General features: G+C 42.7%; 4 protein-coding genes and 3 long non-coding RNA genes across 10 annotated transcripts; 3 read left to right on the forward strand and 4 right to left on the reverse strand.

The window, feature by feature from the left end:
• Nucleotides 1-2132: 2132 nt before the first annotated feature.
• On the reverse strand, nucleotides 2133-10557 carry LOC307039619. 3 transcript variants are annotated; one of them, XR_013808281.1, is made up of 5 exons: nucleotides 10249-10552; nucleotides 8844-9009; nucleotides 7266-7535; nucleotides 2595-2637; nucleotides 2133-2210 (listed from the first exon to the last, which is right to left on the reverse strand). It is a non-coding gene; the product is annotated as an uncharacterized lncRNA (long non-coding RNA). The 3 variants fall into 3 exon arrangements; XR_013808283.1 differs by having other exon boundaries at nucleotides 2169-2210; nucleotides 2595-2836; nucleotides 10249-10557; XR_013808282.1 differs by having other exon boundaries at nucleotides 2140-2836; nucleotides 10249-10551.
• Nucleotides 10558-45951: 35394 nt separating this feature from the next.
• Nucleotides 45952-82219, reverse strand: cetp (cholesteryl ester transfer protein, plasma). The gene is made up of 17 exons (XM_079680869.1): nucleotides 81810-82219; nucleotides 73677-73791; nucleotides 73463-73594; nucleotides 73172-73242; nucleotides 72487-72574; nucleotides 72328-72397; nucleotides 72141-72201; nucleotides 71924-72015; nucleotides 70659-70758; nucleotides 69451-69530; nucleotides 68653-68703; nucleotides 68411-68563; nucleotides 48144-48211; nucleotides 47618-47660; nucleotides 47340-47412; nucleotides 46685-46770; nucleotides 45952-46593 (listed from the first exon to the last, which is right to left on the reverse strand). The coding sequence occupies exons 1-17, from the start codon at nucleotides 81946-81948 to the stop codon at nucleotides 46516-46518; spliced, it is 1500 nt and encodes a 499-aa protein (XP_079536995.1). The 5' UTR covers nucleotides 81949-82219; the 3' UTR covers nucleotides 45952-46515.
• A 9175-nt stretch (nucleotides 82220-91394) lies between these two features.
• herpud1 (homocysteine-inducible, endoplasmic reticulum stress-inducible, ubiquitin-like domain member 1) lies at nucleotides 91395-101777 on the reverse strand. 2 transcript variants are annotated; one of them, XM_079683292.1, is made up of 8 exons: nucleotides 101065-101768; nucleotides 100391-100468; nucleotides 99965-100042; nucleotides 98940-99136; nucleotides 98026-98130; nucleotides 96978-97349; nucleotides 93447-93561; nucleotides 91395-93241 (listed from the first exon to the last, which is right to left on the reverse strand). In XM_079683292.1, the coding sequence occupies exons 1-8, from the start codon at nucleotides 101215-101217 to the stop codon at nucleotides 93053-93055; spliced, it is 1287 nt and encodes a 428-aa protein (XP_079539418.1). In that variant the 5' UTR covers nucleotides 101218-101768; the 3' UTR covers nucleotides 91395-93052. The 2 variants fall into 2 exon arrangements, with proteins under 2 accessions (XP_079539418.1, XP_079539419.1); XM_079683293.1 differs by having other exon boundaries at nucleotides 93106-93241; nucleotides 93359-93561; nucleotides 101065-101777.
• Nucleotides 101778-115104: 13327 nt separating this feature from the next.
• Nucleotides 115105-213412, reverse strand: slc12a3 (solute carrier family 12 member 3). The gene is made up of 26 exons (XM_079680484.1): nucleotides 213049-213412; nucleotides 212042-212176; nucleotides 174132-174207; nucleotides 173912-174007; nucleotides 173566-173705; nucleotides 173336-173446; nucleotides 161914-162025; nucleotides 161621-161751; nucleotides 161378-161462; nucleotides 160261-160421; nucleotides 140176-140283; nucleotides 139971-140094; nucleotides 139527-139628; nucleotides 138784-138939; nucleotides 138584-138683; nucleotides 136384-136495; nucleotides 135550-135687; nucleotides 122309-122415; nucleotides 121345-121427; nucleotides 120996-121156; nucleotides 118637-118733; nucleotides 118320-118431; nucleotides 117805-117891; nucleotides 117292-117427; nucleotides 116964-117031; nucleotides 115105-116747 (listed from the first exon to the last, which is right to left on the reverse strand). The coding sequence occupies exons 1-26, from the start codon at nucleotides 213310-213312 to the stop codon at nucleotides 116606-116608; spliced, it is 3144 nt and encodes a 1047-aa protein (XP_079536610.1). The 5' UTR covers nucleotides 213313-213412; the 3' UTR covers nucleotides 115105-116605.
• Nucleotides 213413-231035: 17623 nt separating this feature from the next.
• On the forward strand, nucleotides 231036-232338 carry LOC307042097. The gene is made up of 3 exons (XR_013808998.1): nucleotides 231036-231216; nucleotides 231294-231359; nucleotides 231445-232338. It is a non-coding gene; the product is annotated as an uncharacterized lncRNA (long non-coding RNA).
• A 7201-nt stretch (nucleotides 232339-239539) lies between these two features.
• LOC307041646 (uncharacterized protein) lies at nucleotides 239540-241927 on the forward strand. The gene is made up of 4 exons (XM_079685097.1): nucleotides 239540-240243; nucleotides 240511-240662; nucleotides 240862-241117; nucleotides 241289-241927. Exons 3-4 carry the CDS (start codon nucleotides 241030-241032, stop codon nucleotides 241633-241635), a joined length of 435 nt encoding a protein of 144 aa, XP_079541223.1. The 5' UTR covers nucleotides 239540-240243; nucleotides 240511-240662; nucleotides 240862-241029; the 3' UTR covers nucleotides 241636-241927.
• Nucleotides 241928-269890: 27963 nt separating this feature from the next.
• Nucleotides 269891-270614, forward strand: LOC307040105. The gene is made up of 2 exons (XR_013808430.1): nucleotides 269891-270010; nucleotides 270485-270614. It is a non-coding gene; the product is annotated as an uncharacterized lncRNA (long non-coding RNA).
• The last annotated feature ends 17744 nt before the right edge of the window (nucleotides 270615-288358 follow it).

A 288358-nucleotide genomic window follows, 5' to 3' on the forward strand; every position in this document is an offset into this window, starting at 1 on the left:
TAACAGTTGTAAATATGCAGTGGTGTTTATTTGTAAATCATTTAGTATAATCACACAAATTCTGTGTTTTATATTGAATAATTCTGTGTTCTTTATTTATTGAATGTTCAATACCTGACAAGGTCGGAGATGAACAACTTGGGTCGCAGGTTCCTCAACAGTACATTACAAGACATCTATCAATATGTGTGTATACCTCCACCATTAAACTGTCATATTCTGCACATTTCTTATACTATCTACATACATCTTATAAGAGTATAATACATATGTGTAATATCAGTTAAAATAAGTGCTTAAACATACAGTAGTTAACATTGCAGGAAAGCAATATATTAGTACTTTGTCAGGCTTAATATGTATACCCCCAAAGCTTTTTTCTTATTCAAAATAAGACCTTAACCTAAAGTATTCTTTAATGTTTAAATAAAGCCTTATTAGTTTGTCTGTCTGTGTCTCCTATTAATATCTAATAATAAAAATAATACATTTCAATAACGTGCTTTAACCACTAGGTGTCCCTTTCTATCAGCTGTGCACCGTTATGGTGTAAATATACCAATATACCGATTGGATCAAATATAAAAGTCAGCCGAATTAGTATTGATACTACAAGGAGTTGACCGTCCGTCAACATGCGACCGGTTGGGAGTTAGAACGTGTTATGTACAGAGTTATTGCAGTGGGCAGGAATGTTTTCCTGTATCGGTTCCTGTGACAGCGGAGCTGCAGCAATCTGTTGGAGAAGGAGCTCCTGTCTGTCCAGGTGGGGGGGGGGTTATCTGTCGGTCCAGCTGCAGGTGGAGAGGATGGGTGGGGTTACCCATGATGGAACCAGAATAAGGTTTTTTTGGCTTACACACCTTTCATCGTAGTGGAAAATGCTGTCATATGCAATATGTTTGGATAGTTTCACCATTGAAATGCGTTTGATAACACTAGGTGCTCTAGTGCCAAAGTTGTGGCCCTAAAAAAATATCAACTATTCATTTGTATGGCATCCAGAGCTTCCACATTTTATGGAATATGTTTTTTGATTTAAAATATCATCAATGTCATAAGCAATGGTTACATTAAAACCCTCCTATTGTATTTGTTTCCCCCCCTTACTTTGGTGTTCGCGGTCAAATTTGACCGGTCCCGTTTTAACTGCTATTACATTAACACAAAAACCTTGAATCATCACCACATTTCATTCATTTCATCAACATTGTATGTTGAGTTGGCACCTCAGCTCAAAACATACAAAAACACAGAAGAATAGAAAGTTAACCCATTGAAATGATATGAGAGCAGCTCTACAAACTACAATTCCCATTAGATACGCAACCAAAAATCGTTACGAAGTACACAGAGCTGACATATTTGTAGTTCTTCCGGCGTGTGTGCGTGGACTCGTTCGACTTGTCTTGCGTTGATGGCCATTCCCTTTCAGAAATCCGTCAATCGGGCGCGATCCGAAACCAAACCCTGTGTTTAAAAAAATATAAAATACAAATTTGCACTTTTGCCTCCTTAGCAACGGCAGTATCGTTTGGGTGGCAATCTGAGTTCGGGTACCGTATCTGTGACGTGACAAAGGGTCACCGTGACAACGTGGTGATAAGATGTGGATAACTTTCCAGATAAAGACCATCCTGATTCTCGAGTTGTGGTTTTTAATAAGTGAAAAAGAAAATTCAAAGTAATCACTACCATTTTAATATCTCAAGCATTTGTCCCCAAAAGCTTTCAAATGTAGTAGCAAAACCAGTGATCCAGATCAGGATCATTTTAATTAGGCCTATAATTAAATGATATAATAATAATACATTTTATTTTTAGAGCGCTTTTCTAAAATCCAAAGACGCCTTATATGCAAGTCTACCTCCAAAGCGTTATACTTCGGAAGTTAAAAAATTAGATAAGGCAGTGGATGGCAAAGTACCAGATTTCACACATGAATATGCTTAAAATAGGTTATGGTGTTCCTATCACTGACAATGAAATCATGTAGTATTTCCACTGTAATTTCCTAAAAAGTCAAATGCATTTTGGTGGAGGTTTTCATCTTATTTCTAATAGAGACATATTAAATATGACTCATATGGAGCATATAAACAAGAGAACAAACGTGCAAAAACAAAACTGGTGTTCAAATAACAGATTTTATTTGTATGCATTATCCCGGAGAATTCTTCGGCTGCCAGGAATGAGCCCACTCCTTGCCACTGAAAACAGAATGGAATAATGTTGGTTACAGTTACTGGTTTCGTCTTTCCAAAAAGCATAAACTATGTGTGAAGCAAACATCTTATAACTAAATTTATATAAGTAAATGTTTCATTTACCATTTAGAAAAAGTGAACATAGAAATGAAAACAAATGTTCTAACAAACAATAAAAACAAACAAAAACGCATACATTAACAACAATGAAGTTAAACAATCATTTGTTCCTACACTACTTCAGCTGCTTCAGAATAACAGCAGTGAAATATATAAGAGGACTGGTGGTAGATTTGGATGTTTTGCATTTGTTAAATATCATGTGTTTGTTCTCCAACATGGGACTACATCAGATGACATGAAGCCAAGTAACTGGAAGATATATACCATACTGGACAGGGCTCCCACTCCACCAACTTTCTGCTTTTCCCTATCAAGAGAAGAAAACAAATCTCTAATTTCGGAAAGACCAAACGCATATTAGCTATTTAGCAAACAATTGTGTTGGAAGTTTGTAAATCATAAAGCACACCCTATGCATTACTTTTATTCCCGTCTAACCTTTCTCATTCTTTCTTTTATTACACTCCTGATGGGGAAAGTTTCTAGGCGAGTGTGGTAGGAGCAATCTGTGAACATCAAAGCAGGTTCCACATCCACAGTCATATTAGAAATAAAATAAATACAACTATGAACACTTAAGTAGCAACCAGACTTGCACGATGAAAAGTGACCACACTGTTATCACTGGTCAAAAGTTACTGTATACATCATTGAAATGGAACCAAGCTGCTCTCAGTCCTAACATGGGATGCTTGTTTGAATGGCCATACCACTGCTGAGCCTGAGATGACCAAAGAAAATACTGCACTGCTGCTTCCTTTACTGCCTAGCATTCTCATCACCACCTTATCAACTATGACTGTATGTATTTTAGTCTTATTAGACAATTAAAGCCCTTTGGATTTTTGGATAATGTATCAGTTATAGTTATTAGTCACAATATAGCATTGTTAACTCACTGAAGAAGCATCAATCACTGCGCTTACATGCACTTTGCTAAAGTACATGTCGATAGATCTATTAGAATACCAATCAATTCGACTCATGCAAATGTTTATAATCAGTCAAAATACTTAATACTGTTAATATACCTGACTTTTTCTTTTTGCGTCTAGGAGGTTGAAGAAGAAATATTACTATATACATACAGTACACCAAGTTAAGCTTAAACTCAAGTTTCAAAATACATCATCACATGATGCAATAGGTGTTAGGTACAGATATTTTTTTGTTATTGCGATTAAATTGAGGTTGATCTATGAAGTCTAGGTGTTTTGTTGTCTTGTCTATATAATTGACTCCATACTTTATGTGTAAGGAATAGTTTGATAAATATTAACATGTTGTGCTGTAACGTTAAATGAATTTAACTTTGATTCAAAAACCTAAGTTTATTCCCCGTATGTTCATTATGGGACAGTGTCGTATCTAAATGCAGTTCTTGAGTATAAAGTTTAAATATGCTGCATAACGTTGTTGCATGAGTTGCTTCAAAGTTTACCCCTATGGTCAGGGATTGCTTTAGGTAGACCACAATATTAATGATATCAACCTCTCATACAATATATGGACATGAGCCAAATCATTTTTGATGTAATCGACCTACTGCCCAACGCTACAATGTAAGACCCTTTCTGTGTGTAAACCAAATGACAGGAGTTTTATTTTGTGATTGATCAAGTGTAAAGTAAGCCTGCTGTTGCTTTGCATTTTTGTGTGAAAAAGGTATAACCATATAGTAATCACATGTCTGTTCAGGAATGAAAGACTGTATTTTTCTAAACGTTTAAAGGCCATGTAATGCATCTAACACAGGTATTTTTTAACATGTAGTTTAGATATCACCAGAATAAAAATAAATTAAAATGTTTAAAGTTTCGTCATAATTAAATGACATATACGTTAAAAACCGATGTTGGTTCCGAAGTTTGCCGAGTACGCCCCCGATCACTCCCGAATGAGCGGTGACGTCACACGTGGCAAACATTGCCATTTGATCAAATCAGTCCAAATGGCAAGCAACGCGATAACTTCAGACAGCGACAGCGACAGCGATCATTCAAGCTCAGATTCGGTGGGTTATCTGGATTCAGTTACAGAAGTAGAGAGTGAACCAGCTAGCCTTTCACTTCAAGGCATCTTGCCTTATCAGTACGAGCGTCCTGCCCAGCAATCGAACAACGAGGCAGAAACTTGTGAAAGAGAAGAGGATTCCGCAGCCGGCGAGACTCGAGTCGGCAATACTGAATGGTAAATTCTGTTTTATTTAATTTGACCTGCACTAAATGTCGATCTTAATTTGTCATCTGTTCCTCACACGTCCGGCAGATATTGTTTTGTTTTTTAATGTTATGTACAATATTCAGGTGTACATGTCAATGCTGTGAAAGCATGCCCACTGCAGATGAATGTGTATGCTGCAGAGAGATCTGGCAGGTGATGGAACAAATAGACTGTTTGCAACCTACTGACCAGATAGCAGAGTCCTGCATCGGGTCAGGTATCCGCGGGTACCCGACGGGTGACCCGCAAAAAAGGTGATTTGCGGGTGGTATTTTTTCAAACGCTTTTTTCCGGGTTCGCTTCTGGGTAAAACAAAGATGATGCGGGTCCGGTTGCGGGTGTTGCATAATAAATATATTTAAACAATAATAATTTAGTTTAATGTTTAAATCCTCAGACCTCTCCTCCGCGGGACCGAGCATAATCATAACCTCTGCAGTGAATCTATCTGCTGCTGAGCGCACCACATTCTGAGGTGAAGCTCTCTAGCGGACAATACAGCATTTTCAATAACTCTTCCTCAAGAGCGAAATCCAACGTCTGGGAGGCTTTTGGTGTCATCCTAGATGGAGAAAATAAACAACATCCCAGGCTTTTTGAGCCAAATATGCAACTGCGTGTGTTAATAATTGCACGTTGTCACTGCTTATATATATGCGGGTTCGGGTCGGGTTGCGGATCATGTGCCGGCGGGTTGGGTCGGGTTGCGGAACTAATTGGCAATATGTGCGGGTAGCGGGGCGGGTTCGGTACTGCACGTCACGGGTGCGGGGCGGGAGCGGGTCTTGAAAATCAGACCCGTGCCGGACTCTGCCAGATAGAAGACACCGACGAGAAACCAAGGTGCATTATTAGCCACCCAGGCTTTAGAGAAGGCTGTCTCAGTGTTTGGACACTGAAAATAGCGTATCTTCAATACAAACAACAACACAGAGCAGTTCATGGCCCACTACACCAGTAAGTAAATATTGATTGACCCAACTGCCTATTGCAGCTTTGCTTTCATATAATACTTTTAGTCGCTACAGATATGGTACACTTTTAAAGATACCATTAAACTCTTTCAAGCAGTCAAAAACAGCTTGGCTTTTATTTTTTCTGTGTATGCAAGTTCAATGTATGCTTGGGAAAAGAAACAACTACACATGTGAGGAAATATATAAGAGGTCTATGATTCTGTCAAGCAGTCATGTATAACCTCATATTTATTTTGTACAAGTAAAATACAAATATCATGTTATAAGCCAATTTGTAACCATTGCTAAATAATAGTACTACATAACATTTTATTTTTCTCCAAATATATTTATAATCTGTATACTTTTTTTTCATTAGGAAGCATCGATATACAGCTTATCGACAGTTTGTACGTTGGTGCTGGGGTGTACTCGGCCCAAAAATCAGAGTCCCGCTGCCTGCATGTGCAGTAACCGAGATACGGAAGACTTACCCTGAACCGGGAGGCCGCTATCAGGGATTTCAATGGCCAAATCTGTAATTTGACATAAATCATGCAGCTGAACTGGTTAAAATGGTTTCGCATGATGTAAATAATTTACAAAGTACATCATTTACAATATTATTTTTCCAAAGAAACATGTAAATATAACAACATTTTCCAAATCACAAATTTGTAAGATTGTATTCATTTACTGATGGATAAATAAAAAGGGTTCTTTTGTTAATTTTTCACTTGTAACATTTTATCTTTATTGCAGTGTACATTAGTCTATTTTGGTATATGTGCGAGCCCACAAATAATTAAAAGTGGTAAAAATAATAAAGATATTCAGACGTAATTCATTTTTGGCCTTACTTATTTCACTTCAACTTTTATATATTTCAGTCACTAGGCAAGTTCACTGTACTCTGGTGACATTTAGCTCAAACTGGCATAACACCTGTAGTAACTTAATTCTGACCCGAGTTTTGTGCACAATCTTCCAGCACCCATGATCAATGTTTATAGCAATCAGGAAACATTCACAGCTCACAACTACACATCGCTTCCCCATCATGAATTGTTAGATAAAAAAAGTTTAGCGAGTTCCGGTTACACATATGTTGAGCGAAAATAGCGGAAGGATACAAAACAAACAATCCAGACGAGGCTGGTGTTTGCCACGTGTGACGTCACACAGCTGGGTTAATGGCTGGCAAGCTTTTCGCTACCGGAGCGGAATAACACGGGAAAGTGGCACACATTTCATGTTATTTGGGGGGTATTTATGGAAAGAATCATTGATGTTGATATGTCAAATGAAACAGTGGAAAGTGATGAAGCGATTTATTAACACAGAATAACATTTATTTTGGACATTACATGGACTTTAATATTTATGTATATCCGAGTACCTAAGGATATACACATACCCAAGTATCCCATTTTCCTTTCATATTTATGAAGTTGTAGGTGAAATTGTTATTTAGATTAAGCTATTGTTGTTATTATTATTTATCTATTGGAACAATCATTATTCCCAAAAATGCAAGAAGTGCAATTAGGTGTTTTGAGATATTGTAGAAGCATGACTTGTCAACAAGTTACCAACAATAATTTTTTAGGAAAATATCGGAAAACACTCTTGACTTTTATAAATATAAAAGCTGCAAATCTCAAAGAACAAATGTCACTGTGTGTGCTGTGTGCTCTGCATGTGTGACCATTAAAGAGGGTTTCATCCCTCCGATTCTATCTATCTATTTTATTACCTGGCCCCTCCGTGGTGGTAGCCTGTCTCACATCATCCCGCAGGGGCTGCTCCTCCTGCCCCACCTCTATGATGGTGCACTGCTTCACGGGGGGGGTCTTCATCACCTCCACCTACACGGTGCTTGTCTCTGGCATCTGGCTCTCTGTGGTCCCTGCCTCCTGCCAGTTGTTTGCTGGTTCAGATGGGTCACAGGGTGTGAGGTTCAGCATGACTGTCTCTTCCTCAGGATCTTCCGCAACCCCCTGGCCAGTGGAGTCCTGTGTCCAACCTGTGCAAGTTAAACAAATGTTGGTCTTGACTTGCTTAAGACAAAGAGGTTAACTCATAAATCTAGGAATAAGAAATACAGCGTGCTTAAGGTATGTTTCCAGACAGGGTCAAAAATATACTCGTCATGTCATAGGACTGTGTGCAGTCAAAGTTAATAGCAGAGAAATAGTGGTATTTATCCAGTCAACCATTTATGGTTTTGTTTTTGCGATATTATTCTTCCGATTTGTGTCTACACTCCATGTGATATGACATGTCAATTTGTCGGTAGACAATATATAGACGTGTGCATGTATGTTCCCTTACATTATTTACATCCACACATTTTGTTCAGAATTTATGAGACTGACGCAAACGTGTTTTGCATAAGTGCAATCAAATAAGTAGCAAGTCGCTTTGGATAAAAACATAAATGTAATGTAAAGGGACCTCTGGATGCACTGGATAACTGCTTTTGTTTACAACCCGAGAAACATGACCTTAATACAGAACTGCCAAACTGAATATGTGGTCAACTGGGATCGTCTTCATGTATTGTGCTCTTACCATTAACCTCAAAATATTTCTCCCTTTTGGGCGTTGATAAAGGAAACCGTTTAGGAACGGTTTGCTAAAAGGAAATTGCTTAAGGTTTGGCTCAAGCCTAAACATACACTTCAGTCATCAAACCTAACTAGCTTGACATTAACAACTTTACAACTTTCAATTTGTATACAATGAATGTGCAAGTGGTAGCACAATACCCCAAAATGGTTTTTCAAATTCACGTAAACTTGGCTAACTATTTCCTGATAAATAACAGTTAAATGTCCACAAGTCCTCTCTGCAGAGTAAGCCATGTCTCATTAGGCTACATACTCAGTGTTTAAAAATGTATTTATTGTATGTAGTTTGCTAAAATAATAAACAGTCAAACGTTGTCCATAACCCTAAATATTTTGCAATTACTTTCAACTTTTGTAATACTTTGCAGCTAAAAATAGTGACAGTTAACAGGTAGAAAGGATGTGTGTTAGTTGTCTCACAAAAATACAGTTTGCCAAACCCAAATAAATTGCTCAAATGACTGCTTTCTGGCTGTATCAAAGGATAAATACTGGATCAAGTTGTTGTCCCACAAGATTGGGATGGATTGAAAACAGTCGCTGTAAGTTGTTGTTAACTTAACTGACTTTATTAAATGAGTTGATCCAAACTCATTCCATATAACTGTGTTGGTTATAAGGAAATGTTAAGCTCTCCATTGATACAAACATTTTGTGTACACAATACTGTGAACTGTGAAGATATAGTGCAAGCATCTCACCTTCACGAAGGTACTCATAAAAAGTGCCTATCTTGTCAAGGTAATCCTGGGCATAGGCGGTCAGTGTGCAGCGAGGGGTTAGGATTTCACATTTGACGTCCTTCTTCCTGGTCTCCTTGCCAAGAAGCAGCACTGGTTTAAAGCCAATGGCATGGAGTTTCTCAAGCTGTAATGACAAAATAATATATTTACTGTTTAAAGAAATGGAAAGGAAACATCAACAACAACTATATAACTACAACTATAACATTACTGATGACAGCATCTAGTTGTATGCCATAAACCTAGATGCTGAGTTAAGCTTTTGCAGAATCATGTATTTACCAGGAAGGGTTAAACAGTAGAAGCAGAAAATATTTTATAGACAAACACAAAATACAAATAAATCAGTATCCTGAGTCCCAGTTCAAACCCTGATAATCTTAAAGTTAAAGTACAATAAGATACAAATGTGTGACCACTCAACAATTAACAGTTAACACTTACAATGACTATTGCATAATTAAAAATGTAACACAATCCAAGCATAGCTTGACACTGTTGAAATTGAAATTGCGTGCTACGATGTAAAACGTTCCCGTATGTTGTGGCTGCAGTCGTAAGAGTAATATAGAGTAGTAACATACAATTATGTAGTCTTATTAAAGGTGGGGTAGGTAAGTTTGAAAAACCGGCTCGAGATACACTTTTTGTTATATTCCATGGAATGCTCTTAACATCCCGATAGCAATGAATATCTTAAGTGCTTTGACAAAAAATCCATAAAAAAAATTCATCTGTGGAAGCCGTAATACTGTAAAAAGCACGACCAATCATCTGAGCCGGCCCGGCTAAAGTAACTGGATGGCCTACCTGCCTGTCAGCCTTCCATCTGTGCACAAACTTATCTTGTGCCCTCATTGGTCATGTGCACGTTTGTGTGTGTTGGAGGAGGGGCTCTATAAGGAAGTGGCAGATTTTCTCCGGTTGTGTATTTTCAAATTCTAGCGATCTCGAGCCGGTTTGTCAAACTTACATACCCTACCTTTAAGGTCTAAAAGTGTGTACATAAGCAAGAATGGAACACAACATGGAAGTGAAGGAAGTGCTCTGTTTATTTAAATGTGTAGTTAAATTAAAATAGTGTCCCTTGGCTGTGAAAGTTAAGATAAGAGTAGTTTTAAAATTGAAAGAAAAGAGAATATTAAATAATACCTTTGCAATAATATCTATATTTGAATTTGATATCAAAGTGTATATTGGTTAATAAGATACAAACATCATTAAGAAATAAATGTATATAAAATCAACATTCAACTTGATCCTGGCCCAATATATTGGCAAATAGTCATGGTCCGTCTGTGTTAGTTCTTTGGTTTCAGCTTGGTGTGTCCGGGCCTTAACATACAGTAAAAAGTGTACATACCAAGACAATGGCTTCATCCTTGATGGAAGCAATGTTGTGGTTCTTCTTCCGCCCTGACACCCAACCCCCTCGCTTCTCATCAAACCTCTTGAGCTTGTTCTCAAGGCGCGGCTTTTTTTGGCTGCTCCTTAAAGAGCCTGTGACACGAACCCAACAACTGTTGTGCAATGAAATAGTGGGCTACTAGTCATCTCGAACCGTCAGTTTAAAAAAGAAAAAGCGATACCGTTCCGATAAATATCAATAATTTCGAACATCGCGGGAAAATTCCTTCGACTCATTTTGAGGTTTTGGGGGAAGCCGGAAGTGACGTCAATGCGGAAACGCTTCACTGTGCGGCGAGAGAGCCAAACACGGACAAATTGTGTTGTCATGCGTAGAAATGGTGAATTACTGAGTTTAGGCACGTTAATAACGTTTTAATGAAGTTGACTACAGTATATTCATATTTGTCAGTAATTTCATGTCAATTCGGTGAACATAAACATAAATGATCGTGGTGAAGATGATGATTAAATTAGGATTAAAAATCGGTAGTGAGAGCTGCTGAATTTCCTCCCGTCGGATGTGATATAAAAACAAATCGATTATTTTTGTAAACTCAAGTGGATGAAACTACATTTATTAGTGCTTTCATGTCAATTCGGCGAACATATGATACATAAAATGATCGTGAGGATGATGATGTAAAAATCTTTTGTTTTAGCCGGTCTGCATTTCCTGATGAGAAAACAAACCTTAGCTTTTTGTAGTTGCAGTCAGTGGTGTAGTGGGCGTGGGATGCATGATTTCTTTTTTAAATAGTCTAATACATCTAAAATCATTGCCAGTGTTATCAGTTGCAAGTGTGTGTTTGTTGTAATAATAACGAAAACATAATAGGCAGATTTCACAGTAATTATAATAAAAACGTAGCTCAAGCATTTATGCAACTTGATTTAAAGCGTGTGTGTGTGAGGGGCAGAACTGTGTGTGTAGGGTGACCAGGTGTCCCGCACTGTGCGGGACTGCACACACAGCATTTTTATTATTTGTCCCGCGTCCCACACATTGAGACTATGTCCCGCATTTGAGTGATAGTCGCGCAGAAAGGCCGGATCGGTTCGCTGACAGCCGGCACCGCCCTTTATTATTATATTGTCTAAACGGCATCATGTAAGTTGCGCTGACAGGCGACACAGAGGTGCCCAAGCTCCCCCCCCCCGTTGACAGTTCACGAGCGCGTCCATAGTGTCTCCCGTCCACCCACCACCCCGTCCACCCAGTTAAACATCCCCACTACACCACTGGTTGTAGTAGTACACCAACATGGATTAAACGTGTGTTTTTTTTTACCATAATGTCGGGGAAATTAATGGATAAAATGCACGGATTATTATTATTATTATTATTATTATTATTATTCCCACTCCGATCGGGACACTAGGTCCACCGTTTCCCCGCAGCGAGGCTCCCCCCGTTGACAGTTTACGTGGGCTGGGCTGGGTGCAGTGGCGGATTGGCCATCGGAAGTGGGCCGGTCGGATAAGTCACTAGCACATCCCCCACTCCCCCCGTTGACAATTTACTAGTTGTACCGAAGTGGGCCGGTCGAGAGTCCCGGGCTGATTTTTAGTCCCAGTCCACCACTGGCTACATGACCGCATGATCGCCCATATTGACGCACCTAATTCCTAAACTTCTAACAGATACAAAATAAACCGATCCTTCAGCCTCATATGAGCTCTCAGACACGTTCAAAATTAAACTGTCATCGCTGTCTGAACTTGCTGCTGTGTGCGCCATCGTGCGTTTACATGCAGATGCTGGGATCCTGAACGCTGCAGGTGGAGCGCTGTGCCCGCATTGACGTCACCCATAATTTGGCGGGACTTGAAGAATCCCCGAGAAGATCCAGGAAATGGTCAACATTGAAGGGCAGATTAATGGTTATCAAAGTACAAATATCCAAAATCAGTTCAGTAACGGTTTTCAAGGGGACAATATTTACTCAAATTGATGGGTTTGGATGATGGGGGAAAATCGTGTCACAGGCTCTTTAAGGCAATGTCCACAGATCTTCTGTGCACAAAATAAAATGTTCTGACAGAAGGGACATGTCTTTTTTGTAGACCCACCTGGCATGATTAACACGGGATTACAAACAAACAGATAGACTGACAAACACAGGAAAGTAGAGAAGTACACAGCATAGATAGAAGGGTGAATAAATAAATAGATGATAGATATAAGAGAGCTAGATAGGGAGATAGGGAGATAGGTTGAGTTTGGCTCTTAAAAGTGCCGTTGGTTTTATGATGGTGTAGATCAGTTTATGGGTTTTTGGTGTGGGTACGGGAGCTGCAGGAGAGAACAGAAAAAGTGAATTATGTAATGAAACTAGCTTTTTTAAATGCACATTGTGACGGTTTAACTACTTTAGACAGACAGTTCATTTACGTGTTTCCTGTTTCATACGCGTAAAAAGCACATGGACGTGGACTATGCCCCTCCCCCCCAAACATATATTAAAATGTCGGCCAGAGTTAGTACTGTCATGTGTAAAACAAAAGCGATTAAGATAACGTATAACTCACACTTTAACATTGACGTATGTAGCCGTAATTAAGACAAATATTTTTCACACACCACTTATGAGCTGATATAAATGTAGCTAAACTAGTTTAAGCTTATGTTGAACGTGAGCTAGCTAGCTAGCCGCCCGCAAGAATAATTTCACATTAATGTTGCTTTGCTGATTATGGCGAAAGCATTTCTCAGAGTTAGAACAGTTCAGTATGTGTGATGAACCATGCGAGTAAAGGCTTAAAAAAAAGCCCCAATTATTAAATCTAAGCAAAACATGTATCAGACTTTAGTGACCCAACTTACTTTGTCAGAGGATGGATCGCAATGCCGGTGGCAGCGTCTTTGGCCAATAGGTGGCGCTCTGAATGATGTAATTTCCTGTACCGATTATACAATAACATATTAATACATTTCCTATATTTTGACACGATAACTCTTTAATAACCTAAGTAGCCTACGGACAAAAACAAAAAAGTATACAGTATATTGCCTTATAAAATGTAGAAAAGTTTAAACATCTAACATGATAATAATAAATAAAAAAGAATGATATCTTAAACCAAAATAAATCAAATGGAAAATTAACCGACAACAACAATTTAACATAAATAAAACAAGGATTAAAACAAGGATAAGTTTGACTCAATGTTGTGTAAAGTACCCGTTATGGTTAAAAAAATAAATAATTTATTTTTATTTTTTGAAAATAATACAGCTTCCAGCTTCCCGAGACACGAAGAGGAGACACGAACAATTCTTCCACTTGAAATGCGTTTAAACTGTGACAGAGAGATGTTTAATCGGTTCATTTTAATTGGTTAATAATTGGTGTTTAATACTGGCAACTTCTAATTGTTGGGGGGGGCGGCGTTCGATCCAGTTTCGATTCCGTAACCTTGGCGCACTGCCACTCCAACATCCAATCCTGACTTGAAGTTTAATCACGGGGACTGTAGTCCTAAAGGATAGCTGGGGATTATGGGTAGTGTAGTGTCTTCGGCCATCCTAAACTCGATGATGCTCGAAATGTCCCTTCTTGGCCTACGTCTGTTTCCGGTTATTTTTATTTTGAAATTCAGTTCCTGAAGGACGGCAAAAAAGCCAGAGATTATAGAATCAAACAAATAAATAAAAACAAGGATAATTGTGTGTTATTGTTGACTAAATAACAGTGTGTTATTTTGAAAAGAATAACAAATTAGAAGGAAAAATGAGCCCCATTTATTTTCCTCACAGACAGCAACAAAAGTCAGAAATGATACGATTTTAAATAAAAGCAATAATCGTGGCTTGATATTGAGTAAGAACATGTTTTTATGAACCACACAGTTTCCGGTCTTCCTATAACACGTAATGCCGTGAGACTACCAACAGAAATACATTGCTTTTAAAATCGTGCTGTGCAACACGAAAAAAAAGGGGAAAGACTACCAATAGAAATGCATTGCTTTTAAAATCGTGCTGTGCAACACGAACAAAAAGGGGAAAGACTACCAATAGAAATGCATTGCTTTTAAAATCGTGCTGTGCAACATGAAAAAAAGGGGAAAATCGTGTTGGTGAACACGAATCAATAGATTAAAAATCGTGTTGGTGAACACGAAATGCCGTGAGACTGGGTTGAACGGGACCCTCCTCTTGAAAGAAAGGGATATAAGATAAAAGAACTGTAGGAAACAGTTCTGAACTGTTTCCGCCTGTTCTTTAAGTTCGTCGTTCACAAACAGCCTCTCTTTAGCTTTTGGCGGAGGGCGGCGACTCAAACAAACACATCATTTTGCGGGAGGAATCAGTTCATCTCGTTCACTTCAAAGATTCGTTCAAAAAGAACGAATCGTTCGCGAACGACCCATCACTAGTGTGTTGCGCTCGCAGCTGGAGAGAGAAACCCTGGCTTGATTTACCGAGTTGATAACCAGCGTCGTAGGACCGCTTAGCGAGATCTCGTTTGTTAGGGTTAGTTAACATAACTCAAACATATCCAGGGTCTGTTGAACTAACTTCGTAGTACAGGGCACAGGTGGCTGCATAGCAGCGCTAATATCAAAGACACAAACATTATACATCATATTTTTATTTTACCAGGATGCAGTGACACAAATATTTGGGAAGGCTTAGCCTTCCCTTTCCTACAGTACCTGCTGCCCCTGTGTTTCAGGTTTGTGAATCTTATTTGAAATGTTACGTTGCTGGTTTTCTAACGTTGTTACGATTGCCGCCTTGCTAGTCGTTTTAACTGTGTTAACTTATGTTATATGCAAATGAGCTGTGCGGTTGCCCTGACGTCATTGGCTGCCATATCCTGGTCTGCCTCCTGAAGATTGTGATTGGAGCACGCCCAGTGCTTAATTTGTAAATCATAAGGTGCCGGAACGCAAAGTACATATGACAGCTCAGGGATGACGAGACGCGTACAGGTCCCGGAACGTATACAGAAAAGGTGCTGAAAACAACATGAAAATGTCCACTTGCAACGCTGTGGGACTTACAAGCCTCAATTTCAAATAGTATCCATGGTATAAATGTTATGACGATAATTTATAATTTTTTAGGCTAGTACGCACAACATAGGCAAATGCCCACATCACCACAGGCGGGACTTCAGTATACAGCCAGCAATTAATTTCTCAACAGGTTTAACGTGTAAAAAAAATATTTATTAGGCCTATTCAAAGATTGGCACGGCGGCCTATTAATAGACAGTATGTTTGCTCACCATATTTAGTTGTTTAAAACACCCCACATCACGAGCATGTCCGGATTGTCCTCTATCTCTTTTTTTCTGCTTTTACTGCGTGTGTCTGTGGCAGTTCTGTGTCCTTTGGCCACCCAGGACCTCACGTACGGGACTGGATTGGATTTAGTCAGGGGGGGTCCAACAAGATTTAGGAAGAGTAAAGATGACATGGTAGATGTGAGCAAAGAGCTACGGTTGGGAGTGCAAATCAAGTTCATTTGAGAAAATCCGCGCTCACATTCAGCACTTGCAATGGGAATGCTGTTGACAGCAACAAGTAACTCCATCAGCTCATCGGGGGTGTCTTTACCATCTGAGTCTCTGTACGTTCTGTAGGCCCGTATGACTGCGCGCGGGTTGGCAATGTTGAAGCGCTGACACAGTGACTCGACCTCAGTCTCTCCATACAGCGCACCTGCGTCCTCGGGCCAGTATTGTGCGTAAAGCACCTTCAACTCCTCAATGAACTTGTTATATCCAGTTTTATCTGGCATCCGGCCTCCTTGAGATAACATACGGTCCTCCAAGTTCTTGGCCACAGTTAGAAAAAACTGACCTGTCGCTGGACGTCCCACACTCTTCTACGCTCAATGCGCTCTCCTCTCCTACTGAATCTTCCTGCTGTAAGCCAGCTGATGTCGCGGTTCCGCTCGCCTCTTGCTCCGCTGTTGTACCGGGCTAGTTGATGCCAGGGTACCCACCCTTTGCTGTTGGTGGTCCACCTGGCTGACGGTAGCTGGCTCCTGTTCCGGCTGGCGGTGAACCTGACCCGCTGCCCGGGCTTGGCTAGCTGTCGGTTAGCTAGCTGGCTAGCTGTTGCGGCGCTAACCTCCTCCTGGTTTTGACCATCAACATGACCGCTGCAGCTGCCCTCGTCGCTGCTTGTGGAGGCTTTTCTGACTCGTTTTGAAGTGTCTATTACATCTTCCTTCTTTTTGAAGAAAGACAGTAAATTTAACTGTCTTTTTGACATGCTTGCATTGAATCACCGTTTCTTCCTCTCTGCGACGTGCTCCTCATGTGGCGAATTTCAAAAGTGAAAGACGTTTGTCCGTTGGTCCAGCTTTTCAGTGCGTCAACACAGATCTCCGACTCTTTCAAATCTTAATCTTAATAAACGACATGAAATTCTTGGGATTTTTTCTGTAAATTAATATCTGCATATTTTATTTCATTTTAACCATTTTTTATTTTTATTTTTTGTGAGAGGTACCGGATCTGCCCAAATAGGTGCCGGAACAAAGGGTGGCCAAAATGAAGAGGTGCCGGATCCTGTTCCGGCAGGATCCGGCTCAAATCAACCACTGAGCATGCCGGGCCCGACGCACTCCAATCGCAGCGCACAGCCGGCGCACACCTGCTGGAGATGACTACAAAGCCTGGGGACAATCATCACTCTGGAGGCTCTGACATGTGGACAGACGCCTCTCGCTACTTGCTCTTAGAGAATTTTGTTAACTGTGGTAAAACTTGTGTGTATTAGTAATGTCTAAAGTAGCTTAGTTAGAGTGTAGAGTAGCTAAGTTAGTGTTTGGAGTAGCTCAGGATTTTGTGACTGTTGCCTTTAGTTTAGCTGTGTTTTTGTTAGTTGTACCACTTTTAAAGTGAGGTTTTGTTTTGTTTCTTATTTAGTGTAATAGTGTTTATTCCGAGCGGCAAACCCTGAGGAAGAGCCGGGACGCCAATACAGAAGTGCAATACACTGCAGTTCATCTAGTGGTCAGTATGAGCAGTCTGCAGAAGGGAGCAATTTCATAGACCCCCATGTTAAAATTCCCAATTTTAAAGCAGAAATAAACATGTTTACATCGTGGTTCAAAAAACCATATTCTCTGTATAGTTAGATCCCCCTTTCGTGAATATGGATTAGGGGGGCATCTGTTTAATTAATATTAAGCCTTAAAGTTATGCATATATTAGGGCGTGGTCACATTGAGTGACAGCTCCGTTCAATCACTGCTGCTGTTAGCTTCTTGTCTCTCTGCTGGCTGCTCCGTGAAGCTAGCTACAGGGACTCTGCCTGCTCAGTTCATCCAGGGAACACAACTTGATCCGGCCGTGGTTGTTTGTTCTTCATGCTTATATATTGAACTATTGTGACTCGCTCTGCGGTTAAAACAGACGGTGCATTAATGCGGTTTTGCGGTAAGTGAAATTTGAGTACTTTATTTATGTGTTAATGATTTTAATCAGCTACGTAATGAATGTTAAGGCTTGGGTTAGCTTGTAAGCGAGTGGTAGCTACATCGGTACTAATGATGCTAATAGTAGCCTCCAAGTTAAAATCATAGACTATATATAAAGTGTTAAGCGTTAAGTGGGATAATACTGTACAACAAACGGCTTCTGTTTGAGGTTGATAAAATAAGGTCATCCTTGTAACTTAGAGAGATGATTATTATGTAGGTATAACTGTATGCATCGCTAAGGTTAATTTAAATTGGCCATGCTCAAGTATGTAAACAAGCTAATGTCGAAGTAGTGTAGGTGTAATCAACCTCAAAACAAGATGTGTGTATATTACAATTATTAATGTCATATTTCAAGATGATTACTTAGACATTACAATATGGTTGGTTGAGCTGGAGTTCATTATTGAGCTTGCATGTTAACATCACAGTCATCTGAAGAACGAACCCAAACCTTGTTGTTTTTATTAATTGCATTACCAAATGGGTATCAAATAAACAGTAAGCATTGGTAACACAACTTCCAAAGTTACAGTAAAATAAAAAGGACCCTGACTCGGACAATACACAATCCAACATGTTTAACAGAAGAGAATCAGTTATATTGTTTGTACACATGGTACTTTACATATATCTGTTTGTTTAAGGTGTCCAGGTGATGCAGACAGGCTGGACCAGAGAGTGAGAGACAGCACTGGACTACTCACAGCAGTGAACTTCAGCACAGGTAGAAAGACTCTATTTTTCATACAAAGAATCAAGAAAGATATTGGTTTAAATGAATGAAGTATTGACTTTAATACACTGATATACATTCCATTAAACAATACTAGATCACCTACACATCAGTTAAGTTGAGGGTTTTTTCCATGCAAAAAGTTACATTTAGATGTTAACAAGCAATATTATTTTGTCAGCTTTCTAATTGAATGTATTGAAGGCAAAGATATTTAACACATAGTGAGAACTGCTACTATTTATCTCTCAATATTGTCTGTAAAAAACGTGGTAAAAGTTATTCTTTCAGTGATACAACAGAGCAAGCTTCTACAGTTGCACTACATTTTGATTTCATACTGTTCATTCATAATCTGATTGTCTTTGTAGCTCGCTGTTGAAATAAAAAAAAAAACATTACAATTACAAAAGAATGATATTTACAGCCCCTAAACACACAAACACACCGCTTTCATAAATAACACACTTGTTTTTGCAATAATATGTTTTATGTTTCCTGTAATTTTTGTTAGGAAAGGAAATGCCTGAAAGACACGACATGTTCTCCTTCTCTGAGGGTCAAGAAAAACATCCAAGAGGAAAATTAAAAGCTGATGCTATGAGATTTTAAGACCAGTACACTAATGGCGCGTTTTCACTGCAGCGCGGAGCTCGCTTTAAGCGTGCCGAGCCGTGCGGGGCCCGTTTTTGGTCGCGTTTCCACTTGGCCTAGTACCGGCTAGCGGGTCCTAATTCACAGTTTTTCTGGCCCCATAAAATCGTGGTTCTAGGGCCAGGAACAACTAGGCTGAGTCGGGCTGAGTATGCTAAACTAGACAGAATCGCTGGCAAGGGGGCTACAACTACAACAAGATGAACATATTTGAGCGTGATTTAATTGTAATACACGTTTCAAAATGATGCGAAAGTAACAACATACTGATACCGGTTAGTAAAAACCATGAATTAATGCTTTGACAAGTCTGCAGACAGACGGCAGGCGAAAAACCTTTTAAAATGCTTGTTTTCTAAATGGAGATTGGCTAAGCTAACGTTGTAAATGCTCCGACAGTCCACACTCACAACAACGGCCTATACAGACATAAATAAACCAGCGACTGTATTCGCGATGACACAGACAGTCTGTGGTTTGTACTTGTTTAACTTTTGTCTAGTTCCTGAACAGATATGAGGAGCTGTGAGCTCTGAGTGCTAAGAGCTAACGGCTGTGTTGTTTTTCTGGGGCTCTCATTGAAGATGACGTCACGGCTCCGCCTACACTGCGTTACTATAGATACTAACCTAGTTGCTAAACTGTAATGGAAATGCGCCATAAAGTGAGCCAGTCCTAACGAGGCCGAGCCATACCCAGCGAGGCCGAGCGAGGCCGTGTAGTGGAAATGCGCAATAAGAAACTACTTTTATTGTAAAAACAGTCAGCTGATCGAATGCACCTATTTCCACATCTACACTCCATCAGCTGATTATTTGTATTTGCCTCACTTTATGAGCTTCACATCACTTGTGCCTTGTACCGCAGAGTTTGCAATGTCACAAATAAATGGGGCCAATCTTCAGTCAGATGTGAATGTGTAATCTAACATTTTCAGTAAGAATAATGGACAAAAGGAGTTCAAGTACAAATACAATTTATTGAAATGTGAGCCAAAAGTTAATCAAACATGTTTTAAATAAAAAGCACACATGGACAAAAGGTGTAAACCTATTAAATGTATAAGTAAACACATTTAGTCAAATAAAGTGACAGACTAGGACTGTGCAGTTGGTATCAGCTTTGCCCAGCATGGGCTCCTCCATCAGGCCTGGTCCCCCTCGCAGACCCTCAGTCCTCTCCGGGCCAAACAACAGACAGGACGTCCATCACACTGAGGTTTCTCCCTGAAGTCTCTGCAGCTTTTTGGACACCACGCTGTCTCAATCCATTGAAGTATTATTTGAAGGATTAAAGTAACGTGTTCATAGCAGAAAGTTCAAGAAGGTGTATTTCTGGTATATTCATTTTAATGTCACCTCATATATTCGTGTGTGTTAAATTTGAAGGGACAAAGTACATTTTTCCTCTTTAAATATAGAGAGGCTTCTCATATATTCCTGAAACAATGTCCCATTACTTAGTAATAATAAATATAGCGCAATAGTATTTTCTTCCACTTTTATGTGTAATTAAAAGGGTGGTTTTTTGGCTATCTGTGGTTGAGAATAATACAAATGACCTTTGACAGTTCCCAGACCTCTGAAGAGGCCCTGAGTCTCTGGCTTCCTCTGTTAAGTGCTAAAACTATTATTGATTAAGCCAAAGGACATTTTCCTCAAACATAATGCAGTTAAAGTCCTGTTAATTAGTGATTCATGTCCAGCATGCATTAGTTAAGAAGCTATAAGGATGTTGGGGTGTTGAAATGTACATGCGTTTCCTGCAAAACTCTTATCAGATCAGGAGATGATTGGGTCACACACAAGTTAGAGAGACAATGGTCCTTCTGATCAAGCTGACTTTGGGGTCAAGGGAAGTTCAGGGAAGGCCTTAGGCCATGGGAACAGTTAAGCTTTGTTATTTACCTAATCCTAAAGATGTCATGAGATGATGACTGGTAAATCTATACAAGCATAACTTTCAGAGGGGAAACATGTGACTGGTGTGTGATAAGATACATGATAGGATGTGTGTGTGTGTGTGTGTTGAAGATGTTTAGGGGGAATGAGTATGTGTCCTGTCAAAGAGTCCTCTGTCATGACTCCAAATCATTGATTTGGGGACTGCCTGAGGGCAGAGGGACAGAGAAACACACACACACACACACACACACACACACACACACACACACACACACACACACACACACACACACACACACACACACACACACACACACACACACACACACACACACACACACACACACACACACACACACACACACACACACACACACACGGACTCACTACCTGGGGTCCCGCCCAGAAGTGAAACCGACCAATGGAACACTGCCAACTCACTGGCTAGCTCGCTCAGAAGTGAACTCGCCAATAACAAATAGCTAGGGAAGAGCAAGCGACAAAACTCCTCCCCACCTGTGTATAAATGTTGTGATCATTTTGAAGATCGGCGCTCTTGTTTTTGACTTGCCGTTCCTGAGACGTGTCTCACGCGATAGTAGAACCTGAGCCCGGAGTACTCTGCAGATTGCTTCGTGATTAGGTGATTAGGTGATTAGGTGATTGGGTGATGTATGTTTTTACCATTAAAACAGATTATTGTTTAACCTGGTGCTTTGACTTTTCCTTCTTTTAAAACAAACTCATAGAGGAACGCGCGGAGCAGAGGTTCTGCCTCAACAATTTGGTGAATCCCGACGTGATGACGTCATGAGGTGGCGACGTGAGGACGTGCCGACATGGTGACGTCATGAGTAGGGTTTTTTAGAGGAAAATCAGCAGCCAGCGGACGAATTGTTCAGGGAGGCCCAGAATAATCTCTGACAACTACAACTAGGATCCTACAACTGAAGAGGTGAGCAGAGAGCCTGTTTCTATCGAAGGTCTGTAATTGGCTAAACTACATTTTAGAGTTGTCAGAGACATATTCCGGTGTCATAGTTGTTGCGGTGGAATATGCAATACATATTTTAGATAGGTAGGAAAGTTATATAAAATAAAAGTGAATCAACGAGGTGTGGTGTGTAAGAAGACGGTGAAAGGCCCCGTACTTTTTTCAAAAGTAGACGGCTAAGACTCGTAGGGGAAGTTCAGTTGCTGTTTTCAGACGCCATCGGGAACAAATCAGAATAACAATTCTTAGGTTCATAGGAATCAAAGTTAAGTTATATGTAAAAATCCAAGAGGAGAAAACGCAAACTTCGAAAAGCCATTTGAAACTAACGGATCTCGCTATCTCTTGTTCTGTTGGGTTTAAACTCCCATTCTGTTGAAAGAAATATTGCATCTTAAAAGCTGGACAGACAGTGAGGAGGATATATTTATGTACCAGGTGAATAAATAGAATATATTATTGAACATGAAACAGCCTTAGTCAGATAAATAGATACGAAGTCATAATGAAAGGAGAATTTGAACGAGAGGAGCGTGAGTTAAGAGCTTAGGAGAACAGTGGGTTCAAGCAGAAAAATTGAATAAAAGGATAGCAGAAGTGTTAATTGTTGAAAGAAGCCCCCCTTCTCCTAAAAAGGCTGAGAGCTACAGCGGGGGAGAGAGGGGGGGTGTCAGTATTTGTCTGTGAGAGTTCCCCCCCCCCTTTTTCCTCTCGAGAGCAGCAGCGGCCCGGAGGGTGTCTGCTTGCTCTTTTCTCTAATGCCTGAAGTTGGAAGGAAATACATTGAAAATTAACAGATCAATGTGTGATTTGAAGTGGTAGATATATTGAAATAAATAAGAAACAATGATTTGCTGCTATTTAAACATAGTCTTTGAGAACTGATTGATACCGTTGCATTGCATTCTGAATTTCATGGTATTTGTCGTTAACTAAGGATTGTACTTAATTATACTTCAAGGAAAAATTATATTACATACAGTAACATTAGGGGAAAGTGAAAAGAGGTTTACTGAGTATATGAAGTACATTAAAGTTAAGGCTTTATTCAAATTAAATATAATAGGTGGATTTTTCCACCTAGAATACGACATGGAAAGAGGAGAATTTGTTAGACATGAAATAACGAACTCACTGGAAGAAATATATATTGTAATGTTATGTAGGAGTTGTTCTCATATAAAGTTACTCTCATTTGATGGTTGTTTAAAGTAGATAGGAAACTGAAAATGTAAACGATTCACCACAATGGTGCTTTTAAGTTTATGATGAAAGAGTAGAAAGTACAACAGAGGGTTTTTGTAAGTTTGTCAATCAGAAGGAATCTGTTAATGTAAAAGCATGACAGGTGCTGCACGAGGTTTTGCTCCAGCCGTCTCACACGGTTACACAAAGGGGCTGCAGGGCGCAGAGAGGAAGAGAGAGAGAAAAGTCAGATGGTTTGAAGAAGTATTGTCACGGTTCGTCAAACAAGCAGGACCCAAATGCAGATATAAACTGAAAACTTCCTTTATTTCAAGGCTATGATATATATGTACAATGACAAACAGAACACTCACCGCAGAACTAGTCAGGGAACAAGACGAACCGACCAAGACTGACAGACAACCCAGAACTTAAATACACACAAGACTCAATCACACAACAAGACACAGGTGAGGAGGGAGGAGAAAACACAGGGGCCCAGGTGAACATAATCAGACAATTAGACACACCAGGGAAACTAATGACAAGAGGAAAAACACAGGGGAAAGGACCAGACAATAACCCAAAGGAAAACATGACATGGAAAACAGCAAAAACACCCAAACCTACAAAACTATAAACGTGACATAACATGAGAATCGTGTCATAACCCCCCACTCAAGGGACGGATTCCAGACGTCCCAAAAAAACAAAAATCCAGCAGGGTGGGTGGAGGGGGTCTGGAGGACGGGTCTCGGGCGGATGGCCCGGGGGCAAGGCAGAGTTCAGAAAAGGGGAATTCGGGCGGACAGCCCGGGGGTAAGGCAGAGTTCAAAAAGGGGAATTTGGGCGGACGGCCCGGGGGCAAGGCAGAGTCCGAGGAGGGGTGAAGACCAGACAGCTCCGGAGGCCGGTCAGGAGCCGGTGTCGGCAAGATCCCCCATGGAAGAGGACACAGGACCGGCAGGACCCCCGGCAGGAGAGCAGTCGGCGGGACCTCCAACGGCACAGGACATGGGGTTGGCAGGACCCCCGGCAGAAGAGCAGTCTGCGGGACCTCCAACGGCTCAGGACATGGGGTTGGCAGGACCCCCGGCAGAAGAGCAGTCTGCGGGACCTCCAACGGCTCAGGACATGGGGTTGGCAGGACCCCCGGCAGAAGAGTAGTCTGCGGGACCTCCAACGGGACCAGACATGAAGTTGGCAGGACCCCCGGCAGAAGAGTAGTCTGCGGGACCTCCAACGGCACAGGACATGGGGTTGGCAGGACCCCCGACAGAAGAGTAGTCTGCGGGACCTCCAACGGCACAGGACATGGGGTTGGCAGGACCCTCGGCAGAAGAGCAGTCTGCGGGACCTCCAACGTGACAAGACATGGAGTTGGCAGGACCCCCGGCAGAAGAGTAGTCTGTGGGACCTCCAACGGCACAGGACATGGGGTTGGCAGGACCCTCGGCAGAAGAGCAGTCTGCGGGACCTCCAACGGCTCAGGACATGGGGTTGGCAGGACCCCCGGCAGAAGGGCAGTCTGCGGGACCTCCAACGACACTTGAGTGGGTTGGTTCGCCAAAAGAACCCGGGGAGCTGGCGTCGGACGGACAGCCAACAGGAGACGAGGTGCTGGAGTCGGCCGGTATGGTGACAGGACATGGGGAGCTGGCGTCGGACGGACAGCCATCAGGACACGGGGAGCTGGCGTCGGACGGACAGCCAACCGGAGACGAGGTGCTGGAGTCGGCCGGTATGCTGACAGGACATGGGGAGCTGGCGTCGGCCGATGAGTCAGCAGGTGACGAGGAGCCGGAGTCGGGACCATGGTTACTGGAGCCAGCACCGAAGCCGGGACCATGGCTGTAAGGTCCGGTTCTGGAGCCGGAAACATGGCTGTAAGGTTGGGTTCTTGAGCCGGAAACATGGCTGTGTGGGCCGGCACTGGAGCCGGAAACATGGCTGTAAGGTCCGGTTCTGGAGCCGGAAACATGGCTGTAAGGTCCGGTTCTGGAGCCGGAAACATGGCTCTTGGGGCTTGAGCTGCTAGCTTGGCCTTGCGACTCCTCCTCTGAGCAACCGCCTGAATACTCCGTGGACCTCCATAAGCCAGACGAGTTCCAGAATATGACTCCTGGACAGGAGCAGGAACTGGGGCAGAAGCACGGGTTGACTTCAGATGGAACCCACCAAGGCGTATGGTGCCAGGTTGGGAATTGGGAGACATGGAGCTAGCATGCCTGGGGCTAGCAGGCCGGGAATCACACACTGAGAGGAAGTCCAAAATCCAGCCAGGTAAGAATTTAACTAAACCTGGTTTCTCCATTGCCCTCTGGTGTGCCTCAGCCCGAACAGCCTCTCGCTGCTGACCCCTGGACGCTCCCAACCATCGACTAGAGCAGACAGCCAAAACAACGGTTAACTCCAATATCTCCTGCTCGAAAGGATCTGCTGGGCCCATATTTCAGGTCGGTTCGTACTGTCACAGTTCGTGAAACAAGCAGGACCCAAATGCAGATATAAACTGAAAACTTCCTTTATTTCAAGGCTATGATATATATGTACAATGACAAACAGAACACTCACCGCAGAACTAGTCAGGGAACAAGACGAACCGACCAAGACAGACAGACAACCCAGAACTTAAATACACACCAGACTCAATCACACAACAAGACACAAGTGAGGAGGGAGGAGAAAACACAGGGGCCCAGGTGAACATAATCAGACAATTAGACACACCAGGGAAACTAATGACAAGAGGAAAAACACAGGGGAAAGGACCAGACAATAACCCAAAGGAAAACATGACATGGAAAACAGCAAAAACACCCAAACCTACAAAACTATAAACGTGACATAACATGAGAATAGTGACAAGTATAGAGAGAGTACAGGTTATATAGAGTTAACTACTATTCTGGAAAATGTCATATTGTTTCGGAGTGACATAAGATACGAATATATTTTCTAGATATAAGAACAACAGGCTTATCTAGGTTAACAGAAAATTGCTATTAACCAGTTTCAGATGCAACTATCTTATCTTTGTTCTGAAGAGAACATACGTTGCATTTATAATTAATATTAAGAAAGTTCACAATTGATACCATTAAAGACCGTTTTGGATTAATAGGACGAGTTTGTCATAAACATTCGTGCTTAGATGGAATAAAAGTGTGGAGATGTTCTCAAAGGAGGAGTTTTCACAATGTTTTTTAGTTTTTATTGAAACAATTAAGTAGTAAGGACAGAAAACTGTTCCGTGATGATTTATTTAGGTTTCAGCTTTAGTAATAATGAAGATTACATTTTGTAATAATTCCTTTAAGTGTTCCAAAAATATATTCATTAACTGTAGTCAGATTACTTGTTTTGGTAATGTAGCACTGAATACAGTTAGTTTTGTATTCTGTTACAAATCTAACCATGTTTGTAACACATAACTTAGATAAACAATTTGAAAACCAATAGAATAAGCAAGAAGATTAAAGGATGAATCTATAGTGGTTAAGAAAGGTGTCTTTGTTTTGCCTATTAACCTAGAACTGAAGTAATGAAGAATAGGAAGACTGTTACCATTAATGGGTTTAACATTCACATGTTTCAGCATTCCTGACCATATAGACACTCAGCTGTTTTATTTTGTCACCCGCTGGGGGAGAGATTTACATTGAGTTTTTCTCTAGTAGCTGATTTGCTGTGATTACAGCAGCATTGGATAGTTGTGCGCCACCTTTGGGTTGTACTCTGAATCAGTGTGTTGGTGAAAAGTTGCTCATTACGGAAACAGAAGAAGTGTGCAAAGAACGCATCTCTGAGGAGGTATGGACAGTTTGCTTGTGCCTCAATGTCAAGGCAACAGTGGTGTGAAGAGGTACTGCAGTTTTGGGGATTTCTACTGTGCAGAGGACAACGTGTGTCTGCTGATTGTATCACATTGATCCAGAGGTCCCTTCCCCCTCAGAACATCCCAATGCCAGAGAGTGTTTCCTTGAAGCCCACTGACCAGGGCCGGTTCTAGCTTTTTGGGGACCCTGCCACTGACTACAGCTGAAGAGGACAATGAATCATTGACTGTTCTCAATATAACAAGATCTTGAGACAGGCTGGTCTCAGTCTGTTCAGACTCTGAAGAAATCATGCAATGATTTTACAGCATAACTGTGCAAGAGTTTACCAGAAGGTGGGGTGGAACGATATGCTTAGTGTTTAAGAAAAGAGGCTGATTGTTTAATGATGGTCTGGAATACTGAAAATATTAAAGTTTAATATCCTTGTTTGGCAAACAAGACATCTGATTATTATGTCACACATGATAATATTGACATAGTGACTAGCTATGGGTAAACGTGTGGACGTTATACCATTATTATCATGAACTAAAAATAAATAGGGAAATAGTATCTGGTTAAAGATGAATGGATTTCATATCCTAGAGAGGATTAGTTATATTGTGAATACTTCACAAGGTATTTACTAATGTATTTTGAAGAACACATAACAAGAACACAAGTCCAGTTTTGTTTTGTTTTTAGATTAAATTGTCCATTACCAAAACTATTCAGCTTAGGTCTAGCTTTAGACTTTAATAGTAAAAGAGTATTTAGGTTTTTTTTTTGTATAGGCCTATCTGACATTTTTTAAATATGTTGGCTATTCACTAGATAGAGAGATGGCATTACTCTCCATTTGTTAAGAACATTTCTGAAGATTAAATATTTGTTTCATTTCTAATATTCCTATTTAAGACGTAATTTTAGAGTAACAAGGCTGATGCTGAAATTTGAAAATGTGGTAGTGGTTTGCATGATGTAAACAAAGAAAGGTTTTGTTTGTTCAACCTCCAGTTAGATCTGAAACAGTAATAATGATTGATTTAGCCAAACCTTAGTTTAACATCCTGATGTAACATTATGAGGTATGTTCACTTCTAAGGGTAAACAAATTGATAAAATGGATTATTGTTATTATTATTGATTCATTTGGAATATTAATTCAAAAGGCCGTTTTCTGCAGGTTCACTTAAGAATGCCTTGCATGAACATTTGTCAGGTATTGTGTTTCCTAGGGGTGGTATATTAATAAAGTGTATTGATAATTTGTTTGTTAAACATCTGAAGAAAATGGTGCTGCGAACACGAGAAAAACTTTGTTGCATTGGTTGACATCAACACAATGATGTCACTAGTACAACTCCAGCTATTAGAATATTAAAGTCTCTGCAGAGCACGACACATGGCCAAAAAGACAAAATGACCTTTGACCCTGACTGACAGTGTGAGTGTGAATGTATGTCTGCATGTGATCAGTGCAACTGCATGATTCTAAAACAATGACTAACCAAGCATGTTTTTAGACAAACACATTATTCTGGAGCTCCAAGGGAAACGAGAGGTTTCCTAAAAAATGTTGAAATGTTTCTAATATTGATTGAGTTATAACAGGTAACACAGATGCAGAATCAGTGGCCGAGGGGCTACTGTGGGAGGTGTAATTCCAGAATGAGAATACCAGAGAAGGTGAACTGTGATGATGAAACAATTTTGTAATATTTCAACAGGTATTAAAGTAACTGAGGTTTGAAATGTAGAAAGAACATATTACAGTTAAGTTAAAACATAGTAATGTAATGAGATAGAATTTAATTTAGACAACATCTTATAACTAGCCTGGTAAAGAAGTAAAAGCCATGGACTGTTTAGATCATTATGGGGATGTACATTTAATTTAAATTCATAATAGAAAGACATTTGATGACAGTATGTTGGATTTCTGTATTCATTTTTTCAGCTTGATAATATCTAAGCACTGACAGGTAGAAGCAGTATCACCAGGAAATTATTCACTTTGTCAGTATCATGAAATTAGTTGTTTTTTAATCCATAACATTAGTGTGTTTCTTTATCAGAAACATTAGCAGTTAATATTAGATTTAGATTTTAAATAGGATCTCAAGGATTTCATTTAAAAATAACACAGATGCTTGTCAGAAATTCAGAGCTATTGAAATATGTTATTTAGTTCACCTGAAGATGTTGGGGTTTATTTTGTTGACACAGGCCAAGTATTAAGATTCTGAAGCTGCACTGGCAGATAGGAGGTCTACAACTAATTTAGAAAACCTGTTCACAGACAGCTGTTATTTTAAGACACCCCACCAACAGGCTCCAAGCAGCCTACCAGTGGTGGGTCAAACACTTGAGGGCCCAGAAGCCCTGAGCGTAGACTTGAGGGGTGGGTATCAGATTTCTCCACACAGATTCCTGATGCCAAAGGGGGACCCGAGGAGCAGGAGGCCGACACAGCGGAGTTCGTCTGGCTGAAGGTCATCAGGTCTAGGTGCCTCAACCCCAGGTTCTCCGGCCTCTACAGAGTGACCCAGAGGACATCTCATGCCGTCCTTCTAGGAGAAAAGGGGGACATCTGGTACTACTGGAGCCAGTGTGCGGCGAGGAAATCACCTGGAAGGACCCAGACACATCAGGACGGACCTGGCTTTCGTAGATGAGGACATCCAGCAGACGACTCGGAAGCTGTCATCAGCGGACTGGAGGAGAAGGACCTCGCGGACATCCCTACAGCAGACGACTCGGAAGCGGCTGTCAGCAGGCTGGGGGACTTCTCGAGGCAGCTGAGGAGTCTACTTCTCTCTGATCAGAATAATCAGTTCCACCTTTGAAGGAAAGGCCGCATCTCCCCCTCCCTATCAGCTGCCCTCGTTGGCTTATTCCTTTGAGGGGGAAGGGGGGGGCCGGATGGTTCACACACAAGGACACTGCTGTCTGGCACTCAGGTTCGCACTCTGGTAGTTCCTTCACTGACATTGAAAGTTGTGTTCTGTTCCCAAAGGTTTAAGGTTGGGGGACAGACACAGTAGCAAAGAATGACAGTAGTTATGTTTCAAATGTCTTATGTGAGTTGGTCTCGTGGGGCGAGACCAAAAGGGGGAAATGAAGTATTATTTGAAGGATTAAAGTAACGTGTTTATAGCAGAAAGTTCAAGAAGGTGTATTTCTGGTATATTCATTTTAATGTCACCTCATATATATTCGTGTGTGTTAAATTTGAAGGGACAAAGTATATTTTCCTCTTTAAATATAGAGAGGCTTTTCATATATTCCTGAAACAATGTCCCATTACTTAGTAATAATAAATATAGCGCAATAGTCTTTTCTTCCACTTTTATATGTAATTAAAAGGGTGTTTTTTTGGCTATCTGTGGTTGAGAATAATACAAATGACCTTTGACAGTTCCCAGACCTCTGAAGAGGCCCTGAGTCTCTGGCTTCCTCTGTTAAGTGCTAAAACTATTATTGATTAAGCCCAAGGACATTTTCCTCAAATATAATGCAGTTAAAGTCCTGTTAATTAGTGATTCATGTCCAGCATGCATTAGTTAAGAAACGATAAGGATGTTGGTGTGTTGAAATGTATATGCGTTTCCTGCAAGACTCTTATCAGATCAGGAGATGATTGGGTCACACACAAGTTAGAGAGACAATGGTCCTTCTGATTCTAAAGTAAGCTGACTTTGGGGTGAAGGGAAGTTCAGGGAAGGCCTTAGGCCATGGGAACAGTCAAGCTTTGTTATTTACCTAATCCTAAAGATGTCATGAGATGATGACTGGTAAATCTATACAAGCATAGCTTTCAGAGGAGAAACATGTGACTGTTGTGTGATAAGATACATGATAGGATGTGTGTGTGTGTGTGTTGAAGATGTTCAGGGGGAATGAGTATGTGTCCTGTCAAAGAGTCCTCTGTCATGACTCCAAATCATTGATTTGGGGACTGCCTGAGGGCAGAGGGACAGAAACACACACACACACACACACACACACACACACACACACACACACACACACACACACACACACACACACACACACACACACACACACACACACACACACACACACACACACACCCCCACACACACACACACACACACACACACACACACACACACACACACACACACACACACACACACACACACACACACACACACACACACACACAAACACACACACTGTGAAGCAACAGATGGAATCAACAACTGCGGACTCACTACCTGGGGTCCCGCCCAGAAGGTAAACCGACCAATGGAACACTGCCAACTCACTGGCTAGCTCGCTCAGAAGTGAACTCGCCAATAACAAATAGCTAGGGAAGAGCAAGCGACAAAACTCCTCCCCACCTGTGTATAAATGTTGTGATCATTTTGAAGATCGGAGCTCTTGTTTTTGACTTGCCGTTACTGAGACGTGTCTCACACGGTGGTAGAACCTGAGCCCGGATTACTCTGCAGAGTGCTTCGTGATTAGGTGAATACGAGATTGGGTGAATTGTATGTTTTTATCATTAAAACAGATTATTGTTTAACCCTTATCCTGGTGCTTTGACTTTTCCTTCTTTTAAAACAAACACATAGAGGAACGCACGGAGCAGAGGTTCTGCCTCAACACCGTCCAAACTGAATATGAGAGGGGGAAAATGAAAATAATAAATGCTTTAGACCACTGGTTCTCAACGGGGGCGGTACCGCCCCCCAGGGGGCGTTAAGAGAACATCGGGGGGCGCTGGAAGCAATATTTTTGAAAGGGGGGCGTTGAAGTGTTCTTGGGGGGCGTTCACGCATAATTTCTTTTTGTCATGAAAAACGCTGGCCACAGCGTCTTTTCCTGTACAAAAAGCAGCTGTCAGCATATTTTGTTGCTATAGGAAACCACAACTCTGCTTGCGATTGGTCAGCTGTCAGCAGTGTTATTACGGGTACGTTCGTAAATGCACGAACGGTCAGTCCGCTCGGACAACCCGTCTGTTCCGCCAGAGCACCCAGCTGTGAGCGCTCAGAGCGCAGCGCTCTGGACTGTGGAACGGGGACGCTCGGAGCGCTCTGAGCACATTTACGAACGTACCCTACAAAAAGCACCCGGGAGTGGACCGGAAGTCGTTGTAATTTTGGGATCGCGACTGTTAATAATCTGTTTTACTTTGTTAAATTTCGATATGTTTTGATATGACAAATTCCACTAACAGATTCGAACTAAGTGGTCAGTTTATGAAAATAATACCCGTTTCTATGTCTGCTACGACATGGCAAAGCTGGCTAGCCAGGCTGCTCCACACAGAGCTCTGTTTGTTCAAAATTACAACGACTTCCGGTCCGCTCCCGGCACGATGTCTTGTCGTGTCACCAGCTAGCCCTCTAGCGTTTGCCGCCATATCATGACACTACCCCCCCCCCCCTAAATATTAGCATCATAAAACAACAAAAATCATATCACATCAGCAAAATGGCCATGAAAAAGATAAAATGCAGACAGTACTCTATTGAATATCTTAGCTATGGCTTCATACCGTCTCCTATGCACAACTCCCAATGTGTTTACTTTGCGAACATGTATTTTCCAATGAGGGAATGAAACCCTCACGTTTAAAGGAGCACCTTACCAAGATCCACCCGGATAAGGCAGATAAGGAGCGTCCGTTCTTCCAGGCCCTCAAAGAGAAACATGGTAGGAGCACCATCAGCAGTCTCTTCGCTAGGAAGACCACCCAGACTGACAGAGGGCTAATAGCGTCATATAACATCTCTTTGCTGATAGCCAAATGTGGGCAGCCGTTCACAATCGGAGAGAAGTTGGTACTCCCTGCCATCAAAGAGGTCATATCTACTGTGATGGAGCGTGATCCCACACAGGTGCTGAAATCGCTTGAACTTGACGGCCTCAGGTGCACTGCGACTGAAACTAAGTTCTCTGCAACCCGCAGTGAAGAAACTGGCGGAGAACCACCAAGCGCAGGGCTCACACTAACCTTCCCCCCCCCATTTTGGCGAAATGCAACACCTTTCCGACCTGTTAGTTCTGTAGGCCTAATGTACAGTTTTGTAGCCTACTGTTTGTTCTGCACTGGACATGTGTGAAATTGCTGCTGTTCCGTAGCAGTCTGTTTGTATTCTCTGCTCTTGTCTGAGTTTGTTTAACACTCATAAATATCATTTGTATTCACATTCACATGGCTTTTCTGCTCTCTGGTAAACTAATGATAATGATATTCCAACTGCCCAGTTAAATCAAATCTATTATTTGGCATTCAGTGACATGCTTTTTAAATGATATAACACAGAATATTAGTCAACATTAATATTCAGGGAAGAAAATAAGTCTACTTTTTTTGATGGGGGGCGGTAAGAGACCTGGATAATGGACAGGGGGGCGCTGGCCCAAAAAAGGTTGAGAATCCCTGCTTTAGACAATAAGAAACATAAAGTTGACTGTTGAGTTGCTCAGTTTTTTTAGATTGTCAATACTATTACTGTATAACTAATATATCAGGTTAAGAGGCACATTCAAATAAAGATTGGTCTTTAAATACATGTTGTCTTTTGAATTGTTTGTCTAAAGCAGGGATTCTCAACCTTTTTTGGGCCAGCGCCCCCCTGTCCATTATCCAGGTCTCTTACCGCCCCCCATCAAAAAAAGTAGACTTATTTTCTTCCCTGAATATTAATGTTGACTAATATTCTGTGTTATATCATTTAAAAAGCATGTCACTGAATGCCAAATAATAGATTTGATTTAACTGGGCAGTTGGAATATCATTATCATTAGTTTACCAGAGAGCAGAAAAGCCATGTGAATGTGAATACAAATGATATTTATGAGTGTTAAACAAACTCAGACAAGAGCAGAGAATACAAACAGACTGCTACGGAACAGCAGCAATTTCACACATGTCCAGTGCAGAACAAACAGTAGGCTACAAAACTGTACATTAGGCCTACAGAACTAACAGGTCGGAAAGGTGTTGCATTTCGCCAAAATGGGGGGGGGAAGGTTAGTGTGAGCCCTGCGCTTGGTGGTTCTCCGCCAGTTTCTTCACTGCGGGTTGCAGAGAACTTAGTTTCAGTCGCAGTGCACCTGAGGCCGTCAAGTTCAAGCGATTTCAGCACCTGTGTGGGATCACGCTCCATCACAGTAGATATGACCTCTTTGATGGCAGGGAGTACCAACTTCTCTCCGATTGTGAACGGCTGCCCACATTTGGCTATCAGCAAAGAGATGTTATATGACGCTATTAGCCCTCTGTCAGTCTGGGTGGTCTTCCTAGCGAAGAGACTGCTGATGGTGCTCCTACCATGTTTCTCTTTGAGGGCCTGGAAGAACGGACGCTCCTTATCTGCCTTATCCGGGTGGATCTTGGTAAGGTGCTCCTTTAAACGTGAGGGTTTCATTCCCTCATTGGAAAATACATGTTCGCAAAGTAAACACATTGGGAGTTGTGCATAGGAGACGGTATGAAGCCATAGCTAAGATATTCAATAGAGTACTGTCTGCATTTTATCTTTTTCATGGCCATTTTGCTGATGTGATATGATTTTTGTTGTTTTATGATGCTAATATTTAGGGGGGGGGGGGTAGTGTCATGATATGGCGGCAAACGCTAGAGGGCTAGCTGGTGACACGACAAGACATCGTGCCGGGAGCGGACCGGAAGTCGTTGTAATTTTGAACAAACAGAGCTCTGTGTGGAGCAGCCTGGCTAGCCAGCTTTGCCATGTCGTAGCAGACATAGAAACGGGTATTATTTTCATAAACTGACCACTTAGTTCGAATCTGTTAGTGGAATTTGTCATATCAAAACATATCGAAATTTAACAAAGTAAAACAGATTATTAACAGTCGCGATCCCAAAATTACAACGACTTCCGGTCCACTCCCGGGTGCTTTTTGTAGGGTACGTTCGTAAATGTGCTCAGAGCGCTCCGAGCGTCCCCGTTCCACAGTCCAGAGCGCTGCGCTCTGAGCGCTCACAGCTGGGTGCTCTGGCGGAACAGACGGGTTGTCCGAGCGGACTGACCGTTCGTGCATTTACGAACGTACCCGTAATAACACTGCTGACAGCTGACCAATCGCAAGCAGAGTTGTGGTTTCCTATAGCAACAAAATATGCTGACAGCTGCTTTTTGTACAGGAAAAGACGCTGTGGCCAGCGTTTTTCATGACAAAAAGAAATTATGCGTGAACGCCCCCCAAGAACACTTCAACGCCCCCCTTTCAAAAATATTGCTTCCAGCGCCCCCCGATGTTCTCTTAACGCCCCCTGGGGGGCGGTACCGCCCCCGTTGAGAACCAGTGGTCTAAAGTCAAGGATCTAGAACTGGTACTTAGTTTTAATGATACAGTCTGGTTATTATGCTGTTTGGAGGAGGCCTCACAGGTAAGAGCACTAACTAGCTACCATCACATGTACCTTAGCTTGACTTAAATGTATTAAACGTATAATTAAGTGATATCAAAATATAAATAACTAATGTCAGGCAAACATATTCATATTTGCTTGATTCCAATGTTGAATTTAGCACAATTGCATACAAACGTTAACGGATTTTAAGATTCTGAAGTATTATGCTAAAACCTCAATAACTTAGATTATTATTTATAGTTTTGCTGAATAGTTTCATGTCCGCTTACCTTAGAAACGTAAAATGCCACGGCAATGTGCAGATGGGGAGCATGTTAGCTTAGCTTGGTAGCTTCAGCTAGCTCTGGAACTTTCAGCTTGGTGGCAGGAGGTCCCGTCTCGGCTCCGCCTCTTTGCCCTTATTTGGAGCAGGGTGGAGTGGGCGGGAGTTGAACTCTGACGTCAGTGTCGAGCCGCTCGTGGCCGACTCCGCCTACTAAGGGCTTTTCGGCAACTCTGATTGCAGACCTTATATGTTAGTATGTATGCAGAACATGACTCAAAATTATCCAAAAATATAACGTTAACCCTTCATACCTAAGTCTACTTTTAAGACACTAAAAGAAGAAAACAGGATTAGGAGAAGGGAGTGAAGAACAGAGCTGTAAAAGACAGCAGAGGTGCCAGCCAGGATCACATAAGAGAATAAGATACATTTCATGTTTCTTTTTTACATCTGAAGTGTATGAGGTGCCAGTCAGGATCACATGTGCTATAAGAGAATATCATGCATTTAATTGTATTGTTTTACATATGAATTATATGGTTAATCTTAATTTTGTTTTATATTTTCTTCTTTCAGTGGATGTGAGGCATATTCCCTGGATCAGTGATCTGAAGTGACTCCAACCAGCTGCTGACTATATTTGAGTGTGTTAAGGCATTAGTTTGCTTCATTAAAGGGTGTTAATGAATAAGTGTTCTCCAGTGCCTTTTGTCCGCTTTAAGGTATTATTAAGGTAGGTTTAATTCCGCTCTCAAAGTGCACCAGATTGATGCTTTTAACTTCATTATTTAAAAAAAAAATCTTCCCGGGGGAGAATGCCCCCGGACCCCCCTAGAGGAGGCGACGACCCCCAAAGGATGTTCGGTCCGCCCCCCACTTATAAAAAATATCATTTGTAGATGATTACCCTGCACCAACTCCCCCGCTCAACAACTCCTGGGGGGTATACTACGAAGCAGGATTTTCGCTTAGCCGGCTAACTTCAGGGAAAACTCGGGCTTTCCGGTCCTGCGAAGCTGGTTCTCTTTTTAGCAGGCTAGATCTCCATGGTAACTTATGTTGTGCAGCTAACCTGGTCGGGACCAGGTTAGGTTGCAGGCTAAGAGCTTAACTCAGTGAAAGCACTTCCTGCTGACCAATCAGAGCTCAGTGTGCGGAGTTTAAAGCGATCAAGTCATATTACAGGAGAAAGGAAATACAGAAAAGCTGCCGTTGCAGGAAAGACGGCCGGCAAAAATCACCGACTGTGAGAACGTGAACATTAATAGAATATCACCTCCCATCTTCAGAGCAATCTGGCTATCATAACATTAGCGTTAAGAAAGTTTACTTAAATATCTGCCACAACATAAGTAACCGGATCAGAGTAACATTAAGTACAATCATAAATTTCCTTATCTGAGTCAGCTGAGCCGTATCTGGCCGTGCAACACTCACAGTGTCACATACTGTATGCAGAAGTATTATTTTAAGCAACACATTAAGTTGACGAAACACTCGAGATAAATGTAATTAAAGTCAGATCCACTCGTGTCTTAGACGGGGCAGTGATATCATAAACCTGTTAATGTACGCATTCAAATACTTTTTATTTTACCAGCTGTATTCTATGTGGCTTTTATCCTGGATAAAGTGTTTAAGTCATGGATGTTTAAAGTTTAACGTCTTCATATTTGTCTAATTATATAGTTGACTTTTCATTCAGGAAGTATGACGCGGCGCTGTCATTACGCTTGTCCATGTTTGTGATTGGTCGAATGCTCCAAATACCACCCCTTTCATGTGAACGCGCACCTAACTAGATAGGACACGGCTGGCTTGAGCGATCCACTTGATAACCCGCGTCGTAGTACCGTTTAGCGAGAGCGCATAGGTTTTGGATTAGGCCAACCGGCTAACTCAAACATATCCAGGTTAGGTTGAACCAGCTTTGTAGTACAGGCCTCTGGGCTAAGCCCCAGATCTCCTACAATCCTGAATCCGCCATTGATCAGTGCTTTGCCCAGAGACACTTTAACAGTATACCTGTAAGAGCAGGCAGTGCTACTGGGGATCCTGTTGGTCATTCTTTGACCAAAGTATCAGTCAGCCATTAAGGATCACAAAGTGGGCTTAGCTGGATTAACCGTGATATTGTGATGTTCGTGGAAGACAGCATTTTGGAATACTGTGTTACAAAAAAAGGAAAATGTCAGACATATGATGTTCTTTTGCCTCTCAGGTTCATGAATTGATGAAAGTCACTGCAGGACAAATTTTTTCAGAATATGCTGAACAGATAATTTACCAGAAGATGACATCGTTTTTAAGAGAGTTATTCATACCACCCATTTAAATAACAGCTATATAGACAGCATGCCTCCACTGAATGCCTGGATCATGGGCTTATTTTTGAGATAGTGACCTGGCTCTATCTCAAAGTTCCTTTTTTTAAATTCTTCATCATTCTGTTTGATGCATGCTATATATTTAAGCGATAGCTCACGACAGGCTGTGGTATATGCTCAGTATATCACAGCTAAAGGGCGTGGTTCGGCCCGACGCTTACCACACTTGGTAACCGTTTATAAAACGGTTACCAAGTGTGGTAAAATGAAAGAAAAATACACACTCTAATTTAAATAGTTTTTATGAGTAAATAATGATGTTCAAAATAAAATAGTCCCTCTGTTGCCTTCTGCACAAAACATAGTGCGAGGTGGTTGCCATGCAACAACACTAACAGCTAGCGAACATCGATTATTTGGCTATTTATTTACATTCATTTGTATGTTGCCGTTTATTGTGCAGCCACTGAAAACCTTTCCAGCATCAGTAAAATGGCTTACATGGTTACTTGTATAGGTTGAGGTTGTTCTAGGCTGTTGCTTGGCGTGGCGAGAATATTGCTCCACTTTCTCCGGTCCCCGAGATTCGGCTTCCAGTAGCTCTGGAGAAAGCTTTCGCACCTGTGGCCACTAACGCTCATCATTTCTCTGCTTTGTTTAAAGACCTGCATCAGAAAGCTTTTGAATGGGGGTACTTTTCCAGTTGGTCTACCTGCTCTTCACGTTGCTCTGCATGTCGTCATTTAGGCGCTTTTTCCTGGAGATAGGCACTGCTCAATCCACTCCTCCATAGTAACGGTCCGTCCACACAGCAGCGTTAAAAAATCTTCTAACGCTTCTGCCCATTCACTTTGAATGGGGTGACGTCACGTTGCCTCACTTTTCGCCGAACTGCATTGTGGGAAGCAAAGCGAAGATTTCCAGGATTTTCAGGAAGTTGAGCAATGTTCAACTTTTGAAGCTGAGGTGGAAGCGTCAGCCAATCAAATCCCGTTTATGCAAATCGGACAGTACAAGCGCTAGCCAATCAAACCGCGTGCAAGCTGGGAGTGACATATATTTTCTATATTCCTGAAAATGTAGGAGAAATGTGTTATTGCGGTAGCAAATCACCCGGTTCTTTATGACCAGTCCCTATTAACTTACCAGGATGCAAACCGGAGGAACCAGTTATGGAGGGAGGTGGCAGAGACAGTGGGTGAAACTGGTAGGTTTTCGCCTGTTTGGGGATTTTATATCCAGTTTACTTCGTTTTAACATTGCTATTGCTTTGTATGTCGGGGGCGGGAGATTCATGTGATTGGTTGTTGGTTGCAAAAAATCCCAGAGCTTCAGATACGCCCACCTCCAAGATTTTTTTAACGCGGCTGTGTGGACGTACAGTAAGACCCCCCCGGAGGTCGAAGTTAATCTTAAATGTTTCCATCTTGTTGTTTTTTGTTGACAAAATATAGCGACAGCAGGAAACAAACAAAGTGGCTGAGAGGCTGAGGCCGGGCCTGTTTGATATTGTGTGACACGCTACAAAAAAGTACTTGCTGGGATCAAAAACTCTGTTGCAAAATAATGTGGTTTAATGAAAACTGGGATGATCAACTTATTCTCCTTGGACATGAACATCGTTATATTAATCAAAGCAATAATTTCAACTTGCGGTCAATGTAGTGGCAATTTCTTATGTTACTTTATATGGTAAAGCCAAATGATTATATTATGCTTAGAAATTGTATTGGAGCAACTCGACCTGTTGAACCACAAGGGAGCATCCCGCCAAGGTCGTACCTGAAGAATGCGGTCCTCCCTATGGGAGGATTGTAAGATAACAGTTTTCTGTCAAAGTCTTTATCTTTATTACCTCCTGCACAGCATCAGTCCTCTATAAAACACACACACACATTATAACCTGTGTGCACTCCTGCAGACTAATATATATTCTGTGAGACATGTACCTTCGAGAACTCGAATAAAGAACTTAAAAGACAACGCTGCCTGCTTTCACCAGTTTATTATTGATTACTCTCATTGTACATCTTTACAGTATTGACGAGTTTAAAATATCCACGACAAATTGGTGTCAGGAGTGGGATCTCTGAAAGCTCCGTCGGGGACACCCAGGTACGCTGGTGGTTGGCCGCCGGGATCCTCGGATTCTCCTCTACCTCGACAGAAAGTGTTACGGGACGAGAGGACCAGCGCCTGAGTGAAACTGATTGACTTCACGAGATCCAACGAACTCAATTCCTCTAAAATATCTGGTGAGATGTACAATTTCTAATTGTTTAAAAGTAAAACATAATTAACCTCCATGACATTTATTAAGCGGGTTGCTCAAAAATAGGATATTTGGTATATCCGTAGGATATTTGGTATATCCGTCGTAAAAGGTTTTACGATCAGTTTTTGTGTGATTTGTACTGAGGAACAAATATCACATCACCGACGGGTGAAAAATAGTGTTTTGGTAACACGGGGTGTTTTGGTAACACTTAAAGACTTTCTCCATGGGGACAAAGCAAAGTAAGGGGGCAGAGCCTCCTGAGGGCCCAATTGTAGATGTCATGCGAGCAAAATATGGTGAAAGCAGTCTGTCTAAATTAAATATATGGACGGAAATGTTCGGATTTCCAAAGGGAGGATCTTTGAGGAAATAAAAAATCAAAGACCTAAAGGACAAATTACAAGAGTGTGAAGATGGAATGAGAAAGAAGAGTACAATTAAAGTAAAAGAGTTGGAAAAGATAGAAAGTCACAGAAAGTGGTTAAAATACTGGGAGGATGAAGCAGAATGCCGTGAAAGGAGGCAGTTGGCCTCGGCAATAAAGAAAATAAAGGTGGATGATGAAAGTGAAGGAAAAAGGGAAAATAAATGTTGTCCGAAATCACACAATCCATTCCACCAGACATCCACTTCTCTGTATCCATCTCTTACAGGTACGAGGGACCCTCTCCTCGACCACGGATTTCCGTTCCACCCTCAGGCCCATCCACCTCCCCCGTCGTATCGAGACCCAAACCATCTGGACGCCGGTGCCATGGGTGGGGATCCAGCAGAGGCAGTTCCACCTGTTTGGGCATCTCCATACACCACCCAAAACGGGGACACAACTCAGCCCGAACACCTTAAAAAAAATCATAGAGAAAGAAGAAAAACGCCAAGACGCCGCAAGAAGGAGAGTTGCTAGCGAAAAAGCTAACAACTCTGAAATATACAAACAGCACCTCCGGGACTACGACCAAACCAACAATGACGACAGCGAGGAAGACGTTTCGACAGCGGAGGAGAAAGAGAAGGGAATTATGCAGCATTCTTTCCCTATGGTCCAGGTAGCGGGACACGATGGACCGTCTGTCGTGTATCGCCCTTGGACCATCAGAGACATGAAGGACATGATGAATGACCACCTTCCTGACATTCAACAATACGGAGAAAGATTCTCCACAGCCCTTCTCCTTTTCTGCCAACAGTTCTCTCCCACCATGCCTGAGATAAAGACATTGCTGGCATTAAAAATAGGCCCAACTCATGCCAGCCATTTCACTGCTCTGATGAACGGTCACCAACACCAGATGAATACAGAATGGCTCCACCGCAATAATGAGGGATACCGCAACGCAATTGCCATCCTCTGCGCAGCAATTAAAGCAAAATTCCCCGCAAAAATTGATATGGAAAAAATCACCGCCTGCAAACAAAATCCTGATGAATCGGTAAGTGACTATTACCACCGCCTGCACCTTGTTTTTAATGCAAACAGCGGCATCCAAGAACCTGATGGCTACCCAGTTGGGGTTGTAGGAGTTTTGGAAACCCATCTCAGCAACGCTTTTCTCAACGGCCTGTCCTCTGCTATCTCTACATATGTGCGAGCCTCCTGCATTGGCGTTATGGACGGTGCCCGTCTGGAAGAAATCCGCCGACATGCCATACATGCCGAGAAGCGCCTCTCAGAAGAAAAAGCTAATGACGACAAGAAACGCCGCGACCGAAAAGACAAGGCCCAACTGACCATGGTCAAAGCCGTTACAACCGCCTGGTCACACCAACCCCAAGGAGACGGCCGTGGCAGGGGGGGCCAAAGAGGCAGGGGAGGTGTTCGAGGCCGTGGAGGTTTCAAAGGAAAAGGCAGAGGACGAGGAGGCAACTACACTGGCAATAATGGTGCTTGTTTCCACTGCGGTGAAATGGGTCACTTTATCGCTGAATGTCCGAAGAACACCCAAAAGAAAGACACTCAATCTGCTCAAAACAATGACAATTCTTCAAACTGACATCGTCTGCGGGAGGAGGTGGAGGAAGAGGAGGAAATTCGGTCGAGTGAGACGGGACCTCTGCCTGCAGCATCAAAACAGGGAAGTGCCACACACACACATCGTGCAAGCTATTGATACATTAGAAAAATTAGAAAACATGCCTGTGGTTAAAGAGGGTACATATTTGAAATATGACACTGAAACAGCATTTAAGAAATTTCCCACACTAACTCTGGCTATCATGGGTGTTGATGTTACATTTTTGGTTGATTCTGGGGCTACACATTCTGTGTTAAAACTGGCAGATTTGCCAAATTGTAAATTTAGTGGTAGATTTATCCACTCAATAGGAGCTGCTGGTGTGACTGTAAAGGATAAGTTTTCTGTACCAATTCAGTGTAGAGATAACGGTGATGCCAGCCATCCATTTCCCACATCAGTAAAACACAGTTTTCTTCTGTCATCTGTCTTACCATCCACAGAGTGGTGGTGCGGTGGAAAGAGAGAACGGTACAATCAAAAACAAGCTAGCAAAATGCTGCGCAGACACAGGTTTATCCTGGACACAAGCCCTGCCCATTGTGCTGATGAACATGAGGATGCGGAAACGAACACGGAGTCAACTCAGCCCGTTTGAGATCCTTTTTGCAGCTCCTCCACAGATTGGGATCAAGGCTCCAGGATGTCCTCTCCCCTCCACAACTTTGTGTGAGGATGCTATGTTGTCATATTGTGTTAACCTATATGGCGTCTGATATTAGTGTTAATATCAGACGCCAGGTAGCGGCAGCTCTACCTACCCCTGCTACTGGTCCACTCCACCGTATCCAACCAGGCGACTTCGTGCTGGTCAAGGACTTCCGGAGAAAGAGCTGGAGATCCAGCCGTTGGCAAGGTCCCTACCAGGTGCTTCTCGTCACCCAGACAGCGGTCAACGTCGCCGAGAGAGCCACGTGGGTCCACGCCAGCCACTGCAAAGCTGTCATCTCCACCCCAGTCTAGCCGGTCCAGTAGAAACAGACGACGACAAGTGACGTGCCAAGTCACCACCAGCACCACACACGCAGCACATACACCCTAGTACCACACACAAGACTCATGGGCGACGGCCAGCTGTGCTTTTTCATATGCTTCTGGTTCCTCGTCTGTGCCGTCATGGTGTGGGGTTTAATTGACATGGTCATGAAGACACAGGCTCAGTCAGACTAGACACATCCACGAAGCAGACGACGACACCAACATAAACTGTTTGCCTGATCGCTGGCGAGTGATTGAAGATGGAACCCCTCGGACAAGAATTGGCTAACGCCCACCTGGAAAGACGACAACGCAACCGTGAGCAATGCAGAAACTGTTGGAGGGTCTGGACACTAGTAGAGTGGATCCTTTGCATATTCCTTATGGGTTTTGTGTTTGCCATAATCCTATACTTCATGTATCCATGGTTAGTACACAACCCTCTAATCAAAGTCAAAGTAGCAAAAAGGTACATTGGGGAATCCGGGAGAACCGTATGGTCAAAGGGGCTTATCAAAGCAGGGATTGGTAACATTACTCTGGGAGAAGGGGAAGATAGCACAGTGCAGTTAGACCCGTGTAACTACTTCCCTAGCCCCGACCCTATGAAGCTGGGGCGGGCAGACGTTTACATCTGCTATGTAATAGATGGCACTTACACTAATACCCACTGTTCAGGAGGATGGGCTTTGTTTTATGGACCACCTCACGCAAGGACTGGGGTTATACCTTATGGGCCGACAAAACAAAAATCAAAAGGAGACTATCTATCTCTAAAGTCAACTCGTCATCAAGTCCCGCCGTCCTACTACAACTACAGAAGGCCAAAAATATCAGACAGGGGCTATTACGTTGTTTGCGCGTATGTATCTGGCAAAGACCCATGTGGCGCGTTTTATATAGACATCACCCCCAAAAACGACACCCCTAAAGCCAAACCTCTAACACAACTTCTAACATCAATAGGTACATCAACCGTTCTGAAACATGACCCTTCCTTAGGTAACAGCATTGACGACTTAAAAGACGACGTTTGGAAAACTAATAATAAACTAGACGGTAACGTACGGTGGCACGCGTTCACCCCAGCCGTCTAGAAAACCTTACCCATAGTCTCTGCATTAGTAGAAGGAAAAACCGCATAGGCTTACACCTTGGCACAACCACGGGTTGTACTCGTATCATAAAAAACACATGCGGCGCTGAAAAATTCATTCTCAAAGACTGTCTAGTAAAAGGATTTCCCGATAGAATCAATTCGTCCCAAGCATTCCCTAATGTCACGCATACCTCTCTTCTCCTAGCATGGCCTACCGATGCTGGGGCAGGGGCTCCGCAAGACTATGTGTGGCTGTGCGGAAACAAGTTGTATCAAGTCTTAGCACCCTTTTGGACGGGCACGTGCACCTTAGTGGATTTGACTCCAGCAATCACCGTTCTCGACTCATTGATGCATACCACACACCACTATCCGGAATTCAGACATCCCGACCACCATAGGGCTAAGAGGGCTTCAATGATATCTCAGGGCGAGAAGGGTTTCAGCGGGGCATTCCCCTGGTGGGGCTCCGTGAATAACGCTCATAATATAGACAAAATACACACACGATTGGAAAACCTCACTTTCGGAGTTACTCAAGGTTTTCAGGCGCTGAATCCGTTTATGGTAGCAACTAGAAATATGCTATTGCAACATCAATTTGCTCTAGATATCCTGTTTGCCTCAAGGGGGGGCCTATGTCACGTTATTGGAGACTCTTGTTGCACATACATTCCAGACATATCAGAGAACATGACTCGCACCATACAACACCTTAACGCACTTCTGGCAGACATGAAGGCTGACGATGTGGACTACGACCCTGTAGGCTGGGACTGGTGGTCCTGGCTCACATCGGGAGGGTGGGAAGGTTGGCTGGCCAGAATAGTCACGCCACTCCTCACCATCTTAGCCTTGCTCCTCTGTTGTACATGCTGTGTAGTTCCCCTCATGAAGAAATGTTTTTCTAGTATGATCTCCTCTGCATTCGTACAATACACCGCTCTACCTCAAACCATTGACAAAGTTACGACCAACCCAGATTCAGCCCCCACTGATTCCGACACTGAAGAGTCAGACACTGAACTGTAAAATTGTGTGTAAAATTGCCATTCCCTCTTTTCAGTATTCTTTTGCTTTCTACATACGGAGTCTGTCCTCCACAAAAACAGCCATTTTCCATGATATGTTTATGATGTGTTTACTTAAACCAGCGATGGAGTGTATTCATTGATGTGTTATATCAGTCTATCCTGTCATTTGTTTTATTTTCTTGATTGATCAAATATGATCAAAAGGGGGGAATGTAGTGGCAATTTCTTATGTTACTTTATATGGTAAAGCCAAATGATTATATTATGCTTAGAAATTGTATTGGAGCAACTCGACCTGTTGAACCACAAGGGAGCATCCCGCCAAGGTCGTACCTGAAGAATGCGGTCCTCCCTATGGGAGGATTGTAAGATAACAGTTTTCTGTCAAAGTCTTTATCTTTATTACCTCCTGCACAGCATCAGTCCTCTATAAAACACACACACACATTATACCCTGTGTGCACTCCTGCAGACTAATATATATTCTGTGAGACATGTACCTTCGAGGCCTCGAATAAAGAACTTAAAAGACAACGCTGCCTGCTTTCACCAGTTTATTATTGATTACTCTCATTGTACATCTTTACAGTATTGACGAGTTTAAAATATCCACGACATCAACAAAAAGTGCAACGGCCCTGTGTCACCCTCTCTTCCACACACCTCAAGCAGGTGAACAGGATTATAATGAGTGCCGCCCATATCCATGTGACCCAAGCCAACCAATCAATAGTGCTCAAACAAATATCTTATATTAAAAGAAAACGCAATACTAAACATGTTTCATTGCTCCACACTTACAAAAATGTAAATGGTCAGTTTCTGTATGTCTGTTTTTTGGTTTGTTATTAATAGAAAATTAGACTGAATCAATGTATTAAAATCAGTAGTACTTTCCTTTTTAGCAATGATTTACACTTTATGGTTATCAGGGAAATCTTGTTATAACCATTAATATCTACATTTTATCTAAACAATATGGTCAAAATAAAAATGCAACAACATTGTTTTTGCATAGCTTACACATTAAAGGGTACATTTTTATAGTAGCAGCACTTTGAGACAAACATGAATATGTCTCATTTTGCCAAAGGGTTGCTTAGTTACTGTAGTGTCCTTCTGAGGAACTCCACCAGCAGGTGATGAGGGAAACCAAAATCCATCTGAATCACAGTGAAGCCCTTCAGCACAGAAAGAGGAAGGGAAAGGGGAGAAGCGATGTGATTAAAACACAGAGGATGAAGAGATGAAAAAGGTCCAGAAAACACTCACCTCCTGAGGAAGCACCTCCGGGCTGAAGATGTCAAACAGGTAAATTCCCTGTTCGTCCAGAAGCCTGGTTACCTCTGTCTCAAACACTGCAAGACATGCCACAGAAATATCATAGAAAACACATCACTTTACACACCACTGTACCTCTTCTCTCAAATTGTAATTGAACAGAAATAATGCGATATGTAGCCATTACAGGTTCCACTTAGTTCCCTGAACTACATTTTGCTGTAAGTTGACTCAAGCTTGGCGGTGCTGTTAAAGATGATTAGTTTCAATGGTATCACAACTAATGCTGCTACTATAGCACAAAACATAATTTTACTACCGAATTAGCAACAGCCAACAGAAAATAAATACATTTAAGGATATTAAAGTCCAAATCAGCTGCAAGGAGACATTTGTTTGAAGGAATCCAGCAAAGTGCTCAGTTTAAAAATCTACACAGTAATGAATGTACAATAAAGGGCATTGGAAAATCATATGACTACTTGTGTTGCTTGTTAAATAAGTAATTTAAATATCCTTTTTTTTTTTTTAATGATACATTGCCAGTTATCTTTTCCTTTTAGAATAATGCTTTACAATGGTGGAGTGAATCGGACAAGGTTTAAGACAGGTTTCACTTTTTATATTTGTATTTCTCTGGACTTACCAGACAGGACTTTGGGAATTCCTATTTTCTCCACAGCTTCTCTGATAAAATCCAGTTGTGCCTGATCCAGATGCTGGAAAAAGAGGGAGAGCCAATTGAACCCCAATCTAATTCCATATTTTATCCAAACAGACTTACAGTGTATATGCTGATTATATGTGTCATGGTCAAAGGAAGGATCCAGCTATTTTATTTTGAAGGAGTTGGACAGGATGTCTTTTTGGTGGGACACATGAAAAACACTTTCTACACATAATTCACAAATGAAAAAATCTTACCGGTTGGTTTTGTGAGGAAAACTCAGCCTGTAGAACGTAGATCCTAGAGAGGAGGATAATCACACACTGAGCACACAGAGCTGATGTAGTGGAGTTGGTATTGTGGTATTTATACAGAACTGCTTCATCTGCATAAGAACATTTCTGTAGCTCACTGGCAACAAACGGCAATTCAACACTCAGGCAGATGGAAGAGAAAAAATAGCCAGATGTGTGAAAGAGCTTTGTTTCAAAGCCCTCGAGAAGAACCTGGTAGTGTGCCCAATGAATGCCTTTGGAGATGTGGCTCTCTCCATGTGACCAGTGAACACAGTCTTCCTCTAAAGACCACTCTTCCTCACCTCTCCTTCCGGAGTGTGCCATTCAGGACAATCAGTTTGATTTGAACATACTGACACCTTTAGTATGACTTCCTGCCTGTTCATGCTGAATTTAATTACAGATTAAAATATTATGCAAGTGTTTCAGTCTGTAAGTAGGTCGTTTGAAATTCAGTAGGTTTTTAAAAACCAACAAAACGTCTTACTCCGATCGGTTACTCTGCAGGAACACTTTCTTGTCAGCATAGGAAACAGTGATGTCCATATCCACTTCCTATCCATCAGAAACAGACAAAAAAACATCATGTAACAGAAATCAATGCAACAGACCCTGCCCTCACACGGCCTTCACAGTAGGACAGACTTTCAACAAACAGAGTCCTATTCCAATGTTTAACAGTCAGCCATCAGACACAACCTTGAGCATGAGGTACAGCTACAGTCTAGCAGCAAGTCCTCAAAAAAGGCTTTAGTTTTCGAGATACCCCTACCCGAGGTAGAACAAAACACAACAATGATGTTTCTTATCTTTAGGGTCTCCCATTAATGAAATTGATTGTTGTCAAATTTTATTTTGGGGTAAAAAAAATTGTTTGGTTGTTCTTGAGAACTACCCTAATCCCTGAAAAAGAGCCAAATTAGACCAGGCCGAATGTGGGAAAGGTGACAAAAAAGCCCATAACTTGAGAATGACCACTCTTATCCTCTTCAGATTTGCAGAGGTATGAACCAGGTGGTTGTCCTACATCACCAAATAGTCAGACAATTATTTAACTCAAAAAATACTGAATGATAGAACTGTAAACTTTAGTTTAGACGGAAATTGTACTTTTTGGTGATAGGGACACGGACTCAATCACTTTTCTCTCATTTATCAGAAAAACAGTAATCCCTAATCTGATGTTCAAAGAACCTTTTTAGGATGTTTATTTGTTCAAATAATGTTCCTATAAGGTTTAAGGTTAACTAAGACATAACGTTTGAACTGCAACATTCAGAGGATGTTTTGAGGATGTTATTAAGGCCTGAGATGACAGAAAGTTTTTTTATAAAACGTGCCTTTAATGTGATATGTTAACAAAGGTGGAACGTTTTGCCTGCAACATTCTAAGGATGTGTTTTGGACGTTGTTGGGTAACACATTAAAGATGTTCTTTATAAAACGTTCCCAAAATGTTACATGATAACAAATGAAGAACATTCTCCAAGAAACATTCTGAAAATGTTTTCAGGATGTTATTGAGGCCTGAGATGACAGAAAGTGTTTTATAAAATGTTCCTTTAATGTGATATGTTAACAAAGGTGGAACGCTTTGCCTGCAACATTCTAAGGACGTGTTTTGGACGTTGTTGGGTAACACATTAAAGATGTTCTTTATAAAATGTTCCCAAAATGTTACATGATGACAAATGAACATTTTCAAAGCAACATTCTGAAAATGTTTTCAGGATGTTATTGAGGACTGAGATGACAGAAAGTGTTTTATAAAATGTTACTTTAATGTGATATGTTAACAAAGGTGGAACGTTTTGCCTGCAACATTCTAAGGATGTGTTTTGGGCGTTGTTGGGTAACACATTAAAGATGTTCTTTATAAAATGTCTCCAAGAAACATTCTGAAAATGTTTTCAGGATGTTATTCTTTTTTTATAAAACGTTGCTGTTATGGCAAACATTAACACGGTCATGGTCAATGTCAGATTTATTTCTAGAGCGCTTTAAAAAAAAAAACTTGTTGCATTGTTTGAAAAGGTTGTTTTAAAAAAAATCTGATGTCACCATATTTTCCTTTTGAAAAAAACAAACAAGCACGTAGTTCATGATAAGCTGTAAGCAGATATTGCATGTTTGCGGTGGCATGTGTGAGTTTCCAGCTAGAAATGTTTGTTACCATTCGTTGTTCTAGGAATGTTTTCAGCGTGACGTTTTATTTTGGTTCCCAGAATTTTTTCCTGAAAGGTAGGATAACGTTCTTTAAAAACATTCTTGAAATGTTTGGTGATAACCTTCTTAAGATGTTTTTGATAACATTCTTAAGATGTTTTTGATAACATCATTAGAACATTATGCCCTACTGTTCTTAAAAAGTTTTCAGCGGGGCGTTTTATTTTGGTTCCCAGAATGTTCTTCTGAAAGGTAGGATAGCGTTCTCTAAAAACATTCTTAACATTTTTGGTGATAACTTTCTTAAGATGTATGAGCTCATACATCTTAATAATAAGTGCCGTTTGACTTCTCTACATGATAGGAAAGGAGGTTTCAAACTTCCTTTATAACCTCCTTTAGCTTAGGAACCACTGAACCTCCCTTACCGAAAGGAGAGGAGAAAATGCTGCCCCACAATGCCTTGCAGCCGCAGCATTTGCCATCACACAACAGTCAGAGAGAGAAATTATATCATGAAACTTAGGGTGCTTATTAAGCATTTTAAAACGTATGTGGTAAGTTGCCAAAGTGCTTTGTTTTGAAAGTTCATCAGTATTATAATCAAAAAGAGAAATATGAACGTTAGTTTTTACTGAAATGATTAAATAAAGTCAAAATTTCACAGAGCTGTGTGTGGTTTGTTCAACTTTTAAAATATGTTTGAATGGTGATATACACAGTGATAAATGTTAAGGACTAACGTTTATAATAAATACATCCCAGCTAGCGGGGAACGTTCTCACAACTTTGGCTAACGTTACCTATAGGTTCTAATAAGGTTTTAAAGAAACGTTTTAATCTGATGTTCACATAACCTTTGTACTATGTTTATTATTTCAAATAATTTTCCTATCATGTTTAAGGTTAACTAAGACATAACCTTTTAACTGCAACATTCAGAGGATGTTTTGAGGATGTTATTGAGGCCTGAGATGACAGAACGTTTTTTTTAATAAAATGTTCCTTTCATGTGATATGTTAACAAAGGTGGAACGTTTTAAGTGCGTGTTTTGGACGTTGTTGGGTAACACATTAAAGATGTTCTATATAAAATGTTCCCTCAATGTTACATGATAACAAATAAAGAACATTCTCCAAGCAACATTCTGAAAATGTTTTCAGGATGTTATTGAGGCCTGAGATGACAAAGTGTTTTATAAAATGTTCCTTTAATGTGATAAGTCAACAAAGGTGGAACGTTTTGCCTCCAACATTCTAAGCATATGTTTTGGACGTTGTTGGGGTAACACATTAAAGATGTTCTTTTATAGAACATTCCCTCAATGTTACATGAACAAAGAAGAACATTTTGAAAGCAAAATTTGGATAATGTTTTCAGGAGGTTATTATTTTTTTATAAAATGTTCCTGTGATGCGAAATATTAACAGGGTCATGGTCAACGTCAGATTGATTTGTAGTGCGCTTTAAAAAACAAAGTTGTTGCATTTGTTTGAAAAGGATGTTTAAAAGAAATCTGATGTCACCACATTTTCCTTTTTAGAAAAAAACAAACACGTAATTCATGATATTGCATGTTTGCGTAGGCATGTCTGAGTTCCCAGCTAGACATTGTTGGTTCTAAAAACATTTGACAATGTTACAATTCATTGTTCTAGGAATGGTTTCATCGAGAAGTTTTATTTTGGTTCCTAGAATGTACTTCTGAAAGGTAGGATAACGTTCTCTAAAAACATTCTTAAAATGTTTGGTGATAACATTGTTCGAACATTATACCCCAAGTGTTTTTGTTGTTTATGCACATATCTCTATTGTCATATGGATCGAATAACACTTAGAAAACCAAAGACAGACATAGAAGAACGGAGCGACTATCACTGCCCGTCCCTGAAAACCCTGTTAGTGTTTGTATGTGTTACTTTCTACTGTGTGTCTCTCTCTCTGCCTGCTGGTCTGCTCTACACGGCTGGGAGCAATCTCCAATCAACCACACCTGCAACCTGCTCGTCAGCCACACTATGAAAGCCTACAGCCTGCACTCATTCCCTGCCGGATTGTTGCAGTGAACGGTTTGTTGCGTGCCGCTCTAGCTTTTTAGCAGCATATTCTTTGACAACTTTGCCTGCTTTTGCCTCACACTGATTTTTGTGTCTCTCCCAGGAGGAATCCAAGGCCTTTCACACTCCCAAGACCAGCCAGGCCTCTCTACCCACCCTGGAACATCTGTTTCCCACTGCCGCCATAACCAACCTCCACTCCCAGCTCCCCTTTTCTAATAAACAAATGTCACTTTCACCAGCTGATTCCGTGTCATCCTTTTACATGTGTTAATAGTCAAATTCCAATAGTTAAGTAAACTATCATAATCATCCTAATGACCACAGTGGTCAGTCCACTTACCCAGGAAATTTGAGTTGAACAATTACAGGAATATTATGTCTTTATGTTCAAATAATGTAAACATATTTTAGTAAATTGTTACCATAGAACATTTGCATAATTTATTTAACATAAACCATGTTATCCTTCTCTAAAATAATAACATTCTGGCAACATAAAAAATCTAACTTGCAGCTGAAAATGTTTTAAGAAAAGTAGGGCATAATGTTCTAACAATGTTATCAAAAACATTTTAAGAATGTTTTTAGAGAACGTTATCCTACCTTTCAGAAGAACATTCTGGGAACCAAAATAAAAGCTTCTGCTGAAAACGTTTTAAGAATAGTAGGGCATAATGTTCTAACAATGTTTTCAAAAACATTTTAGGAGGTTATCACCAAACATTTTAAGAATGTTTTTAGAGAGCGTTATCCTACCTTTCAGAAGAACATTCTGGAAACCAAATAAAAACTTCCCCCTGAAAACGTTTTAAGAATAGGAGGGCATAATGTTCGAACAATGTTATCACCAAACATTTTAAGAATGTTTTTAGAGAACGTTATCCTACCTTTCAGAAGAACGTTCTGGGAACCAAACAAAAACTTCCCGCTGAAAACCTTCCTAGAACAATGACTAACATTCTCAGAATGTTTTTAGAACCAAACATTTCTAGCTGGGTCCTCCCCTTTGTCAAATCCACCTGCCAAGATGATGACGCCACCTGAGTGTAGTCTGGGCAGCAGTGACAATGTAGTTGCTCACAAACATGAGTAGTAGTATTCATACCCCTTTCCTCACATTAGTATGCATAACAAGTAACAGGTGGTATGACAAGTGACACTTACATTACTTATTTTATGACCCCTAATAAACCTTTGATGTGAGGTGTGAAGACAGGTGTCATACAGGTGTCATATGTTTATGATGTGTGATGACAGGTGTCATATGTTTATGAGGTGTGCATCCAGACCCGGTGAGGACACTATCTATACTGACTCAGCAATCACTGTAAGTTATATTCTTGTTTAAATAGACTTCTCTGTTTCATTTATTCTACTCTGTATAATTGTTCTGTTGTTATTGTAGCTAAAACGGTGATTTCTGAGAGATTTTAAATCTCAGATCTGCTCAACTCAACCTGTAAGACAGGTCTCAGTGGGTCACGCGCCTCAACCCTGCATTACAATAGGCAGGAACACTCTGCTGTCGCCCACCAGCTGAAGAGAGTTAACTAATTAGAGGGCCATGCCCCCACAGCTGTGAGAACTCAGCAATCAGCTGTGAGAACTCAGCAATCAGGTGTCCATCTTAGGTGGCTCTTTCCTGGAGCGTCAGCCAGATGAAGACTGACAAAGACATTGGAGTCCTGTTGGAGTCACGAGGGAGGCAAAGAGGAGGCAAATCCTACTTTGATTGAGCTAAGTATCGCTGGTGTTTTCTTTTGTTTTATTCAATTATCTTTGGTTCTCTAGCCCCTCATGCTATAATCATGTGTATTTTCTCCATTCCTGTTCATGTGTCCTCTCGCAATTATCACTGGCCCCGTGTATCTCCTAATCGATTTAACCGGCCTGCTCTTGTCTATCCCACATGCTCCACTGAGATCCAACATCTCGTTTCAGGGGGCCTGTGGAACTGCCAGTCAGCTGTTCCTAAGGCTGACTTCATCTCTGGCTACGCTTCTCTGCAGTCTCTGGATTTCCTTGCTCTCACAGAGACCTGGATTACTCCATCCAACACATCCACCCCAGCAGCTCTGTCCACAGCATATTCCTTCTCCCTTACACCCAGACCCTCTGGCAGAGGAGGTGGCACTGGTCTCCTGCTCTCTCCCAACTGGAGCTTTTCCCTCTTCAAGCTACCTAACTTCACTCCTTCCACCTTTGAATTCCATGCTGTCACAGTAACCCATCCTATACAATTAACCATTGTTGTTCTCTACCGTCCACCAGGCGCCTTGGGGGACTTCTTGGAGGAATTAGATCATCTCCTCTCACACATCCCTGAAACTGGCCCTCCCGCTGTACTTCTCGGAGACTTCAACCTCCAGACAGGGAAGATAGACAAACTAACATCTCTGTTAACCACCTTTGCTTTCTCACTGTCTCCATCCCCACCAACTCATAACGCTGGCAATGCCCTTGATCTCATATTCTCAAGGAACTGCACTACTTCTAACCTCTCTGTAAACCTGCTTCACACATCCGATCACTTCTTCATTTCATTCACTCTACCCCTTTCCAAACATAACAACCTAATCTCTTCTAATTCTGCACCTGTCCGCCGCAACCTTCGTTCCCTCTCCCCCTCAACCTTTGCCTCATCGGTGCTCTCAGCCCTCCCTTCCTCTGACTCGTTCCAACTCCTGCCTCCAAACTCTGCTGCAGAAACTCTCCTCTCTACTCTCTCATCCTCTCTGGACTCTCTCTGTCCTCTCACATCTCGGCCGGCTCGTCAGTCCCCTCCTGCTCCCTGGCTAAATGACGCTCTGCGTGCTAATAGAACCATCCTTCGGGCAGCAGAGCGGAAATGGTAGAAATCCAAACACCATGACGACCTCCTAACCTATCAGGCTCTCCTCTCCTCTTTCTCTGCTTCCATCTCTCAGGCAAAAAGCACTTTCTTTCAAGATAAGATCCAATCATCCTATTCCAATCCCAAAAAACTATTTTCTATCTTCTCCACCCTCTTGGACCCCCCCAAAGTCCCTCCCACCTCCTCCCTTCTGTCAAGCGACTTTGTTAAACACTTTGAAAAAAAGGTTGATGATATTCGCTCTTCCTTTTCTGACTCACCTTTACTCACCGCTGGGTCACCAGACCCACCTTTCACCCACACACTGACCTCCTTCTCCCCTCTCTCTCCAAGTGAGGTTATTACCCTCATTACCTCTGCCCGTCCTACCACCTGTCCTCTGGACCCTATCCCCTCAAACCTCCTTCAGACTATCGCTCCTGATATTCTACCGTTTCTCACCCATTTCATCAACACTTCTCTAACTTCTGGTCACTTTCCAAACAGTCTCAAGGAGGCAAGAGTAAGCCTTCTCCTAAAGAAACCCACTCTCAACCCGTCTAATGTTATAAACTACAGGCCTGTCTCTCTCCTCCCGTTCCTGTCTAAAACACTTGAACGCGCTGTCTTTAAACAACTCTCCTGTTATCTCCATCAGAACAACCTTCTGGATCCGCACCAGTCTGGTTTCAAGGCAGGTCACTCAACAGAAACTGCTCTCCCTGCTGTCTCTGAGGAACTGCACACTGCTAAAGCAGCCTCCCTCTTCTCTGTCATCATCCTTCTGGACCTGTCTGCTGCATTCGACACGGTGAACCATCAGATCCTCCTTCGGACTCTCCAAGAACTTGGAGTTTCAGGCACTGCACTTTCCCTCCTCACCTCATACCTCAAAGACCGCACCTACAGGGTTACTTGGAGAGGGTCCGAGTCCGACCCTTGTCAATTAACTACAGGGGTCCCTCAGGGCTCTGTTCTTGGTCCCCTCCTCTTCTCCTTGTACACAAACTCGCTCGGGTCTGTCATTAGCCCGCATGGTTTTTCATACCACTGCTACGCTGACGACACCCAACTAATTCTGTCCTTTCCCCGCTCAGAGACCCAGGTCGTCGCACGCATCTCTGCTTGCCTAGCAGACATCTCTCGGTGGATGTCTGCTCATCACCTCAAGCTCAACCTTGACAAGACTGAACTGCTTTTCCTTCCGGGAAAAGATTGTCCCACTCTTGACCTAACAATCAACATCGGCACCTCTGTTGTTTCCCCGACTCAGACTGCAAGGAATCTGGGTGTGATCCTAGATAACAAACTGTCCTTCACTGCAAACATTGCTGCAACAACCCGCTGCTGCAGATACACGCTTTACAACATCAGGAGGATACGTCCCCAGCTGACCCAGAAATCAGCGCAGGTTCTGGTCCAGGCTCTCGTTATCTCACGCCTAGACTACTGCAACTCCCTCCTGGCTGGTCTACCTGCATGTGCCATCCGACCTCTGCAGCTCATCCAGAATGCAGCGGCTCGTCTGGTCTTCAACCTTCCAAAATTCCCCCACACCACGCCGCTCCTCCGCTCCCTTCAGTGGCTTCCAGTAACTGCTAGAATCCACTTCAAGACACTGGTACTTGCGTACCATGCTGCGAATGGATCTGGCCCTTCCTACATCCAGGACATGGTTAAACCGTACACCCCAGCACGTGCACTCCGCTCTGCATCAGCCAAACAGCTCGCTGCACCCGCACTGTGAGGGGGACCCAAGTTCCCATCAGCAAAAACTTGTGGGTTTGCTATCCTGGCTCCAAAATGGTGGAATGAGCTCCCCATTGAAATCAGGACAGCAGAAAGCTTACACATCTTCCGGCGCAGACTGAAAACTCATCTCTTTAGACTCCACTTCGAGCGATTGAATTACTAACAAAGCACTTATATACTAATAAAGGGCTGGCTTATCTAAAGCCAGTTGAGTAGCACTTGAAATGTTTGGCTCTATGAAACCTGATGTACTTATATGATTCTGTTTTCTTCAAGGTTGTATCTTCCTGGTCGAATGCACTTATTGTAAGTCGCTTTGGATAAAAGTGTCAGCTAAATGCAATGTAATGTAATGTGTTGTTTATGAGGTGTTGTTTATCATGGTATAGTAAACCTTTGATGTCCTTCCTTTGATGAATGTCTGATGACAGATGTCATATGTTTTATGAGATGTTGTTTATGAGGTGTTGTTTATTATGGCATAATAAACCTTTCATGTCCGTCCTTTTATGAGTGTGTTTGGAAGGATAACATGGTCGACCTGTTGTTCAATTGTCCTCTCTAAAAGATTAGTTTAATATGATTTGTGTTAATTAGGGATGTTCTTTTAAGTTGTATGGCGTGTGAACTAATGTTTAATTACTTTATTAACTATGAGGAAGTCTCTTTGAAGTGGGTAATAATAATTTAAAGATCTTAATGTACCACTGATCTTTTATTGTTTAATTACTTTATTAACTATAAGGGAAGCCCCTATGAAGTTGTGTTTCCCTGGATGATGGAAATAGTCTAATGGTGCATTTCCACTACAGCGCGGAGCGCGGTTTAAGCGTACATTTACATTTAAATTTACATTAAGGTATTTCGGGAGGCCTTCTAAAATGTTTTTAAATATAAGTACGGTTCTAGTTGAAGAGTTTGTAAATTAACATGAACCGAAGCTTTTGCCTTGCAACGCAATCGCAGAACGTCACGTCCGTTAATTCCACAAACACACACATGGATTAACATCGATTTAATACATTAATGTAGCCTATGTTTCTGCTAAAAGAGGTGTCGACCAGCTGGGGCAACAAGAAAATTGGCGAAATCGAGTGTGACTATTTCAAAGTAAATCATTATTATATTAATATTGACAATAACAACCGACCGTCGGGGTAGCATTTGCTTGGCATTTCGGGTATTTCTCCACGGGTTGGGCCATGTTAACAATACCGTGTAAATGTCACGTTTGAAGGGCTGAAATCGTGACATCTTCACGTCTCCCAGCATGGTAAATCGTCACATGTTCACGTCTTGTCATGATACCGGGTTGGGATATTTGGCATGTCATGCATAAAACCTGTGTCATCTTTCTTGAAACTGACGTGCTGTCAAAACAAGTTATTTTTCTGCTTCTTCATACTCTGAATTGTCCTCGCCCGTCTCTCTTCTGCTGAGATCTCCATATCAAGTGAATACTTAAAACAAAAGTTAATTATAATCAAATATGATCAATCATATTCTTGTATAAACCCATAATGAAAATGCTTCTTGATGGTTTTTGAATATGTATGTATGTTTACAATTGTATCTGTTGCATTGTTGATAACTTTTCGTTTTAAAAAGAGGGTGTTGAGATCTTCATAGTATGTTGAATACTTAAAACAAAAGTTAATTATAATCAAGTATTAATTATATTCTTGTACAACTCACAATGAAAATGTTTCATATGTTATGTTTTTCTATATTTACAGTATAAACAAAGTGGTTTGTTAAGTTGAGTGTAAGGCCTATAATGGTTTATGGGTGTCACTGATAAGGGAGAAGGCAGTTTCTTCCCTCTCCTCTCACAGCAGTACAAAGGGAGGGGTGCTCCTGACTTAAGGATAAATACATTGAGGCCCCAAAAGGGTGGTTATGTCATAGCCGAGAATAATATTTTGCAAGTCCTGCAGGGGTCATGTCCTTTTTACACAAACATGGGAAGGTGTGTCTTATGCCATAAGCCATAGAATATGTCTGGTCATGTCCAGTCCTGTACATCAGAGGCCATGCCCAGTTTTCAACAAATATGGGTATGGAGGAGGTGTTTTGGGGGTTTTCTATCCGTTTTTTGAGCATAAAGACACTGGGTGAGAGAGGGAGAGCTTCAGAGCTGGGTTAAGCTCTCTGTAAGGTTCTCTCAGACTTGGTAAATATCTCTCAAATTTCTTGGTTGAATGCTGAGTGAATTTCTTGGTGAACTGAGTGGAATGATTTGATAGGTGATGTATTTGTGAATATTAGGCCCGCCACCTGTGAGGAATCTTCCTCCGAATTCATGCGGATAGAAATCGGTTTTCGAATGTTAGTACCCGCCATCTGTGTTGGAAAAAAGCTATGGAAATTATGTGAATTGATTGGGTGACAATGAAAGTTTGAATGTGCTTTTTATTATCACCGGTCTTTTATGAGGAAATGCCTCTAAATTCTATAGGGAGATTTTAAATGTCACAACTGAATTGGGCAGTTGAAATTACAATTATGGTAATAAATGTAAAACTGTGAATTAAAGTTTCATATTTGAACATGATCACAGCATGATGTTGTAAAGAGAGAAGGTAAAAACCCTGTATTAGTTTGGACCTATTTTTCTTCAAATAAACTGATCCCACCTTTTGGATTAGGACAATTTAAAAGACATCTGCGCTTTCCTCTCCTGCTTCAAAGGTAAGATTGCACCCTGCCACACTCACACTTAGGTAGGGCCACACCTCATTTACTGATATCAAAATCCTTCGGGATCGCTTAAACAGATTTAAGAGAGTTTTCTGAATTGAAACAGCAGTTAATTGAACCTGGTTCTTCGGGGAGTTAATAGAGGTGAGATCTTGCTGTCGTTGGTGGATCTGAGCCAAGCAGTAAACTTACATAGACTCAATAACTTTGGTTAGGTCAATTAGTAGGTCTGAGTAATTTCCCGGAATAAATTATCACTCCTACCGACTCTTACACTTCGTTCAGCCATCGCAACAACAATCAAGTCAGATCTGTCAAATGAAACACCTCTTCCCAAAGCGTGACTTCCCTAATGAGGGGGTGCATTTTAAATATATTATGCAGCCCTACTTTTTGACTAACTGTATTATGCTTTTTACGGAAAATCTTGACAAACTATGACTTATTCTAACATTTGAAGTTCTAGTTTTTTATTTAAAAAAAGATGTCACAATATAGTATTTTGAAGTCGTACTTTAGTATGTCAAATTTAAGAATAAGTCATAGTTTGTCACAATTCTCCGTAAAAAGTCAAGTATAGTTAGTCCAAAAAAAGTCATTTTGTAGAGTAGGATAGTTGAAAATCTCAACAAAAAAAAAGCATAATACAGTTAGTCAAAAAGTAGGAGCATGTACCCGCAGAATGAATGAAATTAAAGCATTACTGGTGCAAGGCGGAAATATGAAAAAGGTGGATGAAGCTGTTTCGGCTTTCAAGACCAAGACTCTTGTTGATTCAAGTCGAAATAAGAGCAAAGGAAGCAGTTTTGCTACCACAGTGTCAGACAGCCATGCAGAGAAACCCAAAGAAGACAATTATCCTGTTAAAAGCTAAATTTTCTCCACTAACAATGACACCTCATGTACTTTTTGTACAAGCAAGCATCCTTTAGCTGAATGTCATACAATACATTCAATATCTCATGAAGCTAAAATTGAGTTTTTGAAAGAGAAGGGACTATGCTTTGGCTGCCTGAAGGTGGGGCACTTGAGCAGGAACTGTAACAGGAGAATGACTTGTCAAATCTGTCATGCTTAACACCCAACTATTCTGCACATTAAAATATCTTCAAAGCCTGAAACTGAGAACCTTAAACATGATAAGGCAGAGCAGAAGAGTGGAGGAGCAAGGCCTGAAGAGACATCCATCAGTGCTCTTGTTTCAGTAGGAGAAGGTGAAGGAATCGGGGCTGGTAAAGACAGCATACTTGCCATAGTGCCAGTGAAGGTGAAACTCTGCCATGGAAATAAAAGTATACTGACCTATGCATTCCTGGACCCTGGTAGTACCGACACATTTTGCACAGAGGGGCTCATGAGGCAGCTTGCTGCTAGAGGACGGAGAACTGAAGTCCTTCTCCAAACGATGGGAACAGAGAAAACAGTCAGGAGTTTTGAGGTAACAGGTCTAGAAGTGGGACATATGGAAGATGGCACATATATAAACTTGCCCAAGGTTTACATTCAGAACAAAATCCCTGTCACCAAAAGAAACATTCTTACCCAGGCGGACCTCAAGAAATGGCCTTATCTGCAGGAGATCCAAATAAAAATAATTAGATGCTGACGTGGGACTTCTTATTGGAGTAAATACTGGAAAGTTATAAATAGCCAAGGAAATGGCCCATGTGCAGTGAAAATGCTGTTAGGATGGGTCGTTAATGGTCCACTTAATGCTTCCACAGATCTGGATAATGAAACCCCCGTGGCATTAGTGAACAGGATCTCAATTGTTCACCTTGAGAAGCTAATTGAAAGACAATATATTAACGACTTTCCAGAGAAAGAGTATGAAGAGGAAAGACAAATATCAGCTGATGACCGAAAGTTCATGCAGATTGTATCAAGCTCGGTTTCTCTTAAAGATGGCCACTACAACTTACCTCATCCTCGAGATCAGGGGTGTCCAACCTTTTTTGAACCAAGAGCTACTTTTAAAGTTGCCAGTCTGCTGAGATCTACCAGTCCAAATATAGAGGTGGGGGGGCTGGGGTGCTAGCGAACTGTCAACTGGGGGGGAGCCTCGCTGCGGGGAAACGGCGGACCTCTGTCGGTGTAACTTCGATGATGCCTTTTAAAAAAATAAAAAATGAAGGGCGGTGACGGCCGTCAGCGAATTGAGTCGGCCCTTGACAACCGGCTGTTCTTTGATTCTCCAGATTCTACAGATGGCCAGTCCGCGGAGGGTGGGAAATACATACCGGATGTAAAAAAAGACGTGCAACGGGACGGTGTTCCCACGGGAAACAAAACTTAAAATATGAAATGAAACAATCTCATCTCTTAAAATGTGCAACTTATTATGAATTAAACATTCACAAACTTATAATTATGTATTTACATGTTTAACTCTGTTGCATATGCACGCAACGAACAGAAGAGCGGAGGGCAGAATTAGGAGGCCTCGTAGCGTTTGTGCAGTGTTTTGAAATGCCGCTCCTAAATTACCCTTCTTCGATAAAGCCACGCTCGCATTGCAGATGAGAAAGATGGAATTTGAATTTACAAAAAAATAATCATCCTCCCATAATTATATATTTTGGGCTTTTTTGCTTCTGCCATAATTGCGGTCTTGTGTGTGTACGGACGGTCACTCCTGTTGCCACGGACAACGTCAGCTAGCTAGTGCTCACTGCCCACCAGCCATGCCCCGACACATGGGGTCACGCCAATCACAAAGCTTTGATGCGTTCAAGTGCATTATTCTGGCACAGGAAGATTAAGGACATTAACGATAAAACAGAATATTGTTGTTCTATTTTTAGACACATCTCGCGATCGAACGGGAATCTCCCCGCGATCGACTGCTCTAGATCAGTGCTTCTCAAACTTTTTTTCATTCCACTTAACCAATAAAAAAACACTTGCGGACCACCTAACTCCACAAATATCCAAAATCACAGCGTTTTTCTAGAACAGATTACAAATCGCCTGAAAATGGTACAAACAAGTGGCAACATGTGTGATGAAGTTGTTGCGCTGAAACTTAAGCTCGCTCCATTGCGGAGATATTCCCGCCAGAGTGCGGAAAACTCAAATGAATTTATTTATTTCAAATGTGAAATGTTACCAATATACTCAGGGACCACTAGGGGGCGCTCACGTACCACCAGTGGTCCGCGGACCACACTTTGAGAAGCACAGCTCTAGATAATCCAAACATTATCATGCCAAACGACTACCAAATGGCAGAGCAACGAGCAATGTCACTGAAAGGGAAATTCCAGAAGGATCAGACCTATGCAGCTGAGTATAAAGGCTTTATGAGTGACATTATCAAAAAAGGATATGCAGAGAAAGTACCATCGGATGATCTACATGTGGAAAACGGCAAAGTGTGGTATATACCCCATCATGGTGTCTATCATAAACGTAAAAAACGATCCGTGTGGTCTTTGATTGTGCATCATCCTATAAAGGCAAATCCCTCAACAGTGTACTCCTTCAGGGCCCTGATTTGGCAAACTCATTGATTGGTGTTCTACTCAGGTTCCGTCAGGAGCCCATCGCCATTATGGCAGATATTGAGGGGATGTTTCACCAAGTGCGTGTAAACGAGGAGAACATAAACTTGCAGAGATTCCTGTGGTGGCCTGAAGGAGAAACCAGCACAAATCTGGAGGAATACCGGATGAGAGTCCACCTCTTCGGAGCTGTTTCCTCTCCAAGCTGCGCAAACTTTGCATTGCGACGAACAGCTGAGGACAACTGTGGCAAAGTTGATGGAAAAGTGGCAGAAACAATCAAATCAAATTTATATGTGGATGATTGCCTCAAGTCGCTAGCAACAGAAAATCAAACTATAAGCCTTATTAGGTCTCTCAGAGAAATGTGTTCCCTTGGTGGATTCAAGCCGACAAAATGGATAAGTAATAGTCGAGCGGTGCTACAGTAGCATCCATCCCTGATGAGGACAAGGCTAAACAGGTGAAAAACTTGGATCTGGACAGGGATAAGCTGCCACATGAAAGAGCACTAGGGATGTACTGGGACATTGAAAATGATATATTCAGTTTCCGTGTGACTGTGAACAACAAAACCCTTACAAGAAGGAGTATACTTTCCACTTTCAGCTCTGTGTACGATCCTCTTGGTCTTCTCGCCCCTCATATTGAAGGCAAAGCAAATACTTTGATTACTCTGTAAAGCCCAATATGGATGGGATGAAGAAATTCCAGTGGAACTCTCAAAGCCATGGCAAAAGTGGCTCAAGGAATTAGACCAGCTGGCCAGATTCCAAATTGACAGGGGGGTAAAACCCAAGACCTTTGGAAGAGTGAAAACTGCACAGTTACACACCTTTTGTGATGCAAGTGAAGAAGGATACGGTACCGCAAGTTACCTGAGATTCACCAATGACATGGAGGAGGTACACGTAGCCTTTGTGATGGGAAAATCAAGAGTTACCCCACTAAAAGTCATGACTATTCCAAGGTTGGAACTCACTGCTGCTACATTGGCTGCACGAATAGACAAAATGCTCCGATCAGAGATACAAGAAGAGCTCCTGGAATCAGCATTGTGGACTGACAGCCAGTCAGTACTGAAATATATTTGAAACAGGAATAAGAGGTTCCACACTTTCCGGATTACTGTTATTCATAACCTCACAAAAGTGAACCAGTGGCGGTTTGTAGACTCCAAAAACAACCCCGCTGATGATGCTTCACGAGGACTGAGCATTGAATCCTTTTACAGTTCAAAAGGATGGCTTCAGGGTCCAGAAGTACTGAAGAAATCCAAATCACAGTGGCCAAGTGTTCCAAAAGAACTTGGTTCTCTCGTTCAAGACGACCCTGAAGTACACAAAGAAGCTATTGTCACCAGCATTGTCACATGTAAGATGGAAAAAACTCCAACAAGCAAGCTCTTGGACTATTACTCTTCATGGAATGACCTAAAAAGAGCTGTTGCATGGATAATCAAATTAAAGACAATCCTCCTGCAGAGGAGAGAAAAGAGGAAAGATTGCTCCAATGATCTTGGAGCAAGGTAGGACAAAGGAAAGAGACTGAAGGATCAGATGCTTCTGCTCAAAATGCCTACAGCTAATGCACTAAGACTTTCAGTAGAAGACACGGAAAATGCTGAAAAAGCCATTATTTGCCACGAGCAGAGACAGCATTTCAAAGAGGATTCTGCCTTGCTGGAAAAAGGAAAACAGTGCTGGACCCTATCATTGATGCTGGACTTCTGAGAGTTGGAGGAAGAACTAGAAAGATGGCTATGCCAACTGAGGTCAAACATCCAATGATTCTACCGAAACATTCTAATATTTCCAAGTTGATACTAAGCCACATCCATAATCAAGTTGGTCACTCAGGAAGAGGTCACATGCTCTCCAAACTCCATCAACGTTACTGGCTATCCGCTGCTAACTCTTCAGCAAGGAGGATCATAAAGAACTGTGTGTTTTGCAGACGCCTACAGGCCAGGGGCCTCATTTATAAAGCCTTGCGTAGAATTCATGTGGGAAGGTTGCTTACGTAGGACAAAGCAAATAAATACACACAGACATTTTCTGATTTATAAAACACTGCGTACCGGCACGCACGTCTTACGCCCGCTTCCCTTTATAAATCACAATCAACTCGAAATGCGGCGCAGCTTTTGCGGGCTTCACGTAACGCCCATATTTGCCTTTAAATAGTCAAAGAAACGCCCATTCATTCATTCATTTTGACTGACTGCATGAAGAAGATCGCAGGAAATGAGGACAAAACAGCTAAAAAAGACATCTCACACCGTGTCAGATTTTGGTTATTTTGGGGAGGTCGAGATAAATCATAATGTTTGGTGGATGCAGTTTGAACCAGAGTAGCATGGACTTCGGATCATCACCAAAATAAATAAATAAGTGGTCTGAAAAAAGTCAATAACAAAATACACATAACCTTCCTCAGGCAGTGTGTCAGTGTGTTTGTGCCGGGGACAGGAGGCCCCCCCCTTGATGAGAAACTGTAAGAAAGTATCGGGGGATCCCTGCGGAGTGGAGTCAATTCATGTTTATTTTTTTATTTGGTGGATTGTGTTCCAGCTGTCGACCAGCTGTGCGCAGCGTCTCCACTGCAGCCTGTGCATCTCAACCCCCCGCAGCAACTCTATATCCAACAGTTAAAGGAAATACAACTAATGTGTTGTGTTATATTAGCTGCCAAATCTACCAAATATATGGTGTTCTTAGTTTCCATACCTCCTGTGTTTTATGAGCGACTTATCAAGTCTTAGCAAACGGCATAAAACACGATTAAACACGATAGTAGGCTATATAAAACCATGCTCGTATCTATACAACCTATAGAAATACAAAACGGCGTCAGTTTAGACGTAATTCTGTCCTCCTGCTTACCGCATAATTTATGAGAATACATGTCATAACATTAACACAACATATTCGAGGTGGTTTTCAATAACATATCCCCATATTATTTATTTCAACAACTTATGTTTTTGTGTGCACTGAGGAGTCTCAAACAGGCGTTTGTTTAATCATTTTAAGATTGGCTTCAATACATTTTTGTGTGTATGGGTCAGAGTTTGCGTGGAGGACCGCACATTTTCCCTTCAAGTTTGTTTTTTATAAATCGCAAACATTGCTTAGAAACTGCCGTACGCCATCTTTTGAGCGTACGCACCGTTTTTAAATGAGGCCCCTGAACTGGAGAGCAGAAAATGGCTGATCTCCCACTTGATCGAATAAAAACTGATATTCCACCTTTCACTCATGTGGGCATAGACTATTTTGGACCCATCGAGGTGAAACGTGGCCGAGCTCATGTCAAAAGATGGGGAGTAATCTTTACCTGCCTGGTAAGCCGTGCTGTTCACCTGGAAGCTGCCAGTCATTTGGATAAAGCTGCATGCATAAACGCTCTTCGTCGATTCATCTGTCGTCGAGGAACAATAAAGAGCATCAGAACAGATTGAGGCACCAACTTCACCGGCACGCAAAAGGAACTGGAGGAGTCTGTAAAACAACTGGATAACAACAAAATCAAGCAAATACTACTCAAAGAAGGAATTGATTTGACGTTCAATCCCCCCTCTGGAGCTCACCATGGCGGAGTGTGGGAGAGGCTAATACGACTGGTTACAAATATCCTCCACTCTGTCTTGAAGGAACAAACATTGGATGCTCTGCACACAGCCTTGTGTGAGGTTGAGGCAATAATGAACGATAGGCCAATAGCAACAGTGACAAATGACCCAAACGACCTTGAGCCCCTCACACCTAATCACCTACTTCAGTTAAGAACAAATCCAATCTTGCCCCCAGGACTCTTTCAGAGAGAGGATCTGTACTCACGGAGAAGATGGAAACAGGTGCAATACCTTGCTGACCTGTTTTGGAAGCGCTGGACCAGGGAATACCTTGCTTTGATGCAAGAACGGCACAAATGGAATACTATCAAAAGAAACTTCACCCCCGGAGACCTGGTCGTCATGGTTGATGAGAACGCACGGAGGAACACTTGGCTCCTGGGACGTGTAGTTAAGACCCTTCCTGGTTCAAAAGGACTTGTTAGGAGTATCCTGGTTAAAACCAAGACTAGTACCATTGAAAGACCCATAACTAAGTTATGTCTGCTCCTGGAGGCAACAGACTGAGCCTACTAAGCCTTTCAGTCATGTGCACCTCTGACTGTTAGACAAAATGACTAGACTCTTGGTCTCCTACCCCCCCCACCCCATCAAAGGCTGCCTTTTGAACATCAGAACATTACAGACAATTAGTACTAGACCTACACACTCAGTGTTGGTCTTACATGGACTTGAAAGTATGCAATATACTACAGTAAGTTAAGGTAAGTTGATAGGACACAGCTGATGGAACTGAGAAATGGAAATGGAAATGAAGCGGAAAAGTATTTTGACCGTGTTCTAGTTGTTCTTTGAGACTGATAACTTTTGTTTTACTATGAAGCGAAGACATGTGTCCTCCTGTTTTCTATGCCGTCTCGACCAATGAATAAAGCTCATCTAATTCAACTACGATCTCAGCTTAATATTTTTGGAAACTAAGAGAGGCGCGTCAAAACCCACAACCCCGACAGAGGTGGCTATTAAATGTAGACCAGGATTAAAACGCCACCACAGTGCATGTCATTCAGAATTTAAATGCCAAAAGTGATAAACTGCACTGAAAAAACTGATACGTTGACTTAAATAAATGTATTATGTCAACAAATTACACATATGCGTATAAGGTTTGTTTAAAGCACTATCATTACATTTAAATAACAAATATCAGGTTCAACTTAATGCTAGGATTAAGGATTAAACCCTCTCCATTGTCACACATACATGCACGCAGCACACAGGGACATTTGGTCCTCTCAAAGTACCGGTCCAAGCCCCTACTGACTGAGCCTCTGCCGGGACAATACTTTAATAATATTTAATATTGCACTAACACTCTTATAGGGAATCTGTTGAAATAATACATTTATTAAAGTCAATGTTTCAATGTTTCAGAGATGTGGATATGTTGGCTAAAAGTTAAAAGGTCAAAATAGTATACTTGCATCCACTAATATACTGTATCCGTATCCGCTTTGTTATGGTCTTAAATGTTTCAGTCCATACAGATACAAAAAGGTCTGCCAGCAGAAGTCACCTGTTTGGCTATACCTGTTTCCTTTCAAATGCCTTAAAGTACAGCAAATTCACATATGAGCATAAGACATATAACATATTATTATTAAAGAGAAGGTTCTTTCACAGAGGGAGACTCATTAGAGGCATTGTACATCCTATGGAACCTTGTTGGCACATTGGATATCATCCTGAACTTGGAATCGCAAATGTTTTGTATACTACTGCACTCCTGTTTAGTTTTGTAGACGCTCAACTTTTCAACTATTTATCCATTCATTTTAGCCAACAATATAAGCTGTTTTTGTATTAGTTTGAGCCTTTATTTATGCTTCATTCTGTTTGAATGTTTGTAATCCTTTTTTGTTAACTATTTTGATGCAAAAAACTAACTGAGACTATTGAGCTGCTTTACAATCTTCCACATATTCCCCAACAACTGCAGAAGCTCCTCTTCGACTACCTTTTCCCCAGGCTGAAGATCACTGCAGAACAGAGGAAACTCCACCGTGGGTTAGAGGGAGAATGTCTTTTGGTATGTAGGATGCGTCACAAAGGTTTTTTTAACCACATGAACATGTAACGTCACATAATAAGTGGCATAATACCGCTTGGAAGAAGAGAGTTGGAGCCCCCGCCTCCCCACAGTGCAGCTGAGCGGAGGCCGTCCCCCGGACTTTCGTACCCAAGGTGGAGGTGTGGAGGTAGGGAACAGATGAACTCCACACTCTGAGCTGTGGAGAGCCTGATTTCAGCAGACACTGAACACAAACACAACATAATATCACCTGACAAAGGTGTGTATGTGTGTATTTGGATTGTGCAGGAATAAAGAGGTTTTACAAATTACCTTTCTGAAATATTCAGGCATGGTACTGGAGAGATTGGTCTTGAAAAGCTCCTGAAATTGCATTTAATGTAATGTAAGACTTAAAAAGATATGAAATATCACAAACTCAAGTTTCAACATCTGCAATCACATGGTTCTGGTGAGGAGAGATTAAAGACAGTAGTTGTACCCAGTGGTGGAATATAACACATTCACTCAAGTACTTAAGTATAGTTTTGGGGAACTTGTACTTTACTATTTTATGCTACTTCTACTTCATCTCAAAGGTAAATATCGTGCTTTGTACTGCACTACATTTATTTAGTTGATTTATTTAGTGAGTATAGGTACTTTTAACATAAATAACAACTTGTGTTTATATGATATATGTATATACTACTAATCTACTCAGTAGTACACAATGTATAACACTCGCTCCACAATGAAAACTTACAGCATTACAAAACTCTACTATGTATTTTCTAATAATAAAAACTGAATAAAATAATATTCTATTATAATACAAAACTCCCAGAAGAGCCATCCTGCACAATCAGTACGTTCACTTTTGATACTTGAGTACATTTAGCTGATACAACATCACGACAATTACTTGTAAAGGAGTATTTTTGAAGTGTGTTATTAGTACTTTTACTTAAGTAAAGGATCTCAGTACTTTTTCCAACTCTGGTTTTAACATATGCAGAACCAATGGGTGAGGTTCATATAATCTCTATGCAGTAGGTACTATCCAAGCTAACTTTTATTAACAGATACCAGATCCTTCCATGTGTATGTTCACAGCTCTGATGTACTCACACTGAGCTCTGCTCCAGAGATGTTGAGCTGGAATCGGGCATCATGGTGTGCAGCAGTAAACATGGGGTTCAGAATCTGGTCTGGGGTTAAACACAAGTTATCCATTTCACCCTTACAACCGTTACACAACGCACCCTGCTGCTAACGCTGCTGCTAATTGGCTAAAATACTCACGATTCATAATGTTAGATTTATTTTACTGAATTTATATTCGGCTTCTCTGAGATTAGCCTAGTTGCCAGCTCATAAAGTACTTTTGTGAACCCGTGAATGATGAGTACCACAAAGTTTTACATTAGAAATGTTTGTGTATAGTAGGGTCCCCAGCACATAGAAACTGCCGGATGCTAATTTGCATATGTTGGGCACTTTGCACAATTCACACAAATTGCGTTAAATAGTATTGAGTTCAAAAATGGCTTCACCGATTTGTACAATTTTGGAGTGGTTTTGGGGGTTATTGAGGATGCTGAGTCCATTTCTAACATTTTCAGTATCCAAAATGGCAGTCGGTTTTAACAAGAAATGCCAATATTTTTACTCGATTTGGAAGATTTAGGGGACTCTGGATTATTAGGATTGGAAAGATTGCTTATTTATTTGAAACTAATTGTCCTCAGTAGAGGTAATCTTTTCATCTTGTGCCCTTTATATCGATTGGTTGCAGTACAACTCATGGTGGTAAACATCCCTCAGAGAGTACAGATAGGGTATTTCTTTCTGGTTAAAACTGCAATTTTTGATCCTGAAAATGTCAGAATTAATCCAGCATCCTCAATGAACCAAAAACACTCCAAAACTGTCTGAATCGCACAAGCAATTTTTTTTACTATTGTTTACATAGCCTTTAATGCCATATTCAACCCAATCTATGCTAATGGCCCAACATGTGCAAATTAGCATCTGGCAGTTTCTATGTGCTGGAGACTGGTATTATATATTTCTAACATAAAATTGTGGGGTGCTCACACAGGAAACACATTTTGATACACTGGCACCAAAAGTTGGAAAGAGATTATTTTTGATGCATTTGAAGTCTAGAAGTTCACAATCAACATGTATCAGATTTGTATTGTGTATTACATCAACTAAAATCCTGAAGAGCAGAGGGATCATTACATTATTGGATTCTCCCTCTAAGATAACTTTTTATTTTATTGCACCTGCACTTCCACATTTCAAGAGGCAGAGTATTGCTCACTGCTGACCTGAGATCCAGAAGTAGAGCATCTTGTGTTCAGTCAACTGACTGGGGTGGAACACAGACTCATTGATAACAGCAGAAATGTTTTTGTAGATGGACAGCCCCTGGAAGGTTTATGAAAAAACAGTAAGTATTGGATGAACAGAAAGACAACAGAGTATTGATACTCAAAACAAGGAGATTATTATTATATCAACACGTTGCTTTAATGAACTGGAATTCTATTGAAGATGACTGCAGTCTATACACTGCTGTTTACTATTAATCTAATACAGCTGCTCTCTCCACCCTAGCCTTGCTGATGGTGATGGAGGTGTGTCTCTCTCTCCATTGCTTCCTGGTAATCCAGATGTCTCGTAACCGTCAAAGATTAGGACGGGAAGGGGCTCCGTAGTTGAGGATCAGGGTGGATGATGTGATGTTTCAGTTCATCCTTCAGTTCAGGATCCAGTCACAGAGGGCGCTGTTGAGCCCGAGGTCTCTGAGCTTGATGGTTAGCTTGGAGGGCACAATGGTATTGAAGGCTGAACTGTAATCAATGAACAGCATTCTCACATAAGTGTTCCTGTTCCTCTGGTCCAGGTGTGAGAGGGCAGTGTGGATGGTGAGGGCTATGGCATCGTCTGTGGACCTGTTTGCTCTGTAGGCAAACTGCAGGGGGTCCAGAGAGTCAGGGAGCGAGGAGGTGATGAAGGTTTTGACTAACCGTTCAAAGCACTTCATAATGATGGAGGTGAGTGCTACTTGGCGGTAGTCGTTGAGGCTGGTGATTTTTGTCTTTTTGGGGACAGGAACGATGGTGGAGTGTTTGAAGCATGTGGGGATTACAGACTGCAGCAGGGACCTGATGAAGATGTCTGTGAACACCCTGAGAACACGGCCAGGGATGCCATCAGGTCCTTGTGTGGGTTAACCCTTTTAAAGGATTTGCACACATCTGCCCTGTTTAAAACAAAAGGGCAGGGCTCTGGCTCCTGATCCTTCTGTGCACTCACAGCCTGGCTGCTCTCCAGAGCACCACCTGGAGTTCTTGTTCTCTTCCAAGTCAGCACTGCTGTGCACGATAACCCATGATTTAAGTTTAGCATGAACCTCACCATTTATCAAAGGTTTCTGATTGGGGATTATCCATACATTTGCATTTGCCGATCTAGCAAAGTACGCTGCTGTCAATGTTTAACAGTTTATCTTTTCATCTATTAATGGACTTTTTTCAAAACCAAGCAGCTTAGTCTTAGTCTTGGTTGTATGCAGTGGAGGGGCCTTTACCTTGTGGTAGGACTCTATGTAGTTTGCAGTGATGACAGGGGCAGCAGCTACATCAATGTCCACACTGATGTCTCCATCACTGAGGAACTGCTCTGTAAGCACAGACATATACAGGTAAACACACACACACACACACACACACACACACACACACACACACACACACACACACACACACACACACACACACACACACACACACACATTGTGCACACACCTGCTCTCTCTTGTATGAAGTCTGCCAGTATATTTGCCACCTTGTTGATCTCCTTACAAATCTGCATTTGAAAACATATTAAATTCAGAGTTATCTTTACTCTGACTATAAGAAGACATGTCAACATTTACTCTGGCTACAATGCTGAAAAGTAATTCACACTTTATTTTTTTTTTTTGGTCCTCACCTGTCCCTTTACTACCAGTTTGACAGTGAAGGTGATGAAGTCAGTGAAGAGCTTCTTCAGCCAGTTGGGTCTGATCCAGGGAGCAAACACAGCACGGTTAGACACAGATTATCATGCAGACTGCTGTTAACATCATTAGGGTTCAGTTTTCTAGCTTACTCTTTGTCGCCCTGCAGATGCAGACTGAGTTTGTGAAAATTAAGAAAACAGTCCGATGTGTCTGCTGCCACCTTCCCCTCTCCACAGTCTGACAGAGGACACACAAACAGAATAGATGTGAGGACGTTAAAGAAAAGATTTAAAGTCAGTCAGTTGGAACAAATAGGTTCCAGTATACTGAATCAGCAGCTGCCTTGCTGAAGGACTGAATAATTATACACCAAACCTTTTAAAAAAGTAACGTGAGAAAATATTTGGGATTTTCCAACATAAATAAAAATGATGTGCTAACTTAAGGCTGTTAGTATGAGACAAATCCAATTGAATCAATTTGAAGGCAATATATACTTATGTTTGTTGTAAAATTATCAGATTATATATCTTCTTTGTAAGCTGTACTGTTCTGTAGGCTAATACTTGAACAAAAAAAAAAATCTTATTGATATCTATTTTCTCTTGTATTTATTTGCATATTTGATATTAATTGATCTAAAAAAAAAAGGAAAGTAATCAGGTTATATTACTTTTATATTTTGATGGATTTTTTTACAGGTAACTAGAAATTGTAATGGAATACATTTTTTAAGTCACCCTCCGAACCCTGAGGGGCCGACCCAAGCATTATTTTACTGCACTCACTTTCAAGCCCTAATCCCTGTGCACACATACAAAACAAAGTACTTACAGAGTTTGGGGTTGATTCTGAGATCAATCTGAGATTCAATTTCAAAGTCAATTGAATGTTCAACGCTGACACTACATGAAAAAAGAAATACAAATGGCATATTAATGCGCATACATTTACTGGGGAAATGTGTTTGCAAAGGAAGTGATGTCACCATGCTGACAGAGCAACATACAGGAACTCAAGTTAAATCAACAGAAGCACAGAGAGGAGTTGCAGTGCTGATGTCAATTAAGTGTTCTGAATATGAATGATTTGCAGTGTTCAGATGCTGGTCACACACAGACTCACAGCCAGCTGCCGTATCCATACTGGATTCTCCCTTTAAAGACTGCAGACACATTTGTTATTTCCATGGAAATCCCTTCCCCTGGATGCAGTTCAAATGCACTCTGACCAATCGACAGGTTGTGAATCTCCAAACTGGGTGAAAGATGAAACATGACATGACTTTATGACATTTTGCGTGTCCATCGGTGTATTATGGTTGTGTGTGCCTTCTTACTTTTCCAGGCCATATACGACTGTGCCTATAAGGAAAAGGGACGTCTCTCCCTTCACACTGGGATATCTGGCATGTTGGAACGCTGCCTCAATCACTTTGGTTGTTTTCTCGTTCACTGCCCGCAGCGCACAAACACACATATGGTCGAAGACAGTTAGAACAACATTATGTAGCTACTGCACCACCAAATGCACCACCAAACAAGATTACTTCTCTGACTGGCTTTATCATTGGCGAGAGCTTCACAACCTAAAAAGCAGCAGGACAGATGCATGCTGGGCTTTGTGATGTTGGAAAAGTAAGTAATTAGAGATAGCATACTATTTGCAGTTGCACTTACTTGATGTTCCGCTGTGTTAGCATGATTGTAAACTTGCAATCTTATTTATAAGTATTTATAATGAACTTGCAAGTACAGTGCACGTTACTAACAGCTGTCCATGTTTCTGACAATGGTTTCAAAGTGAATTAAAGCTGCAAGCAGCGTTGAGCGGGTCTTCGACGTTCCGCAGGCTGTTGTCCGCACGTCGACGTCAGGCAGATGTCTCGAGGACTCGGCCGTTGGCAAACGTGGGAAGTTTCAGGCCGATCGGGCAATGTCTTTGAGTTACAGCAGTAACACAAACGTTGTGTTTGATGGCGGGTGATCTGTGGCCATGGCAACGGCATTTGATGAAACCCCATAATATGCTTAGTTGTGTTGAGGGCTGCATCGTTATCAAACCTGTGAAGTTTTGGGCCGTTTGATGCATGTTAACTGGAGTTGTGAGAAAACCGTGTTTCACGGCGACCATTTTGTTACCATAGCAACAACTTTTGAAGAAATTTCAAAACTGACACATATATGTCTCGAGGGCTTTACGGTTAGCACACATGTGAAATTTGAACACTTTTTTAGCATTTACACAGTAGTTATAGCAATATCGTGGTTAACGGTGAGGGGTGTGTTGCCATGGCAACAGCTTTTGAGGAAAAGTCATTGTCATATTAAGGTGTTGAGGGCTTGACCATTTGCCATCATATGAAGTATGGTGCCGTTTGGAGGATTTTCCATTGAATTACGACAACACCATGTTTCATGGCGAGGGATCTGTGGCCATGGCAACGGCATATGATGACATCCCATAATTGACATAGAGCTGTTGATGGCCAGACCATTTATGATAGTTTTAAGTCTGGTGCCGTTTGGACGATTTTCCATTGAATTACGACAACACCAGGTTTTTTGGCGAAGGATACGTTGCCATGGCAATGGCATATCATGACATCCCATAATTGACATAGAGCTGTTCAGGGCGGGACCATTAATGATAGTCTGAAGTCTGGTGCCGTTTGGACGATTTTCCATTGAATTACAACAACACCAGGTTTTTTGGCGAGCAATGCGTTGCCATGGCAACGGCATATGAATACATCCCAAAATTGACATAGAGCTGTTGAGGGGCGGCCCTTTAATGATAGTCTGAAATCTGGTGCTGTTTGGACGATTTTCCATTTAACTACGACAACACCAGGTTTTTTGGCGAAGGATAGGTTGCCATGGCAACAGCATATGATGACATCCCATAATTGACATAGAGCTGTTGAGGGCCGGACCATTAATGATAGTCTGAAGTCTGGTGCCGTTTGGACGATTTTCCATTGAATTACGACAACACCATGTTTAATGGCGAGGGAGCTGTTGCCATGGCAACGGCATATGATGACATCCCCTAATTGACATAGAGCTGTTCAGGGCCGGACTATTAACTGTCATCTGAAGTTTGGTGTCGTTTGGACGATTTTCCATTGAATTACGACAACATGGTATTTTTTGGCGAAGGATGCGTTGCCATGGAAACGGCATATGGTGAGATCTCAGATTTCACGTAGAGCTGTTGAAGCATGGACCAGTGATATAAAAGTGAAGATTGGGGGACGATGGGACCGTGTCCATTGGAGTTACAGCAGCACCATGTTTTATGGCGAAGGATCCGTTGCCATGGTAACGCCAAATTAAGTAACATCAGATTCGACCAAGAGCTGTTCAGGGCCGCAGTGTTAACCATCATGTGAAGTTTGGTGGCGTTCTGAGAATGTCAGTTTGAGTTATGACATCATCATGTTCCATGGCAAGGGACCGCCTAGCATCGAGAGAACGCGAACTTTGGCGCAAAATCACAGCTACGCCGTGCGAAAGAAAAAAGTTTCCGTAATAACTTTAAATTGCCCATGTCTCGAGAAGCTACCCGACGAATTTTGAGTCGTACGGATAAAGTCCCTAGGACAAGATAGATTTCGCGTTTTTCCAACGCCAAATTCAAAATGGCCGACTTCCTGTACGTTGTTTTATACCCCTCCAAGAGGCTTTTTGGTTCATCTCTGCACCCTAGATATGCGTAGCTGAACTTGTCCTGCATTGGAATTTTTCCGATCATTCCCCTAGGAGGAGTTCGCAAGAATGTGCTGAAAATGGCTGAAAAACGCACATCTTTCAAAATGGCCGACTTTTGGGGGGGCGGGGCTAATAAAAGCCAATGTGAAATATGTCCGCAGTCATAAGAGCAATGGGTATACAGTGTTTCGTGAATATCGGAAAAACTATATCCGAGTAGTTTGGAGTAGTTTGGAGTAATTTGCGACATGTAAATCGTCAAAAATGGTGTATTCGCTGTTAGCTTACGACCTCCACGAGTGAGTTATCAAAAATGTTCTTCTCAATTTAGCATCATATCGGATAGGGCCTGAACGTGTCCTGGATTGGAATTTTTTCGATCATTCCCCTAGGAGGAGTTTGCAAAAATGTGCTTAAAATGCATGAAAAACGCAAATCTTTCAAAATGGCCGACTTCCTGGGGGGCGGGGCTAATGGAATCTATTTACAAATATTTCCGCAATTCCATGAGGAATGTTTGTGCCAAAATTCGTGAAGTTCTGAGAAACTATATGTGACTACCACACAATAGGGGGCGCTAGTGAGCAGTTTTTTTGAAAAATTACGTTTTATTTTTACATTCTCGAAAAGGTCGTGAGCTCTGACGTGTGTCCCAAGTTTTGCGTCCGAAGCTCATTTTATGCTATCGCAATTAAAAAAATATATATAGGCCACGCCCACATTCTGAATTTGTTGCGACACTTTAAATCTGAGTTTGTAGTCACCCCGAGAGTGTGTGTAAAAAAAAAATATATATATTAGTCCATCCGCTCTTGAGTTATAAATTGGTGGTGTTTTTGGCGCACCCTATATTCCAAAATGAAAATGCTATGGTATGCCTATTCCCCAAGACAGTCTGAACCTATCTACCAAAATCTGTGTTGCTTGGATACATAGTTAATGAGTTATGAGCATTTCTTTCTAAGCCCCGCCTTTTTGCGAGTACGTTTTTCATTGACGGCGGCAATATTTATCGTTCTAACATGCTCATTTTCTACGATAATGTGTCTGACCCTCCACCGATGCTGGATATGAAGTTTGGTGTTGAAAAACTGAAAATTGAAATTTAAGTGAATATTTAACTGTTTTGAACATTATGCTGAATTTAGAAGAAAATAAATGTAGGCGGAGCTCAGGGTTCCAAGTGGATTATTTGTAGAGCAGGTCTACCCGGATATGTGTGCAACATTTCAGGTCATTCGGAGTTACGGTGCGACTATGTAAATGTATTCCGAAATGGGATTTTCATAGGTGGCGCTAGCGAGCAGGTTGAATAATTTGAACCCTTTGACTCCAGAATGTTGCAATTTTTACGGGTCCTGGCGTCCGTGCAAATTTATACAACTTTGTCAGCATCCTAAAGGCCTCAAAAACAGGAAAGATGGCGACTAAAAATAATAATAATAATAATACCACCAATAACAATAGGTTCCTCGCACTTCGTGCTAGGACGCCGTTGGGTCCTAGCACATCGTGCTCGGGCCCTAATGATAATTCCACCAATAACAATAGGTTCCTCGCACTTCGTGCTAGGACGCCGTTGGGTCCTAGCACATCGTGCTCGGGCCCTAATAATAATAATTAAAACTGCGGACGCACTTGTGCGCGCAGTGATGAGCGGGCCCTCGCGTCCGTGCGCCTGTCGGGGAGGGCGGCCGGTCTTCCCGGCGTCAAGCAGACGCGCGCGAGTCCTCGGAAATGAGCCGTTTGTCATTTCTCTAATTAATTTCGCGTCCCAGACTCCCAGGTCCTCCGGCAGCAACCCGGAAACGGATGTCGGCGCGCGGTCTGGAAGGAAAACTAATTTCTCTGAAGGCTCGTCGAGGATCGATTATCGAGGAGGCTGTCTGGAGGAGCCGTGACCGAGGATACACTGATTTAGAGGAGAGAGGAGTGTCTCTGGAGGAGCTATAACCGAGGGTACACTGAAGCAGAACAGTGTGTATAATATATATCGCTCAATAATATATGTAACAGGCCTACATTTCACACTTTATTTGTAGGCTTTAGGAGATATCTACAAATAAACTGTAGATAATTTTCATGAAACCATATAGTGCTTCACATAATAAAATATACAAGGGCTGTAGGCTGACATTTATTTATGCTTTAGGAGCTGTTTGTGTTTGTGTAGGTGTGTGTGTGTGTGTGTGTGTGTGTGTGTGTGTGTGTGTGTGTGTGTGTGTGTGTGTGTGTGTGTGTGTGTGTGTGTGTGTGTGTGTGTGTGTGTGTGTGTGTGTGTGTGTGTGTGAGAGTTGATGGTGCAGGCAGACAGGCAGGTCTCAGTAGCTTAAGGTAGTCTGTGACATAAATGGTAAAAAATGTTACATTCTCCATTAGCTTACGAGCTCCATGTTCAAGCGATCGACTATTCATTCGCAATGTAGCATCACATTGGATATGCGCTTAAATTGCCCTAGATTGGAATTATTCAGATCATTTCCCTATGAAGAATTAGCACAATAATGAAAAACGCCCATTTTTCAAAATGGCCAGCTTTCTGGGGGGCGGGGCTAATGAAAAGCAATTTGAAATATGTGTGCAATCATAATGGCAATGTGTATACAGCGTTTCGTGAATATCGGAAAAACTATATGCGAGCAGTTTGGAGCAATTTGCGACATGTAAATCATCAAAGATGGTGTATTCGCTGTTAGCTCACGACCTCCACGAGTAATTTTTCCCAAATGTGCTCCCTAATTAAGTATCATATTGGATAGGGGCTGAACTTGTCCTGAATTGGAATTTTTCCGATCATTCCCCTAGGAGGAGTTTGCAAGAATGTGCTTAAAATGCATGAAAAACGCACATATTTCAAAATGGCCGACTTCCTGGGGGGCAGGGCTTATGGAAGGCAATTTGAAATATGTGTGCAATCATAATAGCAATGCGTATACAGCGTTTCGTGAATATCGGAAAAACTATATGCGAGCAGTTTGGAGCAATTTGCGCCATGTAAATCGTCAAAAATGGTGTATTCTCTGTTAGCTTACGACTTCCACGAGTGATTTTTCAAAAATGTGCTCCACAATTAAGTATCATATTGGATAGGGGCTGAACTTGTCCTGGATTGGAATTTTTTCGATCATTCCCCTAGGAGGAGTTGGCAAGAATGTGCTTAAAATGGCTGAAAAACGCACATTTTTCAAAATGGCCGACTTCCTGGGGGGCGGGCTAATGGAAGGCAATTTGAAATATGTGTGCAATCATAATAGCAATGTGTATACTGCGTTTCGTGAATATCGGAAAAACTATATGCGAGCAGTTTGGAGCAATTTGCGACATATAAATCGTCAAATATGGTGTATTCGCTGTTAGCTTACGACCTCCACGATTGAGCTATCAAAAATGTTCTTCTCAATTTGGCATCATATTGGATAGGGGCTGAACTTGTCCTGGACTGGAAGTTTTCCGATCATTCCCCTAGGAGCAGTTTGCAAGAATGTGCTTAAAAAGGCTGAAAAACGCACATATTTCAAAATGGCCGACTTTTTGGGGGGCGGGGCTAATGGAATCTATTTACAAATATGTCCGCAATTCCATGAGGAGTGTCTGTGCCAAATATCGTGAAGTTATAAGAAACTATATGTGACTACCACACAATACGGGCGTTAGTGAGCAGCTTTTTTGAAAAATTACGTTTTTTTACATTCTCGAAAAGGTCGTGGGCTCTGACGTGTGTCCCAAGTTTTGCGTCCGAAGCTCATTTTATGCTATCGCAATAAAAAAAAATGTATAGGCCACGCCCACATTCAGATTTTTTTGCGACGCTTTAAATCTGAGTTCGTAGTCACCCTGAGAGTATGTCTAAAAAATAATAATAATAATTAGTATATCCGCTCTTGGGTTATAAATTGGTGGTGTTTTTGACGCCCCCTATAGTCCAAAATGAAAATGCTTTGGTGTGCCTATTTCCCAAGACAGTCTGAACTGATCTACAAGAATCTGTGTCGTTTGGATACATTGTTGATGAGTTATGAGCATTTCTTTCTAAGCCCCTTCTTTTTGCGAGTACGTTTTTGATTGACGGCGGCAATATTTATCGTCCTAACATGCTCATTTTCTACGGTAATGTGTCTGACCCTCCACCGATGCTGGATATGAAGTTTGGTGTTGAAAAACTGAAAATTGAAATGTAAGTGAATATTTAACTGTTTTGAACATTATGCTAATTTAGAAGAAATCAAATGTAGGCGGAGCTTAGGGTTCAAAGAGGATTATTTGTAGAGCAGGTCCACCCGGATATGTTTGCAAAATTTCAGGTCATTCGGAGTTACGGTGCGACTATGTAAATGTATTCCGAAATGGGATTTTCATAGGTGGCGCTAGAGAGCAGGTTGAATAATTTGAACCCTTTGACTCCAGAATGTTGCAATTTTTACGGGTCCTGGCGTCCGTGCAAAATTATACAACTTTGTCAGCATCCTAAAGGCCTGAAAACAGGAAAGATGGTGACTAAAAATAATAATAATAATAATTCCACCAATAACAATAGGTTTCCTCGCACTTCGTGCTAGGACACCGTTGGGTCCTAGCACATTGTGCTCGGGCCCTAATAATAATAATAATTCCACCAATAACAATAGGTTTCCTCGCACTTCGTGCTAGGACGCCGTTGGGTCCTAGCACATCGTGCTCGGGCCCTAATAATACCACCAATAACAATAGGTTCCTCGCACTTCGTGCTAGGACGCCGTTGGGTCCTAGCGCTCCGTGCTCGGGCCCTAATAATAATAATAATAATTCCACCAATAACAATAGGTTTCCTCGCACTTCGTGCTAGGACGCCGTTGGGTCCTAGCGCTCCGTGCTCGGGCCCTAATAATAATAATAATAATTCCACCAATAACAATAGGTTTCCTCGCACTTCGTGCTAGGACGCCGTTGGGTCCTAGCGCTCCGTGCTCGGGCCCTAATAATAATAATTCAACCAATAACAATAGGATTGCCTCGCACTTCGTGCTAGGACGCCGTCGGTTCCTAGCACATCCGTGCTCGGGCCCTAATAATAATAATACCACCAATAACAATAGGTTCCTAGAGTGAACCTGCGCCCACCTCACTGTAGGAGCATGGGCTACCTACTGCCATGATTTAGGCCACTTTTAATGGGCTTTTGCCCCTCGTTTTCCCTGTTTTTTGTGGGTTTTGCATGGTTATCGCTCGCCTTGCGATCGTAACGATATCAATTATGCGAGTTGTGACTGGGCTCACGTGGCCTATCAGCCGTCATGATTTCCGAACCTTTTCTGTGCTTTTGCTGGTCGTTTTCCCTGTTTTTGGGTGTTTTTCGCAGGTTTATCGGTCGCTGCGCGACCGATTTCAATAGGGTCTTCGCCGACCTAGGTCTAAGACCCTAATTACACCCTGAGGCTGCTGAGGTAGGTCGCACAAATACAGAATTGTACACGATGCTGTTTAAGGACAGACACATTGAATACAGCTGGGTATTCACAGTCCAAAGCAACTGGTAACTCATTAGAACTTCCATATTTAATGAGAATAAGTGAACAAAAACATAATTACCCTCTGGAATATGAAGATATATGGAATTCATAGCATTGAATCTGCATTAACGAGTGAAGTGTTTGCCATGAACTCCTTTTACAGCAATCTTTTTGTTTGTTAGTTATCAAAATAATTGTTAATTTGATCAAGTATGGTAAATGAATGAAGTAACTTTGGAGGTTAACAACAACATAGGGTCAAAATCCACTCACAAACAACAACAGCAGGGTAGGTCAGGCGGCTCACAGCTCCCGTGAACCTGTAGGCTTCAGCGGGGTCCTGCAGGCAGGCGTGGGACGCCCCAAATACAAAGAGGAAGAGCAGCAGCGAGGGGACAACATCAAAAGACATTGTGCAAGAGAGCTTCACCTCTGTCCGAGCGGTTTGAGGTGTCTAACCCTGCGGACAGTTGAAGTTCAATTTATGTTTGGAAGTGTACGTTTCCTTTGTGTTTTCCCGAGCAGTAGGCTTTCTCATCCACTGTCACCAGAGGCCCGAAGACTCCAGATCCCAGATAACTGTGATGTTCACAGTTTCAGACAGCCCAGTTCGAATCTCCTTGTTTTTTTCTGAGAGAACCCGACCGGCTGCCTTGCTCTTTGAACTGTCAGGGAGGGCAGGCCACTGTAGTGGAAAGTCTTTCCTTCATCCAATCAGAGAAGGACACCTTGTGGGATTCACAGTTGATGGACAAACACTGACTGTGTTTGTCACCCAAGGCCCCCTTAAAGTAAACTGGTCAAAGGGCAGGTTCTGTGATACCAGTGTTAGAAAACCTCAGGTAAATAAACACAATTTAAAGCTTGATAGATTGTGCAAAGGGAAATAGTACATTTTTAAAATGATCAAGCGCTGAGTAGGGAGATACAACAGCACTGAACAGACACTGATTCAAAGTAGAAACTGCCTGTAGATTTCTAACATTCCAGGCTGTAGGCTCAAAGAACACTGAGGGCAGTTATCACAACTAGTATACACAGTCTACAAAGACATTTGACATTTCCAGAAACACTTATTCCTCACAATATAATCTAAAACTACATGCTGGAGATCAGCATGTTTGAAAGATGAATCTACTAATTTAGTCCTCTTTTTCTTGACTCAACAAAGTGTAAAAGGCTAGCACAATGTTCGGGTCAAACCTTCACTGAACAAAAACTCTTTCAATAAGCACAAGCTCACAGGAAAACTAGATACATATCCAGAAGCTCATTGTAACGCCGGGTTACGTATTGTAACCCTTGTTATATTAACAAGCCAGTTTTCTTTTTGTGTTTTGCCAAAAGCCACTGTGTCAAGTGTCCTATTAGAGTTGCCGTATTTAGTCAAATATGGCGGACCATCTCGAACATATTTCACATCATTAATCCAAATCAAGTTTGTAGTGGAGTAAAAGTACACTATTTACCTCTGAACTGTAGTAGAAGTAGACAGTAGCAAAACATTGACATACTCAAGTAAAGTACAAGTCCCTAAGAATTGTACTGGCCGAGTCGTGCACAGCATGCTAAAAACACATGGGACAAACAGTTAAAAGCCATGGCTGACCACATTGCACATCTTCTACAAGGGTTAATCTGGTCACGGGAAACTGTCGGTCAGTTTGAACTTGAGTTGTTTGAGGACATGTGCTGGGGAAGTATGCATATTTGGGGTCAACAGTCCATCTGGAGTACGACCTCAGTGTATGCGCTCTGCATTAGGTCATTCTTTTGGTTGGAAGGCAAATTTAAACTCAAGCCGTGACATTTTGAGCTGACGCTCATAGTCCCGACTCGATGGATCCTGAAGACCTGATGATCTCCTGTATTTTCATTGAGCAACCACAGTAGGGGAAAGCTTAAATGTTTTTTTGGGACAGTTTAGTCTTTTTTTTATTAGAGATTGAGAGTTTCAAAAGTGGGGATAAGGGGGCATGAGAGCCATTAAGATATCCAGGCCAGATTTGAACATGGGCTCCCAGCTCTAACCTTTAGCAGAAGGCATCATTTCTATACAAATCTTTAACTATTGGATGCTTTGCCATGACATTTCGAACAGTCACTCTTGCCTATACAATCCATCCAGAATGGACTTTAATAACTTTTGTCATCATCAAGCTAAACTTTGAGTTTTAGTCTGAGAATACATAGCTAGCTATGCAAGGCAGTACATTGTTAGCATGCTCAAATTAGCATATAAGCTCAAAGCTACGTTGTACCTCAGTACAGCCTCTGATGTATTAAGAGAACTGGATACAATGTTGGAGGAGGGTTATTTCCTGACTCTCGAGAAAAAAGTACCCTGTAGCTACAGATGGAGCACTGAATTTCAGACTCCAGCTTACAGCTTCCTGCCTACGACCTGCCAAAGACCAGTATAGAGGAATTGTAAGCCCTCTCACTATTTTCCAAGAGGGCGTTGCCAGATTTTCAATTTCAGGTTTTAACCAGGAGATGGCGCTTCATTCACAAATACAGAAAGACAAGTTTCATGGACTTTCAGTTGTGTTTTGAAGAGCATTTGAACACATCAATATTTTAGATCAACTAAAGTATATCTAATCTTGTAATTCAATAATATATAGTCTTTATATATTAAATAATCAAAATTATAATGTAAATGTTTACATGACACTTCTTTATTTGTTATGCTCATACTTTTACCTTTACAATCGTTTGCTTTAATATGCAGTATATTTTTTGTATATTTTTGTGTTTGCGTCCTCCTGCTCCCTTTCGGACAGATACTGTATGATTTATTATTATTATTAATATGAAGATATTATTAAGATAAGATAAGATGTTACTTTATTGATTGAACATTTTAGTTTAGAATGTGCTGTCCCACGGTAATTCAGAAGGCTCACAGGTCACATTCCGACCATTATTTAAAACAATAGGTGCTTTCACACCGTCTACAGTTTGATTTGTATAGAGGGAGCTCTGTCAGTTTTCGAATTACCCATTGGCTTTCGGGGAGCCCTATTTTTCAGAGCACATCCTGCTACTAAATATGTCACACGCACGCTCTGTTGACTGGCGCGGCAGCGCGGATGCGATCAATTGCTATAAAAACACTCTTCTACTAATACAGACGGTGTCACTATGCCGGCGGATGTGGCCGTTGTTGAAGCCTCTTGAGGCTCCGCATCGGCAGGCCTCTCCCTCGGTGTGGAGCTGTCAAGCTCGACCCTAACGCCGCTTACAGCCGGCCAACTAAAAGTTGTTTTCCGTTCACGTTGTCATTTTTAGACTCCTTCGCTTCTTTGCTTGTGAATCCAATAACTGTGACGCTTGGCTGTTTTCGTTTTGCCATATTTTTTATTACAAAGCCAGAGTTAAAAAAATATCAATATGAACATTTCAAATACCGCGCTGGCATCACCGCCATAACCATAGCAACGTAAGTAAGAATGCAGCGCCGCCACGTACAGATGGCAACACCCAGACATATTCACAAATATAAAACAAATATTCAGAAACTGTAATGAACAATAACTATTATTTATTTCAAGAACTGTTATTTACAGAAACTCAACATTTCTAATCTGTGTGACACAAATATGCACGATTGTTTTGGGCTCCCCCTATTTATCTCAAAGTCGGCCTTCAGGGGAGCTCCCTCCCTCTTCGGGGGAGCCAAGCTCCTTCTATCTCCCCCCCATTTCGAACAGTTTCTGTGGCTGAATGGCCAGCGATTAGGTGCGGCGCATTTATCATAGGTGATCAGAGCTAACGGCCTGCCGTCAGATTTCATTTAAAAAACAGATCTGATTTTAAGACTATTTCTGCGCTCATAAAGAATGATAAGAATATAATAATGCGTATTGAACTGGTTTCATTAATTAGTGAGTTTATTTAACACTAGAACCGCCAATCGGGTCAATTTGTGTGATGTGTGTTGTGTGTGTGCAATGTAACTTTTTTTCAATAAAATATTAAAGTCTCCCAGTCCGTGACTTTTCCTGAAAGTGTGTTATGTAGCACCCTATGTTGTTAAAAATTGCATTCTAATAGCGGGATTTGACGGGTTTAGTTAGGCCTATACAAAAACCTCTGGCGGTTCTAGTGTTAAGGTAATTAGGTACAGTAGAAGCCCTTTTTTTATCAGTAACGAATTTAGCAGTTGAACATAAAAGTCAACTAACTCAGGGTCACTTGCAATGACAGTGTTGTGTCTAATTGTAAGCTTGTCACTCAGAGTAACCTACAATTAATTTAGCTGCTGGAGAAGAAAGATCAAGGGGGGAGAGGGGGAGAGAGCTGTGGTTGATGGGCCATTAGTTGTGTAAATACACAGCTGAGAACTGCCGTTTCATTCAGACTGTTTAAGAAACGGTAACAACGGACTATTTTTCTTAGCGGATGCATGTCAATTTAAATCAATACATACAACTATTTTTTAAATCAATACATACAACTATTTTTTAAATCAATAAAAACATTTTTTAAATCCATAAAAGCATTTAAATTAATATTGGGAGTCATGTCCTTACTTTGTTGAGAATGTGGCCGTGTAATAAGCGGGATAATTTGCAGCGACTTGTTCCTTATGGGGAAAATAACACCCGTCATGTGTGTGTAGAGGTGTGTGTTGTTAAAACACTTTCATGAAGTGAAGGAATTTCCTTCTATAAAACAGCTGTGGGCAGCAGTGAGTGTCACGGACATGAATTCATAGATCAAGGCAGACTGGTGCACACACTCTCCTGTCCTGCCAGGCGACACGCCCGTTCTAAGCCGTGTCCCTCACTCCTCACATCCCAAGCATCCCCAAAAAGTGTATTATGTTGTTACATCTCAGATGTTATGTTTCAGTTGTGCTCTGTCTATGTTCATTGATGCAAACTTGTCACCTTTCGGCGAAATTCGCCATTTTGAATCCAAAATAAGTCGTTTGTGTGATTCATGTAGATCTGCAATACAAATATTTTTGGGGTATGGGGGGGTCTGGGACCCGGAGTAATCTGCGGCCGTGAGCTGTTATGTGCCATCATGACACACATGGTGTTCTTTTTTTATATATTATAATGAAGTATGAGCTGTGTGCTCGAGTCTTCCTGCCTGTCGGCTCTGCTCATGGATGTATAATAAGGCTCTGCTGCTCCGAGATGATGGTCTAGCTTCAGCAGCTACATTACCTACGGGTGCGTTCGTTAATAATAACCGTGCGTCCGGAGTCACTGTGGCACAGACTGGACCGCTGGTGAACAGCTGTTAGAATGGGCCGTTCAGGTGTTCAGAGCAGAGCTCCCTGTCGGAGCGGCAGAGCGTGATGTGAACTGAAAAGTTTTTCTGTGGCAATATTATTTAAGGAATCGTTGAGCTAGCTAGCTAGCATACATTGTCACTATCTGCTAACGTTAGCTTTAGCCTTCTATTTCTAATAGTTTTTTTCAAAGGCTATAAACAGAGGTGGTATAAGTATATATATATTGTCCTTGAGTAAAAGTAGAAGTACTCAGATATTGTACTTGAGTAAAAGTAGAAGCACACAGATCTTGTACTAGAGTAAAAGTAGAAGTAGCCTACTCAAATCTTGTACTTGAGTAAAAGTAGAAGCACTCAGGTCTTGTACTTGAGTAAAAGTAGAAGCACACAGATCGTGTACTAGAGTAAAAGTAGAAATACTCAGGTCTTGTACTTGAGTAAAAGTAGAAGTACTCAGATCTTGTACTTGAGTAAAAGTAATAGTCCCAGAGTGTAGGAATACTCTGTTATAGTAAAAGTCCTGCATTCAAAATGTTCCTCAAGTAAAAGTAGAAAAGTAGTATCATCAAAATATAGTGAAAGTAGCGACAGTAAAAGTAGTCATTGTGCAGATTGGTCCATTTCAGAATAATAGATATGATAGGTTTTATAATTATTGATCATGAATGTGTTCTCAAAGCTGGTAAAGGTGCAGCTAGTTTGAATGACTTTGTATACTGCAGGGTAGCTTGTGGATTTACTCCAGGTGGAACTAAATTCGGAATTAACACTTGATTATATTTCACATCATTCATCAACATCTGTAAAGTAACTAAAGGTATTACATACATGGAGTGGAGGAAAAGTACAGCATGTACCTCTGAACTGTAGTGGAGTAGAAGAACAAAGTAGCAAAACATTGAAATACTTAAATAAAGTACAAGTATCTCAAAATTGTGCCCAAGTATAGTACTTGTTGAGTTTATGAACTTAGTTACTTTACACCATGTGGCTATAAAGATAGAAAGACTTAAGCCTTGCGCAGAGGCATGAAAATACATTTTCAAAATGCTCAACAGTGCTGCCAAAATTATAAACTGACTGCTACTGAATTTAAAATAAATGCTTTTATATATTTCTATTAGATGTGACTCTTTGGCGTTTCTGTTATTATTAACACTGCTGCTTTAGTTGTTCTGACTGCTAAAATCCTCTGTCATTCCGTGGGGTGGGGGAGCCGGGGGCTCGGATCCTTGTCACCTTTTTCATACCTGATGAGTTTGCATCCCTGTATGTTAAAAAGCCTCAGTCACCTTAATTCATGTAATAAAAACATCTCAGGTCAGTAACACTCAAAGCTAAATGTGCAATACCATGTTCAGCTATGTTACTATTTATAATGTTATTGTTGTTACATCAGAAGATGTACATATTGGAATGATTTCTTAACTTACAGTAGGCTATTTTTTACAATGTGTGTTGGAAGGATTTATTCAATTACTATGCATATTGTAATTGTTGAAGGCTTTTAGAGAAGGGTGAACTATAAGCCTGAATTACATAAAATGTTATACCTAAAAACATAAAAGCCACAATAAATGAATCACAATTATTCTAGTTATTTTTATCTCCCGTATTGCTTTCAACCCACCAGCTTTTATGGTGTTGTTACGTCACTAACTGTAAGCTTGTCACATACAGTCTATGGTCACTCAGAGTAACATCCAGTTAATTTAGCTGCTGGAGAAGAAAGATCAGGGGGGGAGGGGGGGGGGGGTAGAGAGCTGTGGTTGATGGGCCATTAGTTGTGTAAATACACAGCTGAGAGCTGCCGTTTCATTCAGACTGTTTAAAAAACGGTGACAACAGACTATTTTTCTTAGCGGATGCATGTCAATTTAAATCAATACATACAACTATTTTTTAAATCAATAAAAACATTTTCTAAATCCATAAAAGTATTTCAATTAATACTGGGAGTCATATCATTAATAATGACTTATTGTAAATCGCTTTGGATAAAAGCGTCAGCTAAATGCAATGTAATGTAATGTGATGTAACAGGCATCAACACAGCGACTTGATTTATTGTTCTCTGGTGATCTGTTAGGACGTGTTGAATGGAGAAGTCTTCATCTGTGTTAAACCGATCCTCCCAGGGAACAGGGACCCGCCCAGGTTAAAATGTGACCCGCCCAGGTTAAACTGTTACGATTTCTGTGTTAAGTGTTCACTGTTCAAAACATTCACATCAATAAATCCTTTACTAACTATTATTGTTGTCAGTCTTACATTTGTATCATATATTATTATCAATATGATGTCGGGTTGCATTTTTGTAGAACTTGTTGACAATGTTAATGTAACAAAATGAGCTGTGGTGATTTATTAAGAAGTGATGATTCGTGGTGCACTCGTAACGCGCAGGGCATGATTAATTTTTACTGTTGGGACTCGGGTTTGAGTCCAGCATGAACTTTTTTGTTATTTTCATATCGATGCACATTGAATATTATCTTTGAATAGAGGATTCTTAAAATTGTTTGCCGACACCAACATTCATGACCAAGCAGTATTTTAAAGTCTAAATATCACCAATGACATTTCTGCTGCTATCTTTGCAAAACCAGGTAACAGTCACATGTTATCTGGATGAGTGCTGCACAATACCGTTTTTATAAGGGATACATGTGTGGTTAGTCTTTCATATGAAACATGATCGCTGGTAGATAGCCACAGAAATCGTAACACAATTTAACCTGGGCGGGTCACATTTTAACGTGGGCGGGTCCCAGTTCCCTGGGAGGATCACAGTTTAACACAGATGAAGACTTCTCCACGCTGCTTTCAAACTGTGAGTAAAAACTGTGTGTTTCACTTGGAGGCTGTCTGAAGGTATACACAGATGGACTTGGACATTAACTACGATATTCCGTAATAAGTCTGGCAACAATAGCTGGTTTAAATGATTTATTCGAGCAACTCGTTTGTCTTGTTGTAGTCCTCGCTGTTCGCGTCCGGATATCGCCATCATAATCACAACCTCACACACTGGTACTGGATGTGCATCAACGTGTTCCTAAGAAGCCAAATATACCAAAAGATGTATGTAAACGACAGAAGAAAGCGATCGAAATGTGTATTTCAGTCGAAAGCCATGCACCCCACTGAAACGAGTTGATCGGGAAACAAGTTGATCGGGAAACAAGTTAATCCGGAACACCGGGCTGCATTTCCTCCTGTTCGTTTTTTTCGACTAAACAACATTATTTTGTTAAATAACAACATGGTGATGTTTTGTAAATGATTACATGTCTCTTATTTAGCACAGTAGTATGATATCCGTGACATATGGATCTTAACAAAGTTCCGCTGTACATCCAGCATACTGTATCTCACTTTATTTCACATGAGCTCCAGTGTGGAACCCCACTGCACCCCCTGGTGGATCAATGATCCATTGCAGCTGGCTTCATTATAATTACATTTATCTATCACGGGGGCGGTCTCAAGTCAAACTGGAGGTTTTCCCTTGAACGAGGGCAGATCACGTACCAATCACGGCCCTCGCGTTTCAAACTGTCTGAAATGAATCGCTACATCTGTAGCATATCTGGTATATCTTATGGTGATGTTCAGCATTCATTAGGCCCAGTAACCATGCCAATCTGGCTTGAGATATTTGCACAAATGAATTTAAATTATTATTATCCCCTGTTTTACAGACTTCTCTTTTTTCGAATGTATTTCAAAGGGAACAAGTATTTTGGGCCTAATGGCTTCAAGAGACTGACACAGAATGTAAAGTACCACCTTATCTCAGACTTTGACAGCTATAGGGAAAAAATGCAGGTCACCAGCTGAGTCCTGCAGAGAACCACACACAGGCATGTGTCTGAAGCAAACAATACGTGTGTTTGCAGTCAGGTGCAGCTAGAGTTTATTCAAGGTCCTCATTTTTATCATTTCTCAAACATGTGTGTCCTATGGTGACATGACATTCAGCTTGTTCACTGTTTATGTGTCAGGGTATATGCAGGAATCCTGAAGTCAAATGTAATACCTTTTAAGACCCTTTCAATACATTTTAAGACCTCATCGCCACTTCGAGTTTTAACCGGTTACATTGGTGACACACTTTACCTCACATTGACTATATACAGTATTGATTGTCCTTCCTCCTTATCTTCCAACCATTTGGACGCAAACTTGCATTTCCCCATAACGATGTTGTTTAACAACCGGCGTAAAACGGACCTTCGCGCACTATCAAGCAGTGAGCGTGCGTCCTGTTCAGATGACGTCAAATCTAACGTGATGCCATAAATAAACTACACAGAATCACACTACACACCTACGCAATGATTACATTCAGGCACACTGTAGAATACAACCTCTTTGGACAATTTATATACTTATTGAAAACAAGCTACAAAATGTAAGACCTTGGAAAATGCCGTTTAATACTTTTTAATAGCTTTAATTTATCAACTTTTAATACCTTTTAAGACCCCGCGGACACCCTGTGTGTGTATATGCATAAACTGTGGTTGCATTGTTTATTTCTAAATCTGAAACACTGTCCTCACAAACCATATCTGCAAAGATCAACACATTGGGAACCGGTTAAAGGAATAAAGATTTATTGCATCCATTATTGCAAGTCCTCCTCAACACACACCTCATTCTACAACATCCACCACCATTCTCAAAGAAAGACAAACCAATAAATGTCCAATTAAACATGGTGACCATAATCAAGAATAATCAATGACTTGATAAAGTGACCAGTAAATACATTGACAAAAAGTCATTCATGCTTCTGATCAGTGACAGTACAGGTTTCTCAATCAATATGATGAGATTAAAATCCTTTAAAAGGTACTGTAGGAATGATTTGATAGCTTCATTAAGAAATTAAAATCTTAGCTACGAGAAACTTTCCATAGATTTCTAAACCGTTTCTGACACTGAAAACCATAACAAATGTTCTACTAAAGCAACATTTTGGCAATTTCTCAGCACTGGACTGGCTTTAAACTTTTCACGTGTCGTTTGAACGGGATTTTGGACTGGACTCTCAATCACATCAGAGCCTGTGAGGCCTTGTGTTTATATCACAAGGCTTTCCATGAAGAATACAAAATCATAATTCCTCCAAATGTAAAGAGGCTTGCATAAGATACATATTGTAAAGTGCTTTGTGAACTTTAAGTATATTTACAAAACTTGATTTATGGCCATATCACTATAAAAAAAATATGTACCCAGATATTTGGCAAGTCGTCTAATTTGCGTTTGGTACCAAAGACCAGCTGATTAACCCTAACCCTCAATAAGAAGTCTACCCATAATGAACTGGTGTGAATCATTTGGATGGTTGTGATTTGTCAGTAATGGTCAGTTTCTAAAGCACACTGACTATAGAAGAAAAATGCCAAAATAATCTGAATTAAACTGATAAAGCGGAGCGGTTTGAATTTGAATATCAAGTACATGGAGAAACAAAACAAAAAAACATCTCTAAATAATATACTTGTACTATATTATGCTAGCTTCTTTTGCTTCCAGTCTGTCAAACAAGTGAAAACAACATGACCCACAGCTGTAATCTAACCCAGGCTCCACGCAGGGACAGTTTGTAAATCCAAAATAAATCTGTCCGTGGAAAAAACAGAGAGCCATCCGACAGAGGCTGGCCTGGAGTAGATTTTGACTTAAAAAACATGGTTAATATAATCCTCATGAGTGGGAAAGCATTGATCCTGATCAAATTTATCACAGACATGCTGCATTTAAGTCCATGTCTATTAACCTCCTCACAGTAAAACAATGTAGTTAAAAAAGTCCAACAGTCAGGTGAAAGGTTTATTGATACTCATGGCTGCTACACGCTGCTGTTTCATGGGTAAGGGTCTCAGTGTGACGCAGCCGGAAGCCTGAGGTTGAGCATAAACCCACTATCAGTAGACAGAGGTCGATAAAGAGCTGGAATAACATGGGATCCCATTGAACTATGCAGTTGTTCCTGATAATTCTGGTCCTCTCTGTCCATTGGAACCAGTCCACATATTTTTTTATTCTGGCATCTTTTTATTTTGCTGGCGTTTCAACTTTGCGTCCCACTCTGAGGAAAGACCAATGTCAAACCGCAGATTTTTTAACTATTGCTAATAGGAATGTCACAGTCATGTGTGATTTTATTTTTCTTGAGTTGAAAGGTTTTCCTTTGGCTCCAGAGATTATTCATGGTTTCTCTATAAAAAGGTATCTATCCTAGGTTGTCAGTTGGCCATCCCCTGGGCAACCTCAGGAATGAGGGAGGAGAAGAACGTTTTAAGGAACACCCAGGCCGTCCACATGACTGACACCCTGTAGGGAGGCACTAACACTGCCGCCATTTGTCCGTGTCCCTCTGACCCGCCCTCTTCAGCGGCAGGCTCCTCCCTCTGTCTGTCAGCAGGCTCCTCCCCCTGAAGAGACAAAGACAAACAAGGCATCACACAAAGGGTTTTCCATCAAAGGTGTATTATTTCAATCAGCAGATCAACCCACAGTGGTCTATCGGGCCTACTTTAGCTAGCAGAGACCTTGAACAACTCAGATATCCAGATGTGTAACAGAGTTCATAACACTTCAGTTGAATGAAGGTAAAGCAGAGTGGAAATGTTCTTTTACTGCATTAGGGTTCCTGTTCTGGTTCTGTTGGTTGTGCTGGACCTCAGGGGGCTGCAGGGGGTTGGGTCCTTGGACCTGCGCTCGTCTTCTAAAGGGGAACCAACCAACAGTGTGTCTGTTGAGAAAAACAGGAGAGGAAACCAAAATAAATTCAAAGTCAAAGAGGATGTCACTACTGTATTTACAGTTAAAAACAAGAAAGAGTAAGATGTCATTTCTCTAGAATGTTGGTTTCTTTTGCTTTAGTAGTTTACCCTGAAAGGAAGGAGTGTAGCACAGCTCTGCACAGAACATTCAGATTTTAATAAAGGGAAAATATGTTTTATATGAAGGCAATTCTTAGTGTTATGTGAACAGCATAAAGCAGGTTCTGGGGTTGGGGCTAACCATCAGCTATTAACTATCTTTTCAATTAAACACTGGTTTAAAAGAAAAACTTGGACTGTTAAAAGTGAGGCAACGCTTCATTTCCTTAATTCTACTCCACATTATTGGGATCTGGGGAGCACAGTATGTTTTTTTGGCTTGTTATTTTTTAAGAATGGCTGAGGAAAATGCAACTTTTTTAAAATATGTTCAGTCACACACTCCCAGGAACCCGGACAATGTTACTTAAGGAAGTAAACATCAATCAACGGGACCAGATGGGCCGACCACTAACATTACATGCTGACTCAATGAGCCAATCTGACAGGACTACCTCTGCTGACTGTCTACACATGTACTCACCTGCCCGCAGAGTGAGAGCATGGTAAAGACAACATCTTTAGATCCTCTCAGTGACAGGATGGGGCCTAGTGTCTTCTGCATGACGTTTATGTCTCTGAGCGTTAACCTTCCAACGGTTGCTGGTGAGTAATAATCAGTCAAACTCATTCTAACTTTTAACTGTTATCCGAGGGCCGGGCTGTGTCCTTCAGACACAAACACAGTTTCTCTCTTCAATTCGATCAAAGTTCACTTCTTTTATAATTGAAGTAATTTTTTCACTCATTATTTCTTTTAATTTTTTTCTTTTTAGCAATTCATACTTCTTTCTTGACAAACAAACACATTGAGTATACCTGCAGGCATGTTTGTGTCAAGGTGAAGGGTTGTGCAACAGCAAACAGAGTTTGAGAGCAGGACATGTGAAGTAAAGGAACAACATGACGATAACAACACACACTCAAACGGCCTTCAAGTGAACATGTCGGGAAATTCAACGATAATTATATTTGGCTAAACAGACCACAATAATTTCACTAATTTACTGTTTTTAAGTGAAAATAATCACTTAGTAAATATGATTCATGTTCAACTTTATATCTTACTGTTTTTATGTGTGTCTTTTTATGATGATGTGGATATTTCAGATCAAATTGACTAAGGTATCTGATACCTCATTCACACCAACGCAACTCCGGTTCAAGCTCCGTGCTAGATCTTTTCAGGTTCAGAACCGGTTCTTTGGTTTAGCTCAGGCTCTTTTCACACCGCCCAGAGTCCGACTGGTAATACGTCATTGCGTCATCGTTCGCGTCATGACGTAACCGTTTGCGTGCCTGCTTCATAAAGCCAAACCGCGCGGATTAAATCAGTTGCATTCATTTCTTATGGCTCTATCTGCAGCTTTTCCGGAGTCATTTCTGTGGTTTAGACCATATTCTTATAAAAAAAAGTGTACTCGTGTCAATAAAGTTTTTTTTAAAACACAACTGCTTCCGAGGTCGGTCTTATTTCTTAAGGTGGACTGAACCATGAGTGTGGAGTAACGTTGTATCTTTCATTTAAATGAACTGTAACCTTCACCCAGGTATGTAACAGCTGTTCTCAAATGAACACATGAAGTAAAGTTGAATATTTATAGTTTTATAGATTTATAATGAGAGGTGATCAACGTGAATGCTCAGGTTCCACCTTAACACGCAGACACGTTGCTTCACCATGAGCAGAAACCTTTATACAGTGGGGAAAAAAAGTATTTAGTCAGCCACCAATTGTGCAAGTTCTCCCACTTAAAAAGATGAGAGGCCTGTAATTTTCATCCTAGGTATACCTCAACTATGAGAGACAAAATGAGAAAAAAAAAAAATCCAGAAAATCAAATTGTCTGATTTTTAAAGAATTTATTTGCAAATTATGGTGGAAAACAAGTATTTGGTCAATAAAAAAAGTTAATCTCAATGCTTTGTTATATACCCTTTGTTGGCAATGACAGAGGTCAAACGTTTTCTGTAAGTCTTCACAAGGTTTTCACACACTGTTGCTGGTATTTTTGCCCATTCCTCCATGCAGATCTCCCCTAGAGCAGGGATGTTTTTTACCCCACGGGGTGAGATATTGCGTGGAGCCCCAGATCGAGGGAGATTATCAGTGGTCTTGTATGTCTTCCATTTTCTAATAATTGCTCCCAAAGTTGATTTCTTCACACCAAGCTGCTTACCTATTGCATATTCAATCTTCCCAGCCTGGTGCAGGTCTACAATTTTGTTTCTGATGTCCTTTGACAGCTCTTTGGTCTTGGCCATAGTGGAGTTTGGAGTGCAACTGTTTGAGGTTGTGGACAGGTGTCTTTCCACCATAATTTGCAAATAAATTCTTTAAAAATCAGACAATGTGATTTTCTGTATTTTTTTTTCTCATTTTGTCTCTCATAGTTGAAGTGTACCTAGGATGAAAATTACAGGCCTCTCTCATCTTTTTAAGTGGGAGAACTTGCACAATTGGTTGCTGACTAAATACTTTTTTGCCCCACTGTATATACAGTCTATGGCAGAAACACTGAGACTCTGAAACTCTTGTTAAGTTTCTCCATCGTTGTATACAAACTGGATAAAACGCAGGCTTTTTGTTGTTGTTCAGGAGTTGATCCCGCACCCTGCCCCCGCCTCGACGTAAGCGTGACGTATGTGGTGCTTTTGCTCTGGCCGGACAATTTTTTGGTGCTCCGGATTCCGGAGCTAAGAGGCTGCTCCGATGCGGTCTGAACAGGAAAACCCGGTGCTTTTCAAGCTCCAGCTCCGAAACGGCCCTGAAACACTATTGGTGTGAATGAGGTATAACACATGGTATTGTAAGTGTATCGTGTAGTGTTGGATTCACAGTAGCCTCGCCCTGCCTTGGTCTTGAATCGGTCTCGACCTCTTGAAGTTTTGGTCTTGGCACACTCCGGTCTTGGTCTTGACTTGGTCTCGGTTAAGGTGGTCTTGACTACAACACTAAATATACCCTAATTATTTAATAGTCTTTTCTTCTTCTTCTTCTTCTTTTTTTAAATGGAATACATACAGGCTTCAGTTGACAACTCAAAGATCCCTACTTCCTATTAGGCCATTGATTAAAATATGAATATGAAGATGGAGTTGATGCTTTTGGAGGAGGCTCTGGAAGCCAACAGCAGCAGATGATAAAAGCCACTGAGATTCAGAGCCCCACACTGGAGGGATTTAAAGGACGTTTGTAGACCCACAAGAGTGCAGGGAAAGCATATGAGCCAGAATGGACCTGAAAATGTAAAAGTTGAAGTAGAAAGGGATGGATGGAACTTACAGGTACATGAGGAGCAGGGTGCTCATCACCAGCAGGAAGCGGCTCAGGTTGGAGTTGAAGTACACAATCATGAGCAGAACGCCAAATCTGGCAGCGGAGTACATCCAGTCCAGCCAATCACGCTCCACGTCGTCCTCGTCCTCCATCACCGGCCCCCCCTGCGCGTTCATCCTCATGTTCTGGTTGGCCTCCCCAGGGTTGATGAAAGCACCGTCCTGCACTGGGTTCTGATTGGCAGGCAGGTTTTCGATGGGGTTCTGATTGGCCAATGGGGCTGGGACAGGTACCTGGTGGGCGGGAACAGGAGGGTACTGGCCAATGGTTGTAGCTGGTGCTGATGGTAGAGTGCCTGCTGCGGCCAGCGCTGCATGGCTGTCAGTGTGAGGTAAACATAAGGAGGGTTAGAAACTGGAAGGGGGAAGAGTAGAATATTATATTCATAATAAGCTGAGAACAATGAACAACAGCTACAAAACATTTAGAAAGAACAGATAAATTAAAAGAACCTGTGTAGAAGATGCAGAAGAACAATGTTTAGATCTTGCATAAAAAAATATATATATATTTAATTCTGAATTAATTAATTAAATTAATATATTATAGAAGGGATACACTTTAGAAGGTTTACACCAGCTCCCTAGATAATGCTTTAAATGTGTCTCTCAGAGAGACTCTTTCAATATACTGTAAAAATAAGACACCTAACTAGATAGTAGATCTGGTCATTAGTTTTTAAGAAGTTGATTTGGCAAAATTGTAAAAAATGAAGGACCTCCACTTCAAAATATAAAATGCTAATCAAATATGACCCCAACATTAATATAAAAATGTCAGGAGAGTTACATGAGAAACCATTCATCGTGAAATGGTACTACGGAGCACAATTTATGAAGCTCTGTAGCTCTGGAGATTTGAAGGGTGTTTTTTTTTTATTATTGCAAATGATGCACAAAGAAAAGGAAACATAGCAGGACAAAGGCATCCACAATGAGACTGAGGCTAAAGGATAACTCACACCAATGGTAAAGTGGTATAAATAAAAACGTACTATTGCATGTAATACTGTCTGGCGTAAACATGCTGGAGCCACATGAGCTGCTGGGGGCTGTACAGAGAGTAGGTGGGGAAGGCTGGCTGGAGCATCTGTGGAGGCCTGAAGTAGAAACACACTGTTCACATCCGCTCACACCGATACCAAACACAGCAGTCAAAGAACCAGAACAACAATATGGTCTATGCCAAGATGGTTTTCAAATACAAGGAGTTTGATTTGGAGTATAACGTTTCCTACATAAACACAGTAAGATATATACAAATATGAGCAAATATAAAAATGTCATAAAAACTATTAAAGGTGGGGTAGGTAAGTTTGAGAAACCGGCTCGAGATACACTTTTTGTTATATTCCGTGGAATGCTCTTAACATCCCGATAGCAATGAATATCTGAAGTGCTTTGACAAAAAATCCATTAAAAAAAGTCAACTGTGGAAGCCGTAGTACTGTAAAAAGCACGACCAATCATCTGAGCCGGCCCGGCTAAAGTAACTGGATGGCCTACCTGCCTGTCAGCCTTCCATCTGTGCACAAACTTATCTCGTGCCCTCATTGGTCATGTGTGCGTTCGTGTGTGTTGGAGGAGGGGCTCTGTAAGGAAGTGGCAGATTTTTTCCAGCTGTGTATTTTCAAATTCTAGCACACTCGAGCTGGTTTTTCCAAAATGACCTACCCCACCTCACAACAATTGTACAAGTTATATACAAGTAGATGGACCTTGTTGTTGAAGCAACTAACTGCCTGGAAGAAGAGAACAAATATTAAAAGGAAGAGATAGTGTGGGAATAGTTGTTATGAAAGAACTTTCCTGAACATATCCGGAATACTCCTAAATTGTTGATGTCCAGCCATGCCAATGCAATCTAATACAGTTAAGAAGATGCATCATTTCTTCTTGTATGACTTACACTGGAGCAGCAGGCCATGCTGGTGGAGACAGGGGGGCTGGTGTGTGAGCTGCAGCAGCTGAAGGTGAAGAGGTGTGCCTCCTCTGCCTCAGTGAGTGTGAGCTGGGGGGTTGGACTGAGGATGAGGGGCCAGAAGGACTCGGAGGACCAGAGCCTGCCTGCGGACGGGGGGGAACGGGCTGCTCCGTCTCTTTGGTCTGCAGAGGCAACAACAGTTTGAACTTTTTTCAAATGTAAGCAATATATTGGATGTCCCTCAGCACTACAGAAGATATACTTTCATACGTCTGTAGATATAAGCTTTAGGGTCCAGTGTGTAAAAGCACTTGCAGGTTGTGTAGCCTTGGTTTAGCAGAGCAGGGTTGTGAAACTAAGGCCAGGTATCATAAGCTTTACTTTGTATCTCTAAAGAGTAGCTGGGTTCTGAAAGATGAGCCCGGAAGTGAAACAGTTGCACTCAGTAGTGGGAGTATTCTAATGCAAGATGAGATATAGAATGAGACAATAACATTGAAAAGGCTGTATATAAGTAAAGAAAACAACACATTGAGATCTAATGCCACCTTTTGGTGGCATATGCCACAACAATATTATGTTACTGTGTTAAAATATCATAATTTGAGGGATTTATTTTAAGCTCATATTGATAGATGTGAATGTTGGCAATTAAATGAGCATGTATATATTTCTGCTACCCCTTAAAGTCTTCATGCCAAGCCAATAATTGTTCTAGATCCGCCACTGACCTCTTACCTGTGTTATTTAGCTGACAACTGTACCTGCATTACATGGATGTGTGGCCCGCAGATTAACAAAAACACAAGGAGGGAATCTGTCATGTTGACAGTGACTAACAACACACACCCGTGTGATTCCTGCTGAAATGTCCTTGGGCACGCATGACACCTATTGTGTGCTGGGAACAAACACCTGCTGTCACGTAAAGACACGTTGCTTCCCACTTGAAAAATAACTGGGAAGATTCTGTTGAGCTTATGAGAATAGTTCAGTGTGACTACTCTTACCTTAGGTCTAGCTCCCAGGGAGCCTTGGGCTGGAGTCCTAGTAGCACACACCAGGTGCATTGTGGGAAACGAGTCAGTCTGAGAAACGGACATAAATGTCTGATTAGAAAAGCTACATGGTAAATCACAATGCTATATTCAAGCCTTTACGTTGGACATCATTTTGCCCAATCAAGATGAAATGTTGTTCTGACAATCAATTAACTTTGAAGTACACTGTTGTGTTCTTCATACACCCGTACTTAATTTAAAGACAATATTTGTACTAAGAATGCTAAGTGGAGTCAATTTTGGTTATATAGTCCAATATAAAACATATGCCACAATATCTGAAGCAACCGCTTTTCATTAGGCCCATTAAGTGAAAAACTCTCCCAAAGAACACATGCCAAAGTACAGTAAACAGAGCCATATGCTGTCACATACCTGTCTGAAGAGGTCTTTAATGGGCAGATGATCTGGCAGCAGTTTACCACCATAGATCAGTCTCTGGTCACTTGTAGCCTACAGAGAAACACGTTTAGTCAGTTACACAAACAGAGCGGAGTGACTACAAGGGTGACATATTTACATACACACAAATTTACATAGTAGTGTAAACGGGAAAAATCCAGTGCATAGACCTGCATAGATTTGTAACACATAATTAAGTGGTATATAACATACAAGTGTAATTTATTATCTATAAACGTTGGCCTTGTTTTACTGTTTTGAAACAGGAGTTCCAAAAAATAAATAAAATAATGAAATATGGTAAGGTACACAAGGGTTTTGAAATCATAGATATATATATATATATATATATATAGTAACCATTATATACAATGACATACACTGTGATATGAGATGTTGCACATATCACCCACCATTAATGATATACAAGTATATTTTATCATAACTTTTCTAAATGATGTATTTAGGTAATATATGTTTCTCCCAGCCCTGATGCAGCCGGTTCACCCCATAGACTGTATAAAGGTTCAGCCACATTAACCTGTTCAGCCTGTCACTCAGAGTCAAGACATTCCACAGCACAGCCTGTCAGGAGCCTCACCTCGCTAACATTAGCAAGCTAACTTATCCGCTTCATAATAACTCACCGGTTTAGTTGTGTAAACGATCGACAAATGCCTTTTTAGATCCTTCACAGTCCAGTTCGGACAGACGCCTTCCACGGCTTGGTCCTCCTGAGCTTGGTTGGGCGTTTTTATCAAAAGAGTTATCGTCTTTTGTTCAGTGTCCTCCACATCCATGTTTACTATCGTTCAGTTTGTAGTCTACGGGTGATACTGTTGACTCACTACAACTGTAGTTGTCAAAAAAGAAAGAGCCCTGCTGATACAGTCTGCACATAGAAGAAACGACGAAAATGATTTTGTCTAAACAGAAACTTGTGCTAAAAGTCTTCCTGCTGTCTGGTATAAGCAACTTCAGCGAGGGGGCGGGCTGTCGGTTGTCCCAGAACACTCTGTGGCCGCTGTTGATTGGTTACACTGCGCTCCGGCTCAGACGTGGAAGCTGCTCAATAAACCTTTGTCCCGTGGGCATGGGCATGCGCAATAATTCATTATGAAGATCCGAAGATCGTTTATTTAATAACTAATTGAGAAATGAGTTTGCTTAATCTGATTTAATTTTACCAACTGAAAAGTACGTAGGTGTAAGAGTAACTAAGTAAGTTTCCCCGATTTGAAAAAATAGATTTCAGCTGTTTATGTATTCTATAGCCGATCAGTGGCGGCGCCAGATATTTTCTTTTGGGGGTGCTGTGGGGAAGCTTCACGTTTCATAGAGGGTGTTCAAACATTTAGGGTTTCCCATTAATGTCCCTCCCGGGCTACAGACAGTTGAATGTTCTACTGCAACACTCCCCATCGCACATACACAGTTAGCCCGCGACTGTACAATGAAGGCTCGATAATCAGCTCACGGCATAGCCTATCCTATAGGATTAAGCAGGGGTAAAGTGCTATTTTTTTTATAAGTGGGGGGGGGGGGGGGGGGGGGGACCTAACATCTAGGCGGTCCGGGGGCATGCTCCCCCGCGAAGATTTTTGTTTACTCCTATAATATTGAAATTAAATGCATCAATCTGGTGCACTTTGAGAGCAAAATTAAGAGATCTATGGATCCCATATGAAGCAAAACTGTAAACCAATTTTCTATTTCTTTATGGATATTTTACAAATCACTCCCATTTTAAACTGTATTCTTGTTTTACTGTCATATAGTATTTCATACCTGTTTTTCTTTAAATGCTCTTATTTTCTTATACCTATAATGATCATATAAACGTGTGCCTCAGAAATACTTATTTACATTAATCATGACCAAACCGTTTTGAGACCCACTGAGATAACTTAGACTAAAGTTAACTATCTAAACACTGAGAGTAGGGATGGGTATCGAGAGTCAGTCAGGTACCGGTACTAAGTCAGTACCGGTACCGGATTGGAAGGTATTGGTATACTGTTAAGCCGCTGGACAAATGGTGCTGCTATCGGTATATGAATTACGCTACTTCCTTAGTTTAAACAATTCTGGTTGGTTGGGAACCCTCATCCCGTGTGACGTATCCGGTTTGAGTACCACTCTGATTGGCCACTGTGAATGCTCTTATTATTGTGAGACTCCCGGGGGCAGACGCAACATCTTGCTAGAAACAGCGTCTCAAGGCTTCTTAACATTTAACAACCTATTAATGGTCAGTGTTGGGCAAGTTACTTTTAAAAAATAACTAGTAATAGTTATAGTTACTGCTCTCAAAAAAGTAACTAGTTACTTTATTAGTTACTAAATTATAAAAGTAATTAGTTACACGTTACTTTACTTTAAAAATAATAACAATAAAAATACAAGTTTTTGTGTTGTTTTTTGCTGACTAGTTCTCTGAAGGCAACAGACTCGACCGTTGCGATGGGCAGCATGTCCTCAACAACATACCTGGCAATCAATCTATTTAGTTGACTCTGGGTGACATGTGGCGATTTAAAAAATGTTTTTTTGGCTGTTTAGATGGTGTTTGCTCCATCTGGGTCACTGCCGGTGGTTGAGACGGTGGGGTCTTTGGCGACTAGTTTTATAGCCCCATGTACATTACTTAGGTGCTTCAGAAGATTGGCATTGCTGTTATTCGATGTGGACAATGCTTTCTGTCTGCACACAGTTTACATTTTACCGTAATATTTTGCGTCCTTTATCCCCACAAATTGAAAATAGTGGTTATATTTCCAAGTTGTAAATGCGCTGCTGCTCTCGCTGATACTTGCATCTGCCATTGTGTGTGTGTGTGAGCTGTTGGTGGGTTATGGCTAGAAAGGATCCGTCTTGTGTAAATATGACGTCACGTTCTCGTTGTAACTCTCGTTGGAGCGGCTCGGAAACACACCTCCAGCAGTAATATGCAACATACACATTAATGCAGCAGTACAATTAATAGAGAGGCGAAGTCCCTCCCCTTCCGGGAGCCTCCATGGGACCCCGGAAGCGGAAAATTATACATTGAATTCAATGGAGAGAGAAAACGTATCTTTTGATCCCGTTTGAATTGTGCCACGAATGACACATATGATGTTTGTCAATTTAAAAGAACATTTTGCAAGTCAAACAAATTAAAATGTGTCGTAAAACTGTGAAGTAACAAATTTTTTTGTGTTAAGCCGCTCAGTGAACTACATGTCTCTGGTCCCGCACAATTCGCGTCACCAACACAAAGATGGCTGTCACGTTGGCACATTTCACCTCATTCTTTCAGAATGAGAATAAAAGTATAAAACGAGGTGAAAATCACTACAAGTCTGGGCACGTTGAGAGCTGTACATACTAGGGATGTGCATCTCCATCACTGAGGCCGATGCGATGCGCATCTCGATACGTTGCCACGATACGATACATTAACGATACCTTTGAAACACCAGGCGATGCGATACGATACGATTCACCCCTGTTGCGATACAGTTCGATACGATTTGATTCAACATTATGCGATTCGGGGCGATACGATGCGATTCAACACGATGCAAAAATAATGATACTTCAATATGGTACGACAGAGGATTTTTGTTTTATTCCTTATATGCAGCAAATCATACATTAACAAAAAAGTGCTTTACATATTTGGTACTGCACGTCCCATCATGCCGTTTATTTTTTTTACCTTTAAAAGCTCTCCAGAGTACAGTACGATTGTATAACACCTCACAGTTAAACAATGTAAGGATGCATTGCTCATGATTAACAATGTGCAAATAACAGCTACCATAGAGCAATGCCCATACAGCTGCCAGCCTGATGTGCTTAACACTCAGAGGCTAACTCACCAGTGAGCAGAAAGCAGTGGTTTCTATCTGAACAATAAAGAAAACAAATAACCTTTCACAAACAGGTATTTCATAACTGCTTACAGTAAGGAAGACATTTAAATTATTATTGGCCGTCACAGGCTGCTGTAAGCTAAACACCTCTCTCTGACAGAACACCTCACTGAGTGATTTAACTCATATGTCTCACTTTCAGGTTTCTCTTTTCAGCCGCAGACCCCATGTCGCCTCTTTATGTGCGTCGCTAAGTTCCTCGTACTACTTTTTTGATTTTTCAAGTTGACCGTCTGTAGTAATAGTGCCGCGCACATATACCATCAGGACGTTACTGATGGGGTGCGGCTGCGGAGTGATACTGTGTGTATGCAAGTCCGCATCTAGGACGGATCTATGTATCATGGCTGTAGACCTGTTAAGTAATAAAGATACCTCATACAAAGGTCTACGGATACCTTATTACTCTCCATGACCTGCGGTCAACTATATAGCATAAATGACTATTACACCGTCTTTCTTGAACAATCCGAAGTGTTGCCAAACGTTTGATTTGTAGGTATTTTTCGCTGCGCTGTGTTTCTCTTTCTCCTCAACTTCCGTGTGTGTTGATAACTGAGACTCTCGTTCTCCGTAGTGGCGAAGCAAATATCAAAGATCGTCTCTGCTGAACGTTGACAAGATAAGGGGATTTTATATGAATGAATCGTTTTTTTACCGATGCAAAGACGCTACGCAATCGATGCATCGCGAGTTCAACCCAAACTGTAGCCGATGTGCACTCTTTCAACCGGTGCACTCGCATCTTGAACGTTTATGCCGGTGCACCGATGCGAATCGGTGAATCTTAACATCTCTAGTACATACACGAAAGGGGAGTTAGTCGGTTCTGTAAGAGCCAGCATGCGGTACCGGCTTTACAAGGTTTCGGTGAGTAATATGAGTGCAATGTTAACAGGTTAATGTCAGTCAATAAGGAGGAGAATGAAAAAGAAGATGATGAACCACAGACCCGGCATATAATGACTGCAGTGTGCAGGGCTGTGTTAATTTATGTTAATGTTATCAATAGCATTAGTTGACTGAGAAAACCGTCAAGAAAAAAAGTTTAGCGATGTTACGAGTCGACAAGCATAATATGAACCACGGCTGAGATTGACAACCTGGACAGCCAGTCAGAAGCTAGAATGCCAACCTAGAGAGCCAATCAGAACCTAGAACGGGTGTACTGTATACGGGTGTGTATGCTGTGGATAACATTAGTGTTCACAAGAACAAGGTACACTCCCGTGTTTTGTTTTAGTTGCTCTTCAGATTGAAGCGGCCAGTTTTATATCGACTATATGTGTGATCTCCTTTTTACATCTCGTTGTGTCATTTCAGTTTATTTGCTGTGTGTAGATTTAAGGATTTTGGTTATCTTGTCAATTTGTTTGGTTATCTTGGCACAGCTGTGTGTGACTCCCTCTGGTACACTGGTATGTGTTTTCCTAATGTAGAGAGCATTGATTAATTCATAAACTACACACTGAGTCTAGATCCTGACCAAACATTCTTTTTTTGTTGATCAAATTTTTTTCAAAAATGTAATACACATTTTAAAAAATTCAATGTACAATCACAACCAATACAACACAAATTACAAAAAATTCAGAAAAAACAAACAATAACAACAATCAGACAAGAGGACAAAACTATGGAAAAATAAACCCTCCCACCCCCAGATCTGGACCATCCTTGTATTGCTCATTCAATCTATTATAGCATGTTAACAAACATGGTACTTACTTTATTTGTACAGATCTACATGGGAGAGGATGGCGCGATGCAGAGCGCTGTCTGTGGTTGTGCACGGAGGATGTACAAATGCAGCCACGCTGCAGCATTGGCAATATTTGCCATGTGGCAGATCAGCTCCACAGAAGTTGAGTGCCAGTGGAGGAAGCCTGGCACTTCAAAAGTAGTCCAGCCGGTGTCTCAACTCTACCAACAGCAAGAGGAGACATACAACCCACTGGCCAGAGACATCGCCACTGAGGAAGTAGACTGGTTCAGGTCTGCACTGAGGGGCGCAGCGTGGCATGGCATGGCTTTTGTCACCTGAGCCGGAGCTGCAGCCTCAACATCAGGCCATTTTCAACGTGCCGGAGCTGGTGAAGGAGCATGGGGGTCGGGGGCTTGAGGCAATTCTTGCCTCAATGCGACTGAGCAGAGACCATTAAGCTGCCATCCAGACAGCGTCCCTCATGAAGAGGGTGCTTGGGGGGTACAATTTAGACAGAGTCATGGCTGTCAACTGGGGAGTTGTAAACGAGGTGTGTTTGGCCAGTGTGTTTGGCCAGTCATTTTTTCCAAATAATTACCAATATTTCACAAATTCTTCATGTCAACTTAAGAGCACGGCTGTATGTTGAGTGTCAGCTTTGCTTGGTTCATCTTACTGGGGGGCAGCTACATGGATGTCGGTGCAGTCCACAATCATTTTGCAGTTGAAGGCAGAATGAATTTATTATTGACTCAGAATGAAGCACAACTTCATGTCATACAGTACATTGACTTTATTTGTAATTGTGTAAAAACATATGAGCATTGATTAGCAAGCAGGACCTGCAGGAACAGAGAACGGTGATGGATGGAGCTGGGAAGAGAGAAGAATAAAGAAAACAGATCAACTTTATTATCGGATATTAAAAATTCAATTTCAAAACAAGTTGCCTCTCCTACAGTTTTCTAGTATGTAAAGATGATTTCACATGACCTATGCAAAATATCACACTCAATACATGTGTCTCTCTGGGGGGTGCATTGTGCCTTTGATGTATATAAATAATATACCATAACCAAATACTATTACGTACAGTGGAAATTTGGTTGCCAGAGCAGGTCAGTCCAGTGTGCATGTTCCTCAGGGTCTCAGCAGTTACAGGTGAGGTAAAGAAAATAAAAGAGAAAAAGGTCAGTAACAACACTTTAAAGTAACAACACTGAATAATTATCTCTTTTAATAATTTTCTCTCAGTAATCACTCAACTACTGTCTTTCCAACAAACAGATTGACTCACCCTCACTGTCATCACAATGACACATTGTCATGCAAAGCTCCCTGCCTGCCTGCCTTCCTTCGACTCTCCCTGAACTGCTTCCTTAGCACCCGGTGGAGGGCGCAGTAGGCTACTCTTCAAATGTTTCACGAAATACTTACCATGATGACTAATCTTACTGTTTAACATTTTGGTGTACTTCATGTAATAAAATAATAACTTCATGGTAAGGCTACTAAAAATGACAAGGCTAAGTAATGTAATGCTAACTAACGTGCTCACTACTAGCTAGGTAGCTAACTTGACTATGTTCCATCCACAACATGTATATTACCTATGATATTACCTGATATGTCTGATCCAGCGACTCCTGGTCCTTTCATAAGACGGGAAGCGATAGAACGAGCAAGTGGTATGATCACTTTTGTGATTACAACGTGGTACAAAGCACACAGGCATCTTATAAAAGTGAATTTATTGGAGCAATCTCTTATATTTATTGGAGGGAATAAATCAGTTATGAAATCTTCTTCTTCACTTTAATTACGATTCGCAACCACTTGGAGCATTATCGCCTGTGACATCACATGCGCGACCCAGAATGGGATTTGGGATTTGTAGTCTTTGTAGTCGCGTATTTTTCATAGTCTTATATTTCAACAGTTTTACGACAAAATGTGACTTTTTTGACATGGAAATGATTGTTTAAGATTGACAAACATCATATGTGTAGTTTGTGGCACAATTCAAACGGGATCAAAAGATACGTTTTCTCTCTCCATTGAATTCAATGTATAATTTTTCGCTTCCGGGGTCCCATGGACCGGAAGTAGATGGGCGTGACTTCGCCTCTCTATTGAGAAACATCAGACATAATAGTAAAACACTGAAAGGGAACATTGTATTGCACCAGGAGCTATCTTGGGACTTTTACTGCGACAACGTTGACTTGCCTGTGAATAAAAAATAAACTATAGTGTTGGTGATCTACAGTGTTGTCATTCTTCTTTGAACAGCAAGACCGCTAACACCCTATTTCAACAATCAAACTCCTTGTCATTGACATCATTAACAGATAGTTTAGCTTCTCACCATCATTTACTGTGGCCCACTGATGTTAACGATCGTAACTGAAAGGCTGCCTGTCAAACGTAAACATTCAGCCACGTGACTTGCAAACTATCGCGAGAGTTTTACACTAGACGGATCCTTTCTAGCCATAACCCTGTTGGTTGGCGTTGCTGTGTATGTGTGTGTGTGTGTGTGTTAGCAAGTGTTTGTGTGTGTGTAATTTCGGAATTTCCCCATAAGGCAAGACCCGCCCAACTCTGTCTCTGATTGGCTTACCCTGAAATGTTACCCCGCGTTAACCAATCATCACTCCTCTCTGGTTACTTTCACTTTCCATGGTGCTGTGAGAGGACATCGCTGTATTCGCCTGTAAATTACATCCGCAGGGAGATTCGGTTCAGTTGGATCACATAATGTAACGCAGTAACGCACCCATTAAAATCACAGTAGCCTAACTATAACGGCGTTACTTAGTGGGAATAGGTAACTAGTAACGATATTAGTTACTTTGTAACGCGTTAGTCCCAACACTGTTAATGATGCATACCCACTTAACGGGAAGACAATCAGCTAACAGACGATATTAAAAATGTTACCTACACGGAACAGAAGTCCAACACCAAGAGTCTAAATCAATACAACAAAACGGGCTAACGGGGCTAACGGCTACTTTAGCACATAACTGGCAAAAGCGATCTTTTCTACATCATTTTATCAAAAACATATCACATGGAAACTGAGATTCTACAGATTACATTGGTATAGGCCTAAGTCTCATCAGTCATCACTGTACGACCAAAACTCACTGAACTAGCAGCCAGGAAAGAGCAAGAAAACAACTTCACTTTACGTAGCCATGATGATAGTTATATCTTACCTTTGCTGTTTTGTGATCAAAAGTTGTGTTCAAGGGCATAAAAAAGGTTAATCCAATGTCTCTTTGTAACTTTAAAATTATTACTGATAATCCATCATTACAATTATGAACAGTGTTGGGACTAACACGTTACAAAGTTACTGTAACGCCGTTATTTTGGGCAGTATCTCTAACGCATTATTTTTTAAATTGAGTAACTCAGTTACCGTCACTACATGGTGCGTGACTCCGTTATTTTCTTTATATAGTCTCGGCTCCCAGACGTTGGTGAGCGGCGCCAACAGCGAGGCGAACAGAGATGAGAACTGTACTTAAGTACAGTAGGCTACTTGAGTAAATGTACTTAGATACTTCCTGTGTCACATGCGGAGACGCGCTGTGGGCGTGTTTGTGTTTACTAACAAGACTATCATGGCGGCGGCGGAGCTCAAGTCGAGTTTCTCCGCCTGGAGATATTCTCACTATTTCACTTTTGTCGAGCACAAAGAAAATAACGTTTTAGTTAAATGTAAGTTGTGTCTTTGCGGGTCAAAGTAGATAGGATTATTTACTGCCCAAAACAGCAATTCAAATCTGTTGAAACATCTGCAGAAACAACATGCTGGGACGAAGCTATGCCACAGACCCAGAATCATCCGACGCCACTCCACCTCCACCTAAGCAACAGCGGCTGGATTTTAACTGAGGGACTGCTAGCCATGAAAAAGTGGATAAAGCCATTGTACGGTATGTTGTAGAACACATGCAGGCTATTTCTACTATTTCTATTGCTATTTCTTGATCAACAGATTGTATTATGTCCCTATGCAATAACAGTCCTGAAATGAAGGCTATAAGGGCATTGATGGGATCCCTTTTTTTAAGTAACCAAATGCGTTACTGTTCACAGTAACGCATTACTTTTTGGTGTAAGTAATCGATAAAGTAGCTGAGTTACTTTTGAAATGAAGTAACTAGTAATGGTAACTAGTTACTGGTTTTCAGTAACTAGCACAACACTGATTATGAATAACAAACGCAATAAACGGATTATAATGGTTAGCCGACCGGAGCATCCGGTTTAGGAGGTGCGCACGCAGCGTCTCGTTTTAACTGAATAATGGTCATGTTTACATAGATTTATGAACTGCCCCTAATTACCGCCCCCCCTTCCAGAGACACACTGTCAAACACACTCATACCTGCTTGGTATGACATTGAAAAATGTACATTCAATAATAAATACAAATAAATTACAATAAAATGACTGTTGTTCATGATATGATATATCATCATATCATGTCTATAATTTTGAGCACCAAATTATTGGAAAGTATCGATAAGAGCAGTGGTTAATTTGAGCCGGATCCTGCCGGAACAGGATCCGGCACCTCTTCATTTTGGCCACCCTGTGTTCCGGCACCTATTTGGGCTGATCCGGTACCTCTCACAAAAAATAAAAATTAAAAATGGTTAAAATGAAATAAAATATGCAGATATTAATTTACAGAAAAAATCCCAAGAATTTCATGTCGTTTATTAAGATTAAGATTTGAAAGAGTCGGAGATCTGTGTTGACGCACTGAAAAGCTGGACCAACGGACAAACGTCTTTCACTTTTGAAATTCGCCACATGAGGAGCACGTCGCAGAGAGGAAGAAACGGTGATTCAATGCAAGCATGTCAAAAAGACAGTTACATTTACTGTCTTTCTTCAAAAAGAAGGAAGAGGTAATAGACACTTCAAAACGAGTCAGAAAAGCCTCCACAAGCAGCGACGAGGGCAGCTGCAGCGGTCATGTTGATGGTCAAAACCAGGAGGAGGTTAGCGCCGCAACAGCTAGCCAGCTAGCTAACCGACAGCTAGCCAAGCCCGGGCAGCGGGTCAGGTTCACCGCCAGCCGGAACAGGAGCCAGCTACCGTCAGCCAGGTGGACCACCAACAGCAAAGGGTGGGTACCCTGGCATCAACTAGCCCGGTACAACAGCCGGAGCAAGAGGCGAGCGGAACCGCGACATCAGCTGGCTTACAGCAGGAAGATTCAGTAGGAGAGGAGAGCGCATTGAGCGTAGAAGAGTGTGGGACGTCCAGCGACAGGTCAGTTTTGTCTAACTGTGGCCAAGAACTTGGAGGACCGTATGTTATCTCAAGGAGGCCGGATGCCAGATAAAACTGGATATAACAAGTTCATTGAGGAGTTGAAGGTGCTTTACGCACAATACTGGCCCGAGGACGCAGGTGCGCTGTATGGAGAGACTGAGGTCGAGTCACTGTGTCAGCGCTTCAATATTGCCAACCCGCGCGCAGTCATACGGGCCTACAGAACGTACAGAGACTCAGATGGTAAAGACACCCCCGATGAGCTGATGGAGTTACTTGTTGCTGTCAACAGCATTCCCATTGCAAGTGCTGAATGTGAGCGCGGATTTTCTCAAATGAACTTGATTTGCACTCCCAACCGTAGCTCTTTGCTCACATCTACCATGTCATCTTTACTCTTCCTAAATCTTGTTGGACCCCCCCTGGCTAAATTCAATCCAGTCCCGTACGTGAGGTCCTGGGTGGCCAAAGGACACAGAACTGCCACAGACACACGCAGTAAAAGCAGAAAAAAAGAGATAGAGGACAATCCGGACATGCTCGTGATGTGGGGTGTTTTAAACAACTAAATATGGTGAGCAAACATACTGTCTATTAATAGGCCGCCGTGCCAATCTTTGAATAGGCCTAATAAATATTTTTTTTACACGTTAAACCTGTTGAGAAATTAATTGCTGGCTGTATACTGAAGTCCCACCTGTGGTGATGTGGGCCTATGTTGTGCGTACTAGCCTAACAAATTATAAATTATCGTCATAACATTTATACCATGGATACTATTTGAAATTGAGGCTTGTAAGTCCCACAGCGTTGCAAGTGGACATTTTCATGTTGTTTTCAGCACCTTTTCTGTATACGTTCCGGGACCTGTACGCGTCTCGTCATCCCTGAGCTGTCATATGTACTTTGCGTTCCGGCACCTTATGATTTACAAATTAAGCACTGGATAAGAGTATCGAAAAATACCGGTATCGATAAAATCCAAACGATACCCATCCCTAACTGAGTCCTTTACTTCACCTGAGCTGAGGTTATCTGAGACTCTCAGTCTGACAGGAGAGAGTTCTCCCCCCACCTTGTTGTTGAAAAAGCTCCTTATGCATACATGCCAACCTTTCCAAATCCAAAAGAGGTTGGTTTGTGCGTGGCAAATGTGCACGCCCAAATTAGGTAATCAGAAGAAATGGAACCCCAGTAATTACATGTATAAACCATGTATTTAACATATATTGCATCATGTTATGCATTTTTCAGAAAAAGTGGTAGTTTGGTAAACAGTGACATCAACAACATGTCTGGTCTGTAAAATGTCCAAAAGTAAAATAATGGGAGATAAATATTCCAAAGTCTCCACATTTTATTATATTATGTGTGTTTCTGGTCCTCTTTCAGTTGACAAAGTGTAGATCAGGGGTCGGCAACCCCTGGCACGCGGCACCGTAACCAGTGGCACACTAGGAATAAGTGGAATAAGTGTCCAAAATATTTAAATTGTATTTTTGGATCCTGACGAGACCGCCGCCAGAGCGCGTCTCCCCGTTACTTGCAGAAGGAAGCCATGCACGCAACGCAGCCCCGCTCTCTTTATAGGTGACTTTCTGCCGCTTTCCTCCGTGGTGCAGTGCTGATCGTTTCACCACGGAGGAAAGCACTTCACTAATTGCAGTACCCATAAGGAGCTGTACAAATGCTGCAGTTTTTGCGTGGCTGTGTATTTAGTTGAAAGCCCAGTGGCGATCTGTTCATCTGTTATCGAAATAATATGCTTCAAAGGTGCGGACTGGCCATCTTGTGTGTTGAACTTTCCTGTCGGCTCCCAGACCGTAGTCGAGGAGGGCAGAAGCAACAAGCTTCAGGTTCAATAACCCACTTTAGCTGAAATGACTGGAGAGAGGCGAGCTCTTCTTGGGAGGCCGTTGCATTTATTTAGCTGTTCTTCTATTTCACAAAATACATCACAGACCTCTGCTTTTCTTCTGCCTCGTTTCACTTCCAGAAACATACACACGTTCACTCACTGTCGCTCTACCATCCACACACACATGCACAAGCCACACCCCTCTCTCTCTTAAAGGGACAGCGATCTCATCTCACTCTGCATGACACTAATATCATAACATGTGTGCTCTGAGTCTGGAGAATCACAGAACAGACGATCGTCCTTATTATTAGGCCGTTTAAACCAATTATTTAAATTCGGCATCATGTAAGTTGAGCTGACAGGTCCACACACTTCTTCCCCCGCAGCTCCCTCGCCCTCCTGCTGATAGTTGACGAGCGTCAAGCTCCTCAACCCCCGCCCCCCCCGTTGATAATACTCGATCGTTGGCACGCTGATAACAATTTTTTTTTTAAATGGCACTTCATATCAAAAAGGTTGCCGACCCCTGGTGTAGATGAAGGATGTGTCAGGGTGGAGAACTCTTGTGTGAACATTGGATAAAGCCAGGTTCATATTCTTGTTTCATGTTGTTGACATATTAGAGTCAAAGGTTTGCACAGAGCGAAATATCTTTGTGTTGCGCCATATATCAGAAAATACTGCATTAAAAAAGTCATTTCCTGCATGTTTTTGCAGTGTGATATAAATAATGTACAAGCTTTCAGATTGCTGTAGTTCACTAAACATAGAAATTAACGACTAGTGATGGGCATTTCGAATCCCTTCGGGGACACAAATCTTTTGATTCAGTTCACTTTAAAGATTTGTTCACTGATTCGTTCACCGGTTCGCGAACGACTTCTGGTGATTTGCAAGTTCGCGAACGATTCTTACGATACTTAATTCGTTCAGTGAGTCTTCACTACAGCGCTGTGTGTATTTATCGCTAAGCTAGCGGCTAAGCTAGCTGGACGCTACGGTTCAGGTATCCGTCCTCTGAAGCTTTTAGGGCCGACAGGGGGAGGAGAATGTCCCTCTAACGCTGTGTGTGTTTCACATTAGCGGGACGCTATGGAGCTCAGGTATCCGCCTTCTGAAGCTTTTAGGGCCGACAGGGGGAGGAGAATACAACGCTGTGTGTATTTATCGCTAAGCTAGCGGTTAAGCTAGCTGGACGCTACGGTTCAGGTATCCGTCCTCTGAGGCATTTATGGCGGACAGGTTGAGGAGGATGTCCCGCGCTGATTACAGTTTTAATCCTCTGTCAAACTGCATGTTTTCTGCCATATTTGATGAGAGATAAAATGATTTTCTGCCACAGGAGTTTGATAGAGAAGAACTGAAAAAGTATGCAGTAAAATAACTTCATAGTAGCCTACTTGTGGTAGAAGTCCAACTAGTACTGAGTCCAACAGTAAGGTACTTCATTGTATTTTTGTGGTAGTTGTCTAACTGAGTCCAACTCTGTGTAGATGGAACATCCAGTACTTCGGAGGGGCCCTAACGGGACTCTCCTCTTGAAAGAAAGGTATATAAGATAAAAGAACTGTAGGAAACAGTTCTGAACTGTTTCCGCCAGTTCTTTAAGTTTGTTGTTCGCGAACAGCTTCTCTTTAGCTTTTGGCGGAAGGTGGCGACTCAAACAAACAAATCGTTTTGTGGGAGGAATCAGTTCATCTCATTCACTTCAAAGATTTGTTCAGAAAGAACGAATCGTTCGCGAACGACCCATCACTATTAACGACATGTTTTGTGCTGAAAATGTCAGAAAAAGTGAAAGAATGGGAGATAAATATCCCAAAAATCTCAAAATTGTATTATATTTTGTGTGTGTTTGTGGTCCTCTTTCAGTTGAGACACTGTAGGTGAAGGATGCTTCAGGAAAAGACCAAACACTGGATTCTTTCAGTCGCCAACATGTGTTTTCGAGACACTGATATTAACGGGGAAACCCTGCAGGACTCAAATGCCTCGTCTCTGCTTCCTAAACTCATTTGGGAGTGATGACTGATTATTATCAGTCCCGGGGACGCAGTGCGGCAGGCTGGCTTGACTGTGCAGTCCCGGGGGTAACGCTGCCCTTCCTCTGCATGCTGTTTCTCTTTCAGAAACACAGAGGACTGTTTGTATGGGATCACAGACACGCTGCAATCGGTTTCCGCTAAAAGTCGAGTCCAGTGTCTGGAGTTTCATTTTTATTTTTTATAATTAGGTAGGGAAAGCAAGCTAAATCAGTAGGCGGTCAAAACATGTCAAAAGCGGTAGACTACCGCCCAAATCGGTAGAGTTGGCAGGTATGCTAATATCCGTTAGCGTAGCTAGCACCAGATGCTAACCACAACGATCTTCGGTACCGGCGCACGCTTGCTCGCGCACGCACACAAAATGGCTCGTGCCACACACACACACACACAGAGCAGAGCTTGAATGAAACACAGAGACCCAGAAGTAGGCTACTTGTAGTGTACGGTAGCATATTATTTTCGAATAAATCCTTTTTCAAATTATGAATTTCACACACATAAAAAGACATACATTTATTGGGGGTGCTTAGGGGGTGCTATGGCTATCCTGGGGGGTGCTTCAGCAGTTGCTATATTTCCCTTCAAAAAAGCCCTCTGTCCCAATGGTATGCATGCACCAGTAGCCTACACGCTTTGTAAAAGCAACTACAGTAGCCTCTTTGTAATCTATTGATGTTGTATGAGTGATGTTACATCAGCCGAGCCATACATTGACTTGCACAGGATCTCAACCAATATCCAGTTATCCTAGCCAAAGAACACACCATCATCTTTATTAGTTATTTGAGGCTTCGGATGTGAAAATAAAAATACTGCTGAAAATCTAATCAAAGTGGTTTGGCAAATAAGTGTCATACAAATTACAGCACTTCAATAAAACCGTTTTTTTCTATCAAAAAACCATCAATATGGCTTCAGTTTAAATGTTTTCTTTAATGTGTGCATCATCAACAGGTTTAAGTGTCCAGAACATGGTGATTAAAGGAATCATTAATTAATATAAGGATTAGATTATCATCTTTAGTCATCAAGGCATCGACATGTCTAAATCTATACATTAATCTGAAATTGTCACAATGTTAAAGAGTTATACTTTGAGGTTCAGTATCTACAGCTCTTGAAAAAATGAAGAGACCACTCCAAATGTTTCTTAAGTCTTAATCTCTGCAGCTAGTCCATTTCAGTGACTGTTGAATTCCAAAACAGAAAAATGTTGTTAGTAGTTTATAGAATAATAAAAAAAAAAGTTAATTCTACTCAAACACATACCTATATGTACAACCAGAGAAACTGATAATGCTGCAGTGGTCTCTTATTGTTTTCCAGAGCTGTATACTGTTCTCATGGAGACATTTATTGGCAGTAGTAGGTGAGGACGTTTTCCTGGTTTCCTCTGACCAATAGGATGGGAGCTCTCAGATCTCGAGACAGGAAGTCCAGCCAGGCCAGGTAGAGAGTGTTTGGACACACCCCTTTCCTCCCCACTGGCATGGTGCTGTCAGTAATAATTAGTTCAAATTAATAACTTGAACAGTTTGTTACTTATAATGAAATAAAAAATGTATAAGTAAATACTTAAAGACAAAATGATTATACTGGGCCTGGATATGCTGGCAGGCTAAGAATCAATAGCCATGTAGTAACTCTGCATTGTCTTCTTTGTAATAAAGAAGAACTCTCATGGACTACAAATAAAAATGACCCTACTCACATAACAATCAGAGAAGCTTCTCTGGAGTAATCCTGCAGAACCTCATTTAGACGAATCTGACGAAGAGACTGGATCACGCAGAGAGAGTACAACATTTAAAGAAAAAGACGGGGGGAAACGTTTGTAATGTTTGGAGTGTGTGTGTGTGTGTGTGTGTGTGTGTGTGTGTGTGTGTGTGTGTGTGTGTGTGTGTGTGTGTGTGTGTGTGTGTGTGTGTGTGTGTGTGTGTGTGTGTGTGTGTGTGTGTGTGTGTGTGTGTGTGTGTGTGTGTGTGTGTGTGTGTGTGTGTGTGTGTGTGTGTGTGTGTGTGTGTGTGTGTGTGTCAAACCTTGGCCCTGTTCCTCTCCAGATCCTGGTCAGTGATCATCAACAGCTCCTCCTGTCTTGGTAGATCACAATCAGAGTCCTGTTTGGGATTAGTTTCAATCTTGAAGCGACCCACCATATTCTCAAACTGATGAACACTGAAGCACACAGACAAACCAGGAACATGATTAACTGCAGACAGTTCTACAGTAAAAACAAGTCTGAATTAATTCCTTCCTTTTAACTATGTCTTTTAAACACTTTTCCTGGCAATTTCAATGTTTTTGTTTTGTGAAATATGGACAATTTATAAGAGCTGGTGAACATAAAGGCCTTGGGTGTTATAACATTTAGGATCTGATCCATCATTAACTCTACAGTATCTATACATCTTTTCCCCATGGAATTTTTGCTTTTTCAAAGATGGTTAACCCAGCTCAACATGAATCATCACATTTCAAATCGCACAAGGCAGATCTCTTCCCTGTTGTCGGTGCTTTGCTTGCTTCATTCTCTCAACTTGTGGCAGCCTTACTTTCCCAGCTGGGGTTTTTGGTAGATGTCAGGAAGCACTTCAACGTCATGGAAACCAAGGCGGAATTTCTTGATCAGTGCCAACACCCTGAGAAGAGAATGTAAATGTATGTACAATTAGGTTTTCTCATTTGTAAACCCCTGCAGTGGTCTTGAAATCACGACTAACATTTCTCCTATCACGGCTCTGCTGAATGTGTAAACAGGTATTTTTTGGAAAATGATGCCATGTCAACTGTTTCAGTGGAGTATATGTGAGTTGTTTAAACACCTTGTTTCTGTCTCCTTAGTTGCCACAAAATAAGTTTTGCTGGTTTTAATTAGCTGGAGGTATTAATGATTATGCCTTATCATATGTACTGTCAGTATAGTATATTATTTTGCTTGCTTGACCTCTGCTTTACTTCTCATATATCTGTTAACTCACTCACTGTCACTGTCTGGGGCTTTCAGTCGTCATAGCGCTCATCATCAGCTGTTTACATCTAGAAGGCACAATTCAATCAAAGTACTTACTTCTCTTTCTGCTCATCCTTCTGCTCTGTCTCCCCCCCCACAAACACTCGGACCTTACATCTGGCCCAGCGCTTCCTCCGAGTCAGCAGGTAGGGCAGAAGCAGGGTCAGACCTGGTTCACACACACACACACACACACACACACACACACACACACACACACACACACACACACACACACACACACACACACACACACACACACACACACACACACACACACACACACACACACACACACACATACACACACGTACAACCTGTGATAATATTCTTGACGTAAGAAGAAGATGTGATGGATGGATAGATGTTCATACCTCCGTCATCAAACAGCCAGTACACATCGATGGTCTTCTTCCCTTGTTTTTTCTGGAACACTGTACTACTGAGGTCCTGGTTCAATGAATTCAGAAGCTGCAAACAATTTTGAATGTACAACCGAAAGTAATTGTTTACATTATAATGAAATCGGCTAATTGAATTAGCAGGTTTTTAAGTTCACAAATGTTAAACATGTTCTATTCTAACTAACTTACTTAAACTTAAACTAACTAACTTAGGTTCGTGAGCAGGACCCAACCCAACTCAAAAATCACCTTCCAAGCACATTTATAACCAGCACATTCAGACAGTTTGTCTGTTAATTCTCTACGACAGACAAACCGGGGTGCTCCCCCTAACGCCTGATCTCATAACTCAAAACTTCCGTCCCACATTTGTACTTTAACAGACTTAATGGTAATTAGTCAAGTCAACACTGGGCAGTGGTGTAAAGTAACTAAGTACATTTACTCAAGTACTATACTTAAGTACTTGGTAATTTTGAGGGACTGGAATACTCTTAACTTGAGTATTTCCATTTTTTGCTAATTTGTACTTCTTCTCCACTACAATTGAGAGGTCAATAATTTAGTTTTACTCCACTACATGTATTTAATAGTTACTTTACAGATTTGGATTAATGATGTGAAATATAATCAACTCTTAAATTAGTTCCACCTGGAGTAAATCCACAAGCTTCAAACTAGCTGCACCTTTACCAGCTTTGAGAACACTTTAATGATCAATCATTATAAAACATATCATGTCTATTATTCTGAAATGGTCCAATCTGCACAATGACTACTTTTACTGTCGCTACTTTAACTATATTTTGATGATAATACTTTTGTACTTTTACTTGAGGAACATTTTGAATGCAGGACTTTTACTTGTAACAGAGTATTTATACAATCAGGTACTTCTACTTTTACTCAAGTACAAGATCTGGATACTTCTGCTTTTACTCAAGTATAAGACCTGAGTACTTCTACTTTTATTCAAGTACAACATCTGAGTACTTCTACTTTTATTCAAGTTCAAGATCTGAGTACTTCTACTTTTACTCAAGTACAATATCTGAGTACTTCTACTTTTACTCTAGTACAAGATCTGAGTACTTCTCCCACCTCTGACACTGCGCTTAACTAAATCGGACACCATTCTTTTAATCTTTTACATTCACGGAGCAGTCCTCAACACTTAACAGGCTTTGATCTCACAACAAAATTAAGAGAGCCTGAAATTCGCCTTAAACATTTTTTTTAAACCTGCCATAACTCCCAAACCCTACACTCTTAGGACATCATTTTTCATGAAAAACATAGGGAAACCTCTCTTAGGTTGAAAAATCAAAATCAAAAAAATTCAACAAAATGCCCCTTGAGGGCACGAAAAGACAAAGACTTTTCAACATGTCTCCATTAAGGCCCATTGTAAATTCAGCCTCATCTTTACTCATAGCACCAGCCTTACACCTTCAGATAAACTGCCAAAAGAGCCACATTATTGACCCGAAAGTACACAAAAAGCAAGTTTTCTAACAGTCAGTGCAATGCATTTGAGCTTTAACAATTTGAATCCAAATAATTGCACTTTTCAGCATTTTCCACTTAAGTTCTGCAACACACTTAGGCCTACTTGGTGCATGTAGCTAAATACAGCTACAGACACCATTCAGCGATTAAAATATTCAGCTTTTTCTGCCTCTTCCGCCAAGTTCAGCAACAAATGTTCTCGGCTTACAGCATTCGCATGCATTTTCAGCAGGAAATGCATTTTCAAGTTAATATTCCATTCCTTACACACTTAATGTATATATAACGTCCTGCTTTTTATATTCTTAACGTAAATTTGTATTTCAACCTGTATATTTTCTACTTTTTTAATGCTATTTTATTTCTATTTGAGATGTTTACATTTTGGATTGTTTATTTATAGTCTTTTAATTTCTCTAATGTACAATGCCTTGTCTTTTTATGCTGCTGCAACGCAAAAATTTCCCAAATTGGAATAAATAAAGTAATTCTTATCTTCTTATCTTATCTTAAACATCCGGAACTTCAATCAAACAACATGTCTTTTTAGAGTTGATCTTTCTACTAAAATAAATGTATTAGTTAACTTCAGGCCTTAAACACTTCTCTCATCGTCCTTTAAACTTCTCTAAAGTCTAGACACACCCTCTGTTTCCTTTCCATTCATCCACTCTCTCTCCTACCTCATCCTTTCCCCATCCCTTTATCCTTCCCTTCCTTCACACTTCAAGTCTTTCTGTTAAATCGTATGCAAAACTATCCAATGGATGATTCTTGTTACTGGGGCCTGTAATCACATCTGGACGGAACCCCCCCTGACTTCAGAATGCATCCTTTTCCCGCCTTTACCCATTCCATTCTCTCCCCACAATCCTATATACCTCCAGAAGATATGATAATGGATATACAAACATGAAGTTCTTGTCTCAATCCGGGAAGGGACAGGTATACTCTCGTGTCCTTCATCAAAGCCTGGATTAACTGAAATAAAAACAGTGTCACTTGTTATGTATATTGTTAATATAAAGTTTGTAAATGATAATGATAATAGATGGATGTGGACATTAGTTAACACGAGTGTAGCAGCAGCAGCAGCAGCAGCAGTCGGAGGTCATTCATGAGTTTACTGTCATTGTGCTCCCCCCCTGAGTGAGAAACCAGGCTCTCACTATGTGACTGAGCTGTGTGAGAGACATCCAACCCCTCCCTCAATCTCAGGATACACACTCCGTACTGCAGGTCGAAGGCATCACTGAAACACACAGAAAAGCTTTATTACAAAAAATATGATTCATTGTTCAGAGGTACACACACACAAACACACACACACACACACACACACACACACACACACACACACACACACACACACACACACACACACACACACACACACACACACACACACACACACACACACACACACACACACACACACACACACACACACACACACACACAAGCATTATGGCAAGCCGTTTGAGTATTTATTCCATATTCTTGATATCAGATGGCAGCGTACATAAGTTAGCTATTTGTTGACCACTTATTAGACATTTGGTCACATTAGATTGGCACTCTGTTTTACTTGTTGTTGTTGTTGTTGTTCTACAAGTCACTCTTTTACAGCAACAAGTGGCACTTTTGTCTGACTAGTTCCTACATAAGCCGCCAGGAGCTGCACTAGTAGCACCAAAGTCCCAACTAGTCAGCTTGTTCATGAACTAGTGGCCCTCCGGACCTCTGGAGTGAGTGATACTAACAGTCAAGTTAACTAGCGAGCTGTAAAAGCTCTGACATGTCAACTAGTAAAAAATGAAGCAGAACATAAGCAGACACGTTAACTATTGGCATACATTATTTGCACTAGTTGACTAGATAGATCCAAAATCACTGATGAATCATTGGATAATGCTTGTTAACTAATTAACATTTTGGCCTAAGCTAGCTGACTACTTCAAGAAAGTGTGAAAAACTTGTCAACAAGTAAAGTCAAAAGGCACTCCTACTAGTTAACTAATGAGCATTTTGGCTTACACTAGTAAAACTAGTGTTGGAACTTGCCGTGGATTAAATACCCTTACGGCCATACTAGCACACAGAAAAAGGTGAATGGATCCTCGCTGGACTCACTGCAGTATTCCTATGTAGTTGTCTGCAGCCTGAGGTGTGTCACTCTGCCAATCTTTCTTGAAGCCCATCAGCAGAACGTTGGGCTTGATACGACCCAGACCTGCCCCCTGGTGGACAGACAGCAACAAGAGAAGAAGAGATACAAAAAAGGTCTCTTTCACAAAGCATGTTCAACCTCTCAGGCCCTCTGAGAGATTAACCAGTTATGTTTAACTAACGTCAGCAACAAATGAAAAGAAGACAATGCTACATGTTCAGACTTTATGTCTTTATGTCTTTATTAGGATCCCCATTAGCACTAGCATGAGCATTGGCTATTCTTCCTGGGGTCCTCACACACTCAAAACATACATAAACATTGTGTTTTTGTTTTTAATTGTTAACCCTGCTGTCGTGTTCATTTCTCCCCCTTTGTGCTCCCGCTCAAATTGGACCGGTCTGTTTTAACTGCTCTTAAATGAACACAAAACCCATTAATCATCACCACATTTTTATTAAACACACTGAAAATGTGTTCCAAAACTAGCATTTTGTTGAATAGTGGGTGTGTACTATGGATGAACATAATCTAGGGCAGGAGTCAACAACCTTTTTTAGGATGAGCGCTACTTTCATAAAATAAAACAAGTCGTGAGTTTTACTCCTCTTTGTTTTTGCAGTGTATATATTTAGCACATTTTAACATTATTATATGCTTACCTTTAACCTTTGTGTGCTGTTTGGGTCTGTGGGACCCGTTTGCAGTGTTTACTAAAATAACATGTGTGCAATTTAATTATTTTAACCTGCTTTATTTGGGGGTGGACCTTTTTTAAATGTTGAAGTGAAATGCATCAATCTGGTGCACTTTGAGCAGAACATGAATTTATGGAAACAGCTCTCAACAATCAGATGAAAGGGAGCTGTATACTTTTCAATAATCCAAACATCTTTAGAATATGATCACAACCAATAACAAATCATTTAAACTGGTTTATTCTTATCTTATGTTACCTAGTTAGCATTCTTTCTTTTTATTTATGCATATTTTACTAATCACTCTCCTTTCAAACTGTTTTTTTTTTTTTACTGTCCTATAGCAGTGTTTCCCCTAGGATGGAGTCATAGCAGTGGTGCTAAGGCACGTGGGCCCAGCATAATGTGAGCGCGGACCGCGTGGAATTTTTTAGTGTGTGCGCCCCGCCAATTTGTTTCTATGTGTCAGCACAAGAAAGGCTCTTGAGGCCTAGTACCAGGGCCGGTGCTAGCCAATTTGCTGCCCTAAGTGAGATTTTTTTAAATGTAAAGAATAAATGAAAAATCTCTACAAAAGGCAAATACACTACATAAACAGAAACGTATTGACATAGGTAATATACGTCAAAATGGCTTCAAATGTATTCATGAGCTGCGGGCGCCTGATAAGCCAACATCCCCCACTTTCATCACTTACAGCGCCCATCGTACAGAGCAAATGAAAAGTGTAACCGGGGTGAAAAGGGTGTTACATTTACTTAATTATGAATGTTGTTACATCAAGGCCGAACATTTGGATGAGCGCCAACGGTCAAAAATGTTTTTTCCCTCCCAGAGCTCCCAGCGCAGCACCCCCCAGATCTGGCGCCCTAGGCGACCGCCTGTGCCATATGCCAAAAATCGGCCCTGCCTAGTACATACTGTGGCAATGTCTCAACATTTGCAAAAATACACCTTTATTGAACATACAGTAACACAAATACTACAAATCCACATAACAAACAATCAAAAATGAAAAAGGGTCGCCACTTATTATTATTATTATTTTTTTTGGGTACCTGGCTGGCGCCCCCTAGCAGCGGCGCGCATATTTCAGCAGCGGCGCTGCGCCGCCACTATTTGTATATAGGGGAAACACTGTATAGTACACACTGGAATGATTTCTTACTACATTTCTTACAATAGGCTCTATTAAATAGATAAAGGTGTGCTCTCTCTCTCTCTCTCTCTATCTGATTGTGAGTGGACCGGTGTATAGCGGGGAGCGATCTTTTAAAGTTTACAACTTTTCAAACCATTGTTAACAATTCTCTGGGTGATAGTTTATGTCTTTGTGCATCACTTCACCGACTTTGGTGTTTTTTGGTGGTGTTGTTTGGTTGCACTGGTGAATTGTTTGTCTAGCGGCCCGGCATGGCGTTCCGTGGCAGCTGCAATGGGTTAGAGAAGCTGACACACCATCAAGCTCTCTCCACCTGTCGGTGTGTCGGTGGAGGAGTGTGGTCTGGCTGTGGGGGCTGTGGTGGGATATGGCAGAGTCAAATCTGCCTCCCGCATGAATAGTGCAGTGGTTATTTTTTTAGACTGCACGGAGAAAGCTAACCAGCGGGCTAGTGATTAAAGGGACGCTGTTACCCGTGCTACCCCTTGTCACTCCAGCTAAAAAAGTCATCATCTCTAATCAGGGGCGGACTGGGGGGAAAAATTAGCCCGGGGATTAATTGACAGACAGGCCCACTTAATGCGCGGCATGTATCGGCTGGCCCGGCGACGAAAGTATGTTACTTAACAAAAAACCCGATGCATTTTATGTTATTTTGGACCATTATTCATATAGTAATCACATTACCTGACCCCTTGAGTTGCCTAGAGCAAAACAGTTACAGAATATATTTGGTGATTTTAATGTTAACAGACCATTGATGCAATAGCATTTTGACTAAATTTGCCTGACTTGACACATGGAATAAAACATGGGCGTAGGAAGCATCCTCAATGTGGGTGAGACCATTAAACAGGGGGTGTGGGCAGGTGGTGGACCTCACCTCCTCTAGGGGGGGCCGGGGGAAAGCTCCCCCGGGAATTTTTTTTTGTAAATGTTGAAGTTAAATGCATCAATCTGGTGCACTTTTAGAGCAAAATTAGGGACTAAATCTATGGCAGTCAGTAAGGGCTTGGACTGTGAGCCGTAGGGTCGCCGGTTCAAGTCCCCGACCAGACCTACATTTGGAGTGTGGACTTCTACTTGGAGAGGTCCCAGTTCACCTCCTGCCCTGCCGTGGTGCCCTTGAGCAAGGCACCGGACATCCCCTTTCCCCCCTCACTCCCATTGCTCCCCGGCCGCTGTACAATAGCTGCGCACTGCTCCTAGTACTAGACTCCTGGTACTAGGATGGGTTAAAATTAGAGAACACATTTCACTGTGTGTGCTGTGTGCTCTGCATGTGTGACCATTAAAGAGGGTTTCATCCCTCCCAATTCTCCTTCTTCAACACCCATATAAAACAGAACTGTAAACAGATTTACTTTTTCTTTCAACATTTATTTGAACAGCAAGTGGAGGCAAAAGTGACTGCACCCAAACCAATAAACCTGCTAGCTAACTAGCCTAAACTCAGTTACAGAATTTGGGCAACACGTTCTTCTCCACAGCCGCGCGACCTCTGAGTCAGACGTCACTTCCCCCTTTTCTATCCTACGGGTACAGCCGTACAGCCACTCCCCCTGAACCCCTTTTCCCTGCCAACCCCCTCCCCTATGCAAGCCCCTCCCTCTGAACCCATGGCTCGCTACAATACTGTATATACAAACTATACAAAAGCGCCTTTACGCTTTGGAGCTTGCTTATCCATCTGTAAGCAACTGCCATCTGTAAGCAACTGCCAGCTAGGTCTCTCAGTCACTCACTCCTGATCGTTCACTGCGCAGTGACAGCTGCTACGGGCCTGATGTGTGAAATTGAAACTGATAGATAGAACAAAGGTAGCCTATCAAAACGGCTGGGCTGGGCTTGGCTGGGCTGGGCCGGAACACTTACTAATGTGGGCCGGTAGGATTTAGGTAAGCAAAAAAAAAAAAAGGGAGTGGCCGGAACAATTACAAATATGGGCCGGTAGGATTTAGGCAAAAAAAAAAAGATTTTAAATGTTTTTTTTTATTTTATTTTATTTTTGGCCTTCCGGCCCACACACAGCACCGGCCCACCGGGGAAACTCCCGGTATTCCCAATGGCCATTCCGCCCCTGTCTCTAATGTACCCCCGTTTCTGAGAAACGAGTTGCTGGAGAGAGAGCTGGCTCGACACGGGCAGCTTGCGTCTCCCATTAAGTTGATCCCCCTGGGCTGTAAATCCCCGCACCTCAAGCACGTTGTGTCTTTTAGGGACAGGTGCTTATGGTCCTGAAGAAGGATGAAGGGGAACTTAATCTGGCTCTCAAGTTTAACATTTATGATTTTGTGTATACTTTCCATGTTACGTCTGACATTTTGAGATGTTATGGTTGTGGAGCGGCAGGACACCTGGTCCGCGCGTGCCCGGAGAGGGCGGGTGACGCGCCCGTGGTGTCCATGCTCGCAGCCGGCCCAATGGTAGCCGCGGCGGAGCCGCTACCGGTTGGCTTGTCCACGGCCGGGCCGCCGGTGATGGGGTCCGCGCCAGCTGCGGAGCCGCTGCCGGTTACTTTGTGGACGGCTGGGCCCTCGCCCGCGGCGGAAACGCTGGTGGTGGAACCGCCGATCAGTCGGTCCGTGGCAGAGCCAACGGTTTCACGCGTAGAAAGCACACAGGCAGCCGGTACACACAGTATCACACACACACAGACACTCAGGTCACACAGAAAGCAGATAGTGAGCACACTGCAGCCAGAGTGGCTGAGTCTGTTCTGGAGGATGTGGCAATGGATGACGATTTATTAAGGTTACCTGTTAAAAGGAAAAACGAACAAGTGAGCAAAGGAAGTGTGGCTCAAAAAGGGAAGGTGTCAAAGAAGGAGTCGCTGTGTTCCTCCTCTCAGCCAGAGGGAGTCTCAGAGGACTCAGAGGACAGTGAGTCCTTCTTTGACATCGTTGAGGTAGCAAAGGGAGAGGAGTACTCTTTCCAGAGGATCAGATCCTTTCTGGCGGAAACTAAGGGGTGGAGGGTCTCAGGGGGGTGAAATTAGATAACTTTTTTACTGATTTGCAAATCTTTCACAATTCTGGGTTCTCATGCGGCGCAAAGAAGCCTTAGGGGAACCTTTCTTCAGAGGCCCAGAGAAGGCTCGGTTAAAGAAGATACTTCAGAGGATTAGAGAGGAAAATGCAAAGAATGATGAATGAGTACATCTTGTTTTGATCTTTTCTCTTTTATTTTTCTTCAGCCAGGTTTTTGATTTTGTTAGGAGTTACATAAAGCTAGGCTCTTTAAACATTAACGGTGCTCGAGGGGATGCTAAGAGAGCATCTTTATTTACTTTATTAGGAAACAAGAGTTTAAATGTGACGTTTCTCCAGGAAACTCACAGTACTGCTGAGAACGAGAGTGACTGGAGGAGGGAATGTGGGGGGGAGGGCTTCTTCAGCCATAAGCGCAGCAATAGTGGAGGGATTGCCATTCTCTTTGCGAGGGGCTTTACACCCTTCTCCTGTACGGTCGATGAGGTCATCCCAGGACACTTGTTCAAAATAAATGCTGAATTTGAAAAAGTTAAAATATGTTTTATAAATATTTATGCTCCCGGTGTGGGCGAGAGAGGCTTTTGTTTTTTGAGAAACTGAAACACACTCTTAGCACCTGTGATAGTGAGGAGTATCTGTTCCTGGGGGGTGACTTCAACTTCACAGAGAACCCTGTGCTGGATAGGAATCACCAGGAACCGCATGCTGCCTCGAAGAGTGCCTTAATAAGATTAACAGAAAGCTTTGAGCTGTGTGATGTTTGGAGGCACTTCCACCCGGGCCAGCGGCAGTACACGTGGGTGCACTCTAGGGATAACCTGTTGTCTCTAACTAGGCTGGATCTTGTCTATGTTTTTAAACATCACATTAATGTAAGCAGAAGCTGCTCCATCAGTTCAGTGGGAATCTCTGACCATTCCCTCGTACAAGTCTCAGTTTTTATTAATCATGTTAAGTGTAATAGTGCGTATTGGCACTTTAATGCTTCTCTGCTGGCCGACAACCATTTAAAAAATGTTTTTTAATTATTTTGGGAAAACTACCGTTTATCTAAGAGTGAGTACAATTCTCTTCAGTAGTGGTGGGATGTAGGTAAAGTGAAGATCAAGCAGCTTTGCCTGCAGTACACTTTCAATGTCACAAAGGACATGGCTGGATCTCTGAGAGCTCTGGAGAGAGAAGTGGTGGAGCTGCAGGGATTGGCAGACTCCACAGGAGAGCGAGAACATGTTCAAGTTTTCAAAAGTAAAAACTCAGCTCTGTCTGACCTGCTGGGGTTTTCTGCTCAGGGTGCTCTGGTCAGATCCCGGTTTCAGAACATCGTGAAGATGGATTCTCCCTCTCACTTTTTCTTTGGTCTCGAGCGTAAGAATGGTCAGAGGAGGCTGATGCACTCCCTGCGATCCAATGCTGGGCGGCTGCTTCAGGAGTCCGCCGACATTCGTCAGTGTGCTGTGGAGTTCTACAAAGAGCTCTACAAAACAGAGTTCCAGGCCAAGCCAGAGGTGGCGCAGCCGTTCTATGAGGGCCTTCCTAACGTCCCTGAGGAGGACCATGCTGAGCTGGAGGCGGAGCTCTCTGCCAAGGAGCTGCAGGAGGCCCTGCAGAGCGTGCAGAGTGGGAAGGCTCCTGGCATAGACGGCCTGCCTGCAGACTTCTATATGGCTTTCTGGCCATTTATAGGTGACGACCTGCTGAGTGTGCTCAGAGACAGTCTAAGTAACGGGAGGTTGCCTCTGAGTTGCAGGAGAGCTGTGCTCACTCTCCTCCCTAAAAAAGGAGACCTGCAGGAGATTAAGAACTGGCGTCCTGTGTCTCTACTCTGTACCGACTACAAGCTGCTTTCCAAAGTGTTAGCGACGAGGCTGAGAAAAGTGATGGAGCATGTCATTCACGTAGACCAGACATACTGTGTACCCAGCAGGTTGATAACTGACAACGTGACTCTAATTCGAGATGTTTTGGACCTCTCCGGTTCATTGGGCTGTGAGCTTGGTCTGATTTCTCTAGACCAGTGTTTCTCAAACGTTTTCATACCAAGGAACACTTAACCAATAAAAAAACACTCGCGGACCACCTAACTCCACAAATATAAAAAAACACATCGTTTTTCTAGAACAGATTACAAATCGCCTGAAAATGGTACAAACAAGTGGCAACATGTCTTTTACGACCCAAATGAAAGACCCGGGAGACAGAGGTAAAGTATTTGTTGGATACTTTATTTTCCAAAACATCAAACAAAAAGAAAACGCTCACGCAGTGAGGAATCAAAAACCAAAGAGTTCCAAGAGCATTGACCTTACGTGACAACAGACAAGACAAACTGACACTTAACACTGGGAGACAGGGGAATTTAAACAGAGGGTAACAAGGCACAGGTTTGAACAATCAGGGGCGGGGCTGACACTGATGGCACAGGAGACACACGAGGAGTGACAGGTGAAAACAATCAGGGAATTAGACACACCAGGGAACGACAGACATGAAAAACACAAGGAAAAGGACCAGACAATAACCCAGTAGGAAAAACATGACAGCAAACACCCAAACCTAGACAGACAACACTAAAACCTGTGACATAAACCTGGGGGTGTGACAGAACCCCCCCCCCCTCAAGGGACGGATCCCAGACGTCCCAAACAAAAAAGTCCAGCAGGGTGGGTGGAGGGGGTCCGGAGGACGGGTCTCGGGCGGACAGCCCGGGGGCAAGGCAAAGACCATGGATGGGCAGAAGAGTAGTCGGCGGGTCCTCCAGTGGCACAGGACATAGGGCTGGCAGGACCCCCGGCAGGAGAGTAGTCGGCGGGGCCTCCAACGGCACAGGACATAGAGTTGGCAGGACCCCCGGCAGAAGAGTAGTCGGCGGGGCCTCCAACGGCACAAGACATAAGGTTGGCAAGACCCCCGGCAGAAGAGTAGTCGGCGGGGCCTCCAACGGCACAAGACATAAGGTTGGCAGGACCCCCGGCAGAGGAGTAGTCGGCGGGGCCTCCAATGGCACAGGACATAGGGTTGGCAGGACCCCCGGCAGAAGAGTAGTCGGCGGGGCCTCCAACGTTACAAGACATAAGGTTGGCAGGACCCCCAGCGGAACCTCCAACGGCACAAGAGTAGGGACTTGAGTGGAGACTCGAGAGGAAACTTGAGAGTTGACTTGAGAGATGGCTTGAGAGGGATCTTGAGCGGGAACTTGAACGGAGACTTGAGAGGAAACTCGATAGGGAACTCGAGAGGTGACTCGAGAGGGGACTTGAGAGGTGACTCGAGAGGGGACTTGAATGGGAACTCGAGTGGTGACTCGAGAGGGGAATTGAGAAGAGACTTGAGAGGGGACTCGAGAGGTGACTCGAGAGGAGACTGGAGAGGTGACTTGAGAGGGAACTGGAGAGGTGACTCGAGAGGGAACTCGAGAGGGAACTCGAGAGGTGACTCGAGAGGGGACTCGAGAAGAGATTTGAGAGGGAACTCGAGAGGAGACTCGAGAGGTGACTTGAGAGGGATCTCGAGAGGTAACTTGAGAGTTGACTTGAGAGGTGACTTGAGAGGGAACTCGAGAGGATACTTGAGAAGTGTCTTGGATGGGGACTCGAGAGGTGACTTGAGAGGGTACTTGAGACGGTTGGTTCGCCAACAGAACACGAGGGGCTGGAGTCGGCTGGAACGCCGACAGGACTCGGGGAGCTGGCGTTGGCTGAACAGCCAACAGGGTACGAGGTGCTGGGGTCGGCCGGTATGTCTACAGGACTCGGGGAGCTGGCGTCGGCTGAACAGCCAACTGGAGACGAGGAGCTGGAGTCGGCCGGTATGCTGACAGGACTCGGGGAGCCGGCGTTGGTCGGTACGCCGACAGGACTCGGGGAGCTGGCGTTGGTCGGTACACCGACAGGACTCGGGGAGCTGGCGTTGGCCGGTAAGCCAGTCCTGGAGCCGAAACTGGAGTCAGAACCATGGGTACTGGGGCCGGTACTGAAGCCAGAACCATGGCTGTAAGGTCCGGTTCTGGAGCCGGAAACATGGCTGTAAGGTCCGGTTCTGGAGCCGGAAACATGATTGCTGGGGCCGGCACTGGAGCCGGGACCATGGCTGTAAGGTCCGGTTCTGGAGCCGGAAACATGGCTGTAAGGTCCGGTTCTGGAGCTGGAAACATGACTGCTGGGGCCGGCACTGGAGCCGGAAACATGGCTGTATGGTCCGGTTCTGGAGCCGGAAACATGGCTGTAAGGTCCGGAGCTGAAGCATGGACCGTGGCTGCTGGGGCCGGCAATGGAGCCGGAACCATGGCTGCTGGGCGCGGAGCGGAAGCCTGGACCCTGGCTGTGTAAGCCAGGTAATGGAGTATGGAAGCATGGATGCGTGGGCCGGTACTGGTGCACGGATCCATGGCCTTGTGGGCCGGTTCTGGAACAGGGACCATGGCTGCTGGGGCCGGCACTGGAGCCGGAACCATGACTGCTGGGCAAGGAACCGGAACACGGGCTCATGGCTGTGTGGGATGGTATTGGAGCAAGGTACCATGGCTATGTGGGATGGTACTGGAGCACGGAACCATGGCTGCTGGGTCCGGCGCTGGAGCCGGAACCATGGCTGTTGGGCGCGGAATATTGGCCTTGCGTCTCTTAGGAGTTTTTTTTAGGCTTCGTGGACCTCCAAACGCCAGATCAGACCCCAAGAAAGGGTCAGAAAATGAGGACTGGCTCTCAGGGCTACGTGAAAAAATCCTAAGCCACTCGGGCAACAAGCTCCAGAGCCACGGCTTGCGAGCAATCTCCTGACGTGCCTCCTTCAACGCAGCCTCTCTACCCCGTCTAGATGAGGCGCCTTTCCACGTATAAAAAATATACTCCAGAGAGTATCAAAGACGTTGCGCCTGTAGCATCAAAAGGACTGCTGGGTCCATTTTTGGTCAGTTCGTTCTGTTACGATCTCAGGTAAGTAGTATGTAGAACCCAAATGCAAGAACCGGGAGACAGAGGTAAAGTATTTGTTGGATACTTTATTTTCCAAAACATCAAACAAACAAACAAACGCTCACGCAGTGAGGAATCAAAAACCAAAGAGTTCCAAGAGCATAGACCTTACGTGACAACAGACAAGACGAACTTACACTGAACACTGGGAGACAGGGGAATTTAAACACAGGGTAACAAGGCACAGATGGGAACAATCAGGGGCGGGGCTTACACTGATGGGCACAGGAGACACACGAGGAGTGACAGGTGAAAACAATCAGGGAATTAGACACACCAGGGAACTAACGGCAGACATAAAAAAACACAGGGAAAAGGACCAGACAATAACCCAGGAGGAAAAACATGACCGCAAACACCCAAAACTAGACAGACAACACTAAAACCCGTGACATAAACCTGGGGGTGTGACAATGTGTGATGAAGGTGTTGCGCTGGGCTATATCATGCAATCGGAAGTGAAACTTAACCTCGATATTCCCGCGAGAGTGCGTAAAACTTTAATTAATTAATTTAAAATGTGAAATGTTACCAATATACTCACGGACCACTAGGGGGCACTCACGGATCACCAGTGGTCCGCGGACCACACTTTGAGAAGCACTGCTCTAGACCAAGAAAAGGCTTTTGACCGAGTTCAACACCAGTACTTGTGGCAGACGCTGGAAGCTTTTGGGTTCAGCTCTGGTCTCATAGCCAAGATCCAGGTCTTGTACAGGGACATTGAGAGTGTACTGAAGATAAACGGTAGTTTGTGTGCTCCTTTTGAAGCTCAGAGAGGAGTCCGACAGGGCTGCTCTTTGTCCGGGATGCTCTACTCCCTGGCCATAGAGCCCTTTTTACACCGGTTAAGGTCAAAGTTACAGGGTTTCTCTTTTTCTGGCTGTAGGGATGTTTTTAAATTGTCTGCGTATGCGGATGACATAATGGTCTTTGTTAAAAAACAAGATGACATCAATGTTTTAACTGAAACTGAGCAATTTTTGCAAAATCTCATCTGCTCGAGTCAACTGGGGGAAAAGTGAGGCCTTAGCAGTAGGAGAGGGCAGTATTGACAGCTTGTTGTTACCTGGGGGCCTTGGTTGGAAAAGGGCAGGGTTAAAGTACCTGGGTATTTATCTTGGTGATGACACGTTTTGTTTGAAAAACTGGGACGGGCTTATAGAGAAAGTGGAAGGCCGGTTAAAGAAGTGGAAGTGGATCCTTGCCAAACTTTCTTTTAAAGGGCGTGTCCTTATTTTAAACAACCTTGTTTCCTCCATGCTGGCTCACCGGCTGGCATGCACCGACCCGGCATGCACTGACCTGCTGTTCAAGGTGCAGGCTCTCATGGTGGACTTCTTCTGGGACCGCATGCACTGGGTCCCTCAGAGCGTCCTGTTCCTGCCAAAGGAGGAGGGGGAACATGGCCTGGTTCACCTGGAGAGCAGAGGGGCTGCTTTCAGGCTCCGGTTCATCCAGAGGTTCCTGACTGGGCCTGCTGACCTGGTCTGGAGACCCGTAGCTCGGGCCTTATTGGAGCGCTGTGGTGGGCTGGGTCTGGCTGAGTCGCTGTTCCTAATGGACCTGAAAGGATTACGCCTGAACAATCTCTTGGGTTTCTATGGAGGTCTCTTCAAGGTGAGGGGACTACTCAGAAAAGAGAGACCAGAGTGCTGTGGCTCACTGTTCTGGCTCCTCAGAGAGCCGGTGGTCCGTGGATCTCGGTTTGTGTGTGGAGTAGGACCTTCTCTACAACAGAGACTCTGTGAGGAGAGGATCTTCACGCTGGGCCAGGTGCTGGAGGTGTGTGTCCCTCGTCCGGACAACGCTGCGGGCCTGGCCTCACGTCTGAGCTTCAGGTCAGTCCGGGTGGTCAGCCTCCTGCTGCAGAGCTGGAAACAGCAACAGCAGCTCAGCCAGTTAGAGCTGGCGCTGATTGCTGCTCACTGTAACGGACTGAAATCTCCAAATGACAATGACTCTTTTCCAGAGATGCAATGTTTTCCTGATCTCAGTTGTGAGGGTTTTTTGTTAAAGTTGGACTACTGATTTTTGTTAAAGTTGGACAATGTTACTGATTTTAAGTTTAGCTCCATGTCCAACAAAACATTTTATTATTTGGTGACAAAGGTGCTGAATCAGAGCAGACTCCAGGAGCGAGTGGACACCCGGTGGAGAGCCCACATGGGCCTGACGGAGGCTCAGAGGCCTGAGTGGAGAGCGCTCTACAAGCGTCCGCTGACTAAGTGGGGTGGGGACCTCCAGTGGAGGGTTCTCCACGCTGCGGTAGCTGTAAATGTGTTTGTTTCAGTTATCAACCCTACAGTGTCTGACGCCTGTCCTTTTTGTGAACAGATGGAAAACCATTTTTCATTTTTTTACGGAATGTGGTCAACTCCTTTGTCTTTTTCAGTTACTCACTCAGATGTTGATTTTGTTTAATGTGGTTTTTTCTAAGACAATGTTCATTTTGGGGTGTAGGTACAGCCAGTAGCAAAAGTGCAAAAGTCCGCTTTTGAATTTTGTGTTGGGGCAGGCTAAAATGGCCATTTACCTCGGCAGGAGGAATAAAGTTGCGGAATCATTGGATACCGATGCAGTTTCGATTTTCAAGCGGATGGTTAAAGCAAGACTGAAAGCGGACTACAGTTACTTTTGCTTAACAAACAATGTGGGAGAATTTGAGGCCATGTGGTGCCTTAAAAATGCTTTGTGTTCTTTGGAGAATGAGGATCTTATTTTCAGTCGTTGTCTGAACTGACAATGTGTGTCAATGTGTCTGTTTGGTTATTTGCTTTGTGAAAAAAAGAACAATCTCTCTCTCTCTCTCTCTAGTTCTTTTTCTCTCTCTCGCTCGGTAACAGAGGCTCTGTGCTCCTCCGTGGCGATGACTGCTTGCGTTAAAAAATAATAATAAACACTATTTGTAAAGTGGGGGGACACAAACATGTTTCACATGTGTCTATTAGAGATTTTTACATATGTCTGTAAATGATTTTGGTTTCAGCTGTGTGTGTGTGAGCAGGCTCGGATTTGCCATCGGGAGATTCAGGACTTTTCCCGGTGGGCCGCTGCCGTTGGTGGGCTGCTGCCTACGGTGGGCCGCTGGCTCTGGCATAGGTGGGGAGGCTGTGGCTCAATGGATAGTGTGCTGGACTTCGAATCAGGGGATAGCAAGTTCAGGATGAAGGTGACTAAATATGACTAAAACTAAAAAGGACATTTAACAAAGGAGTAAGACTAAAACTAAATAAAAAAATAGCTGGCGAAATTAACACTACTACTGTGTTTTGTTCTGAAAATAATTTTTTGACTTTACCACGCCACCATGAGTGGGCCGACACAGTTCAGTAGATGGAGACAGTTCTTTAGAATATAACAGATGAGGTGAAATCCCACCTGCAGCAGAATGTTAACTCCTGACCGTAGATCTGCAGCCGCCACACCTCTGTAGAATGACTGGACCTTACGTTGGTTCAACCAGGTCACATGACCTTCACAGCTCGCATCTTCCAGTTCTGATGGGGAGGGACCAGCCTGAGGGACAGGGTCACATGGAAAATGATTGGATCGACTGTATGACAGTGGTGGGAGATAACTACGTACACGCACTCAAGTGCTTTACTATTTTCTCTCTGTGCTACTTAATACTTCTAATCCAATACCATACAATTGGAAATATTGTACTTTAACTTCACTACATTGATTTTACAGCTTAAGTTACTGGTTACTTTAAAGATTCAGATTTTAACACACAAGAGAATTATACAAATATGATGTTTTTATTTAGAGTTAACATTCCAACATTATACTTAAGTACACCTACAAAAGTGACTTGGTTGACAGAAAATTGGCAGTAATCTTACAAATTGTTTAAGTATTGTTCTGTGTAAAAAACATTTAACAGTTCCAATTTCTCAAATGTGATTTTTGTTCTGCAATGAGTACTTTTACTTAAGTATAATTTCATAAACATGTATTTAAAAACATATTGTTCTTGTGTTTTTACATCATCAATATGTAATGTTCACTGAGGTGTGTGTGTGTGTGTGTGTGTGTGTGTGTGTGTGTGTGTGTGTGTGTGTGTGTGTGTGTGTGTGTGTGTGTGTGTGTGTGTGTGTGTGTGTGTGTGTGTGTGTGTGTGTGTGTGTGTGTGTGTGTGTGTGTGTGTGTGTGTGTGCGTGTGTGTGTGTGTGTGTGTGTGTGTGTGTGTGTGTGATGGGGTGGACTCACAGTCTCCACACTGGCACACATCATGAGACTGAGGCTCTTTGTGAAACAGGAGACCAGGTCCACCAGAGCTGGTCTCCTGCTGGGAGGACCGGTCAGCACCAGACACTGCGGCCTACAGCCAAGAATAACAGTCACATGTACACTTTCATTCATCTCTTAGAAATTGCATTAATTCTATCATTTATCATTGTTGTCTTTCACTTGACTGATAAAGAGAGGTTTTTTACTTTTTAGCAGCTTAGCAGTAAACTTGATTTTGCAGTCGAAGAGTAATATGTGAAGATAGATACCACCTATGTATGTACGGGTTAATATGTAGTTATTGCTAGCAGGCAGTTACAAAATACACCTGCAAGCACCTTTTAAGCTCACTAACCACACTTATGGCGCACTTCAACAACAGCGCGGTTTAAGCGTGCCGTGCTCGGCCCGTTTTTGGTTGCATTTCCACTAGGCGTAGTTCCGGCTAGCGGATACTTTTTCACAGTTTTCTGGCTCTCCAAAATCGAGGTTCTTTCAGGGCCAACAACCGTTGGTATGCTAAACTAGTGAGAGAATTGCTGGCAACTAAAACATATTTTACCGTGATTTAATTGTAATACACGTTTCAAAATGATGCCGAAGTAACAACATACTGATACCGGTTAGTAAAAACCATGAATTAATGCTTTGACAAGTCTGCAGACAGACGGCAGGAGAACAACCTTTTAAAATGTGTGTTTTCTGAATGGAGATCAGCTAAGCTAACACAGTATATGCCAGGGTTGCCAATTCTCACGCATCTGGCGTGTGACACACGTTTTCACTCTCAATCTCACGGTCTCACGCTGCCCAAACTATTCTCACGCCAAAAACAAGATGAACCGGCGATCGTTTTTGTTTGGTTATTTACAATGTTGAGTTGACAGCTGCTCAAGCTGTCGATCCGCTCCCTCCTCGCCCCCACCACTCTTAACAACGTTAACAGACAGCAGAGCAGTGGGAGCCGGTTGGCCAATCCCCGACCCGTGTTGCGCAAGCACAGATCTAAGATCCAATAGAAATGATAAAAAGTAAAAGTCTGCTACTTATTGTTCTACTAGGCCAAAATAGAGTCAAAGAGTATATGAGAGTGAGAGTGTGTTAATTAATATATTTGGCAGTTTGGAGTAAGTCTGTAGATTTGTTTGTGTGTGTTTTTCATGTATAGGCCTCTCACGATAATTAATTTTGTTGGATACATTTTCCCGGAAATTATTGCGATAAATGATAATATTGTCGGCACCGTTGTATGACTATTTTAGACCACTGACAGAATGATAATATATAATAATAGTTCAAATACATACTTTCAAACTGCTAGTCACATCCTCATGTAAATGTAAATGTATCGAGGTGAGAAAAGTTATGGAGTTCATTTTTATTTATTGTACGATAAGTCAATTAATTGCTTATCGCGACAGGCCTATGCACACAATAAAACAGTGGAAACAAACATGTGTTTGACTTTCATTAGTGAATGAAACGTTGTGCCCTTTATAGTCTGTGTCCAATATTGTGTATTTGTATATATTGTATATATATCTTATATGCTAAGGTCCCGCTACTGACACGATAGCAGTCATTTAGTGCGCATATGTGTAATCAAACCCATGATATCAAAATCTCACTCCAGCCAGGAACCCAAAGTTGGCGACCCTGATATGCTCCGACCGTCCACACTCACAACAACGGCCTATACAGACATAAATAAAGCAGCGACTGTATTCTCCATGACACAGACAGTCTGTGGTTTGTACTTGTTTAACTTTTGTCTAGTTTCCGAACAGATATGAGGAGCTGTGAGCTCTGAGGGCTAACAGCTAACGGCTGGTGTTGGTTTTGTGTTTCACATTGAAGATGACGTCACGGCTCCGCCTTCACTGCGTTACTATAGTTACTACCCCAGCTACTAAACTGTAATGGAAACGCAGCATAAAGTGATCTTCTTAGCCAGTTAAATGGATGTTTGTATTGTACAGCCAGCTATTCCTCACACTATGCCGGAACTACGGTGAGCGACATCCTTGACCAAGCAATATTTTGTCGATGAACACCAGATAGTGGAACATTAACAAGTTACTTAGTTGAGATTTAATCCCAACACAAATTCCAAAAAGCAACAAAATAAACATTCCTCTTCTAAATGTAGAGAAAGGAACTATAGGATCCTGTCACCGACCTGTAGTTCTTGACATGGTCCCCCACCTGGTTGAGGGCCACACACTGGGTGAGAGCCATGTTGTAGGAGCCGGCCTGCACCGAGGAGCCCCAGTTTACGGCTGCACAGAGGGGGGCAGCAGAGTGAGGGTGGAGGAGAAGCGGCAGGCTAATGACATCTGACTGTTTATGGTTTACCCCACTTTATATGAATGAACTTACCAGGCTTCTTGTAGAGTGTGTATCCCAAAAGCACAATGACGATGCCAAAGGCAATGAGGGCCGCCCACCAGCTGAGCAGGAACATGATGACCAGACAACACACAGAGGCCAGCAGAGACAGCCACTTACTGTAGAACCTGAAGGACGGACGCCAACCTGTACACACACATTTTTTGCAACATAGACACCACAGTGTTACTTTTCCCCCTTAATTTCAGCTGCAATTCCACTTTATTTATTTGTTATAGTTGTATTTAATAAATACAATCATTCATATGTGTATGTGGCATAAACAGTCATGTTATGCAGGATATGTTAGTGGTGATAATTGAATAGTGTAAAATAATAGGCTATTGTTGCATTTTCTTTGTGTCAGGGGGAAGACATTTTACATTTTAGTTAAGAGTTTAGCAAGTAATATTGTTTATTGCCAGCAATGTTGTTTATACATATCAAATGATTGCAAATAGGTGTCAGTATTGCTACAGTGTGTTTGCAATGAGAACGTGATATGAAGTCTGGCGAGAGCAGGTAAGAAAATTAGAGTCTTTGGATGGAAATTGTAGTAGTTAGCGCCATGTGGACATGAATGTGGCTTTCTGCATTGTTCAGAAAATCTTTAAAATGTCACGGGAGTGAGCCTGTGTGACTATCATTCTGTGCACGCTACATGTAGCTTTCTATCTTAATGTCAATGAATTCGCACCTTCATTCATGCATTTATCAAAGTGAATGAGTTGTACCTGGTGAGTTGGTGATGGAGGCGTGGAAGCAGCTGAAGTTGATCAGACAGTAGGAGCAGAGGTAGAAGTTGGAGATGATGGGAGCGATGGTGTTCAACTCAGCTGGTGGAAAGAGACGACAGAAGGGAGTTTGAGAAAAATATGTATGAGCTGTATTACGATCCTTTTAATGCAAACCAAACATTTCCTACTGCTATATAAAGTATCCTAATGAAACATAAGGTGGCTTGAAAATCTGATGTCTTTGTCACCGAGGTTACTGCCCCCCATCTCAACAGTGTTCTCAGATGTGTAGCCGTCTTGTAACCACTTTCCCCATTTTAAATTACAGAAATGTATTCTTCTCTTTATGAAGTTTCAGGACATAACAATTTCAATTCAGACATTTTTTGTTGTAATTCCTCTGCTCATCTATAGGGGTCGAAGGGTTCTTCAAAGCCTTACCAATAAGAATGAAGCAGGCAGCGATGATGTACGTTAGAAAGTAGCCCCGGAGCGGTTCATCATTCCTGCCATACCCTTTGCCAAAGACGCCGATAAGAGGGTACAGCTTGTCCTTACACAGACACTGCCAGAAAAATAAATGTTGGTCACATCAGAAAGAAAAGCTTGTTGTTAAACACAGACAGTGAGTAGGAACTATGTGTACCTGAAAGACTTTGGGAGCAGACACCAGGCAGGCCAGAGCAGAGGACAGAGTCGCTCCAAATATCCCCGCAGTGATGAGAGGGCTGAATGCCGACACCATACTCATCGTCTGTGGGACATGGTGACCGGATGGTAATCCAACTCATTGTTTCAGGACACACTCAGTCATTTATGATATATAATAATTCATAAATTAACTTGCTGCTTTCACTGTTTTTATTGTGTATACAATCAAAAAACTGCTCCACCAAATGTTAATCTGCTCAGAGTGTAGGTCAACCCTTTAAGAAACTATGAATCAGCCTACCATCCAAATATATGAACAGTGTCTCTGACCCTAACCACGTCTTAAACAGTAAATATGAATTGTTGCTATTGAATTGGAAATACAGGCTTGCCCCATGCAAGGGGTAGGTTGATCCGAGTCAGGGGGTACATTAAACCATCTGGGGGTAAATTGACCAATTTAGTTTTTCAAGTTTAATCTTGGGTTGGGCAAGTTACGCAATATTATCACATTAATTAAATAACATGGATAAAAGAAGGAGTCGCTTGTTCAAGACATTCCAACCAAATGGAATTCGCCTTCCGACATGATAAAAAGCGTCCGTAGAAACCCACTGAAGGACGTCCTCAGCACACACAACTACAGCTGAAATGTATAAATGGGTTAAAAAAAACAACTATTGCAGGTATGTGACTGAACTTCTGGTAGGAGAAAAGTATGTTTCATGCTCTGTGGTTCTGCCTGCTTTTGCCATCTCTCCCAGGTGACGGAGAGCTCAGATGATGACTCCGCCTACGTGCTCAAATTCAAGTCAGAACAGACCTGGAGACACGCAAGGAAAATGCCAACATTGCATATCTGAACATTGCCACCGCATATGACCCGAGATTCAAGGACTTCAAGTGTATACCCAGGGCTGAGAGGGATGAGGTGTCGGCCTCAGTCACCAACTTTCTCAAAGAAAGAGTGTTCTTGCGACTCCCGGTTATGGCGTGGTGCTGGGCAGACAGGTGCCGGAGCTCCTCCGTAAAATTCTGTAAATTTGACTGCCTCACAACTTTAATTTATTCACATAGCCATAGTCATTTGAACTAAAAGTACTTTGTAAATTCAGAAGGCGCCGAAACCAAGGAAACAGGGGCAAAACAACGGCAAATTAAACTTTTCAAATGCCTCGAAGCAGCAAGCTAATACAAGGAGTGCAAGCTGACCTGAAAGCAGTCACGCTGCGCGTTACTGAAGCTGAGGACAACATTTCCACCAACGAAGACGATGTCGCAGCTCTGCTAGCTCAAAACACAGACATGAAAACTACTGTATGTCACGGCCCAAACTGTGTCCCTGTTTGTTCCCCTGTGTGTGTGTGGAGAGGGTGTGGTTTCCCTGGCAGGCAGCAGCCTGATTGCTCTCACCTGGCCGTCCAACTCAGCTGTCCCTCATCAATCTAATCAGGACACGGCTTATCTACTCCAGTCTCCCAGCAACTCACCGCCAGATTGTTTTCTACACCAGTGGTATTACATCCTCCTGGCTGCCCATTCAGTTATCCTGTCTGCGTGTAATTCCGTACTTTTTGTAATTAGTTTCTCCTGGTGTTTCCAGTGCAATCCCTCGGCCATCTTCCACCAGAGCTTCCAGCCAACCTGCCTGCTTCTTCCTGCATCATACCTGCCTGCCTTGTTATCAGTCCAGCCTGAACTGCCTACCTCCACTCCGGACCTCCATAGTCACCAAACCTGCCTGAGTCTCACAAACAATAAACCATTTAAACATCTTCAGTCATTGCCTGCGCCTGGGTCCTGTTTAAAACATACTCGTAACAGAACAATCTGGCCACCATGGACCGAGCAGGCTCGGACCCAATTCGCGAGGCTCTCTCCAACTAACGGCCCGTCTACACTACAGGCATCAAAGAATCTTGAAGCTGGGCGTGTCTGAAGCTTGGCGATTTTTTGCGAGCAACGCGACCAACAACCAATCACATGAATCTCCCGCCCCCGACATACAAAGCAATAGCAATGTTAAAACGAAGTAAACTGGATATAAACTCTCCAAACAGGCGAAAAACCTACCAGTTTCACCCACTGTCTCTGCCACCTCACTCCATGCCTGGTTCCTCCGGTTTGTATCCCGGTAAATAGTTCTGGTCGTAAAGAACCGGGTGATTTGCTACCGTAATATCTCGTTTTGAATATGAGGAAATGAACTGCGGTCTGGCTCTCCCAGCTTGCACGCGGTTTGATTGGCTGCGCTTGCACTGGCGGGATTTGCATGAACGGGATTTGATTGGCTGATGCCAAGCATCGAGCCTCAAAAGTTGAACATTGTTCAACTTTTGCCGATAGATGCTCGTGATGCTTGCAAAGCCATGCCATGCTCCCCACAATGCAGTTCGGCGAAGATTAAAAATCTTCTACGTCACCCCATTCAAGTGAATGGGCGAAGCGTTGAAAGCATTTTTCGATGCCTGTAGTGTAGACGGGCCGTGTGGCGTCCTCGTGGGCCGGCATGTCCAGATGCTCAGAGAGGTTATGGATAACCTTGCATCACTAGCTGCCAACTTAGCACAGATGGGACATCACCTCAACCTGTTTTCAACTCATCTTGCTCCGCCTGCTCCTGAGGATCCAGCTCCCCCACAAGAGTTAGCACCGGTTCCAGCCCAGCCCGCTCTCCCTTCACGTGAGCCAAACATTCCCACTCCAGAGCGGTACGCAGGTGCCTTAGGGACATATAAATCTTTCTTAATGCAGTGTTCTCTTGTGTTTGAGCAGCAGCCGTCTACTTATGCTAATGACAGAGCTAAGATTTGTTATATGATAGGTTTACTTCCAGGTAGCGCCCTAGCCTGGGCATCAGCTGTATGGGAGAGTCAGTCCAACCTTTGTTATTCTTATCCAGAGTTTGCAGAAGAAATGAAGAAAGTATTCCACCACCCCGTCAGCGGTAGGGACGCTACTAAACGCCTCCTCTCACTGCAACAGGGCTCCCGTAGTGTAGCTGAATACCCAGTGGAATTTAGGACCTTAGCTGCAGAGGCGGGGTGGAATGACACAGCGCTTCAAGGGGTTTTTCAAACCGGGCTAACTGATTCTGTTAAGGATGAGTTAGCAGTGAGGGACGAATCAGCTAACTTGGATGACTTGGTCTCCCTAGCCATAAGACTGGATAACCTTAGGGAGCGCCGTAGGGAAAGACCCAGCCAATCTCCTGGGTCACTCCCCTCTCGCCCTGACTCGTCTCCTCTCGCAAGATTCAGGTCGGAGACTTTCCCAAGTCCTAGTGCTCCATCTGAAGTCTTTTCTCCTCTCCTGTCTTCAGAGGAACCGATGCAGCTAGGCAGAGCCCGACTCACTCCCCAAGAACGTCTCCGGAGAATAAGAGAAGGACTTTGTTTCTACTGTGCTCACTCCGGTCATCTCGTGGACGCATGCCCCCAGCGCCCAAAAGAGGGTGCTCGCTTGTAAAGGTGGGGCTACTGGTGAGCAAGGCTGTTTCTTCCTCAACCCCCCAGACCCGCAAGCCACTTGAAGCCACACTGCTGTTAAATCAACAGTCTCTCTCTCTACCTGCCCTAGTGGACTCTGGGGCTGATTAGTTTTTTGGATGCCCAACTGGTTGCCTCAGCCGGCATCTCAACTCAACCTCTGACAGCTCCTCTCAATGCTCGAGGTCTGAATGGGAAGCTCCTGGCACACGTTACCCATGTCACCGAACCCCCACATCTCATCCTGAAATGATTCAGTTCCACGTCATGCCCTCCCCTTACACACCTGGGCCAGCCATGGTTAAGACTGCACAACCCCCACATGGACTGGTCGGAGAATCAAGTAAGGAGTTGGAGTTCCTTTTGTCACTCTTCATGCCTGCGGTCTACAATTCCCCCAGCAGAGGTCGGTATTCCCCCAGTTCGGCAGGGGCCACTCAACTTGTCCGCTGTCCCTCCGGTTTATCATAGCCTGGGAGAGGTTTTCAGCAAGCAGCGAGCTCTTTTTCTGCCCCCTCATCGCCCTTACGACTGCACAATAGATCTTCTTCCTGGGGCATCTCTCCCATCCAGTCGCCTGTTTAACTTGTCCCGAACTGAGCGTGAGGCCATGGAGACATACATCAAAGACTCACTGGCTGTTGGCATCATAAGACCCTCTTCTTCCCCCGTCGAAGCAGGCTTCTTCTTTGTATCCAAGAAGGACCGCTCCCTACGCCCCTGTATTGACTACCGGGGCCTTAACAACATCACCATCAACAACAAGTATCCACTGCCCCTCATCAATTCAGCCTTCGAACCCCTACAGAAGGCCACAATTTTCTCGAAACTTGACCTCAGGAATGCTTACCACCTGGTCCGCATACGTCAAGGAGACGAGTGGAAGACGGCGTTCAACACCCCACTAGGCCATTTCAAGTATCTAGTGATGCCCTTTGGACTCACCAATGCCCCAGCTGTCTTCCAGGCTCTGGTGAACGATGTCCTCCGTGACTTCCTGAACCATTCAGTATTTGTTTATCTTGATGATATTCTGATATTCTCACAGACCATGGAGGAACACACCCAACATGTGCAGCAGGTTCTACAAAGGCTCCTCGAGAACAAGCTGTTTGTCAAAGTAGAAAAATTCAAATTTCACGTGGATTCAGTGGATTTCCTGGGCTACATCATTGAGCAAGGTCAGCTGAGAACAGACCCAGAGAAGGTACAAGCAGTGGCACTATGGCCCAAACCTTCCACCAGGAAGCAGCTCCAACGTTTTTTGGGTTTTGCAAATTTCTATCGCCGGTTCATCAGAGACTACAGTCGTGTTGCCGGTCCTCTAAACCAACTCACCTCCCCAGCAATCCCCTTCTCGTGGACTACTCAGGCTGAGGCTGCCTTCTCTGAGCTGAAGAGACGTTTCACCTCGGCTCCTATTCTTACGAACCCTGACCCATCTATTCAGTTTATTGTTGAGGTTGATGCATCCAACACCGGTGTGGGGGCTGTTCTATCACAACGCTCAGTCTCCGACCAAAAGCTTCACCCTTGTGCTTTTTTTTCCCGACGACTGACAACCCCTGAGCGCAACTATGATGTTGGCAACAGGGAGCTGCTTGCTGTAAAGCTTGCACTGGAAGAATGGAGGCACTGGATGGAAGGCTCTGAACATCCATTCATTGTGTGGACAGACCACAGAAACCTGGTCTACCTACAAACTGCCAAACGACTAAACTCCCATCAGGCACGCTGGGCATTGTTTTTTGGCAGGTTAAACTTCATCCTTACCTACCGACCTGGTTCTAGAAACCTTAAACCTGACGCATTGTCCCGGCAGTTTGCAGTGGATCAGGATCCCATAGCTCCTGACACCATAATCCCCGCTACCAGAGTGGTGGGCGCTGTAACATGGGAGATTGAAAACTCAGTGAGGAAGGCAAAGAGAGACCATCCAGATCCAGGAAATGGTCAAGATAACCGTTTGTTTGCACCTGACTCTGTCCGCTCACAGGTTTTCCTATGGATCCATGCTTCCCGCTTTACCTGCCACCCGGGTGTGAATCGGACCCTATCCCTCCTGAGACGACACTTCTGGTGGCCTTCTATGGAAGCGGACTCTCGAGCCTTTGTGCTGGCCTGCACTGTTTGCGCCCGTAGAAAGTCTTCACACCAGGCTCCTATCGGTCTAATCCAGCCTCTCCCAGTCCCTAGTCGTCCCTGGAGTCACATCGGCCTAGATTTTGTTACCCGCCTCCCGGTTTAAAAGGGTAACTCGACCATTCTCACTATTGTCGATCGCTTTTCCAAAGCGGTTCATTTTGTGCCTCTTCCTAAACTCCCCACAGCCTCTGGAACTGCTGACCTCTTAGTCAATCATGTGGTCCGGCTTCATGGCATTCCAACAGACATTGTTTCCGACCGAGGGCCACAGTTCATATCTCAGGTATGGAAAGCATTCTGTCGAGCACTTGGAGCACCTGTCAGTCTCTCCTCAGGCTATCATCCTCAGACAGGCAGGCCGAAGGAGCCAATCAGGACCTTGGAGCTGCACTTCGCAGTGTCACCTCCCGGAATCCCACCTCCTGGAGCTTACATCTGCCCTGGATTGAATACGCTCATAACTCACTGTCTAGTGCTGCCACCGGTATGTCCCCATTTGAATGTTCTCTTGGATATCAACCCCCTTTGTTCCCAGCCCAAGAGGACGAGATTGCAGTTCGCTCTGTCCAAGCCCATCTCCGTCGTTGTCGGAGGATTTGGAAGAATGGCCGCTCTGCCCTTCTCCGCTCCGATGAACGCAATCGGCATATTGCAAACCGCTACCGGACCGCGGCTCCCCAGTTCCAACCAGGTCAGAAAGTTTGGCTTTCTTCAAAGAATATTTCTTTACAAGCTGAGTCTAAGAAGTTGAAACCACGCTTCATTGGCCCCGATGTGATCGAGCGCATAATCAATCCATCTGCTGTTAGACTCAAGCTGCCTCCCTCCATGAGAATTCACCCCACCTTTCATGTGTCCCAGTTGAAACCAGTGTTTTTCAGCCCTTTGTGCCCTCCAGCCATCTCCTCTCCACCCACCCTTGTTATTGATGACCACCCGGCCTACACGGTCCGACGGCTGTTGGACATTCGCCGCCGGGGCCGTGGGTACCAGTATCTGGTCGATTGGGAGGGTTATGGTCCTGAGGAGAGGACCTGGGTGTCCCGCAAGCTCATTCTAGGTCCCTCTCTCATTCCGAACTTTCAGAGACCACCCAGATAAGCCTGGTGGTTCGCCTGGAGGCTCCCGTTGAGGGGGGGGTACTGTCACGGCCCAAACTTTGTCCCTGTTTGTTCCCCTGTGTGTGTGTGTGGAGAGGGTGTGGTTTTCCTGGCAGGCAGCAGCCTGATTGCTCTCACCTGGCCGTCCGACTCAGCTGTCCCTCATCAATCTAATCAGGACACAGCTTATATACTCCAGTCTCCCAGCAACTCACCGCCAGATTGTTGTAAGAATTTCATGCATCGGCCTACAGTGGGAAAATTGTGAAATCTGTTGGACTAGAGTAGAAATATCAAATATCACTACTTTTCTTCTAAATGAAATGCTGACATTACAAAATGCATGGTTTTATACTGCAATGGCAGTGAGATCTAAAAATGTGGTCTGAATGGAAGTCAATGAGGCATTTTTGAGAGAAATTAAATCATTAAAATAATGAAACAGGCATTTAAAGGGTTAAATTCCTGACAATGATTGAATGTTTGGTAGTTTTGAGTACGTTAGAAGTTGTATATGTGATTCATGAAAAAAGAAGTAGAAAAAGTATGATGTATGATGATTTAATAGCAGTTATTATGGGCGTGTACATTTTTGCCACGAAGGGGTCCAGAGGTAGTATCTGACACTACGCAAAAAGTAATAATGCAGTCAAATCAATTTTGTTGCTAATCTTTGACACATCCAAGACTCTAATAACCACCAAAGTTCCATCCCTCTAGTAATTATTATATTGAAAGAAATTCATATTTTGTGTTTTTTGTCATAAATAATGAAATAATTCAAATAATGAAACAGGCATTTAAAAGGTTAAAATCCTGAAAATTAATGAATGTTTGGTAGTTTTGAGTACGTTATAAATTGTTTATGTGATTCATGAAAAAAAAGAAGTTGAAAGAAATATTGATGTCTGATGATTTAATAGCAGTTATTATGGGCGTGTACATTTTTGCCACGAAGGGGTCCAGAGGTAGTATCTGACACTACCAGAGGCGCGGGAAGGTATTTTGAGTGGGGGTGCTGAGGTGCTGTCCGATGTGCTAATTACGCACTGGACAGCACGGCGGGAGGGCGGGGGCAAAACCACACACACACAGTGGCATAACAATGGACTCAGTGAACACTATTACGGGCAATATAGCGCACGGGCAATATAGCGCACGCACAAGAGCGCGAACACACACACACACACACACACACACACACACACACACACACAGTCAGGGGCGGACTGGGACACAAATTCAGCCCGGGACGTTCAGACGCACCGGCCCACACACCGGCCCGCCGCCCACACATTCGGGCCACCCTTTTAGCTTACAGATAAATTATACATCTACTATGCTCATATACTGTATACTGTTATGGCTAGATTCCCCAGAGTCAAGCCATAACATAAAAGAGATGGACAACAGGAGTAAGGTGCAAAATGAAACCTTCCTTTAGTTAAGGTTTCTTAAAAATGTCCGTGTCATGTGTGAAGTGTGTCAAAGTGGATATGTAGGAGTCAGCAAATGGGTATAGTCAAAAATGGTTGCCTGTGCCTGGCTGTAAACAAAAAGAAGTGCCAACGCACATGCAGCTCAGACATTCAATCAATGCCATGTGGTCTAACCAACAAATGATTCTAATAGTCATTATGAGAGCACTTGTCCAGTATTAAATAACCAACTTCAAGGAATACAATATCATGCACAGTAATGTCAATCACTAAAATGAATGCAATAGTGAATTGGCCACACATCTCTGTGTCCTTATTATTCAATATTAATATTATTGAATATTAATACTATTTAATATAATTATTTAAAATTATAATATTAATATTATATAATTTAACTTGGAATATCATGAGCATACGACTCTATCCTAATGCATCTAACTCTATGCACAATATAATAGTCTGGCCAGCCCTGCAGACGGTTCTAGGTTCTGATTGGCTCTCTAGGTTAGCATTCTAGCTTCTGACTGGCTGTCAAGGTTGTCAATCACAGCTGTGGGCATATTATAGTTATAGTCGTAACATCGCTAAACCTTTTTCTTGACGGTTTTCTCAGTCAACTAATGCTATTGCTAACAGTAACATAAATTAACACAGCCCTGCACACTGCACCTGCTTTCATTATATGCCGGCCCACTTCGGTACCGGTACACAGTAGCATAACAGTGGACTCCAGTGAACACTATTACGGGCAATATAGAGCACGCACAAGAGCGCGAGCACACACACACACACACACACACACACACACACACACACACACACACACACACACACACACACACACACACACACACACACACACACACACACACACACACACACACACACACACACACACACACACACAACAAAGATGTAAAATATTATTTGACCAACAATGTGGAATTTATTGCAGCAATAACCATAACATAATAATTCAAATACCAAAAACATGATATTGACCAATACAGATTATGCACGGCGGCAGCAGCAATAACCATAACATAATAATTCAAATACCACAAACATGATATTGACCAATACAGATTATGCACGGCGGCAGCAGCAATAACCATAACATGATAATTCAAATACCACAAACATGATATTGACCAATACAGATTATGCACGGCGGCAGCAGCAATAACCATAACATAATAATTCAAATACCACAAACATGATATTAACCAGTATTATGCACGGCGGCAGCAAATAACCAAAAATGATTAATAATGCATGTTTTACCTATTTGAAGACCCCAAATGTGGACTTCCGTTCAGGGGTGTTGTCGATTAATCTTTTCATCAGTGGCTGGATGTCAATCCGATCAAGAATGTCACTGTGTACGTGCATTACGGCCAGGTGTGTCAGTCGTCTCTGTGTCATGTTGCTCCGAAGCCAGGTTTTGAGGCGGCGAAGGGTGGAGAAGGAATGCTCAGAGGAAGCAGCAGAGACAGGTAGACATAGACAAAGTTTGATCAACTTTTCCACTTCTGTCAGGAGTTCCCTTGTTTGAGGATGCAGTGCTCCGATGAATCCTGCAACGTCTTGAGCTGTCTTGAGTCCTTTTGTCTTGTAGAGGTTACCCAGCAATGTGAGCTGCATATGTAGACGAGATTTATCAAACTGATCGGGCACCTGTGCAGCAGTGATCTCTCTCATGCCTAAGTATTCTCCGTTTGCGGCATTGATGACAGTTTGCTCTCTCAGGGCAGCGACTTGTAGGCCTTCTTGGTCGAATCGGCGATCCAGCTCAGCTGTCACAAGATCCAAGGCCTCATAGAACTCACGCCGCCACTGCTGCTCTCCTACATCAGTCACGATGGCCTCTGTCTCCTCCGTATCTCTTAATCGGGCAGGGGTTCTGTTGGTTCGTGGAGGAAGGGGCATTTTCAGGTTGTTTCTTTCTGCACAAGCAGCCACTTTGGCAGTCATCTCCTCAATAAATCCATCTTCTCTCAGTCCATGCATGCGCTGTCGTAGCGCACTCACACACTCCAGTGCCCCCTTCGCACTTGCCTTCTCACTTTGGAGAGCTCTGGCTACGGTCTCGCATGGTCCAAAAAGAGCCTCACAGCACAAAAGGCCAAAGTATGTTTTGGCTTTTGTGGCTTGTTTGTATAGACCAGATACTTTTGCCCGAGTATCTCCCCTGACTGTCTTGTCTTGCTCAAGCATCTTAAGTGTCTGCAGAAGGGCTGTATATGAGGAGACAACCCGTGAAATCGCCCTTGTGCGTACGGCCCACCGAGTCGGGCATAATGACAGCAAGTTGCAAACCGCCTCATCATCACCAAACATGGACTGGAACAGCATCTTGCACTTTGATGACTCCCCGACCACCACTGAGACACTCCGTACAAAGTTGAATGTGTCTGCAACAACACGAACTTCCCTCGCCACTTCTTGTAATACCAAATCAAGTGCATGGTTACTACAGTGCACGTATAGTGCAGATGGACACTGCTCTTTTAGTTTGGCTTGCACACCCGAGATGCGGCCCGACATATTCGCAGCACCATCGAAGCAAAATCCCCTGAGACGCTCCAGTGGCAAATTCAAGCGCAGAAAAACATCCTTTATGCAAGAAAAAAGTGTTTCTCCAGTTGAATCAGGTGCACTGTAAAATCCAAGGAAAGCATTCACTGCCTCAAGTTTTGAATCCACGTATTGCAAAGTAATGGAAAATTGCTCTGATGTACTTATATCAGTGGTCGCATCTGCAGTAAGACCATAGAAAGAATGCTCTCACTTCGGACACGATTTCTCTTTGAACAGCATGGGCGAATATCTCCAGTATTTCATTTTGTACCGTGTCGGACATCCAGTTGTCTCTTCGCTGCAGCCACTCCCGGCATTTTGGCAATGTGAATGTCCGCTCCATCATCAGTTTCCATAGCACCCCATCTCGATTGTAATGGCCTCTTAATGATAGCCCTAAGCTGCCGATTAATCTTACTGATCTGAATATTAGCTCTAGGACTGTTCTGGCCGTTCTTTGCTCTTTCTCAACAATCTCCGACAGTAGAGCATTAATGGGAGTATTGTTGAGAGCAAGCATTCTCTCCGATTCTGAGTGAATGTCAGACAACTCGTGCTGGCTAAACTTTGTGGTTGCTTTACGCCAGTTACAAAAGCCTACTACTGTAAATGAACTTGTCTTTTTGTCATTATGTCTTCAGCCCTTCTCTATGGCTTTGCAGCAGGTGAAGCAAAGAACGGTGTCTTTCTCCGTGACATAATGCACCCATTTCCACCGGGTAAACCAGCTTTTCTGAAATGACCGCTCGAAGGTCTCTGTCCCAATTTTCCTGGCAGGAAAACGTATGTCTGGTCGACACGGCTCATCAAACCCCAAAACGTTAGGTGTCGGGTCTAGCTTGTCAACTGCACCACCTGCCGGTGTGTGGCCATGGCTAGCGTTAGCCACAGCTGAACTGCTAGCTCCTGTTTCATCGGTGCTGCTGCTAGGAGGCTGGTGCTCGTTGTTGGTGGTTGTAGACAAATGTCCTCCTGCCCCTGCATCTTCTAATTCAATATGTTTAGCAGATTTAGCGTTGTTAGAGAGAAAAAATTCTGATATCCGTTTTTGCGCCATGTCAGTTACTTGTGTTGTTATGTGTCACGTTAAAAGTAGCCGACTAAAAACTATCAACAAACTCTTTTTCCACATCTTTTTTATTTTTCTTCCCTGAAGCAAAATAATGTATTATATAGTTTTAAATTATCATTTGAATAATAATATATAATATAAAATATAATCTCAGGCTCCGCTCCCCCTCCCTGCCGCTAGGGGGTGCTGCAGCGCCCTCAGCACCCCCCTTCCCGCGCCCCTGGACACTACGTACAAAATAATAATGCAGCCAAATCAATTTTGTTGCTAATCTTTGACACATTCAAGACTCTAATAACCACCAAAGTTCCATCCCTCTACTAATTATTATATAGAAAAAAATTCATTTTGTGTGTTTTTTGTCATAAATAATGAAATAATTCAAATAATGAAACAGGCATTTAAAGGGTTAAAATCCTGAAAATTAATGAATGTTTGGTAATTTTGAGTACGTTATAAATTGTTTATGTGATTCATGAAAAAAAAAAAGTAGAAAGAGATATTGATGTATGATGATTTAATAGCAGTTATTATGGGCGTGTACATTTTTGCCACGAAGGGGTCGAAAGGTTGAAAATTCGAGGAGGGCACAAGGGTTAAAAGGAGGGAAAACACCTGGATCTGATGTTCTGCTCCAGTCTAAATCAAACACTGCCTGCTTTACTTGATCTGATTAGTACTTTTGGCATCTTTTCAGGCTACAAAATAAACAACAACAAATCTATAATAATGTTTTTGTCAGAAAACGAGAGGCTCAGTCCTCCAGTTTTGACCCCACTTGTGGTATCAAAACTAGGATTTACCTATTTGGGTGTCAAAATCACCCCAATTATTAACAAAATGATCCCAGCTAATTGAGGTGGACTACAATTACCGAATCTCACCTGGTATTATTGGGCGGCTCAAATTAGGGCGGGACTGTTTTGTTTCATGAAGGACAACCCTCCTGCATGGGTCACAATGGAATCCCTGTCACTTGCAGTCCCCATACACCAGGGGTGGGGAACCTGCGGCCCCCGGGCCGTATACGGCCCGCGAGACCATTTGGTACGGCGCTTGAGGTAATTTATAAACACACGCAAAAAAAGACACAAATTAAAGAAATCTAGACCGCACAAAAATTAAACAAGCGAGTGCCTGTTTTTCCTGGCCAAGGTCAGTGTCCTTGAACACAACACGAGCCTAACGTGCCATCAGGTGGTATATGACTCGTCTGACAGGGGTGCAGTTCTGACGGAGAGCACCAGAACGTCGCTCCGGCACTTCCAAAAATTGCAGTACCCATAAGGAGTCGTACACATGCCGCAGTTTTTGCGTGGTTGTGTCTTTAGTTGAAAGCCCACTGGCGATCTGCTCATCTGTCATACTGATCAGACTAGGGATCATCCGATATGACTTTTTCAAGGCCGATACCGATTATTAGTAATCAAGGAGACCGATAACCGATATTTGGAACCGATATACATTTGCAGTAAAATCTGAAAATCTTGGTGTCAAAATGCAGAATAACTTCAACTTCTTTGAAATGCCTTTTTATGGTTAATTAACTTTTCAACATCTTAAAACTGGTTTCCTCTCTGTGACCCTGAGTAAAGTAAATGAAGTAAAAATTAAATAAAAACTACTAAAACTTGTTCTGAACTTCTGATATTTGAGTCTCACTCATTTAGTAGTCCCAATTCAGCTGCACCACAGATTGTGGTGCAGAAAGCAGAGTTGCTGCGAGGCTCCACTAGCAGCCGTCACAGTCCCAGTCGTCCCAGCGCGTCACAGTTTCTCCGCTGCGAGACGCTACCCGCGTATCTTGCAGGCCTGGAAATTGGACTTAAAACTAATTATAACACAGGAGGAATGGTCAAAGGCTTGCTCCTTGGTTCAAACTCAAACAACGAACACACACTCCAAATTACTAAAGTATAAATGGCTAACCAGACAGTACATTCCTCTGGCTAGGTTGCAAAACAAACTGGATAGGTTTTGAGAAATCTGGAAAACCTTTTACGACTTTTGTTCTACTGTGCTTTACAGCCTGGTATTGACTTCAGTTATCCAGTGTTCGTGATCAGTTGTGCAAAACATTTAGCATTTGTCTGTTGCATATCATTAGTGGATGGATGTATGTGTTCTGTTGATAGGTTATAGACTTTCTACTGTTCTCAACTTTTTTTCACTTCAATTGGATAGTCCTAACACATGCCTAAAAACACTTAGTGGAGAACCTACTAAAAGTATACTAATAGTCAACTCTAGATTAGTTGACGATCAACAGAAAGTCAACTAAACTCTAAAGTTGCTTATCTGTTGATCATCAACTAATGCTTAATGTAATAGTCAACTGAACCTTAGTTGCTTATCTGTTGATCATCAACTAATGCTTAATGTAATAGTCAACTGAACCTTAGTTGCTTATCTGTTGATCATCAACTAATGCTTAATGTAATAGTCAACTGAACCTTAGTTGCTTATCTGTTGATCATCAACTAATGCTTAATGTAATAGTCAACTGAACTTTAGTTGCTTATCTGTTGATCATCAACTAATGCTTAGTTACTTGCCGGTTTGAACGGTGATGTTGAATGTCAACTGACACATGTCAACTGATGCACTGTTGACATGCTACTAAATGTCAACTGATGACTTATAGAGTGTTAACTATGGACTATCAAAATAAAGTGTTACCATATTTTTTTAACTCTGGCTTTGTAATAAAAAATATGGCAAAACGAAAAGGGCCAAGCGTCACAGCTTTTGGATTAACAAGCAAAGAAGCGAAGGAGTCTAAAAATGACAACGTGAACGGAAAACAACTTTTAGTTGGCCGGCTGTAAGCGGCGTTAGGGTCGAGCTTGACAGTTCCACACCGAGGGAGAGGCCTCAACAACGGCCACATCCGCCGGCATAGTGACACCGTCTGTATTAGTCGAAGAGTGTTTTTATAGCAATTGATCGCATCCACGCTGCTGCGCCAGTCAACAGAGCGGGCGTGTGACATATTTAGTAGCAGGATGAGCTCTGAAAAATAGGGCTCCCCGAAAGCAAATGGGTAATTCGAACACTGACAGAGCTCCCTCTATACAAATCAAACTGTAGACGGTGTGAAAGCACCTATTGTTTTAAATAATGGTCGGAATGTGACCTGTGAGCCTTCTGAATTACCGTGGGACAGCACATTCTAAACTAAAATGTTCAATCAATAAAGTAACATCTTATCTTATCTTAATATATCTTCATATTAATAATAATAATAAATCATACAGTATGTGTCCGAAAGGGAGCAGGAGGAAGCAAACACAAAAATATACAAAAAATATACTGCATATTAAAGCAAACGATTGTAAAGGTAAAAGTATGAGCATAACAAATAAAGAAGTGTAATGTAAACATTTACATTATCATTATGATTATTTAAGATATAAAGACTATATATTATTGAATTACAAGATTAGATATACTTTAGTTGATCTAAAATATTGATGTGTTCAAATGTTGTTCAAAACACATCTGAAAGTCCATGAAACTTTCTGTATTTGTGAATGAAGCGCCATCTCCTGGTTAAAACCTGAAATTGAAAATCTGGCAACGCCCTCTTGGAAAATAGTGGGGGGCTTAACATTCCTCTATACTGGTCGTAGGCAGGTCGTAGGCAGGAAGCTGTAAGCTGGAGTCTGAAATGAAGTGCGACATCTGTAAGTAATGTTTTCTTTTTGGACCGAAACTATCATTTTACTATGTTCAATCTGAATTTACTTTAAAATAATAAACATCTATACAGGACTGTCTCAGAAAATTAGAATATTGTGATAAAGTTCTTTATTTTCTGTAATGCAATTAAAAAAACAAAAATGTCATACATTCTGGATTCATTACAAATCAACTGAAATATTGCAAGCCTTTTATTATTTTAATATTGCTGATTATGGCATACAGCTTAAGAAAACTCAAAAATCCTATCTCAAAAAATTAGAATAGTTCCTCAGACCAAGTAAAAAAAAAAGATTTATAACAGCAAAACACAATCAAACATTTGAAAATGTCCATTAATGCACTCAGTACTTGGTTGGGAATCCTTTTGCACGGATTACTGCATCAATGCGGCGTGGCATGGAGGCAATCAGCCTGTGGCATTGCTGAGGTGTTATGGATGCCCAGGATGCTTCAATAGCGGCCTTTAGCTCATTAGCATTGTTGGGTCTGGTGTCTTTCAGCTTCTTCTTCACAATACCCCACATATTCTCTATGGGGTTCAGGTCAGGGGAATTTGCAGGCCAATCGAGGACAGTAATGCCATGGTCAGTACACCAGTTACTGGTGGTTTTGGCACTGTGGGCAGGTGCCAGATCATGCTGGAAAATGAATTCCTCATCTCCATAGAGCTTTTCAGCAGACGGAAGCATGGAGTGCTCTAAAATCTCTTGGTACACAGCTGCATTTACTCTGGGCTTGATGAAACACAGTGGACCAACACCAGCAGCTGACATGGCTCCCCAAACCATCGCTGACTGTGGGAACTTCACACTGGATTTCAAGCAACTTGGATTTTGCTCCTCTCCAGCCTTTCTCCAGACTCTGGCGCCTTGACTTCCAAATGAAATACAAAACTTGCTTTCGTCTGAAAAGAGGACTTTGGACCACTGTGCAACTGTCCAGTGCTTCTTTTCCTTAGCCCAAGTCAGACGCCTCTTCCGTTGTCTTGAGTTCAGAAGTGGCTTGACCATGGGAATACGGCTATTGTAGCCCATTTCCCGGACACGTCTGTGAACAGTGACTTTTGATACCTGGACTCCAGCTTCAGTCCACTGTCTTTGAAGCTCCCCCAAATTCTGGAAGCGACTCTTCTTCACAATGCTGTTAAGGCTGCGGTCATCTCTCTTGGTTGTGCAGCGTTTCCTGCCACATTTCCCCCTTCCAACAGACTTTTTGTGGATGTGCTTTGAAACTGCACTCTGTGAACAGCTTGCTCTTTGAGAAATGTCTTTTTGTGTCTTACCCTCCTGATGGAGGGTGTCAATGACGGTCCTCTGGACAGCAGTCAGATCAGCAGTCTTCCCCATACTTGTGATTTAGTTTACTGAACCAAGCTGAGTGTTTTTCAAGGCTCAGGAAACCCTTGCAGGTGTTTCGAGTTAATTAGACGATTCAAGTGATTCGTTGAACACCCTACTAGTATACTTTTTCATGATATTCTAATATTTAGAGATAGGATATTTGAGTTTTCTTAAGCTGTATGCCATAATCAGCAATATTAAAATAATAAAAGGCTTGCAATATTTCAGTTGATTTGTAATGAATCCAGAATGTATGACATTTTTGTTTTTTTAATTGCATTACAGAAAATAAAGAACTTTATCACAATATTCTAATTTTCTGAGACAGTCCTGTATTGATTCTGACTCTTCTACATCCAACTCACAGGTTTATCATTGCTTTGAGAAAAAAGACTATTATGTCATTTGTTCTGGGAATGTCATTTTTGAGCCTGAGACCTGAAAAACAGGCTTGGGGCTTAACTGGCTAACAGGTACACTTGCTACTTAATATAGACGGCACACTTTCATTCAAATCTCACATCAGTAATATCACTCTGTCTGCCTATTTCCATCTGCGTAACATCAACCGCCTCCGCCCGTCCCTTAACCCTAAGAGCACCGCCATTCTTGTTCACACCCTGGTCACTTCCCGCATTGACTACTGCAACTCCCTTCTCTTTTGTCTCCCTCTCAAATCCATCCACAGACTTCAAATGGTTCAGAACTCTGCCACCGGCATTATCACCAGAACCCCCTCCATTAACCACATCACTCCTGTTCTTCAGCAACTTCACTGGCTCCCCGTCAAATCCCGTATCGTTTTTAAGATTCTGCTCCTCACCTTTAAGGCCATCCACAACATCAATCCTCTGTACCTCTCCGACCTCCTGCACATCAACACACCCATCCGCACTCTCATGTCTTCTGCTTCCCTCAACCTCACTGCACCCCCCTTCCGTTTAACCACCATGGGGTCTAGAGCCTTCAGCCGCTGGAACTCTCTCCCACCTGACATCCGCAACACTGACTCTCCCCCATTTTCAAATCACGTCTCAAAACATATCTCTTCACACTCGCATATCCACCCTGATCATTATCCATCACACATCCTTTTTTATTTATTTGATTGATTTATATACTGCATTGTCTTGTTTATGTCTCTTATGCTTGTCTTGTCTTGTCTTATCTTGTTTTTTGTGTGTTTGTACAGCAACCTTGAGAGCCTTGAAAGGCGCCTATATAAAATAAATGAATTATTAGGGTCTGAGACCAGAGGTCGGCGAAGACCCTAATTTCCACTTTAATTTTCACGTAAACGAACAAAACTCGCTACGCATATCTAGTGTGCGGAGAAAAACCAAAAAGCCTCTTGGAGGGGTATGAAATAACGTACCGGAAGTCGGCCATTTTGAATTTAGCGTCGGTAAAAACTCGATTTATCGCGTTTTTCGTCCTCCGCACAAAATCTATCTTCTCCTAGGACTTTATCCGTACGACTAGAAATTCGTCGGGTAGCATCTCGAGACATGGGCATGTCATTTGACGATGATGTCATAACTCAAACTGACATACTCAGAACGCCACCAAACCTCATATGATGGTTAACACTACGGCCCTGAACAGCTCTAGGTCAAATCTGATGTTACTTAATGTGGTGTTACCATGACAACGGATCTTTCGCCATTAAACACGATGTCGCTGTAACTCCAATGGACACGGTCCCATCGTCCCCCAATCTTCACTTTTATATCACCAGTCCATGCCTCAACAGCTTTACGTGAAATCTGAGATCTCACCATATGCCGTTTCCATGGACCTTCGCAAAAAAATATGATGTTGTTGTAATTCAATGGAAAATGGTCCAAACAGCACCAGACTTCAGACTATCATTAATGGGCCGGCCCTCAACAGCTCTATGTCAATCATGGGATGTCATCATATGCTGTTGCCATGGCGACAGATCCCTCGCCATGAAACATGGTGTTGTCGTAATTCAATGGAAAATCCTCCAAACAGCACCAGACTTCAGACTATCATTGATGGTCCAGCCCTCAACAGCTCTATGTCAATTATGGGATGTCATCATATGCCGTTTCCATGGCAACAGATCACCCGCCATCAAACATAATGTTTGTGTTACTGCTGTAACTCAAAGACATTGTCCGATCGGCCTGAAACTTCCCATGTTTGCCAACGGCCGAGTCCTCGAGACATCTGCCTGACGTCGACGTGCGGACAACAGCCTGTGGAGCGTCGAAGACCCGCTCAACGCTGCTTGCAGCTTTAATTATTATTATTATTATAATTATGCCACTCCTTGATATAAGAAAACATTTTCTGCTTACCTGTTCAGAATAAGAAAGAAAACTTAAATGTTAACTTGCTGTCTCTCAGCCTGTTATATTGTTATGATCATGGCTCTGGAATCTGAGGTTCACTTTTATAACAAACCAGATAACATGTTAATGCCCTGGCAGTGGCAAATAGCTACGTTAAAAAAAATATCATCCTTTTTCTGCCTCTACCTGCTTTAGTGTCTACACTGTAGTGACACCTGTTTCCTCAACATTATAAATCATGTTTCAGGGAATTAATGCCAGTAAAACAAACCTGAGCTGACCTACTGAATCATGTGATCTGTTGGAGACCCTACCTGCTAAACCCTCTCCAGCTGTGTGGTACAGGAATGCTGTTTCTGTCTGTAATTCAAAGCCAGTTCACAGCATTTCTTTGGAATAAGGCCATGGAACTGGTCAACAGTTTTTGCATCTGGTCTGAAGCCCATTCTCTCTCCTGTGTGAAGACCCTCTCTCCTCTTCTGTTCCTCTCTACCTCCTGTTTTCCCTTCCTTTTTATGTCTCTATGCAGGGTTGACATGCATATGTGTCTTTTGCCACTGCTCTGACGGACAACAATTGTGCACAGTACCCTACATAAAGGGTGTGGGTCAACTTACCAACTGGCTCATCTTACCCCACTTTCTCCTAACGTATTGCATCGCATCATAACATATCTCATCACATCGTAATGTGGCGTATGGCATTGTATCGCATTGTATCGTGTCGTAATGTATCGTATTGTGTTGTATCGTATAGGAAAGAAAAGTCAAATAAATGTGTACGAACTGGCCGATTTACCTTTTAGCAACTTTTTTTTATTAATATTTGGGTGTTTCTGCAGGACCTAGTGAAGAGTAAAGATGTCTTGTTAATGACCTGGTTCTGACCTGATAGTAGTTATTGATACCGTAGGTGCATGTGTTATTCTTTATACACTCTGTGAAGTCCCATCCATACTGACAAGCTAAACCAACACAAGCCTCACTGGGAGGGGACAGGGACAGGGTGTCGTTCAACAGGCCGGACGCTTCCCGCACCACGCAGGATCCTGGGGGAAGAATTACATGAAAAGCTATTTGAAGTCCTGAACAAAATTATTTTATTCATATTGTCTGTATGGGATAGACAGTATTTCAGGATATGAGATTACTCAACTTTTGTCATTATACTTGCAGACAAAGAACATGAATACAATGTGGTAAAGATAGTATTTTCAACCTGCTAGGAAAACAAAACAAGACCTGTAAGAGCTTTAAGTCTGTTATGGCGCATTTCCACTACAGCGCGGTTTAAGCGTGCCGTGCCGGGCCTGTTTTTCCACTTGGCGTAGTTCCGGCTAGCGGGTACTTTTTCGCAGTTTTTCTGGCTCTCCAAAATCGAGGTTCTTTCCGGGCCAACAATCGGGCTGAGTATGCTAAACTAGTGAGAGAATCGCTGGCAACTACAACAAAATGAAAATATTTGACCGTGATTTAATTGTAATACACGTTTCAAAATGATGCCGAAGTAACAACATACTGATACCGGTTAGTAAAAACCATGAATTAAGGCTTTGACAAGTCTGCAGACAGACGGCAGGCGAAACACCTTTTAAAATGCGTGTTTTCTGAATGGAGATCGGCTAAGCTAACGCAGTATATGCTCCGACCGTCCACACTCACAACAACGGCCTATACAGACTTAAATAAACCAGCGTCTGTACTCGCCATGACACAGACAGTCTGTGGTTTGTACTTGTTTAACTTCTTTCTAGTTTCTGAACAGATATGAGGAGCTGTGAGCTCTGAGGGCTAACAGCTAACGGCTGATGTTGGTTTTATGTTTCGCATTGAAGATGACGTCACGGCTCCACCTACACTGCGTTACTATAGTTACTGCCCCAGTTCCTAAACTGTAATGGAAACGCAGCATAAAGTGAGCCTAACAAGGCCTAGCCATACCGTACTAAGCCGAGCGAGGCCCTGCAGTGGAAAAGCGCCATAAGTGAGTTTGAAGATAAAGTACCGATTGTTGCAGAGATGATGAGGTAAGATATGGTGGTCCAGAATATTGCTGTCAGTGTTCCTTTGGGAATGGCCTCTGTTGGATTCTGGGAAGGCCAGAACAAATAACAAGTACATACGTTTGAAATTGCCACACACGTATTAAGAGTTGTCTCTATGTACATACAGGAACAGGTTAATGTGTGAGGCAAGCAGTAAGATTTATATACCAATGAAAACAACAGACAGAAACAAAGGTACATACCTTCAGATCTCCAGAAATGTTAGCTCCCGCCAGGATGCCAGTGGCAGAGGGGAAGAAAATGGAGAACATGCCGAAGAAGCTGCCCTCTGGTCCCTGCCACCTGGGCACAAAGTTTTCGACAAAGATATCCGCTGTAGAGAGGACATTTTCCGTTTAATGCACAGCTGACAGTGAGACACTGATGATTGGTTATCCTTGCACTGTGTAAAAACAACCATGCACAACCTACTTCACTCCTAGCCTACTACTATATTAAAACAGTAAACTGAGAACAGTCATACAACAACAGTCACCTTTGTAGCTGAAGAAACCCTTAGCTTGTTTTTCTGGTGTAGCAGGGATAATCGTTCCAACAATGTAATCTGCCAATGACACCATGATGACCAGGAAGAACAGAACCTGGGCCTATGGAAGGCATAATAAACAGTAAACACATGGACACAGACAAACATGCCAGAACGGGCTAATGTCACTTACTATACTAATACATTAAAAAAAAAAAAATGTTTCATGCTAACTACTTAGCATGCTTAATACAAACACAATGAACTTTGAGGTTGCTCACTGCCTTTATGCTAACTTAAACTTATTGACTGGCTGCTCTATATGTCAATAAATCAGATCGGTTTCAATAGTTTCATCTAACTCTTTGTGAGGAATAGAATGGTATGAGAATTAAATCAGTCACTTCTCTATCATCAAAGGTCACCTATTATGCAAGATTCAGCAGGATCTCTACAGGAGGGACTTAAGGATGAGTAAAGTTGTTATATGTAAAGCTATGTGCTGTATCAGAAACAATGTGCGATGTGTTTTGGAAGTAATATGGTCTGTGTTTACGTAAGCAAGCATCGCTAACACTCAGAGCTAATCACGGCAGCGTTTATCTGAGTTTCTGCTGGTAGACAGCCTTCTCTTCACAGAGCTCACTGCTTGCATGCGGACGCTCCAAAGGGGCGTGGCTGGATTGGACCCTCTGGCCAACCTGATCTCACCAGAATGCGTGACTCCACCACGACTCCTTAACACCACATTGCGTGGTGGAGTCACAAACTTTGTTACATTTACGTGTCTGTGTCGGTACCATATGTGTTCGGGTACCATATGTGTTCGGGTCCGTCTCTTAACAATAACGTCACGCCCACCAATTTCTCCGCAGGCTAGGCAGTCAAGAATATTCTAATTAGCTTCGGCTTGATGTGGAGATGTGATTTGATGTGTCGTTTGTCCCCCAACTCCTCTCCAAAGTTGGGATATGTAATAAAATACTCAGGGGAGTTTCTTGAATGTTCATGCCCAAAGCCAAGCACTAGGCCCTGGGTAAATTAAGAGGCTGATCTGGGGCACTTTTGTCCACTTTCCCTAGTGCTAGAAACTCGAGTGAGGCATCCCTGGAATCGTCTCAGAGAGTAGATGATCAGTGAGGCCTTGTTTTTACTGAAACATGATGTTTCGATGTATATTTCCATTGAAAATGCTAACCGCTAGCCGCAAAGCTAGCATCGCAGCCACTGCTCCGTTTTGCACACGTTTTTCACAAACATTTTACATTGTTTTTGTTACTTTCCTACGTTGCAGTGTCTTAAATGTAATTTAGGTTAACTTCCTGTTTGAAGTTGTTGCTATGGAAACAACATGACGGAGAAAAAAGTAATATCTTCTACATATAATAACGGACAAAGTAAAGAATGAAGTGTAGGCTATGTTTAAATGTTCGGAATTTGACCGTGTATGATGGTCCTCTTGAGTTGCCGGAAAGCCAATGGCGTACAGCCATTGCTCCGTTTTTATGTTTTTTTTACATGTTTTTCACAAACATTTTCACACGCTAGGAGTATAGGAATACTTCAATTCGGTTCGTCATGATCTGTAGATGTGATTTGCCCCCGAGCACCCCTGGGTAAATTACCGAACAGCCAATCACAATGCATACAATGCGTGACGTCATTGGCAAGAGACGGCCCCCGAACACATATGGTACCCCGAACACATGTGGTACTCACACCGGCACCACGCAAACAACCCCTATGTAAAGTGAATGAGGCTCCTTTGTCGTGGTGCACACACGCATTTCTACAACGTCCCACAGTGAACTTTTATTCTATAAAACGTTTTTAAAATCTACTTTATACCTTGTAGTAACTCACGGGAGGCTTCTTTTATTTTATTTGTATTCATTATCATTTTTATTTTTCGTCAGAATGTAAAAATTACATTAGTTACATTAGTCAAAAACAGTGCATTGTGTGTAATACAACTGTGATTTTTATTAAATTAGTTCGTTTTTAAGGAAGGCAAGAGCTTCAGCTGTGTCAAATAGATTGATCCCTTTAGTTAAAGTTATTTAAAAGATAATGATCATGTCCCCTTTATTGTATTACGAGCGTCCATTCCCATTGGATAACGGAGAATTTTACACCCGGAAGTAAGTATGCTCCTTACTGTCGATTTTTTTTTACAGTGATATCTGCACTACTCATCAACTCAAAAACACCAGATTATCCTTGTTAATTACACAAAATTGAGTTTTTGGATGGCAGAAGACACTACACTACCCAGAATCCTCAGCTATCGTTTGGGACTACACAATGTGTTTAGCTTGACAAACCCCGTGGTCAGTCCTCAAACTCTGTGATTGGATATTGGAGTGGCAGCGTCAAAAAGCACTTTGAAATGGAATGAAACCCATCGACGGCACACTATTCAAAACAGGAATCGAACGTCGTCGTCGTCGTCGTCGTCGTCCCCCCCCCCCCCCCCCCCCCCCTTAGGTCAACAGTGCAACATAATAAAACAGTTACAAAGAAAAAATAGTGAAATAGTGCAATAAGAGTCTATATACAAGTGATTGGAATGATATATTAGATCAATAATTTCTAAGTAGCAGCCAGATGAATGTTATGGATGTTGTTTCAAAGTTCAGGTGTTTAATAGTCTCATGGCCTGTGGGATGAAACTGTCCCTGAGTCTGGTGGTTTTAGTCCGGATGCTGCGGTACTGCCTGCCAGACGGCAGCATACAGAACAGTTTTTGGAAGGGGTGATGGGGGTCTTTTATTTAAGGGCTTTCTTTAAGGTTAACCTGGTATTTTTACTCCACTACATTTATTTGAGTCACTTTACAGATTTGGATTAATGATGTGAAATATAAACAACCCTTAAATCTGAGTTTAGTTACACCTGAGTAAAATTCAGTGAAGGTGATTGTCAAGTGCCAACAATCAGGCGAGATATTTTATAGTTGGTGCTTGAGAAGACTGAATATTTATCTGCAGATCCGTGTAAAGCATATTCATTACTTGTTATTCTCTAATCCTTCATTAAAGACTGTATATAATTGCTATTTTTCACATCCCTTTCAAGATTTTCTAAGGTTTATTGACATATCATACAAAACTATGGTGTAGTTATGCAATGAATGAAAAACTTGAGTCACAGGTTCCTCAACAGTGCATTACAAGACATCTATCAATATGTGTGTATACCTCCATCATTAAACTGTCGTATTCTTCACATGTATTATTCTATCTACATACATCGTATAAGAGTATAATAAATATGTATAATATCGGTTAAAATAAGTGCTTCAACATAGTTAACATTGCAGGAAAGTTGATTGTCAAGTTCCAAAACAAACCATGCAATATATTAGACTTTGTCAGACTTAATATTTATCTGTAGATAGATACCCCCAAAGCTTTTTTCTTATTTAAAAGAAGGCCTTAACCTAAAGTATTCTTTAATGTTTAAATAAAGCCTTATTTATTAGCACATCCTCCTATCAGGCACTAAACTGTTTTATTCTAGATATCATTTACAGTATCTTCTTGATATTTTCTATTCTATTTTTATATCATTGACCTTCTACTTTCCCACTATTGTGTATGTACTCTTAATATTTAAATGTTTTCATCAAATATAACACATACAAAAGTGCTTTACAAAAATGAAAGACATTAAGAAAAAGTCATTAAAAAGCAACACAATCTTGCTGCATTGCAATTACTCTAAACGTGTAATAACGTGCTTTAACCAGTAGGAGGTGCGGGTTAAAAAGCTGTCAAGTTTACAATGTTAACAAAATAAAATATACTGCTGTTTCCGGTTTAGTTTACGACGGATATATTTAGTTATTGTTTTGATATTTGTAACAGAAAAGCGATGGAAAAAACCCAGAGCAACACAGAAAAGATGGTCTTAACATGACCCAGTGGTCTAGTAGTTAATAAAAAACAATAATATCAAAATAAATTATTACTACTAACTTTATTGTGAAATTAAAACAGAACGGTAAAATAATAATTTCCGGTCTATTCTGATGCCCGATCTCTGTAGATAAATAAAGAACTACGACAGATGTGTATGTAATGCAGCCAAACCATTTATTACAATGCATTCATGTGATGACTTTCAAAGAGTAAAGCAAGCACTGCTGAATAAAGTATGATTTTATCTTTTACGAAACGTTTTTTTATATGGAATGCAGTTGTAGGTCAACCAATCACAGAGCTTGAGGACTGATCACGGGGTTTGTCCATAGACTGTATATATTAGACCCTCCAGAAAAACGCGATTCTTCAATCGCAGACTTTACCGCAAATACATCAAAATGGCGCATATTTCTAAAAGGCCTCATATTTATCAAAAGGCTGCATAATCCCCGCATTTTTCCACACAAAGTTGAGAAAAAAAAAAGTTAACTCGTCTTGACGTGACGTCATCAGCTCACGCATCACAGAATGTAAACAACACTGTATAGAGTGAACGTGTGGAGCTCACACGATAGAGAAAACACCAAGATGAAAATATCTAATCCATCTCATTTACCGACGAACATTTCTACTAAAGACCGGGCAAAAAGTGGGGGGAAACTATTCTGCACCCCGTGCAACTGTGTGTTGGAGCATAAGAGAAAATCGACGGTGACGACCCACTTTGATTCATTCAAACATTCGAAAATGCTTTCTGCTGCTGCGGAAACGAAAGCCAAACAACTCACGTTCACGAGGCATCAACCTCCAAAACCCTTTCGAGGGCTACAAGAAACGAGGTGAGTAGCCTACAAGATTGAAGCTGCAGATAACGAACGAGTAAATGAAAACAGAATGAGGCGGAGAAGTTTGTGTGTGTGTGTGTGTTTGCGTGAGATTAAAATAGCCCAATTGCTTTTACAATAAATAAACATTGAATGTGTTTAATTGAATAGTAAAGGGGGTTAACGTTAGTGGCAGGTTGTGTGTGAGAGAGAATAAATAAAACAGCCCAATATTTTAAAAAAAATCGATAATATTTTCCCACATATTTAGCATATTTCGCAACTTCCCGCAGTTTCACCGCATAAAATCACATAAAACCCTGCATGTTTAATCGCATAATCAAGGATTTTAGCCCGCATAATCAAGGAATTTAGCCCGCATAATCAAGGATTTTTGCCGGCGTTTTTCTGGAGGGTCTAAGGGTTTGTCAAGTTAAGCACATGGTGTAGTCCCAAACGATAGCTGAGGATTCTGGGTAGTGTAGTGTATTCTGCCATCCAAAAACTCCGAAAAAATATGTGATCGAAGGGAGAAAATACAAAAGCATTGGAAACAATTTAAACCAATCAATCAATTTAATCAATCAATTTAAACCAAGTTGTGTAATTAACAAGGATAATCTTTTTTTTTTAGTTGATGAGTAGTGCAGATATCACTGTAAAATCAATCGACAGTAAGGAGAATACTTACTTCCGGGTGTAAAATTCTCCGTTATCCAATGGGAATGGACGCTCGTAATACAATAGAGAACCGCAGTGACACGTCGTAAAACCCGGAAGTAAACTTCTTCCGGTTCCTTCGTGAAAAACCAATGCAAATTCTCCATAGGATTTTGGAAAATAGCTCGAAATAAGGTCTGTGGTTGACACACATTTAAGAGAGGGATCACGTTTTGTTCAGCCGGATAATCTCCACATGTGAACCCTACTTTTATAATTTTTGAATCATAAATCTAGTCATTGAAGGATTATTTGAATTATTTGAAGGATTAAAGTAACGTGTTATGGCAGGAAAGTTAAATCTGGTATATTCATTTTAATGTCACCTTATATATATTCATGTGTGTTAAATTTGAAGGGACAAAGTATATTTTCCCTCCCCAATATATTGAGGTGAAGTCTTTGTATTTAGAGAAGGATGGGAGCAGGGGACATCCTAATTTGGGGATAGCTCCAAAACTCTGGAATGTTTCCCTCGTAAAAGAAGGGGGTGCGTTACACATGCTTGGGGCAAATATGTGTGTTTTCATTGCAGTAAATACATGTGCTACATGATTACTGTTCAACTATACCTCTGTTCTTATTCTTTCATGTGTGGGTACTAAATGGCTACAAACATTGTGGAGAAATTAGCTTAAACATCTTTTATTACTCTATATGAAATGGAAGCAGTTTTTTATGATAGTGACGAGAGAGCATTTTCAGCATGTCAATTATCAGGGAAATCTACTTGTTTTCAATAGACGTGTGTGGTTAATTACTTTGTATTAATAATAACAGTATGTGTAAAGGAAGCTGGAAATATACAATGTGAAACCTTTTATTTGAAGTAAAGATGTGAACGATGGCTCAAACAAATGGAAAGGCGGTAGGACTAATGAGTGTGTTCTTTATATTAGGCCTGTGTGAAGTTTGACTATTTGAAAAGCATCTCTAATACTGCTTAAGAGCATAGGTAATGTGTTCCTCGTTATTGTTGATATGAAAGTAATTAACATGTATTACGTATATTTAGCCAACTATAACAACTATATCTTAAAACATACTTTTAACTTGTGTGTGGCAGCCTGAGGCGGGAAGATGGACTCAGGGACAAAGGGCCATAAAGGGGATGTGTGTGTGCTGGCTACAAGATGTGAAATAAGATAAGGAAACTTGTTGTTGAGAGCAGGTTCGTACCAGACACCAAAAGGTGTCTGGTCTTCGTCAAACTGAAAGAGACTTTTTGTTTCCGGGTTTCTTCTGCTGTGTCGCACTGATTGGGTGCGACAGGCCATGTGTTGGTCTCTGCCAATAAGATGACCTCTGGGGGAAAGCACGTACACCTCCTCCTCCTGTGTTTTAGTATGAAAGCCTGTGTTTTCCTTTGGTTCGCGCTCTTGTTTTTGACCGGCCGTTCCTGAGACCTGTCTCACACGGGGTAGAACCTGAGCCCGGAGTACTCTGCAGAGTGCTTCGTGATTCCTTTGTATTTGTATTGTTACCTTGTATCATTAAAGCAAGATTATTGTTTCACTTGCATTCTGGTGTTTCTTAATCCCTTCCTTTTTACGAATTTACCCAGCTTATCAAACGACACGCGGAGACGAGGTTGGTTTTAAACATCCTCCAAATCTCCAACATCACCAAAAGCAAAATGCTAACGTTATGCTATAAACGAACTACAAGCCAGTACAGCAGCAGGGTCGCACGACTTCAACGTCACGCCAACTTAAGATCGTTTCAACTGACTTGCACTGAAACTGCACTTTGAACACTTTAAATATATTAACATTTTAAACTGTATACCCCTGTTATCTAGGCCCTTTTTGTTTTGTTTAATGTATACCACGTTTATCTAGGCCCTTTTTGTTTTGTTTTATGTATACATGTCACACTGTGGGAAACGATATTTCGATATTTCTGGATGTATAACAGATGTAGAATTTTTGACAATAAAGCTGAATTTGACTTTCGCGTGCTTGCATATTTTAACAAAGCTTTTCATTTTAGCCACACTGAATTTAACTAGAAGTCATGGCTGTGTCAATTACCAGTCTGATATCGTTTTACAAAGATGACAAGAAGAGTGTAGATAGAGGAGAGAACCACTACAAGTCAGGACACGTAACAGTGCAGCCTAGATGACGGTGTGCTTACCGGTGTTGTCAGGGCTAGCATGAGGGACAAGGTTTATAGTGTCGGTGAGTAGTGATAGCAAGAGTACCGTTAACCTAGTTAATTTATTCACATTAATTCCCATCAACAAATCAATTGTATTTGTCACATGAAATCTTTATTAGGCAAGGCAAGGCAAGTTTATTTATATAGCACTTTTCAACACAAGGCAATTCAAAGTGCTTTACAAAAAATGAAAGACATTAAGAAAATGGCATTTAAAATCAGTCATTAAAAAGAAAAGCTAATAAAGTAAACATTAAAAGAAAAAATACATGGATAAAAGTTACAGTGCAGTCTAAGATATGAATAGTTCAATTAAAAGAATCGACAAAAAGAAAAGTCTTCAGCCTGGATTTAAAAGTAGTAAGAGTTGCAGCGGACCTGCAGGTTTCTGGGAGTTTGTTCCAGATATTTGGAGCATAATAACTGAATGCTGCTTCTCCATGTTTAGTTCTGACTCTGGGGACAGAAAGCTGACCAGTCCCTGAAGACCTGAGAGATCTGGATGGTTCATAATTTAGCAGGAGGTCAGAAATGCATTTCGGTCCTAAACCATTCAGTGCTTTATAAACAGCAGCAGTATTTTGAAATCTATTCTTTGACACACAGGAAGCCAGTGTAAAGACTTCAGAACAGGAGTGATGTGATCCACTTTCTTAGTGTTGGTAAGGACTCGAGCAGCGGTGTTCTGAATCAGCTGCAGCTTTCTAATAGATTTTTTAGTGAGACCTGTGAAGACACCATTGCAGTAGTCCAGTCTACTGAAGATAAAAGCATGGACAAGTTTTTCCAAATCCTGCTGTGACATTAGTCTTTTAATCGTAGATATGTTCTTTAGGTGATAGTAGGCTGATTTAGTCACTGTTTTAATGTGACTGTTGAAACCAATAAATAATTTAACCCGCTGACAAGAGAGCCCACCTCCGAAGATCGTGACTGGCTGAGGGACAGACTCGGGGGCAGGTTTTCAGGAATTTCTTGGCTTCTCTCCCCCGAGCCAGAAGAGGAACACTACAGCTTGGAAACATTTACTGTTCCTGAAATTATCAAATCTGTTGGGCATCAGGGACCTGAGGCAATTGTGGCAAGCATGGCATTGTCTGAAGAGCAACAGAGGGCAATTCAGGTGGCTACCACTGGTCAGCGAACCAACCCAAACTGGCATTTGTTCAGGAAAGGAAGGTTGACTGCCATCAACCTTGGAGCTGTCCTGAGGTCAAAGCGTTTGACTGCTTCCTTTATGGCCAGGGTGCTAGGGCAACAACAGGCCCTTGATGGTGTTTTGTCTGTACAGTGGGGGACTATGAATGAATGTGAGGGCGTCAGGGCATTCACCACTGCAACCCAGATGCAGGTCCATGAGTCAGATTTGTGGCTCTCCCTATCAGGATTGTTGGGGGCATCTCCAGATGGTCTTGTAGGGTCTTCCGCTGTGCTGGAGGTAAAGTGTCCCTACGGAGCCAGGTAAATGACAATTAGTGAAGCATTGCAAATCAAGGTTTTCTGTGTCAGTAAGGAAGGAGAAACATTCAGCCTGCGTGAGGAACATCCTTTCTGGCACCAAGTGCAAGGTCAGCTTCACCTCACTGCAAGGAAGAAGAAATACAAAAATTGTGAATTGTTTTTAATTTACATTTACTCGCCTTTGCAATGTTGTGGTTGTTAGAGTGTTAGGTTTCCTGTCAGCTCGTCTGTTGGGAAGATATAAAATATTAGTTTCATTGAAGTCACACCGTCACATATACTGTAAGAGCATTAAGACATACAGTACATAGGCTAAAACAAAACATCTAAAGATATAACCTTGCACTTTGATAAGACTCGTGAACATTTTCACTATTTTGACATTTTTATAGATGAAAATTGAACTAAAGAAATAAATGGTAGATTAATCCATATTGAAAGTAGGTGTCAGCTGCTACACTAATTATAATAGTTATATTTCTTAATTAATTAAGATAAGATATTACTGTATTGATCCCAATTTGGGGAATGTTTGTGTTGCAGCAGCATAACAAGAAAAACAAAATATAAGTTATTATATATACAAAAGTATGTGAGGGATGGAATATTAAATTGAATATAAATGTAAAATGTACATGTGATTTTACATCCAAGAGAAGCTATGGAGCAGAAAGTTCTCTGCCAGCCAGAGGTGATTTGTTATTAGTTCAATACGTCAAACTGATTTCCCTGACTACAATCTTTAGTTACATGGTGAAACGTTATGCTGCTTGTACTAATTAGACTTATCATATAAGCCACACAGGTTTTAATAGGAAGTATTCATTATCTTTACTTGTGTTGCGGTCTTTTCAGCAGCGCCATCTCTAAAACGGCGATACAGTCACTACCCATCATTTACATTTCACCGTGACATGGACAAAAATGTAACGTCAGCTTACCTCATGGCACGAATCCAGACTCTCCTTTGGAAAACATTGGCCGGGAAACGATAGTACAAGCACGTTTCATGCGAAGACCTGTGGCTGCAACCCGGAGCAAAGCAACAAACCATTGCGTAGCTAACTAGTAGCGCTAGCTTTAGCTAACGAAACGAACTGCCGAGTAAAATTGGAAAACACTGGTAATTAATTATTCTATAATTTGTAAAACTACAATTTCAAAAATACAGATTCTAATGGTCAGATATAGAAATACAGATACTAAAGATAGGCAGGTACTTGCTTTCAAGCAGAACACAGGGGAAAACAAACTTAGTGTTTACGTGTTTGGCGTAATGACGTACAACGGCCTCGACAATTTCTGTAGTCCTATCCAGCCACTCGGTAACAACCATCGTTTTTCAGACACGTAAACTCTTCAAAAATCACTGCTGATGTATTTAATGTCGTAGAACAAAACGTGATTTATCTCTTAAATTTGTGTCAACCACAGACCTTATTTCGAGCTATTTTCCAAAACCCTATGGAAAAAATGCATTGCTTTTTGAGGAAGGAACCGGAAGTGCTAAAAATGCTAACTTACTTCCGGGTTTGACGACGCGTTACTGCGGTTCTCTATAAAGGGGACATGATCATAATCTTTTAAATAACGTTAACTAAATGGAACAATCTATTTGACACAGCTGAAGCTCTGGCCTTCCTTAAAAACTAACTAATTTAATAAAAAATTGATAAAAGTTATTTTTATTTTGAAATTCAGTTCCTTACCAACGCCAAAAAAGCCAGAGATTATGGAATTAAACCAATAAATAAAAGCAAGGATAATTGTGTGTTATTGGTGAGTAAATAACAGTGTGTTATTTTAAAAAGAATAACAAATTAGAAGAAAAAAAAGATTTAAAAAATACAGATTTCAGTATTCTGAGGCTCTGAGCCCCATTTCTTTTCCTCACAGAGGGCAAAAAAAGTCAGAAATTATACGATTTAAAATAAAAGCAATAATTGTGGCTTGATATTGAGTAAGAACATGTTTTTATGAATCACACAGCTTCCGGTCTTCCTATAATACGTAATGCCGTGAGACTACCAATAGAAATACATTGCTTTTAAAGTCGTGCTGTCCAACATGAAAAAAAGGGGAAAATCGTGTTGGTGAACACGAATCAATAGATAAAAAATCGTGTTGGTGAACACGAAATGCCATGAGACTGGGTTGATATGTTTGACACCCCTGGCTTAAATGTTCACTTATTTTTTCACCTAGGCAGTGCTGCTTTATATATAGTGAACATTAAAGTGTGGGAGTTGTTTGTTTTGACTTTATTCTAAAAAACAGCCTATTGTAGTTGACCATAATAGCAGTTTACCATGTTGTCATATAGTTTGTTGAACTAACCTTTGACTCCCACGCCATGCCAGCCATTGAGAGACACAGTAGTAATGTGACAGTAACGATGCCGATGATACGGATGTCATTGGTTCGGTCCACCATGACAGCTCCATGTTCCTGAGGAGGACAGTACGTGAAACTAGGTGTGTTTAAACAGAAGGACAAATTGTGTGAACTGTACAGAATCGTTGTAAGCTTTGCTCCACATACATGTTCCCTCACAGCAATATACTTACACTCATGAGGTCTCTTACAGTCTCTGCAAAGCCCACAGTGTGCATGGCCACAGCTACAGCATTTGCAAACGCAAAGATCAGACCGATGGACCCCCCCAGCTCTGGACCAAGGCTGCGACTGATCAGGAAGTAGGTCCCACCTGAAGACAGGAGAAACATTTTGTGGGAAATGTGGTCATCAATCACTGTCAATAACGTGCAAAAAGGTCCATATATTCTTATGATATTAACCCTTCTTTTTCGTGTAAAAAGGTCCATATATTCTTATGATATTAACCCTTCTTTTTTAACAGGTAAACTACATGTGTAGCCAAAGTTGGCTGCATGTTAAACTGAGCACACAGACCTCCTTTGACCTTGCCGTTGGTAGCGATGGCGGAGGTTGAGAGGCCGGTGATCCCAGTGATGAAGGAGGAGAGGAGGATGATCACCCAGGTCAGACCTGACAGAGACACAGACGGAGATAAATCATGTGTCAGATAGACTGAAGCTTTCACAGTCAATAACTGTTTTAGGTTCAATTACATCTACAATTGACAAAGCAAATAAACATGTTGTGGACGTACCAATACCAGCCTGAGCAGTGATCCAAGTCAGCCTCAAGTACAGGATCACCCCCCAGATGTTCAACATGCAGCGGACCTGAACATGGGCACAGAGTTACTGTTGTAGTTTACAAACCAACTTTGTGCAATATGTGCTATATGTGCAATATATATATATGCCATTAATAACTGTGTAATTTATACCTGGCCACTAAATCAATCAATATATATATGCCGTTAATAACTGTGTAATTTATACCTGGCTGCTAAACCCTTGTTACTGTTACAAGGTATCTATCTTGTATTTTGTAGATTGTGTAACTTGCTGCTGTTAAATACCGTCAAACTATGTGCAATATGTGCTTTATGTGCAATATATACTTTAAATACATATGCCATCTTTAATAACTGTCATATATACCGGGCTGCTAAATCCTAAGAACTGCTACAGGATTTGATTTCTAGATTTGATTTGTTTTTGATCTGTATTTTTGAGAATTATGTAACTTTTTATCTTTTTTTAGCATATTGTTTATTATATTATATCTTAGTACTTTTTTAGCATATTTTTGTGTTGTTTGTTTATTATATTATAACTTAGTACTTTTTTAGCATATTGTTGTGTTGTTTGTTTATAATATTATAACTTAGTACTTTTTTAACGCATGTAAGATATGCGACACTAAGCTGTTTGTGGCTCTTTCCTGCTGTAACGCTGCAAATTTCCCCTATGTGGGACTAATAAAGGTATTCTGATTCTGATTCTGACACCAGAACGATCGACTACTGCAATGGTCTCTTTACAGCTCTCACTAAAAAATCTTTTAGAAAGCTGCAGCTAATTTAGAACGCTGCTGCTCGAGTCCTCACTAACACTAAGAAAGTGGATCACATCACTCCTGTTCTGAAGTCTTTACACTGGCTTCCTGTCTGTCAAATAATTGATTTCAATATACTGCTGCTGGTTTATAAAGCACTGAATGGTTTAGGCCCAAAATACATTTCTGATCTCCTGCTAAATTATGAACTACCCCAACACATTCTCATTCCCTATGTTGACGTTATGTCAGGGTCCCTGTCGTCACTTTCCAACGCAAGTGGGGGCCCTTTAGCGTCAAATTTCGACTTTCCGGGATGTCCATAGGCTTCTATAGAGCTCCCTGAACGTATGTAGTAGACGAGTTGAGATCGCGGAGAAATGCTCTCCGCAGATCCATTCTCACAGCGCTTATCAACCTTTTTCTAACTCAATATCAAGCCACACTTATTGTTTTTAGTTCTTTATTTTAATTGAATAATGTAGGACTTTTGTTGCCGTCAGTTATGGGGAGAGTAGGGGCTCAGAATACTGAAATCTGTATTGTTTCATCATTTTCTCCTTCTAATTTTGTATTATTTTCTAAACCACACACTGTTATTTACTCAACAATAACACATAATTATCCTTGTGTTATTTGTTTGTTTGATTGTATAATGTCAGACTTTTGGAGTCCGTCAGGACCGACAGTCGGAGCAGCTCATAGTAGTTGCTTTAGAGAATTTTACACCCGGAATTAAGTATTCTCTCGGCTTTGCTTGAAAAAACCGACAAACCCTGTGATAATCCTCAAGGTCTTTGATTGGATGTTTGAGTGGCAGTGTGCCCAGGGTTACGCCGAGCTTCAAACAGCACTTTGAAATGGGATGGAACCATGGCAGACTTTCCAAAACTGGATTTGAATGGGTCCACCCCCCCCTTGATAAGCCTTGTGAGATATTTATTTTAATGCCACCTTATATATTCGGGTGTGTTAAATTTGAAGGGACAAAGTATATTTTTCCTCCCCAATATAGAGAGGTGAAGTCTTTGGGTTTAGAGGGGGATGTGAGCAGGGGACATCCTTATTTGGGCATGCCTTCAAAATGCTACAAACATTGTGCAGAAATTAGCTTAAACCTGTTTAATTACTCTATATAAAGTGGAAAGCAGCTCTTCAGGACAGAGAAGAGAGACATTCTTCTTAAGATTTTCAGCATGTCAGATATCAGGGAAATCTACTTGTCTTAAATATGTGTGTGTTTAATTACTTTGTATCAAGAATAGCAATAATGTTTTCCTCGGTATTGTGGATATTAAGGTAACTCACATGTGATATTTGTATAATCCAACTATATCTTAAAAGATGCCAAGAGTAGGTGAAACGAAAGGTGCTTTAACAACTGAGGGGGGGGAGATGGCCACAGAGACAAAGAGCCATAAAGGAATATGTGACTGTGCTGGCTGCAAGATGTGAAATAAGATAAGGAAACTTGTTATTTACAGCAGGTTCGTTCCAGACACCAAAAGGTATCTGGTTTTCGTCAAACTGAAAGAGACTTTTTGTTTCCGGGTTTCTTCTGTTGCGTCGCGCTGATTGGGTACGACAGGCCATGTGTTGGTCTCTCCCAATGAGATGACCTCTGGGGGAAGCATCCACACACCTCCTCCTGTGTTTTTAGTATGAAAGCCTGTGTTTTCTCTAAGTTCGTTATCTTTTTCCTCCTGTTGCTGAAATGGTAAGTCCTTTTCCGACTGGATGAACCAGAGCCGGAGCATTCTGCATTCTGAAGCTGCTGTTGCAGAGTGCTTCGTGATTAGGTGATTGGGTGATGTATTGTATGTTTCTACCACTAAAGCAGATTATTGTTTAACCCTTATCCTGGTGCTTTGACTTGTCCTTGTTTTCAAACAAACTCATAGAGGAACGCGCGAAGCAGAGATTCTGTCTCAACAAATGGTGTTTCCCCGACGTGATGACGTCATGAGGTGGCGACGTGAGGACGTGCCGACTAGGTGACGTCATGAGTAGGGTTTTTTAGAGGAAAATCAGCAGCCAGCGGACGAATGGTCCGGAGAAGAGACCTAGAATAATCTCTGACAACTACAACTAGGATCCTACAATTGAAAGGTGAGCAGACGAGCCTGTTTCTATCGAAGGTCTGTAATTGGCTAAACTAAATTTTAGAGTTGTCAGAGACATATTCCGGTGTCATAGTTGTTGCGGTGGAATATGCAATACATATTTTAGATAGGTAGGAAAGTTATATAAAATAAAAGTGAATCAACGAGGTGTGGTGTGTAAGAAGACGGTGAAAGGCCCCGTACTTTTTTCAAAAGTAGACGGCTAAGACTCGTTGGGGGATGTTCAGTGGCTGTTTTCAGACGCCATCGGGAACAAATCAGAATAACAATTCTTAGGTTCATAGGAATCAAAGTTAAGTTATATGTAAAAATCCAAGAGGAGAAAACGCAAACTTTGCAAAGCCATTTGAAACTAACGGATCTCGCTATCTCTTGTTCTGTTGGGTTTAAACTCCCATTCTGTTGAAAGAAATATTGCATCTTAAAAGCTGCACAGACAGAGAGGAGGATATATTTATGTACCAGGTGAATAAATAGAATATATTATTGAACATGAAACAGCCTTAGTCAGATAAATAGATACGAAGTCATAATGAAGGGAGAATTTGAACGAAAGGAGCGTGAGTTAAGAGCTTAGGAGAACAGTGGGTTCAAGCAGAAAAATTGAATAAAAGGATAGCAGAAGTGTTAATTGTTGAAAGAAGCCCCTCTTCTCCTAAAAAGGCGGAGAGCTGCAGCGGGGGAGAGGGGGGGGGGGTGTCAGTATTTGTCTGTGAGAGTCCCCCCCCTTTTTCCTCTCGAGAGCAGCAGCAGCCCGGAGTGTGTCTGCTTGCTTTTTTCTCTAATGCCTGAAGTTGGAAGGAAATACATTGAAAATTAACAGATCAATGTGTGATTTGTGTGATATATTGAAATAAATAAGAAACAATGATTTGCTGCTATTTAAACATAGTCTTTGAGAACTGATTGATACCGTTGCATTGCATTGTGAATGTCATGGTATTTGTCATTAACTAAGGATTGTACTTAATTATACTTCAAGGAAAAATTATATTACATACAGTAACCTTAGGGGAAAGTAAAAAGAGATTTACTGAGTTTATGAAGTACATTAAGGGTAAGGTTTTATTCAAATTAAATATAATAGGTGGATTATTCCACCTAGAATAAGACATGGAAAGAGGAACATTTGTTAGACATGAAATAACGAACTCATTGGAAGAAATATATATTGTAATGTTATTTAGGAGTTGTATTTATCATATACAGTTACTCTCAGTTGATGGTTGTTTAAAGTAGATAGGAAACTGAAAACGTAAACGATTCACCAGAATGGTGTTTTTAAGTTTATGATGAAGTAAAAAGAAGGTTTTTATAAGTTTGTCAGAGGGAATCTGTTAATGTTTAACCATGACAGAGGTCCTGCACAAGGTTTTGCTCCAGCCATCTCACACGGTTACACAAAGGGGCCGCAGGGCGCAGAGAGGAAGAGAGAGAGAAAAGTCAGATGGTTTGAAGAAGTATAGAGAGAGTACAGGTTATATAGAGTTACTACTATTCTGGAAAATGTCATATTGTTTTATGAGTAACATAAGATACGAATATATTTACTAGATATAAGAACAACAGGCTTATCTAGGTTAACAGAAAATTGCTATTAACCAGTTTCAGATGCAACTATCCTATCTCTGTTCTAAAGAGAACATACGTTGCATTTATAATTAATACTAAAGTTCACAATTGATACCATTAAAGACCGTTTTGGATTAATAGACCGTGTCTGTCATGGACATCCTTGCTTAGATGGAATAAAAGTGTTGAGATGTTCTCAAAGGAGGAGTTTTCACAATGCTTTTTAGTTTTTATTGAAACAATTAATTAATAAGGACAGAAAAATGTTCTGTGATGATTTCTTTAGGTTTCAGCTTTAGTAATAATGAAGATTACATTTTGTAATAATTCCTTTAAGTGTTCCAAAAATATATTCATTAACTGTAGTCAGATTACTTGTTTTAAATATATAGCGCTGAATACAGTTAGTTTTGCATTCTGTTACAAATCTAACCAGTAATGAAGAATAGGAAAACTGTTACCATTGATTGGGTTTAACATTCACATGTTTCAGCATTCCTGACCATATAGACACTCTGCTGTTTTATTTTGTCACCCGCTGTGGGAGAGATTTACATTGAGTTTTTCTCAGTAGCTGATTTGCTGTGATTACAGCAGCATTGGATAGTTGTGCGCCACCTTTGGGTTGTACTCAATGTTGCTCATTGCAAACAGAAGAACTGTGCAAAGAACGCATCTCTGAGGAGGTTTTGACAGTTTGCTTGTGCCTCAATGTCAAGGCAACAGTGGTGTGAAGAGGTACTGCAGTCTTTGGGGATTTCTGCTGTACAGAGGACAACGTGTGTCTGCTGATTGTATCACATTGATCCAGAGGTTCCTTCCCCCTCAGGACATCCCAATGCCAGAGAGAGTTTCCTTGAAGCCCACTGACCAGGGCCGGTTCTAGCTTTTTGGGGACCCTGCCACTGACTACAGCTGAAGAGGACAATGAATCATTGACTGTTCTCAATATAACAAGATCTTGAGACAGGCTGGTCTCAGTCTGTTCAGACTCTGAAGAAATCATGCAATGATTGTACAGCATAACTGTACAAGAGTTTACCAGAAGGTGGGGTGGAACGATATGCTTAGTGTTTAAAAAAAGAGGCTGATTGTTTAATGATGGTCTGGAATACTGAAAAGATTAAAGTTTAATATCCTTGTTTGGCAAACAAGACATCTGATTATTATGTCACACATGATAATCTTGACATAGTGACTAGCTATGGGTAAACGTGTGGACGTTATACCATTATTATCATGAACTAAAAATAAATAGGGAAATAGTATCTGGTTAAAGATGAATGGATTTCATATCCTAGAGAGGATTAGTTATATTGTGAATACTTCACAAGGTATTTACTAATGTATTTTGAAGAACACATAACAAGAACACAAGTCCAGTTTTGTTTTGTTTTTAGATTAAATTGTCCATTACCAAAACTGTTCAGCTTAGGTCTAGCTTTAGACTTTGATAGTAAAAGAGTATTTAGGCTTATTTTTGTATATCTGACATTTTTTAAATATGTTGGCTATTCACTAGATAAAGAGATGGCATTACTCTCCATTTGTTAAGAACATTTCTGAAGATTAAATATTTGTTTCATTTCTAATATTCCTATTTAAGACGTAATTTTAGAGTAACAAGGCTGATGCTGAAATTGGAAAATATGTTAGTGGTTTGCATGATGTAAACAAAAAAAGGTTTTGTTTGTTCAACCTCCAGTTAAATCTGAAACAGTAATAATGATTGATTTAGCTAAAGCTTAGTTTAACATCCTGATGTAACATTATGAGGTATGTTCACTTCTAAGGGTAAACACATTGATAACATTGATTATTGTTATTATTATTGATTAATTTGGAATATTAATTCAAAAGGCCGTGTTCTGCAGGTTCACTTAAGAATGCCTTGCATGAACATTTGTCAGGTATTGTGTTTCCTAGGGGCGGTATATTAATAAAGTGTATTGATAATTTGTTTGTTAAACATCTGAAGAAAATGGTGCTGCGAACACGAGAAAAACTTTGTTGCATTGGTTGACATCAACACAATGATGTCACTAGTACAACTCCAGCTATTAGAATATTAAAGTCTCTGCAGAGCACGACACATGGCCAATAAAACTAAGACCAAATAACCTTTGACCCTGACTGACAGTGTGACTTGAGAAAAGCTCTGTCAATGACTGACTCTGGGGCTGACCAAACTTGACTTTACAACCTGACTCTGAGTGAGTGTGAATGTATGTCTGCATGTAATCAGTGCAGCTGCATGATTAGAAAACAATGACTAACCAAGCATGTTTTTGGACTAATACATTATTTTGGAGCTCCATGGGAAACACAGGTTTCCTACAATTCCACACATTTGGAAAAACGCACATGTGACCCGTTTCTAATTCCCACAGAGTTGGCGGTTTGCAAATGTAAAACTCAAACTAAAATCTGAAGATTCTGTTTCTTTTAGGACTGAAGGACGGAGATAAACACTCATTTTCACTGGAGTGTTTACTGTGAAAAATAATGGATGTACTTTTGTGAATGATGTTTGGTATTTTCTTATAAGCACTGGTTACCTGAAGGTTTTCTTCCCATACAGGATTTTGTTACACATGAGTAAAAAGGGGGAGTGTGGGATTTTTTCATTTAGGGACTGAAAGAAACCTGCCACCCCAACTCAGAAGTTCAATCTGACCATTGATTGACAGTTTTAGATTTGACCTGCTCCATATCTGGGGATAAGATACTGTTTGATGAATGTTGACATGTTTCTAATATTGATTACATTTCAACAGGTAACACAGATGCAGAATCAGTGGCCAAGGGGCTACTGAGAGAGGTAATTCCAGAATGAGAATACCAGAGAAGGTGAACTGTGAAAATGAAACAATTTTGTAATATTTCAACAGGTATTAAAGTAACTGAGGTTTGAAATATAGAAAGAACATATTATAGTTAAGTTAAAACATAGTAATGTAATGAGATATAATTTAATTTAGACAACATCTTATAACTAGCCTGGTAAAGAAGTAAAAGCCATAGACTTTTTGGTTTAGATCATTATTGGGATGTACATTTAATTTAAATTCATAATAGAAAGACATTTGATGACAGTATGTTGGATTTCTGTATTCATTTTTCAGCTTGATATTATCTAAGCACTGACAGGTAGAAGCAGTATCACCAGGAAATGATTCACTTTGTCAGTATCATGAAATTAGTTGTTTTTTAATCCATAACATTAGTGTGTTCCATTACCAGAAACATTAGCAGTTAATATTATATTTAGATTTTAAATAGGATCTCAAGGATTTCATTTAAAAATAACACAGATGCTTGTCAGAAATTTAGAGCTATTGAAATATGTTATTTAGTTCACCAAAAGATGTTGGGGTTTATTTTGTTGACACAGGCCAAATATTAAGTTTCTGAAGCTGCACTGGCAGATAGGAGGTCTGCAACTAATTTAGAAAACCTGTTCACAGACAGCTGTTGTTTTAAGACACCCCACCAACAGGCTCCAAGCAGCCTACCAGTGGTGGGTCAAACACCTGAGGGCCCAGGAACCCTGAGCGTAGACTTGAGGGGTGTATCAGATTTCTCCACACAGGTTCCTGACGCCAAAGGGGGACCCGAGGAGCAGGAGGCCGACACAGCGGAGTTCATCTGGCTGAAGGTCGTCAGGCCTACGTGGCTCAACTCCGGCCCCCACTGAGTGACCCAGAGGACATCTCATGCCGTCCGCCTAAGAGAAAAGGGGGACTTCTGGAGCCAGTGTGTGGCATGGAAATCATCAGGAAGGACCTCGCGGACATCCTTACAGCAGACGACTCGGAAGCTATCATCAGCGGACTGGACGAGAACGCCAACGGATATCCTTACAGCAGACGACTTGGAAGCGGCTGTCAGCAGGCTGGGGGACTTGTCGAGGCAGCAGAGGAGTCTACTTCTCTCTGATCAGATTAATCAGTTCCACCTTTGAAGGAAAGGCCGAATCTCCCCCTCCCTATCAGCTGCCCTGTTTGGCGTATTCCTTTGAGGGGGGGGGGGGGGGGCCCTGATGATCCAACACACAAGGACGCAGTTTTTTAACATATTTTGGTCTTTTTTCACTGACATTGAAAGTTTTTTCTGTTCCCAGAGGTAAAGTGCTCTAAATCCCAGCTTCTGATGGATTTATATACTGTTGGGGAACAGACACAGCGGCTAAGACTGACAGTAGTTATGTTTCCAATGTCTTATGTAAATTGGTCTTTTTGATTAGACCAAAAGGGGGAATTGTGAGATATTTATTTTAATGCCACCTTATATATTCGGGTGTGTTAAATTTGAAGGGACAAAGTATATTTTTCCTCCCCAATATAGAGAGGTGAAGTCTTTGGGTTTAGAGGGGGATGTGAGCAGGGGACATCCTTATTTGGGCATCCCTCCAAAATGCTACAAACATTGTGCAGAAATTAGCTTAAACCTGTTTAATTACTCTATATAAAGTGGAAAGCAGCTCTTCAGGACAGAGAAGAGAGACATTCTTCTTAAGATTTTCAGCATGTCAGATATCAGGGAAATCTACTTGTCTTAAATATATGTGTGTGTTTAATTACTTTGTATCAAGAATAGCAGTAATGTTTTCCTCGGTATTGTGGATATTAAGGTAACTCACATGTGATATTTGTATAATCCAACTATATCTTAATAGATGCCAAGAGTAGGTGAAACGAAAGGTGCTTTAACAACTGAGGGGGGGGGAGATGGCCACAGAGACAAAGAGCCATAAAGGAATATGTGACTGTGCTGGCTGCAAGATGTGAAATAAGATAAGGAAACTTGTTATTTAGAGCAGGTTCGTTCCAGACACCAAAAGGTATCTGGTTTTCGTCAAACTGAAAGAGACTTTTTGTTTCCGGGTTTCTTCTGTTGCGTCGCGCTGATTGGGTACGACATGCCATGTGTTGGTCTCTCCCAATGAGATGACCTCTGGGGGAAGTATTCACACACCTCCTCCTGTGTTTTTAGTATGAAAGCCTGTGTTTTCTCTAAGTTCGTTATCTTTTTCCTCCTGTTGCTGAAATGGTAAGTCCTTTTCCGGCTGGATGAACCAGAGCCGGAGCATTCTGCATTCTGAAGCTGCTGTTGCAGAGTGCTTCGTGATTAGGTGATTGGGTGATGTATTGTATGTTTCTACCACTAAAGCAGATTATTGTTTAACCCTTATCCTGGTGCTTTGACTTTTCCTTCTTTTAAAACAAACTCATAGAGGAACGCGCGAAGCGGAGATTCTGCCTCAACAGCCTTGAAACATGCACTTGTCAAGGTTCAGAGGCACATTTTGCAAATCTGGCAGTAGCCATCGATCATTTAAGATAAGATATACTTTATTGATCCCAAGTTAGAAACATTTGCGTTACATCAGCATGTGTAACAGTTGTAAATATGCAGTGGTGTTTATTTGTAAATCATTTAGTATAATCACACAAATTCTGTGTTTTATATTTAATAATTCTGTGTTCTTTATTTATTGATTGTTCAACACCTGACAAGGTCAGAGATGAAAAATGTGGGTCGCAGGTTCCTCAACTGTGCATTACAAGACATCTATCAATATGTGTCTATACCTCAACCATTAAACTGTCAATCTGCACATTTCTTATACTATCTACATACATCTTATAAGAGTATAAATATGTATAATATCAGTTCAAATAAGTGCTTCAACATAGTTAACATTGCAAGAAAGTTCATTGTCAAGCAGAGGTCGCGTTAACCGAATATTTTTATTTTTCTAACAATGACGGAAAAATCTGAAAGCAGTCCGTCATTTTGACGGATTAGAACACAACTCTGGAACAGCGCCAAAATGTCCACCAGCGGCCCACATTATATTACATCCTTAGTGGCCAGGTAGACTGAGGGCGATCTACTGTACTCTACTGTAGTCTGTAACTATTATTTAGTCATTCACACCCCTGTCCAGTTGGTGGCGAGTGTGTGTATATTAAGTAGCTATTGTCTAGTCTTGTTGTTGACCTTGTTGATTACCTCGTTGTTTAACCGGCTTTAACAATCATAAAATGTCACGGCAGCTGATCGTCCGAAGCTTTTTTCATAAGCCCAGTAATTGTGATGGTGTGATTGATGCGGTGGAGGATGAAGGACAAGCCAGTGAGACTAAAACTGATAACGTTCAGGCAGCGGCAGAGGGGCAAGCAAGTGGCAAGGAGTTCAAGCGGTGGTACCGGGTTCAGTGGGAGCAAGAGTTTAAGTGGCTGAGGAGGGAAGATGGCAAAATGTTCTGCAACATCTGTAGAAAAGCTAAGATGAGTAACGGATTTGTTTGAGGGTGCACAACGATTCAGAAATCAGCGTTCAGCAGGTCAATTGAGTTGTTCTTGTAAATGTTTTGTTCATATTTTTGATTGTAATTGTCTCATTTAAAACGATGGCATTGTTCATATTTGCCTGTTTAGGCACAATGGTCGCGGTGTTTTTAGCGGCCTCTGCCCCCCCCTCTGCTGTGCTGTCAGTGCAGGAAAAAATAAATCATTCATGTTCGTGTTGACATGAAAAGTGACCACAAGGTTGGTGTCTCTGTTCTTTCTTTTTTTTCTCCATGCCCTTAAAAGCTCTGTATGAATCATTACCAACAAATGAATGAATGAACATGTGTTGCTCAGTACCCAAACATAAATATTACATATGTCTCATCTCATCATTAAAACATGAAAAATAAAATGACGTGTAATAATGGATTAGGACGGACATTTTACGATCCTGTCCGTCAAAATGACGGACAACGAAAAAGTCGAACGCAACCACTGTTGTCAAGTCCCAAAACAAACTATGCAATATATTAGACGTTAAGTACTTTGTGAGGCTTAATATTTATCTGTAGATACCCCAAAAGCTTTTTTCTTATTTAAAAGAAGACCTTGACCTAAATTATTCTTTAATGTTTAAATTAAGCCTAATTAGTTTGTCTGTTTTGCACATCCTCCTATTAATATCTTTGTACATCTGGCACTAAACTGTTTTATTGTAGAGATCACTACAGCTTCTTGATTTTTTCTGTTCAATATTTCTATCATTGACCTTCTACTTTCCCCTTATTTTGTATGTACTCTTAATATTTTTTATGTTTTCATCAAATATAACATATGAACAAAAAAAATCTAAAAAGTGCTCGCAGACATCTTTATAAGGCAAATGGAGTTTGCCTGAACAAGTCAGGAGTGAAATTGTTTATCTCTAACATATTCAACTGCCTGCACCATCAATCTGTTCCCTCTGCCAAGGACAAGCGGCAAGAGGAATCAAAACAAGAGAAAGACACAACACTTCACTCAGAAAACCTTGAACAAGTATCAGTGCACCGGCCTGAGGAATGTCTTGATAATGGGAGACCTATGACACAAATGGAGGAGTCTCCACTGCCCGTCACCCCCCCTGTCAACGCCTTTGAGGATACTCTTCATTCATCCCCCAGCTCTCTCTACTCTCCGCTCACCCTTTCACCCTCGCCCTCCCCCCTGGAGTTCAATGACCGCATGAAGGCGATACGCAGGGTTCGCAGAATGTCCTTTACCCCCGCCCCTCAACGACGCCCACCAAAATCACAGAAAAGCCGAAAGCACCATCTCCCCCGGTTTCATCACCATGCCTACCACAATCATCCAAACCAAAACAATACAAGGAAGATGGAAGCAGATTTCCAAACCCCCCTTCCTACAGTGTAGATCTCACCCTGCCCTCCTATGATGAGAGGAGCAGGGTGGTGGGTCCTCCCTCCCCTTCAAAGCCTGATAGGGATGTATGTGTACAAAACGCTGCAAACTGATATTTGATGGGTCCAGGCTCAAGGGCGTATGGCACTCTCAACTTTTTCCAGGACATGCCGGGGCCCTGCCTGCCTGTAGCTTTGCCGATATCTGTGTTGATAGGTAATAGATTAAGAGCAGTGAATCAGCTTAGATACAGGAAGCGCTCAAACGTTTGTGTGAGTTTATCAAATTTAGCAGTGATTCCATGTCAGCCACAGCTTGTTACAAAAAACCTGACTGATAGTGTGTTTAGCGAACTTAAACTAGCTGTATTAAATGTCAGGTCTTTGGCAGGAAAAACATTTTTAATCAATGATTTTATCACTGAGCACAATCTTGATTTTATGTTTTTAACAGAAACTTGGATTGAACAAAATAACAGTGCAGCTGTTCTTATCGAATCAACACCTCCCAACTTGAGTTTTATGAGTCAGGAAAGAATGCATAAGAAAGTGGGTGGAGTTGCTATTTTGTTCAATGATTCCCTTCAATGCAGGAAGACATATTATGGGAACTTTGCTTCTTTTGAATATGTGGCCCTTCAGCTGAAATGCTCCTCTCGAGCTCTGTTCCTAAATATCTATAGACCACCCAAATACTGTGCAAGCTTTTTTGATGACTTTACTGAACTGCTGTCTATAGTGTGTATTGACTTTGACCGTCTAGTCCAGGGGTCAGCAACCTTTTTGATATGAAGTGCCATTTAAAAAAAAAATTGTTATCAGCGTGCCAACGATCGATAATTATCAACGTGGGGGGGTTGAGGAGCTTGACGCTCCTCAGCTATCAGCAGTAGGGCGGGGGAGCCTCGCTGTGGCGAAGCAGTGTGTGGACCTGTCAGCGCAACTTACATGATGCCGAATTTAACAAACACATTTAAATAATTGGTTTAAACGGCATAATAATAAGGACGATCGTCTGTTCTGTGATTCTCCAGAGCACACATGTTATGATATTAGGGTCATGCAGAGTGAGATGAGATTGCTGTCCCTTTAAGAGAGAGAGAGAGGGCTGTGGCTTGTGCATGTGTGTTTGTGGATGGTAGAGCGACAGTGAGGGAACGTGAGTATGTTTCTGGAAGTGAAACGAGGAAGCAGAAAAACAGAGGTCTGTGATGTATTTGTTGACGGCCTCCCAAGAAGAGCTCGCCTCTCTCCAGTCATTTAAGCTAAAGTGGGTTATTGAACCTGAAGCTTGTTGCTGCTGCTCTCCTCGACTACGGTCTGGGAGCCGACAGGAAAGTTCAACACACAGATGGCCAGTCAGCCCCTTTGTAGCATATTATTTAAATGAGAAATGAGCAGATCGCCACTGGGCTTTCAACTAAAGACACAGCCACGCAAAAACTGCGGCATCTTTACAGCTCCTTATGGGTACTGCAATTAGTGAAGTGCTTTCCTCCGTGGTGAAACGATCAGCACTGCACCACGGAGGAAAGCGGCAGAAAGTCACCATGCTAACATCTCAGTAAATGTAGATCAGTAGATCATTTTAATTCAACAATTAAAAATGTTATAGATGCCATTGCTCCAACTAAGGTAAAGGAAGTGTCTGGCAAGAAAATATCTCCATGGAGAAAGGCCATGACCGTGAAAACAGAAAAAAGAGAATGTCGAAAAGCTGAACGCAGGTGGCGAAAAACAAATCTCCAGATTCACTTTGAAATCTATAAAGAAAGACTTGGGCCATTTCTCATTTCATCAAATCCCCCTCCTCGACTCCTCGACTCCTCGACTCCTCGGTCCTCCGGTAGTGACCCGGATATGAATTTCAGCGCGCCATGTTGAAGAACATCTCATTTCTCTAAATGCACTTTGAGGACCGAGGGTTGAGCGTCGAGGAGGCTCTCTGGAGGAGCTATAACCAAGGATACACTGATGGGTCCTCCACGGTCCTCCACGGCTCCTTCATGGATGCATTTCCGGGAACAGAGATGTTTCAAAGAGTCGTGATGGATGGCCGGACTTATCTCAGCCAATGACAGCTCTGCATGCATCCCCTGGATATTATTTTATTCTGCTTTCATCGCGACGCGATGTTTACAGTGAGAACAGCTGTGAGGTCTGTGCAGAAACCAGAGCAGTGTGTATAATATATATCACTCAGTATAACAGGCCTACTCTCTGTATTTGCTTTAGTTTATATCTACAAACAAAGATTCAATATTTTTCTAAAACCATTTAGTGCTTCACATAATAAAATACACAATGGCTGTAGCCTGTTTTAGGACCTGTAGGTGCGTGTGTGTGGTGTAGGTGTGTGTGGTACAGTGTGTGCGTATGCAGCGGACAGACAGGTCTCAGTTGGTTTGGTGTCCTCTGCTTACTTTTAATAGCCTACTTGTAAATAAAACTTTTGGCCCGTAATTTATTTTCCTCATTGTAGCGACCAGAGAGGGGAGAAGGGGGGGGATATATCCAGTCTCTGATAGTGTTACGTTATTATGAGAGTGCTCTGTTTGATTCTGAAATTGTATATATCTATATAAATATATACGTGTGTGTGTGTGTGTATGTGTCCGCATCTGTAGCCTGTTATTGTCTCATTATACCGCACTGTGAATGAATTAAAATTACATATATAAGTCGTCATGAACACATCTGTGCATCAGACAGAGGGCTGCTGTGCCTCCTGTCATCATTAATGGACGTCTCTTTAAAATGACCGCTCAGAGGAGAGGAGTTCTCATTTCTCTAACCGCCTGCTGCTTCCCCTCCTCTATCCTCGGTTCCCCTCCTCGGCTCCTCCGCTCGCATCTCCTGTGGGCGGGACTAAGTCTCGAGGATAGGAGTCGAGGAGGGGAGTCGAGGAGGGGAGTTAGAGAAATGAGAAAGGGCCTTGGCCTTTATAATTTGGAATTGAAAAACGCACAACAGTCTTTCTTGTCTGACATCATTACCAAAAACAAAAACAACGCACGTGCCTTGTTCGCTACCGTCGACAGACTAACTAACCCCCCAGTGTCATTTGCCTCTGAATTTCTATCCACCAGGGCGTGCAATGATTTTGCCTGCTTCTTCACTTACAAAATTCAGAAAATCAGACAAACAGTCAGTGCCTCTGCATCAGGTACAGCAAATGTGTTGTCCCTATGTCCACCTAATATCAAATCAGACATCATGACACAATTCCATCAGATTAAAGATAAAAACCTAGAGGACATTATTCAACTTCTGAAATCCTCCTCCTGCTGCCTTGATATTATTCCAACAGGATCAAAGAGGTTTTTCCTTGCATGGCCTCAGATCTACTTCACATAGTAAACAAGTCTCTTCACTCAGGTATTTTTCCACAGGCCCTGAAAACTGCAGTCATTAAACCGCTCTTAAAAAATAATAATCTAGACGCTTCAGTCATGAACAATTATAGGCCCATATCAAACCTGCCATTTCTAGGTAAAATCATTGAAAAGTTGTTTTTCAACAGTTGAGTAACTTCTTGCATTTAAATAACTGTTTCGATGTGTTCCAGTCAGGCTTTCGTCCAAACCACAGCACTGAGACTGCTCTTGTAAAGGTCTTCAATGACATCCACTTAAACACAGACAGTGGCAGAACTTCAGTGTTAGTATTATTAGATCTCAGTGCTGCGTTTGACACTGTTGAACACAACATATTACTAGACCGACTAGAAAACTGGGTGGGACTTTCGGAAACAGTTCTACATTGCTTTGAATCCTATTTAAAGGACAGAAACAACTTTGTTGCTATAGGTAACTACACATCTGAGTTGACAAATATAACATGTGGGGTACCTCAAGGCTCCATCTTGGGGCCTCTTCTCTTTCACATCTACACGCTACCACTGGTTCAGATAATGAAAAACAACAAAATAAGTTACCATAGCTATGCAGATGACACACAAATGTACGTAACAATTTCACCAGGAGACTATGCTCCAATTGAAACACTGAGTAAGTGCATTGAACAAATCAATGACTGGATGTGTCAGAACTTTCTCCAATTAAACAAAGATAAAACTGAGGTAATGGTTTTTGGAGCCAAGGCAGAACGTACAAAAGTTAGCGCTGAGCTTCAGTCTTCAATGTTCAAAACAACAGATAAAGCCAGAAATCTAGGTGTAGTCATGGACTCTGACCTGAGTTTCAACAGTCACATTAAAACAGTTACTAAATCAGCCTACCATCACCTAAAGAACATATCTAGGATTAAAAGACTAATGTCACAGCAGGATTTGGAAAAACTTGTCCATGCTTTTATCTTCAGTAGACTGGACTACTGCAATGGTGTCTTCACAGGTCTCACTAAAAAATCTATCAGAAAGCTGCAGCTGATTCAGAACACCGCTGCTCGAGTACTCACTAACACTAAGAAAGTGGATCACATCACTCCTGTTTTGAAGTCTTTACACTGGCTTCCTGTGTGTCAAAGAATAGATTTCAAAATACTGCTGCTGGTTTATAAAGCACTGAATGGTTTAGGCCCAAAATACATTTCTGACCTTCTGCTAAATTATGAACCATCCAGATCTCTCAGGTCTTCAGGTGCTGGTCAGCTTTCTGTCCCCAGAGTCAGAACTAAACATGGTAAAGCAGCGTTCAGTTATTATGCTCCAAATATCTGGAACAAACTCCCAGAAACCTGCAGGTCCGCTGCAACTCTGACTACTTTTAAATCCAGGCTGAAGACTTTTCTTTTTGTGGCTGCTTTTAATTGAACTATTCATATCTTAGACTGCACTGTAACTTTTATCCATGTATTTTTTCTTTTAATGTTTATTTTATTAACTTTTCTTTTTAATGACTGATTTTAAATGCCATTTTCTTAATGTCTTTCATTTTTTGTAAAGCACTTTGAATTGCCTTGTGTTGAAAAGTGCTATATAAATAAACTTGCCTTGCCTTGCCTTACCTTGCCTTGCCATGCCTTGCCTTGCCTTGCCTTAAACCACTAGGCGGGTTAAAAAACACAATACAATATACCGCTTGTTTCCAGTTTAGTCTATGATGGATGTATTTTGTTATCCACACATATATTGTTTTGATATTTGTAACACCAAACCAACAGAAAAGATGGTCTTAACATGACCCAGTGGTCTAGTTAATACAATATATATTATCAAACATAATATTAAAATGAACTCTTATTTTGAAAATACAGCTTCCTGTGTTCGAATGAGCTGCTCCGACTGTTGGTCCTGACGGACTCCAAAAGTCCAACATTATACAATCAAACAAATAAATAAACAAAAGGATAATTATTTGTTATTGTTGAGTAAATAACAGTCTGTGGCTTAGAAGAGAATACAAAATTACAAGGAAAAAACGATGAAACAATACAGATTTCAGTATTCTGAGCCCCTATTCTCCCCATAACTGACGGCAACAAAAGTCAGACATTATACAATTAAAATAAAGAAGTAAAAACAATAAATGTGGCTTGATATTGAGTAAGAAAAAGGTTGATAAACGCTTTGAGAATGGATCTGCGGAGAGCATTTCTCCGCGGTCCCAAATCGTCTATTACCAACGTTCAGGGAGCTCTTTGCAAGTCAATGGGGCTCCCTGATAGTTGAAAATCGACGCTAAAGGCCCCCCACTGCGTTTGATAGTGACGCCAAGGGATCCTGACATAACGTCAACATAGGCCGAGTTGGGAGTGAGAATGTGTTGACCACTAGGGGTGCAACAACTAATCGACTTAATAGATTAAAATTGATTACCAAATTAGTTGCCAACTAGTTCAGTCGTCGATTCGTTGGTGACGTCATCACGTGTGTTTTACGCGCTGTTAAGCTCCAACGTTATTGGTCTTTTTATCGGTACTGGAGACATTTAAAAAATATATGTCATGTATTGTTGCTACAAAAACATTATATTGCAGTCTTAGTGTCGCCAACTCGTTTCTAACATGCAAAAAGACAAACAAATGCGTCTATGATGTATTTTCGATCAGACGAGATCTCTCTCTCCCCCGTCTGTGTGGGAGGGGGCGGGGCAGTTTACACACACGCAGCTGCTACATGCAACCACACACTGCGGAGATGGCGGAGAGAACGCGCTCCGAGGTGTGGTTAAACTTTACCCGTCTCGATGTGGACAATGCTCGTTGCCAAAAGTGCAATAAGAGTTTAGCATGTAAGGGCGGTAACACGAGCAATTTGTCTAAACATTTAGCAAAAGTGCACCACATTCAGACGGAGGAATGCATCGGTTTCGACTGTCTTTCTAGTAGCTCTGTAGCCCCGTCCACGAGTAAAGTTTCCACGTCAGGTGTTATGTATGCTAGCAGCAACACACAGAATTAACTCAATGATACAAACATGGGTTAATGATTAGCCTGTTAAACCCCAAGGTCCCCGCCGGATACCAGATTAACGGATATAATCTCAGCTAATTGACGATATAAACAATTTTTACCAAAAAAAACCACAAGTCTCATAAGAAGCATCTAAATGACCCCTTAGCGAAAAATGCTAACGGACATTGGCACAGAACTCAAGATAAAAGTACCCTTATTACTTATCGTAGCTGCACATACAAGATATCCGATTAAAGCTGAGGTTCCACAGATTATTTAGGTATATAGTATCATCACTGAGTGATCCCAACTTGCGAAAGGGGAAGCAAAGACAGACATCACAACACGTACCTTTACGTAGCTTCTAGGGAGATCGTCTCACCGTAGCTGTTAATCTGATCAAAATACGTGTTCAATGGCATTAAAACGAGAAAAAACGCGGCTGAATCGGTTAATCCATAGGTTGATAAAGTTTCTGGTCAATAATTGGAATTATTTATAATCCATAATTCCATTTTTATGTAAAAATCGCAGAGCAAAAGTTAGCTGCTAATAGTAGCCACCAGAGTGGCTGCTGCTTTGCTAAATCTGTCTAAAAATGTCAAATATCACTTGTTTTGCATCAATCTTGATACAGGGTACTTATTATATGTTGTACTTTGGATTCCTAAAGCTTTTACTCTACTAACCCATCATCCAAGGTTAGTTTTCACTATAAGTACAAAATATTTTTTGGACGGACACTATAATTTACAGTTTTTTACCATGTTCAATCTGAATTTTCTTTAAAATAAAAAACATCTATATTGAATCTGACTTTTCTACATCCAACTGATAGGTTTATCATTACTTTGAGAAAAAAGATTATTAATTTAACCCTTTTAGAAGGGAAGATATGGTCATTTGTTCTGGGAATGTCATTTTCGAGCCTGAAACCTGAAAAACAGGCTCGGGGTTTAACAGGTTAGAGGTAACAGAGTTACTCTTTATTTTGTTAAAGTTTCAGTTATTCTGTTTACAGTTCTGTCATCAGATTATTTAATACGATTTGTTAAAACACTGTTCTTTCTTTTGATGTGAAATATTATTTATTTTATTTCACAGCAATGTTAATTTTGTTCAAAATGTGTTTAGTTAATTTAATAATGTATTTTTGAATCAAGTATTCATCTTTATTGTCTTCATTGTTAGTTTCCACATGCCTAAAACAACCTCAAGCTAAACCTAAAAGTTGATGGCTAAATAAGAGCGTTTGAGAAATTGTGCAAGGCATACAGCAGGGGTATTCAACTAAGATTCAACGAGGTCAAGTTAGAGAAAATCTCCCAATGCAAAGGTCCGGAACTTCAAAATGTCTAACTTGCTTTATGAATTAGTGTGATATATATTGAAATAGCTGTAGCTTTATCAACGTTTGCATGTAATCAACAACTGACTGCCAATCAAATAAAGAAAGTACAATTCAAAAACAACAATAGTTATTGTCAATTAACATCGAACTATACAGATATACAGTAAATACTGTGGATATGTGTAATGTTCCTCTCGGGCTGCATTTAAAAATAAAATAGAGAAAATAAATAAAATAGCTTTTGAAAATATGTGCATCTTAAAAGTGCTTAATTTGAGATAAATAAAATAAAGTGTAGCAGCAGCTTGAGTTTCCCTTTTTCTTTGTTAACCGTTTCTCATCATGACTTAAGAGTTTCAGACGATTATAGAACAATATCAGTCTTTACACATCATAACAATTGAACAGTCCCTCACTCACTTTTTTAAAATTCAATGCGAGAATTGAGCTTGAGCTTGTCCTGCCAGGATTTTGTAAATCTGGGGTGAAATGGTGTGAGGGCCATTCTCATGCACACATGCAGGTGCTCATTGGTTACAGTGATGCAAACACAGGTATGGGGAAAAAAGAGAGAACTATTCGAAGCAGAAAAAAAACTGCGTAATATACCATCTGACAAAGGCCTGTGCTATAATGCATCAATTAACTGGCTATTCTTTATAATATACTCAGACTGTCGGCTGTGGGAAGGAGGAAGAGTGAGATTCCCTACATGCTTAGTAGGGACTTTTCCCCATTTCTGTTATGTGTTAGTTTAGGATTTTATGTGCTTTGTTTAGTTTTTTGTGTTACACAGCTCAGTCACTATATCATTATGTTTATTGAGGAGAAGGTGTCAGGACATTCCCAGTCATATAACTACATAAAAAGTTTAGATAATGGCAAATAAACTTAGGATTTGTACATGGAACATACATATACATTCATATACATACATATACATATACATTATACACATTCATAGCCCCATAAACCGCAGAAAAGTATTTACCTTTCTGCAGAAGGAAAATATAGACATTGCATTAGTCCAAGAAACTCACCTTGATGACAGAGAACACTCAAGGCTTCAACATGGACCATATGGGAAAATATTCTATTCATCATTTACAACTAGAAGTAGGGGTGTCGCTATACGTATGAAACGGAATCTGCCCTTTAAAATTGTAAAATGTATAAAAGATAAGAAGGGTCGTTATGCGATAATTAAGGGCAGTTTACAAGGGTAAGATATTCTTATTATGAATGTTTATCATCCACCAGGTCACCCCACCAGATACCGTTACTAATATGTTTATGGAACTTGCAGAAATGACAGCTGATACAGTCAATGTAGGAGGTGATTTTAATTGTATAATGAACCCACTAATAGACAGATTCCCTCATAGCACTAATGCTCCCTCTCGTCAAGCAAGTGCTCTTCGTTCTATTTCCAAAGATTTTGGATTTGAGGATGTATGGAGGAACCTCCACCCCGCTAACAAGGAATATACTTTCTTCTCAGCTCCCCATGGGTGTCAGACTAGGCTTGACTATTTTTTTATACCTAAAGCTGACATGCATTCCATACTATCTTGTGACATTGGGAGTATAATTATATCCAACCATGCCGCCGTGGTCATGGACTTAAAGCTTAGGAATCCAATAAACCAGCCTAGGCAGTGGAGACTGGATAGTGTTATACTGAGGGACAACACCTTTATATCCTATTTTATAACTGAATTTAAAGTATTCCTGTCGATTAACCTCACATCAACGGACAATCCATCACTTTTGTGGGAAACCTGCAAAGCCTATCCAAGAGGCCTGATTATATCTTATACATCCACTAAGAGGTGCCAAAAATGTAGAGAGCAAAATAACTTAGCAATTTAACTGACAGACAAGGAAAAAGCTTATATCAACTTACCATCACCTACTTTATGGGAAGAAATATCTGCCCTCAAATCAGCTATAAACTGTCTCCTTACTAAAGAGGCAGAGAAGAAAATTAGATATGTTAAGCAAAGGTTTTATGAACATGTTGATAAACCTGGGAAATGTCTTGCGTACCTTGCCAAAAAAAAAGCAGAGTCCCAGTCCATAGCTGCCATTGTTGATTCAGAAGGTAACAGAATATATGAAACTAGATTAATAAATGACTGCTTCAAAAGATTTTACACGGATTTGTATTGTTCAGAGCAGACAAGTGACGCGCCTCATTTAATGGAGGACCTTTTTGCTAAGATTAATCTTCCAACAATATCAGAGGAACAAAGAAGCCTCCCGCCCAATCACAAACGAGGAACTTATCAATGCCATTAAAAATCTCCAGAGTGGAAAGTCACCAGGACCAGATGGACTAACGTGTGAATTTAATAAAGACTTTAGCAGCCTAATTCTAGAACCATTACTCAAAATGCTTAATCATTCATTTACTACGACAGAATTACCGCAGACTTTGAGAGAAGCAAACATATCTCTTATATTAAAAAAGGGGAAATGCCCAGAATCTTGTGCCTCCTACAGGCCAATAGCACTCTTGAATGTAGACCGGAAATTGCTTTCTAAGATTCTAGCAACTCGTTTGGAGGACCTTTTGCCTATACTAATTAGAGAGGACCAAAATGGTTTTATAAAAGGCGGTAATTCTACAAACAATGTAAGACGTCTTTTGAACGTTATACAGGCCTTTGAAAATGATTCTATAGATGGATTGGTGCTGTCCATGGATGCAGAGAAGGCATTTGACCGTGTAGAGTGGTCCTTCCTATTCTACACACTGGACAAATTTGGTCTTGGCAATAACTTTTTGAAATGGGTGAGAATACTGGACACCAACCCACAAGCGGCTGTTGTAACTAACGGATTAAGATCAGAGTACTTTCCAACACATAGAGGCACCAGGCAGGGCTGTCCACTGTCTCCTCTTTGCACTAGCCATTGAGCCACTGGCTGAGATCATTAGAGCCACGCCTTCCATACATGGCTTGCAGCTTGGAGAGATATGTCATAAAATAAGTTTATATGCGGACGACGTCATAGTGTTTTTATCCCAGCCTGAGATATCAGTCCCAGCTCTCATTGAGAGGATAGATTGGTTTAGTAATTTTTCTGGGTATAAGATCAACTTAAATAAATCCGAAGCTATGCCTCTGGGTAGTCTTAGGACTATGCCAAATACAATGCCATCCTTTCCTTTTAAATGGTCTCCATCCGGTTTTGTATATTTAGGTATGTTTATTGCCCCGTCATTTAATCAACTGTACAAAGCCAATTTTACTCCATTATTTGGTAAGGTTAAACAAGATTTAGATCGCTGGACCTCACTCCCTATCTCTTGGCTTGGGCGAATAGCTCTGATTCAAATGAATGTATTACCCAGGTTGCTTTATCCCATTCAGATGATTCCTATTTTATTTTCAAACAGGGTGCTTAAGGATCTGAACAGGTGGCTTAGCTCTTTCATATGGAACAAACGTAGACCTAGACTAAAAAGGTCGGTGCTGCAGCTGCCTGGCTCTATGGGTGGCTTAGACCTGCCAAATATTAAAGTGTATCAGCTCTGTGCTCACCTGACAGCAATATCTCAATGGATAAAGAATGATGTCTCTTCTACATGGTTGGATATTAAATCCTCATTATCAAATGTGCTCTACAGGACTTACAGTATTTTGGGAGTTTTAAAAACATAAAAGAAAAATGTTTGAAATTAATTTGCAATTAATGATTTGAAAGCATGGCGGTCATCTCGCCGGAGGCTCAAATTGACTTCCATTTTCACCCCGATAACCAACAACCCAGACTTTTTGCCAGGAGTAATGGACCCTAGCTTTCAGCAGTGGCATAAGAAAGGCTTAACTAAATTGGGGGACTTGTTCAATGACAGTTGTCTCATGTCATTTGATCAATTAAGGACAAAGTATCAGCTCCCAAGGCACGACTTATTTCGTTTTTTGCAGATCCCAATTTAGTTAAGCCTTTCTTACGCCACTGCTGAAAGCTAGGGTCCATTACTCCTGGCAAAAAGTCTGGGTTGTTGGTTATCGGGGTGAAAATGGAAGTCAATTTGAGCCTCCGGCGAGATGACCACCGGATGATCACCAAGAATACAACCCTTATAGATCACAAGGACGTATCTGTCATTGAGAAATTCCTGTACCATCAACCAGGGAGATTGTCTCTCAATTTGTTTTATGAAGTAATGCGAGGCATGACTCCTAATAATACACAAAGAGTCAAAGGGGCTTGGGAGAGGGAATTGTCAGTTACTATCGATGAGGAGACATGAGAAGATGTCTGGAATTATGCCAAAAAGATATCCATATGTGCCAAAGCAAAAGCAATACAGTTGAGAATTATACACAGGATACATATATCCCCTAATCGCAGGCACTGTTTTAACCCCTCACTCTCCCCATGTGTCTAAAATGTAAAACAGAAAAAGGAACCCTGACCCATTGCTTCTGGTCATGCTGCAAACTTCAGAAATATTGGTCTGACATATTATTTGAAATGGAGAAGATATTTCATAGACATTTAGATATGGACCCGCTGTCTTTGATTTTAGGTCTACCAGTCAAATAACTTCCTACTGCTGCGAACAGAAGATTATATAATGTCCTTACTTTTGCTGCTAGGAAAAATATTTTGTTACACTGGACTAAGGATCATTTCCCATCTCTCAAAGGCTGGCGCAACATTATATTTAAGTTGGTTCCCCTAGAATATCTCACAAATGTTTTACATGCCAAATCTGATCAGTTCTATAAAATCTGGCAGCCTTACTTAGATTTCCTTGGACCTGAATTGTCAGCTATTATTGTTAAAGGAATCTCATGGATCTCCTGTCATTATAAATTCATCATCAATCATAAATGTGATATTCCTGTATGTGTATGTTTGAGACTGAGCTGTTTTTTTTTGTTTGTCATGTTTTGTCTTTTTGCTTTGTAATTATGTCATGTATGTGCTACGTCATTATTGTGTTGTGAAAATTGAAAAAAGAAAATATATATATTGTTTAAAAAAAAACATATAAAAATGTTCACCACTTTGTTGTGTTCAATCTTTAAGCAACTTCAGCCCTAATCAAGAAATACCATATATTTAACCATTTTCAGGATTTTAACCCTTTAAATGCCATTTTGAATTCACTGTTGTTTTTCATGATAAAAACAGAAAAAATGTGTTATTTTCCTATTGGCTTAAATATATCTCATAATTATTTGTTTGAACATAAAAATAATTTGTGTGTAAATATGTGATTTTAAATGTAAAACACCATCCACAAATGCATTTAAAAGATTTGCAAACTCACAAATACATTTGCAAATGTAAAACGGATCTGAAAATGCGCAAAAATATTTGTAAAAATAAAAAAAAGATCTGTGAATATCTCTTTAACATTTACAACTTTCGATCAGGCATTTGTGAATCCATTTTGTATTTGTCTTTGTCTAATATTAAAGATCAGAGGAAAATAACAGAACGACAGAGGTAAATCCAGAATAACAAATAAAGAAGCAAAGAGATTGTAGAGCAGTGAGAAGGAAAAAAAATTCATTACATTGCCAGTATTTTTCGTTGCTGTGAAAAAAAAATCGCCCCCTCTGATTTTTTAACAGCCCCCTCAGTCATTTCATCCTGGAGCCGGGCCTGGTGCTCGATATATGCTGTATTGAACCAAAAAACTAACATAAACTAACTGTATCACTATAACATGATGATGATGGTGATAAAGAATGCATCTAACGTTCCGCTGTTCATTATAATAAACAATAGACAAAGTAAGAGCATGAAAAAAACATCATGCTCTTACTTTGAAAACCATGCGGAAATGTCGTCATCAGCCGGCCATCACGTGTTCTGCGAAAATAACCGAGTGACACGAGTAGATTTTAGCCGAGACCGGCGGAAAGTTTGTCTCAAAACTCTGTGTGTGTAAAAAGACGATCCACAAGCAGAGATTTGAGATCCTAGAGCAGAGATTTGAGATCCACAAGCACATTTTTGGTCGACAAATACAAAATGGATTCACAAATGCCTGATCGAAAGTTGTAAATGTTAAAGATATATTCAAATATCTTTTTTTTTATTTGTAAAAATATTTTTGCATATTTGCAGATCCGTTTTACATTTGCAAATGTATTTGTGGGTTTGCAAATCTTTTAAATGCATTTGTGGATGGTGTTTTACATTTACAAATCACATATTTACACACAAATTATTTTTATGTTCACACAAATAATTATGAGACATATCTATGCCCATATTTTCCATATAATCTGGGGACTGGCTTTTTTTATCACAGTCTTGGATGTGTCAAAGATTAGCAACAAAATTGATTTTGGTGCACTATTAGTTTTTGCACAGAGTAAGATTTAAAATAAACTACCCTCATTAGTCATTCAGGACCAAAATGTCCACTTCCAAAAATTGCTATAAAATTATAACAGATTCATATTTTTTAAAACTTGTTGGGGATAAATCTTTCAATCAACTTCAGTCCTGATAAAAAATACAAATATTAAATTATTTTAACCTTTTAACTGGCGGTTTGAAAACATGATGTCGCATTTTTTAAGAAAAACGTGCACAGAAAGGCAGTTATCTCCATATAGAATCAGATTTTTTTTAAATACCCTAATTAGCCATTCACGGACAAAGATGTCCCACGTACATCCCATTATAACCACATCCTTTAACCTCTCAGCCATACCGGTATATAATCATGTGTTTAGTAATGTCAGGTTCTGAGGTCGCGTTAACCGAATATTTTCCGTCTATGACCATTTTTTTTTTAACAATAACGGAAAAATCTGAAATTAGTCCGTCATTTTGACAGATTAGAACAAACTCAGAACAGCGTCAAAGCTTCCCCGCAGCGAGGCTCCGGTGTTATGCCGTGCTATGCATGCCCTCCCAAAAGGAGATGATATGGTTTCCAAACCTAACTTTGCCGTACATATCATTGAAATGTCTGAGTGCTTTACGCTGTGCGCGCTCCCGTGAGGTGCAGTGGGCATGCATGACACCGGTGCTAACAGTTCAGGAGCGTCACCCCCCCACCCCCCCCCGTTGACAGTTCACGAGTGTGCTCTCCCCCACCCCCCGTCAGAGTTGTGTACAGACCATGGTACAGACCGACGGGTAATAATGGATTGTGACGGACATTTCAAAATGACGGGCAGCGAAAAACTCTAGCGCAACCTCTGGTCAGGGTTTTAATTTTCTTTAATCATTTTTACTGTATATCATCAGATGTGGCATTTTACCATTGAATTCCATTACATGTTACTTGTTAGACACTTTTATTCAAAGCGACTTACATACTCAATACTGTGGGCAATCCCCACTGGAGCAATTTGGGGTGAAGTGTCTCAGGGACACAACGAAATGCCAACTGCAGTGGGGTTTGAACCTGTGCTCCCCTGATCCGAACACCAACGCACTAGTCCACTGCGCTACACACCTCATGCTTGTCATTTCTCGGTTTCTGAGCCTGTTGTATAATGGGGCCCTGCCAGGCATTGGAATACATGTGTGCAATTAATATGATGCAGGTGTGTTGGTATTAGTGCTCATTTCGTTGACTAAAACTATGTTCGTCAACGACCTTTTTTCCCATCACTAAAACGAGACGATGACGAGACGGCACCGACGGCAGTAAACAAAAACTGTAATGAAATCAACATGCAATATAGTTGACGAAAAGTGCCGAGACGAAAATGTAGTTTACTAAATAAAAACTATGCCAAAATCTCTCTTTACTTTCGTTGGCGAAAAATGAGGAGACGAAGTATTATCAAAGATAACGTTACATCTCTGATAGTCAGTTTTTCTCCCAGCAGTTCCTTTTCTGGTGCTGCGACTGGGCAGCAGCTGTCTGTCTGTGCTGCGCGCAAGGTACATTTGAATTACACCGGGCAGCGGAACAATATGAATTGTCAGGAAGACTCAGGTCTAACTCATGGTCTAACTAACCTTATTTAACAGAAAATAAAATGGCAACAACAGGGCTTGGGAGCAGTGGTCGCGTTAACCGAATACCACCCCCCCCCCCCCCCCCCCCGTCAGCGCGAGTGAGTGACTAGTTGTGTACAGACTCAACGGGTAATAATGGATTATGACGGAAATGTTATGATCCTGTCCCTCAAAATGAGTGACAACGAAAAAAGTCTAACGCCACCACTGCGTGGGAGAAAGAAACAATGTGATATTCGGGCCCATTTTCACTACAATGAGGCGGAGAAAAAAAGCGAATGCATTGTTTTATCAGAAGGGAAGCAATGTGGCTGGAAAAAACACCACAAACCTGACCAGATACTCTGCATTCTTAATCATTCAACCTGTGTTTTTCATCAAATAAGGACAATATATAATCTTATTGTGAAATAAGTGTGACTAAAATGACAAATTATTGGTTTTGGCTAGAATAGTTTGACTGAAATGTTCTACATAACCAGATGACTAAAAAAGACTCAACAGTTTTCATTGACAAAAAGTAAACTAAAATAATTAGTTCTCTTTGACTAAATATGACTAAAACTAAAAAGGAAATTTAACACAGGACTAAGACTAAAAATAAATAAAAAAATAGCTGACGAAATTAACACTAGTTGGTATGGATGTGGAAGAGTGGTATCAGCTGAGAAATGTGTGTGTGTGTGTGTGTGTGTGTGTGTGTACAGTGTGTGTGTGGGGGTTTGTACAGTGCAGCAACGTACGGTCAGGAGAGGCAGAGCCTCCCCTGTCATACTCCAATGTAACCGTTACGTCCCAACTAGGGGAAGAGGAATGCAACACACACCGGTATGTAATTGGTATTAATTATAAGCGTTTATTTAAAAACAGCTGTAAACAAAATGGCAGGCAAACAGCCTGAAACAAACAAAAGAGCCAAAAGGGCACAGGTTGACAAATAACCAACTAAAGGAGGACTCTAAAAAAGGAGTCTAAAGACATACAGGGAAAATACATACTAATATACTAAATAAAGAACGAAACAAAACCTCACTCTAAAAGTGGTACAACTAACACAAATAATCTATACAAAAACACAGCTAAACTAAAGGCAACAGTCACAAATCCTAACTATACTCTAAACACTAACTAAGCTACTCTACACTCTAACTAATCACACACGTTTTAACCCCAGAACAAAGAGCAAGTAGCGAGAGGCATCTGTCCACATACAGAGCCTCCAGAATGATGATTGTCCCCAAGCTTTGTAATAATCTCCAGCAGGTGTGCGCCGGCTGTGCGCTGCGATTGGAGTGCGTCGGGCCCGGCGTGCTCCAATCGCAATCTTCAGGGGCGGACCAGGAGATGGCAGCCAATGCCGGGAGGGCAACCGCACAGCTCATTTACATAGAACACACAGCTGAAAACACTCAGACGACCAGGAAGGCAGCAGCCGTAACACTCCCCCCCTTAAGACACAAACCCACAGGTTTTGTGAACCTGAGCATACTAACGAAATTCCTAATAACACACATTCATCACAACCTCAACCCGACACACTAACGTCACAAACTCAACCTGACACACTAACATCTCAAACTCAACCTGGACAAGCATCGGCCAACACATTCTCTGAACCCTTTAATGACAGGTGTCTACTGTTGTAGTCCCGCACAATCAGAGCCCATTGCAGGAGACGCTGGTTGTGCTTGGACACGCTGGGGCAGAATATGAATGGATCGTAACATGTACACATCACAATTGGCCAAAGGCTGGGTCCAACATCAATCTTAACATGTTGTAGAGCCAACACTAACACTAAGATCCGATAAACTACCTGACGCTTTCTGGTTACCGGGAGTGTCGAGAAGTCTAGAGGCTTGTCTGAGCCGGCGTTTTGCGCTGGTCTCATGACATCCTCACAAGGAGGAGGGGGAGCCAATTTCTGGCTTCTCCTCAGAAACTGCTTTATCTGAAGACACAGGCACAATCACAGGATCAGACAATGGGACATCAGGGTCACGTTTACTTGCCTGTGCGCGTGCGTGTGTAGCCAGACCAATGCCTTTAGGCGGAGATATTTTCTGCCGCTGTTCCTTGCTCTTCAGCACTGCACAGTTGGCGATGACATGTCCAGGTTTGTGACAGTAAAAACACTCTCTCTCTTCTCTGTTCACGTTACACACATTTGCTGGCTGAGTAAATGGTGCGGCTGACACACGGCGGGATCTCTCCGTAGAGACAGGGGAAAACACAGTTTTATGCATCAGCACATACTCATCAGCTAACACAGCGGCAGCAGAGAGAGAGTTTACCCTTTGTTTGTTCACGTACTCCGCAATGCGATCAGGCAAACACTTCTTAAACTCCTCCAACATGATCAATTCTCTCAGAGAAGAATAATCGGTAGCATTTTGCTATATTATGCTACTTCCTTTGGCGTGAGAGGACGCTGGCGCTGACTGTTCGCCGCTTCTCTGTCCGAAAATCTCGTCTTTCTTTGTGTTAATCTAAGAGTTTCTGACCACTTTCTACTGCTATAGATTGCTAACTATTCTGTTGTTTTTTTGTTCTGATCTGGACATATTTGTTACACCCGATTGCCATTTTTGACGGACGCTTGGTTCTCTACCCTGCTACACCTACCTGCTAACGCTGCTCCATCCATCAAATAACCAGCCCCATTCTTCGTCCTGCCCCTCCCCGTGGGCCCTGACTCTGGTTCTTCTTCCTGCCGGTCCCCCCATCTGCTGTAAAGGACAGCCTGCAACTGACTTCTCATCCTGTCTGACGGCTGCCAACAGCTCCACTTTCAGCGCCGCTGGTCTACAACCATAGCCAGCGCTGTGCTAACGCTAGCATCCTACCGCGGCACTACGATGTTACGATACTCTGTCTCCCAACTTTTTAATCTCAACAACTTTTCTGCGCTTCCTCTAAACTTGTCTGTCATCAATTGCCTCGGGCTTCTACGCAGACCGAGGTATGTCCATAGAGGTTCCAAACGCAGATTTGTTTACTCCCAGTCCGGAAAATCATCCATAACATCTATCTGGTCGACTAACCGCCATGTCCCACAACTGTCATGTCATCTGAGCGCACTTATTACTCCATATTATACACCCACCACTGGTCCGTTACAATCCCAGCTGTACCAAAAACCTGGAGTGGATTCCACTGCCCTCTTCTCAGAGCTGGTCCAAATTCCTGGAGTGGATCCCACTGCCCTCTGCTCAGAGCTGGCCCAAATACCTGGAGTGGATTCCACTGCCCTTTGCTCAGAGCTGGCCCAAATACCTGGAGTGGATTCCACTGCCCTCTGCTCAGAGCTGGCCCAAATACCTGGAGTGGATTCCACCGCCCTCTGCTCAGAGCTGGCCCAAATACCTGGAGTGGATCCCACTGCCCTCTGCTCAGAGCTGGCCCAAATACCTGGAGTGGATTACACTGCCCTTTGCTCAGAGCTGGCCCAAATACCTGGAGTGGATTTCACTGCCCTCTGCTCAGAGCTGGCCCAAATACCTGGAGTGGATTCCACTGCCCTCTGCTCAGAGCTGGCCCAAATACCTGGAGTGGATTCCACCGCCCTCAACCACCAAAAACTGATAATAACACACTTCCTTCCACCTCCTCTCCGCTCCTCCCCCCCATCTCACATTCCTCCCGGCACTGTCAACCCGGACAACCTCTCACCTCTTCAGCCTGTGACCCTACCACGCCCCTCCCACTCAACTAATATTGCCCTCCTTAACATCCGATCACTCAACAAGAAAGCCCTCATCCTCCATGAACTAATCTTGGAAAAATCCCTTGATTTCCTTCTGCTCACCGAAACCTGGCAACAGCCTGATGACTTCTTCTCCCTCAACCAAACATCCCCCCCTGGCTTTAATTACATCACTAAACCCCGCCCCTCCCGCCGTGGTGGCGGCCTTGCTGTAATCCACAATCAGAACATCCAGATCACAGAACTAACCCTCCCCTCAGTATCATCCTTTGAATTCATTGCCTTCAAAGCCCCTCCCTCACTGACAGTCATCCTCATCTACCGGCCTCCTAAACCTCATCCCTCCTTCCTCTCCGATTTCACTGAGTTCCTCACACTTGCCTCATCCCTCTCTCAACGTCTGTTACTACTTGGTGACCTCAACATTCACATTGACTCACCCACCTGCAAGCTGGCATCCGAATTCACAACCCTACTGGACAATTTCTCTATCACCCAACATGTCACCTTCCTCACCCATGAGAAAGGACACATTCTTGATCTCGTCTGCTCTACCAACCTCCCAGTGATTGACCTCCACCCTTGCCTATTTCTCCTCTCCGACCACAAACTCATACAATTCAACATTGCCCCCCCCCACCCGAAACCCCTGCCCACCCAGAAACATCACCTTCCGTAATCTACATTCCATTGACCATAACCATCTCTCTGAACTGCTATCGTCTAATCTCCCCCTGGACGCAACCCTCAGCTCACCTGACGATCTGCTCAACCACCTCAACTCCACCCTACTCACCTCCCTCAACACTTTAGCCCCCCTCAAAAATAAAACTGTTACTCTCAAGACCTCCTCACCCTGGTTCACACCCGCACTGCGTAAAATGAAGCAGCGAGGCCGCCAACTTGAACGTCTTTCAAAGAAATCATCCCTCACAGTCCATTACATAAGCTACAAACTCCATCTCAATGCATACAGAGATGCTCTTATTGCCGCTAAATCTCCCTACCTCTCCAACATCTTCACTGACCCCTCCCGTAACCCCAGGACCCTCTTCTCCACAGTTAACAAGCTCTTCAAACCTCGTGCTGATAACCTCCCTACTTCTACTTCCGCTACTTGCAGCTCATTCCTCCAGTTTTTCGCAGACAAAATTAACACCATTAACCACTCCTTCTCAGCTCCATCTGATCGGTTCCTCAAATCCCACAACCTGCTCCCTTGACCCTCTACCCACTCCTCTCCTGAAGTCCTGCCTCCCCGTCCTCTGCCCCTATCTTGCTAACCTTTTCAACTCCTCGCTGTCCCATGGAACCGTCCCCTCTGCCTTCAAAACTGCTGCCGTTACTCCAATCCTCAAAAAACCTGGTCTTGATCCCTCCTCCCTCACTAATTACCGCCCCATCTCCAACCTACCATTCCTCTCAAAAACTCTTGAACGCATTGTAGCCAATCAAATTCACTGCCATCTCCAAACCAACCAGCTTTATGAACCCCTTCAGTCTGGATTTCGTCCTCACCACAGTACAGAAACTGCACTCGTCAAAGTCCTCAATGACCTCCTCACCTCTGCTGACACTGGTTCCCTCAATATTCTCATCCTCCTCGACCTGAGTGCAGCCTTCGATACCGTGAGCCACAACATCCTGCTCACCCGACTCAGGGACATTGGTATTGAAGGTATTGCACTCAGATGGCTCCAGTCCTACCTCACTGAACGATCCCACTTCATCTCCCTCCCCAACCACTCCTCTGCCACAGCTTCAGTCACCCAAGGTGTTCCTCAAGGATCAGTACTTGGACCCCTCCTCTTCATAATTTACATCCTGCCCCTCGGTCAGATACTCCGCCACTTCAACCTGGACTTCCACTGCTATGCTGATGACACTCAGATCTACCTCAGCACCAAATCCCTCCATAACCCACCCCTTACCCACATCGATTCCTGTCTGACAGCTATTAAAACTTGGATGCAACATAACCTCCTCAAACTGAACAGCAACAAAACAGAACTCCTCCTAATTGGCTCCAAATCCACCCTCAGCAAGGTCACTAACATAACACTCACCATCGATGGCACCATTGTTTCCCCCTCCAATCAGGCACGCAACCTTGGCGTAATCTTTGACCCCACCCTCTCCCTCGAACCTCACATCCGCCAAACAGTCAAAACCTCATTTTTCCACCTCCGCAATATTGCAAAAATCCTACCCTCTCTCACCCGCCCCGCAGCCGAACGACTAATCCATGCCTTAATTTCCTCCCGCCTTGACTACTGCAACTCACTTCTTTACGGCATCAGCACTACATCCCTCAACAGACTCCAACGGGTTCAAAATGCAGCTGCACGTCTCCTCACACATACCAAATCATGGCATCACATCAGCCCAGTCCTCAAAGAGCTCCACTGGCTTCCTGTCTCCCATCGCATCAATTACAAAATGATGGTCCTCACCTACAAAGCACTCCACCATAATGGTGTTATCTCACAAACCTTCTCACTCCTTATCAACCCCCACGGTCCCTCAGATCCACCGCAGCCGGACTCCTATCCATTCCCACATCCACACTCTGCAGCTTTGGGGACAGAGCCTTCTCAGTGGCAGCTCCTAGGCTCTGGAATTCCCTCCCCCAAGATCTCCGTGACTCTGAGTCCCTCACAGTCTTTCAGTCCCGCCTCAAAACACATCTTTTCAACTCTGCCTACCCATAAGCCCCCCTCCTCTCAATCAATTTCCTCTTGACTGCCTTTTTATTTATTTTACTATACTTACTTGTTTGCCTGTCCTTGTTTGTCTACCCTCCCTCATATTGTAAAGCGTCTTTGAGTCGTGAAAAGCGCTATATAAATAAAATGCATTATTATTATTATTATTATTACATGAAGCAATCCACTTAGCAAAACACATTCCCTTTTTCCTAGCGAACTCTACGTGCGTTTGATCAGGACTCTTCCTATAGTGTCTAAACTTTTGCCGGTAAGCTTCAGGAACTAACTCATACACTCTGAGGATGGCAACCTTTACTGAGTCATACTGCAGGCTGTCCTCTAACGTGAGAGCCACAACTGCTTCCCGATCTTTTCCATGTAATTTGCACGTTACCATCAGAGCCCAAACTTTTAACCGGCCACCGCAATGCTGTAGCAATGCTCTCGAATGCGCTAAAATAGGCATCCACCTCAGTCTCACAGAATGTTGGCACTAGCGAAATGTTGTTACTCACGTCAAAGGCAGGTGGAGGAGGTGGAGATAGCGAGTTTCTTCCGGCAGAGTCAAAAGCACCGGATGCGCGCAGTTGGGAGTCTAGCTCCAGCTGACGCATCCAGATCTGGACTTCCTTATCTGCCTCGATTTTCTTTACCTCCAACTGAAACTGATACTGCCTGTCTTGCTCCCTGTCTTTTGCCTCTAACTGAAGTTGCCTGTCTTTAGCTTCCAACTGAAGTCGGGCGAGGCGAGCTTTAAGTTTCTTCCCTTCCCGGGGATCAGCACTACCAGGAGACGGTGGACTATAGCGAGGCGGCGCAGACGGTGCTTTACACTGCTCGCTCCCCTCGCTGTCACTACCCTCTCCTTTAGCACGGTCATTTGGCATAGTGAGCTCAGCTTGTGCAGGCAGCCCCAGAAAACCCCTTACCACCAACTCATCCACCACCAGAGCCTTTAACTCTTTTTTTAACATCTGTTTAGCCACTGGGAGACCGAAATGTTGCGCTATCTCATATAAGTCGTCTCTACGACACTGAACTAACTGCTCATGAGAAGGACAGACCAAAAACGACTCTGAATCAAAAGTTGCCATACTCAGCTAAAACTGCACACAAACCTTACCAAATAGTTTTTAGCTATACAAACCACTTATAACCCCAGGAATTAGTTATTTATCCCGGACGAGCCCCCATGTATTACATTCCCGATTGGGCTAGGGGAACCAAAGGGAAATAACACGACCAGAGTGGAATTGGTATTAATTATAAGCGTTTATTTAAAACAGCAGTAAACAAAATGGCAGGCAAACAGCCTGAAACAAACAAAAGAGCCAAAAGGGCACAGGTTGACAAATAACCAACTAAAGGAGGACTCTAAAAAGCGAGTCTAAAGACATACAGGGAAAATACATACTAATATACTAAATAAAGAAGGAAACAAAACCTCACTCTAAAAGTGGTACAACTAACACAAATAATCTATACAAAAACACAGCTAAACTAAAGGCAACAGTCACAAATCCTAACTATACTCTAAACACTAACTAAGCTACTCTACACTCTAACTAATCACACACGTTTTAACCCCAGAACAAAGAGCAAGTAGCGAGAGGCATCTGTCCACATACAGAGCCTCCAGAATGATGATTGTCCCCAAGCTTTGTAATAATCTCCAGCAGGTGTGCGCCGGCTGTGCGCTGCGATTGGAGTGCGTCTGGCCCGGCGTGCTCCAATCGCAATCTTCAGGGGCGGACCAGGAGATGGCAGCCAATGCCGGGAGGGCAACCGCACAGCTCATTTACATAGAACACACAGCTGAAAACACTCAGACGACCAGGAAGGCAGCAGCCGTAACACTAACACTAGAACACAAAAGACACAACTAAAGAAAAACTAAATAGTAATAACAAAATGTCTCCACTGATCTGTGTTGTAAATGTGCTTTATGTATGATTCCAATCGCTTTTTAAAGTCAACTTCAGCAAATTTGCCGAGCTCCGCTACAACTACGGGTAGCGATGAGAAGTGAGGCAGGGACGAGCTCTGCCTCTCGTAAGCCCATAGTAATTTGCTGGAGCACAGGCACTAATTTAACGCGGGCACTTATTTTGTGAGCGCGCTCAAGCCAGTTACTGTGGGGTGAGGTGAGGCACAGATGAGCTCTGCCTCACCTCAGAATGCGTCACCCCACAGAAACTGGCTGGAGCGCGGACACTAAGCGCATGCCTGTTACCATCTCACTGTATGTCACAAATGTAATGTTTGTAGATCCATTTATTACATTTATCCTCGCCATCCATAGTCTCTAAATAACTTTTTTCACGTATATATGATATTTAGGCTCGCTAGTCTCATCATACAACCCAATGAAAAAAGCACCAGGGGAGGCAGCCATAACCTCTGCCGCACTGAAGGGGGCGCACATGAGCCCACAGGTTCTTGTTGCTACTGTTATTCTACGCAGAGACGGTAGACACAAACAACAAGCTAGACTTTTCAAATTACAGGAAGATAAGGAGGACTTTTACAAAAAAGTAATAGAGATTGTTGTCCAGAAGGATAGCATGGACTTCATCTTCAAGTCAAGGTAAGACCACAATTGTAATGAAAATGGGATCTTACTAAGAAAGAACAATCAAATATTTAGATGTTGGGTATCCTTTTGTTGAACGGTCTATTTAAAATGAATCGAAGCATCCGACTAAAAAAGCTTTGAAAATAGCCGAATATTTAGATTAAGGTCAAAATATAATATTTGTAAATCTGACTCTGAAAGAGTCAGTGCCTCACCAGCCATGAACCTCATCACACGTCACTGGTACAGTGTGTGTGTGTACAGTGTGCTCTCATGGAATTGAGGTCTTTGAGGTAAACAGATGTATGATCTTGACCCAGCTTGACCTTGATGTTTGGAATTGTTTGGAACTTCAAGTCCTTTGATAATGTCTCTTTAGCAAACAGACACACAAACCTATACATGCACTCCTTCAAGTAAATAAAAACACCAGGCTGCAAAGCCAAAGCTATAAATATGTGTAGTTTGGTTGGCTGGTCAATCAATCAATCAATCAATCAATCAATCAATCAATCAATCAATCAATCAATCAATCAATCAATCAATCATTTTGTTCAATTCAATTGTGTGAATACAACTGGTGAATGGAACAGTTCTATGATGCTATTATCATACATCAATGATTGCTGTCAGCTCAGTTAATCATGATTGTATCAAAGACAGTTATAGTTTTTTGACTTCATTCAATTATTCTTTTGGAATTTTTACTTACAACCCAGAACAAATACCACTGGACATTAAAAACCACATTTCACCAAAATTAAAAATAAAATGTGAGGATGTTAGTCATGAGCTGATTGGCATCTCCGCTATCCTGATTTTTTGGATTACAAGGCTTTTTGATTTGTTCAAATCGAGGATTTTTTGTTGGACCTTTCTGGTTGAGAATGATGGATGTCTTGGCAATTATTTATGGAGGTTTTGAAAGCAAAGGCACATTTCATTACAAAAATAATAACATGCATATTTCATAATATGTATATTTACTCAAATGTAAATAAAGACATAGATCAGCTACAACCTACAGATAAGGACCAAAACCTGGTGTAACCCTCCCTACCATGACTCCCTGGATCCAGCCGAAGCGGGTGGGTTCAGGTTCCGGCTGCTCCCCCTCCTCTTCCTCCTCAGATCTGTCTCCTTCCTCAAGCTGTCCACAGACTGTCTCCTCATACACCGGGGGTCTGCAGTCCGCCTAGACCAGTGAGGACACACAATTCCAATCTTTATGGGCTTTAATCACTAACCTCAGATTTATTTGAGCTTTGACCCAAATACTGCCACCCCAAATAAAAATGCATGTGAAAGCGCCCATCTCTGCATGGAGATTTGACAGAAATGCATTATCAACACTAGAGCGAGTAGACTTTGTAACAGAAATGAAGAATGATACAAACCAATTTTACATAAACAGAGTTTGTACATTTTAGTTATTTTATTGTACTATTCCTTTAAACTACTTTAAGGAGTTTCAAAAAAGATTGCTGTTGCTATTGTCCGCTAATAACACAAGTTTAACAAAAAGAAAAAAGAAGAATGACTTTGCAAATTAGAAACACAGACAAAAATACAAAATAAAATATTTTCGAATTCATTTATAAAAGCCAGTTGTTGCATGTTTTACAGATTAGGGTTACAATGGTATTTGATAAGAATGGAGCAAATGTTGTCAGATCAAGGATTAAGTATCTATGAGGAAAATCTGATTCAGAATTCCTTTGTTTGTCCCGCAACAGGGACATTTAGACTTTAGAGAATATACTTACATATTAGAAAGTATGCACATGTTATTAATAATAAAAACACAAAAAGGAAAAAAAACAGATAGCAGGTAAGTACACCATGTTTTTGTAAAGTTACCATTTAAATTAAGAGGTAGCTGGTACTGTTTACAGAATGTAAATACATTGAAAGAAAACTAAAGCGTGAATTGCACGAGGGTGTATTGCATCGTGTATTGTACAGGTATAAGCGGCAAAAATGATGAACTATGTAACCTGACTTATTTAAGATTATCTTTTTTTATTCTGGTAATGTGGGTAGAGCTAAGCAGAGACCCCTCCTCACCTCAGGGCTAGCGTGCAGCTGGTACAGCGAGGGTCTGAAGCGCCTCTGTCGGCCGCACACCGCTGTGTTGGCGTAGAAGTCATAGTGTGGGGGGACATCCAGAGTCTCGTAGCCAGTTAGAGCATCGGATCCCAGGGATGTTACGTTGCTCCCATCAATGTAGCACTGGTAGTAGCTAGACTCATCCAACCCCCCAGTAGCTGCCTTCACACTGGGTCTGTATGCAGCCAGGTGAACACCATCACTGGCTGCTGGAAGCTCCATTCAGAACAGCAGATCTCTCTCTTGTCTATTTCATTTGATTGTTACCTCAAAAACAGCGAATACAGTCTGCTTTTGTATAAATATGTTTAATCAAAGCTGTCTATCTGTGTGTCTGCAGTGTAAGGTGTGTGAACAAGGATTCTTTGTGCGGCTGCTTTTATATTTGACCTCAACAAGCAGGAAGAGCCCAGGGCTGTGTGCTGTAAGAATGCTGGTTCAGTGAATAATCAAACACAACTATTACAGGAACATTTAAGCACTGCATGGACAATTACACATTACAGGAAAAACATTCTGGACTGAACTGACCCTCGAAATACTGTTCCACCAAATTAGCATCATTTGATTATGCTCTCTTATATTCAAGCTTGTCCTTTGTAGATATTACTGTTTAGTTTGGATCAGTTTTCAGTTGAATTTAGTTTTTCGGTGATGTCTTCACAATTATTAATTATTAATCTCCAGAGGTGATCGTTATGCACACAGACCAACCTGTGAAATGACCTTGACTGAGACACAAATTCAGAAAAGATATGTAATCCTCTTGCCAACTGTATTTCAATTTCTAATTACTGACATTTTATATTAGGGTATACTTTAGAAGCTTTTCAATGACAATATTAAATGCAATATTTCCAAACAATTGTTCAATTTATTTTTATATTTTTGTGATACAATCATAGTAAACAATAGAACAAAAATAAACTATTCTTAGAACAAAACACATTTCTTGTTAAGTGGCAAAATATAGTCACCAGAAATGGTCTGTTTGTCTGAATGTCTATTGACAGCTGGCATTACCGCAATAGCGTACATGTAGCAACCGTGGTGCTAAGACACATCACAGATATGTTGTTGAGATCAGGGGTCACCTTCAAAAGCAAGTGGCCTGATTTGGCGTATGAAAACATAACATGAGGGCATACAGGGGTGTAACTTTGGTTTGAAAAGTGGGGGGGACACTCCGCCAGAATGTTCTCGATATGAATCCCATTTCCTGCATTTCGACAAACATTTAGGGACCATGGTGATACAAAAATACAGGCAAAAATGTAGTTGGCCATAGTGATCAATTCTGCCAGAACGAAAAGTATTAACATATGTATAACACAAAGCTGTCTTACTTTCTCATTTGTTTAATATAGGAGCCAACACTGGAGAGAATCATTTCATAAAGTCAAACATTTTCAGAATTAATGTTTTGCGTGATTCAAATTAAAAATAATGTGAGATTCAATTTCCATTTTGTTTTTTCTTCTTCTTTTATTTATGGTTATATAACAATTGATTCAAAAATATGACCAGACAAACCAAAAACAGGTAAACAAACAACAGATAATAGAACTTTTAATATAAAGAATTGATGTTTCATTGTCCTCAATCTATCCCTTCAATCCCATCTCTCCATGTATCCTTTACTGTCCTCTCTGCTCTTCTCAGCTAAAAGAACCAAACACATGCTTCCTGTACTCATTCGCAAGTATACGATCCTGGTAAATCTTTTCCCTGCTGACTTTGTCCAGCAATTCTCTGTGAATGTGACAGACTGCTACATTGTTCATGCGAATTTGCATCATTGTAACTCTCAGCCAGGTCTCCAACCTCCTCAGAGCACTGAAGCTCCTCTCTGCTCAGCCAACCCGGTATCACGGCAAGAAGTGAACATGTGACGATTTACCATGCTGGGAGACGTGAAGATGTCACGATTTCGTCCCTTCAAACGTGACAGTTATACGGTATTGTTAACATGGCTTAAATACCTGGAAATGCCAAGCAAATGTTCTACCCCGACGGTCAGTTGTTATTGTCAATATTAATATAATAATGATTTATTTTTTAATAGTCACATTCGATTACGCCAATTTTCTTGTTGCCCCAGCTGGTCCACACCTCTTTTTGCAAAAAACAAAGGCTACATTAATGTATTAAATCGAGGTTAATCCATGCGTGTGGTTGTGGAATTTACGGACGTGACGTTGTGCGATAGCGTTGCTAGGCAACAACTTGGCTTCATGTTGATTTACAAACTCTTCAACTACAACCGTAGTTATATTTAAAAACATGTTAGAAGGCTTCACAAAATACTTTAATGCAAATTTAAATGTGAAGGACTGTGTGTATAACAAAATACATCCGTCATAAACAATACCGGAAACAGACGTAGGCAAGATCCTCAGCTCGGTATTTGGATGGTTTAGCCGCAATGCACGCTGGGATTTGGTGTTTATGCGATGTGAAATCCGAAAACTTTTTTTTTAAATTGAACAATACTTTATTCCGAGTGTGCTTGCTTTTCTCTTTAAAAGTCATCACATAACGGCATTGTAATATACAGTTCGGCTGCACTAAATATTACATATCTGCCGTAATTCTCTATTTATAGAGCCCTGCTGAGAAGACTTCTAGACAAACATGAAGAGCTGCCGCCAAAACTGAATACGTGACGTGGATCATAAAGATATAAGCAATTAAACAACATCTTAGATTTATTTTCACACAATACGTCTCCTTGCAGTATCAATACTAATTCGGCTGACTTTTATATTTGATCCAATTGGTAGATAGGCTGTATTTACACCATAACGGTGCACAGCTAAAGGGACACCTAGTGGTTAAAGCACGTTATTAGTGCGAATGCTGTTTAGGGAGTTGGCTTGGCAACTGGAAGGTCACCAAGTTTGAGTCCCACTGCAGTCAGCATGTCGTTGTGTCCCTGGGCAAGACACTTCACCTCAAATTGCTCCTGTGGGGATTGCCCACAGTATTGAGTATGTAAGTCAAAAAAAAAAAAAAAAATTCTCCGGTTCATCGCGTCCATTCGCGACCATTCGCGACCCACCTATCACATCTCTGCCCACACTTTGAGAAACGCTGTCCTAACCCTAACCAGCTGTGACCAGTGTAGGAAAAGGAAGATGGCACCTGGGTCGGCTCTCCGCCCCCTCGGCTCTCTGCCTTTAGCTATCCTGCTTTTGTTTTTTATGTATGTCAGAATGTCTCTTCTCTGCTCGTCTTACGATTGCCAAGCTCTCCTCCACCTTACACCCTGATTGGAGTTTATATTGCTGCCCAAACCTACATCTGGCAACCATAAATCGACTCCCCCCCCCCTCTACTGTCGGATATTCCCACCTACCTGTAGGGATGGGTACCGAGCCCCGGTATTAAACAGGCCCCGGGGCTGAATTATTAAAGGCTGTGGTACCGTTAAGCTCCGACGTTAGGTGTCTTTTTATCGGTACTGGAAACATGTAAAAAAATACATGGGCGTCGCAGCCATTATATGAGGGTGGGACAAGTCCCCCCCACTTTTTCAAATGATTAGTTTAGACCCCCCCACTTCTACCATGTGTAAAGTCTGTGAATCGGTCTATCCACTCGCCGCACTTTGTAGAGCGCTGTGTCAGTGCTTCACTATCAAATCCATTCCACTTGCTTATTGAGAGAATGCCCAAATCAATGAAACTCCGTACCATGTTTTCACTGCTACTTTGTACCAAGGCAGATTCTCCCAAAGCGCGCATGTTCAAGGAGTGTTGCCATAGTTGGACAGCTCAGATCTGTTGTATGAAGCGATGCCGGTAGCAGAGGTAAGGCACACACACCAAATGTTAAGGACATTGTTAATACAGCGAAAATCAAAGCTGACGATCTCTTGGTTTGATATGTTTTCTCCCCCTGACAACATGGACATAAGAATTTTTTTTCCAAAGAAACACCATATCCCCAATATGATCATAACCGGGATAATACGGGATAATACTCATAAACGGCTTACTGATGTCCTCAGTTCGATAAGAGATTATTTTCTGAGTTCTTTAAGGTACTCTCTCTCAAAATGGTAATGTGCATTATGTTTTAATTATACTTATTATCATTCAGAAGCTTTTTGTGTGTGTTTATGTTTTACTGATTGCTTATAGGCAATTTCCATCCCAGTATTCAGTTAACTATTTATTTTCTGTGCACATTACATAGAATAGCTAATATTCTACCTACTGCTTGGGACTTTGAATCTTCAAAATGTCCAATGTCACAGACTGGGACTTACTTTAGAGTCAGTTGTAATTACATTCAGTATGACTTGTTATGATTCAATGTGAAAGAGTATACTGCTCAATAAATAATTCTCACTTCACCACCTCTCTTGACATCTAGGCGCTTGAGAGTGAGTCAGAGGCAGAATACAGGGACAGTGGAGACAGGTCCATTGCTGAGGTGAGTGATGAAAGGGAAATAACAGTTTGGAGTAAATTGTGATGTGGAATCTCATCCCACAATCTTAAAGAAATCAGTGAGGATATTGAACAGGAAACATTTCAGTCAAGGCGCATCATATGACCAATATAGACAGAAGAGCAACATTTATTTGAACATTTAAGTCAATGATACGATTCCTAGGTGAACTTAACATCTGTATGGAGACAGATCAGTTTCAATATTAATAAATGCTTGCAGAAGGATTCACAAATGTATTTTGCGATTTATATTTGGGCTGTCAGTCGATTAAAATATTTAATCGCGATTAATCGCAAATTAATCGCACATTTTTTATCTGTTCTAAATGTACCTTAGAGGAATATTTTTCAAGTTTTTAATACTCTTATCAACATATGAGTGGACAAATATGCTTTATGCAAATGTTTATTATCATTTGAACAATGACAAACATTCTCATGAATATTAAACACAACAACCTCTGAACATTACAAATATTTGCCTCAATTCAATCTGGAACCTCTCTCATACAATAATACAATACAAAGTGTGTGTGTGTGTGTCTGTGTGTGTGTATGTGTGAGTGTGTGTGTGTGTGTGTGTGTGTGTGTGTGTGTGTGTGTGTGTGTGTGTGTGTGTGTGTGTGTGTGTGTGCATGCGTGCGTGCGTGCGTGCGTGCGTGCGTGCGTGCGTGCGTGCGTGCGTGTGTGTGCAACTCAAGGCATATGCTCGAACGGGAGCTGCCTGGACGCTGCAATCATGTTGCACACACTATCCGTGCTGAGTGTGCTGACTTTTTGTACAATGTCCCACTGTCTGGCTACCTGCATAAAGTCAAGTGCTCGGCGCAGTTGTCGGCAAAATGTCACTCCTCTGTTTTCATTTAAACAGCTCCTTATATCCGTTAGGGCAGCTAGCTAGCACCAGATGCTAACAACAACAACAATACACGTAAGGTCTCTCTCTCGCGCCACACATACAGACACCCTCCCGGTCCTCCCGATGGCCAGTCGGTGCCTGCCGGTGAGCGTGAAAGTGTGGTCTGCCGCAAGCGGACGGCAGGAGCGGGGCTGTCAGCATCAGCTTGTAGATGGTATTTTAAACTCGATGCGATCTGAAACTATGGGGCGGCCGAAGACAACAAATACACATGCGTTAATCGCGTTAAAATAATTAGTGGCGTTCATTTTTTATTAATTTTTTATTAATTTTATTCACGCGTTAACTTCCATCCATCCATCCATCTTCTCCCGCTTATCCGTGGTCGGGTCGCGGAGGTAGCAGTTCCAGCAGAGAGCCCCAAACTTTTTTTCCCTGGCCACATCAACCAGCTCTGACTGGCGGATCCCAAGGTGCTCCCAGGCCAGCGAAGAGATATAATCCCTCCAGCTGGTCCAAGGTCTACCCCTCGGTCTCTTCCCAGCTGGACGTGCCTGGAACATCTCCCTAGGGAGGCGCCCAGGTGGCATCCTAACTAGGTGCCCGAACCACCTCAACTGGCTCCTTTCGACGCGAAGGAGGAGCGGTTCAACTCCGAGTCCCTCCCGGATGACCGAACCTCTCACCTTATCCCTAAGGGAGACACCAGCCACCCTGCGGAGAAAACCCATCTCGGCCGCTTGTACCCGCGATCTCGTTCTTTCGGTCATGACCCATCCTTCATGACCATATGTGAGGGTAGGAACGAAAATGGCCCGGTAGACAGAGAGCTTTGCCTTCTGGCTCAGCTCCCTTTTCGTCACAACGGTGCGGTAAAGCGACTGCAATACCGCTCCCGCTGCTCCGATTCTCCGACCCATCTCACGCTCCATTGTTCCCTCACTCGAGAACAAGACCCCGAGATACTTGAACTCCTTCACTTGGGGTAAGGACTCATTCCCTACTTGGAGTGGATAGTCCATCGGTTTCCTGCTGAGAACCATGGCCTCAAATTTGGAGGTGCTGATCCTCATCCCAGCCTTTTCACACTCGGTTGCGAACCGATCCAGTGAGTGCTGAAGGTCGCAGACTGATGAAGCCATCAGAACAACATCATCTGCAAAAAACAGTGGTGCAATCCTTAGTCCACCGAACTGCAGACCCCCTCCCCCACGACTACGCCTCGAAATCTGATCCATGTATATTACAAACAGGATTGGTGACAAAGCGCAGCCTTGGCGGAGGCCAACCCTCACCTGAAATGGGTCCGACTTACTGCCGAGGACCCGGACACAGCTCTCGCTTTGGGAGTACAGAGATTGGATGGCCCTGAGTAGAGACCCCCTCACCCCATACTCCCGCAGCACCTCCCACAGTGACTCCCTGGGAACCCGGTCATACGTCTTCTCCAAGTCTACAAAACACATGTAGACTGGATAAGCGTACTCCCAGGCTCCCTCCAGGATCCTTGCGAGAGTAAAAAGCTGATCTGTCGTTCCACGACCAGGACGGAATCCGCATTGTTCCTCCTCAATCTGAGGTTCGACAATCGGCCTGACCCTCCTTTCGAGTACCTCAGAGTAAACTTTCCCGGGGAGGCTGAGTAGTGTGATCCCTCTGTAATTGGCACACACCCTCTGATCCCCCTTTTTAAAAAGGGGAACCACCACCCCGGTCTGCCACTCCTTCGGTACTGTTTCCGACTTCCACGCAACGTTGATGAGACGTGTCAACCATGACAGTCCCTCAACACCCAGAGCCTTCAGCATTTCTGGGCGGATCTCATCCACCCCCGGGGCTTTGCCACTGTGAAGTTGTTTGACGACCTCAGTGACCTCCCCCCGGGAGATTGGTGTCGATCCCCCGTCATACTCCAGCTCTGCCTCTAACATAGAGGGCGGAGTTGTCAGGTTCAGGAGTTCCTCAAAGTGCTCCTTCCAACATCCTAACACTCCATCAGTTGAGGTCAACAACGTCCCATTCTTACTGTACACAGCTTGGATGGTTCCCTGCTTCCCCCTCCTGAGGTGTCGGACAGTTTTCCAGAAAAACTTTGGTGCAGTCCTTTTCCATTTCTTCTCCGAACTTCTCCCACAGCCGCTGCTTTGCCTCGGCCATGGCCGGGCCTGTCGGTACCTTGCAACTGCCTCGGGAGTCCCCCGGGATAACAAATCCCTGAAGGCCTCCTTCTTCAGTCGGACGGCTTCCCTGACCCTATTTAGGGGCAATGGATGTCCACTCTCGGGAGACGACAGACAGTGGTGCGGTTAGCCAAAGTGACAGACCTAATGTTAGACCTATTTACAGGCAATGGACGTCCACTCTCGGGAGACGACCGACAGTTGTGCGGTTAGCCAAAGTGACAGACCTAATGTTAGACCTATTTACAGGCAATGGACGTCCACTCTCGGGAGAGAGACCTCCAGCATGTGTCCCTGAAATGGAGACTCTGTTTATTTCACTCATCCAGGACAGAGACCGGGGAAATCTCCTCTCTGTGGCCCCTCCAAGACCCCCAAAGGACGGACCACAGACCTCCAGCATGTGTCCCTGACATGGGCACCTCCATAACCTTGCACACCTTGAGTCCCCGGACTCCCGGACTTAAGCACTCCCCCACGGACTAAACCCAGATGATCACACCCTACAGAACCTCATGCCCCTGGTAACCCTAAAAGGGGGGTGGATTTTGCGAGGCTTTACCGTCCGCACATCGGCATCCATATTCGGCCTTATTCACGGCACCACCACCCCTTCTGTGGAGGATATTCTCATGCTCCTGGTAACCCTTTAAATAGTCTGATACTATCAGGGCTCATCACCGCACTTTACAAGCCAGAAATAATGTTTAAATCGTCGGGAAAAGTGTTTTTAAACGTCTGGAAGAGAGTTGTAGCCTGTCATTTTGCAGGATATAATTTAACATTGAACATTTCCTGGAAATGCACAGAATATGTCCATTTCCAGGAGAGATTCCATGTTAAATGATATCGTGCAAAATGACAGGCTATAACCCAGGAACAAGTGTTTGAAAGGCGGCGAAAAGTTGTTTAAAATAGTCGGAAAAGTGTTTTTAAACGTATGGAAGATAGTTGTAGCCTGTCATTTTGCAGGATATAATTTAACATGTAACCTCTCCTGGAAATGCACAGAATATGTCCATTTTCAGGAGAGGGTCAATATTAAATGATATCGTGCAAAATGACAGGCTATAACCCAGGAACAAGTGTTTGAAAGGCGGGGAAAAGTTGTTTAAAATAGTATGATACCTCCAGGGCGCATCACCGCATTTTACAAGCCAGGGAAGGTGTCTGAATCCTGGGTAAACATTGTTTAAATAGTCTGACACCTGGCACTGTATTTGCCCCTGGGAACCTTCAAGGTTATATTCATGTTTTATTATTTATTTAATAATCACATGATTTTTAAAAAAACAGTATACACAGTATACATATATACAATAATAATAATATAACAATATACATAATAAAAACATGAAAAGTGGTGAAAATGAGAAAATGTATCCGAAAATAGTGCCTCATAATGCTGGCATGTGGACAGTAGCCAGAGACTCACAGGCACACACACATGCAGAGATCCAGGGTGCGGAGCACATGGCTTTTTTTACCCAGAAATAAGTCTCTGAGAGGAGGGGAGACTCAGAGGAAAGGCTGCGTCACCTCACTTTGTAACCCAGGAAAAGAGCAGGAATTCTGGCTGCGTGAGTGTTAAAAGTGCATTCATCTGTGTTAATCAGACAGCCGCAGAGGTGCTGACGGAAATTAGTCGGAACAAATTGATTATTTTAACCAGGAATAAATGTTTGCAAGGCGGGGAAAGTGTTCCTGCAGCCCCTCCATAACGGTAATAATGATTAGAAATGATTTCCAGGGCAGAAAGCGGTTTTTAAATGTGGAAAAAAATATGTTAAACTGTTTAAAAAGCACAAAGTGATTTGAGTGCAGTTCTCATGTGTCCCCACAGGAGGGCGCGTCGTCCCAGGGAGCACATTGCATTAATAGTAAAAAATACAACAAAAACAGGGCAAATCAATGGATTTAAAGTGCAGGGAAGCTCCGCACCACACACAGGTACATTCCTAAATCCCCACCATGGTGACCACGGTGATTTAAACTAGTTTCTGCGGGGGAAAGAGTGCTGAAAATCGGATTAAACCCTGCTCACAGTGTGGTAAAAGTCAGATTGTTTCAGAGACCCATAGTAATGCAGGGTCGGGCCGTGTCAGTGCTTGGATGGGAGACCGTCTGGGAATACCCGGTGCTGTAAGCTTTTTTTAAATGCAGCTACATGCATGGTGACAAGGTACGATTTATACCCTAAAATAGCATGCTAAGCGTGGGTGGATTAGTTTCAAAGCATGCACACTCTGCTCATGTCAGACTTACATTAAAATAGACCGGGAAAAACACCTCTATTTAGCCCCAAAGGACGGACTAAGCAGCTCCAGCACGGCTCCCTCACATGCACACTCTGCTCATGTCAGACTTCCATTAAAATAGACCGGGAAAAGCACCTCACAGAGCCCCAAAGGACGGACTAAGCAGCTCCAGCACGGCTCCCTCACATGCACACTCTGCTCATGTCAGACTTACATTAAAATAGACCGGGAAAAACACCTCTATTTAGCCCCTCACAGAGCCCCAAAGGACGGACTAAGCAGCTCCAGCACGGCTCCCTCACATGCACACTCTGCTCATGTCAGACTTACATTAAAATAGACCGGGAAAAGCACCTCACAGAGCCCCAAAGGACGGACTAAGCAGCTCCAGCACGGCTCCCTCACATGCACACTCTGCTCATGTCAGACTTCCATTAAAATAGACCGGGAAAAGTACCTCACAGAGCCCCAAAGGACGGACTAAGCAGCTCCAGCACGGCTCCCTCACATGCACACTCTGCTCATGTCAGACTTCCATTAAAATAGACCGGGAAAAGCACCTCTCTTGGGCACCTCACAGAGCCCCAAAGGATGGCCTAATGACCTCCAGCCTCTCTCCCTCACATGGAGCTCAGGTTATTTCATACCTCCAGGAGAGGGACCGGGAAAACCACCTCTCTGTAGCCCCTGACAGAGCCCCAAAGGACGGACTGAGGACCTCCGGCAACAGTGGTACTTCCATAACCTCGTAAACCGTGAGACCCCGGGTCCCCGGACTTAAGCACTCCCCCACGGACTAAACCCAGATGTTCACACCCTACAGAACTTCATGCCCCTGGTTACCCTAAAGGGGGTGGATTTTGCGGTGCTTTACCGTCCGCACATCGGCATCCATATTCGGCCTTATTCATGACACCACCACCCCTTCTTTGGAGGATATTCTCATGCTCCTGGTAACCCTTTAAAGAGTCTGATACTACCAGGGCTCATCACCGCACTTTACAAGCCAGAAATAATGCTTAAATGGTCGGGGAAAGTGTTTTTAAACGTCTGGAAGAGAGTTGTAGCCTGTCATTTTGCAGGATATCATTTAACATTGAACATCTCCTGGAAATGCACAGAATATGTCCATTTCCAGGAGAGATTCCATGTTAAATGATATCCTGCAAAATGACAGGCTATAACCCAGGAACAAGTGTTTGAAAGGCGGGGAAAAGTTGTTTAAAATAGTCGGAAAAGTGTTTTTAAACGTATGGAAGAGCGTTTTAGCCTGTCATTTTGCGGGATATAATTTAACATGTAACCTCTCCCGGAAATGCACAGAATATGTCCATTTTCAGGAGAGGGTCAATGTTAAATGATATCCTGCAAAATGACAGGCTAAAACACCCAGGGATACGTGTTTGAAAGGCAGGGAAAAGTTGTTTAAAATAGTCTGATACGCCCAGGGCGCATCACCGCATTTTACAAGCCAGGGAAGGTGTCTTAATCATTGGTACACATTGTTTAAATAGTCTGATACCTGGCACTGTATTTGCCCCTGGGAACCTTCAAGGTTATAATAATGTTTTTTTATTTATTTAATTATCACACCATTTTTACAAAAACAGTATACAAAATAAACATAATAACAACATGATTACAAAATGATTAACAGGGGCCTGGGGGCCATTTTAGCCGTCTAACTTGTACAGTGCACCGGGGAAAAAAGGTTGAGTCCACGGCCCCTTTCCCCTAATCAGGAGTATCAATCGGTCCTGAAGAAGAGGTATCGCTGCTCTCCGCCCCTGAGTCCTCTTCGGAGGTAGCTGACGGTGGTAGACCTCCTTCTGATGCTGCTGCAGCTGCTGCCGCCCTGAACATGGAGCGGATCTTCAATGCCTCCTTTATTCCAGGCGTATTCGCGTAGAACCGGTCTGCAGTGCTTACGTCATGACACATAAACCTAGCGAGAATCGACCTGCTTTCTGGATCTTGGTGATGCTTGATATTGTCAGCCAGGGCAGTGCGCAAGATGGTGAAGGTGACGGCTGTTTCTAGCCCAGCATCAGCCCAAGCCCTCTTCAAGTGAGCGTTCAGGTTCTTGGAAGCGTGCTTCCCCGTTGTGAAAAGGAAGAATTCACTCTGAGGACCCGACAAGCCCTCTTTTATCCCCATCCACCGCATGACCCAGCTAAACTCCTTTATTGTAAGCACCAGCTGTGCTTCACCAAATGTCTTGGCAGTCTTGTGATCCTGCACGTGGATGATGTAGCCCTCAGCAGTGCCCCTTCTGTCCGCCTCAAAGACCTCCGTGTTGGTCATGTTTGCGTACACACCCGGACGGTGGCCATACAGGAGGCTCCAATGGAGGGTTAGATAGCCATATAGCAGGTACTGGGTGATTGAGGTCGGATTGCTAGCCATCAGGTCAAGGAGATCAGGGATGCGCTTCTCAGCGGCCGCCATGGCGGCGAGAAGCTCCGCCCGGCTCGGCAGACGATCCAGCTTGTCCCTCTTCACCTTAAACCGGTGGACAGTGACAGACTTTTTCAAATCGTTAATGTTGGCTTTCACCTCTCTGATGATGTGGGTCATATCAGACTGGGTGAGCCTGCACCCCCGGAGCTTTGACGCAGACAAGTACCTCAGGAAATGGTTCACAGTCTTCAGGAACAACAGCGATGTTGTGACTGCCCGGCCCGACTCTGAAATATACTCGCTCCAGCCACGGACCCTCTTTGTGTCTTTTAGAAACAGCCAGTCTGACAGCCGGTCAACACCATGGGCCATGAATACTAGGAAGTTCTTTATCCGGCTGACATTGGACATACAATTCTCTTTCCGTTTTACTGTCGGTGCGAGACCCTCACAATGACCTCTGTATGTCTGAATGTACGTCTCCATGCTTTTAGGCAACGTGATTTCACGCATGTTTTTCCCCCGTCCCTTCCCAGTGGACCAGTGATTTTGGGGAGAGGGCCAGTCCTTAGCAAGATTAGCTTTCAGCTTATTGGAGACAGACACACAGGTCTTCTGGCATACAGGGGTCTCACTACCGGAGGCTTCTGGGGACCACATGACAGTCTTCACCGGGGTCTTGCTTCCGGAGGCTTCGGGGGACCGCATCACAGACTTGAGAGGGGTCTCACTCGCAGAGGCTTCTATGGACCGCATGACAGTCTTCACCGGGGTCTCACTACCGGAGGCTTCTGGGGACCGCATGACAGTCTTCACCGGGGTCTTGCTTCCGGAGGCTTCGGGGGACCGCATCACAGACTTGAGAGGGGTCTCACTCGCAGAGGCTTCTATGGACCGCATGACAGTCTTCACCGGGGTCTCACTACCGGAGGCTTCTGGGGACCACATGACAGTCTTCACCGGGGTCTTGCTTCCGGAGGCTTCGGGGGACCGCATCACAGACTTGAGAGGGGTCTCACTCGCAGAGGCTTCTATGGACCGCATGACAGTCTTCACCGGGGTCTCACTACCGGAGGCTTCTGGGGATCGCATGACAGTCTTCACCGGGGTCTTGCTTCCGGAGGCTTCTGGGGACCGCATCACAGACTTGAGAGGGGTCTCACTCGCAGAGGCTTCTATGGACCGCATGACAGTCTTCACCGGGGTCTCACTACCGGAGGCTTCTGGGGACCGCATGACAGTCTTCACCGGGGTCTTGCTTCCGAAGGCTTCTGGGGACCGCATCACAGACTTGAGAGGGGTCTCACTCGCAGAGGCTTCTATGGACCGCATGACAGTCTTCACCGGGGTCTTGCTTCCGGAGGCTTCTGGGGACCGCATGACAGTCTTCACCGGGGTCTTGCTTCCGGAGGCTTCTGGGGACCGCATCACAGACTTGAGAGGGGTCTCACTCGCAGAGGCTTCTATGGACCGCATGACAGTCTTCACCGGGGTCTTGCTTCCGGAGGCTTCTGGGGACCGCATGACAGTCTTCAGCGGGATCTTGAGAGGGGTATTGCTGCCGGAGGCTACTGTGTTCATGCCGGGGGTACTTGAGATTGCTAGGCCCTTAAATCGTATACATTATTCGTCTTCCTCAAGCAGAGCAGCAGTGGCATTCTGCTTCCTGGGTTTTAGACGCTGTTTTAGCCTGGAGCGCAGGGTCTTCACCTCTTCAATGAGGGCATCCTTCTGAGCCCTCAATGCCACATTTTCCAGCCTCACCTGCATGCAGTCCTCTTCGTCACACTCGGTATGTGGGGAGAAGGGTGGAGGGTGCACCGGGTATTCCTCCTCATTGTCTATATCCAATACTGTAGCCATTCCAATGATGGGATTAGTCTCTCGGAGGTCATGGAGCAACTGCATGGCCACACTATGCTTCAGCCTTGCCATGACCTGATGTGCCTCATCTCGGGAGAACTCAGGGTGGTCACGAGTTACATGACGGTGTAGTTTCTTCCCAGCATACGAACACCCTGTGATGGGACAGGGTTTGGTCCGAACATTTATTCTACCACTGGCCATTTTAAGAATGATGCCTCTTTCCTCCAGGTTCCGCACTGCATGTTTGTGCTTAAGGTGCTTATTCAAAGCCAGATAGCAGTGTCTGCACACCGGGCATTCGGTCAACATCCTTCCCAAAACACACACAATGAATTCTATTTAAATGGTTTTCTGTTTCTCCGTTTATATGCGTTAGCCAACTGGTGATTGCAACCATGGGTCCGATGCTTCAATGCAGGGAACACGGACCAAGGGGAGGACTTGGGTTACCACCTTGTTAAAATGGTCCCACCTCCGCACCAACGCGGGGCTGGTGATGGGTCCGATACATTGATTGTTTTTTGTTTCATGGTTCTGCCACGAGCTCACAAGACAGTTTTGGGTACAAAAACGTGGGGATAACAGTACCTCTGGGCGCTCCATCCCGCTCCGGCTTTCGCCGCAGCGGGGGGAGGAGGCATTGAACCCCTCACACCTGCCCCCGGAGGAAGCAGGGGAGGCAGGTACCTGGAGGCGCACGGTGGACGGCCAGGGCGAGACCGCCACACCGCACTGGAGTCAGAGTTCCGAGTTTTTCGAGCCAGGTCCCGGTGAAACGCAGTACGGAGCACCCGGCAGGAACCTCCAGCAGACCGCCCCGCGCGGTTCCCTCGTCCCTCGGAAGAGGCGGAGAGGTGGTTGTTTTTCATCTGCTGGCGGACTGCCGGGGAGAACGTGCTGCTCTGGAGCCAGGCTCAGAGTTAGTGGCAGTGAGAGCCCGTGCACCTGCCTTTTACAGCAGGCACGCGCTGGTATCGGGGTGGGGAGAGAAGGTAGAAGCAGAGGCTGCAGAAACAGCCAGAGCCTTCCCCTCTAACACACCCCTCATTTGGTGCATTGAACCCCTCGCACCTGCCCCCGGAGGAGTCAGGTACCCGGAGGCGCACGGTGGACGGCCAGGGCGAGACCGCCACACCGCACTGGAGTCAGAGTTCCGAGTTTTTCGAGCCAGGTCCCGGTGAAAAGCAGTACGGAGCACCCGGCAGAAACCTCCAGCAGACGCCCCCGCGCGGTTCCCTCATCCCACGGAAGAGGCGGAGAGGTGGGTGTTTTTCATCTGCTGGCGGACTGCCGGGGAGAACGTGCTGCTCGGGAGCCAAGGTCAGAGTTAGTGGCAGTGAGAGCCCGTGCACCTGCCTTTTACAGCAGGCACGCGCTGGTATCGGGGTGGGGAGAGAAGGTAGAAGCAGAGGCTGCAGAAACAGCCAGACTCTTCCCCTCTAACACACCCCTCATTTGGTTCATGAGCACTGGGCAGAGTCCCCTGTCAACTCTCCTTATATTCCTTCGGAGACCAGTTGGGACATGGCAGCATCCCACTTCGCCTGGTACACCATATCGATAAATGAGCTCAGTAATGTACTGCACAACATCACATGGGTAAAATGAGCTACGTAATGCCCTGCAATATCACATTTGGTTTATTTCCAAAAAGCCTGGAAAAAACACATATCCTGTAAAATATCATTCTTTGTTTATTTCCATCCTTCAGGCAAATACACATATCTTTGTCCGCTCCAGGAGCACCCGCAGTTTGGATGAACCGACCGCCAAGCACCGGAAGCTGGACCCGGGGAGGAGGCCCTCCGATGGCGGGTCAAATTTGCTGATACCGCAGCTGGCTGGACATTAGCCGTAGAAGAACACCCGGGCGGGACCAGGCATGTCCCTCTTTGCAGACAAGCATATATGCGCTCCGGCATTCGCCGCATATATTTGTCCGCCCCAGGAGCAGAGTCAAACCCGCAGTTTGGATGAACCGACCGCCAAGCACCGGAAGCTGGACCCGGGGAGGAGGCCCTCCGATGGCGGGTCAAATGTGCTGATACCGCAGCTGGCTGGACACTAGCCGTAGAAGAACACCCGGGCGGGACCAGGCATGTCCCTCTTTGCAGACAAGCATATATGCGCTACGGCATTCACCGCATATATTTGTCCGCCCCAGGAGCAGAGTCAAACCTGCAGTTTGGATGAACTGACCGCCAAGCACCGGAAGCTGGACCCGGGGAGGAGGCCCTCCGATGGCGGGTCAAATTTGCTGATACCGCAGCTGGCTGGACACTAGCCTTAGAAGAACACCCGGGCGGGACTAGGCATGTCCCTCTTTGCAGACAAGCATATATGCGCTCCGGCATTCGCCGCATATATTTGTCCGCCCCAGGAGCAGAGTCAAACCCGCAGTTCGGAGGAACCGACCGCCAGACCACCGGCACGAGGCCGGGCCGGCGGAGGCCCTCCGATGGCGGGTCGCGTTTGCCATTCAATCAGTGAGAAATCAGAAGAGGAAGGAAAAAAAAAGACTAACTTGTCTTTTTGGAGTTCCATAAAAAACGGGGGAAAATGAAAAAATGTATCCGAGAATAGTGCCCCATACGGCGGGTAGAGTCCCCTTTCAACTCCCCTCGCATTCCTCCACACTCACAAAGTAACACTTTACTTTTTGGAGAACCGTACAAAACGGCTAAAAGTGTTGAAATGTATCCGAGAATAGTGCCCCATAAGGCGGGTAGAGTCCCCTGTCAACTCCCCTCGCATTCCTCCACACTCACAAAGTAACACTTTACTTTTTGGAGAACCGTACAAAACGGCTAAAAGTGTTGAAATGTATCCGGGAATAGTGCCCCATAAGGCGGGTAGAGTCCCCTGTCAACTCCCCTCGCATTCCTCCACACTCACAAAGTAACACTTTACTTTTTGGAGAACCGTACAAAACGGCTAAATGACTCTCCACAACAATATCTCTCAATGCACTCACAAATATTTATATACATGTAAAAAAAATGGGCATTTAAACTGCTTTTTATTAATTCAAAGACAGCTCTGAATTAATAATCAAATTTGTTTCCTTTCTTTACTACTGGATGAAATTACAAAATGTACCCATCATTTTCCTCATGCTAGTATAGCCATATAAAAGTATCAAACCATCTGTTAAAATGCACCAGAATAAAGGAAATACATTTTTTTTTTTCGTGGGGGGGATCCCCCATTCAGGATCCTTCCTACGCCCATGAAAAAATATACGTATATGTATTATTGCTACACAAGCATTATATTGCAGTTTTAGTGTCGCCAGCTCCGTTTCTAATATGCAAAAAGCGTGCAAAATGCGTCTTTTTAGTATTTTCGATCTTTCCAATCCAGGCGAGAGATCTCTCTCCCCTGCCTGCTTGCGAGGGGGCGGGGAAGTTTACACACACGCAGCTGCTACACACATACACACACACGGAGGAGATGGCAGAGAAAACGCGCTCCGAGGTGGGGTTAAACTTTACCCGTCTCGATGTGGACAATGCTCGTTGCCAAGAGTGCTATAAGAGTTTAGCATGTAAGGGCGCACAAGCAATTTGTCTAAACATTTAGCAAAAGTGCACCACATTCAGACGGAGAAAGGCACCCGGTTCGACTGTCTTTCTAGTAGCTCTGTAGCCCCGTCCACGAGTAACGTTTCCACGTCAGGCCATGTATGCTAGCAGCAAGACACAGAGTTAACTCAATTATACAAACATGGGTTAATGATTAGAGGTAACTGAGTTATTTATTTTGTTACATTTTCAGCTATTCTGTTTACAATTCTGTCATCAGATTATTTAATACGATTTTGTGACAGGAGGTCTTCTCCCTCCGTACCGCTGCACGGCACTGTGCCATGCGCATTTGTCACTACTGGGCTGTGCCGGAAGTATAAATACAGGGGTGTGGCGTAGCTCATGACTCACCTGTCAACTCCTTCGCTGGTGGCTGGAGCACGGCGTGGCCATAATGAATTGTTGTGGCAGCCGTTTCGCAACACTTGCATCCGGACAGCGCATCTCACTGCCGGTGCGGTGTCGGAGAAATTGCTCCGCTGAAGACTCCCCTGGGCGCAGTGTTGTTATCACCTGGTGAGTTGCCGTTGTCTGCCTCCCTTTATCACCTGACACTTGGCTCCAGGCTTATCTTATTATATTTATTGCTGCAGCGGGATTTTGCCATGGCCTGTGCACCTCTCTCCCCTGACGGCTCGGGTGCTGTGGCTGAATAGATTGTGTGTATGGGAACCTGTAAATTCAGTTATTGACATCCATGTGTTTATTTGGCCTCTAAATAATATGTACCTGTGCTCTTTTCAGGGTGCTATTAATTGTTAGGCCCACCTTCGGACAACTGGTCCTGCTGTTTTGGCTTTTTGCAGTGACTCACTGCTGGGATAAACTTGCCGTTGCTTTGCGAGCACCTTCCCCCCCCCCCCCCCCCCCCTTCTGGACTCTGAAGCGGTTCGGGCTCTCCGGGAACTCGCCGACCAATTCTCACGGATACAACTCACTGTTTATTTTGAGAAACTGTTATTTTGGTTTTGTTATTTTATTTTGTTAATTTAGTTTATATACTAGTGTTTTCCTCGTATAACATTGACCATTGCGTACAGACTTTATTTGGATAAGTTAATTCATTTGGTTGTATTTGTTTGGTTATTTATTTAGTTGTTTATTTAAGTGTAATACTGTGTGGAGGTTTTAAACGTCTTCCTCTTGTCAGACAGGTGCTGTGGGCCTGAGGCGGCAACCCCTGAACCCCAGTGCCTGGTGGTGGTGTTCTTCACGAGTCCTATTGTCACGGGTGGTTTTGAGTTGGACCCTTCCCCCTATTTATTTATTGCCGCCTGGTAAGCCCCAGCCCTGTCTTGTACCTCCTATGCCCCAGTATGAACTTTTTGCTGATTGTATTATATTTATATGGTGTTTTTAGAATAGTTAATTGATTTTTATAAAATAAAGTAATTGGTTAACTGTAACTGAAACTGTCTCTGGCCCGTTATGTAAAACGAACCTGTGTTCCTTGTGGGTTAAATCTTTTATAATCAATAGTGAGTTCCTAGGGGTGAAACTCCCTTAGGTGCCGTTGTTGGCAACACAAACCCTTACCTACACCACACCGTCACAATTTGTTCAAACATTGTTGTTTCTTTTGATGTGAAATATTATGTATTTAATTTAAATAAAAAGCAATGTTAGTTTTGTTCACAAGTTAGTTTACCTTTTTTTTTTCTCCAAAAGAACCGATAAGAGTATACTGTGAGGGAATAATTCTGTCTTTACTGCTTTATATTTAACCTTATTGCCTGTTGATGTTAATAACCAACCAATATTCTGTTATCTCCTTTAAGGAATGTGCTCCAGCACTTTAGTGTCAGTTTTATGGCCTGATAGGGGGATTTATGACTGTGAGAACGCTGGCTTCTAAACACCACTGACTAGTGATTGAGTATTTCCAGTTGGGGGATATCTTCAGTGTTCCCAGGTGTTAACGCCCCATCCCCCAATATGCCGATTAACTCTCTGTAAACTAGTTAAAAGGTCTATCGAGAGATGGCTGGTCAGAATTGACATGACAACCCACCCGTGCAGTCAGAACCTTTTGCTGCTGTGACTTGTGATATGAATTCTCCGGCCGTTATACTTGTAATAAACATCATTGTTTGACATCAAAGCTCCAACTCTCCTCGTGTCTCTCTGAGTCTTGACTCTCCATTGCTACAGAAGTTTCCCTTACAAGTACCGTTAAAAGACCGGACCGATAAGCGGTATCGATAAAAGTAAAAACCTTAACGATACCCATCCCAACTCTTACCTGTGGGGTTCCCCAAGGCTCTATCCTGGGACTCTTCTTTTCCTCTCTCCCCCTCTCTCTCTCTCCTGACAGCCTGTCAGTATCGTCTCATGCAGCTCACTGATCCAGTAATGAGAGACAGTGAAGAATACATATATTTATAACTAGTTTAGCTTGTTCCAGAGGTAGATAAAATAGCTAAGTATGTTGGTCTAACTCTTAGTGTGTGTTTTGCTCCGCTCACCGGTCCGTCACAGCGGGTGGAGCTGGAGGATTTCTGCTTCACACACGTTGCATACCGCTATTTTATTGTCTTTTTCGGACACCTTAAAATACTGCCAGACTGGTGAAGCCATTTTGGCGAGCCTGTTTTGCCGCGCACAGAGAAAAGTGTCATGTTGTAGGTCATCATTTTACGTCATGCGATCGGCTCTCGCGATCGGCATTTTTAGAGAGCACCGATCGATCGGCAGAGAAAATATCGGCCGATATCGATCGGCGGCCGATCGATCGGAGCATCCCTATCTGTGACCCACTGCATACATGCCTTCCTGGTGCAAGCCTCATATCCCCAGATAAATGGGAAGTCTTTCTCATTACTAGTTTGGTCGCAACAGATCTGTGCCATCATGTCTCTTTTTCAGGAGAGTTGAGCAACTTCAGGCTGCAAAATGTTTCTGCTACAAAGCTCAAATTCTCATGCAGTTTGTATGAGAACTATAGCTGTGTTTCCCCAGCTGAAATAAATGGGTAAACAATCCAGTAGGGCCTACATCTGAAAAACAGAGAATAGGAAACTGATTTCCTTGAGTTCGCTGGCAAGTACTTCTTGTGCAGGTTGTCCATGAGCAATATTTGTTGCACCGTGACCTTGGTATGTGTCAAAGTCTGCTTTTTTCCTGTTGTTACACAGCTCACATCATCTCTTGTCTAAAAGGCTCTTATTTATTTTTGTAATTCTTCTTCCATGCACAAAAGTGTCTTCCTTGAGAAGGAGTATGGATTTCCTCCTACTGTCTTCCATCGCCTTTGGGTAAAACCAAAGGTACTTTGGGAATATTTCTGCAACCTTTATTTGTTGACCATCCTCCCTGTCATCAGGTTAATGATGAGTCTTTCTTCCTGATTATTACCAGCTTGTTCAATATGATTTTGTAAGTCTTCAATCAATGCGTCATGGAACAGGATTTTCCTTGCATTTTGACGGCCTCTTGGCCTCAGATATCTAGCGTTTGTTGCTGGAGACCCTGACCTCATTAACATCCGTTGGAACCTTTGTTTATATTTCCTTTTTTTCTGCTGTTAAGGCCTTATTTAGTGCTCTGAACACTAAGATGTCACCAAGACAAACATGAAAATCCATCTGCTCATCAGGAGGATTATGCGGTTCAGTGTTGGCTCAAGGACACTTCCTCCCTCTCTGGTGAAGGACATCTCACTCTGTATCTTTCATGTTCAGCTCCACTGTAATGAGGGCGAGCACTCTGCTTAAAGTCATACAAGCTGCTTAACAGTCTGAAACCTTCGGTAACACAGTCATTTACAACAATGTTTAACTAACACTCACACACTGTTTGCTTAGTCACAGAGATACTCCAGGTAAATGTTTGCACACACACACACACACACACACACACAAGCCTCAGAAAATTGACATTACCGTCCAGGGAGAGGCCTAGGTCACTACTCATTTAGTTACAGATATCTATGAGTTACGGCCCGTCTACTCTACAGGCATCGATAAATGCTTTCAACGCTTCGCCCATTCACTTGAATGGGATGACGTAGAAGATTTTTAATCTTCGCCGAACTGCAATGTGGGGAGCATGGCATGGCTTTGCAAGCATCATGAGCATCTATCGGCATCAAAAGTTTAACAATGTTCAACTTTGAGGCTCAATGCTTGGCATCAGCCAATCAAATCCCGTTTATGCAAATCCCGCCAGTGCAAGCGCTAGCCAATCAAACCGCGTGCAAGCTGGGAGAGACAGACCGCATTTCATTTCCTCATATTCCAAATGAGATATTACGGTAGCAAATCACCCGGTTCTTTACAACCAGAACTATTTACCGGGATACAAACCGGAGGAACCAGGCATTCTGGATGTTTGTTTGTTTTGTCTACGGGTCTCTATGCTGGTTTTCGCCGATCCAAGGCTGCTCTTCACTCCGTTGTGCATCTCTCCAGCTCCGTTTCCATTCATAGGCTCCCTCACTACTGGACTGTATGCTACGTTAGCCATCAAAGCTAACAGCTGGCTCCACTCCGTCACCTTGACTACCCGGTCTGTATGCTACGTTAGCCACCGAAGCTAACAGCTGGCTCCCGTCACAATTGGACTACCTGATTACACCACTGGATTGTTTTTCCTGGCTCTGGGTGTGTTGATCGCTGCTCTGGACTCGGGTGAGTACGCTGTGTGTTTTGTGATGGTGATTGTGCCAACCTGGACCGACCTGTTGTGCGCCGTACATCAACAACAACAACACTCACTCTGTCTGGCTGCCCAGCCGGCGTTCTTGCGGGGAGCCTCCACTCCCCACCAGCTCGTCTACTGTTGGGTAGCTAGGTCCAGACATGGTGCCGCAGGGACGGTCTGGGGTAACCAACACCACACGCATCACTCACTCCAACACCTGGTCCACTGCTGCTTTCACATATCTCACTGCCTACCAACTCCTAGCCAATCAGTTAATAACCACTGTAAATACACTACCTTGGCTACTCTCATCTGCTACTACCTTTCATCTGCTGCTTGGACTATCTCTCCCGCTGCTTCAGCCTACTACACCACCAACCTCTCGCCCTCTCATCTACACTGCTGCTGACCTCCACAGCCTCAACAACAACCATCGTCTCCCTGCTGCTACTGCCACCGCAGCTAGCGCCGCTGGGATCCTCCGCCGACGCCGCTACATCCACCGGGGCGCTGGCCTCCCCCGCAACCGACACCTCCCTGACGGTTCACCCATCCCCTCACTCTGGACTATCCCCCACCCCCCCGCCATCCCCATCCACCGCACTGCCAACCTCAACAACCTTTGTACCCCCTCCCCTGCTCCACCATCCATCTCCCTCGCACTCCTGAACTGCCGCTCCCTCTCCAACAAATCACCTGTTATACACAAACTGCTACTGGACAATAACATTGATCTGCTTCTCCTCTGTGAAACATGGCAACAGCCCCTGGACTTCTACGCTCTCAACCAAGCCACTCCCTCCAACTACAGTTTCACTGCCAGACCCCGCCTCTCCGGGCGCGGGGGTGGTCTCGCTGTTCTCCACAAACAATCCCTACACATCACTGAACTGAACCTCAACCTCCCACCTATCTCATCCTTTGAACACCTTGCTTTCTCCCTCCCCAACTCTATCACTACTGTTCTAATCTACCGTCCCCCGAAGCCACACCCCTCTTTCCTCTCTGAACTGTCTGAACTACTCACCATTGCATCCTCTCTATCTTCCCACCTCCTACTTACCGGCGACTTCAACATCCACATGGATCAGCCCAATGCCCCCCTGACATCTGACTTCCTCTCCCTCCTTGACTGCTTCCACCTCACCCAACACATTGACTTCCCCACCCATACCAAAGGCCACATTCTGGACTTAGTCTGCTCCTCCTTTCTACCATTATCTAACCCCCAGCCCCTCCCCTTCCCACTCTCTGATCATCTCTGCATCCTCTTCTCCGCCCCTCTACCCTCCCCCCACAACCCCAAAAAACGCACCATCTCCTACCGCAACATCAAGGCAGTCAACCCCCTCACGCTCTCCCAGCTCATATCCTCTGCCTTCCCGCCCGACTCTGCCCCCTCTTCCCCTGACGACTATGCCACCACACTCAACTCAATTCTCTCTGACTCCCTCGACTCTCTGGCCCCCTGGAAAACCTCCTCTGTTTCATTCACCAACCCCGCCCCCTGGTACACCCCGGAACTCCGTACCATGAAACAGACCGGCCGTCAACTTGAAAGATTGTTCAAACGAACCCACCTCACCGTCCACGCCGAAGCCTATAAAGTTCACATCTCCTCCTACCGTGATGCTCTCCAAGCCGCCAAATCTGCCCACTTCTCCACCCTCATCGACAGCACCAACCGGAACCCCCGCATCCTGTTTTCCACCATCAATAAATTGCTCCAGCCACCTGACATCAATCCACCCTCCTCCCCTGACCTATGCAACTCCTTCCTCCTCGCCTTCAACAACAAAGTTTCACAAATCAACAGCTCCCTAACTGCCATGACCACTATCTCCTCCAACCCCCACGCCCCCCCTCCTCTCCCAGTCCACCCGCCCTTCCCTCCCCTCACTGCCTTCTCTCCTGTTGACTCCTCCCACATCCTAGCCATCATCACCTCATCCAAAACAACCACCTGCTTTCTTGACCCCCTCCCTACGACCCTAACTAAGGCCTGCCTCCCTGTCCTCATCCCCCACCTCACCACCCTCTTCAACCAATCTCTATCCCTTGGTCTTGTTCCCTCCATCTACAAACTTGCCTCCATCACCCCCATCCTCAAAAAGCCCACCCTTGACCCAGCCAACCTCTCCAACTACCGCCCCATCTCCAACCTGCCATTCCTCTCCAAAACACTGGAGCGTATTGTCGCCACCCAGCTCCACACCCACCTCCAGTCCAACAACCTCTATGAACCCCTCCAGTCTGGTTTTCGCCCACTCCACAGCACTGAAACAGCCCTGGTCAAAGTAATCAACGATCTCCTCTCCTCTGCAGACTCCGGTGCCCTCAACATCCTGCTACTACTAGACCTCAGCGCAGCCTTTGACACTGTGAATCACTCAATCCTCCTACAAAGGCTGCGCCAACAGGGTGTTGAGGGCTCCGCTCTCGACTGGCTCACCTCCTACCTCACCGACAGGCAACAATTCATCTCCCTCTCTGGCCACACATCCGCCCTCTCCCCAGTCACACAGGGGGTCCCCCAGGGCTCAGTCCTCGGCCCCCTCCTCTTCATCTGCTATCTTTTCCCCCTTGGTCACATTATTCGCAACCTCAACCTTGATTTCCACTGTTACGCCGATGACACCCAGATCTACATCACCACCAAATCCCCTCACAACCCTCCCCTCACCCATATCGAAACCTGCATCTCTTCAATAAAAACATGGCTGACTCACAATTTCCTTAAACTCAACAGTGATAAAACAGAGCTACTCATCATAGGCACCAGATCAACCCTCAATAAAACAGGACCCATTTCACTCACCATTGAGAATTCGACCATCACCCCCTCCCCCCTGGCACGCAATCTTGGCGTTATCCTGGACCCCACCCTCTCCTTTGACCCCCATGTCAGCTCCATCATCAAGATCTCCTACTTCCACCTCCGCCGCATTGCCAAAATCAAACACTACCTCCCCCCCCGTGCTGCTGAATCCCTCATCCATGCCTTCATCACCTCCCGCCTCGACTATTGCAACGCCCTCCTCACTGGCATCTCCTCCCATTCCCTCCATAGACTCCAAATGGTACAAAACTCTGCTGCCCGCCTCCTCACCCACACCCGGACCCGTGAACACATCACTCCCGTTCTCCGCTCTCTTCACTGGCTCCCCATCAAACAACGCATCATCTTCAAAACACTCCTCCTCACCTATAAAGCCCTTCACCACCTAGCCCCCCCCTACCTCTCTGACCTCCTCATCCCCTACAACCCCCCCCGAGCCCTCCGATCCTCCTCCACTCTCTCCCTCACAGTACCACCATCAAGACTCAAAACATTTGGCAACAGAGCATTCTCCAGATCAGCACCCCGCCTCTGGAACTCCCTCCCCCAATCTGTCCGCCACTCTCCCACACTGTCTACCTTCAAAACCCAGCTGAAAACATACCTCTTCTCCCAAGCCTTCAACTTACCCTACCCCCCAACCCACTGACTTCACTCACACCCCACGCTGTATCTCTTATTCACCCCACGCTGCATCTCTTATTCATACATTCATCAACTTTTTCTTTCCTCTTTTCCATTATGTTGTCTTTTGCTCGTTGTCCTATGCTTGCTCCCCCCCTGTGTTGTCCTTTGCCTGTTCATGTAATGTTCATGTTCAATTTTCTTGTCCAATATGTTGTCTTCTGCCTGTTCACCCCCTTTCTGTACTTTTAATTTTTTTTGTAAGCGACTTTGGGTTATTGAAAAGCGCTATATAAATAAAAGTTATTATTATTATTATTATTGAGGGAGGTGGCAGAGACAGTGGGTGAAACTGGTAGGTTTTTCGCCTGTTTGGAGAGTTTTTATCCAGTTTACTTCGTTTTAACATTGCTATTGCTTTGTATGTCGGGGGCGGGAGATTCATGTGATTGGTTGTTGGTCGCGTTGCTCGCAAAAAAATCGCCAAGCTTCAGACACGCCCAGCTTCAAGATTTTTTGATGCCTGTAGTGTAGACGGGCCGTTAGTGTAGGAAGCGTGATGGAAAGTATCACGTCCCCCCCCCCCAAATGTACTAAAATGATTTTTGCCCAAATTAAATCATGTAACCTGGTTTGCCTTAAAAATGCAGTTACTGTTTAAACTTTACATGATTAAAAGAGAATACAGTGCTGTACATTTTTACAGCTGAAGGAACTAGTTCCTAAAGCACACTTTAAACGTGTTCCCTCTTCCTCCCCCGACAGGTTTAATACGAGCCCAGCTGAGCTCCACTCTTGCCTCATTCACACCAACGGTGTTTCAGGGCCGGTTCGGAACTGGAGCTTGAAAAGCACCGGGTTTTCCTCTTCAAACCGCAGCGGAGCAGCCTCTTAGCTCCGGAATCCAGTTTGTTTCAAGCACCAAAAAATTGTCCGGCTAGAGCAAAAGCACCACATACGTCACGCTTACGTCGAGGCGGGGGCAGGGGCGGGATCAACTCCTAAACAACAACAACAATCCAGCGTTTTATCCAGTTTGTACACATCATGGAGAAACTTAACAAGCAGCAGTGGTCCACTGAAGAGACCAGCTACCTACTGGGAATCTGGTCTTCCGAAGAGGTACAGAGGAAGCATGCGGTCCAAAGCAATTCTCCAACAATTGCAGAAAGAAATGGCAACTGCTGCTGGTTTTTACCGTACCGTGGAACAGATTGGCAACAAATAAAAAAAAATCAAGAAGGACTATCGGGACCAAAAGCGAGACCTCGGACGGAGTGGTAGCGGTCGTCCGAAAACAAGTCTACATTATGACTTGCTCGACTCAGTCCTCGGGGACAGACCGACGAGTGGTTTTGGATCCACGGTGAACTCGCTTTCTCTCACGTCGATTATGTTGCAGGACGACTCGCTGAATGTGCGGAGCTCATTTGATGCCGGTGAGTTAAACCCATTTGTTTTATTTGTGACTTTTTGTTTTACAACATAAACTAAACCATGTAGATATTGACAGACCTGGCAATAAAGCTAAAGCTGACCTACTACAGCTACCGGATGTGCATCCAAACCAATGATAGCGCTAGCATGCTAATGCTAACAATAATAAACAAAGGTATCCCCATGGCAAAGACAGCTAACGCCTCCAATGTATCTTCTCACTTATCACTAACGATTTATAATTAATTGTGTTCATATTGTGTTTACAGACATATCTGGTTTGGAGTGTACTGTGTCGGAACCACCACTACCGTCGGCGTGTAGCTCGCCAATGCGGATGCAAAAGTCTCCTTTCCCACAAGCAGCTCTTCCCAGAAATCTCTGGTGACCCTAATCCAGCCAGTGGGCCGACACAAACAGGGTAAGGTTTACATTGGTCATAATAGTAATACTGTTCCATGTTGCCATGTGCATTTATCATGGCATAGTCATTGTAGTAGTTGTTCAAGTTATGCAACTGCAGCCATAATAACAATACAACATTTCATTACACAGTATATAATATACATCTCATAAAATGCCATGAATACTGTGTTGACTTTATTTTTCCCTTTTTGTAGTTAAAAGGAAGCAGGATTTATCATCTGGCCTTCTGGAGTATCTGGAGAAAAGTGACGACAGGGAGGAAAGGCTTCAGGAAAGGCTTAAGGAGCAGGGCCAGGTGATGCTTAAGGAGCAGGGCCAGGTGATGCTTAAGGAGCAGGGCCAGGCGATTTTTCAGGAGGTCCATGGGGCCAATGCTGAGTTCCTACGAGTTTTCACCAGAATCGAGCAGAACAGCCACTCAATGCTTTCATGGTAGACAGGATTGTGAAGGTAATGGAGGCCAATAACAAAAGCTGACCTTATTTTTTTATGTAAATAGTTCATACCTTTTTTGTATACACGTTCTCTTTTGTATACACGTTCTTTTTTTGTATACACATTATTATTATAGTATATTCGCCACACTTTTTTGTGAATTATTGTCCATTCATGTCCAAACAGCGCAGGTTCTGGTCCAGGCTCTCGTCATCTCACGCCTAGACTACTGCAACTCCCTCCTGGCTGGTCTACCTGCATGTGCCATCCGACCTCTGCAGCTCATCCAGAATGCAGCTGCTCGTCTGGTCTTCAACCTTCCTAAATTTTCCCACACCACGCCGCTCCTCCGCTCCCTTCACTGGCTTCCGGCAACTGCTAGAATCCACTTCAAGACACTGGTACTTGCGTACCATGCTGCTAATGGATCTGGCCCTTCCTACATCCAGGACATGGTTAAACCATACACCCCAGCACATGCACTTCGCTCTGCATCAGCCAAACAGCTCGCTGCACCCGCACTGCGAGGGTGACCCAAGTTCCCATCAGCAAAAACACATGGGTTTGCTATCCTGGCTCCAAAATGGTGGAATGAGCTCCCCATTGAAATTCAGGACAGCAGATAGCTTGCACATCTTCCGGCACAGACTGAAAACTCATCTCTTTCGACTCCACTTTGAGCGATAGAATTATTAACAAAGAACTGCTAACAGAGCATATACTAATAAAGGACTGGCTTATCTAAAACCAGTTGAGTAGCACTTGAAATGTTTAGCTCTATGAAACCTGATGTACTTATATGATTCTGTTTTCTTCAAGGTTGTATCTTCCTGGTCGAATGTACTTATTGTAAGTCGCTTTGCAATGCAATGTAATGTAATGTAATGTAATGTCTTTGATTTGTACAATAAACAAAATTCAAAAGTCATATGTCTGATCAATTGATTTTATTGAAAAAAAGGATAGGCATGATACAATTAGATCATGTTTCTCCAGCAGGAAAAATCACGGCTTGCTTGGCTGGTAGGGGTGACCATGTTGTGGTTACGTTGCAGCTTATTTGTGTATGCACTTTTTTATTAACCAGTCTAGTGTAATCCACAGAAATTACTCTGGAAAAGCTGCAGATAGAGCCATAAGAAAGGAATGCAACTGATTTAATGGGTAATGTTTTTATAGGCAACAATTTAAGCTTTAGTTAGTTCCAGGTTTAATATGTGCAATAAGTTCATTTCAATAAGTTTTGCAATAAACATTGAACCAGTCCGGCCCTCGACTAGTACCCATTTTTTTTTATTTTGGCCCCACTGTGTATTTGAGTTAAGAATATAGTCTAAACCGTTTGAGTATGCACTTTTTTATCAGAATATAGTTCATACCTGTTTGTATCTAGATTCTGTGATTTTTATACAAAATAAACACAATTCGAGTCTGATCCAGTGAATTTATTGTAAAAAAAAGAGGCTTGATACAAAATAGATCAGATTTAAATGCAGTAATATTAGTGGTCCCCCATGTTGAAATAGTCCATCAATGCGGATCTAACATCAGCTCCTTCTTGTCTACCATGATCTGGTAAGGGGTGTAAAGGGGGTTGGTCGTACACAAGTTCATGGCAATCGTCAGTGAAGTTGTTGCTATGTTCCTCACATATGTTGTGTAGTACACAGCAAGTCACTGTCATTATTTTTGCTGAGCTCCAGCTCGCAGTCATTCCTTTTTAGGGGGCACCTCCATCTTCCTTTTAGCCTTCCAAACGCCATCTCAACAACCGACCGTGCACTGCTCAGCCTGTAATTGTAGGTGTGCTGTTGATTGGTCAGTCTCCCAGTGTCCGAAAATGGTTTCATTGGCAATCTTTGCATTGGATAAGCTGGGTCACCAATCAGGTAATGTCACAGCTTCCAGAGGGCAATTGCAACCCGTTTTTTATTGGGTATACACAGACGGTAATTTGTGTCTCTTCTCCCCATAACGCCGCTGACCTGGTTGCAGATGTGGTCAAAGGACTGCCAGGACACGCGGAAATTCTGCATGAATTGCAGAGGGGAGAAGTCTGGAACAATGGTGTTCCACCAGTCGGAAGATCTGGGCTGTGTCCAAATAACACGCGACCTCCGCCTTTCCGCCAGCTTCAACATGATCTTTGGAAATAACATTGAGAATCAGTTTTAATGTTATACCATAGTAATTAATTTAGCAAAGCTGGGTATTTTGGGCTTTGCGCATACAGAGGCTAACAACAGCTAGCTCTAACATCGAATAGGACGTATATTTACCTTCTTTCTCCTACGGAATCGGAATCGTTGTTGGAAGTTGATGATTACGATTGTAAAGCAGTTTTGAATGTAGCATGTAAAGACTGTAAAGTTGGTAGTAAAGTCGTCCCATTTCTTCCATTTCATTTTGACAGAGCAAAATCAAAACGAGTAGCACTTCAACACAATCGGCCATTGTTGTTGTTGTCGGTGTGAGCTGTGAGGGGTTTCGGCGCGGTTTGGCTTTATGAAGCAGGCACGCAAACGGTTACGTCATGACGCAAATGATGACGCAATGACGCAGCACCAGTCGGACTCTGGACGGTGTGAAAAGAGCCGGAGCTAAACCGAAGAACCGGTTCTGAACCTGAAAAGCTCTAGCACGGAGCTTGAACCGGAGTTGCGTTGGTGTGAATGAGGTATCTGTGCTTCACCTTGTTGGTCAGAATGAGATATGTTCAACTTTAGGACTGAGTGCTCTCAGCAAGCAAGTAAAACAAGCCCAACTATTTGTTTTGTATATCCTTTTTATGCCATCTATGTATGTTTCTAAAATTCATTTTTTGTAATGCTCAATGAATATGATTATTAGCTGATTCATTTCCTTCTGGAACAGAATGTTAGAGACACTGGAGGACGATTATTATTATGACTGAACAGGCAAAAAGGTATGATCTACTTTTCAGTGGGAAGACTTTGAACTACACCCACCAGTATCAAGTATCCGGACACAGTGGAAGATTCACTTTTCCCAGGAATTTACTTTACTTTACATCATCCTTTAGAGGTAACTTCATCCAAATGTTTAAAAAAACATATCCTTGCTCATTACACTTAGCTATGTTTGTTAGAATTGCTAACAAGCCCACTTCCTGTGATATGTTGTGTGCTTTTGGCCAGAGAAATGTCACGATCTCTCTGTGTTGTGTTTTGTCTTGTCTAGATCTGTCTTTTGGTTTCCTGTCTGTGTGTTCCCTCCTTGCCTGATTTCCTGATTGTGTTCACCTTGTGCCCTGTGTTTTCTCCTCCCTCCTCACCTGTGTCTTGTTTGTTTGATTAGTCCTGTGTGCATTTAGGTTCTGTGTTTTCTGTTAGTCTTTGTGAGATCCTTGTTTGTCTTTGACTGTGTTGACTGGGAAAAGTTCTGTATGTTACTATTTAGCCTTGAAATAAAGGTATTTTCTGTTTATTCTGCATTTGGGTCCTGCCTGCTTCACTCAACCCTGACAGAAGGATCTCACCAAAGATGGACCCAGCAGATGATCCATTTGAGGTGGAGTTACATAGTTTTACCTATTCATTGGCTTGCTGCTATGGTAGGGGGAGGGGAGCGTCCAGTGTTCAGCAGAAAGACACTTCTCTGGCAAAGGCGCACCAGATGGCAACAGAGAAGCCATGTTTAGTGAAGTTCTTACCTGGCTGGATTATGGACTTCCTCCCGACATATGATTCCTGGCCTGCTAGCCCCAGGCATGCTAGCCCCCTGCCTCCCAATTCCCAACCTGACACCATACGTCTCGGTGTGTTCTATCTGGAGTCAGCCCCTGCTTCTTCCCCATTTCCTGCTCCTGTCCAAGACCCGTTCTCGGGTACTCGTCTGGCTTTTGGAGGTCCACAGAGCCTCCAAAAGGCTCCTAAGAGAAGGAGTCGCAAGTCCAGGCTAGCAGCCCGAGCCCCAGAAGCCATGCTTTGGGCTCCAGTACAGGCCCCAGCATCCATGGTTCTGGCTCCAGTACCGGCCCCAGCAGCAATGGTCCCGGCCCCAGCAGCCATGGTACCGGCCTCAGCAGCCATGGTCCCAGCCCCAGCAGCCATGGTTCAGGCTCTGGTCCCGGCCCAAGCAGCTATGGTTCAGGCCCTGGTTCCGGCCCCAGCAGCCATGGTACCGGCCCCAGCAGCCATGGTCCTAGCCCCAGAAGACATGGTTCCGGCTCCAGTACCGGACCCAGCAGCAATGGTCCCGGCCCCAGCAGCCATGGTTCAGGCCCTGGTTCCGACCCCAGCAGCCATGGTCCCAGCCCCAGAAGCCATGGTTCAGGCCCTGGTTCCGGCCCCAGCAGCCATGGTCCCTCCTCTAGTCCCTACTCAAGTCACTACTCAAGTAAGACTACTGTTCTGCCGGGGGTCCTGCCAACCCCATGTCCTGTTCCGTTGGGGGTCCTGCCGACTACTGTTCTTTCAGGGGTCCTGCCAACCCCATGTCCTGTTCCATTGGGGGTCCCGCCGTCACCTGTCTTGCTGGGGGTCCTGCCAACTCCTTGTCCTGTTTCGTTGGGGGTTCCGCTGAGGGTCCTGCCAACTCTGTGTGCTGTCCTGTTGTGGGTCCCACAGACTACTGTTCTGCCGGGGGTCCTGCCAACCCCATGTCCTGTTCCGTTGGGGGTACAGCCGACACTTGTTTCGTCGGGGGTCCTGCTAACCCCATGTCCTGGTCCGTTGGGGGTTCCGCTGGGGGTCCTGCTAACTCTGTGCCCTGACCTGTTGGGGGTCCCGCTTTGCCCCGGGGATGTCCGTCCGAGTCCCTCCTCCGATCCTCCTCCACCCACACTGTTGGACGTTTTGGACTTTGTTTGTTTTTTTAGGGACGTCTGGGATCCGTCCCTTGAAGGGGGGGGGGTGGTAATGTCACGAACTCTCTGTGTTTTGTTTTGTCTTGTCTAGATCTGTCTTTTGGTTTCCTGTCTGTGTGTTCCCTCCTTGCCTGATTGTCCGATTGTGTTCACCTTGTGCCTTGTGTTTTCTCCTCCATCCTCACCTGTGTCTTGTTTGTTTGATTAGTCCTGTGTGCATTTAGGTTCTGTGTTTTCTGTTAGTCTTTGAGAGATCCTTGTTTGTCTTTGACTGTGTTCACTGGGAAGAGTTCTGTATATTACTATTTAGCCTTGAAATAATGGTATTTTCTGATTATTCTGCATTTGGGTCCTGCCTGCTTCACTCAACCCTGACAAGAAATATATATGTTTACAATATCATTTATTATAATACTTTTAGCCTTTATTAAATATGTTTTCATGGCAGTTATTTACACACTGTACAGACCTTCACGTAGCATCTCAGAGGGAGTGACAAACAGCTGTTTGGTGCAGGGATTAAATATAAAAAAGATACAAATCAATTCTGTTCTTTAAAAAACAAGATACTAAAGGGATATTAGGCTCAGACAGGCCTGACCAGGGGGGGCTCTACGAAGCAGGATTTTCGCTTAGCCGGCTAACTTCAGGGAAAACTCGGGGTTCCCGTTCCTACAAAGCTGGTTCTCTTTTTAGCAGGCTAGATCTCCATGGTAACTTAGGCTGTGCGGCTAACCTGGTTGGGACCAGGTTAGGTTGCGGGCTAAGAGCTCAACTCAGTGAAAGCACTGCCTGCTGACCAATCAGAGCTCAGTGTGCGGAGTTTAAAGCGATCAAGTCATATTACAGGAGAAAGGAAATACAGAAAAGCTGCCGTTGCAGGAAAGACGGCCGGCAAAAATCACTGACTGTGTGAACGTGAACATTAATAGAATATCACCTCCCATCTTCAGAGCAATCTGACTATTATAACATTAGCGTTAAGAAAGCTTACTTAAATATCTGCCACAACATAAGTAACCGGATCAGAGTAACATTAAGTACAGTCCGCGGCATATCACATCATAATGTATCATATATCTCCTTACCTGATTCAGCTGAGCAGTTTCTGGCCGTGCAACACTCACAGTATCACATACTGTATGCAGAAGTATTATTTAAGCAACACATTAAGTTGACGAAACACAAATGTAATTAAAGTCAGATCCACTCGTGTCTTAGTGATATCATAAACCTGTTAATGTACGCATTCATTTCATTGCATTTAGCTGACGCTTTTATCCAAAGCGACTTACAATAAGTTCAAACACTTTTTTACCAGCTGTATTCACCTTGCAGGTGCAACTATGTGGCTTTTATCCTGGATACAGTATTTAAGTCATGGATGTTTAAAGTTTAACTTCTTCATATGTCTAATATTATATTTGACTTTTCATTCAGGAAGTATGACGCTGCGCTGTCAGTACGCTTGTCCATGTTTGTGATTGGTCGAATGCTCCAAATACCACCCCTTTCATGTGAACGAGCACCTAACTAGATAGGACACGGCTGGCTTGAGCGATCCACTTGATAACCCGCGTCGTAGTAGGCTACCGTTTAGCGAGAGCGCGTATGTTTTGGATTAGGCCAACCGGCTAACTCAAACATATCCAGGTGAGGTTGAACCAGCTTAGCAGTATACCCCCCAGGTGCTGAATGATGAAGTCAATAAACATCAATAGAATTGTAGAACAACTTTCGGTTTAAGGCAATTAGTACCCAGGTGGTGTTGCAGAAGGTAACCATTACAGGCGATTCATGGCAGAAGGGACAACAGCTCTGTCATTATGCAGCGTCAAAAGGAGCACCTTGATCAGAAATTCTTAAGAACATGCAGAGTACCTGTATACTGTAACACACACACGTATCTCAAGCTAGTTCTGAAAGCTGATGAAGATAAAACTATTTGAAGGGGATTTTAATCAATGCTGAAGAAAGTTTGAGACAGACAAGGAGCAAAGACACTTCACGGATGGAAAAGAAAGATGTGCTGTGAGATCCTGAAACGTTTTAGCATTTAAAAAAGTATTCACTCGACACCTTCGCTTAAATAGTAACAGAAACAAGCAAACGTCTTTAAGAAGACATTTATACGTTCTTAATTAATCTGTACTAATACTGTTAACATATAGAATATGAACAGTATCTAACAGTGGTAAGAAAGGTATCTGCTGATTATACTTAATTCACAAGAAATGTGTATTTGAATAAGTAAGGACAGAAGTCTAAAGCAACTCAAGCGCTTTGGTTTTGTTTGTGTATGTGGTAAAGTTGGCTTGTAAACCCAGAACATAATATTTCCCTAAACTTAAACGCAGTCAATAGTTTGATTAGGTATTGCAAGAATGGATATAGTAGGAAACAAGTGAAATACATAGTATTTGAAAAATGTAAGGATCAGCATTATGTGTTTGAGCAGAGTATTTGGTAATTTTGTTATATTCAATATGTTATCTCTAAGAACCAGGGTTGAATTTAATGTTTCTTCACAAACGTTTGTACTATCTATTTAAATTTTAGACAAAGTTGAGACTCAGTCATTTAAAATACCATGATGCCCATGAGTATTTTTATCTATAATTACTAATTTTGTATTTGTTTGCTTGCTGAGTTCACGTGTAAAGATAATAGATTTGAAAGGGCATAACATGGCTCTGACACCAGGAATCACATCCAGCTGTCCATCTGAACTTCAGCACAACCTCTAAAGCTGCAGTTTGGTTTGAGAGAACGCAAAAAAACGGCCTCTAAAGCTCTGAGTGTTCTCTTCACCTCTCCACAGCTCAGGTTTCTGCTAGACATTTGTTTGGTCTTTGGTCCCGTTTCTGTTCCTCTGTGTTTCTTGTCATCCTGAGGTTAGTGAATGATATTGTTTGCCTCTCTGTCAACCAGTCAATACCTAATTATTCTTATATGCAGGTGCCTCATGCTGTGTGTGTGCATGTGTGCCCTTGTGTGTTTACTGTTTATATGTGATTGCAGAAAAAATTACTCCTCTAATTAAGGCCTCCTCCTACCACTCGCTGTGGTCATTTAAAAACGTGTGTGTGAATTATCTCGAGCAGCAGCACAGCACAGTGAGTGACTGAGGGGTGTTATCCTGGGGTAATCCAACCCAGTCTCATGGCATTTCGTGCTATAGTCACAACATTTAATCTATTGATTCGTGTTCACCAACACGATTTTCCCCTTTTTTTCGTGTCACACAGAACTATTTTAAAAGCAATCTATTTCTATTGGTAGTATGTTTCGTGCCTGCAGCACATATTTTTGTCCGTTCGGGTCTTGTAAGACCAGAAGCTGTGGTGTTCATAAAAACATGTTCTTACTCAATATCAAGCCACGACTATTGTTTTTATTTTTAAATCGTATAATGCCGGACGTTTTTTGTCGTCTTCTAATTTGTTATTCTTTTCTAAATAATACACTGTTATTTACTCAACGATAACACCAAATTATCCTTGTTTTAATTTATTTGTTTAATTCCATAATCTCAGGCTTGTTTGGCGTCCGTCAGGAACTGAATTTCAAAATAAAAATAACCGGAAACAGACGTAGGCCTATAAGGGACATTTCCAGGACATTTCGAGCATCATTGCGATACACAGCTACTGAACTGATTACCCAAGATCCTCAGCTATGGTGTAAGCTGGCTGATTGGATGTTTTAGCCGCAATGCATGTAGGGATATGGTGTTAATGTGATATGAAATCCGAAAAACCTTTTTGAGTTTAGGATGGCCGAAGACACTACACTACCCATAATCCCCATCTATTGTTTAGGACTACTTTCCCCGTGATTAATCTTCAAGCTTTGGGATTGGATGTTGGAGTGGCAGTGCGCCAAGGTTACGCCGAGCGTCAAACAGCTGTTTGAAATGGAATGAAACCACGCCAGACTATCCAAAACTGGAGTCGAATGCCCCCCCAGAACTACACATGCTGGCTATTGTGTTTTGCAAAATGTTCTATGGGACGTCTCTACTGAACGTTTTCGTTTTTCCCACAATTAGAAGTTGCCAGTATTAAACACATTGGTGTTATCAAATGTAAAACATATAATTAATAAATGGGTGAAAATCGCTTGTGTCCATAATGCGCAGCATTAATATATACCCACATGACAGCTCATTGTTACTTTGTAATTCTACTCCACTACAATTCAGAGGTTAACCTGGTATTTTTACTCCACTACATTTATTTGAGTTACTTTGCAGATTCTGATTAATGATGTGAAATATAAACAACCCTTAAATCAGACTTTAGTTACACCTGAGTAAAATTCAGGAAAGGTGATTGTCAAGTGCCAACAATCAGGAGAGATATTTGATAGTTGATGCTTGAGAAGACTAAACATTTATCTGCAATTGACAGGAATGGAAACGAGTAATAAAGTATATTCATTACTCGTTATTCTCTACTAAAAGTTAATTAAAGACTGTATAATTGCTATTTTGCACATCCCTTTCAAGATTTCAAGATCTTCTAAGGTTTATTGACATATCATATACACAAATGGTGAAGTTATGCAATGAATGAAAAACTTGGGTCGCAGGTTCCTCAACGGTGCATTACAGACATCTATCAATATGTGCGTATACCTCCACCATTAAACTGTCATATTCTGCACATTTCTTATACTATCTACATACATAAGAGTATAATTCATATGTACAATATCAGTTAAAATAAGTTCTTCAACATAGTTAACATTGCAGGAAAGCAATATTTTTGTCTTTAAGTGCTTTGTCAGACTTAATATTTATCTGAGATAGAGACCCCCAAAGTTTTATTCATGCTTTCACATAATTTTAAAGCATATTGCTATATTATTTCAGACTCAGTATTTACATTCTTATATTCAAAGAAAATCATTAATATATTCAAAAACTACAAGTCCTTTTATATCGGCTGTGCACCGTTATGGTGTAAATATAACCTATCTACGAATTAGATCAAATGTAAAAGTCAGCCGAATTAGTGTTGATAGTGCAAGGAGACGTATTGTGTGAAGAGAAATTGAAGATGTTGTTTAATTGTTGATATATTTATGATCCACGTGAAGTATTCAGTTTCGGCTGCATTTCTTCCAGTTTTTCCAAAGGTCTTCTCATTCAGGGCTCTATAAATAAAGAACTACGGCAGATCTGTAATATATAATGCAGCCGAACCGTGTATTACAATGCCGTTATTTGATGACTTCCAAAGAGAAAAGCAAGAACACTCGGAATAAAGTATTATTTTCTTTTAAAAATAAAGTTTTTCAGATTTCATATCACATTAACACTATATCCCTACATGCATTGCGGCTAAAACATCCAATCAGCGAGCTTAAACCATAGCTGAGGATCTTGGGTAATCAGTTCAGTGGCTGTGTATCGCAATGATGCTCGAAATGTCCCTTATAGGCCTACGTCTGTTTCCGGTTATTTTTATTTTGAAATTCAATCAATCAATCAATCAATCAATCAATCAATCAATCAATCAATGTTTATTTATATAGCCTAATATCACAAATGTTACATTTGTCTCAGTGGACTTCACAGTTTGTACAGAATATCAGTATCACAATACGACACCCTCTGTCCTTAGACCCTCACATCGTACAAGGAAAAACTTCCGGAGAAAACCCACAGTTTAAAGGGAAAAATGGGAGAAACCTCAGGGAGAGCAACAGAGGAGGGATCCCTCTCCCAGGACGGACCGACGTGCAATAGATTCCGTGTCTAAATTGAAAAGATAATACATTTGCAACATAGGTAGTCCAAATGTTTGGAAATGCATGTGTGTATAATAGGAAGATGAATCCACGAGGATATCCATTCAGGACTCAAGATCCAGGACTCGCGATCCATGACACAGGACCGCAGGATCATTCATGACTCCGGATCCCGGCGTATATAGACACCAAAAAGAAAGACATTTGGGGAAGCTGGGTTAATCGGAACATGAGAGTACACAGGTATAGACAGAGAGAAGGAAGAATTCAGTTCCTGATGGACGCCAAAAAATCCCGAGATTATGGAATTAAACAAATAAATAAAAACAAGGATAATTGTGTGTTATTGGTGAATAAATAACAGTGTGTTATTTAGAAAAGAATAACAAATTAGAAGGAAAAAAAGATTACAAAAAAAATACAGATTTCAGTATTCTGAGGCTCTGAACCCCATTTGTTTTCCTCACAGACGACAAAAAAAGTCCGACATTATACGATATAAAATAAAAACAATAATCGTGGCTTGATATTGAGTAAGAACATGTTTTTATGAACCCCACACCTTCCGTTCTTCCAAGACCCGAACGGACAAAAAGACGTGCTGCAGGCACGAAACATACTACCAATAGAAATACATTGCTTTTAAAATCGTTCTGTGTAACATGAAAGAAAGGGGGAAATCGTGTTGGTGAACACGAGTCAATAGATTAAATGTTGTGACTATAACACGAAATGCCGTGAGACTGGGTTGGATAATGATGAGGAAGAGCAGCCTGTCTTTCTGGGCAACACACTCTCACTCCATAATCGTCCAGGATCGACGTTTGGTCAGGGTCCCGTGGCGTGCAGTTGTGACGCTCCTAGGCTCCTTCTGTTGTGTAATAGAAGCTTCGAAAGAAGAACCAAGCACAGTCTATTTCAAACTGAACCTTTACTTTATATTCCTTAAACAGTTTCCAAAAAGAACGGTGGAAGACAGAGAAAATGCACTCGACATGCTCGTATTCAATTTTGATAACAACAGGAAGCTGTTAGAGGAAGAGACATACTTGCACTTCAAAATAAAAGCATTTCTTGTAAAACGTACCTTTTAACTTATATCAAGAAATCAAATAATCAAATGCTTTACTGCCTTAAATAACAAGTTAGAACATTCTCCCGCACGATGAACAGTCTTTCATCACTTTTATGTCCATTAACTTATCTCTAATGGATATATTAATTGAACAGGTCTCCTCAACAAACTGCCCGTAGAAGTCCGGACAACGCAGGAACGAATGAGTCCATCTCTCCCTGGAAACAGGTCTGTTATCCTACCCATTTTCCAATTCTGCCTGGGAGTGTTGTCCTCTCCGATGAGGATGACATCTCCCACCTTCAGCAAAGTGGGTGTAGGTGTTTCACACCTGTGAGCTGATTTCAACTCCATCAAGTATTCCTTTTTCTAGCTGTTCCAAAAGCTGGTTAAGAGTCTCTGCCGGTACCGCCATCTCCGGCTCATGTCCTCTCTGCTCGCATTGTTTGCCTGAGATGGTGGAAGCAAAGTTTTTGGTGGTAGAGAGGTTAGTCTTTTCCCCACTAGGAAGTGAGAGGTGGTAAGTGGCTGAGGCTCTGATGCATCATTGTGTACATAGGATAGAGGCCTCAACCTCTGCAAGCATGGTTGTTAGCTCTTCAAAGTTCAGTGAAGCCTTCCCCATGACCCTCTTTAAACATGTTTTAACAGATCTACTAATCTCTCCCAGAAGCCGCCCCACCAAGCAGCTCACTCGGCAATAAACTTCCAGGTGATCCCCTTGTCAGTGAAAAAATCTGTGAGCTCTGAGCCCTTGAATGACTTACATAGTTCCTTTAGATCTTGGTCTGATCGTTTAAATGTTTTAGCATTGTCTGAGTAAATAACTTTACACAGTCCTCGTCTTGCTATAAATCTCTTTAAGGCTAAGAGGAAACTTTCTGTCGTCTGATCTGACACTAACTCTAAATGCACTGCCCTGGTGACAGCGCAAGTAAAAAGTGCAATATATGCCTTCTTATCCTGACCGCTAGACTTGACATACAATGGCCCTGCAAAATCTACCAACGGTTACTTCAAAGGGTGGAGACTCAGTCACTCGGTCTCTGGGTAGTGGAGCTGCAACCTGCTGTGCTGGTTTAGCTTTCAGTCTCCGACAAATGAAACAATGTGATACCACCCGCTTGACTAGCTGTCTCCCCCTTAAAATCCAGTATCTCTCTCTCACCTCAACCAGAGTATCTCTGACCCCTGAAAGCATCACTCTCTCATGACAGCGCTGAACTAGTAGCTCAGTGTATCTGTGATCTTTAGGTAGCACCCATGGGTGTTTCTCCCTAAAACTGAAATCAGAGTGCTGTAGCCTACCTCCTACACTCATAAGGGGAGTTTCATCTAAGAATGGTTTCAAGTCTTTGATTTTCGAATCTCTCTTTATGTTTTGTCCAGATTTCAGCTGACACATTTCCTGGTTGAAATGTTGCTCTTGGGTTACCTTTGCCCAGTACACTTCTGCTGCTGTGAGCTCTTCTGAAGTTAGCTCTCCCTGAATCCTTTGATTAGAACGGGCATTAGCTATGAACCTTTTCACCCATGCAGTTATCCTCAATACAGTTTTTAACCTGCTGTATGTCTCTAGGTCTAGTAGTGGTTCAGCTTGTTCAGTGCTAGTAAACTGTACTACAGCCTGAAACTTAGACCTAAGCTCAGCGTTCACCTCATCTGCATCACGGCTCTCATCAATGACTCCTGCTCCATCTGTGGATAACAGTGAAGTGGGTCCACTCCACCACAGCTTGCTTTGGATGAGGTTCTCGACGCTCTGGCCTCTGGTGGGTAAATCGGCAGGATTGATTTTGCCGCTGCAGTGAGCCCACGACTCTGGATTTGTGAGTCCTTGTATTTCAGTCACTCTGTTTGACACAAACGGCTTCCACCTTTGTGCTGAGCTGTGAATCCAATGGAAACCGATCATCGAATCTGTCCACATGTAAAGCTGAATCTTTTCCATGTTGAGTGGCTTGAGAAGATTATTCCCTAACTGTTGGAGCTATATATGTCTTTATATTATTTAATAGTTTAACATTTATTTTCTTGCTGTTTATTATTATCATTTATTTATATGTATTCTTAGTTAGCTTTATAAGTTAAAGTAGTTTCTATGCTTTAATTTTGAAGGCATATTTTGGGCACTGGGTGATTAGAGCACCTTGTGTAATTGTATATATTGGAGACAGGTGGGTGGTGGGAGCCAGAGCACTAGTAAGCAAACGTTTTTTTACCAGGGTGTTTCAAGCCAGCAAAATAGGAAACCTGTTCGTTGGACTTTGTAATTGGAATAAACTGCACAAATGGAGAATCTTGTCTGGACCTGGATCATTGCCCTGCGTAAGATCCGCTAACTAGTGCCTCAGCGGCTGTATTATTTTAAGTTAATTATCTGTTTTATTTCTATATGATTTTGGCCGCTACAAAGTAAAAAACCATGCCGTCAAAGTGGACTTGTTTTTTGAAGTTCTTTTTTGTGGATTTTTGGATTGCCCGCGTTTGAAGTGGAGTATTGGATTTCACTTTAAAAAGACACACCGGGCCCTGGACGGACTTCAACAACGGCACAGGAACATGGGCGGTATTTGAACATTTTCTCCAGTGGCTGTATAGGAAAACGGCCTCACTATTGGAGTGCTGGAGTCATTGTTTCGCCGCATATAAATGAACAGTGGATAAAGTTTAAAGAATAGTCGGATCGTGGGAACAGGTGCACACAGTGATTACGCACTCTGACGCGCAGGCATGCACATGCAACAGCGTTTTCTCCTGTGGATAATAACATATTTGGATATTTAAATAACGCCAATCAAAGAAATTATGCAAGACGCCACATCACAGAACAGAAGTGGATCTTCTGACAAGGTAAATCATAAGGACATTGCACCACACATGTTAGGTTTAAAGGACAATCATTCCAGACCACAGAAAGTATTCAGATTATCATACCGCTCATCTGCAATAATCAAAGCTGAAGCACATTTAGCAGTCCTTAAAGAACGCATGGCTGCATTGAAGAGGAAGCATGCATTGGAAGACCAGGAGGAGGAGCTTAGAAAAGAAAAGACAAAACTTGCTTTTGAACTAAAACTGTATGCACTCAATGCCAACATTGACATACTGAAAATCCACACAAGGCGTGGATCGAAAGGATCTGTGGAAAATGGTAACGAACAGAAATCTGAAAAGATAAAGTTTCCTTCTGCCCCGACCAACAACTGTTTTTCTCTCCAACACAACCATCACTCACAGGATACATGTTCAAGCTATATGAACATAGAAAATTAGGAAACAAATTCCATAAAGGTGGATGGATCTAGTTTTGTTTGCCCTGCTGGTCACATAATCAAAGACTATTGGAGATTTTTGAAGTGCAGTGTGTGTCACCAGAAGCAACTGTCAGCCCTTCACATTGAAGATGAGGATACAGGCACATCCTTAATTAAAGCACATGTTTCACCTGGACAGTCAGAGACATGTGTTCATACTGGGGCCGGTGGACCTGGAGAGGACAATGGATTCAGCTCTGGCTGCCCTGTTGTAGTAACCTCTCAGCTTGCATTGGAACAACAAGAAAATATGTCCATCAAACATCAAACCCATCAGGTTTTACAAGAAAAAAATCAACAGTGCAATGCGAAAAGCATACAGAGTAAGGAGCAGGAAATAGATCACAAAGAGGAGACCAGCTCCAAGACATCAGAGAGTCAACAAAGTCATAAACCTCAGACTGAAACACAGGATGAAGAAATGGAATCCGACCTCCAGATAGATGGTGTGAACAGTGATGGAGACACAGAGGAGCCTCCTTATGAAGAGGATTTGGATGACAGAGCGAATGGAAAAGGCTCAGAAAATAATTTCCAACAGGAGATATTTTCTTCATTGCAAATACAAGTGGACCCTGGATGAGGGAAAGGACGGACAAGGATTGGTCAGCTCTGCGAGCCCCAAATGAAGACCAGTGGAGAGACCTGTTTGAAGATCTGCCTGCTCCTGGATGCAACAGTGTAGCATCATGAACATTTATTCTTTCTGTTTCTCTATACTATTTTTCTCTCTCTTTCTATTTATTTTCCAGGAGGCTGTTGCCTGAATAAAATGGAGAACATTATTTGTATAGTTGGGATACGGATAGAGTATAGCTTCATGTATATATCATTTAAGTAATTGTGTGTTTACACAGTTCACAATTAGGGGCTGGAATGTTGGAGCTATATATGTCTTTTATATTATTTAATAGTTTAACATTTATTTTCTTGCTGTTTATTATTATCATTTATTTATATGTATTCTTAGTTAGCTTTATAAGTTAAAGTAGTGTCTATGCTTTTATTTTGAAGGCATGTTTTGGGCACTGGGTGATTAGAGCACCTGGTGTAATTGTATATATTGGAGACAGGTGGGTGGTGGGAGCCAGAGCACTAGTAAGCAAATGGTTTTTTACCAGGATGTTTCAAGCCAGCAAAAGGAAAGCCATTGGAAAGGCTTAAGGAAAAGGGATATAGGAAACCTGTTCGTTGTACTTTGTTATTGGAATAAACTGCACAAATGGAGAATCTTGTCTGGACCTGGATCATTGCCCTGCGTAAGATCCGCTAGCTATTGCCTCAGCGGCTGTATTATTTTAAGTTAATTATCTGTTTTATTTCTATATAATTTTGGCCGCTACACTAATCTTTCCCCGATTAGTGCACCCATAAACTCCAAGCGGGGTACTGACATTTTCTTCAATGGAGCTACCTTTGACTTTGAGGCCACAAAACTTGTTACAACCTCTCCATCTTTGTTTTGTCCTTGTAGATAGGTAACAGCACTGTATGCCTTTTCGCTGGCATCGCAGAAGACATGCAGTTTGATTGTCTGTGAGTTTGGTCAACACACTCTCACTCCATAATCGTCCAGGAGCGACGTTTGGTCAGGGTCCCGTGGCGTGCAGTTGTGACGCTCCTAGGCTCCTTCAGCTTCATAAAGGGACGCAAATAGCTTTAAACTGATTGCAATGTATTCCCATCTGCGGCGGGATTTGACGCTCATGGAAGCACGGCATTCATTTGTGTCGGCTGCCCTTAAAGGCAATGTGAGCGTCCATTCCCATTGGATAACGGAGACTTGTACACCCGGAAGTAAGTATTCCCCTTACTGTCGATTGATTTTACAGTGATATCTGCACTACTCATCGACTAAAAAGCACCAGATTATCCTTGTTAATTACACAACATTGATTGTTTTAAATTGTGTGCAATGCTTTTGCATTTTTCCCCTTTGATTCGGAGAAACAAATATTTTTTCAGAGTAAAGGATGGCAGAAGACACTACACTACCCAAAATCCCCAGCTAGCGTTTAGGACTACACCAGGGCTTCTCAAATTCCGGACCAAGGTCCGCATCCGGACCGAACTGCAAATCAATCCGGACCGAACCCTGTGTCCCATTATTAAAAAAAAAAAAAATTATATGAAAAAAAAAAAAAAAAGAATTTCTGATTCTGATGTAAATTAAAGTGGACCTATTATGCTATATTGCAAACATATATTGTAGGGCCATACCTATACAAAACATGTCTGTGAAGTGTTTTGCTTAAAATACCAAACAGATCACCCATTGTAGCCATGCCTCATACTGCTCCAACACCTCTTTTGCAGCCCTGTTAGAGAAACGCGGATTTTGGGTCCTTGCGAACCAATCCAGTGAGTGCTGAAGGTCGCAGACCAATGAAGCCATCAGAACCACATCATCTGCAAAAAGCAGTGGTGTAATCCTTAGTCCACCGAACTGCAGACCCCCTCCCCCATGACTACGCCTCGAAATCCAATCCATGTATATTACAAACAGGATTGGGGACAAAGCGCAGCCCTGGCGGAGGCCAACCCTAACCTGAAATGGGTCCGACTTACTGCCGAGGACCCGGACAAAGCTCTCGCTTTGGGAGTACAGAGATTGGATGGCCCTGAATAGAGACCCCCTCACCCCATACTCCCGCAGCACCTCCCACAGTGACTCCCTGGGAACCCGGTCATATGCCTTCTCCAAGTCTACAAAACACATGTAGACTGGATAAGCGTACTCCCGGGCCCCCTCCAGGATCCTTGCGAGAGTAAAAAGCTGATCCGTCGTTCCACGACCAGGACGGAATCCGCATTGTTCCTCCTCAATCTGAGGTTCGACAATCAGCCTGACCCTCCTTTCGAGTACCTTAGAGTAAACTTTCCCGGGGAGGCTGAGTAGTGTGATGCCTCTGTAATTGGCACACACCCTCTGATCCCCCTTTTTAAAAAGGGGAACTACCACCCCGGTCCGCCACTCCTTCGGTACTGTTTCCGACTTCCACGCAACGTTGATGAGACGTGTCAACCATGACAGTCTCTCAACACCCAGAGCTTTCAGCATTTCTGGGCGGATCTCATCCACCCCCAGGGCTTTGCCACTGTGAAGTTGTTTGACGACCTCAGTGACCTCCCCCCGGGAGATTGGTGTCGATCCCCTGTCATACTCCAGCACTGCCTCTAACATAGAGGGCGGAGTTGTCGGGTTCAGTTGTTCCTCAAAGTGCTCCTTCCAACGCCCTAACACTCCATCAGTTGAGGTCAACAACGTCCCATCCTTACTGTACACAGCTTGGATGGTTCCCTGCTTCCCCCTCCTGAGGTGTCGGACAGTTTTCCAGAACAACTTTGGTGCCGCCCGAAAGTCCTTTTCCATGTCTCCTCCGAACTTCTCCCTCACCCGCTGCTTTGCCTCGGCCCGGGATAACAAATCCCTGAAGGCCTCCTTCTTCAGTCGGACGGCTTCCCTGACCACCGGTGTCCACAAGGAGGTTCGAGGGTTACCGCCCCTTGAGGCACCTAGGACCTTGAGAACACAGCTCCCCGCCGCGGCTTCGGCAATAGAGGCTTTGAACACCGACCACTCTGGTTCAATGTCCCAAACCTCCACAGGAATGCCCGAAAAGCTCCGCCGGATGTGTGAGTTGAAGGCCTCCTGAACTTGGGCCTCCTCCAGACGTTCCCAGTTCACCCAAACTACACGTTTGGGCTTACCAGGTCTATCCAGAGGCTTCCCCCGCCACTCAACCCAACTCACCACCAGATGGTGATCAGATGACAACTCCGCCCCTCTCTTTACCCGAGTGTCCAAAACATACGGCCTCAGGTCCGATGATACGATAACGAAATCGATCATGGACCTTCTGCCTAGGGTGCTCTGGTACCACGTACACTTATGAGCATCCTTATGTTCGAACATGGCGTTTGTTATCGCCAATCCATGACTAGCACAGAAGTTCAGTAACAAACCACCACTCCGGTTCAGATCAGGGGGGCCGTTCCTCCCAATCACTCCCCTCCAAGTGTCTCCATCATTGCCCACATGTGCGTTGAAGTCTCCCAGCAAGATTAAAGAGTCCCCTTCAGGAGCCCCATACAGGACTCTTTCCAGGGTCTCCAAGAAGGCTGTATACTCTGAACTGCTGTTGGGTGCATAAGCACACACAACCGTCAGAGTTTTCCCCCCCATAACCCGCAGGCGTAGGGAGGCGACCCTCTCGTCCACTGGGGTAGTCTCCAACAACGAAGCACCCAACCGGGGACTTGTGACTATCCCCACACCCGCCCGGCGCCTCACACCTTGAGCAACTCCGGAGAAGAATAGAGTCCAACCCCTATCCAGAAGTAAGGTTCCAGAGCCGACGCTGTGCGTAGAGGTGAGCCCAACCAGATCCAACTGGTAACGCTCCACCTCCCGCACAAGCTCCGACTCCTTCCCCCCCAGAGAGGTGACGTTCCACGTCCCCAAAGCCAGCTTCTGTCGCCCTGGTCTGGTCCGTCAAGACCCTCTGCCTTCACTGCCACCCTTCTGGCAGCGCACCCGACCCCATCGCTGTTTCCCGTAGGTGGTGGGCCCGCGGGACGGAGAAGCGGAGGTGTTGCCCACGTCGCCTTTTCGGGCTGTGCCCGGCCGGGCTCCGTGGCAAGCCCGGCCACCAGACGCTCGCCGACGAGTCCTCCTTCTGGGCTTGGCTCCAGAAGGGGACCCCGGGCTTCCTCCGGGCCGGGTATCCTCACTTCGTGTGTCGTCTTTCATGAGGTCTTGTGAACCAATCTTAGTCTGGCCCCTTGCCTGAGACCAATTTGCCATGGGAGACCCTACCAGGAACACAAGGTTCCAGACAACACAGCCCCCAGGTTCATCAGGGCACACAAACCTCTCTACCACGGTAAGGTGCTGGTTCTTCAGAGAGGCGAATGTAAACATGTTTTTGTAAATGTTAATAAATATTGTCTATGTCAAATTAATGAGCAAAATAAAGGAAACTTTGGCCTGGTAATATCCAATCTCATTGTTTGTTGTCTTATACAAACTACACATACATTTCAAAAGTTTCATGATACAAATTGGTAAGACTGAGACAGTAACATTGGCTACCTGACATCTTGCTTCATGGTAAGGCTGATGCAAAGTCTTGAGCACTGCTCCAATTCGTGTCTCTGCAGCACGCACTCCTTTTGTGGCGAGATACCTCTTCATCATCCTTCTTCCATATGTAGGTCCTGTCTAAAAAATATATACCAATAAGAAAAAATAACACACATGACTTTTTCATTCCAAATCATACGAGCAAATACGTTTATCATGAAAATAAACAACACACACACACACACTGTTTTCTAGTGATTTTATTTTTTGTTTTGAGAAGTAGAAAATGAAAATCATCCCGTTTTTTAAGTTTAGTAAATCCCTTTTAGACCATGATAAAGAAACACGCCTTGTATTTCAATTTTGGTTTTTCAATTTTTTGTTTTTTGAATATCCATTTGTGAAAAGAAAATCCAATGACCAACACATACACTGACCCCACTAACCAGGCTTAGTGTGATTCTGTTGATTTTTCCTTACTTTAATGACCATCCATCCATGGGCGCGGGAAGGGGGGTGCTGAGGGCGCTGCAGCACCCCCTAGCGGCAGGCAGGGGGTGCGGAGCGCTGTCTACAGAAGGTCGAGTTGTGATAGACACTAAGGCTAAGGTCGAGTTGTGATAGACACTAAGGCTAACTTAGCTCAACAGTTTCTTACCTTCCAAGAACAAGACTACAATTCCATTGAAAGGATTCAAAGGAGTAAAGTTGGGTGAGCATAAACTGTCACTCATGTATTTTTTCATATTTTCATAATTTTAAACATTTTGTCACAATGTTAAAGTTGGTCCGATCAAAAATATTTAAAACACATATTTGATATAGTTATACATTTTTATTTGTAAAATAAAGCTTGCTTTTAGTTACCCCTTAAAACTTGCTTATCCTTTTTAATACTGCATTTGGGTCCTACCTTTTCCCGAATCCTGACAGAATGAACCGACCAGCTTTGGACTCATCAGATTCACGGGTAGAGTGGCTGCTTTGAAGGAGGCACGCAAGGAGGTTGCTCGCAAGCCCTGGCTCAGGAGTTTGTTGCCTGAGTGGCTACAACTTTTTACCAGTAGTCCTGGAAACTTTTCTCAAGCCTATAACCCTTTCCTGGGATCCGACTACTGTCCTGTTGGAGGTCCACGGAGTCTCCAAAAGGCCTCTAGGAGACGCAGGGCCAGGATTCCAGCCCGTGCCCCAGCAGCCATGGTTCCGGCCCCAGTTCTGGCCCCAGCAGCCATGGTTCCAGCCTCAGTCCTGGCCCCAGCAGCCATGGTTCCGGCCCCAGTTTCGGCCCCTGCTGCCATGTTTCTGGTTCCAGTTTCGGCTCCAGTACTGGCTCCCCGGCCGACGCCAGCGCCCCGTGTCATGTCAGTGGTTCGGCCCACTCCAGCCCCTCGTGTCCTGTTATGCCCGGCGCCGTGGGAGGGCCCATTTCTGTTTGAATTACAAAATGGACATCAGAAATTGGCTTAAGGATTTATTAAAATGAAATAGCGATGAAAGAACTGCAAACGATGGTGCTGCTGGCGACCCTGCCGTTGCAGCAGCACGCCTTAATGTCACAAGCTTGACCTCGGCAAACCCCGGGGCTGAGTTAGTGAGCCCAAGCCTTGACTCAACAAGGCGGCTGCCACCAACGCTGTCCTCCGAGGCACAGCTCCTTGTGCCCCTACCATCACCACCTGCGTTGCCACACCCTGTACCACACCCGCCAGCATCCTCCTCCTCCTCCGTGTCGGTGCCACCACTACAGACGCTACCTTGCAGCACATCAACAGGTACTATTGGGCCAGCAACCGCTCAAAGACCAACAGCCCCAGATGATCTTGGGGTTAATAAACCCAACCAGGTGAAACCATACTTGCCAACCCTCCCAATTTTCGCGGGAGACTCCCGATTTCATTGCCCTCTCCCGATTTCCTCCCGGGGTAATATTTCTGCCGCATTTCTCCCGATTTCTGACAAAATCAGATTTACTCAGGACTGTTTCCACTCTGACTTTAATACAGCTACACAATTGTTTGGTTTCCATTGTAGCGCGTCTCTTTAGTAGCGCGCAACTGAAAGTCTGAGAGGGTGAGGCAGATAGTCACAGAAAACTGAACAAGAATCGACAACTCGACCCTCTGCTTACTCCTTTCCTGTAAAATACAGGTCCAGCCCACACATATGCTCCATTAAGGATGGTGCTACAGGCCGCAAGGCAGTGCACTTACAACTGCAATAAGCATGTTAATGTTAATCTAATACAGCTCCGGCGATCCACTAGATCACATTTCATGTGAGAGTTTGTGGAGAGAAAGACAGATACGTGAGGAAACAAATAAGGAAATTAGTACTTTGGTGCAGATCAGCTGGCAGGGAACCGTTATTACGTGTCAGCTGTCGTTGATATTATAGCTTTTTTAGCTGTCAACCAACTCCCTCTCAGAGGTGACCACGATTCACTCCACATGTCCGAGTGCAGTGCATAGGCAAATAAACCATGCCCAAGGCGGGCTAAACAGTTCATCGTCTCCGTCTCTACTATTTCTTTCCGAGTGCAACGATGAGGAAGCTGCCATCCTTAACCAGTGTGCCTTACTCGTGATTTACCAATGTTTGTGCTGCCACGCAAAGAATGTTTCAAAAGTGGTTTCTATGTTGCCCTTTATTTGTGTATGCATTTGCGATAAGTGTGCGTCTTTACGCAATGCTGTTGGCCTTGCTGTTTGATATATATTGTGCCGCAGGCCCGCAGCACATGACGGTTTTGTGTGCCCTCCCATGAAAATCATATGCCCTCCCTTTAGATTTGTTCTGGCGCCGGGTCTGTGTCCTGTCGGTGGTCCGGCCCACTCCAGCCCCTCGTCTCCTGTCGACGTTCCGGCCCACCCCAGCTCCTCGTCACCTGTTGGCTCTCCGGCCAATGCCAGCTCCCCGTGTCCTGTCGACGTACCGGCCGACACAGTTCCCCTCTCGAGTCCCCTCTCAAATCACCTCTCGAGTCACCTCTCGAGTCCCCTCTCAAGTCCCCTCTCTAGTTCCCTCTCAAGTTCCCTCTCGAGTCCCCTCTCCAGGCCCTACTCAAGTCCCTTCTCTAGTCCCTACTCAAGTCCCTACTCTATGTCCTGTGCCGTTGGGGGTCCCGCCGACTACTGTTCTGCCGGGGGTCCTGCCAACCCCATGTCCTGTTCCGTTGGGGGTCTCGCCAACTACTGTTCTGCCGGGGGTCCTGCCAACCCCTGTCTCGTCGGAGGTCCTGCCAACTCTATGTTCTGTCCCGTTGGGGGTCCCGCCGACTACTGTTCTGCCGGGGGTCCTGCCAACCCAATGTCCTGGTCCGTTGCGGGTTTCGCTGGGGGTCCTGCCAACTCTGTGTCCTGTTCCATTGGGGGTCCCGCCATCACCTGTCTCGCCGGGGGTCCTGCCAACTCCTTGTCCCCCTGAGTTCCCCAGCCGCTGTCTTTGCCCTCGAGCCTGGCCCCCTGACTCTTCCAGCCGTTGCCTTCGCCCGCTGTGGCCTTCACCCCTTTTAGAACTCTGCCTTGCCCCCGGGCCGTCCACCCGAGACCCCCACCATGAACTCTGCCTTGCCCCCAGCAGTTCGCCCGAGACCCCCACCATGAACTCTGCCTTGCCCCCGGGTCGTTCGCCCGAGACCCCCTCCTTGATCTCTGCCTTACCCCCGGGCCGTCCGCCCGAGACCCCTTCCTTGATCTCTGCCTTGCCCCCGGCCGTCCCCCTGAGACGTCCTCCGCTGTGCCCCTGGGCTGTCAGCCCAAACCCGTCCTCCAGACCCCCTCCACCCACCCTTTTGGCCCTAGTTTTGTGTTTTCCTTCACGTCACGCTCCAGTTTGTTTCTTGTTTTCTTTTGTCATCGGCTTTTGTAAAATAAAGCTCACTTTTTGTTACCCCTTAAAACTTGCGTATCCTTTTTAATACTGCATTTGGGTCCTCCTAATACTACCTTTTCCCGAATCCTTACAAAATGGGAGCGTTTACGTTCGCTTCCAGTCATCCCGGTTCTCCATTCATCTGGCAAGTTCACCATCCGCTGCGATGTTCCTGCGGACTCCCGCCGCTTGAAGTATAGGATTTGGGATGACTTTGTTCTTCATGGTTGGCTTTACTCTGCTGATTAAGGACTGGGGGGCGCAACTCCTCTCAGTCCTGGTTTTACTTCAGATTAATGAAGACTGTCCTTCTCCTAGGTGGGTTGCCTTCCATGGCTATGAACCCCATCTGCCCCTCCTATTTTGCCCATAGCCCAGTTTTTAGGGAACGGTGCCTTGCTCAGGGACACCTCGGTAGCACTTGGCCCCTCCGGGACTTGAACTGGTGACCTTCCAGTTGCCAAGCCAAGTCCCTATGGACTTCGCCACCACCGCCACTTAATGGCAAGATGGGCAGGGAGGTCATTACATGCACCAGTCATGTTATATCTCAATTTCATCTTCAGACAAGCTTGAAAAAGCCAGTCAGCGCAAAAACAAAGAAAGTGCTCAGTCTTCGAATCAAGCATCAAGTTCTGAAATGCAAGCGCATAAATCTGTGTGATGATAAGACAGAGGGACCATTGCCACCTAAGCGCCTGAGTTCATCAGTGGGTGGGACTCTCAATGACATAACTAAATGTGTATGGTGCACTCTTTCAAGCGCCACCCAGTCCTAATAGAAGATGACCTGAGGAATCGTCTCACACGGCTCATCGAGTCAACGTCTGATCCTTTCGCAAATGATATAATGTAGCACCATGCTTGTTGGAGGAAGTAGGTCAACCACACACACTTCAAGCCAGATGATGCAATGCATCTTCAGAATGTGTCTCTCTCAGAGGCAAGGAATTTGTTCTTTAGACACGTGGATTCCATCATCTTGACTGAGCGAGAGATCCGTTCACTGCAATCTCTTTTAGCAGAATACAAACGCATTGTCGGTGACTATGGCTAAGTGGGTGATGTCAAATCATCGTATGTCAAGGGCCTGCTCATTAATGAGTATCAAGAGACAATTAGCTTCAAAGAGAGAAATCAAATGAACATGAGCCAGTGGGTCTATGATGTTGGGGGAGGAGGTGACTACATTGAGGCTCAATCCCCAAGGCCAAACTCCGGAGCTTCGGGGACAGAGCCTTCTCTGTGGCAGCCCCGAAGCTCTGGAACTCCCTCCCCCAAGACCTCCGTGAGTCTGATTCCCTCACCCTGTTCCAGTCCCGTCTCAAAACCCACCTCTTCAACTCTGCTTATCCTTAAACCTGCCCCTCCCCCCTCTGAACCAACATCCTCCTGACTGCTTTTGTTTTGTTTTGTTTTTTATTTTTGTTTGTGTTTTTGTTCTTGTTTTGTTTGTCGACCTGACTCATAATGTAAAGCGTCTTTGGGTCTAGAAAAGCGCTATATAAATCCCATTTATTATTATTATTATTATTATTATCACATCCCTTGGCATCAGTGATGAGCAGCTGCTCCAGAACATGGCACAGCGGTTATCTAAGAAGATCAAAGACACAACTACTGTCCCCTGGCCACCTTGCATTGATCATCTCGAGGAAGGTGAAGAGGTATGTGAGTTGCTGTTGAAGCTTTTGACCTGGCTAAAACAGCCTGAGAGAAAAACTGCTGACATTAGCCCAGCCACACTCAGTCTGGCCTCCATGTTCACCTACCACATTACAGGACAGCGCACTACCATTGCTATTAACATGGGTGTCAATATCCATGGCATGACGAGGAGTAAAGATCTGGTAGAAACTCTGCACAAGAGTGGCGTCAGCACCAGCAACACAATGGAATGGAATCCATTCCAGAGAAACGTTAAAACCCCCATTTCCACCCAAATCACCTCAGAGGTTTTTTTTGCTAAACCTCTCTAAAAAGGTCAAATTCACTTGTTTTGCATCAATCTTGATACAGGGTACTTATTATATGTTGTACTTTGGATTCCTAAAGCTTTTAGTCTACCTTACCATAATCCAAGGGTATTTTTCACTCTAAGTAAAAAAATTAGACGGACACTATAATTTACAGTTTTTTACTATGTTCAATCTGAATTTTCTTTAAAATAAAAAATATCTTTATTTATTCTGACTCTTCTACATCCAACTCACAGGTTTATCATTACTTTGAGAAAAAAGATTATTAATTTAACCCTTTTAGAAGGGAAGATATGGTAATTTGTTCTGGGAAAGTCATTTTCGAGCCTGAGACCTGAAAAACAGGCTTAGGGCTAAACTGGTTAAAGCAACCCAAAGGAAGTTTCATGTACGCTTAGTTCTTTCACTCTTAGCTCGGGCTGTGGGGGTGCTAGAGACGGGAGCATGTTGATGCGACCTTCCTAGCCGGAGATATGGCCGCATTTTACAATAAACTTGTTTATTTGTCAGAAAAATCGCAATTAGATTTTTTCCCAAAATCGTGCAGCCCTAGTGCCGACCAGTGTGTCACACCCTTCCCCCTTTGCCCCAGCAGCTCACACGTACTGACTTTTCTGATGAGAGTAGCGATGATGAAATGAGTGAGTGTGGAGCATTAACAGATTCAGATGAAGAGTAGCGGTCTATTGTAATGTTGTAAATTCAATTGAAATGCCTTGTTAACTTACTTGTGGAATACCTTGTATTCTATTAACCCTTCTCTTGCGTTAGGTCATACCCCCCTTCCCATGCTATTTTTGGTCAAAATTGACCGGTGTGTTTTGCACAGGGATATCTCTGGAACCCCTCATCCAATTTTGATTGTTGACATCTCATTTGAACAGTCAAAGCAAGTAGAATCAAGGGGTAACAGACATAATGACACCAGGACTGTATTCCATACTAGTTTTTGCAGTAAGTTCAAAGATAGTGCTTATTTTACATTACTGTATATTACAAAAATGCTTTCCATGTAGGCTGTGTTTACTGGATATGGAAATGCTTTAGTTAGTGTTGTAGCTGAGATTCTTGCCGTTCCAATGATGTATGGGATGTAATGATTTCATACATGCAAGCCAATGTTTCATGTCATGGTCCGGACCCACCGATGGGCCCATCAAATTCATCATTCACTGCACTCACTGTGATGAATATAAAATAAGACACGTTTACCCCAGCGCCATATACAGGACTGTCTCAGAAAATTAGAATATTGTGATAAAGTTCTTTATTTTCTGTAATGCAATTAAAAAAACAAAAATGTCATACATTCTGGATTCATTACAAATCAACTGAAATATTGCAAGCCTTTTATTATTTTAATATTGCTGATTATGGCATACAGCTTAAGAAAACTCAAAAATCCTATCTCAAAAAATTAGAATAGTTCCTCAGACCAAGTAAAAAAAAAAAGATTTATAACAGCAAAACACAATCAAACATTTGAAAATGTCCATTAATGCACTCAGTACTTGGTTGGGAATCCTTTTGCACGGATTACTGCATCAATGCGGCGTGGCATGGAGGCAATCAGCCTGTGGCATTGCTGAGGTGTTATGGATGCCCAGGATGCTTCAATAGCGGCCTTTAGCTCATTAGCATTGTTGGGTCTGGTGTCTTTCAGCTTCTTCTTCACAATACCCCACATATTCTCTATGGGGTTCAGGTCAGGGGAATTTGCAGGCCAATCGAGGACAGTAATGCCATGGTCAGTACACCAGTTACTGGTGGTTTTGGCACTGTGGGCAGGTGCCAGATCATGCTGGAAAATGAATTCCTCATCTCCATAGAGCTTTTCAGCAGACGGAAGCATGTAGTGCTCTAAAATCTCTTGGTACACAGCTGCATTTACTCTGGGCTTGATGAAACACAGTGGACCAACACCAGCAGCTGACATGGCTCCCCAAACCATCGCTGACTGTGGGAACTTCACACTGGATTTCAAGCAACTTGGATTTTGCTCCTCTCCAGCCTTTCTCCAGACTCTGGCGCCTTGACTTCCAAATGAAATACAAAACTTGCTTTCGTCTGAAAAGAGGACTTTGGACCACTGTGCAACTGTCCAGTGCTTCTTTTCCTTAGGCCAAGTCAGACGCCTCTTCCGTTGTCTTGAGTTCAGAAGTGGCTTGACCATGGGAATACGGCTATTGTAGCCCATTTCCCGGACACGTCTGTGAACAGTGACTTTTGATACCTGGACTTCAGCTTCAGTCCACTGTCTTTGAAGCTCCCCCAAATTCTGGAAGCGACTCTTCTTCACAATGCTGTTAAGGCTGCGGTCATCTCTCTTGGTTGTGCAGCGTTTCCTGCCACATTTCCCCCTTCCAACAGACTTTTTGTGGATGTGCTTTGAAACTGCACTCTGTGAACAGCTTGCTCTTTGAGAAATTTCTTTTTGTGTCTTACCCTCCTGATGGAGGGTGTCAATGACGGTCCTCTGGACAGCAGTCAGATCAGCAGTCTTCCCCATACTTGTGATTTAGTTTACTGAACCAAGCTGAGTGTTTTTCAAGGCTCAGGAAACCCTTGCAGGTGTTTCGAGTTAATTAGACGATTCAAGTGATTCGTTGAACACCCTACTAGTATACTTTTTCATGATATTCTAATATTTAGAGATAGGATATTTGAGTTTTCTTAAGCTGTATGCCATAATCAGCAATATTAAAATAATAAAAGGCTTGCAATATTTCAGTTGATTTGTAATGAATCCAGAATGTATGACATTTTTGTTTTTTTAATTGCATTACAGAAAATAAAGAACTTTATCACAATATTCTAATTTTCTGAGACAGTCCTGTAGACTGAGAGTTACGTCATCTCCGTTCAATCCAATGGACCACTTTTTTACAGCAATGGCGGATCGTGGAGCCTCTCAATCGTTCCCCGGAAGTTAGCGCCAAGGCTAGCAGAGCTGTAGAGTTGCAGCATAATAGACCTTTCGTGACGGACTTTTAAAGGTAAGAAGAAGTTTAAAGATTTATATTGCGGATATTATCAGTACATCTGATTCAAATTAACATGTGTATTAAAGGATGTCAGTGGATTATCCCTAAATTAGTAGATTTAGGGAACGTTTACAGATAACAGATTAAGCTAGGATACCATACCATAGTACCATACACTATACAATAGTGGTTGAATACACAGTATTAGGAAACACTTTATACTTACTGGACATGTTATACTCATTACATACTGTATATAAAATATGACCAAGAATGTGATACAACTTTATAGAAATTCATATCACATCTGTTACTGATGCCATTTGTCATACTTTTTTTAAACTCACAAATAATAAAGTTCCATAACTTCAGTTGGGAACAAAGACCACACCTTATCTCCTCAAGGCAATTTCCCATCCAATAGGTGTGCTATACTGTATAGGTGTGTATAAAACCCTTTCTCCTGTCTGTTACTCCCTCTTTCAGCACAAGAACCAGAGGGGGATTCAATGGAGCCTGAATACCTGCACTGAGACCCTCACCCTGCACCCTGAGTCTCAACTCTGTTTTTCAAGCCTTTCCCTGTTTTTTTGTATTAAACAAAACATTAAGCTTTCCCAATGGTGTGGTTTTCGTTTTGTGAAAAAGTGCAAATGCAGTGTTTGTATATAATAACCTCACATATTTTTTTGCTGTTGGTCGTGAAATTGCTCCTGCTGACTTGAGCCAGCCATTTTTTCGTCCGCTCTGTGTCAGTGGGGAAGCCGTACATTCATACTCCTTTCTCGGAGCGATTTGAGCATCCACAGGCAGCACAGCAAACCCTGGTGGCGACTAGGAGGCAGCACAGCAAACCAGGACAACACGGAGAAAAAGGCACAGACAAACTGCATGATATGCTATTCAATGTTTATTGAATTCCATGTATTTCCAATGGATGTTCCTAAAACAACACATTTAACATCATGCTGCTGCTGCTGCTGCTGCTAGTCCTTTGATAGTCACCTGTCGGTCTCCTGTCCTTTCTGAAAGCCATAAAGATGACATTAGTCATTTAGATAACTTGTGTCCTCAATTACCATGGGATTACTGAAGCTACCATGAATTTAAGAAAAATGGTAGAAATGAATCTAATCTGAATTTTGAAGCATTCCTTTAGATCCCTCCCTCTAAATATATCAATAAACATTAGAAAGTGATGCTCCTGACTACCATACAAGTTTAAGAAGATAATATTGGTTTTAAAGAATTCAAAGCTATAAATAAACAGCAACAGGCTCTTTAACCAAGGCACTGTTAGCCTGTAAACTAGTTGTTCACACTAATCCTAATATTATCACTTAATATTAGCAAATTCTATTTTATTTTTTAAAACATATTGATGTAAATACATACACATATCGATTTGTTGTATAAATATTGCAAATCAAAACCTTTATTCACTAATAATTCCCAAAAATCGTAGTTCTATCTCCTGTTATTGATGCATTCACATTGCCCGCCATGAACGATCCTCGTCTACATGAACCACGTGATGATAACCGTTTTTGGACTTCCGCTGTCGTAACTCTTCTATCTATATGGCGCTGGTTTACCCCACTGTACAGGCAAGTTGGGACTCAGTAAGAAGTAACTGTACCAGATGGGTAAAAATCAGAAGTCCCGGTAGTGCGTACCGGTAAGTACTGGCCCAATTCAAGCGCTGATTATGATTCTACACTGAAAAAAAGAACACATTGGATTTACTCAATTCAATTGGTTGTGTCACGGCTTGGCTCTCAGCCATAACAAACGCAGCGATGAGACGACGACGTGAGTATGGAAAAAAGAGGAGTTTATTCACACTCCCCAAAACAACCGACCACCAAACAGGGTTAACAAGCTCTATGCAGGAGAATAGCTGTTCCGGGCTGCTCTTCCTCCTACGTTCCCCGGGCAGAGAGAGAGCCACTGCAGCCTACTTAGATCCTTTATGGAGGCGCTGATCAGATTGGGAGCACCTGGAGAGAGGCTGCACCTGGATACAATCAGGGAGAGAGAAGCACACACACCCACACACAAAGGCACACCCACACCAGCATAGTCAGTGAAGCAGGGGTCGTTACACACACACCACCCCCCCCCCCCCCCCCCCCTTAAAGTCGGTGTCCCCAGGGCCACCGGCACCACCAACCAACCCCATCCCAAACCAAAGCAAAAGGTCATGGAAAACAAAACCCCACATATGGCACTCCCCCAGGTCCCTAATGAAAAACAAACAAAAACACCACCTTCACACAGCAATCCTCTCCTTTAACACCCAGCCACACCTTTAGCAACACCAGTATCTGAGAAGCACTATTTAAAAAGAATGGGCAGAGCAAGAAAGATTTATGACAATCAATATATATACATTAAGGTAAAACCTAACCATACTTAGTGCCATGGGGCTCGTGACAGCGCGTCAGCAATAACATTGTCAGACCCCCTAATGTGCCTAACATCAAGGTTGTAAGCCTGAAGAAACAAAGACCACCTCGTCAGTCTTTGGTTAGGACACTTCATTGAATGCAAAAAGGTCAGGGGATTGTGATCTGTGTAAACCAAAATTGGTCCTCCTGCTCCCACATATACAGTGAAATGCTGCAACGCCCAAATGAGTGCTAACGCTTCCTTCTCAATCACCGAATAATTCCTTTGGTAACTGTTAAGTTTCTTTGAAAAGAAACTGACGGGTCTCTCCACCCCCCCCCCCTTGTCAAGCTGGAGCAGAACCGCACCGACTCCCACCTGGCTTGCATCTACTTGGAGACTAAAAGGACGATCAAAACATGGAGCCGCTAACACCTGAGAGGAACACAACAGAGACTTAACCCTATCAAACGCTCTCTGACAGTCGACCGACCAAGTATATTTTACCTTAGCCCTAAGAAGTTCAGTCAAGGAAACATTGTAGTGGAAAAATGTTCACAGAACCTCCTGTAGTAACCCACCATACCCCAAAATCTCTGGAGTTCCTTTTTGGTTGTGGGCTGTGGGTATTCAGATATTGCTCTGACCTTGGCCAGAACTGGAGCCACACAACCCTGACCCACCACATGGCCAAGATATGTCACTGTTGCCTTTGCAAAGGCACATTTGGCCAAATTAATAGTCAGATGTGCCTCCGTCAACCGTTCAAACAACCTCTCGATGCGCTGAACATGAGCAGTCCAAGTGTCACTGCAAATTACCAAATCATCTAGATACACCGTAAAACCCTCTAAACCCGACACCACGCGATTCATCAAACGTTGGAATGTAGCAGGAGCATTTTTTAACCCAAACGGCATTACCTTATATGAATAAAGTCCAGATGGTGTGATAAATGCCGCTATTTCCTGTGCCCGCTTGGACAAGGGGATCTGCCAATACCCTTTAAGCAAATCAAATTTGCTAACATACTTTGCGGACCCCACCTGATCTATACAGTCATCCATCTGTGGCAAAGGAAAAGAGTCAGATTTTGTCACCGCATTCACTTTTCTTAGATCAGTACAGAATCTAGGTGTCCCATCCTGCTTTGGCACCAAAATACATGGAGACGCCCAACTAGATGCTGATGGGACAGCAATTTTGTTCTCCAACATGTAATTAATCTCTGCATCCAGCCGATTGCGCTTAACTGGTGGCATGCGATAAAAATGTTGCTTAATCGGCTGAGCGTCCCCAATATCAATATCATGCTCAGCCCAGTCAGTTTGCGACGGAGTGTCTCCAAACAGACACAGATATTTGTGTACCAATGCTGAGAGTTCCTCACGTCTTGATTCCGCCAAATGAGACAACAACCCGTCTAAATTATCTAGCGATTCCAAATTTCTGAAATGACCACAGAGCAAACTATCAGGTTCAGGCACTACATCTCCCTCATGCGTCAAACCATGTGTCACCGCAACAGCCGGCTGCACCTCATCCTTCTCCACCTCTGTGTCCGTGTTACCCTCCCGCTTGTGGTAGGGTTTCAGAAGATTTACATGACAGAGGCGTTTAGTCTTCCTTCGTCCTGGTGTTGCCACAACATAATTTAAATCAGAAGTTTTCTCAATGATAGTGTACGGACCTGAATATTTAGCCTGAAATGGGGAACCAACAATAGGCATAAGTGATAGAACCTGGTCACCTGGATTAAACTCCTGTTGTGCCGAACGACGGTCATACAATTCCTTCATTTTACTTTGAGACACTGACAACTTTTCCCGTGCCATACTTAAAGCAACAATCAAACGACGTCTGAAGCCATTCACATAATCCACCAATCTCCGTGGTGGCTCAGTTGTCCACACAACCCTCTTTCAGCACTGCCAAGGGACCCCGTACAGCATGTCCGAAAACCAACTCATTAGGGCTAAACCCCGTACCTTCATGTACCGCCTCCCTTGCAGCCAACATCAACCAAGGAACACCTTCCTCCCAGTCTCCATCTAGCTCAGTACAGTAAGCACGTAACAAGGATTTCAATGTCTGGTGAAACCTTTCCAAAGCACCCTGACTTTGGGCGTGGTAAGCTGTTGACTGGTTCTTCTTAATCTTCAAAAGCTTCAACACCTGAGCAAACATGTGAGACGAAAAATTGGAGCCTTGATCACTCTGAACGACCTTAGGAATACCAAATATTGAGATAAACTGCAACAAGGCCCTAACCACAGCCTTAGTTGTAATCAACCTCAAAGGATAAGCCGCTGGATACCTAGTGGTTTGACACATCACAGTCAGCAGATATTTGCAACCAGACTTTGAACATGGTAAAGGGCCCACACAATCCACAATGAGATGTGTAAATGGTTCACTTACCACTTTTATCGGCTATAGTGGTGCTGGTTTGATCTTCTGGTTCGGTTTCCCTGTCAGCTGACACACATGACATGTTCTAATATACTGCGACACATGTCTTAAGACGTGGCCAGAAGTAGTGTTTCAGGATGTTCCAATATGTTTTCCGAACCCCAAAGTGTCCACACTCATCATGTGCGACTTTCAGGACAAGAGGACGAAGCTTAGTTGGCACCACCAGCTGGAAAACCTCAGTCCCTGTACCATCAACAGCCCTCCATCTCCTAAACAAGTCATTACGCAACATGTATCCACTTGAAGCGTTTTCCCTCTCTGCCACTGGCACAGCACAGTCAAAAAGGCCTTTCAGCGAAGCATCCTGACGTTGCTCCTCTCCCACCTCATGGTGTGTAAGTAACACCGAAAACTCAGACAAAGATGGAACCTCCACTATGTCAGTTGACTTCCCATGTGATAGCAAGTCCTGATCCCTTTTGGCCCTAGCCCGTGTGATCACACACGCGGCCGTAACGTCTGGCACCACTGTAGAGCGCTTCTCAGATGCTGACTCAATCAGACCACCAGTGACTAACAACACAGAAGGGCCATCAGCCCAGACTTTACCACCTGCCAAATCGTTACCCAGAATGAAATGTATCCCCTCGATTTGAAAAGCTGGACGTACCCCAATAGCTACATCCCCTTTAACAAGGTCACAGTCGAGCTACATCCTATGAACAGGAACAGGAAAAACCGTGAATCCCATCCCCCGAGTCCAAACCGTGTCACCAGTGTCACTTTCCTCAGACAAAGACAGAACCGAGTCAACGATAAAGGAGTCAAATGCACCTGTATCCCTCAAAATTTGAATTGGAACTTTGACATTGCTACCCACCCATGACACCAAGCCGTCTCTTATAAAAGGAGCATAGGATGCCAGAACCTCAGGTCCACATAAGTGGTCCGTAAGCACCTCGTCAACACAGCAGCTACTCACAGGGGCAGCGAACGCAACTGGTTTACCCACAAATCTTCCTCCCTTGGATTTTGCTCTAAGCACCGGACAGTCTGGTTTCCAATGGCCTTTCTCACGACAATAGTTACAAGTATCCTCAGATTTCTCCCAAGCCACTTTCTTTAGATCCATCCCCAATGACCCAACATCAACAGACCTTCCACTTCCCCCAAACACAGGTAGATCTCCAGCACGCCCTCCGAACCTGCCCTTATGCAGTAACACAAACTCATCCGCTGCTACTGCAGCCTCGGATGCCGAAGTTACCCTGTGTTCTATTATATAGGTTGCAATGCTGTCAGGCAGGATGTTTTTGAACTGTTCCAAAATCATGAGTTCACCCAAATTGTCAAAGGAAGTGATGTCCATAGCAGCTAACCAACGTTTAAAATGAACAGAAAAATCCCTCGCCATTTCCACATAAGTCTGACCCTGTTTTTTCTCCAAGGACCTAAAACGCTGTCGATAAGCCTCTGGAACAAGTTCATAAGCTCTAAGCACCGCCAATTTTATTTTAACATAGCTAGAGCTATCCTCCGAACGCAACGCGGAATATGCGGCCTGTGAGTACACACTGAAGCATCAGGGCACAGTCGGCATCCGGCCAATCCCTAGCTTTAGCCACCCGTTCAAAAAGCAAAAAAAAAGTGTCAGGATCACTTTCATTAAATTGCGGCAACAAGCGCAAGTTGTTAGCATCGAACCGCTGAGGAGACCTGGGCACCTGTTCACCGTGCCGCTCACCCAACACCGCACTACCTCTGCCCATGGAAAGACGCTGCCCTTCCATATCAAGTTTGGCTTTCTCAGTCTCCTGCCGCATCCTCTCCACTGCAATCTCCTTTTCAAACTCCATCTCATACCTCATTTTGTCATGACTCAGCTGCAACAACAACATCTCCTTCTGCTGCTCAAAGGACAGTGAACTAGCCTGCAACAGAGGTTTTAACACCCCCTCCTTAACTTCCGGAAGCACTATCGTTTCACGTAATACCGACACAATAGAGGTTTTTATAGTGCTTTTTAGCCTTTTATCGCCAACAACTTCCACCGAGAAATGTTCCGCAATAACGAGCAGCTGCTCCATTGAGACATTTTCAAGGGCTTCCTGAGAGGAAGCACTGATAAACGCGTCTACCTCCGCCATACTACAACGCAACACCGAGCTTACAGTGAGACAAAAGAGAGAAAAGAAAAAAAAACTGATTGGAGTTTCCCCACTAACTACGACACCCGCTAACTAATCTCCTCCCTGGTCTTCATGTGGTTACTTGCGGCGGGTACTTATGCAATAAAGACCGCTGGCCGAGCAAAGCGACTAGCAAGCTAGCAAAAATACTGCGACCATAGCCATGCCCCCAAACTGAAGCTTCAGCCACTTTCACCACAACATTAACACCCCGCACAACGGTCCCAAGGGAACCGTCGCTACCACCTATCAGGAGAAACCCCACACAAAATAACGAACTAACTCACACGCACCCAAGCTTATCTTACCGGTTTGGAAGAGCCCCCAGCTGTCACGGCTTGGCTCTCAGCCATAACAAACGCAGCGATGAGACGACGACGTGAGTATGGAAAAAAGAGGAGTTTATTCACACTCCCCAAAACAACCGACCACCAAACAAGGTTAACAAGCTCTATGCAGGAGGATAGCTGTTCCGGGCTGCTCTTCCTCCTACGTTCCCCGGGCAGAGAGAGAGCCACTGCAGCCCACTTAGATCCTTTATGGAGGCGCTGATCAGATTGGGAGCACCTGGAGAGAGGCTGCACCTGGATACAATCAGGGAGAGAGAAGCACACACACCCACACACAAAGGCACACCCACACCAGCATAGGCAGTGAAGCAGGGGTCGTCACAGTTGCACACAAATAATTTGCTTTGGCAGCAACCTATAGAATTGTTTTAAATCAACGCAAACGATTTATGTCCAATCAACGCAAGTACTTTGTGTTGATTCAAAGTTATTGAAATGTGTTTCAATCAAGTAAATTAAACACTTTCATCATTTTACTCCAACCCCAACTCCAATTTGATCACTTTATTCAAACACAATTCGATCCCTTTTATTCCATCACTATTTGATCACATAACTCTAGCAATATTTGTTATTTTAATTTTCCAATGTCAATTCCCTGTTTTCAGAATTGTAATTTTTTGTATATATGTAATACATTATATTTATAATTTAATGTAAATATCAAACATATTTTTAAATAAAAGTACAATAAACTATTACAATGTCAGCAATAAATGTGTTCTTGTTGTCTAATACTTTTCAATTAACTTTTTCTTGATCACTCTAAACATAAACCACTTTTTTTCCATTGAGAACGATTAGAAAGATTTGTTTCAAAACCTTTATTCCAGAACCTGGAGAATAAAGAATCACTCACGTCCTTCTAAAACATCCAATCTCCAATTTGAGAAGTACAAATATTAAAAAGGACCTTACATATTGTTTAGCAATTTTGTTACAACAATAAAAAGGTAAACAAAAACAAATATATATATATATATATATATATATATATATAAAGCAGGGGATGCTTGTTACAAGGCATCAATAACTGGAATGGTGGTAGGAGAACCAGCCACACCACTCAGTCCAGGAATGTAGACTCTGCATCTATACCTCCACTACAGGAACAGGGGCGGATCTAGACAAATATTCATGGGGTGGCAAGAGGGTGGCAGGAGAATTTGAGGGGTGGCATCCCCTGGCAGAAGTATATTCTGATTTAATCGCAGTCATATCAATCAATGTTAACTTGGAAAGCCACAATATTGATATTTTAACTCAATAACATTAGGTGAGATTATTGTGGCACATCAGTAAAGCCTTACATATAAATATATAAGGTGGCACACGTGATTTAATGAATTTTAACTGAATGAGTTGGTTTAACTCTTAGACCAGCAGGGGTACCAAATATGCAGACTGCTGCAATAAATACATTAATTAACTGTCTCATCAATGTGTGTCTTTATGAATATGATAATATTAACAATCATATTATTCCTATCAGCTGTCAATCACTGTTATGATTCACATCTTCAGTGTTATTATTAAATAAACTATATTTTTTGTTAATGATGAACGTTCCTCAAGATGCTTGCTTACCCTCCTTCAAATTTGAAAGACCAGTAATTACTATCATAATTCAAAAGAATCAAAGGAACAGTTCAGCGCCCCACAACTTCATTGCAAACAGTTACAACCTTGACTTTACATCAGAAAGAACAAACATTAAAGAAATGACTAACTGCATCAGTTAGGGTAAAAAAAAAACGTGTATTCAGCTAAAACATACATCGCTGCAGTTATTATCCAGTGGAATGCCCGTACCTACTGGCCTAGTTAAATCAAAGTGGTTACTTTTTTTTGGCTGAGCAGTGAAGTTTTACACACCGTCTTATTTGACTTTCTCAGGACTTGAAACTGTTTTTTGGGGGCAGACCCCCACAAAGACGAAACATATATTTACACATGTAAGGTCATCATCTTAACAGTTTGTTATTCTCATCGACTCATCCGTGAGCAGAGCATCAAGTTGGCATGCCTATAACAGCTGAATGTGGCGATTACCATCTTGATCAGCAAAACGCCACACAAATTTAAAGCTATGGTGCGTTTTGATTCAATGCTGAGTACAGTCAAACTTGACAGGCTCTTCTTTGTCATAGTAGACCGCAAACAGTTGCGGCGCCAGAGTATTTGTGTTGGGTAATATATGGTAGGGCTAACCCATACAGTGGTGGGGCTCAAGTCAGTATTTGCAATGTAATAACATACACGCTCTCCCCTTGACAGTGAAACGCCACGCGTGAGGTTTATATTATTTCCCTGTCTCAATCAAAATTGAACTGTATGAAATAAAAAGGCACATTTGTCTTGTAGTAAATAAAAAGGGCGACCTGGAGCCAATCCTGCAATTTCCCCACAGGTGAAATAGTTGAAAACCCTGCAGGGGGGTCTGGGTGGATTCTCCCCCAGGAGATTTTTTAAAATACTAACATCAAATACACATTCTGGTGCTCTCTTAAGAAGAAAAATAAAGAAATATATATTACTCCACGAGGTATTTAATAAAATGAATGTCATTTTAGTTTTTTGTTACTTTGTTCTGAAAGCTGAACCTGCTGCTCCTCACAGAGAGGAGAGGGAAGAGGCTGTGTGAATTACTTTACATTGTGGATAAAGGTGGATAGCCCCCATTGTTCTGTGTGTCAAAATGAAAGACAGCCCACACACCTATCAATCATCAAACCGTAGGGTCTTATAGTTGTACCGATGTATATAGAGATGTACTACAGCAAAAGTATTCTCCGTCGGGACTTCCTGCAACAACACCACGCCGTTATCGTGATTCTGATTGGCCAGAAGACATTATCAAAGATGTTCTATTAAGAAGACGATCACTACGTGACAAAAGTTTTCAAAACCGTTTCTAATCTTCGGTATTTCCAGACAAGTGGCTACTGAAATCAATCTTACTAACTGCTGTCTGTGCAATTTACTCCGCGCGAGTTGGCAGACTTTATTTTGCTTACTTTAACATCATTTTTCATGGTGGGGCTAAGCCATTTATTGGTATGAATGTAGCCTACCCCAGCCATACCCTGACCGCAAATACCTCATTCCTTCTGTCGACTTGTATCCGAAATGCTTCTCGTTTTGCGCTGTCCTCCCGTTCAAATGAAATCGCCACCAATCATATTTCCAAGCTCGCGCCAGGGGGGGGGGGGAGGAGTTACAAGGCTCACGTCTTGTGCTGCATTCACTTGCACTCGGACATTAGAGATTTTCTCTCATAAATGTCCAATGAGCCACAACTTTTCTTTCAAAACAAAGCTGCCAAATGGGGTGGCAGCTGGGGTGGCAAGGCATTTTTCTGAGGTGGCAGCTGCCACCCCGTAGAACCGCCACTGTACAGGAACAGTGTAGGAACAGTTAGCCGTGAACATGGAAAGTGAGCTCTCTTTACGGCCCGTCCACACAGCGGCGTGCGTTGACGCTTGCCGGCGGGCGTGTCTGAAACTTGACCAACAACCAATCACATGAATCTCCCGCACCTGACACACAAGCAGCGGTTTGATTGGCTAGAGCTTGTACTGGCATATGATTCGATTGGCTGACGCTTCTGCCGAGGCATCAAAAGTTAAATATTGCTCAACATTTGCAGTGAGCCACGCCAGCAACGCTCCGCGTCGCTTCCCACAATGCAGTTTGGCGAAAACTGACGTCACCCCATTCAAAGTGAATGGTGAAGCGTCAACGCACGCCGCTGTGTGGACGAGCCATCACTCGTGCATTTTCCTTTTCAAGTTTTGGGCCTTTCTTGAAAGGTCAGATGCATCCAACTCCATTATAACCTTCTGAATAACTTCCGAGGTGTAGCGGAGCTTCGACGGGTAATTCATGTTTAGGGCATACATGAGTCCAAACAGCATTGCAGCTGTAAGAGCCACATTCTCCAGATCGTGAAGCACCACCACACCCTCGAGGATTACTCCGACATCAGAATAGTCACTGCTGGGAGTCTCTCTGGCAACATAGATTCCCACTGTTGTTCCTTCTACCTCACGTAGTGTGTTGGCCTCAGTCACATGTCCTGGTGGAAGACAAATCATTTCTTTAAGGATAAGATTTTTTTTACTCAGACCTCATTAAGACACAATTTGCTTATTTGACAATACTGGTACACTCCACTGTAGCACTACACTAATTAAAACAATGCACCCAGAAAGTTGCTTGGGAAGAAGCAGACCTGGTTTGTTTTCACCTGTGGGTTTCACCAGCCTGGCTAACAGATTGTAGGTTGTAGATTAAATTGAGTGAATAAACACAGGTGAATGGTAATTATTATTGGTAATATATATATATATATATCACAGACTTTTCAAAAGAGGAGAAGGTTGGAGAGAATAAACAGGTGAAATGCAATGACACCAAATGCTGGAGACTAATGAGCAAAGCATTAGGTCCTACTCCTGATTCATAATACACCCTATGAAGATACTGCAGCCTGAGGAAGATAGAGCTGTCATTAAGACTATTGCATTAGTATTTGAATGTGTCTCTGCAATCAGAAAAACACAAATCACAATTTTCAGCCATGATAGACCATGTTAATTCTAACAAAACCAATTATAAATCAGTGTCAATATCAATTTCAGGAAGACAGCTATGTAAAAGGTCTGGTATATCTGGTCAATTAGGTTCTTTTAACTGAGGCTATTTTTTTCTTAAAAACATGTTCAAACTAACTTTGTTTTAATGTGGCCGACTACTTTAGCACACACTCACCATGTACTCCTTCAACAGATCCTCAGGATCCTCGTTGAGGTATATGCAGAGTCCTTTAATGAGGCACTCCCTGAGAGCATTGATGTCATCCTTAAGGATTAAAACAAAGAACATAGGGACATTTTAACTCAAATTGAACCTACATGTATGGAGTAGTCACATTTTGGGATCATTTACCATTGTAATTGATTTTAGACTGACCTAATGTCGAAAAGGAAATGTTATACACACACACACACAGTTAAAAAGTTCTTACTGTCATCATGGCAGCCATGTCTTTTAACTTCTTGCCCTGCTGCCCCGATTGTTTCGAGAACACCCTCAGCAGACTTGCGGAGTGTAGGTCAAGCTGCGACAGGAACCTTGTAGAGGCATAGTTGTAATCCGCTTGAACTCTGGGTTAACCTGAAACAAAATGAAACAATTTTTTAACAACATGGCCCACTGACATAGACACATTTGTTTCATTAAACTTACACCTGCCAATCACATAACTGTATGCACTATGCATGTTGGCTCAGCATTTGATTTCTGCTATGGAATATTGGGTGTGAATGCTGAAAGCATTTTGCTCTACCGAGATCTAATCCAGCTCGACGCGATCTTGCAAAAGATATATTTTCGACAAACTTTTTTTTTAGGCGGCTTTGATGTAGTGCTAACTTATACAATCATATTCGCCACAGTAGATACGAGATGTGGACCTGAAAATCGCTAATAATATGTTTGTAAATGTGTGACGAATCTGGTGACCACAACTGCTGCGTTCGGTAAACACAACATAATAACCAGTTAGACTGAAAACCAGTAGGGACATAACACCAGCAGTATGTATTGTGTGTTTCTGTTGTCAAGGAGGTTTAATTAGAACTTGTGCTACACAAAACTTAAAGTCATTTTAATTTGTGGCGTTAGCACGGTATTTTTCTTTTAACTCTAGGCCCAAATTCCTGTGCAGGAAAAAGGAAAACGATTATTATTCCCATAATATCTATGTTTCACTCGATAATGTTTTAATATTTGGGACCTACTTGGTAAAACTGAGGGGCAGGCCTTACAGCGCCATATTCACAGCAACATTCTGGCGAACTTGCAGCACCATTCACTGCAAAGAGTAATGGAAACAAAGAAGGATTAATGTCTAATGAGAAAATTCTGACAAAAATGCAAGACAAGCTGTCAAAATGAAATATCAAACATCAATCAATAATAAAATGGGGAAGGTCTAAGTAACAGTAGTGACACAACTGTTTTAAAAGCATTTCAAAAAGTGTGACACATCACACAATGGTCAATCACATAACCGAGTGGGACAGGGTTAAACCAAAATGCAATTGCATTCTCACCACATAAATTTGAGCCCACAGTAAGAGCGCCTACTCCAGACACGCATAGAGTTCGCGTTTCAATCTGCAGCAACAAAGAGCAACACAAAAAACAATTATACAATGCAAAAATGTATTTCTATAAACACAAATAGTAAATACTCTACAGATCAACAGATTATGCTTTTTTGAGGGATGATGCCAATCTTTTTTATAGCAGAGCAACAAATAGCCAATATACATTTCTGCATCTGAAAATCTAAATGACACCATTGCTCTCTTCAATGTACATGTATGGGTGGCTGGGTACCTACCGAAATTTCATTTCATTTCATTTTTATTTGTCCCGCTCATGGTACGCAAAACAAATGTACAATAATTGCCACAAAACATGACTCTACCATTGAGCGAAAAGGAGCAGGGAGAAGAATAAAATCTTATGTGACCTGCCCCTTTCTAAAAAAAACGAAAATAAATACAAATAGATGGTCTGCCCTTCATAATATATATATATTTTTTTTTTCACAGCCAAACATAACAGTATCTTAGGATACTAAGAGAAGCACACAAAAAAAAAAGTTATTTCCCACTTGACGGTTAACGTAAAGAAACAAAACAACACCAAAACATCACATGTATAAGGAAAAGAAAAGTGCAACGCCCTCATCTGAGTCCTACTGGAGAAGAAGGTGGAAAGCGATGCATGATGATAATAATAACAATAACAAGAATAACAATGGCAATGGGACCCGCAAATACAGAGGAGACATCACATCAAAGACATCAAAAATATGAAGGACCAGAGTACATAGACTTATTCACATTCTGCTTCATATAGTCCCATCTTTCTTAATTTATACAACTTCTTTAACTGAAAAATACAAATACAATTCTTTAGATCCTTTTGTTGAGAATTCCACAATTGTACACCAACCACCGAAATACACATTTGTTTAAGAGTAGTCCTTGCATATGGATGCTTAACATTTTATTTCCTTCTGTGGTCTTCCTTGTTTGATCCAAAAACAAACAACTGTTGTAAATATGCTGGTAACATTCTGCTTTTTGCCCTGTGCATTACTGATAATGTCTGCAGCTCAGCTATGTCTTTGAGTTTCAAGAGTCCTTACTTAAAAAACAGTCTGTTGGTGTGTTCTCTTGAGTCAGCTTTATGAATTATTCGTACTGCCCTTTTCTGTAATGTTGACAATGGCTTTATGTTGCTCATATACGTGTTGCCCCACACTTCTATACAATAAATGAAAAATGGCAAAATAAGTGAACAGTACAACATCCTCAATGCCTTGTAATCTAGCAAATACTTTGCCTTGTTTAGAACAGAAATATTCGTAGATACTTTCGTTTTAACATGTGCTATGTGTGATTTCCATGTCAGGTTTTCATCCAGCGTCACACCTAAGAATAGAAATTCAGAAACCCTTTCAATAAAAACTCCATCAATGGACAGTGAAATGTTTTCATCTTTTTTTCTATTAGCAAAAACCATAAACTTCGTTTTATTCAAATTTAGGGTTAACTTATTTTCATCAAACCATCTTTTAAGTTTGACCACTTCATTTCCAATACACTTTGCTAAAATGTTTAAATCATCTCCTGAACAAAATAAATTTGTGTCGTCTGCAAACAACACAAATTTCAATAATGTTGACGTTTCACATATGTCATTGATGTACAAAATAAAAAAAGTTTAGTCCCTAAAACCGAGCCCTGCGGGACACCACGTTCTATGTTCATACACTCCGATGTACTACCAGCAAATTCTACATATTGTTGTCTGTTATCTACAGTAAATAACTTTTTAACCAATCTAGAACTACTCCTCTCACTCCGTATCTATGTAATTTCAAAATTAATAGGTAATGAATCTATTGCAGGGGTGGGGAACCTCCGGCCCCCGGGCCGTATACGGCTCGCAAGACCATTTGGTACGGCCCTCGAAGTAATTTATAAACACACGTAAAAAAGAAAAGAATTAAAGAAATCTAGACCGCAAAAAAATTAAACAAGCGAGTGCCTGTTTTTCCTGGCCAAGGTCAGGGTCCTTGAACACAACACGAGCATAACGTGTCATCACGTGGTATATGTCTTGTCTGACAGGGGTGCATTTCTGACGGAGAGCACCGGAAGGTCGCTTCGGCACTTCCAAAAATTGCAGTACCCATAAGGAGCCGTACACATGCCGCAGTTTTTGCGTGGCTGTGTCTTTAGTTGAAAGCCCAGTGGTGATCTGTTCATCTGTCATACTGATCATACAGTCAATAACTGTATTTTTATTAGCATCTGGTTAGCTAGCTATGCTAACAAATATAAGAAGCTTTTCCTACAACCAGTGAGGTAAAGACACAACTTCATATGATCATTATAGTTATAAAAAAACAAGAGAATAAAGTAAACAGGTATAAAATACTATATGACAGTAAATACAAGTTGTTATTAATAAACAAGAATACAGTTTGAAAGGGGAGTGATTTGTAAAATATCCATAAAGAAAAATAAATCTGCTTACAGTTCTGTTTCATATGGATGTTGAGAGATGTATCCACAGATCTCCTAATGTTGCTCTCAAAGTGCACCAGATTGATGCTTACAACTTCAACATTTAAAAAAAAATCTTCCAGGGGGAGCATGCCCCCCAGACCCCCCTGGAGGAGGTGAGGACCCCCCTAGAGGAGGTTAGGTCCCCCCCCCCACTTAAATCATGTCCACATGGATAGGAAACTAAACACATTTGCACACATCTTGTGTCCAATATACTTTCTGTTTTGGTGGTCATGCCACACCGTGCACGTGCATGCATGCACGAGTCATGGTAAGATATCTGGATTAAGAGGTTGCTTTTTCTTTGCACGGCGTGAAAGAAAGGTGAAATTAATGGGCTGTGATTTTAGTATTTTTAAGCAGAGGTCAATAATTTGTACGGCCCTCGGAGGATGTTGGAAAAATTGAAATGGCCCTTGAGAGGAAAAAGGTTCCCCACCCCTGGTCTATGGTGTCAAATGCCTTTTTTAAGTCAATAAATACACCTATTGTGTATTTCTTTCTTTCTATAGCTGTTGTAATTTCTTCTGTTATTTTCATTAAAGCTAAAGCTGTAGATCGATTTTTCCTAAATCCATACTGACTCTTACTCAATAACTCATTTCTTTCAATAAAATTATCACATTTTTGGACAAACAATTTCTCAAGGACCTTTGAAAATTGTGAAAGCAAGGACACTGGTCTGTAGTTGGTAAATTGGCTTTTGTCCCCTGTTTTAAAAAGTGGGATAACTCTAGCTATTTTCATGCTATCTGGAAAAATACCTGTCTGAAATGAAAGATTATCCTGACCAAGTAGTACCGACTTCTCAAGTCAAAGGATACCTATCCTTATCATAATAATCACTGCTACATGGGGCACTGGGAAAGTCCGATGATGTCAGTCTGCATAACAATTAGCCATGTGCTGCATAATCATTTGCCATGTGCTTCTGGTAACTAGAGCATATACTGTATTATATATATATATATATATATATATATATATGTATATAGCCTATCTTTATCACCTAGAATGACGCAAACACATATACAGTACATGCCCTAAAGCTGACACACCGGACTGCTAAACATGCTAAGCTGTTAGCAAAAACAGCATTGACATTAAAAAGCATGGCCGTTTTTCCCTTGCTAACATTTAGCATAACTTTGGAGCGTGGCTTGGTTTCAAAGTGAGCGCCCCAGCCTCTTAAAGACAGTAATGTAAACTCGTACTGCTCGTTGACCAAAGTTTTAGTTTGAAAGCTATTGTTAATCCTAACGTGACGCTAGCTAACAATGGCTAAATTAACAGATAGCATTAAGTAGCTACGAACCAACACACCTTGCGGCGGGCCCCACCCGACTGACTAACGTTACTGTTGGGGCGGACATTTTCACAGAGTAAACGTAGCACACGGTAATTCAACAGCACAAGAGCAAATAACTTCATGACAGTTCATTAGCTTATGTTGGTGACTTTCAATGCTGTATACTACATATGGTTACGCAATAACTAATATTCCAATGTATTCCAGCCATCCATACTTACCGATCCGAGCTGAGTAATGGCGTGACAGAGCTACCTTCATTGCAGCTGTCTTCTTCCAAAAAGAAATGCATTGCGCGCGATTTCGCGGGGTATTGCGGTGGAATTGATACATTTATTTGATTGACTCATTTTATCCCAACATGACCTAAACACGTTCATGTACTCTCTCCTCATACAATGTAGATTCTACACAATACCATTACGTTTTGCTTCGGAACACGAAACAATTGTATAACATTCACAAAATAGGCTTGGATAAATCCAACAGATGGCCAGTGCCCCTTTTTTCATAGTCCGACAGCACAACCTGTGCAGCACATGTATTGATTGCATCTGATAGCTGCTACAATACAAAACAACACTTCTGCCTGCTCTCCACAATGATCAATGACAGTGAACGGATGGTCAAAGTAAGGTACAAATAAACAGAATCACACAAAGCCTGGTTAGTGTTGCCTGACTTTATAAAGTGTGTTATTTTTTTGCGTTCTAGTCACTTTGCTCACTTTACTGCTTGTTACAATTTTCATTTTCCGTACTCGCCATAAACTGTTACGGCCCGTCCACACTACAGCTTCGACAGCTTCAAAAACGGTTTCCAACGCGTCTGCCCATTCACTTTGAATGGGGTGACGTCACGTTTCCTCGCTTTTCGCCGAACTGAATTGTGGGTAGCATAGCGGCCAGCCAATCAAATCCCGTTTCTGAAAATCTGACAGCTCAAGCCCTAGCCAATCAAAACGCGTCTAAGCTAGGAGATATCCCGCCTTTCCTTTCTATATTTCAAAAAAAGATGGAGGAGAAACTAATTATCGCCGTAGCAAATCA

Source organism: Notothenia rossii, assembly GCF_949606895.1.
Source record: "Notothenia rossii genome assembly, chromosome: 5".
Classification (NCBI taxonomy): domain Eukaryota; kingdom Metazoa; phylum Chordata; class Actinopteri; order Perciformes; family Nototheniidae; genus Notothenia; species Notothenia rossii.

Coding starts and splice junctions, on each gene's coding strand:
- cetp (XM_079680869.1), bottom strand. CDS start 81,948: ATGTCTTTTGATGTTGTCCCCTCGCTGCTGCTCTTCCTCTTTGTATTT. Junction 72,202..72,327: donor AACTGGTAGTAAAGGGACAG/GTGAGGACCAAA, acceptor TTTCAAATGCAG/ATTTGTAAGGAGATCAACAA. Junction 48,212..68,410: donor CAACTCTCTTCTTCCAAGCG/GTATTATGCCAC, acceptor TCTGATGGATAG/GAAGTGGATATGGACATCAC.
- herpud1 (XM_079683292.1), bottom strand. CDS start 101,217: ATGGATGTGGAGGACACTGAACAAAAGACGATAACTCTTTTGATAAAA. Junction 99,137..99,964: donor CCCTGGGAGCTAGACCTAAG/GTAAGAGTAGTC, acceptor TTGCCTCTGCAG/ACCAAAGAGACGGAGCAGCC. Junction 93,242..93,446: donor AGAACAGGAACCCTAATGCA/GTAAAAGAACAT, acceptor TTGTCTCTTCAG/GGGGAGGAGCCTGCTGACAG.
- slc12a3 (XM_079680484.1), bottom strand. CDS start 213,312: ATGGAGCTTCCAGCAGCCAGTGATGGTGTTCACCTGGCTGCATACAGA. Junction 118,432..118,636: donor CTGGCTGTTTGATGACGGAG/GTATGAACATCT, acceptor TGTGTGAACCAG/GTCTGACCCTGCTTCTGCCC. Junction 117,892..118,319: donor AAGGATGAGCAGAAAGAGAA/GTAAGTACTTTG, acceptor TTCTCTTCTCAG/GGTGTTGGCACTGATCAAGA.
- LOC307041646 (XM_079685097.1), top strand. CDS start 241,030: ATGGGGCCAATGCTGAGTTCCTACGAGTTTTCACCAGAATCGAGCAGA. Junction 241,118..241,288: donor TGGTAGACAGGATTGTGAAG/GTAATGGAGGCC, acceptor ATGTCCAAACAG/CGCAGGTTCTGGTCCAGGCT.